Source organism: Delphinus delphis, chromosome 10 (assembly GCF_949987515.2).
Source record: "Delphinus delphis chromosome 10, mDelDel1.2, whole genome shotgun sequence".
In the NCBI taxonomy this organism is placed as follows: Eukaryota; Metazoa; Chordata; class Mammalia; order Artiodactyla; family Delphinidae; genus Delphinus; species Delphinus delphis.
The window spans coordinates 33,047,797-33,298,805 of record NC_082692.2 but is presented as its reverse complement, the minus strand read 5'-3'; the positions used below and the strand labels follow the sequence as shown (position 1 = coordinate 33,298,805).

The following is a 251,009-nucleotide window of genomic DNA, read 5'->3' as shown; positions in this document are numbered from 1 at the left end:
CACAGGGGTATCGTAAGCAATGTTATGTCCAGAGGTGCCTGAAGACTTGGAAAGACTTGATTCTCATCACCTCACCCCAAGAGTAACCCCAACTCCCCTCCAGAGCCTGAGTCCCAAGCAAAGTCCATACTGGCCACGCCCTCCCCGTGGCCCAGGCTTGGCAAGCCATCCAACAACAAGAAAGAGATACATCAACTGACCATGACAGGGGGTTGGAGCAGCCCCTGGAGAATGGGGAAGTCCTGTAGGGAGCAAACCCGGTCTCCAGGGGGCCTCCTCTCCAGCCCTAGTTTTACATAAAACCGCCTCTTCTGACTTGTAGTTTGTTGGCGAGGGATGGATTTCCCATCTCAAGTCTCACCTCTGGTCCAGCAGAACTGACTCTGAGGTGAGGTAGGCTCATGGGCCATGGTTCATGGAGAAGGGGGATGAAGCCAGAGGGCACTTGACTCATGGCCTGACTGAGCTCTGGTCACTGCCACCCAGGCCTGGATCCGATGGCCTGCCGGCACCAGCTCAGACCAGCCTGTGACAGCTGACTGTGGACATCTCCCAACTCCTCAACCAGTGACTTCCTGCTGGTAGCTTGAAATCAGCCATGGTGGAAGTGTTTACACCACGGAAACCAGCAAACACCTATAAACTGGGGTTTCTTTTTTTCCAGAGAGTCAGTGGTTAAATTCACCACTGGGTGAATCCAACTGGTTTCATTTCTAGGATTCACATCTCCTTCTAGACAGCGTGGCGTATTCAGTGGAGCATCCTTCTAGAGCACAAGAGGCTGGGGCTGGTGTGGGGTGAAGGGACAGGATGCTGAGGACCCAGACCAGCAGCCAGTGCTTGGCCAGGCTTCCCTGGATACCCTTCTTAAAAAGAAGATGGTAAGTGGAGAGAAAGGGCGAGAGGGCCTCCTAAATATCGCCTAACAGCGAAGAATCCAGTTTCTTCTGTGTGTTCGAGGTAGGCTGTCTTTCAAGGTAGAAGCTTTCCTCCAATGTCTGGTGATCCTAGGCTGGAAGCAGGCCATTTGACATCTGTGCCAAGTCTCTCCTGCCTGGTTGTCATTCAAGGAACCAGTGTGAGAAGGAGCTTGCGGGGGGGCGGGGGGGGGGGTCTCACTTTTCATCAACAGACTTTCCCTTAACGTCCCGGTTTCCAGAGCGGCTCTTCTCTCTTCCTGAGCTGGACATAGAGGCTAGGGCCTCTCCAGTTCAAAACTCCAGAATAATCTTCCACCAGGGTCAGGAGATAGACGCTTGGAGATGTCAGTTCCGCTGCCTTGAGGAAGGCATCCGGGAAGCCAGTTGCTCCTGACACAAGCTTCCCACCGACCTCCTATTTCCCCCGCACCTGTCCTGCACCCCAGCCCCCAGGGCACCTTCTGCGCCCACCTCGCGGAGCCCGCGGAGCCCTGCGGCAGAAACAGGCTTTGTGTCTGTGCCAGCCTCCACGCCCTCCTGCCCTTGGACAGCACTCGGCTTTCACCTTTGCGCACTCTGGTAAGACACCACTTGTCTGTCTGCCTTCTCTTGTCCAAAATTTTATTAGACCCTCTCATCTACTGTCTTCTTTTTCTTGGTCTCTGTGGATTTCTTTTGATAGCTTTTAGAAATGTATTGCCATTTCAGGGCGCTTTTGAAAAGAGGCAGAGATAACATGCAAGTTTTCAGTCTACATACAACCAAAAGTTATACCTCCTATCAATCATCCAACAGACACTGGGTGAACACCTAGTGCGGGCTGGGTCCTTGGGCTACAAAGATGAACAAGAATCACCTCTGCCCTCCCAGACCCGACAGCCTCGCTGGGCGGGGGCGGGGCCAGCATCTTCACTCCCCCAGCTGACTCCTCCTCCTCTCTCCTGGAGAAGGTCGCCGCCTTGAGGTTCACCTTGGTAGAGCAGCCTCCATGGACGCTTCCCGGGAACCTTCAGAGAAGCCGGCCCAGTGTCCCAGGTCGGTCTGGGCGGAATAGTCCCAGGGGGCCAAGAACCTGTGCTCAGGGCTCTGTTGTGTTTCTGTGGAGGTGGCTAGTGGGCAGACGGGCAGCCTTGGAGGGGTTTGCCACCCCTCCCATCCCTTCTGGGCACCGCTTCTGCCTCTGTGCCCCTGCCCCACCTGCCTCCTCTCCTTGGCATCGTTCAGCCCGGTGGATCCTCTGACTCTGGTATGGCATCTGTCCCAGGAAGGAGTCCTGCGGACAGAGCAGCCAGGGGAGGCCACAGACCTCTCTCACGGGGCCACCGCATGAGCTGTCCGCTCCGCCCCCCTGTGCCCCTCTTGTGTATTCACCACTTCCTGGATGCCTCGCTGTGGATCCCAATCCTGCATGTCTCTGGGGGAAGGATGGAGAGCAGGACTGCTAAAGCCACCGAGCTCTGGGGTTGGGAAGCCGAGGGATTCCATTCCCATCCTGGGCTGGAGTCCGGAATGGCGCCCCACACCCGACGGGAGTGAGCTCCCTGTTGATGGGATTGCTCAAGCAGAGGGGCCACAGGGGAAGGTGCTGGCCTGAGGCGCTTACAGGGGCCTCTAGCTCCAGTCAGGCTTTCCCCAGAGATTTAAAAACTTAGGCTAAAAGCAAGATGAGGAGGAGGAAAAACTTTGGTACCACCACTTAAAATGTTTGTGAACCTCAGAATGTGATTTTTCTGCCTCTAATTTCTCTCGTCTCCCGTGGAAATAACAACACCCACCCCACAGGGCTGCCATGAGCTTATTCATCGAGCTTAGCATGGTGTCTTACACCTAATAGCTCCATCCTACGTTAGCTCTCTGTAATCCTTTCTTTAATCATGCATACATTCATTCAGTCAGTCATGTTTTATTGAGCTCAAGCCCGTCAGTCAAATGTTATCTCAAAAAGGTAACTGGGGAGAGTTTAATGAGGGGACTATTCGCAGAGAAGCGGGCACGGTTAAGGGACTGGGGGTATGCCCAGGGGGTGGCACAGAGGAAGGCCCTTCTTACCCCTAAGCCTGAGGGGTAGAGGGAGGGGGTTTTGTCACAGGAGCTTGGAGACCTTCTGGCAGGAGCTGTAGCTGAAGGTCAAAGAAGACAACTGGGGCCCAAACTGTGACCCAGCAGGGAGGGAGGAGAACAGACACCAGCTTCTGTCTCTTTCCATCCTCCAGTCTCCTTCCAGTACTTCTCAGTGGGCGAATCCAGACTGAAGCCAGAGGGCTGGGGAGCCCAGGTGATCCAGTCCACGGGGGTCAGCCTCCTGGCGCTCAGCGCAGACCCAGAAAGGTGGAGAAGGAGTGGGGAGGGGCAAACCGAACAACCAGCACACAACCATGTGGAATCCGTGGTACTAGGTGCTGGGAGGTTTTGAGAAATGAGTAAGACAGTCGTCTCTACCCAGGGAACTTGCTGGATTCTTGAGGGCAGGCTGACAATAAACAGCTGCTTATAATTCCAGAAAGAAATGAGTGTTGTGTCTATGTTATCGTAGAAGTGTGACTGTCATAGACCCTAAGGTGATGTCCAATGATCTCCACCTCCTGTTGGTCCTGCCTTTGTACAATCCCCTCCCTCTGTGACTTGCTTCTACTCTACAGAATATGGCAAAGCTGATGGGTGTCACTCCCTTGATTAGGTTCCATCATATAAAATTCCATTTTAGCAGATTAGAGGGAGATTCCCCTCGCTGGCTTGACAAAATAAGCATCTGTGTTGAGGAGCCCATGTAACAAGGAAATGTGGGCAGCTTCTAGAAACTTTAGGCAGCCTCTAGGACCCGAGAGTGCCCTCCAGACAATATCTAGCAGGAAGCCAGGGCCCTCAGTCCTAGAGCTACAGGGAATGAATTCCACCAATGACCCGAATGAGGTGGGAGTGGATTCTTCCCCAGTCAAGGCTTCAGATGAAAACATAGCCCAGACAACACCTTGATTCCAGCCTTGTGAGATCCTGGACAGAGGACCCCGTTGAGCCAGGCTTGGACTCCTGGTCCTCAGGAACTATGAGGTAATAAATGTACATATTTTGAAGCTGCTGATTTTGTGGTAGTTTGTTATGTGACACAGAAAACTAATATAACACGTAAGCAAGACGTTAGTGTGCTGAGGCAGGAAAGACGAATTCTGCAGAGATTCAGAAGGCTTCACAGAGGAGCTGGCTTTTGTGCTCACACATAAAGAATAAGGAGGATGTAAATAGGGAGAGATGGAAAGATGAGCTGCCATCTCCTCCTTGACCTCTTCGTTTCAAACCCTGGGCCTGAGAGGACTCTTCAATGACACAGATTCCAGCCTGGGCCCCAAGCAAGTTCAGTGGAGGAGCCCTCCCGCCCCCAAGCCAACCACCCCCCCCCCAAAAAAAACATGTTCTGGAAAACTTGATCAAAGTAGGCAGATCCAAGCCCTCCCCTCCCCCCACAATGCACCAAAAAATGATCACTTTAGGTAGAAGAGAAGTAAAACAGTCCCATTTGATTCTTTTTTCAAAAATAACTATCCTCTGGTTATGTGAGCAACATATGTTCATAATAAACAATTTTTTAAAATACAGATTTTTTTTTTAAAGCAAAGATTAAAAAATCACTGGTGAGGGCTTCCTTGGTGGTGCAGTGGTTAAGAATCCGCCTGCCAATGCAGGGGACACGGGTTCGAGCCCTGGTCTGGGAAGATTCCACATGCCACGGAGCAACAAAGCCCGTGAGCCACAACTACTGAGCCCATGTGCTGCAACTACTGAGGCCTGTGCGCCTGGAGTCCGTGCTCTTCAACAGGAGAGGCCACCGCGGTGAGAAGCCCGTGAACCGCAACGAAGAGTAGCCCCTGCTCGCTGCAACTAGAGAAAAGCCCACAGGCAGCAAGGAAGAACCAACACAGCCAATAAATAAATAATTAATTAATTTAAAAAAAAATCACTCGTGAGACTTCCCTGGTGGTCCAGTGGGTAAGACTCCACACTCCCAATGCAGGGGGCCCAGGTTCAATCCCTTGTCAGGGGAACTAGATCCCACATGCGTGCTGCCGCAACTAAGAGTCCACATGCCGCAATGAAAATTCTGTGTGCTGCAACTAAGACCCAGAGCAGCCTAAATAAACAAACAAATAGATAAAAAGAAATCTTTATAAAAAATAAAAAATCACTGGTGATCCCATGACTCAGAGATGAGCCTGTTAACGTTTTGGTGGTTTCCTTCTCATCATAGGTATCAGGTACACAACAAGTGACAGGGACAACAGTATTAATGTCACTCTTGTCTCAGTCTTTCTCTCTCTCTGTCTGGTCTTCTAAGGAGCATTCTTAGCTCTGGGCCCTTTAGATGAACTTTCTCAGGATAATGGGCAAAAAGAGTTATAAAACTGGAAAGGAGGCCACCTAGTGGTTTCTATGATGGAAAGGAAGAGAACTGCTCCTGGGGGAAGACCAGGTCTGAGAAGGCAGACCCTGCCCAGAGCACATAGCCCCCACCCGCACCTCCAGTTATACCTGGCAGATGCCACATAAGACAGGGCCAGAGAAGCAGCCCTCCCAGGCTCCTCTAGTTCTCAGGGAACTTTGTCTCATTCCATCTGGAGCACCTTGGTCAAAGAGGGAGATTCCTCTCCAGGTATCCAGGGTTCTGCTTCCAGTGGTTCCTCTGTGCCCTGAGCTGTTGGAAGGGGGTGTCCACTTGAGGAAGAGCTTCTGGGGCTGAGGAGTATCTAGGCACACTGACCCCATCACTCCGGGCTCCTCCCTCTGCCCAGCCAGTGGTCACAGCTATGGATACAGAGGACTGAGCCCTAATGGCTGGAAGGCTGTGACTGCCCTTCCTCTACAGAGCTGGGCCATCTCTCTGAGCTGAACTTCTCCAGGCCCTGGTCCTCCTTCTGTCCAGTTCTCAGGAAATGCTCCTAAGATCAAGAGCCTGACACTCTTCTCACAAAATTGCATAAAAACCACCATCTTCCTGTTGCCTCCATCCCCAAACTCCCTCTGAGGGTTCTAATTTGCTTTTTATTTAAATAAAGATGGGGTGGTCCACATAGCAGAGGAGGGAGGGAAACAGGGAAGGGTCAGGACAGAGCGAGTGCTGGCTCTGAGCTTTCCCAGTAGCATCCAGCTTAAGTGCACTTAAATGTTGGCTCCAGAAAAGAACAAGCTTCAAATTCTATGGCTGGAGAGCATCCCACTAGGGGTCAGAGAAAGATATTGCTGCATAGATGGAACCCTAGGCTTGGCCTGGGAGCTTTCTAGGACCAGCAGGTAGGAGCACACCCGTGCAAATGTGTGCCTGCACTCACACACACACACACACACACACACACACACACACACCCAGGCCGTTAGGCACACACTCAATGTCCCCTATCCCCATGCCCCTGGGTGCTGATGGTATCAGGTTTAGGGTCAGATGGAGGGCTGAATTCAAGCGTCCCAGGATGGGAAAGATGCAACCTCCAGGAATATGAGAGTGTGGTCAGAACAGGATCTCTGTGTGTGAGTGTGTGTGTGTGTGTGTGTGTGTGTGGCTATGGATATTTGTGCAGTTTTATGTAGGAAGGGGTTCCCTTTGGCTACTTAGGACTCATCTTGGAAGCCCACAAACTCTGCATCACCCAGACACTCTCATATGTTAGCCATCCGTGGTGTGACTTGAACCCCTCGGTTGTGACAGCCAAGCAGTGCACAGCCTGGACAACTATACACAGCAGCCCTATCAAGGGCCCGAATTTGGCCCAGCTCTGGAAGAAAACCCAGCTCTTTCTCATAGGTACCTCAATGCCGTGTCTGAGGGCAGGAACCAGAAACATTGAGGACCCATTCAAAATAGGAGGAGAAGGCAGAGGAAGTGACAGGATCAGAACAGCTGCTGGTTGGCCACCCATTCTGTCCTGGTAAGAAGGGATAAGGAGATTGCATACTGGGTAAGAAAATCCTCTCACCTCCAGCTCAGGGCTGTAATCCTGGGCCTCTGCTCCTCTAAGCTTTGTTCTATTTTCACTCCTCTTCCCAGGGAGTAGGTCTCCATTGGCTGCCAGGATTTAGTGGGGACTTTTAACGTGAGTTCTCCAGCAGCCCCTGGATTTGGGTGTAGGTTTGCACAGCCCCCATTACCTTCTCCCTTCTGCTTGTTTCCTCCTATCATTTCCCTGCACTTTTTGATTCACCAGGCCCTCCCTCGCTCAGATCTGCGGGACTCAGGCCTGTGGGAGAGGAGGGCCCAGTGTTAGGAAGCCCAGGTGCGAGGCCCGGGTGCGAGGAGGAGCAGGGAAAAAAGAACCGGTCCGTCTGGGGCATCAGCCTCCCGTGGGCCTGAGCGATGGGGAACATTATAGACGGTAAGTCGGTGGAGGAGCTGAGCAGCACCGAGTGCCACCAGTGGTACAAGAAGTTCATGACCGAGTGCCCCTCCGGCCAGCTCACCTTTTACGAGTTCCGCCAGTTCTTCGGCCTCAAGAACCTGAGCCCGTGGGCCAGCCAGTACGTGGAGCAGATGTTTGAGACCTTTGACTTCAACAAAGTGAGCAGGGGTCTGGGTGGGGAGTGCTGGAGGGACGCCCCCCCGGCCAGCATGGGGGTGGGGAGAAGAAGGTGTGAGAATGGCTGGAGGAGTGACTTCATTTATCTGGGAGGTCGAGTGTCGCCATCAGGGATTCCAGTTTTCTAACGTTCATTGAGCGCCTACTGTGCGTCAGGCACTGGGGGTTCAGAAAGGAGTCAGCCATCGTCCCTGCCCTCACTCTCCAGGGGAAGACAGAGGCCCCCGATCAGTGCGCCCAGAGGCCAAACCTATTGGCTTCCTCTGCCTCTTCCACATGCACAGTTTATTCCAGAACAAATATGAACACTTACAAGACAGTCATTGAGCACCTACTAAGTGCTTGGCACTGTACGTGGTGCTTCTGCACAGGTCATTAGATGCTCACGGGATGCAAGAGGAGGAAGGGTGGAGGGCAGAGAGCAGAGTGATGAGCTTCAGCCCGGCTGGTCTGGGATGGGCAGGCCCATGTTACTTGGGTCACCCATCCCATGATGGCCTGTGGACACTAGAACTGGGGACAGTCAGGGTTGCCTGGTCACTGGGGAACCCAGGCTACTCCAACTCCCAAACACCTGGTGACCTCAGTTCATCCTAAGAGGGATTAAAGGTCTGCGCAGCTGTCAAATTATATGTCTCCCCAAGGAATCACCTGGGTGCATTGGATAAGGACTTCCTGATGAGATAGAGGGGCACTGTGAGTTTGGGCCCCCAGTTTTCATCAGCTGGGTGGCCTGGAGCCCATCTCCCCCCCTCTCCGCCTCAGCTTATTCATCTGTATCTGTCATGGAGGTTGGGAGCATTAGTTGAGGTGTTCCTTGGTGTTTCATAGCAAATCCTCTATTTATCTGGAGCAATTCAGTCAAGATGCAGTGGTAGAAGAACGTAAATCTCCACACCCATCTCCCCACCCCTGCTGGTCCCCACCCCGGCTGGTGTTCCCTTGAAGGTGAGGACGTGATGCTGCCATCTGTCCAACTGCACACCAGGGAGAGGTCGCCCAGAGCTGTCCCGGCTCCACTCACTGCCCATAGGGGCCCAACATCATTGTAGGCGGGGCTCCTAGGGAAAGCTGGGGTTCAGAGGCTATTTAAAACTCACTAATGTTTAGGATCAAGGGGCCAAAGCAGATTATGGGCTTTGAGTCCCAGCCTCAAGGGCAGCACCATGGTGCCCAAGGGCTTTCCTGAAAGGGATGCAGGGTCAGAGTACTGGAGCCCAAGGTATGGAGACCCAGAGGGATGGCCTCATCAGGCTGGTCCCCCAAGATGCTCCAGAAGAAGTGATCTTTCCCGAAAAGGAGAGGGCAGAGTCCACGGCTGAGCCTCAACACCCTGTACCCAAATGCACTGAAATAGCTCAGCTTCTTGCCTGTTAAGGAAACCTTCAGAAGGACCCCCTAAGATTACATGTATGATACCAGGGAGGGGCAACCCATCAACCCTGTACTTGCCTAACCTGAGTCGTTCATATGCCATCTCTTGTCACATGTAAGCACCACCTATACTGTCCCAAACCTGACCTCCTCAATTCCACACACATCCCCACCTTCGGGCCTGGGTGCTGCCTGGACTCTCTTCCTCCAGAATTCTGCTTGGCTCACACCTTCCCCTGCTGCAAGACTTGTTCAAATGTCTCCTTCCCACTGACACCTGCCCTGATCTCCTGGTTTCAACCTCATTTAACTAGGACTAGCCCCCCCGGTAGCATTTCCTACTCCTCCCCCTTTCCCCCAGAGCATGTCTCATCTTCTAATACATGATACTGAATAACATTTAGTTGCTATGTTTATTGTCAATTTCTCCTGCTGGAATGTGAGCTCCATGAAGGCAGTGATTTCTGTCTTTCCTGTTCATTGCTGTAGCCTTTGCACCTAGAACAGTGCCTGGAACACAGTAGGTGCTCAATCAATACTTTTATTTGAGTGAATGACTATATGAGAAATTATGAATTTTATGAAATAGTTATATATTATATAACATACACTAATTTAAATACATACCTGCTAATTGTTAAACTGAAGAGCATCTTTGTAACATCTAAAGTGCCTTGTACACACCAATGGGATAAATCACACTTCAGGCAACATTGCTTCCAACCACTGTCGCCAGCATAAAGCAGTAGGGCAGGTTAGTTACGAGATGGGACACAGCACTGGGAAGATTTGATACAGAGAGAAGTTAAACAGGGCAGTGCAAACAATAGCCCATGGGTCTATTTTTGTAAATGATTTTTTTTTTTTTTGTAAATGAATTTTTATTATAACACACCACATCCATTATTTTACTGATTGTCAAAACTGAAATATGTGCTATTTGGCCCTTTATAGAAAAAGTTTGCCAGCCCCTGAATTAGAAGAGAGCTGTATCCTAGGGTACTGCACTGGGTGCGCAGGGCTTGGGGGTATAGCTGTGAGTGGGGAGTGTGACCTGGGTAACCGCCATATGCTTCGTTGACTTCAAAGTTTTGCCTGGGCTTGGCTGTACCCGGCAATCACACAGGTGCACAGAAATCAGTGTAAATCTTCCATACCTGCATCTGAGCGCTGGGTGGCATTTAGGAGACTTCAGTTTCTAGGAAAGGCTTTGTCATTCACTAGTGTGTGGCCTAACCTCTTTCAACTTTAGCTTTTCATCTGAAAATGCGGACAAAAATACCCAGGGGTGGTTGCGAGATTAAATGAGTAAAGTGAGTAAAACATCATATGAAGCATGAAAAAAAAGTATCGCTGTAGTCTTATTACTGAATCTAACCCAGACCACAATCTTGAAAAGCGCATACTGTCATTCCCATCTCAGAGCTGAGGAAATGAGACTTGCAGAGGCTACGGGACTTGTCCAAGGTCACACCTCTCCTAAGACATGGTTTAGGTCTTTCTGGCACCAGTGCACATACCTTTCCATTGCCCCTTTTTAGCCATTTTTTTTTAATTACAAAAAACTCCAAAATTAAAAACTATTTTAATTACCAAAAACTTACAGCTCATTGTAAAAGTTTCCAACAATATAGAAAGATAAAAAATGAAAAGCAAAAGTACCCTCACCCTGTGTCCCCTTGCCCAGAGGAAACTTCGATAGCAGTCTTCTTGCTTCTCTGAGCATAGCTGCAGGGGCGCCTGGCTCCATCCTGACAACGATCCTGAAAGGAGGGTTGGGCAAGGACTGATTGAGCTAAGGCATAAGGGAAAGCCCTTAAACACGGGGAAGCACTACGCAAATGTTCACTATGAGTGTGATGCCTACCACCGGGCTCAGGTGGTTAAGGTCTCACCTAAGGCCAAAGGGCAGCACACCATCAGGAGATCTCAGAGGCCTTCATACCCAACCTCTGCCACATCCCTAATAACGTTACCCCAGCCTCTGCTTGCACACTTTCAGTGACAGGGAGGTCATTACTGCACGAGGCTCATTCCACCACGGGCAACCCTGCCTAAGAGTTCTTGATACCGATTCCAAATCTGCCTCTCAGTAACTTCCTGGTTCCAGAGTCATGGTTGTGAGTAAGTGGAGGAACAGGGACTGGACTCCAAGTCATGTGCTCTGAGTCCAGTGCTCCTTTCCTTACAGTACTCAGCCTCTCTGCATGACAAGGCTTCCCTCTCCCAGCTTCACTTGGCTTGGGGGAGGTGGGCAGAAGCAGGCCTGTGCTCCCTGCTTCTCTGACTCTATTGGTAGGGCTGGCAGGGCCAGGCAGAGGGTCAGCTGCTGAACATTTGGAGGGTCCTGGGGAAATATCCCGCAGGAATGTCTTACACCACCTTCCCCCTTGGCCAATCCCTCCAAGACTCAATGAGGGCAGCGCCTCCCCCAGGAAGCCTCCCTGCTGCCCTTGCCTGGGTGCTCCCCTATTCTGTGAGTCCATAATGTCCTGTCCAGATGTACTGTCACTGAATATACATCATGATGGCACAATGATCTCTTGATAATAATAATAGTAATAATAATAACAGTAATAGTATAGTGGTAATAACAATAGCTAACATTTACTGAGCGATTACTATGTGCCAGGCAGTATTGAGTGCCTTACACTCATGCACTCATTTAAGCCCACAACAATCCCATGCAGGTGGCAGCTGTTATAACTATTACAGATGAGGAAATCGAGGGCCAGAGACATACTGAATCCTTTGTCCCAGATCCCACATATTTGAGAGGGTGAGGCCAGGATTCAAACCTGCGTCCTCAACATTGCGCTCCCATCAGGACAGGGTTCTATCTTACGGAGTTCTGAATCCTCAGCCTATCACAGCACGTAGTAGGTGCTCGGTAAGTTTCAAAGAATAAAGGGAAGAATGAGAAAGGCGCTCGGTGCCTCCCCATCTACCTGTACCCCTTATCTCGGTTAGTTAGAGCTCATCCAAACCACGCCCCCATCCCTGGGGAGTCCTTGTCTCTCCTCCCACCTACACACTCTTACACCCCACCCCCCAAACTGGAAGGCTGAAGTTTGAGGATCACAGGGAAGCAGCCAGTGACGTCTGGAACCAAAATACCTGTTAAGGGATAGTAGCATAAGCCATTCATACTCTAGGGGGGACTGGTTTATCAAACTTGATAAACCATCCTGCGGCAGGTAGGGTGAGCTATAACGGGCGTCCAGGAGGGCGTAAGCCGGTGGGCGCCAAGGGGGCGGGGCGCAGGTCTGGGCCTGGGCTCAGCATATCCTGGGGCCCCGGGGGCTCCGAGGGCGGGGCCCAGGCAGAGGGGGCTCAGGCGGCCGTGACCCTCACACAGGACGGCTACATCGACTTCATGGAGTACGTGGCGGCGCTGAGTCTTGTCCTCAAGGGGAAGGTGGAACAGAAGCTGCGCTGGTACTTCAAGCTCTACGACGTGGACGGCAACGGATGCATCGACCGCGACGAGCTTCTCACCATCATCCGGGTAACTCCAGGTGCAAAGGGCCGGGCAGGGGCGGAGCCAGAGCTGAGAGCCTGGGGCTGGGTCTTAAGATGGCGGAATAGCGTGCTAGGAAGGGGACGGGATTGGGACTGACTTCCCCTGGGTGGCTCGGCCTTCACCAGCTGCGTGACCCGGGCCAGGTTTCCTCTGCTCTCTGGGCTTCAGTTTTCTAATCTGTACCAAGATATGTTGAAGCACAGTCCCAGCTCTGCCTGAGGCCTCAGGCACCTTGATCTGTACTCACCTTACACACACACACACACACACACACACACACACACACACGCTGTTGGGAGCCTGATGTGCTCGCTCTGCCCCTCTCCTACCGCTGAGACTAATTAGGACGGGTCATCTCACTTCTTCCCTCCCAGGCCATCCGAACCATTAACCCCTGCAGCGACTCGACCATGACCGCAGAGGAGTTCACCGATACAGTGTTCTCCAAGATTGACGTCAATGGGGATGGTGAGGCCGCGCTGGGGGTCCCCAGGGGAAGGGTCACGGGGGGTGTCACCAGGGTCCCCAGGGGAGAGGGCAGAAGGGGAGACGGAGGCACAAAAGGGCCGCTGCTGGCCACCTCCTCTGCCTGCCTCCGCCCCGGCCACAGAGCTGGCTTTTGGGGATGCCTGCACCAGACTTTGGTCTCTGGCTTCTTGGCCAGCCCCATTCACAGCCACTTCCTCTAGCCTTGGTTCTGTCCCCCTTACAAGACTGCAGCTCTGGGCCCCAGACAGCAGATGTGAACACCTCCTGCCCATGATGCCCTTTCTCTCTATCCCAGGGGAACTCTCCCTGGAGGAGTTCATGGAGGGCGTCCAGAAGGACAAGATGCTTTTGGACACGCTAACCCGAAGCCTGGATCTTACCCGCATTGTGCGCAGGCTCCAGAATGGAGAGCAGGATGAGGAGGGAGCTGGTGGCAGGGAAAGTGAGGCAGCGGAAGCAGCCGGCTGAGCCCACCGCCCTGCTGTTTCTGTACTGGGGACGGGTGTGTGGTGGTGCCTGGTGTCTCGTTGTTTTAATACTAGATGGAGTCTTCTGAACTCAGAGGCTCAGCTCACCTGCTTGGGGCACATGGTGGCAGCAGAGGGGCAGGGGTGGGGATTCAGAGCAGGGGACAGGGAAGGAGGGTTCCTGAACTCTCTGTGCGACTCAGCTGGTGGTGACCGCTCCCTGCTGGGGGAAGCCTTCAACCTTCCTCAGGCTCCTCCCCAGCCCCTTCTGGCCCCTCCCCCAGCTTTTACCAGCTCTTCCACTGAGCTTCTCCAGTTCCACGCTCTTCTGGACAGAGAAGCTTTGATGCAGAGGTGGGCTTTCCTGGGACTCTAATGGGATCACACAGATCTGGTGGCTGCGGCCGCCATCTGGGTGCTGTATCACACACCCATCCTGCCCCCAGCATCCCAGAGTGTACTTGTGTGGTCTGTGTTGATTCGTTCCTCCCTTCAACAAGCATTTATCGAACACCTACTTTGTATTAATGCTAGATGTTAGACGTGCAAAGAAGATGACAGTTCTCATCTTCAAAGAACTCACAGGCCAAGCATCATTATAATAAAATATGATACTATAGACAGTGCTCCTTTATCCAGAGGAAATCCATATTTATTCAGAAGTGACTGCACAACACCCTCGTTCTTCCCCTGCTGGCCCCTCGGTGGCACATGGGGCCACATGGTTCCCCACAGGATTATGACTCAATTGTTTATGGCAAGTGTCCTGACCATCCCTGATCTAGCCTAAATCCCTCTTGCTGCAGTGACACCTGACAGCCAGTTGGGAAGTGGAACAGTCTGTTATAGGTGGGCTCTATCCCCATTCTTTGCACACCCCAACTTTAGGAACACCTGTCCAAGAACCTGGGGAGAGACATAGGCTGGATCAGTTATGACCATTTTTTCAAAGATGCTCTTTCCTTCTGAACTTTGAGTCTTCGCTTCAGTGGGGTGTGGGGGAAGTTCAGGGAGTAAAAAAAAATCCAGGGGTGGGAAGGAGCAAACAAGCGGAAAGGGGGGTAAATCCCCAGCTTGCAGAGAGCCCCCTGGGCGGGGAGGAGAGGATGTGTTTCGCTCATACCGTCCTGTCCATCACGTGAACCACTTCAGACTGGGAAGTCAGCCGGGGGCCGCCAGCCTGAGCACAGACATGGAGGGAAGGTGGAGCTCAATGCCTGGGGCAACCTGGAAAAAAAGGGAGTTGACATTTCTGCTGCTTCTCTTGGTGGCTGCCTCTTGGGAAATCCTGGAGGTCAAAGCTGGGAGGGTATTTGGATAGAACTGGGACATATCCCCAACCTCATTCACATACCATCTTCATGATTTGGGGCATATCTGTGTCCCAGCTGGATTACTATTATTTTTTAATCAACTGTTTTTTTTACCTTACATTTGTTTCTAAAGGAAACTTTATGTGAATATAATGCCCATGAAATCACAGGCTCTACAAGTTAGTTTTATTCTTCATACAACACAGAAACATATCTAGTCACATGAGTTCCTTTTCTGAGTTCCTCGGCACCCCATGCAACCAGAGTGACTGCCTTTTATTTATTTATTTTTGGCTGCGTTGGGTCTTCGTTGCTGCGTGCGGGCTTTCTCTAGTTGTAGCGAGAGGAGGCTACTCTTCGCTGCTCAGTAGTTGTGGCGCATGGGCTTAGTTGCCCCGTGGCATGTGGGATCTCGCCGGACCAAGGCTTGAACCCATATCCCCTGCATTGGCAGGCGGATTCTTTTTTAAATAAATAAATAAATAAATTTATTTATTTATTTACGGCTGCGTTGGATCTTCGTTGCTGCGTGCGGGTTTTCTCTCGTTGCTGCGCGCGGGCTTTCTCTCGTTACGGCAAGCGGGGACTACTCTTCGTTGCGGTGTGCTGGCTTCTCATTGCGGTGGCTTCTCTTGTTGCAGAGCACAGGCTCTAGGCGCGTGGGCTTCAGTAGTTGTGGCGTGTGGGCTCAGTAGTTGTGGCTCGTGAGCTCTAGAGCGTAGGCTCAGTAGTTGTGGTGCACGGGCTTAGTTGCTCCGCGGCATATGGGATCTTCCCGGACCAGGGCTCGAACCTGTGTCCCCCTCATTGGCAGGCGGATTCTTAACCACTGCGCCACCAGGGAAGCCCCAGAGTGACTGCCTTTTAATCTAGTTTATGTACTGGGGTTGCACATAGAGTTTGTATAACAAAAGTAATTCCACGTCTAGAGAATTCCCTCACGGTCCAGTTGTTAGGACTCCACGCTCTCAGTGCCGAGGGCCTGGGTTCAATCCCCGGTCGGGGAACTAAGATCCTACAAGCTGTGCAGTGCGGCCAAAAGAATTCCACATCTAAAAAAATAATAATCTGAAAACTGCTTGTCTAGCCCAACCTGCTCACCGTGCAGATGAGACACCAAGGTTAGGGAAAAGAAATGGCCGTCTTGGGTCACACAGCAGTTGGAGGCAAAGCCTGGCCTAGAACCCAGGTTGGCAGGCCCCAGTTCTCTCCAGAGACGGAGTAAAGTTTTCTCCATCCTTTAAGGAGACACATTTGGCTTGTGGGCCTGTGACGGGGAATTGTGGAGGGTCCATTCTAGGGGCGGGGGTTGGAGAGGTGAGTGTGAGGGATGAGGGGTAGGGAGGGGGAGAGGAGGGTTGGGAGGGGTTGGCAGCAGGGGCTGGGGGAGCAGCACCAGGGCAGTGCTGAAACAGCCCCTTTAAGCACAGCTGACCCCCTCCAAGGGCAGGAAGACCACGGCCTTACTTGTTGCAAGTTTCCCTCCTGACACCCTTGGCAAGGACAACTTGGAGAGGAAGAGGCAAGAGTCTTCCCATGAACATTCCTCAGGATCCTGGGGTGATGTAATTATTATCCATCCCTTCTCCCCGATTCCTACCTTTTCTTCAGAGTCAACAACACCTGCCAGCCCCACCCTTCTACTAGTCAGTTTCACACTGTGTGGGCATTCTCATTGCTAATTTCATCTATGGAACCCCTACCCCTCAGTTTTCCCTGCTTCCAGCTATGAACCACGTAGGAGTTTGTGGAAACCCCACAACCACCTAGCCAAGGCCTAGCTTTCCCAGGAGCAGCTGAAGGGGGAGAGGAAGCCTGTTCCCTTCACCACCCTGTGAATCCTCCCAATGGACCGGGTCCTGTTGGCCACTTGAGACCAATGGCCCCTCCCCTCCCCACTCCGCCCCACCCCCTGCACAGGGGATGCCGGGAAGTCCAAGCCAGGATGAGAGTGGGCATAAGCAGGCTGAGCCAGGGACCCTCCCACTGCTCTGGAAACCTGGTGAGCCTGGAGTCTTGGAGGGGCTCCCAGGATGCCGGAGCCCTCAGAACACGGCACTTTTCCGCCTCTGCTGAGAGATCCAGCTACCGGGATTCACGTCCATCTGCAGCATCTTCATCACCCACTTGTCACGACGGGCACCTTCAATGAACTCATTCAGGGACAGCTGGCCTGCACAAGGGGTAGGAGAGACGGTCACAGGGGGAATGGAAGAAGTGGGGTGGGGGTGAGAGGTGAGGCCTTCTCTCCTTGGGTGCGCCTACACCTTGTACACAGATGAGCCTGTGGCCTCAGGGCCTAAGCTTGGGCCTTGTCGATTCCCTGATTCTCCAGGAGTCACCTGGAACCTTCAAGGGTTTCTTTAAGGGACTTTATTTGCAAGTGAGTTTAAGTTTTACTTCTGCCCGCGGTACCCTCAGAATGCTCTTGAGGGCTCTTCTGGGTGTGTTCCCAGCCAGCTGCCTCCCTGTGCAGCCTGGGGCTGGGGCTCTGAGCTACGGCGAGGAGAGCCCAAGTAGCTGGCTCTTAAGTTCATGACCCCATTTTTCCCTTTCAACCGTTCTTAGCCCCATTTTCCAGGTGAGGAAACTGAGACCAGGCCGAGAGGGTAAATGTAGCTCCCTGGTCCGCCCGACTCCAAAGCTTCTCTCCTTCCACTGCGCTTGCCTGGCCTCCATCAGCAACTCCCACAGGAGTTTTAATCACTCTTACAAACGTCACATGCTAGTGACACTCTTGTTAGTTTAGGTATTCCCCTCTACACCCATCTCACTGTCAGGAGGTGAAGGGCCTCGCCTAAGGTCACATGGATAGAAAGTGGGGTGATCCAGGATGGGTGCCGTGCCCGCCACCCGCCCCACCATCCTCTCTGCCCATTACCATCTCCGTTCTCATCCACCAGAAGGAAGATCCTGTCCACGACCTCCTCAGGTGTGAGCAGCTTGCCTTGCCACTCAGCCTCCATCTCCACCCTGCAGGCTTTCTTCAGCTTGTAGATGGACTGTGGGAGAGAACCCGGCGGTATCCACAAGACCCTGCACACCCTGCCCTCTCCCCAGGACCCACATCCCTTTGCAGCTTGTCCCCAGCGCTGCCCCCCAGTCTGTGCATCTGAGGACCACGGGACCAAATTAAAAGTGACCCGTGGGTCCCATTGTTCCCTCAGGGTCCCATTGGCCTAATTCCAACCGAGGAGTTCCCGGCTTCACACACCGCCTCTGCCCCACGCCTTTGGCATTTCCACTGGGAGTGTCAGAGCTGACACCCAAAACCTTTAAGGAGGGATGTGGACGGCACAGTGATGGTCTAAACTCCACACTACAGAGGAAGAAATGGAGATTCAGAGAGGAAAAGAGATTTTAGTATATTTATAGATGTGTGTGTATGTGTGTGAAATAGGATGATGGGAGAGGGAAAAGCACAGGTGTCTCCCTTGCCCTGTTTCTGGCAATGAGGCAACGTTTGGATGTGAAACGGGGAAGAGACAGACAAATGTGAGGGTTATCCTTAGTCCTTGGTTGGGGCTCTGAGGACAGAGGTGTGCCTTCTGGGTCCCCCCTGCCCAGTGCAGCGCCTGGCACAAAGCACGCCCCACTAACGGTGCTGGGAGGCTCAGGGGTTACAGGCAGCCCAGCACCTCCTGGTGGATGAACTTAGGCAAACCACACAACCTCCACGGGCCGATTTCCTTATCTGTAAAATGGACCAACAAGCCCCTCCTCGGAGTGCGGTTCTGGGGAGTAATAGGCTAATGCAGGTTTCGTGCAGAGTCTGAGCTGTAGTACTTTTTTTTACCCCTTGCTTGTTCTTGCTAGTAGTCAATCAGCTTTGTTAGTCTTTTCAAAGAACCAACTTTTGCTTTTGTTGACTTTCCTTAGGCATTTGTGTTCCATTTCATTAATTTCTGCTTTTTATTAGTTCTTTCCTTCTGCTTTCTTTGGCCTTAATTTACTCTTTTTTCTAATCTGAGATGACTTCTTGGATCATTGAATTTTCAACCTCTCTTATTTTCTAGTATATACATTTTAAGGCCACCGATGTTTCTGCAAGTCCAGCTTTAGCTGCATTCCACAAGTTTTGTTATGTTTGCATTATTATTCAGTTCACAATACTTTGTGTGTATGTGTGATATTATTGTTTTGATTCACGGAGTACTAGGAAGTGGATTGCCTAATTTCCGAACACATGGGGATTTTCTCATTCTCTTTTTGTAATTGATTTCTAGCTTAATTTCACTGTGGTCGGAAAGCACACTCTGAAGGATTCCAATGCCCCCTCCCACCCCCAGCCGCAGGGGCCCCCACTTCAGCAGCCAGCACTCACAGCCCAGCGGGGCCACATGCCCAGGTGCCTGCCCTGCACCCCCGCCCTGAGTAGACACTGACCTCCACGATGTCCAGCAGCTCCAGGCGGTCAAGGAAGCCATTGCGGTCCTTGTCATAGATCTTGAAGGTCCACTTCAGCTTGTGCTCCAGGGTGCCCCTCAGCACAAGGTTCAGGGCTGCCACATACTCCAGGAAGTCGATGGTGTCGTCCTGCATTGGGAGTGGGAGCTGTGAGGCTCCCTCCCGCCCGCTGCCCTATCTCCCTGGAGCGCAGGTGTGAGCCCTAATCTAGGCCACCATCCCTGTAAACTCAGGGCTTTGCCTCCTCCTTGCATTCCGTGTGCCTCTGCATCTGTGCTTGTGCTATTCTCTGCCCTGGGATCTACTCCCAGTCTCCATGCTCACCCACTCCTATCTGTCCTTCAAGGCTCAACTCAAGGGTCCCCTCCTCCAGGAAGCCTTCCTTCTCACACCACTTCAGCCACAATGATCTCCCTCTCCCTCTTCCGACACTCCCAGCACCCACCATCTATTCTACCCTTAAGTGTTTCGTGTGTCTCATTCTCTAGCTACAGTCTATGCTCCGGGAGAAAGGAGAGGGGTTTACATTGCTTTTATCCCTCCTCCATGCTTAGCGCAATGCCACTTCCACCCAGAGTCTCATAAATATTTATGAATCAATGAAGAAATGATTAAGTCTGAATTTCAGACTAACATAGTTTTGACAGGAAATTAGAAAGCAGGACCTCACGTATTTCAGGGTCAGGATCTCAGCCCTCCAAATCAAAAATTGGAATTATCTCTCCCAGGAGTGTCTGTCATTCCCATGACTTCGTTTTTTTTTAATATAAATTTAAAAAAATTTTTATTTATTTTATTTATTTATTTTTGGCTGTGTTGGGTCTTCATTGCTGCGTGCGGGCTTTCTCTCGTTGCGAGGAGCAGGGGCTGCTCTTCGTTGAGGTGTGCAGGCTTCTCATTGTGGTGGCTTCTCTTGTTGCGGAGCATGCGCTTTAGGCATGCGGGCTTCAGTAGTTGTGGCACGTGGATTCAGTAGTTGTGGCTTGCGAGCTCTAGAGCACAGGGTCAGTAGTTGTGGTGCACAGGCTTAGTTGCTCCGTGGCACGTGGGATCTTCCCGCACCAGGGCTCGAACCTGTGTCCCCTGCATTGGCAGGCGGATTCTTAACCACTGCGCCACCAGGGAAGCCCATTCCCATGACTTTGTAATCAGAAATGGCATTGCTGGCCCAGAGCCCCACTGTCCCACTGGGTCAGGTCACTCAGCCCCGGTTCAAGGGGTGCCTGGGTGGGCAAGGTTTGAGCAACAGAAGAACAAGGCCCCAAATGAGGGAAACAGAAAAAGCCTAATGAAAAACCAAGAAAATAAGATGAGCCTACCTGAAGAGTTTTATTCAACATCCTTTATATAATTCCTTCTGGTCCTCCACACTCCTCACAATGTATTTACCTAATTGAGGTTAGACTGTAGCTATAATTTTAGTTCCTGGATTTTTATTTAAAAATTTCCCATGCCTTCAAAATTATTTTAAATCATACCTTTTCTTCTTCTTTTTCAGAGGAATACTGGGAAGTCCCTCTTGCTGAACATGGTTTTGATATTTTATGTGACACAATGAACATCTTTGTGCATATGTATTTTTTCTTATGTCTCTGGTAATTTCTATAGGGTAGATTCTTAGCAGTTGCTGGGTGTTCCTCGCCCCACACCAGTAGTCTTTTTTTTTTTTTTGGCCGTGTTGGGTCTTCGTTGCTGCGCGTGGGCTTTCTCTAGTTGTGGTGAGCAGGGGCTACTGCGGTGGCTTCTCTTGTTGCAGAGCACGGGCTATAAGCGTGCGGCTGCAATAGTTGCAGCACGCGGGCTCAGTAGTTGTGGTGCACAGGCTTCGTTGCTCCACGGCATGTAGGATCTTCCCGGACCAGGGCTCGAACCTGTGTCCCCTGCATTGGCAGGCGAATTCTTAACCACTTCACCACCAGGGAAGCCCCTCTATGAATTTTTTAATTGAAATATAGTTGATGTACAATATTATATAAATTCCAGGTGTGCAATACAGTGATTCATAATTTTTAAAGATTATGCTCCATTTGTTGGAGCATACAGTATTGGCTATAGTCCCTGTGTTGTACAGTATATCCTTGTAGCTTATTTCATATGTAATAGTTTGTTCCGCTTAATCCCCTACCCCTGAATTGCCCCTCCCCACTTGTTCTACAAAATTTTATCACGTGTAGATACGAATAACTCTCAACACAAAGAAACTCTCTTGTGTTACCTCTTAAGGGTCACATCTTTCCCCCAACCGTAACACTTGACAACCACTGATCTGTTCTCCATCACAATAATGTTTTCACTTTGAGAATGGTATATAAATAGAATCATATAATGTGTAACTCATTTTTTCACTCAGCACAATGCCCTGGAGATTCATCTCAGTCACTGCATGCATCAGCAGTTCCTTCCTTTTTATTACAGCATGGTGCACCATTGTATGAATGGTCCCTAGTTTGCTTTCTGTTTGCTCACTGAAGGTTATTTGGCTTGTGTCCAGTTTTTCTTCCCCAGCTCTACTGAGGTAATAATTGCAAAATAGCCTTTTAAGGAACTCTGTGTAAGATTAAGGTGTACAATGTGAAAATTGGTTGTTCTTTAAAAGGCTATTTTCATTAGTAATTACTATTTATTAAGCTTACTAAAAATAGATGTTAGGTTTCTTTTAAAATAAGAATTGGGTAGGAAAATGTGTGCAAAATGGCTGGTAGGGGGCTTCCCTGGTGGCGCAGTGGTTGAGAGTCCGCCTGCCGATGCAGGGGACGTGGGTTCGTGCCCTGGTCCGGGAGGATCCCACATGCCGCGGAGCGGCAGGGCCCGTAAGCCATGGCTGCTGAGCCTGCGTGTCCGGGGCCTGTGCTCTGCAACGGGAGAGGCCACCATAGTGAGAGGCCCGCGTACCGCAAAAAAAAAAAAAAAAAAAAAAAAAAAAAGTCTGGTAGGGATCATCTGTTTTACATACATCATCTCTCTCAGGTCTGTCATCCCCATGTTATGAATGAGGAAACAGAGACTCAGAGGTTGAATAAGTTGCCCAAGAAATTCCAACCCAGCAAGTGGCAGAGCCTTTCAAGCTACATGCCTTCTCCAGTTCATCAGGTTGGGAGAAATGTCTTACTCCATGCAAGGTCTATTACTGTCTACAAAATGAACCTGGTGTCTAGCACCAAGGGGAGAACAACAAACAAAAAACCACAGACAAATCCCTACTCTCCAGATCTCTAGATTCCCCCACATTCTTTGTCTAGAACCTTCTGTTCTCGTAACATCCTGTCTCACCATGATACGGTTTCCACAAAGACCCCTCGCCTTACCTGAGGCCCACTGTAGAGCAGCCCCTTCCTGACAAGTGATCTCCCCTGCGAGTTTACTTCAAACCCCCCAACCCTAGGGACTTCCCTGGTGGCACAGTGGTTTAGAATCCGCCTGCCAAGGCAAGGGGCACAGGTTCGAGCCCTGGTCAGGGAAGATCCCACATGCCACGGAGTAACCAATCCCGTGCGCCAAACTACTGAGCCTGTGCTCTAGAGCCCATGAGCCACAACTACTGAGCCCATGTGCCGCAACTACTGAAGCCCACGCGCCTAAAGCCTGTGCTCCGCAACAAGAGAAGCTGCCGCAATGAGAAGCCTGCACACCGCAACAAAGAGTAGCCCCTGCTCGCCGCAACTAGAGAAAGCCCGCATGCAACAATGAAGACCCATCACAGCCAAAAATAAATAAATAAAAATAAAAATAAAAAAAAAGAAATAGAAAAAAATTTAAAAAAACACACCTACCCCCCCGACCAGCTCTGGAAAGCTTCCAGCTGGGGCTAATCTCATGAATTGCACACGAGCTCTCATCAGCTTCAATTACTCACAGGGGCCCAAGATGATGGAAATGCCTGTCTACTCAAGAGCTGGAGCAGAAGTGACAGGAACGTGATCTGCTCTGTGGGATTACCTGCATCGTTTCTCCCTGAACGGGCTGCACTGGTGAACCAACCCTGACCCCCAACACTCCTTACATAAGGATCCCGAAGGACATTTGAGCTTCATCCTCCCTTTTCTTCCATCCAGTGCATCACAGGCAAGCACCAGAGACGAGTGTTACTACCACCACCAGGAGGGGGCGTAGCAGCAGCAGAGACCAGGTACTCCTACCTCCTTGCCTCCACCAAAACCCTGTTTCCACCACCTCAGATTTTGACGTGTGAGCAAGATCTATGAGCTCTTTTGATTTTATTTGCCCCAGAAATCTCAGACCAACTGCCTAGAAACAAGACTTGCTGATACAAAGACTGTGCCAAGGTGGAAAGTGGAGTCGGGTGGAGGTTTGGAGACACAAAGTGGGAAAAGAAAAGAAAGAAGGCTCAGTCCCTGACAGAGGAGCTGAAAACACCTGCCTGGAATGCTCTTCCTTACAGCAGGAGGCCAAGTAATAAATAGAGAAGGGACGGTGGAGTTACAAAATTATCAGCTGAGGCCAAACCCAGGGGATAAGCACTTGATGAGCAACAGGAAATTTACTTAGTCTCAAAGTATCTCCCTATAAAATGCTTATAAATTACAAAGGAAAAAGAGTCACTTTATAGTGGTGGAACCTGGCAGAACACCATGTATCCAAGTGATCGAAGTGAACCACTCCACTAATGGGACAAACCAACATCATGTGCCCCCTGACATGATGCACTCAGGAGGACACAGCATCTCTTCTGGGGCATTTCTGCCAGAAGTGTAACCTGAATCTCATCACGAGGCAACATGGGACAAACCCAAATCACTGGTCTGCAGTCTTTGAAAATGTCAGAGTCAAATAAGATAAAGAAAAGTTGAGATTAAAGTTTCCAAATTAAAGGCTAAGAAAGAGACAGGACAAGTAAATGCAATGTGTGATCAAACTAAAAAAAAAAAAAAAAGGTTATAATGGATGTCACCAGGACAATTGACCAAACTTGAATATGATTGTCGATTAGATAACAGAATTTATTACTGTTGAATTTCCTGATTTGATCACTTATTAGGTTAAGAGAATGCCCTTGGTCTTAGAAAATACACACTAGAATACTTGGGTAAAAGGTTGTGATGCCTATAATTTTCTCTAAAAAATATGTATGTATATGCACAATATACACATATATGTATATATTATGTGTATGTATATATACATAAATACATAATACATTACACGGAGAGAATGGTAAAGCAAATGAGGCAAAATGTAAACAGTTGGAGAATTTGGATAAATTGTACATGGGAATTAATTGCACTACTATAATTTTTCTGTAAATTTAAAATCATACCAAAATTAAAAGGTTGTTTTAAAAACAATTGATGAATATTATATGCTGATTTATAGGGGGAGATTAGGTATAAGAGGTCAGCCATATTATTCCCAGGGGCTTCATAATCCCTTTGAGATCTTGAATTGTTATTATACTGAATTTTAAATGAATTTGAGGAAGACTGATAAATCTATGATAGTGACTCTTGCTATATATAATCTATTTATTTACTTTTCTTGTGACATCCAACACTTAGAAAAATCATTTTCTCTCTGAAAAAAACCCAACAAACTGTCTTCTGGGCAGGAGCACTTGCCTGGAACTCAGGACCCCTGAGTATATGATCTTGGTCAATCAATTCACTGAATTTGGAATAACAACCTCTGCCTGTTTCCTCCCAGGGCTGCTGCTGCCTCAGAGGCGCCTGTGGAGAGGAGCTTTGAGAAGGCTGAAGCTCACTCTGGGCCCCGAGATAGGGTTCATCTCCAAGGAGGTTTCTGTTGCAGGGAATGACGCTGATCCCGCCCTCCCGCCCCCTACAGGCGATGAGGAGATGTGCACTGACCGGTACCAGGGTCAGTTTGGGACCCGAAGAAGCGTTCCCAGTGACTCTCTCTAGAAAGTGAAGCTCACCCCTACAAAGTGGGATACCCACCGCTTTCTCCAGATTAATTATCTAGGTCCAACCCACCTCCCCCTCAATTTGGGGGACTGAAATAGGTATCTGAGGCAAACCTAATGGTTTAAAGTACTGCGGAGGCGCTGGACTGGATGGCCTTAAGTAATGAAGGGATTTCAATGTTTGAATTCAATTCCCAGGTGCGCATTTACAAAATATATTATCTTCTTAGCTCCTGGTGCCATCCAAGGGCTGGAAGAAACCCTGTGGATGGACGATTTCATGACATCTTTTATGGCTTGAAGAGTAGAAAGGGGCTTTTGCAATAATCCATCCAACTTCCAAGTCCAGGAAGGAGCCTCCTCCAGCTTTCTGGGTGGGAAGAGCTGACCGGTCTCATTTCGAAGGACCCCAACAAGGGGGCGCTCACGACCTGTTCCAAGATAGCTCCGCCCATTTAGGGCAGCTCTGGAGCCCCTTATCTTTACAGCGAGGGGTGCTCTGGTGGGTGCGAAAAACCAGGTCCTCCGGCTACGGAGCCCCGTCCATAAATACACGCAGAGAGGGCTGGGCCGTGCGCCTTTCTGTAGTGTCTCCCCTCAGCTCTCAGGAAGGCCAGTCACATGAGAGCGGAGAGGTGGAGGGGAGGAAGAGAAGACGGAAAGAGGAATGATGGGGAGAAGAGTTTGGGGGAACAGTGAGACAGAAAAGGCGAGAGGGGATGGAGACAAACGAAGAGCAGAGGAAAAGCAGGAAGACTGGGGAACTGAGCTCCCACGGAGGATGCTCCTTTAGCACCGGGATGAGACCTGAGCCATCGGTCCTCCCCCTCAGGGCGCCTTACCCCGTTCTTGTCGAAAGCTCGGAACATGCCCTCTACATACTGGGAGGCCTCCTCGTTGCCCGCGACCTTGAAGAAGCGCTTAAACTCGTGCAGGAAGAGCGTGCCGCTGGGGCACTCCTCCAGGAACTTCCTGTACCACTCCTGCAGCTCCGCCACGTCCAGCACGCCGTTCTTCTCTGCCTCCTCCCCGCTGAACTGCTGCCCCATCCTGGCTCCCGGGGACGTCAGGGAGCAAGAGTCTATGCTTCCTCCCGGGCTTCTGCCAATGGATTCCTTAGGCGAGGGCCCTCTTCCTCCCTTTCCTCTTCTTAGCCAGGCTCTTCATCATCTCCTAGCCAACAGAACAGGATGGGCAGTGCAGGGGGCTGGCAGCGAGGGGGTGGGACCAGGCCAGCTAAGCGCCCTAAGATCATTAGAAGATTCCCCTGGAAGGTCTGACCTCCAGTCACCTAAGCTCCCCCAGCCTCACCCCTCCCTTTAGTCTCATCAACCACTCAACTAAGCTGCCGGGCAGATTCTGAAGAGGGAGAAGGGGAGGACACTGAGAGGTAGGCAGATGGAGTGGGAGTTGGGAAGACAGGCTGAGACCCTCCCATCTCACATGTGCTCCCTGTCCCTTTCCGTTGGGCACCATGCTGCTCCAGGGAGGCCCATCTTGGAGATACAGGAGACTCTGAAGTCCAGAGAGGAAGCAAGGCCAACTCCTAGCCCATAAAACAGAATTACTGGTGAGCTGGGGCTTGCCCTTCACTTGGCCTAATGAGAAGCAGCAGGATATATGATGCGAAGGGCTCTGGGTGAGCACCTCTGTCCCCAGACTAACTCAGTGCCCAGCACGATATCTGAAGCTCCTTTACAGATCACACCCTTGAGTCTTGGAAGTTCTCCATCTCCCAGTTTAAAGTACAAATACTTCCCTCCTACACCCTTCATCCAAGACCTATCAGCAGGGCTCTTCCCACTTTTTCTCCAAAGTATAAACACATGAGAAGGATCTGGGAGCGTGGCTTAACTTATCTCTGAAGGCTTTTACTTTCTTTTTTTTTTTTTGCGTTATGCGGGCCTCTCACTGTTGTGGCCTCTCCCATTGCGGAGCACAGGCTCCGGACGCGCAGGCTCCGGACGTGCAGGCTCAGCGGCCCAGCCGCTCCACATGTGGGATCCTCCCGGACCGGGGCACGAACCCGTGTCCCCTGCATCGGCAGGCGGACTCTCAATCACTGCGCCACCAGGGAAGCCCCGGCTCTTACTTTTATATTAAAGGTTCATGCGAATTTGGGTTTGAAAATTATTTTTATTTATTTATTTTGGCCGCGCCGCTAGGCATGCAGGATCCTAGCTCCCCAACCATGGATCGAACCTGCATCCCCTGCGTTAGAAGTGTGGAGTCTTAACCACTGGACCACCAGGAAAGTCCTGCGAACTTATTTTTGAATCAGTTATATACTCATGCTTATGTTAATGGAATATAAAAATGACACCTCCAAGAAATCAGAAAACCTGGAGCACTAATTTTTTTGAGATTTTAGGGGCAGTCCTTCCAGTGTGTCTCATAATCTCAGGCACAGCACTGCGTGCCTCCCAACGGATGTTCATTCCTGAATTGCTTTGTACATTCCAGTCTCTCTCTCTCTCTTGCTCGTTCTCGCTCGCTCTCACTCTCAGCTCCCTGCCTCCAGACGTCCCTAATCTCTCAAAGTTCTTCTAATTTCCTTGCCATCCCTGAAGGTGGAACCCCGCTTCCTCTGTCATCCTCTCAAGTGCCGATGGGTTTTTCTCCCAAATCCCATGTGCCTCTGGATCTGGAGATTAAGGCTGGTCTCCTCCTTGTTCAGCTGTTGCCTCTACCTTTCCTCTTTCCTCTTTTCTCCCTCAGAAATGCCAGCGCCTTCGAGGCCAGGTCTGACCCTCCCACCTTGTCCATACTTGTCCATATTGTCATCATTCACTGGTGACGTCACCATTCGTCCCAAAGCATCAGGTGGACAGCTGGTCCCTCCCACTCTGGCCTCAAAGGTTCTTATCTCCCCAGTTCCCAAGAGCTTTTCTTCCACCCCACCTTGGCCCCCATTCACTGTGGTCCCTGGGCCAGCAGCTGCAACATCTGGGAGTCTGTTAGAAATGCAGATTCTCAGGCCCTCCTCCCCTAGTGAATCTGGAACTTGGGGTTGCGGGGCCACAGTCTGTGTTTTAAAAAGCTCTCCAGGTGCTTCCACGGCACATGAAGTCTGAGAATGTCTACCGGAGGCCTTGCTACCATGAATTTCTCTACCGATGGTCTGAAACATTCAAACACCATCATCGCCTCTCCTTCCACTCACTTACACTAACAGCTTCACTCCAGCAACTCACCAGCACTGTTGAGACTTCCAACCCATCTATCACTATGCTTTTTAACATCTGTCACATTCTCACTTTCTTCCTTATCCTGACAAACGGCCCAGAACTCTTGTCATTTCCTTGCCATGACCTTGACCTTTGCGCCCCTCTCTCCCTCTAACTACTCGCTTGGCAAAACCTGACCCTGGCTACAGCTATCCCCTTAATTAGGCACTAACACCTCATCTGCACCCGAGGCTGAACACAGCTGGAAAAAGTCAGAAAATCACACTGGCCGCACACACTTCAAATAATGCCAGACAGTTGTACTGCACGTTCTCCTCTGCTGACTTGAGTCCCTTCTCCCCGAGATGATTCTTCCACCACGCTTCCTGCCCTCAAAACTTCCCGTTGCTCCCACGTTCAACTGATGACCTTGTCACATCCTTCACTTTACAGAGAAGCAGATGCATCTGACAACCACCTCATCCTCCCATAGCAGACACACCTCTCTGCAGCTGTGCTCACATACCCGGCCTCTCTTCCTGGTTCGATGGATGCAGCGTCCCTTTCCCACTTCTCCCCCTGTCAGCTCCTCCACTTGGTTTCTAGATGTCACCTCCCTTTGCCTACTCAAGCACTTCGTGTCCACAGTAATCCCTTTCTCTTCTGCACCCTCCATTTATCCTTCTCTAATGGATCATTCCCGTTTGCAGATGTGCTTTAATATCACCTTTATGAAAACAAGATTAAACAAAACAAAAATTCTTCCTTGATCCCACATTCAGGATCCCACTGTGACTTTTTTGGGCCTACCCACGTTTGCCTTCATGGGTCTCAAGATTAATATTGATAATTAAATATTAAATAAGAAAATATTAAAAGTGCTATTTTATCATTCATTTGTAAAAAGATGAATATAATCCAGTCCAGTCTAGGTTGCATTATATTAATTCTTTCTTCTGGTTTTGAAAATTAAAACACTTAAAAGAAATTAAAAATATTGTGGGCCCGGGGACTTCCCTGGTGGCGCAGTGGTTAAGAATCCGCCTGCCGATGCAGGGGACATGGGTTCGAGCCCTGGTCCGGGAAGATCCCACATGCCACGGAGCAACTAAGACCATGCACCACAACTACTGAGCCTGCACCCTAGAGCCTGCGAGCCACAACTACTGAGCCCAGTGCCACAACTACTGAAGCCCACGCACCTAGAGCCTGTGCTCCACAAGAGAAGCCACTGCAATGAGAAGCCCACGCACCGCAACGAAGAGTAGCCCCCACTCACTGCAACTAGATAAAGCCTGCGTGCAGCAACGAAGACCCAACGCAGCCAAAAAGAAAATAAAGAAAAATAAATATTGTGGGCCCTAGGTACTGTGCCTACTGGATCCACTGGCCCTGCCGACTCCTACTCCCCTCCAGCCACTGTCCTAACTTTGGCTCCTGTGACAACAAAACCCCTTGTGGAAGATGTTATTTTCCGAAACTGGCACAGCAGTAGGTCTGGTCTCCCATGTTCCTTCCATCAAGGGGAAGAGTCTATTTCTCCCTCTCTTCAAGCTGGATGGGACTTTATGGTACTCAACGAAGAGAATGGGCAGAAGCGACACTATGTGACTTCCGAGACTAGGTCATCAAAGGCGACAGGGTTTGTGGCTGGCTCTCCCTCGGGACTTGCCTGGGGAATGCAGCCACCATATTGTGGCGAAGCCCAGAGCACACGCAGGGCTTCCAGCTGACAGTCAGCCTCAACCACCAGGCTGAGGGAGTCAGTGAACCTGTAGATGCCTCCAGGCCTGGCCTTCCAGCACCCCAGCTGATACCAAATGGAGCAGACAGTGTTCCCAGACTGCAGATCTGCATGCAAAGTAGATGTTGTCATGAAGCCATGAAGTGTCGGGCATTTTTTAAGGTAGCAGTAGATAACTGAACCTGTTTTGCATCCTCTCCATTTCTTATTCTCTCCTCAACTTACTCCAATTGGATACTCATCCCCATCACTCCATGGAGAAGGCTTTACAGTGGTCACCAATGACCTACTTTTCCTACTCAACCTGCCAGCAGATTCAGCACAGCTCACCAAGTGAGTTCTTCCTTCAAACACCTTAGGTTTCAAGGACCCACATGTGTCTGATTTCACTCCAATCTCACTGACTGCACATCTCCTTTGCCAGCACCTCCTCCTTTTAAACAAATCTCTTCATGCTTGGGCTTCCCAGGCTTGTCCTCAGTACCATTCTCCCGTCTACTCACATGCTCTCCCGAGAGAGCTCATTCACCCTCAACATTACATACCATTTGTAGATTCCAGATTCATGAGCCCAGCTGTCTACTGGACAGCTCAACTCAGATCACAAACTTAGCAAGGCCAAAGCCAAAGTACTGATTTCCTTCCCAAATCCCTCCTCAACCCTTCTCAACCTCAGTCACGGCATCACCATTTTATCCAGCTGCCTAGGCCAAAAATGAGTCATCCCTGAGTCCTTTCTTTCTCTTAGATCTCATTTCAATCTATTAGTAGGTCATTCCATCAGCTCCACCTCCAAACTTATTCTGAATCCAACCACTTCCCATCCCCTCCATTTCTGCAGCTCTGGTCCAGGCCACGTCCTCACTGGTCCACTGCAGCAGTCCTAACTGGCCTTCCTGCCCCCACCTTCCCATCACCTCCCGCCTTCCAGTCCACACCCAGCAGCCAGAGGAGTGTGTTCTAAAGCGTAAATCAGATCCTATCACTGTCCTGCTCCAAACCCTCCCATGGCTTCCCAATGAAACTCAGGATAAAATCCACACTCCTTCCCATGGCCGTGATGCACTATAGGATCCTCCTACTTCATCTTCATGTTGCTCTGCCCTATCCACAGACACACCATACTCACTGGGCCTTAGCACTGATGGGTCCTGCTGCTTGGAATGCTCTTCCCCAGACCCTCACATGGCTGCCTCCTTCTTGACATTCTCCCCTCCTCAGAGAGAACTTTCCCAACCTCACCTCAAATAGCTACTGAAGTAATTCTGACATTATCCTACTTTATTTGCTTCATAGTGCTTAACTGCTTATGAAATGATCTTACTATTATTTTTTCCCCTAGCATGTCTTCCTCACTAGAATCTAAGGTCCTTGAGGAGAGGGACTTCAACATACACACTGCAGAATTTCCAAAACCTAGAACAGTGCTTGGCACAAACAAGGAATTCTTGGCAGAAACAAGACTTGTTGAGTAACTGAGCAAAGTGCTTGACACACGGTCAGAGCTGAATTGATGTGTGCTACTCTTAATTTTACAAGACAACAGCTCTTGATTCCTTTGAGAATGCCTGGGTTAGCAGATTTTTTTTTCCTGTTTTTTTTTTGTTCCTTGGCGACGCTATGCGGCATGCGGGATCTTAGTTCCCCGACCAGGGATGGAACCTGTGCCCCCTGCAGTGGAAGCGCGGAGTCCTAACCACTGGACCACCAGGGAATTCCCTAGCAGATATTTGTCAATGGGAAAAGATAATGGGATTTTAGCACCGGAAGAGGTCTCCAGTGATTTTTCGAACTTGTCCCCATCTCATCACACGTGAAGACAGCATATGCAACCCACTGCTGTGGGCACCTGTGCTCAAGAGACCGTATGAATGAAACAGAACTTGATTTAGCCTCTGGCAGAGGAATCGAAAATTCAATTGGCTTTTCATGTGGGTCAGTTGCCCATGACCTGCCCTTAAATACTGCTGAGCTGTTGAGGTATAAATATATCAGTTTTAAAGAGGATTAGGACCCCACAGAGAATGGTAGCGTGAAGTGAGTAACAATAGTAAGGCTTTAAGGAGGACAGGGTTAGGAATTGAGCAGGGATTTGCAGAGGACCCTGGGGATCGCAGGCATTCAGCCATAAGCCTGGCTCCAGGGGTAACGAAATGCATGTGAGCAAACCACTGTCTGCAGAGCCTGAGATGGGCCTGGCGCAAAGCCCCAGGGTTAACTGTCTCCATGCCAGGGTTCCTACAACCCAGTAGGCCCCTCCTTGCTGGAGCTTAAACTCTCCTGTTGCTGCCTCAGACAGTCAGGACCAATGTCAGCCTTGAGACCACAGGGATCGCGCTGTGGGTTATGCTTCTTGCCTTTATTCATACACATTTACATCTTTTATTCTTTATTTTCCCCCAGTCAATCTCTTTACTTCTAAGCCTTAGGGGAAATGAGTAGCACACTTTGCTAATGTGCAAGGGGAAATAAATCTGGATTTTAGGTTTGAATAGTCTGCATTTAATGTGTGGGCATTTGAGTACATCCTAGCCTTTAAAAATTAGGTTCTGGGCTTCCCTGGTGGCGCAGTGGTTGAGAGTCCGCCTGCCGATGCAGGGGACACGGGTTCGTGCCCCGGTCCGGGAGGATCCCGCATGCCGCGGAGCAGCTGGGCCCGTGAGCCGTGGCCGCTGAGCCTGCGCGTCCGGAGCCTGTGCTCCGCAACGGGAGAGGCCACGACAGTGAGAGGCCCGCATACCACAAAAAAAAAAAAAAAAAAAATTAGGTTCTGAGGCTCTGTCTTCACTAACCTGAACTCAGACAAATCAGTTTCACCTTTTCGTCTCAGTTTCATCTGTCAACTGAAAGTGCAATTAAGTGGGCAAGTCAAACTTAGTTTTCTCTCCTATAAAATGGGGATAATAGTAACTACTTTATTGGGTTGTTATAAAGATTAAATAATATCTGTAAATGCTTGGCATAATGTATGGTGGTTATCATAATAAGCATGCTACATGTTTTCTCATCTAAATTAAATTTTGCAACCACTGTTGGTTTTGCATGTTTTCTCATCTAAATTAAATTTTGCAACACCGTAAGGTGTTATCCTCACCTTAGAGATACTCTGAAGTCCTTTCCAGCTGGTTTTTAAACAGTACAGCACACAAGCATCTGCTGTATCATCAAATTTGTTCTGCCATCTGGTAATAGCTGTCAACTGAAAAAAAAAAAGCACAATCTGAAAGTCGAGAGTTATGTTTTATTTAGTGGACAAAACTGAGGACTTAAGCTCGGGACACAGCATCTCAGATAACTCTGAGAGACTGCTCCGAAGAGGCAAGGGGGAGAGCCAGGATATACAGAGGTTTTTGCAATAAGGACCAGGTATTCGGAACATCAAAAGATTACCATTAATTAAAGAAAACCAGGTGTCTCGAGTTAAGGAATTCTGCACTTTTCTAAGTATGGGGAGATGCAAGTTTGGGCTCACTGAAATCATTCCTTTGATACGCACTTCAGCTATCTGGGGGCAGTATCTTGTGCTTCTCATCCTGAGTCTCCTCAGGGTGCACTGTCAGGGTGGCTGTAACGTGACGGCTTGATGGCTGCAACATCCTTTGTTTACTGATATGGCAGGCAATGTTCTTCATTCACATAGCTAGTATTTATTGAATGTCTATTATCTGCCTGGTACTGTGTGAGGTGCTTTACAAGTTACCTAATTCAATACTTCAACCTTCATAAGTTTTATTTCCTACATTTTACTAATGAGTAAACTGAAGCTCTGAGAGGGTTAAACCCCTTGCCTGTTTATAGCAGTTAGTGGGTTTGAACTCTTATCTGACTCAGGCCTGTTTTCTCTACTCGGCTACTCATGAATGTTGCAGTAAAGCTAATTTAATAGTGTAAGAAAGGAAGAAGGGTAGCTGACAAACAGAAATGTTACAAAAATACTGATTTAAAATAATTGCTTTATGTATTCACTGTGGCATATCTAAGTGGCCAAAGGACATATAATTCTCTTTGAAAGCATCAAAACTAGGCACTGAACGAGTTTAATCTGTAGAGTCTACCAATAATTTAAAACAGACCTTTACACTATTTTATTTAATATGAAAAGAAACTATACTTCAGATCAGAGAAAATAACAGTGAACTCAGGGCTTCACCTCAATAAAAAACCGTCTCACTTCCTACCTGCCTTCTGCCTTCCTGACATCAGGTCTACTTTTCTCACTACCGCCCGTCACCACCATGAACAGAAAGTTGAGACTTGGGCATTAATTCTAACTTTCAGAACATACATTTTACTCAGGAGATCCAATTAAAAAACAAACAAAAAGACCCTTCTCAGTCTATCAGAATAAAGAAATCACCTAGTTTATATCAAGTAGGCCTCAAATACGCCAAGTACTTATGTCAAGGAAATACCATTAATTTTTGTTGTGTGTGTAGTTTATCTGTATTTATCTTAAAACAAGATTTTAATATATAATTGGAAGTGCTAAGTAATCTGGTTTAGAGACTACTTTAGTCTGAAAACAGCTGGAAGTGGATGTACACCTTTAAAAGAGAGCCACTGGAGGCGAGTATGCAGAAGTCATCCTATTATAATAAAGTGATTGACACTGTCTGTAAAAAAAGCACAAAAAAAGGATTAGATGTGGATCTACATTTTTGAAGAATTATTTCTTTCGAAATGAAAATGAGTCACAATGGCTGCTTTGCTAGATACAGTTAATTTTATACTGCTCTTGATTTATTGACTAGTTCTTAATCCTGAGGCTTATACCTGGGATAAACAGGCTTTAGGCATTTGTGAATGACACACTAGACAACTGAGCTGCAAACAGAATGAGGTCATGGGGCACAAGGCTGTAATTCTTTTCACGTTAATGACAGTAATGTAAGTCTGATACATGAGCAGTGTGCATTCAGAACACTCATACCTGATAGCAGGTCGGGAAAAGAGAACAGGGACTCTAGTTTAAGGGTGGAAAACTGAGAAGTCATAACTACCCCAAAGATATGAAGGAAACCACAAAAGACATGGGCCGGATTCTGCTGTCAAAAGGAAACGTATCACTCCCTTGGGGTTGATACACCAACAACCTCAGCCCACTGTCATCTTGCCTCTTTCAGAGCTTTTTAACTACTATTTAATTTTATGGAAAAGTAGACATCCCCAAACAAAAAGAGTGCTATTCACCAAAAGAAAGAGGTCTTATCAGCATGGAACTTAATAAGGGAAAAGTATTTATTTGTGCCTTGCACAATTTTTGAAAGCTGTTATTGCTATTCAATTTTTGGTATTTACTATAGTGCTGGGCGCAAAGTCAACAAAAGAAAAGCTTATTGAATAAATGAATTATAGGATGAATGAAACGATACAGTAATTTCTTGAGAGCTGAAATTCCATTATAGTGACCCTTCTAGGCGGCCCTGAAAGGGTTCGGGCTACAGAAGAATTCGGCACATGCCACAAACGTGCTTGATCTGCTATAAAGTATATCAATTTTCAAGAATGTAATACTTTACATCAGGTAAAACCTGGAGGTCACCACCCCCAAACTAGCATATGTCAGCCTGCACTGAGGTAAATATCAAAAACTTTAACTGCTCAGTGTTAAATTAACCAAAGTTTCCTTCTAGGTTCCTCAAAAGAAAGAAATGCGTGTAAGGAATATTTGAAACACTTTTAGATGAATGAAATGATACAAATCACAATCAGTGCAAACTAATACTTGAACAACAGTGGAATAACAAAACATGAATCTGACCGTTTTGGTACAGAGTGGTCCAAACGGTTTGCTCACATTTGTTAAAATCCGAACTGAAACAATGACATGTATAAAAGAATAGGTAAAGTGGTTCCTGCACAATAGTCTGGTGTATCGTAAACTTCCAATCCCTGCTTTCTACTGATCAGGCCGTGCGGCCTCAGGAGAGCAGTCAGGGTGACTTGAAACTGTCTTCACTGGAGACTCCCTCCACCTGACATGCTCACTTCACATCCCAGCACAAGTGGTCACTTTGAGACTTTATGACTTGCTTTCTTCTTCCTCTGGTATCGTTTCCCAGATTGGCTTCTTGATGTGTTCTGGTAACTGTTCTAATTTTGTCTAAAGAGAGAAAAACAAAATTATAATATAATGTGGACTTAACTCTTCAGCCACAAATGGAATTTATTCATTCTGTTCCCTCAAGTCCTCTTGACTTTTTTCTTTTACCCTCTCATCTTGTTGTAGGGCTTTGAAACAGAGAAGAAAACTCGATAGTAGATAAACACTCTCACATACATAATCTATTTGCTCCTCAGTGATCTCCAGGGACCACCAATCAACGTGGAACCCGTGTCTAGACAACTGCTAAGAGGGAGGGAGGCATCAGAGGTGGCTCCAGGAGGACATGGGCTGCGGGGACAGCATTCTGTTGAGCTGCGCCCTGCATGGCAGGTGTAGTCCCCCAACTACTGTGGCAACTCTGCCTCCAGGTCCTCCCCTCCACCCAGTGGGCTGGAATCAGGCAGCAATGTATCAACACAACAATACACATCTCCCTCCAAAGAGGCAGAAATTCAAGTCATACCTTTGTAACTTCCATGGCAACTCCTTCAGGTAAGTTTCGCTGAATATATTCCAAGTAGACATCTGCTGTACTCCCAGTGAGATGTTCTAACTAAAATTTCAAACGTGAAATTGATTCATGCTATGCTGGTTAAAGCAGAAATTTTGAGGGTTTTTTTTTTTTTTTTTCTGGTAAAAGCAGTAGAGTCTTTTCTTCATCTGTAAAATCTTACAGAATCCCAATTTAAAAGGAAAAAAGTGCAGATCCTCTGGTTGAACTGAATGAGGGGAGCACAGCCGCAATGTCCCCCTTCCTCCTAAATGCCTTAAAGCCAGGGTTCCATGGAACCCAGCTGGCAAGCACGGTATCAAAACAGTGTAAGAGTTTCACAAAACAACTCAAAACAAAAGGAAACAAAAGACTCAATTGTAAACTAGAGTTGGTATAAGATTTTGTGTGCTCCATGGCAAGGTGGACACAATTTTGGATTTTTCTTTTTCATTTAAGGGTAGGACTATGTCTTAATATTTGTAACTCTCAATGCCCAGTACAGAGCTTCTCATATAAAACATGCACAAGCACTTGTTTTAGTAACATTTACCAATCATTTACTATGAGATGAAATATTCTAAGTGCTCTAGATAAATATCTCATTTAATCCTCACACTAACTGTATGAAATTGGTACTGTTATTATTTCCAAATTAAAGATGAAGGACTTGAGGCACAGGTCACACAGCCAGTAAATGCCCGTACTTGGACCTGGCTGTCCAACTCCAAAGCCCATGCTTTCCCTTAACCACAAGACTGTGCTGACCTGGGAGGCTGCACAAATGAATGATAATTGACGAATGAAAAACCTTAATTCTGCCCATCATGGACATGGAGAATTCAGTGAGCATGTGAGAATAATTATTAGAGCTGTGTGAAAACGTAGCTAGAATTTTTGAAATATAAGCAAAATTATTCCAATGATAGCTTACTGTATAAAAATTAGTCAACATAATGTGCACTACTGAGTTAAAGTATGAACTACTCTGAAGGATGGCTTTACTTGAGTTTGATTTTCCTATCATGCTGCTTCTATAAACACAAAAAAACACTTACCTTCTCTACCACTATCCGGCATGGGCTGACTGAAAGGAAGTCTACTGGGCAAGGTTAAAGGAAAGTTATGATGTGCTAGTGTGAAATCTGGGGCATTTCAAAAAAATGCCTGAATGTCTGAAATAAACTCACCTCTAAACATCTGTAAAGTGTTCTCATTTCATACTGAACCCTGTGCTTCTTGAAAATATGCACTGATTTGAGAAGAGTAAATCGCTCTATTTTCCTTGGAGGTTCATGTCTGGAAAATTAATGGGCGAAGCAACATACTTAAGCTAAGTGATGTTAGAACCTGAGTCACTGATATCAAAGCATGATTCCACAATTTTGCAGGTCAGGCTCACGCCCAATTATAGGCGTTAACTACCATTTTACAGACTTCCATTCGTCAAGACTGTCATCTCTAACAACTGCTGTCATGAAGCTCCGGCTAAAATAAACCTGCAGACAGCAACAGGAACATTTGCCAGCGACCCAAAAACAAGCCTTGGCATGCAAGTGCACACACACATGCCTCCGGCTTTCACACCCTTGAGGTCTCACACTGACTAAACACATGAACTGAGAGGCGCAGCACCGTGGGCTGGACATGGTTGTAATGTCTGCCATGTATTACAGATACAGTGAAAAGCACAAAACCATGGTCTGTTACGGGAAATGTGTGAGTTCCTTCAGCTTTGCTAGAAGGCAAGACTGGCAAAGCTCCATATGGGCCTCGTTCAACATCAGAGAGAGCAGGTGACAAAACATAGGAGGTGGTTATACTTGACCCTGCAGTGACTTCAAGGCCATACGAAGCTCGCCTTGCTCATGCATCAAAGTATTGGGTGAACGGTGTTTCTTAAGGCAGATTTGAAACAGTGAATATAACAGCAAAGATACCAAATCCAAGAGGCCTGAAAGAATTGCTTGTTCACCTAATCCACCTCCCTGCCCCATGGAGATCCCAGACACGAGGGCTTCTTGGGCCTCCTAAGTCTATGCAGTTTCTAGAGAAAGGATTCCTTCATTTTCCTTGTTCACTCATTCTAGTATTTAAAAATTCTGGTAGACAGGAAGGGATGATCCTGCTTAGAATAATATAACAAACCTAATCTCTCCCCATCGTGAGTTTTTATCCCATTTTAAGAGCTCAGACCTAGCTGGGACTGGCAGCATTTTCCTGACTGATTGTGTTATAGCAGCTAACAGGTCAGATTAAGAAAGATCATACTTACACTTTAACAGAGATACCAAGTTCTTTAGCAGCAAGCGCCGCAAAATACTCATAACTGTCCAATACAGCCTTATCATGGCCTTTTACTAAAACTGACAGGCGCTTATATAACGTGTCTGGTTCATCAGAAACGGTTATCTGCAATTTTAAAATCAAAAAGAAAAGCTTCAGTCGTGGTTCCTCTAATATTTACAACTGGAAAATTTAACATATTATCCTCACCTGAACAACTTCAGAGTTTACTAATAAGTGGGGAGAAAAATGCTGAGTAACATCTTAACACAGCTTAAATATCTAGATACAACCACATTCAGACTCCACAGTGACCCTTAAGAATCACTTAAAATACAGTTTGAATCAAAAGGATTTTCAAGCAGCCTACAAAATCACCAACGGAACCTTCAAGCTTAATAGTTACTAAACCCCAAATATACAACAGGAAAGGATTCGGGGTTCTGTTAATAAAAGTAGCCTGGTCAGAAGACCTGGATTGAGAATTAAACTCTGCCACTTAAAGCTGAATAACAACGGGCAAGTAATATAATCTCACTGAACTTTAGTTTTCTCACATATAAATAGGACAATACTTGTGCTACAGCTCATGGTATTTCTGTCGGGAACAAATAAGAGAGCATGGATTTAAGTGCTTATAAGTTATAAAACATTGTTAAACAAAGGCGAGCTATTTCTATTCATATTCTTTTTATTAGGTTTGTCCATGTTTATTTTGCCTGCTCTAATAGAAAAATTACTCATTTCTAACTAAAATGTCATGACACTGACTGTACAAATAACTTCTACCTCTTCCACCCTAACACTTAAAGATCTTAGAAATGATGGGTTTGACGTTTCTGACTTTCTTCCAAGAGGTGAATTACCTTTACTTCATTCATCCATCAAACGAGTAATTTATATTACTAATCCAATGTTTCAGAGTTAAATTACTTTGCCCTTGAAAGGAGATCTACTTACTAACCAGGAAGCTAGATATTCACTCTCAATTACCCCAAATAGGGTTGTTGGAAGAATAGAGTCCACTGATATCCTATCTCTTAAGTTGAGGAACAAGAGAAGGGGAATATAGCCCTAAAATGTATAATCACTGGTCTCTACAGGGTTTTAAAGATAATTCTGAATCTGTTACAAATATTAAAAATCAAAAGATTCTGCACAAATATTTGAATTTCATTTAGTTTGGAAAATTCAGACAATCTGACATCACTAGGTCTAATTTCCCACATGGCAACAACTGGCTACAGTAAGTAGCAGCTATCTTGCTTATAAAGGGTACAGCCTGTCACTGTGCCCACCCTGTTACCGTTCCTTACAGGCCTGGCCTACGCAGGCATCTGAGCTGGAGACCTGGGGTTTATATATGCTATGAAGTGAAAACACTGAACCAGCAGGCCATTAGGTATAACACAATTCCACTCTGGTGCTCATGGTGTGCACAGATGATTATATACAGACAAAGGTCTAGAAGGATACGTACCAAACTGTTAAAGGGGATTATTTTTGAGGGGTGGGGCTGGAAGCATTTGGAATTTAAAAAATTACAAATTATAGTTTGTAGTTTTAGGATTTAAAAAAACTACAAATAAAAAAAAATTAAAAAAATTAAAAAAATTAAAAAAAACTACAAATAATACAAAAACTGGGTTGATGAAATCATGGCTTTCACTTAAAGGAAACAAGGTTACACAGCTGCTCCTGGATTTTCTCTACTTGTGATAATGCTCTCTCTCACAATAAAGCACTGTTCACTGTTCAATAAAGACGTGAAGCCTACCACCACAACCAACAAATTCCATAATATAATACCAAGTATTCAGCGTCATTAATTATGACAACGCTGTACACTATGCTGAGCTAAAAGCAAAAGACTACTCATCCCCACAGTTATTTGGGGTAAATACTTTATTCGATTAGCTCTTACCTTAATAGCCTGAAAGCAACCATGAGCACTCAGGGACATCTGTGAATACTTTTCTCAGGTGCACTGTGCACCTGCCAGTATTCCAGAACAAATTTTTTTATTCATAAAGTGTTTGGGAAACAGCCCCAAATGAAATAATGAGGAAAATTTATTGCTAATGTAGCTTCTTATGCCAAGAAATAGGGAGTGCATACCGTAGGCTTGGTCAAATCCTTGGGAACATCAACGTGTAGGTTTGAAAACTGTACCCACTTCATATTGGTGCTGCTATGTGCGGAAACAAAGAGAAACCTAAGTAAAACAGCACAAGTGCCCATTTTCTTATTCAATTTAGCACATCCAATTATATACTTACAGAAGAAGGCCACCATTTTTGGCTGTACTGCTCCTAGAACTGCATACAGAAAAATTCCTCGAACCCTTAAAAACAGGGGGATGTGTTAGAATTAAAATCAATTCCCGAACCATTCATAGTTTCCATTAAAACCCAAAAGATGCAGGATGCTTCAAATAACAGGCTATCTCATTATTTTAGATGAAGATATTGGGGTAACTAAATTGCCAAGTTAGATTTCATTTAAAAAAAAGAGGACAGTGGTAGAGTTGATAATCAGAAAGGACTCTCAAAATACTAGATACTATATTTTTTAAAGCTCAGGAGCAAGAACTTTTTTTTTAAAATTAATTAATTTATTTTTGGCTGCGTTGGGTCTTTGTTGCTGCACACTGGCTTTCTCTAGTTGCGGCAAGCGAGGGCTACTCTTCGCTGTGGTGGCGGGCTTCTCATTGTGGTGGCTCCTCTTGTTGCGGAGCACGGGCTCTAGGCATGCGGACTCAGTAGTTGTGGCTCGCGGGCTCTAGAGCGCAGGCTCAGTAGTTGTGGCACATGGGCTTAGTTGCTCCGCGGCATGTGGGATCTTCCCAGACCAGGGCTCAAACTCGTGTCCCCTGCACTGGCAGGCAGATTCTTAACCACTGCACCACCACGGAAGCCCAGGAACAAGAACTTTTGTAAAAAAACAATTCTCACATTAACAGCTATGAATTAAATATGCAGACATCAAGGAAGAAAACATGTGACTTCATTTTCCCATTTTTTTTTACAGATTAAATATATTTCAACATAATACTTCTTTTACTTAAATATTTTCAAGCATTAAAAAAAAGCGTCTTTATAATTTAATTTATGGAGCTGGAATAAGAATTCTAAAGTACCCTTCTTTGAAGCTTTCATACACCTTTTCCAGCATATTTATTTCTTGGCTTGGGTGAGACAACTAGTTTATAAACGTCTAATTTTATAAGTAAGTTGAAATACACATTGGAATTTACACCCATCTTATATACCACTACTGTGCCTCATACTGCAACAATACAGCGTTTCCAAATCCTTACTGTCAGCTCCCCCTGGTGGAACAAAATTTCTAGTTGTAGGAAACCTATGGTACTGTATGTAATACACATTTGCCACCCGTTTTTTTCTTAAGCTTTCCCAAGATTTAAAAGTGTAAACTGAGAAACTGGAAGCTCAACAGGATCCTGAAAAATACTTTAAAGATGAGAATAACAGTTTAGTACAAATAAAACTTAATTAGAACAACAGAGGGTCACCTATGTTTAAAAAAAAAAAAGTATTCTTAGCTAATTATCCTTCTTCTACTCTTCACCCAAGATGGAAGCATATCAAAACTTTCACAGTCTCTCTTGGATCAAGGGAGAAAAGCAAAAAGAAGAAAGGAAATCAAGCACAATACAAGGTAGTAAGAGGTATGTGCCATTTTCCACACATAATCACAGAGGAAATTCCCTCCCCACATTTATACCCCTAAGCCCACAATCCAGTTGTGTAGAAGGCCCACAGGTCTAAGGAATATGACACTTCCCAGGCATCTTCTCCCAGTATAAACCCCCTGCTTTTAAAAAGTTGGAGCCTAAAGTGCTATTACACCCACAAACTAACCTTAAGAAGTTCTTAAGTTTTCCTTCCTTTTTTTTGCTTTCTTTTTTTTGAGGGTGTGGAGCCTGTTCTGGGTAAGTGCGTCTTAAAATAGTTCAAAATTTCAACCACTAACAGCGCCTGATTTAATAACGGTGGTTCTCAAAGTGTGGTCTAAGGACTTCTGAGGGGCTCCTGAGACACCTTCAGAAGGGGCCCGGGAGACTAAACTTATTTTCATAGTAACAGTAAGGTGTAATTTGCAACTTTCCCACTCTATTCTCTCACCAGTGTACAGTGAAGTTTTCCAGAGCCTGCAGGACGTGTGATATAAAAACAGATTGCAGAAGCAGCTATGAGAGCCAAACTGCCTTCTATTAAGCCAGACATTAAAGAGATTTGCAAAAACGTAAAATATTGCTACACTTCTCTCTCAATTTGTTTGGGAAAATATGGTTGTTTCCCATAAAAACGTTAATTATGTTAACATGTAATGAGTTTATTAGTGTTATTTTTAAGTGAACAAGCACTTTTAAGATTCTCGGTTGTATTTTCTAATAAGCTAAAAATTGATAGCTAAACCCCACAAAAACCAAAGCTCTTCGGAGTCCTCAACCATTTTTAGAGTGTAAAGAAAGGGGTGCTGAGGCCAAATAACTTAAGAACCGCCGCTTAAATTTTTGCTTTTTCTCCAAAGAACCGAGCAGAGGATATCTAACCCACTCCTCTGACTTCAGCGATTCTCATCTAAATCTCAGAAACCCGGGTATCCGTAAAGTATCTCAATCTGGTTCCGTGCGAAGCGTCTAAAATCTCGTGCCACCTAATTTTCGCGAGGTCAACCTTCTTGACTTCTCTGAGCCTCAGTTTATTTCGCAAACGTGAAAGGCAGGGTCTGGAACATTCGCTATTCAATATCCTTTCCAGCCCTGACAGTCTACGATTTTTCTAGTTCCTGTCTTTGCCCTGACTCATTAACTTACGTTTTATCCTATGAGAGAATTCGAGATAAAATCAGCCCTTTTCTCGCCACCTTCCTGCAAACAACGGGCCGTGCGGAATAAATATCGCGGAAAGCTCCAGATGTTAAGAATGACAGGTGGCAGCCAGACGTAATGGTAACTGTCCTTGGGCCAGTTACCCAAGGACCGCCTAGTCCCCCCAGCGCGTCCCCCCAGCGCACCTCATACCTGCCAGAGACGCCGTCCAAGGGGCCCAAACGCCGTCCGCGCCGCCATCTTGCCGATTCCGCTTCCCCGGATCGCTTCCGGGGTCACAGAGGAGTCCGACCATAGAGTTCTGCAAAAGGAGAGAGTGTACCCTTGTGTTCCGGCACCGGAACAACCATAGAGACGCGATTCCACGCGCTCCGAGGGTGGGACTGTGAATGTAGCCGGCTTCCTTCCGGTCGCAACCTGACCTGTACGCCGTCTTGTAATAGTTTCACCTCGTATCTAGTTACCGAGTTCTGTCAGCGCTTTCCTTTTCAAATCGTGTTTGTCCTTTGCGGTTCCTGTTTTGTTGGATGCAAACACAACAAACACATGCTTGGAAAAAATATGAGTAATATATTGACACTGGTTATCTGAGTAGTGGATGAATGGTTGATGTTTTTTCCTATTATAACGGAGCAAAGGGCTTGTGTGCCTGTGGCTCGCAGAAAGCCAAACTGACAGCGGGAGTTCGTATCCGAGTAAGGATTTATTACAGGGCGCCAAGCAAGGGAGTAGGAGACAAGCCTCAGATCCACTCCAACTTGGTATTTGAGTTAGGGGTTTTTTGTTTGTTTTTTAAAGGAGAAGATCAAAGAGACTGGGATTAATCACCTTGTGACATTTCTGAATTGTAGTTTTGGAAGTCACAGTGTCTCTGTTTTAGGATTCCCTGGCCAGGTGGTCCATGACTCGGGATCTGTTACCTCATCTTGCCCTGGAGAAACAACCTGAGTTTGTACTTGAATGGTGATAGCTATAACAGCAATAGCCTTGGCAGGCTGCCCATGTCCTTTTCAGAATCAGGCTCCCTCTGTCAATTGTGACATTCAGAGTTGGCTGGTCTCTCTTAGCCAGTGGAGTTTTCCTATAGCTCTCCAACTCCGTTGCTGCTTTGAAGCATCAGTCTCTCCTCTGGGATGGCTCCTCAGCCTGCCTCTGCCCCCTTGAGCAGCCTTATCTGGGTGAGGGTTCTGCAGCTGCCAGTGACGGTGACCTTAACAGCTTGCAAACAACTTTTCCCTATGTCACCTAATCTGATCCTCACAAGAAGACGTGTATCTTGTCCTAATTTAATAGGTGAGGATACTGAGGCTCAGAGATGAAATGACTCATTCAAAGTCATATGGGTGAGTTAGTTACAGCTGAACCAATAACCATCTTCAAAATCCTAGTTCAGTGACTTTTCCACCCCTGCAGCACCCCTGGTGCTGACTTTGTAATAAGGTCCAGTTCTACTAAGTAGAACTCTTAGTAGTCTCTTTTGGATGTGAGGCATAGGGGTCCCCATTTCCCCACGCTCCTGCAAGAAAAGGAGTTTGTTTTTTATTTTTAAAGACATGTATGGCCTGAACTGCTCCTGCAATTGGAAAAGTGGGCTCAAAGCAGCCTTAGGGACTGGATGCCCTCTCCACCCCTAAGGCCAAACATGGTCTCTTTATTGATGGGCTTTCTCTGCTTACAAATAGTTGGTGCTCCCTCAGAATTCTGCATGCTGCCTTTGGCTCACCAAGTTTCTCCATTCATACTCTCAAATGTGGGAATTGGATTTGGTCCCCTCATTTTCCGGGGCTAAATCATGTCATGTGTCATCAAATGGACTATGGGCCTAATAGCTTGGGGTCAGGTGCTGGCCCTGGTCCAATTAGCTGGGGGTAAGGTGGGAGTCATTGTGAGGGGCAAACTCGGGTTTTGCCAACAGTGGGGCTGTGGACAGAGCCCTTTGGTATGGTGTGTGGGCATGGACAGTGTGGAGGGTTTTTTTGACATGTAAACGTTCTTAGTTTATTAGCCTGGACAGTGTTCTAAAGCTTGGCCAGTCCATTATGGGTCTTTTCCCTACGAACTAAGCCTTCAAACCTCTGAACTAGTGTAAATGAGCCGGAGATCAAGTTGATGCAAGTCCACCTTGCTTTATATCCAGGAAAAATAAAAGTGTGTGCATCAAACATTCCTGAGTTATATCATACTTTGATTGCACCGGTTGTTCTGTTTTTTTTGTTTGTTTTTTGTTTGTTTTTTGCGGTACACGGGCCTCTCACTGTTGTGGCCTCTCCCGCTGCGGAGCAGAGGCTCCGGACGCGCAGGCTCTGCGGCCATGGCTCACGGGCCCAGCCGCTCCGCGGCATGTGGGATCCTCCTGGACCGGGGCACGAATCCGTGTTCCCTGCATCGGCAGGCAGACTCTCAACCACTGCGCCACCAGGGAAGCCCCCAGTTGTTCTGTTTTAAAAGACAGATCTTCTCACTTGATTGTGATGATTTCATGGTTATACACTTATCTCCAAACTCATCAAATTGTATACAATAAATATGTATAGCTTTTTATGTGTCAATCATACCTTAATAAAGTGGTTGGGGAAAAAAAAAAAAGAAATAGCAAGACTGCCAAAAATAAAATTACATAAGCAGAGGAAGTAAGGAAGTAATGACCCCAAACAGCCCAGAGATCCATGTTGTATGTTAAGGATATGTGTGCTGGAATGCAAATTTGGAAGCATGTATGGCTGCTTGGCCTTTACGACTCAAAGAGAAACATTAAACACTTCCCTTGCGGGGGGGTGTGGGAGGAGGACAGCTCTTTTCAAAAGATCCTCTCTCATATAAAGAAATAATCAGCCCTTTGGCTCTTTTATACAGGGATATCTGAGACCCAAAGATCACTATGGTTCACTTAGGAATATATTATTCAATTTCTTAACATGCCTTCCTAATTATGTTTTGTTTATACCAACATTAAAACTCAGCCTCAGTCCACAGCTGGCTGGCTGTAGCTGAGGAAGGTAGACTGGGAGTCTGTGGAATTCAGAATTGACTTTAGGTAAAGTCAAAAGAGGCTTTATTTACACACACACACACACGGATAAGCATACCTGGAAGATTAGAGAGATAATTAACAAATAGTTGCTGAGCACCTGTTATAAATTGCTGTGAATATGTGGGTGATGGTGAGATGGTTCAGTAATAATAATAAAGCATGACCTTTGCTCTTCCCAGTGATGGAACTGGATCTGTTCCCAGGCCCCTATATGTTTTTTCTAAGTATTAAATTCCTTGGCAGGCAGGCAGGAATGATGTCACAGTCATCTTTAGCTACTCAACTGCCCTGTGTATAATACAGCGTGGAATAGTGCCTGGTACGTGAGTAATGAATGAGACTAAGACAGTAGGAAAAAAGTCTTCAGATTGGACACCTGAGGCCCTGGAAGCAGAATTTAAATTTCCAACACTGGCTAAATGTAGTGTTTGTAAAGGAAGAGCTATTTTCTTTGGCACATGACTAACACTGCCCAAATTAAAAGTATAAAACCCCAAAAGAACAAAGGAGATCAAGATCTTGAACAGGTATGCCCTACTTAAATCAAATTCTGTATGAAATCCAGAATTTCAGATTTCTCCTGAACTTTGCTGTTGACCATTAAAAAGTAAACACACTTTGTAGAATTTGGAAATCCAGATTAGCAATGCCTATAAACCAGGGTGGGGCTTCCCTGGTGGCGCAGTGGTTGAGAGTCCGCCTGCCGATGCAGGGGACATGGGTTCGTGCCCGGTCCGGGAAGATCCCACATGCCACGGAGCGGCTGGGCCCGTGAGCCATGGCCACTGAGCCTGCGCTCCGCGACGGGAGAGGCCACAACAGTGAGAGGCCCGCGTACCGCAAAACAAAACAAACAAACAAAAAAATCCAGCGTGGACTGGATTTTGTTGGTGGTTCCCTGTGAGACAACCTGTGTGTAATACTGAGCTCCCTCAAACTGCATTGTGAGTAGTACGGGTTAGAGGCCATCAACCCTTCAAGTGGCTCATCCACAGCTTGAGAAGCAGAAATATTCATCTTGGCCTCCAGGGTAGAGGTGAGGGCATTTATATGAGCATTAAATCTGATCAGCATGGGCTTCCCTGGTGGCGCACTGGTTAAGAATCTGCCTGCCAATTCAGGGGACACAGGTTCGAGCCCTGGACGGGGAAGATCCCACATGCCACGGGGCAACTAAGCCTGTGTGCCACAACTACTGAGCCTGAGCTCTAGAGCCCGTGTGCCACAACTACTGAAGCCCTCGTGCCACAACTACTGAAGCCCGTGCACCTAGAGCCTGTGCTCTGCAACAAGAGAAGCCTCCACAATGAGAAGCCCGTGCAATGCAACGAAGAGTAGCCCCCTCCTCGCTACAACTAGAGAAAGCCCGCGCACAGTAATGAAGACCCAATGCGCCAAAAATAAATAAATAAATAAATATACAAAAAATCTAATCAGCAGCCCTCTAAACCGGTCTCCAGAAACAAACTAACGGTAAATTAGCATTGAGAAGTCATTTCAGCAGCTAGAAAGAAGGAATGTTTAAGCCAAATGAAACTCAAAAAGATAACATTTTATTTTCAGAGCAGCTGATGCAATATTGAATCAGGTTTTCACAAATAAATATGACAGTGTCTACTTGGTTACATCTCTGTTTGATGAATGCCTATCTGTAAGAACTGTAATAAATTTCTGAGGAGGTTAATGACCGGAACCTTTTAAGTAAAATTCTCCTGTCTTGCTTCTGAAAAAAAGTATTGTGGCAATTAAAATAAAATGCTCATCGCTCGGGGAAAACCAATCTAGAATGCCCCAGTTGTTTTTGTTTTTAAGGAATGAACCTTTTGAGGACAAGTCTATAAAACATCTTTATTTACTTGTTACATATGATGTTTAAATATAACTTTGCTTTCAAGCTTCAAACTTTTTTTTTAAACCCCTGGGAAAATAAGACTTTTGGTTCACCTTAACAAAAACTGACCTAGGAAGAAACACTTTTAGCAAAATGTATTATAAAATTCACTAGAAAATACTGTCCTCTTTTTGCCAAAATGTTACATAAAATCCTTATTAAAAATACACACGTTACAAAAGAAAAAAGTATGAATATGCTATACATAGTGCTTTTGATATGGACCAAGGGACCTGCATTCTGGGGAAAATACAGTGAAGCACATTAGATATTATGATGTCAACTTAAAATAGTGCAAACCAGAATAAATTACATCCTAAAAAGGGAAGGCATGCAAGTCATTTCCTACGAATAGAACACAATGAAGCCAGAACAGGAAGCAATCACAACCACTATTTAAAAATGTTTTCCTTTTTATTACATTAATTTTTTTCAAAAATACTTTTCTTTACAATAGAACTCCTAGAAAATATTTACAACCTTCCTCTAATAAAATAGAACAGCAGTTAAATATATTTGAAAATAAGATGGGTTTTTCCATAAAATATATCTTTTAACTTTTTATATACAAGCTTTCTCAAAGAGGTCTAAATTCACTAATGAAAAACTATCTGATAGTAAACAGTAACTGTGTTGAAGACAAACCATTGGGAAGGAAATTTCTTTAGGGTGGGGAGAGATGGGGCGCTGAGGAGCTGAAACACAACACATACATGCAGGCAGAATCACTTCAGGAAAAAAATAAGTGCAATATTTTACTATGAAGTCAATTCTTTACGTTGATATTGTGAAGAAAAATACTAATTCAGGAAAGTGAACTGTCTCATCAAGGAGGAGTTCTTTGGTTATTTCAAGTCAAAAATCCAAATGCTATACTGCACGGAAAATCAAAATTAAATTGTGCATTATATTTTTGCCTTGGCAACTCAGTTTATTTTAATGTTTTAAACTGGAACAGCCGGGCAAGTCTCCAAACAGAATGAGTACATTTGCTTTATAAACATTTTTCCGGGTGTTTGCTCCTTTGCTAGATAAGCTTTCATAGACCCAATAGCAAAACCATTCCAGAATCCCTCTCAGACACCCACAAGTGGAGGGAAGTAGTCACTGGGACAGATGGGATCAGCCGATATTACAGTTGGAATGGTTCTGGAATAGCTCTGCCACAAAGCTGATGCCCTCCCCAGGCAGTTCTGAACTCAGAACATAGAATAATTTGTCAGAAATGGCAGCAAATGAAAGACTTTTTTTCCCCCTAAAAAAAGATAAAGGAAATCTTCAAGACCTCTTTTTCTGAAAACCGAATGGTGGCAATGAAAAGAACCTTTGTATTGATCTTCCGTCCATGGCTTTCCTGAGATTCAGAGGACACTGCCTGCGTGGGGCTGCTGGGGGTCTTCAGTGTGTGCTAGAAGATTTTGCTGAGACAGCTTAAAGATGCTCCAGTCCTATCCTCATGCTTCCGCTGACATCCTCTTTAACATCAAACTATTACTGTGCCAGCAAAGTGCCCTGGTAGGACTGCCACACCTGCAGGAGCTGGGGCGTCAGAAGCGTCAGCTCTGTGCCGGGGCCGCATCCCAGCCTGAAGGCGCGCGCACTCATTTGCCCTGATGGAGGCCATGGAGGAGTCTGACTCAGCTCAAAAGCCTGAGCTTGATGCCATTTTTGAAGGATTACAGGTTTATTACCTTCAAGTACAAACAGCAACCCTGCCGGCAGGGACAGGAGGAGACATAGCAGGGGTATGTAGCTTGGAGAATTCTAGAAGGGCTTTGGTAAATGACTTTAATGAATTCATTCATTGTTTGAATGTAAACACTGTAGCTGAAGTGGTATCTGAAACCATTTTTGTTGGCCTTTAATGCTATTTCCCTTGTATTTGCCATCAGATTTGTTAGACAACCCTTTTCCTCAGAGTTAGCGTCAAGGTAAACTTCGGTCCAGCACAGGCGAATGACAGCAGAATCCTAGTGAATGAGGTTTCACAGTACTTCCAAGTGGCACAGCATAATTTCAGAACTCCACTGACCATTAACAGTGTGGCAAAAAAGAATCAGCTCTTCTGATCTAGTTTTTGGGCCTCTTGGCATTCCAGGGACTTTAATCTGTGCTCTTCCACCATCCTCCCTGAAAGCAGCCCTGGCAACTTAATAGTTGGGGTTATTTTCCTCCAGACGGATTTCTAGTCGGCTCAGGCCAACTGGAAAAGAAGCATGTGAAATTTAGAAGATCTGAGTTCTTGGAAATCCAAGGGATCCTGCTAACCCATGAATTGGAGTCAACCGGTCTTCACGGAACTGGGAAGAGGACGCACTTGCTCCAGGAATCACCTTCACAGTAAATCACGGCCAGGGAGGAAAAGCCTGAAATGACACAGCACTCAGTTTTCAGAAACAGCCCGAGTGACAGGCAGGGCAGGAAGAAAAATGACTTTCACGTTTGGTCAACTCTTCAAATGACGTGTGTGCTAGAAGAAAGCTGTGGAACACAGGGCGGCCTTTGCTCACTGGAAAGCTACTTCCTAGTATGGTCTCCCGGCAAAGACGCCAAGTTCACTGCAAACTGCGGAATGAGGTCAGCATAAAAATGACTCTTGGTGGGAAAGGATGGCCCAAGACCCCAGCACAAAGAAAGTAGCCTGCTTCACACACACACACACACACACACACACACACACACACACACACACACAGACTCTCTCACTCGCTCACTCATGCAAGCTTTGGGATAAAAGGCTACCAGGATGGTTGGCATCTGAAAGCAAAAGAACATGAACGTCAGGTTCATTCCCAACCAGGAATGAGTTCATGGGAATGTAGCCCAGATGAAACACATCTTAAAGTAGGATTGTGCCAATTATTTATTCCCCCCCCAACCTCCCACAAAACAATTGTTTTTAAATAAAAGGAAAAAACCCCGATTTTTTTCTAAACCTGAAAAAAACGACCACTTTTTAAACAGGTAGTTTAAAATGGTTACAAAACAAGCAGGCAGTTCAGCTTTCCTGATGAATGAGGATGGAGACCATGGGTTTTCGCCGTCTCCAAGCGACACACAGGGCTTTAGAGTTCTGTGTCACCCTGAAGCAAAACTGAATCTTGATCATCCAAGAGGAGACCGGTGTCCACGACCTCGGCCTCTTCCATGACGCCTCCTAACTGCTGGACGACGTCGTCGTCGAGGATGTCCACGTCCTTGATGGGTTTGATCAGACTCAGCTGGTCCAGGGGCAGCAGCCCCGGCGGCCCCACCGGCCCCGTAGTCCTCTCAATCGTGGCTGCCATTTCGGCCGCAAAAGCCGCCTTCTGGGCTTTCTGCCTCTGCTGTTCCTCCTGCTGCCTGTGAGTTTTCATGTGTGCATTTCGGCTTTTGATCTTGAAGAAGACTCTATAAAAATGAAGAAAGAGAAGCATGTGAAATTTAGAAGATCTGAGTTCTTGGAAATCCAAGGGATCCTATAGGCAACAGCAGGTGCATGGTCTGCTGTCTGGTTTGGGGTGGCTCTGACAGAGTTCCCATCTCCTTAGCTCCCAAGACCTCCTCCCCTGGTGACCTGTGACCTCTCTTCTCTCCAAGCGTTCCAAGGAAAGGGGATAGGGACAGGAACACATTTACAGTGTGTTGGGCTTTCTCTCTGTGACAACGGAGGATGAATCCTCAAAGTTTTCCTGTCCATCTATGGCCAGGGGCACAAGCGTTTCTTTCCTCCTTATCTTCCCCGTTTCTCTCTCCAACACTGACCAAGCCCTCTCGACCAACCTGAGAATCCCCAAATCATGCTGCCAAGCTCTGTTGGTTCCCACCATAAAACAACCCATCCTTTGCCTCTGGCCTCCTGTCCCTGTCATTCCCATCAAAATTCTAGAGGGTCTGCCTGCACACACGTACAGTGCCTCTTGCCTCCACACTCTCCAACTGGACTGTCATCTCCTCCACTTCAGTCCAAGTGCTTGAGTTCGCTAGTGACCGTGTGGCCAAATCCAACAGCCCCTCTTCTGTCTTCATTGTACTGGACTTCTGAGCTGCACTGACCATTCCTCTTCGCCCAAGATCCCGTCTCGTTTTGGCCATCATATATCATAGTTCCCTCCTGCTTGCTTTAGAATGAAATAGTGGTTCTCAGCTAGGGGGGATTCTGCCTCCACAGGGAATATCTGGCAACGTCTGGAGACATTTTTGATGGTCACAGCTGGGTGGTGGTAGTGGTACTTCTGGCATCGAGTGGGTAGATGCCAGGGATGTTGCTGAATACCCTACAATACAGAGGGCAGGCCCTCTTCCCCAAATAAGGAATCATCAGACCCAAAATATCAGTGCCAAGGCTGAGAAATCCTGGGAAAAGGGGTCTGCCAACTATGGTCAGTGGGCCAAATCCTGCCCACTGCCTGCTTTTGTAAATAAAGTTTTACCAGAACGCAGCCACGTTTATTTGTTTATGTATCGTCCATGGCTGCTTTTGCACTAACATGGCACATCTGAGTAGTTGTGACAGAGACAGAATGACCTGCAAAGCCTAAAGTATTTCTTTTTTTTTAAAGTTGAGAATTATGTTTTTTTGTTGTTGTTGTTGTTTCGGCTGCGTTGGGCCTTCGTTGCTGCACGTGGGCTTTCTCTAGTTGTGGCGAGCAGGGGCTACTCTTCGATGCGGTGAGCAGGCTTCTCACTGCAATGGCTTCTCTTGTTGTGACTGGCGGGCTCTAGAGTGCAGGCTCAGTAGTTGTGGCGCACGGGCTTAGTTGCTCTACGCATGTGGGATCTTCCCAGACCAGGGATCGAACCTGTGTCCCCTGCATTGGCAGGCAGATTCTTAACCACTGTGCCGCCAGGGAAACCCAGCCTAAAATATTTCTATCTGGACCTTTTTCAGAGCAAGTTTGTCCAGATGTGAGACGGCCTGTTTTTAGAGAGGGAGGGTGGCATAAATATTTATTCCTGAGCTCATAAAGGGAAAAAAAACCCCTGATTTCTAAGACCCCTGTCTTAGAACAGAGTTGATGAATCACCACTGGACATATTGAAAACTGTCTAACGTAATGAACATAATTTCAGCAGCTAAAAAAAGGATTCTGCAAACATGTGCCTGATGTTATTCCTCATCTGGAAAACCATACAAAATATTTCTGCCATAAAAATCTTAACTGGAGTTATGGTAGAAAAAGGTCCCAAGCAACATAAAAACAAGACAAGAAAAACATTTTATGGACGTCACTGAAAGACAACCAGAGCTTGAAATACTTATTTCTGGTTGTTAAAATGTCCTTTGTCGCCACCTAGTGGAATAAGGAGTTGTCGCCTGTTAGAGGGGAGTGAGTGGAGGAAAGATGCTGGTTCCTCTGGGAAGAAACTGGTTGAGACCCTCCTTCCCTGCCTCTCCCACCCCAGGGCAAGTAGGGGGGAGTCCTACTGAGGAGGTTTCCCTATTTCAAGTAAGTAAGCCCGATGATCAATCCAGGGGCTCATTTATTCCTTGCTGACATGAAGATGATATCATGTCCTGGCTCTGAAGGACATTAGAGCCCAGAGGAGGGGACCCACGCCTAAGTCTCTCTCCCCATCTCTGCAGGAAGAGAGTTGCTAGTTCCAACTCACTTTGGCAGGTGCCACTGACCTACGGCTAAGAGCACCTACCTCATCGGCTTAAGATTAAATTAATCAATACACGTAAACATCCTTTAAAACAGTGCCAGGCAAATACTGAGTAACTGATAAATAACAGAATTATTAAGATGCCTGAAATACACCTGAAATATTCCATGAGGATGAATATTATAAACAGAGGTCCCAGTTGGCCTCATTCATACAACTAGGGATGTTCCCTTGGTAGAGTTTCAGCAGCTACTTCGTGGGCATCTCTCCAGGTAACACTGCACGTTTGAGACACTGGAGGTTACAGGAAGAGAAACTCGGCAAGGCTCCTAAAAGAAGTCACTTATGACAACCCTTCTTGGAGGCAGCCTCACCGAGAAGTAAACTGGAATTCTATACTAGATGCTGTGGGAGGGAACTGTGTGCATCTCACCATCAGTGATAAATAAATAAGCAAACAAAGCAAACCACTAGGCTGGAACAGTGGTCAGAAGCCCAGGCTCTGTACTTGAACACATAGGGGTTCAAATCTCAGTTCTGCTTTTACTGGGGGTATGACCTGGGGCAAGTAAATTTACCTAATGTTCAGTCCTTATTTGTAAAAACAAGGATAAAACAGTATCTGTGCCACATGGAGTTTCTGTGTGGGGATTAAATGATCTCATCTACATGAAGTATGTAACAAAATTAAGTGCTTAGTAAACGTTATTTAATGCTGTTATTACCACCTACTCTCAGTTTCCCCTTTTCATTGTTTTAAATTACACTTAAAACGGCAGAGATGACAAATAGACTTTACCTCGTGAGTCAACTCTGATCAATTGGTTGTGCCAGCTTGAAGCATTAGGATTTAAAGGATTTGAGTCTTATCTTAATGTGGTAGCAAAAAGTATAGCAATTGATTAGTGATGTCTGCCCTGGGTGCAGGAATGAGCAGTACTGGTAGGAAAGCCATCTCTGCCACAGAGTTCCTGATTAGATGTTTTAGAGCCATTCTCAAATCACTCGGCAGGGATGCAAAGAGAGCAGTCAGTACTAGTGAATATGGTTTGGGTGTGAAGGGAAGAGGTGGGAATCAGAGTTCCATCCATCATTTCTGGAAAAGAGTGAAGTTTTGTCACTAGAGATTTGCTCTCTGATGATGTCCATCCTTATTAGGCTTTAGGACATCAGAATGACCATATTCTGAGTCAGAGACAAGGTCCACTCACCATGAGGCACCATGTAGACCCCAAGGATGAAATGAGGAAAAACTGGAGAGTCTGGGTTCTTTTTCTACCTGGAGACACCTCCGACCACCTTGGCCCAGCCCCTACAGAGGCATTATTCATCACACACTTAGATTCAGTCCCTGGCCCAGTTCTACCTACTTGCCACACTCCTTGCAGGGGAAGATGGTGGTGGGGTCTGTCTCGCCGCTGGTGGTGCTGTGAGAGGGTGAGCTCTTCACTGAGCAGTACCCGCTCTGGGCACTGCCAGGCTTCTGCTTTCCAGAGGGAACAGCACCCCGAGCTTTGGTCACCTGGTTGGTGCCACCGTGGATGCGGGCATGGCCGTTCAGTGCCTGTCGGGAGCTGAACACCTGGGGAAGAAAGGGAGTGACATGACATCTACAGTCCTGAAAAGGAAATTAGGGTTATTAGTTACTCATTGGTAGAACATGTGATACTCGAAACAGTGTCTAATGACAAGGCCTAGGGGTTTTACATAAGCAAACTCTGGGCAAATGCCACAGAAAGTAGAGACCGAATACCACAACCAAAAGCGCTGTGCCAGTAAGAAACCCATCACTGTTATAACCAAAGACTAGGGCTCAGTCCACCGCCTCTAGCTCACAGGGAGGCCATGGGCCATTTCCCCTCTGAACACCTTATTTTTTCCATCTGTAAAATGAGAGGGTTCGGACCAGCTTTCAAACTTTTTAACAGCCAGAAGCTACCTTCCACCCCTTTTTTCTTTTCTTTCTTTTTTCCTTTCTTTTCTTTACTTAAAAAAAATCAGGTCTTATTCAAAAGCTCAGAGCAGAGGTACTCTGGCTGAAATAGACAGCCCCCCCAAATTGAATCTATTTGCTCAGCTCTATCTCCCCCCTAGGAAGCCCTCGAACCCCAAGAGACACAGCTTGGAAGACACTGACTAGCTGCTCTGATATATTCTATATGTTATTTCTAAGCCCCAGTCAGTAGCCCAGTGTTGAAGCAACGTTTCCGACCCCGACATTGTGCTGCAGGATGAAAAAAAGGGGAACGACCTGGTCTTTTGAAGGCTGCCATAATGCACGGTTTCCCAACCTCAGTATTACTGACATTTGGGACTGGATGATTCCTTGCTGTGGGGCTGTCCTGGGCATCACAGGATCTTCAGCAGCAACCCTGGCCTCTCTACCCACCAGATGCCAGGAGCACCTCCCCAGATGTGATAAAAATGTCTCCGGACGTTGCCAAATGTTCATGGGGAACAAAATCATTCCCGGCAGAGATCCACTGCTGTAAAGGGATGTAATCCACACCCCTGAATTCCAAGAGCTCTGACTTCCAGATTGCTAAGTGCATCAGCTAGTGGGAGTACCCACCGAACTGTCCAGACACAGATGGTCACTCTGTGTTAAGTTCATGAGTTCTGTTTATAGTCTTGCAGGGAAAAAAAAAAATCTTTCGCTGATTTAGCAACCGAAACCTCCAATGGTTAGGCACCGAATAAAACTAACATGGTTTTTCCCTGTTGTTTTTTAAAGTCACGAAAAAATATTCACCTTGCTGAGCATTTTTGATTGGGTAAAGTAAAAGATGATTTCCTGCTCAGGAAAGAATTTACTGTACACCCAGACTATGAATTGAGGAAGCATCCAATTTCTAAACAAATTCACCAAGGACACTGTCTATTTAAAGTCACATCTCATAGCTAGTGGGAAGCAGCCACATAACACGGGGAGATCAGCTCGGTGCTTTGTGACCACCTAGAGGGGTGGGATAGGGAGGGTGGGAGGGAGAGGCAAGAGGGAAGAGATATGGGGATATATGTATACGTATAGCTGATTCACTTTGTTATAAAGCAGAAACTAGCACATCATTGTAAAGCAATTCTACTCCAATAAAGATGTGTAAAACATAAATAAAAAGTCACATCTTAATCATCCCCTAAAGGGAGTGTTGTATACAATACGGCAATGATGGAGTGAAGCGTCCGGCTCATTAAACATCAAAGATAGAAACAAGCTAGCAATTTCTTAGGTTCTCTTCAGAGCTAATGCAAAATGTATGTATCATTCAAAAGGAGTTTTTCATTTTTTCTTAAATGTAAGTCAAGTGAATTTCTGCTTTAGGATCTAACTATTTTAAAGACTTTTGCTTTCTTCATCTAAGTGACAGACTCAATAAGCAGCATTCAATGCACTCTGGAAAACAGTATTATCCTGTGTAACACACAAGCAAGGATAAGCACTAACTTGGGGAAAACAGGGCTTCATATGAAAGGAGCAACATTCTAAGTTTTTGCATAATACCTCTAGAGCTTGCCTGCACAGGTGTGCCCAGCTTTTAGAAACTTGATTTGGGAAAAGCTCAACAATTCAGATGAGTGGGGTACCCGGGGGACTGAGGGTCCAAAGTTAACAATTAAAAAAACATATCCATTAAAATACACAGGGAGCCTTAGATCAGGCCAGTACAGATTCTGTAAGGCCATCCTTTAGTGATCAAATGGTGAACTGGTTTTATTTTAGCTAAATGATGCTTCTAATGTACTTGAAAAGTACTAGGTTAGGTAATTACACAGACACCTTTTTAGCCTGTTTACATGAATAATTTGCTTAGTAAATCTTGTTTGCTTCCCCCCAAAAGTACAAAGATAAACTTTAGCTAAATCTTTGTAATTATGCCATAAAAAGACACTCCTTCTCTGCGGGCTCTCCCACTGCATTTAAATGCATGTCTCCAGGACATGACCTGTGTGACACAGCCCAGGAGGAGTAGGGGGGCACCAAGTAACGAGGATTGTAAGTTCTGGAGGTCAAGGTCCATTGTAGAGCCTGAATCACATTTTCCCTGAGGGCAGGGACGGACCTGTGTCCTCCAAACACATGCACAGTGCTCAACAGAGAACACACACTCCAGAAATATCTACGGGCTGAATGAATAAGTAAATGGATGAAAGAAAGAAAAGCATGGCCACATGGACTTCCCTCTGCCAAACTTTCACTGCTGAAAGTACACCTTTTGCAAAGTGCATCATCTCTTAAAGCCGGGCACAGCTGTATGTACGGCTCTCAGGAGTCCCAGATCCCTGGAGGGCGCAGAGACACTTACAGCTCCACAGTTGGGCATTTCACAGATGAAGGAGCCTGAGGGCTGGCCCAGGGCTTGCAGGGGCGGCCCCTCTGCGGAAGCCAGGACCGGGCCTGGTGGTGGCTCTGGAGACTTGGGCAATTCACTCTCCTCTTCTCTCATGGATTTCCTGTCTTCTTCTGGGTCTTCCTCCTCCTCCTGTACCTCTTCATCTTCTTCACTCGTCTGGTGTTACGGCAATAAAAGCAAAAGGGGGAAAATCCCCAAATGGCATGTTTAGTGATGAACAGAACCCAGGAGCTAGGAGAGGAGAGAAGGGCTGGACGCTGGGGCTGCATCGGCTTCTTTGTGCATAAGGAAGGGCTGGCAGAGGCCTCTGGGGAGCGATACGGTTTCTACAAGGTTGGTCATTGGACACTTGGAATTCTGAGGGCAAGGAAGTCCCCCCAGCCCACTTTGGGTTCCCTTATCACTTATAAAAACATATCCTAAGGCAGAGGATATACAGATTTCTGTAAGTAGAGTTTCTCCCCCTTTAGTCCCACTGACTAAAACACAGGCAGGATACCCCACTTGCAGCAGCTCTGCCTCCCCAGAGCAGTGAGGAGGGTTTTCAAGCAGTAATGACACTGTGGAGCCCCTCTGGACAGAGACTAAAGACCTATCAGGATTTGTTTTGAAAGGTCTTCTAACACACTTCCTTGCAAGATGCCCGAGATATTGATTTGACCTGTGGAAGGCACATGACCCATGGCATTCTGATGCACTTCTTCTTTGTTCTTGTCAGAAAACAGGATCAGAGACTGAACCACAGTGACTCTGAAAAGGAGCAGAAATGGAAGGGGATATTCCCTTTTATTTATCATGTGCTATATATATATATATATATATATATTTTGGTCTCTGATGATGGTCTCTGATCATGGGCCCTCTATAAAAAAGAATAAGAAAAATATTTCTATGAATAATTATCCTCTTTGTGACTGTGTCCCCTCCCTCTGCTTCAGAACAGCAACAAGGTGCAGAATTAAGCAGAAGGTCCTGACCTTCGTCAAGGTTAACAAGACAGTTAATGGAATAGCCTGGAGGAGGTACCTGGGCTGGGTGGGGATGGGGGCCAGGGATCTAGGAGGCCCTTTTAGTGAACTAACTACCTTAATCTGCAATCTCAGTCCTCACGGGGGTGGGGTGGGGGGAGGGTGTGTGTGTAAGGGATGCTTGCTCCTCCGGGCCTAGAAGGACTGAGGACCAGGGATGGGAATTCCATGTTACGTCAACCTCATTTTAGCGTCTATTTTACAGCACTTCGTGGTGTACAAAGTGTGTTTGCTGTGTCACTGAATAGGCTGTAAACAGTCCTCCTAGTTTACAAATGAAGAAACAAAAGGGATGTCCCGCTGCCTTCCACCCTGATGGGTCATCTGTCTCTGCTGGGCTCTCTGCATACCCACTGCTTAAAGCATGTGGGCCGGGGGACTTCCCTGGTGGCACAGTGGTTAAGAGTCTGCCTGCCAATGCAGGGGGCACGGGTTCGATCCCTGGTCTGGGAAGATTCCACATGCTGCGGAGTGGCAAAGCCTGTGCGTCACAACTACTGAGCCTGGGTTCTAGAGCCCACGAGCCACAACTAGAGTCTGTGTGCCACAACTACTGAAACCCGCACGCCTAGAGCCCATGGTCCGCAACGAGAGAGGCCACCGCCATAAGGGGCCCGTGCACCATGGCGAGGGGTGGCCCCTGCTAGCCGCAACTAGAGAAAGCCCGCGCAGCAACGAAGATCCTATGCAGCCAAAAAACAAAACAAAACAAAACAAAACATGCACATGGTCTGCAGTTTGGTTTACCCCAGACAGTAATGTAACTCTGGGTAAGCCTACAATTCTTAGAACCTGGAAGCCAGAATTTCCAAGAACAAAGATTTCTGAGAGTAGCAGTACCCTGGGATCCAGAAACCACCAGCTTTCTCTCTCCAGTTTGGATTGGGGATGGGAGAGAAAGATAATCCCAGTAAATACGGGCATTTAGCACACTGCTCACTGTTTCAGTATTATCCTTATTTCATATGGTATATATGCATATTTGAGACCATGTATTAACAGGGTATACTTAAGAAATGGTCCCAGTTTCCAGTGGGTAAATTAGGATTAATAAGTAATGATTACATTTGCTGAAAGACTTCAACGAATACAGATGTAGGCTTAGTACATTTTACAGAGTGATTTATGATATAAGCTTACAGATCTCTTACTAATATAGAATATACAGGTGGATATCACTTAAATGGCCTTATTCTCATATGAATCAACCACCTTCCAACCTCAGAGAATTTCAGGTAAAATCATGTTACGTCTAACTCCACGGGTTCGCTCCATTCCTTTACAGAACTGGAACTCTGGTCTCAGGTACCACGATATTAAGCGGACGGAGGCCCACAGCTCACCATTTAAAGTAAATTACATGTAACTTTCAATGGCAATGGCACTTATTCCACAGCAGCTGTTATACAATTTTCAAGTTGTTATACAAATGTATACAATTTTCTCACCATGCTATTGTTTGACAGCTCTTAAAAGTTCCATAGAGCCATTAAATTACAGATCAAATTATACTGTCCTGTGATTATATATGTCTCATGAACGTAGACAGGTTTACTTCGAACAGCAATCTACGCATGTTCACAAAATGATTTATCATCAAGTGAAAGTGCTCACCGATGTGACGAGAGATGCAAAGACAGAGGACAAAACCCTAACGTGTAGAACTCTGTATCAACAAGTTGGCCATTTCGTGATGCATCATGAAAGGAAACATTTGGTATTATTCCAAAATTGGCAGAAAAGTGGGCAAGTACAGAGCAGGGAGATGGTTATGTATTACACAAAGTACTCAAAACCCTGGGTCCAAATAACAGTTTCTTGAGGAGATTTTTATTTCTCAGGCCTGCAAATGGCATTTGTATTATGAGAAATTTATAAGTTAAAACACAAATGCTCAACAACCCAAATTTCTTCAACGATACAAATTTGAGTGTTACAGTCACTGATGAATGATGATGGTGATGACAACATACTGAAGGCCTGCTGTGAATCAGGGACTACACACACACACACACACACACACACACACACACACACACACACACACACACACTGCTAGTTTTCACAAAAATCCTGCACAATATTTTTTTTTCATTAAAAAAAATTTATTTATTTAGGCCACACCATGCAGCTTGCTGGATCTTAGTTCCCTGGCCAGGGATTGAACCTGGGCCCTCAGAACCTCAGCAGTGAAAGCATGGAGTCCTAACCACTGGACCACCAGGGAATTCCCTACAAATTTTTATTTTTTAAACAAATGAGAAATTGGCCAGAGAACGAATTTTCCCCAGAGCACATAGCTGGTAAAGAAATTGAATCGAGATTTAAACCCTGCACCGTCTGCTTCTAAAGCCTCAGCCTTAGCTCCTTGCCTGCCTGCACAGGTCCACAGATGCACATCTGTCCATCTGGACACGGCTTAGGTTTTCAGCTCAAACACAGAGCTAAACCTCTCAAAACCATTGAGAACCAGCCGCCTTTCCATGTCAGAGGGAAGGAGGATGTTCCCCAGGCCCCTTGTCAGTGGATCGCACTGCAGGCAATTCAGGCCTGGGACCATGGGGGAGCTGTGCCCTCGGAGCCTTGACCGCTGTCTTCCAAAGTCAGGTAACTGCCTCAGCTGGTTTCTTTTTCTTTCTTTCTTTTTTTTTTTTTTGCGGTACGCGGGCCTCTCACTGTTGTGGCCTCTCCTGTTGCGGAGCACAGGCTCCGGATGCGCAGGCTCAGCGGCCATGGCTCACGGGCCCAGCCACTCCGCGGCACGTGGGATCTTCCCAGACCGGGGCACAGACCCGTGTTCCCCGCATCGGCAGGCGGACTCTCAACCACTGAGCCACCAGGGAAGCCCTCCGCTGGTTTCTTGAACTGTGCTGAATTTTGCTCACAGCCAGACCCACAGGTTCGCCTTGAGTGGAAGCAGGAGCCTGGGCAGGGAACAGGAAGCTATGGCCAGCACTTCCCTCTCGCCTCCTCAGCAGAGCCCACCTTGGCCTCCTCTTCGGCCTGCAAGGGTGGAAGGGCCTGTGACGGTCTCAGGCCAGAAGTCAGGTCACCTGCTGGATGAGCTTGTGCTATGCTGACCTCCTGGCCCCGAAAGAGCAGTCACTCCTCACCCTCCTTTCTTCCCCCCGTCTCCCTTTAAAAGTCCCTGAGCTACCCGACTGTGCTCCATATGGGGGGAATATACTCCCTTTAATAAAATATTGAGGAGAGCTACCAAGTGTCCCAGGCAGGCCCAGAGGACAAGAGCAGGACCCCCTCCTAGGACTGTGCCTCCTGCACCTTCCCCGTCCTTGCATGGTCCCAGTTTTTCATGTCCACTTGGCAAACTATCCTCAGAAGGTTGACTGTGTCTTCACAGTGCCCTAAAGGGAGTTGTGAGCTACCACAGTGGCCTTGAATCAAGATTTTCTTGTTTTTGGGGGGGGCCTGAGTCATCTCTGCACATTCAGCTCACAGGTCACAAGGTGTGGTTGCACCTGACCCAGCCTAATATCGGCTCCTGGCAAATAAGCCCAAGGAGGTGTGGTGCCTGGGGTGACGTCTTAACCTTTCCTCCTCAGTCTGAGGCTACACGCTGGCTCGGGCCTTTCCACCCACCTGCAAGACACTGCTGGTCCAAGATGGCGCCTGTGCCTAATGTGGTCACACCTTCCTTAGTAGCCCTCCTCCACTCAGAATCTCCTGGTTCACCCCCTCTCTTCCCAGGGAGTTCATAGAGGGATTGTTGCCATGACCCAGAGCGACTCCTACCTGGGGAAAACGTTCACTCATTCATTCAACAAACGTTTACTGAGTGCTGATATCGTGTCAGGCACTGTCCTAGGCACTTGGTAACACCCAAGTTGAAGAGACATCAACTTGATTTGGGAAACCATATCCTCTGATTTTGCTCCCTTCCAAAACATGACTCTGACAGATCCCAGAACATTCCAGAATTGGAAGGGACTTTCCAAATCATCTAAACCATCGGCCCCCTTTTACTGGTCAGTAAGCGTAGGGGCCAGGTCCTAGGTCTCCCAGGCCAGTATTCTTTGCGCTTCCTCATTTACTGTCTATTCTGCTCATTCAGAAAGCAATGCTCTGTGTGACCTTGGGCAAGCCCCTTCCCCTCGCTGGGCCTCAACCTTCTGCCTGAGGACTGGTAGAGCTGGATGAGAGAGAGTCCCCAAAGGCCATATCTAAGACTTTCTGGACCTCATCTCATACTACTTTTAAAGACTCTTGGGGTTCACAGTAAACTTTCTCCTTGTGTATGCCACATCTTCCCACCTATAATGTATGCTCCTGGGGCAGGGGGCAGAGGCCGGTTTACAGCCCCGGGTCACCCACAGCACTGCAGACATAGTGGGAACTCAATTGTTTTTAGTTGATTGAACCAGAAGAGGCCACGTTGCTTTTTTAAACGTTAGCCACAGGTGAGAAAAAGGCTATTCAGATATAAGATATCACTACTTAAGGCAGTCAAACAAAACTCATCATAGGAAACCCTGAATATAGAATACTGCCATTTCTGATCAAAAGAATGGCAATACCATTCTATTCTACAGATGTCTATTTTTTTTTTATATTTGGGTCCAAATATAAATTTATATATGTGTATATATTTCTTAGCTAGGATCAATTCTTAGTTAGGAACTTAGGCTTTGAAGCATTAATGAGTCCAAGTGTTTTTGCACTTCTCTAAGAGGATTTGCATTTGCTTGCTCTTAAGTGTTACACCAGGGAATCAGGCTCAGACAACACACTCACCAGCCTTTTGACCATGGCTAAGTTACCTAGGCTCTGTGCCTCAGTTTCCTACCTCACAGAATTGGTATAAGGAGTAAAAAAGTCAATATGTGTAAAGTGCCTCCTAGTACAATGCCTGGAATGTATGAAGCACTATGTAAACGTCTGTGAAAGAGATTAACCCACATATGTGCTAGCAACACTTACATGGGGGACACAATTGGGAATGAAAGTATAATTACAAATATTCACGATGTTTATGAATTCCAAACACATTCCCTGATGGTTGCAGACGAGAGTTTAGTAATCTGTTGTAAGACGTAATTTTTACACACACATACGTGTTTTCCACAACATGTGAGAAGATTTCCCTTTGGCTGTGGATGCAGAGAAGAGAGTTAACCACAAGGACAAAAGTGGTAGTAATTTCCAAAGCCACACAGAGGCATTCAGAGAAGATTTCGATCTAGTGATGTCTTTTTTTAAAACTTCTTTCTTTCTTTCTTTTTTTTTTTAAATTAAGCAACATTTATTTTTGGCTGCGTTGGGCCTTTGTTGCTGCACGGGGTTTCTCTAGTTGCGGCGAGCGGGGGGGGGGGCTTCTCATTGCAGTGGCTTCTCTTGTTGCAGAGCATGGGCTCTAAGTGTGCGGGCTTCAGTAGCTGTGGCACGTGGGCTCAGTAGTTGTGGCTCGGGGGCTCTAGAGCGCAGGCTCAGTAGTTGTGGCGCATGGGCGTAGTTGCTCTGCAGCATATGGGGTCTTCCCAGACCAGGGCTCAAACCCATGTCCCCTGCACTGGCGGGCGGATTCTTAACCACTGTGCCACCAGGGAAGTCCCTGGTGATGTCTTTAGTAGGTTCTTCATCTTAATACGCAGACAACTTTGGATTGTCTGCTAATGAAGGAAATCAGTACCAAGGATAAATGGTGATGTGAGGATCAGAATAATCTACACACTGCTAACTAGTTCCCCAATAACTGAGAGTTCCTGGCGCCATCTAGAGGTCAACGTTGCTCCTTGGGCATGCTTCACAGAAGCTGTGTAAACTCCGAGTGCACTTAGGTCTTTCTAAGGCACGTTAGTTCTCTGGTAAGGAGCATCTGTGACTGTGGAAGGATCAGGAAGTGCTATCCCAGAATGTCGGGGTGCCTCTTATAAGTCACCCACATCAAGGCTGGAACCACCACGGTTTAACTCCTCCGGTGCCTACCTGCCCTGGAACGCAAGCCAGCCCTCATCTCCTTAACTGATCACCGGGCTGCGGGTCAAACCCAAAACTGCCTTCCCTCCGCCTAATTATCCCAGGAAATCAAGGCCTGAATCTCACCTGGGAACTGGCCTGTCACCCACCAGTGCCAGCCACTTAGGGACCTGGGCATGGGGCAGGAGCAGGGCCCGAAGAAGCAGCACCCGGGCAGCTTCACTCACCACACAATCGTCGATGATTTCCGAGAGCCGTGTCCGGTGTTTTCTCCCCAGCCTCATGATTTTTTTCCACGTGTAGTAGTACTCCACACACTGAGCCACCGTCTTGGACTTCACCTGCCGGGAAAGGCACCTCAAGATCAGCTCCAGCAGTGGGCAGGGTGCAAAGCAGCAAGCTTTTGTGCAAGTTTAAGTTTGTAATAGGTATTAGGTTTATGCAATTGAATAAAAACATATACATGGTGAAAAATCTCCTCCCCACACCCGTTCTCCATCCATCCATCCATCCATCCATCCATCTGTTCCCCCCATACCGCTGCAACACAGCTGGCCCCTCTTATTCATATCTTGGGTGTCATTCCAGAATTTCTTTACATATATACCAACAAACAGGAAAATATATTCCTCCCCACCATTCTGCCTCACAAAAGGTAGCATACTCTTATGTACTGCTTTGCATCTTGACTTTTTTTCGCAAGATAGCTTGGAGATTTTTTTCACATTCGTCCATAGAGAGCTCGTTCCCTTTTTTAACCCATAAAGCAGCAAATGCTTTTTCAAATGCTTGAATGTATTTGGCTCTCCAACTTGTTGACATTCAAAATCTATTTATGAAAAATGTTCCTTAGTAATCGAACAGGAATATAAGACAAAAGTTATGACGACAAGAGCTTAGTGTTTGCAGAAAACAAGCCTTGCCCTCTTCTCCCCCAAAGGGGCAAAGATAAATGTGTTTTAAAGAGACAAACATTCCTTTGTTTAGTTCATAGTGCTCTAAGCTCAAAGTGGGGTTCAATAATGTGGGTTTTCTGGAGGTAGATAAAAAGGCTGGCTGTCCCCTTGGGGGCAGGAACATGGTCACCTGCATAGTGAGAATGAAAAGAGTACCTTCAGAAGTCTGGTCTCCTCAAAGGTGGCCCCTTCACGTCCACCTGATATCATGAATTTCTACATTAGAATCACCCAGGGAGGGAGGATAGAGTCCCAGAGAACCCTTGTTTTAAGTCCTGCATTGCCTGGTGAGCACGACACATGAATCCATCAGGTGCGGGGCCTTTAAGGAATGAGGCTGAGGACAGACCAGTCCCGGGGGAAGGTGACCCAGGAGAGATGGGAGCCTGGGAGCTGCTGGGATAGAGGGCAGCAAAGAGTCCAGTGGCCTCCAGGGCAGAGTAAGTCGGGTGCGAATTCAGATCTGAAGACGGAGGCAAGTTGGAGAAAAAGTCCACCTATTCTGATTCTCATCCAGTCGAGGCCCAGGATTAAGGACAGGAGACATGAACCCGGGACAACACTGAGGTCCAGCCCAGAGCCAATGGCAGCTGTCACCTGGGACCCTGTTCTCTGTGTACCTGAGCATCTTAAGAACTCAGTATGGCTCCATCATTCATCATTTTGCTGAAACACTCTGAATCATTGTAACTTTTGGCCTAAACCATCTCTCAGCCAATTAAGGCCTATTACGTTTATTATGTGCTGGATAAAGCGCTATTTCATCTTTGTTAAAGAGCTCTACTTTGCTGTGAAATGCTATATATGTAACATGTTATTGTTGTTATTATTATTATTATGTGGCTGCACCGCACAGCTTTCGGGATCTTAGTTCCCTGACCAGGGATCGAACCTGTGTCCCCTCCAGTGGAAGCTCGGAGTCTTAACCACTGGACCGCCAGGGAAGTCCCTGTAACATATTATTTTTATTAACACTGTCCTTATGATCAGGGGCCCAACACCAGAAACTCTGCTAGGGGGACGGCTCATATTCTCCCTTCTCCAATCCCCCCTCCCCCAATTCTGTCAGAAACACTATAGATCTGTCAAATACACATGAAATAGTTTATATAAATTGTGAACCAGAAGCCTCAGGTCTATTTATTCTGACAGAATGCATGAATTACACATTTTAATTAAGATAAGAATACCCCTCCCCCCCACTGCCACATCCAAATAATCTATATTCTCCTCCCCCCACATCCCTAACACCAGGGCCAAGCCATCCATAACAAATACCATCCTTTACCAGCAAGAGATGGAAGACATTCTTTTGTTGAGAGTCTTAAGCCAGTAACCAAATAGTTCTGTATATCTTTAGGTGTACAACTTCCCAAATTTGGTTTCAAGTAAGCAATGGGAAAAAGAATACTTACCATCTTCTGTACAAAAATAAAGTCTTTGTTGTAAGTGGCTAGTGCTTTATTAAACAGTTTTCTTTCTAGGGAGGTCCACTTGTCCGAACCTACAACAAAACACACATTTCATAAAAAAACAGCTCAGTTCTCCTCACTTGTGGTTGCTGGTTCACTTAGTTAAGTTACAAACTACAACTGTTCAGCATGTGATAGAATACATATCACACTCCTTTCTGAACAGGAAGTGCAGTGTAATGGTTAGGAGCCCTGACACCTGGGTTCAGATCTCAGCCGTGGCCTTGACCTTGGCAAGTTATTGAGCCTAAGACTCAGTTTTATTACCTACAAATGGGAATAATTCTGATTGTCTCCACCTCTTAAGATTTCTGTGAAGGTTAAAGAAGGTAATGCCCAAAAAGTGTCTAGCTTAGTAACTGGAAAACCATGAATGCTTAACGGAGTTTAGCTACAGTTTTTTTTATGTAATTAGGATGAGGGCAAGCATTCACGTAGCAAGTGATCCTCACATGTGCTGGATTCAGCAGTCTTCACCCTCAAGATGTTCACAATCTAGTGGGGAGAAAACCAGGAGGCCCTGCATTCAAGGTGATGATTGCGAGGATGAAGGGAGGGGTCGGGTGCCGATAGGGCACAAAGGAGGGACACCACACGCAGGTTAGGGCAGCCGGGAAGGCTTCCAGGTGGAGAGAACACCTGAGCGGGGTTTAAAAAGACACAGAAGCAAGTCAGGCAAGAAGGAGATGGAAGGGAATTCTGGGGAGAGAAAGTGGCATGTGCAAAGTCAGAGGCAAGCAGTGAGAGGACACATGTCATTCATTCATTCATCCATTCGGCAGATACTTCTTAGGAGTTTACTACATGCAAGACACAAGGGGGAAGAAAACTAATACTTATAAGTGCTTACTATGTGCCAGGCTCTAATGTACTTCACAGAGAGTAGTCATTTGGTTCGACAGACAATCTGTAAGATTGGTATTACTGCTACCCATTTTACAGATGAGGAAATGGAGGTGTTCAAGAAAGAAGCAGTAATCCGGTACAGCTCGACTACAGGGTTCCAGCAGAGGGAAAGCAGATGAGGCTGGGAGGTGAGAGGGACCGGTTCCTGACGAATCTGCAGACCAGTGAAGAAGAGGCCTTGCAGTGCCCGGCTGGTGCATCTTGCCTTGCTGGCTGAACTTGACATTCTCGTCAAAGCAGGATATGCAGATGTTTACAGAGAATGGTACTGGCCTATTTCCAAGGCAAGTCCTACTTCTGGGGGCTCAGTCACTGTGGCTGGTTTGCAGAAACTCGGCCTCATTCTGATTTTTTGAATTCCCTGTATCTCTGATTCTTTGGATGGTACATGGCTGGGCTTTTGATAAGCCTCTACTTTTCAGAGCTGTAATCTCCCAAACTATAGTATTTTCCCTTCCAACCAGAACAAGCCCAAGTTTTCCATTTTGCTATGCTTGATGGAGGGGCTAAAGTAAGAAAACCTGAATTGCTTCTTCCCTCAAAAGGTTGAGCCCAAATCATTCAAACAAGTGAAACCACGCCTGGCAGGCAGGCAGGAGGCAGACAGCCTCGGGTCCTTGAGAAAATATGTGACTCAGTGATGTCAGCTCAGATTTCTGAAATAAACACCTTCTCTGTGCGACTCCCTGATGGGTCCTTAAGCCAAGAGCTCTGGCTCCAGATGCAGGATATGCTCTCCACAGCTGGGCTGCTTCAGGCCCCTATAAAAGTAGGGCCACCACCTGATTTCTTTGGTTTGTTTCTCTCTTTAATTCTAGAAGGAAAGCAGCTTTCTGATTAACCCTCGGAAGAAGGAAGCCTCTTCCACGGGTTCTGGAGACCAGGACGTCTCTGGTTGCGCAAACCACCATAACAGGGAGAAGTGGGGCCAGAGGTTCAGAGAGGCTTTGCTAGAGTGGATGTGAGCAGAGCATGTCGGTGGGGTTTGGAGCTCTGGAGCACCGGCATCACCATTCCTCAACTTCTGTTTAACGCTCAAGGGCTTCGGGTCCCAGCTCCCGTTTGCTCCCATTGCCCAGAGGCAGAGACAGAAAGAGCAAAACAGAAAGGCTGAACCAACAACTGAAAGACCAAAGAAGAGTCATGGCTCCTTTTAGGTATCCATTGAAACAGCAAAGAGAGATCAGAGAGGCAATGGTGTAAGAGGACCATGATGGGGACATGTCACACTAGCTGAGCCCCTGGACAAGCATATAGGGAGGTTGCTGTGCTGCCCTGATACAGGTCCAGTCTGTGCAGCTCTGGGTTGCACCTCACATAGGAAGTTAGGGAATATTTTGCTGATGAAAACCCCCAATTAGATGAATGAGAATCCTTTCCACCCTCAGCCAGATCCTATGTTTCCCAAGTCAGAGAGCAGCTCGAAACCCCCGTGAGACACTCACAGGGCCACGCAGCCTTCTCAGGCCAGCACCCAGCCTCTATGGTGGACACACTTTCTTCCACCCCACGCCAAGCTTGTCATCTGATTACTGTCCAAACCGCAGTGTTAAGTCCCCAGGTCTGTTTACTTGTGAGAGGTATGTCCCTACACATCCCCAGATGGCCTTCCAGCTGTAACCCCACAGAAGGTGAAGTGACCTCCTGGACCATCTGTTATGGGGGATCCTCAAGCCTCATGGGGGAAGGAGGCCTTCTCTCCATCAACTCTTTGGTGGTGTTTAGGGCTGCTGCTCTGTGATGGGGTCTTTAGTCTTCCCAATCCCAGAGTGTCCACTCGACACCACCAGTCCTGGATTGGAAGTGGGCTACACCCTCGCAATTTCCTCTCTGTGCTGCCCCCGACCTGAGGTGCTCAGACGGTGAGAGATGGCTCCTCTACGTAGTCCTAGGGTCTGCGCTTTAGCACACGCGACTGTGCTGTGCGTGCGTGTCTGTCCAACAAGGGTGTCCACAAACTGAGAGGCAGAGGCGGGGCCAGACAAGTCCATTGGTTCTCACGCTCCATCTTCACTGCACCCTGATCATGGGATTGCCCACAGGACTGAGAATCCACTCCTGGGCTCTTGGGCTGGATTCCCAGGCTGAAGCCGGGTATATAGACATAATATCTGGATGCGCTTGCCCCAAATAATAAAGTCACTGTGCTGTGATAAAAGGGGTGACTTTACGCAGGAGACCACAGGCTGCGAACCTGGTTCTGCCACTCACTCCTTCTGGGGCCCGTGCAAGTTTACTTCTCTGAGTCTCAGTTTCCTCTTTTGTGACTCGGGGATCCTGACGGTCATGCTGTGACTGGCAGTGTTTAGTCCGAAGTATGTGCACAGAGAATGCTTCAGATCTGGCCACTCGGACGGCAGATCCCAAATCAGCCTGCAGCCGTGGGACACACGCTGTCCCCTGCTGACATCTGTGGGCACTCATGAAGCCTGCCGGTCCCTGCAGCATTCCCTGTCGTGTGTGGGCTCACCCACAGCCTTACTCTGGGCTACCTGTAACTTGCAGCCTTCTCCTCCCTGCCCCGAAATCCTCCTGTAATCCAGAAAAGGCTCAGCGTCTCTCCTCCTGGGGTCTGTCTGGCAGGAGCATTTTCCTCATTCTTGGACAAGGTTTTCTAAGCCAGCCCTTCTTGGATTCTATTTCTTGAACAAAGTCCAGGATAAAATGCAAAAGCGAGGCAGGGGGCTGCCCCAACTCACCTGCCCTCCCCCTTTGAGATCCCTGCTGTCCACTCAGCATGTCCCTGGGGTTGATGGGCTGATGACACACCCTCCCTCCCCACCCCCATCCATTCTCCCTGGGGATTCCTGGCTAGTGGGCTATTATGAGCAGGGGTCCCTAACAAGACGATTAAGGCTAATTACAAAGAGCCTAATTAACTGGAGGAAACTGGTGCTGGAACAGTATCCAGAGGAAAAATGTTCTGAGCTTCGGTTGCTGGGAAACAGGCTCCGGATGGTGGCGAAATTTGGGGCAATCTATAGCGAATGCAGGCAATTAAAAAGAGACGTGGAGGGGTGAGAGAAAGTTTGGGCACAGTATGTTTTAAAGAGGGGCTTTCTGTCTTCCTTTCAAGCTTTTAAAAACTGTTCTCGATGCTGTTGTTATAGCAGTTACATAAGAAAGACACGTTCATTGTAGAAAAAGGAGGACCTGTTTCTACACCAGATCTTCATTTCCGTGAAAGGTTTTCCATGATGGGTGAAGACTGAGTAATTTTTTTTAGGGGTGCAGGTGAATCGGGTAATACCAAAGTTCCCTCTGGAGGCCAAAGGCAGGGAGACCTTGATCTGAATCCAGAACCTGAGCTTGTCCACTAGCCTCTTCTCCACAAGTGCCACGTCAGGCAAAGCAGCAGAGTGAGTATTAACTCCGTTCCTGCCCTTCAGGGGATCACTCTCCAGCTAGCAACATGGGCTAAGGATGCCTGTGAGATGACTTCACAGCTGCGCTTCTTACAAAGTATTCTCTGGAGAACGTAATTCTGTCTCTTCACCAAACTGGGGCAGCTTCCGAGACAGAGACCAGGCCTCCCCCCGACTGAATGGGTATATTCCCTCCAGGTCTCTCCCATCTCCGGAGTCAGGTCAGGGCTCAGGACCCAGTGAGCGCTTGGGCTATGGTGGGGGCCCACAGTAGCCTCTGCTGAACCCTTGCCAAGACTCCCAGGGCCAGGTCTGACACCCCTCCACTCCGTGCCCATCTGCAGGAACTACCGGCTCAACGGAAAAACCAAAGACGCCGGAAGCTCTCTAATCACAACCAGGCATCCTTGTCACCCTGACAGACCCACACTCAAGCCTTCCCCACCCAACCCAACCGCTGACTGGGAGCCACTGCAAACAACCGCTGCCACTTATGGGCGGAGGGTGTGGAGAGAGGTCTGGACCGGGTGTGAATTAGAGAGCCTGGGGGCCACTGTGACAGCCCCCTTCCTCTGAGGATCTTAACAGGACTCTTCCGGGCTTGCCAAGCTGCCCACCTACAGTGATGTCTCTCCTGGGCCCCAGCACTGGTCGCTCTTTCCTTTTCTCACTGAACTGCTTGGGATGGGATGGGATGGGGTGGAAGGGCAGGTCAGGAGGGAAGTGATTTTCACAGGCTCCTGTCACTGTCTCCCCCAATTCACAGTCTGCACCCCTGAAACCAGTCTTGCCACCTTCCCTCCAGGGCACAGGCTGGGGAGGTCTGACCTCTCTCTAGACAACTGGAAGCCTGGGGTGCAATTCCAGGGCCGGAGTCGGGCGGGAGTGACACTGGCCACAGCCGCAGAGCTGGAAGCAAAGGAGATTTCAGAAGACAGTGTCCCAGCAAGGCTGGACCTGAGCTGACAGTCCTGCTGGAGAGCAACCCAAACAGGGCTTGGCACGAAGGCCAAGGCAGGACGGGGCCACGGGGGTGGGATTCACCGACACCCGGAACCAGTCAGAGGGTGGGGTGGTTAAAAGGGCGGAAGGCGGTCGCGGCTGTTAGCTGGGGCATGTGACGGGGGTAGACTCTGTGGCCTCCTCTGTGTTCTGGAAGGGAACCGCCAAGGGGATGGAGTCAGGCCAGACTTCAGAGATCTGTGACCTTTGTCCTTTGTGCTCATAATTCTAGAAGATTCTCTGGGACCCAGTCTGTGATCAGTTCCTGGAGAAGAGAGATTACTGGCAGACCTAGGTGAGCACCCTTTTCTTGGGGACACACAGCTAATGGGACACCAACCCTTCACACAGGACAGCTCCACCTCTCTTGTCTCCAAGGGTCAAAAGGATTCTGGAAGCAACAAGAGTGCTTCCTGGTCTGCTTATAGGGAAAGGGCGCAAGGGATGGGCAAAGGATTTCCCAGGAACCCCCAACTCCCGAAGATCACTGAATTTTAGCAGAGTTTAGGGCCTTCTAGTTTCAAAGCTTTTAGTACTATTTTAAGGTTGTTGTTTGGTGTTGTTTGGGGTGGAGGTGGTCTCTAGCCCATAGCTTTCCCGTCTCTTTTATGTCATGACACACACTAAAAAGATCACAATACCTGCTTGGCATGCTGGGAAGAACTGGAGGGAATTTGGGCCCAGACAAGGCTGCTCACAGCTGGAGATGAGCAGCCCAGAGGCGCCGCCCACCCCAGTCACCCCAGGGGCCGAGGGCAGCCACAGCAGATGCTAGGGAAGTCTCCTCGCTAAGCAGAGAAGCCTGACCCAGGCTCCAGGAGGCTGGACGGCCCGTCAGGGTTTAATGGGCAGCAGATGACGCTGGGAATTAAGAGGATTGAATTGTTTCCATGGCAGATTAGAGAGAACTCCCACATCTTCTACCCACACTTGGGGCAGACACCAAGCAGGAAATGATGGAGACAGTATTAAGAAACTGGCTCCTTGAGGCCATGGGGTTACATGATGGATTTCTTATCCAATGTGTCCATTCTGTGCTTGCCTAGTGCCAGCAGCAGCCTGTGTGCCGGGAGCGATCCACAGGCAGGCATCCCGGGCTTGCTGTGCTCAGGTGAGTGGCTTCTGAGGCCTTTCCACCCTGTGATGACAGGCAAGAGGGCCAACTCGGGAGAGGAGCCCGTTCTGCAAGGCAGACGGTGGTGGGGGTCACAGGGAGCCCCCTGAGAACACGCCGGAATCTGCAGAACAGCCCTCACCTGAGGCCACATCTGGCCGCCTGGACTGAGGACTGGAAAAGGTATTTACTGGGTCCCCAAGGCCACTGAAGTACTTAGCACCCATCTACGCACGGTCCCCCCAGGCACCAGAGACACCTTCAAATGATTAACAACCAAGGGGCATTGGAGGACCCAGCCCTCTCTGAAACAGAGAACCCAGGCAGGTGCGTGGAGACCCCCAGAATGGACAGGGCTACTGGTTAACGGAAATACAAATGTTGACTCCAACTTCATTGTCACCGCAGGTTCCCCAGCCTGTTTCACTCTCTCTGCACGACTCTAACTCCATTCAACTCTCCAAGGTGTGTCCTCTTTCCCTCGTACTGGTGATGCCATCGTTAATCAACCCCCTCCTAAGAGAGACTCGTATGTATATGTACGTGTGTGTGCACGTGTACATGTATCTGTGCGTGCACACATATACATGTGCATGTACACGTCTTTCTCCCGCCATTAGTGATCCGTCATTTAATAACTGCCTACCCCTCAGACTCCAAACTACACAGGACAGGACTCTGTCTACATCTGTCACCGTCACTTCCCCCTCTTAGTGCTAGGCACAGTTTCTTGTACATAGGAAGTGCTCATTAATTGTTCAACCAATGAATAATAAAGCTACTAGACTGTGCCAGGCATTGGGCTCCATATACTCTCTCAAATCTTCACAAAGTCCTGCAAGGGATGGAGTATGAGCCCCACTTTACAGGTGAGGAAACCAAGGCTGCAGAAGGCCACGGGGTGCAGGCAAGATGTGAACCCACATCTACTGATCCCAAAGCCCAGGGGCCGCTGCGTGCTGTTGCCCCTGTGGTCTACCCCCTGTGGCTCTTCCTCCGGGTGCACCGATCTCACTGCTGCACGTGCAGGCCTTGTCCCCTCGTCCAGCTCTTGGCACACCCATGAGGGGCAGGCCCAGACAGACAAACGCCCGACAGCGACCAGCCAGCCGACACAGCTGCCCCACCACCTACGCCCCAGAGGCCTTGAGAGCACAAGCGGCGCTGAGGACAGAATGGGTGCTATCTGTTATTAAAAGGGGACACGACCAACACGCAGACAGCCCGCTCTCGGGAAGCAAGGGGGCACAGGGCTCCGGGCAACCTACCGGCATAGTGGTAATTTGCTAAAGGGTGACATTTTAACCTGACTGGCTTCCGCAGCAGCAGCATTTCCAGAGCAGCCTGCAGACCCGTGGGAGAGAAAAGGCGAGAGTCAGTCACGGGGCTTGTGTCCTCAGAAGACCATCTGCCTAATGGGGAAAACGAGCCAGCATTGCAGGGCCCGGGGTTGGGGGGCTGGAAGGAAAAACAGAGGAGACTGCCCGATTTGGGGTCTTCCTTCTGGTCAGCACCCAACAGGACTCATCATCCTAATACCTCCTCCGCCCATGCCTGCAGCCAGCTGGTCTTGTCCCAAAAACCCAGGTGGCAGCCAAAACCCACTCCTTCCTTGGTGAGGGCCCCAGCTTCAGAGATACGGTGGAGCCTCCTCTGTTTGGAGGCTGAGTCTCTAAGGAAATGAGTGGGTGACTTGGAACTGTTTTTGCAGAAAAATCACATGTTTCATTACAACTGAACATCAACAGCTATATTAGTAATAACTGTACTACATACTGTCCTTCCAGGGAGCCTTGCTAAATAACCCTTTCAAATCTAAGTCCCTCAGCCTCACTGAGTTTGTTAAAAAAGTGGTGCAGGTGGAGTTGAGCTGTGGATGGTTTGGGGATCTCAAATCTTGCTACTCCAAGTGTTGTCCATGGACCAGCAGCACGGGTATCCCCTGGGAGCAGGTTAGAAATGCAGCACCTTGGGCCCCACCTCCAGAATTGCTGAATAAGAGCCTGCATTTTAACAAGACTCCCTAGGTGATGTGCGTGCACGTTAACAGTTTGAGAAGCACGGCTCTGCGGCACTGATCTTAAAAGGTCAAGGAGAGTTCTCCAACATTCTAGAGAACCCTTGAAGGGTATCAGTAATCTCATGAAAAGGTAGTATTGGGACATTTGTTTACCTTCACATTTTCATAAAATCAAAAAAGCAGGAGGTTAGCTCTGGTATAAGAATCATGTATTTACTAAAGGGGAAGCTGAGGCTAGTGACGAAGTGCTCCAGCCAGGGGTCCAGGTTGAGCAGGCAAATGGTCAGCTCTGATTCTGGGAAAAGGGCACCAAAGTTCTGGTTTGGGGATGCCAGAGAACTGTGCCAAAAGTGGAAGAATGACACCAGATGGTGCACAGCGAACATTTCACTTTGGTTAGGGGAGCAAACGGTTCTACGAACGTCAAACTCTGGCTGATTTCCAGGTAGGGAGGAATGACAAGCAGAGTATGACAGGCTATTTTAGGCCAAGCCTTGCTTCAGGAAGGCCTTCTACTTCCATCACTGCAGACCTGTTCCCCGATGTGAATTACAAGACTGCTGAAAAGAAATTCTCGTTTCCCAAAACAGATGTTGCCATCATTATTACTTAGGAACAGATGTGTAAACAGAAATCCAACTGGAGGTTTTCTGCAGGCTTTCAAATCCTGGCCTACTCATTGAGATAAGGAACATGGGAGGCACACCAGCCGGCCATCATCTTAAGAGTTGGTTGTGAGGGGCATGAAACAACACAGAAACTTGGTAAAATACTTTTCAGAATTCCGACATGAAGCATATGAACTGGGAAGCCACCTTTTCACAGTTCCTTACCATCACATCACCTTTGGCCTCGAAGAGAGAGTGCAAAGCAAATTCAGAATTGGTCCCTCCACCTGGCAATGCACTCGAACAGCACAAATTCAGGAGATTCTCCACTGTTGGGAACAAAGAGAGGCCACTGCATCAGAAAGAGCTCAGGGTCACCGGAAAGACAAACCGATCCTGGAGCCAGAGGCCCCCGGGAGAGGATCCAGCCCTTCCTGCCCAGTTCTTCCCCTGCTGCCAATACCTCTTTGCTGGAAGTCGTGGTTTTCCAGCTCTGGCCAGGGCTTCCATACCAGTGTGGCCTTGTGTGTGTCCTGGGCCAGGGCAGAGACATCCTGGAGTTCCGGGATCTCCGCTTGGAATCGCAAGCCAATGTTGATGCGTCTTTAATCACAAGAAGAAAAGCAACAGTGTGGTCTTCAATTTGAGACCAAGGGCAACTGTCAGGGACTTGAAAAAGAAGGAAGCCGGTTCCTTCTGTAAGAAGAATGCAGGGGCACTTCCTCACAGGGTGATCTGAAGATTCCAGGCGTGGCCTTTCCACTGGGATAAGGAATAGCTTTACGATTGGGGAGAGATGCTGTGGGGAGCAAGGGAGAAGCCTACCTGGGGCTTCAAAGCTCCCTATAACTGGGAGAGGGAGGGTCCTAATTCCAAGGGAACGGCTGCCCAGAGCACGGCCGAGGGTACCACTTAACCCAATGGGACAAATACAAAGTGCTTATTCCATTTTTTAGCCCTTTCAGACCACGTTCACATAAATGATCCCATCTGAACCTCACCAAGACCTGTGATGTGAGCAAGGCAGTGATAATTATTCCTACTCAATAGATGAGTTAACTAAAGCTTAGAAAGGTTAACTTGATCAAGATCAAATAACAAAACGGTGCTGGAACCAGGTTTCCTGATTCCTGACTCAATCTACTCACCACTCTACCATCTGGCCTCTTCTGTGCTTATCCATGAAAATAACCAGCTTTCTCTTCCATTATACCCCCCAACTCAATTACTCAACAAGGCCACTTGGAGGATCAGCTAAGAATCTTAGGGAGGGGCTGGGGGATCAAGGGCATTTGGATGGAGCCTCGTGGAGAGCTAGGCACCCTAAGACAGATGTCTCAATGTCACTGGGGATGTGAAGGCATGTGGCCCCAACCAAACTGGCTCACAGAGCCACAGATGGGGACGCCTGGTTCTCCAAACACAAGGCTCCTTGCTTTTAATGTGTTTAGTCTTTAGAAAAGGCCTTGAAATACTGGCAATTACAGGGAAACAACAGTACTTGAGAAATACCACGATCCTACATTTTTTACAACTTCTTGCCCAGTGGCCACTCTGATCCCAGAAGCACTAGCTACACTTCTCAAAGCTCCCCATCCCTTTTCTAGGCTGAGGCTTCTGTTCTAAAGAATAATTGTCTTTTCCTTACGGTTCGACATCAACGGTCTGCTCTCCAGGCCCTGGGGTGACTGTCACGTTGCTGCCATCGATGCTGTCTGAAGCACAAAAACCAGGGGTCACTGGTCAACAGGGAAGGGTACTGAAGAAACTAAATGAGCAGTTACCTAAACAGTCATGACAGGGCCCCTCTCCTACCCAACCCATGCCAGAGTTACCCCAGCAGTCTCCGAGGAGTTGGATGGAATGTGGAGCAACATGGCTTAGCGTTTCCCCACTTCTCACACAGGGTAAGGAGTGGCCAGCTGCCCCACTCTGGTCTGCTAAGCTTTTTATTTATTTATTTTAAAAATGATTTAAAAATAATTTTTGGCTGTGTGTGCGGGGCCTGTGGGAGCCTAGTTCCTCGACCGGGGATTGACCCCAGGCCCTCTGCAGTGAAAGTGTGGAGTCCTAAGCGCTGGGCCACTAGGGAATTCCCCTGTTAATTTGTCTTATTTCTATGAAACTATTCTTGCTCCAGAAAGAGATCCTGGCTACAGGCCTCTCCTGCTTGATCTTTTTTTTTTTTTAAATAAATTTATTTTTTATTTATTTTTATTTTTAGCTGCATTGGATCTTCCCTGTGGTGCATGGGCTTTCTCTAGTCGTTGTGAGCGGGGGCCATTCTTTGATGAAGTGCGCAGGCGGTGGCTTCTCTTGTTGCGGAGCACGGGCTCTAGGCCCGTGGGCTTCAGTAGTTGTGGCACACGGGCTCAGCAACTGTGGTTCGCAGGCTCAGTAGTTGTAGTGCATGGGCTTAGGCGCTCCGCGGCATGTGGGATCTTCCCGGACCTCGGCTCGAACCCGTGTCCCCTGCATTGGCAGGCGGATTCTTAAGCCCTGCCCCACCAGGGAAGCCCTCCTGCTTGATCTTTACACAGCCTGCTAAAATGTGAAGGTGTGGTCTTGCATATAATCCCATTTGTACATCTACTTAGTACATTTATTTTTTTATTTTATTTTAATTTTTTTGCGGTACGGGGGCCTCTCACTGTTGTGGCCTCTCCCGTCGCAGAGCCCAGGCTCCGGACGCGCAGGCTCAGCGGCCATGACCATGGCTCACGGGCCCAGCCGCTCCGCGGCACGTGGCATCCTCCCAGTCCGGGGCACGAACCCGTGTCCCCTGCATCGGCAGGCGTACTCTCAACCACTGTGCCACCAGGGAAGCCCCTACTTAGTACATTTATTTTGGGTGTCTTACACGGTTATCCACAACACACTTCAACTGTTTTTCCTTATCCCAAAGAAACACTGATTATCGCTCTACGTGTTAGTCTCCGCGGCTAGGCTGTTTCCCCTGAGAAGTATCCTAATTATTTCTAGCCCCTAGCACATTGCCTGGTACACAGAATCGAGCCACCGCCAAGGTCTGTGGAAAACGAGACGACAGAACGCGAGGCCTCCTGGGGCAGCACCCAGCACAGTCGGGGCGCCGCCCCTGAGGTAGCGGAGGCGGGGACAGGGGCGACTCACTGGGGCGGCAGAGCAGCACGCGAGGCGTGGGCGTGAGGGGCGTGAGGGGCAGCTGCGGATGCGCGCCGGCGCCGTGGCCGGAGATGAGCACGTTGCTGAAGAGCCCCGAACCCTGGCGCACCGGGCTGAGCATGGGCGGGGGCGTGTAGGGGGGCAGCTCGTGGGCGGGGTCGAGGAGCAAGTGGTCGCCCAGGACGCGCGGGGAGCGCAGCTGGCTCTGGTACAGGGTGGCGCCAGAGTGCGAGGCGGCGAGGTTGGGGGTGTAGGAGGGCGGAGGCGGGATGAAGAGCGGCTCCGGCCGGTGCCGGAACTTTTTCTTCTCCGGCGCGGTCTTGAGGGCTTCCTCAGCTTTGGCCAAGCCTGGCTGATGCTTCTTGGGAATTTCCTACAACGGGAAGAATGATCCGATTCAAATACTTGGGCTTTTCCCACAGGCCCTTTCCACAGGCTGAGGGAAGGGGGACTGCTGTCCTAACGGGGACCCCTCCCCCCTTCCACTCGTCTGACCCCAGCATCCTCCGCCTTCAGAAACGGCCACATCCACTTCAGACAAGGCGAGATCTGGCGGCTTGATTAGGTAGAAAACTTTGGTTTTGGAGGAAATCCCTCATGTCTGGAGAGGGATGGGGGTGGTAGGAATAGTGGGTGGGCAAGAAAGAATATATTCACATTCTTCATTGCTTATCACTGCATTCCCATCTGGTGAGTGGAATCCAGCTGAGAGGGCCCTTTAATTCCCCACTGCTCCCCGGGGACTGACATCGGGGACAGATAACACATGTTCTGAGGCAGCGACAGAAGAATCTATTCAGGGAAGCTGGGCAGAGGCTGTGGGGCAGGAAGAGGGGGTCAGGCCTTGGCCAAGGCTCCCAGGGCCAGTGACCCGCACTGGGCTCTTCTTCAAGGTAACCTTAGGGTTGAGGAGAGCCATCCCGGATCTCTGAGGCCCGTCTCATGTGCTCTCCTAGACGTGGATCTGGTGAGCCTCCCCGCCTCACCACCCCTCATTACTGCTCCCAGCACTGGTGGCTTATCTGTGGCAAACCCTTCTCGAAGGTTGGTTTCCTGTCAGCAGGGTTAGTTTATTTTATTCCAGCAGAACCAAGCATCTTCTGGAAGGAAGATCTGCCACATGGATACAGATATACTAATAAGTAAACACACGCACGGAAAGAGATAAGCAGGGCATGCCAAAGCCAAACACAAACAGTCTTGGTTGTGTGCCAGCATCAGCCCAGAAAACCCGAGAGCTGGGTGCGGCTGGAGAGGCAGCCGTGCGGTTGGGAGGGGCTGTGAGGATACCTGCAGAAAAGTTCTGGGCAGTCTGTGGTCCCCTCCCAGGCCCTGCAGGCCAGTGCTCGTCACAGCTGTGGTCCCTGGCAATCCCTGTGCCCAGGGTGGCGCCTGAGTAGGAGGCAGCAGGGGGTGATGGGAAGGGTCGGCCATGGTCACGTGACCAGCCTCCTCCAGGCCATGTGACCTGCCCCAATCACCCCTCAGCTCTGGGCTCCTCCCCCTCAGGGCCCCTTCTGCTGCCTTCAGCACTTCAGGCTGCCCCGCGTGTCTCTCCCTCAGCTTCATCATCTTCTGGGGTGCTGTCCCAGCCCCTAGGAGAGGAGTCTAGGGAAGCAGAAAGGTGAGGAAACGGGGAGGGGCAGCGGGGACCCCCAGGCCCCCGGGGGGCTCTCCTTAGGTCAGAGAGCCCCAACCTGCTTCCTTTCCCCACCAGGGGGCTCCTCACCGCCTGAGGCTGAGGTGGAGAGAGGGGGCTGAGGAATGGGAAGAAGGTGCACGTGCCCCCAACTTGGGGAGCCATCCTGACACTTCACATCTGGTTCCTGGGTAACGGATGGGGTCACCTGAGGACCCCGAGTGACTTCAACCCTGCACTGGGATCCAGACCTCTGACCCCAGGGCCAAAGGTCCCTTTCGGGCTCTCTCTACTTGAGCCTCTGGGTTCTGTTACAACAGCTCTATTCTGGGACTTTCCAATCCTCCAGGCAAGGCTCTGAGACCCTGGGCCAGGGAAGGCCCCCGGAATATCAGACCTGGATGTCAGGTGGGAGGAAGCATTTACAGAGTTCAAGCCAAGCTGGAGACAGGGCCAAGCGCTGAGGGGTTTTAAAAGCTCCCCAGAGAGGTGACAGTCACCGAGGAGGCCAACACCACCCCCGCCCCCCAAACCCAGATCAGGGAGAAACTGAAGTTCTGGGAGGGGAAGGGTCTCGGCTGGCTGCATCCCAGATGGCTAGGAGCAGAGTGGGGATTAAAACACAGGGCTCCTACCTGGACATTTTGATTTCTTTGTATTAAGTGTCAGGACCTTGCTCACACTTACTCAAGCCCTACCTACACGCTTCCATATCGGCTTATCTCCTCACAGTATGTCTCTCACCCTTCCCACAAAACCAAGTTCACCTCTGCCTTGGAACTCCCCTCATGACGATCTTCTGAGCAAACTCACATCAAACTTCCCTTGCCTCATCCCAGTCCCTAATGACCTTAGCTCCCCAGGTATGTCCCCCACCAGCCACACGCAGGGCATTGCTGCCTTGCTCTGTCTTGAACTGGGGTGGGGCTGCTGCCTGGGGCTCTGACCCCTGTGTGACTATGATCCTTACTTTCTCCAGCTTCAGGCTGAGAGTTTCCAAAGGGTAGAAACAGCATCCCTCCCACCAAATGAGGAACTTCCCTGGGCAAAGAGGGGGCTTGGCCGTGTCGTTTCATCTCTCTGCCTGTTGCTGGCCCCCAAGACCTGCCAGCTGATGAGAATCCTCGCCTCCAGAGGTTCTCCACCTGTCTTTCCTCTTTTGAGCCCTGATATGACATAGAAAACCAAAAAGGCTCTTTCTGGATTTTTCTAGTTCTCTTAATTATCCTCCTTATCCCTATTCTGGCCCAACCCCACTCGTGTCTCCTGGAATCCCAGCAGCTGCCTATTCTGTGAGGACAAATGTGACTCAGCAGCTACTCTGTGGGGAGGGGACAAATCTGATGTAGTGAATGGGTTACAGACTCCCCAGGGGAGGGGCGGAGGGAGGGAGAGAGGGGGAGAGGGACAGAGAGAGAGAGAGGGACAGAGAGAGAGAGAGAGGGACAGAGAGAGGGAAGGAGAGGGAGAGAGCTCTCTGTCCCAGAGCCAAGCTAAGCTGCTTGGGTGATGTGCTCGGAACTTGAGAAAGAGAAGAACGGTGAATAAGAAACACAAATCCCTTTGCTTTCTTGAGATTGGGGGGTGGGTGTCTCAGGGGAATGACTTTGGGAATCTTAATGAATCCGGTCCTCTGAGGGTATTTATTTACACAGGGGTGATACTGAAAATATTAAGCATGTGGTAAGGCTGACTGACCATCAGAATGGATGCCAGCGCTACTGCCTGGAGGACCTGCTGTGCCAGGGGTTGCCTCTTTGGTTGCTGGATCTGGGGAGGTCTGGAGATCCTGGGGGAGGGGCCAGGACCCTGGGCAGTAGCTATTTATTATCTGGGACAGTACTTCCATATTTTAATAACTGTGATCACCAGCTGAGTTATCACCTCTGTTTAATCTAGGAACATCTTCGGGTCTCTCAGAATCTAACCCAGACCATTAGCCTGGTAGAGTGCCAGGTGTTTACTGGGTGGCACGCAGTGCGGACACGGATGGGATTCCCAAGGTGGCCGCGGGGGGCTCAGCCCGGAGAGGCCAAGCCACGTCTGAGCTCAGGCCAGTGGCCCTGGCAGAGCTGTCCCCATCTCCAAGAAAGCAAAGGGATGTCCCCACCCCAGGCAGGCAGGGCAGAGCAGCAACTCACAGCAGGCGGGTGGGGGGCAGCCCCTTGGGGTGAGTGTGGGGGAGAGAGGGTCATCCTCACGAGCACGGGCATCTCGTCGTCCGACATCGAGCTGGCTGGCTTGTCTCTGGCTGAGGGGGCGGCAGCGACGCTGTTGGCGAAGCCCTGGGAGCTGGGCTTGGGCGGGAGAAGCTTGACAGGGACAGACACGGGCATGACCATAGGCGTGAGGCTTTCCGCCTCGGGTGGGAGCTGCGGTGGCGGCGGAGGCGGAGGCGGCAGTGGCGGCTGAGGCGGAGGCGCCGGGGCCTTCTCTCCTTCCTCCTACACAGACAATAAAGGCTTTGATCCTGGGCTGAGAGCAGCTCTCATGGGGGGGATGCACTTTGCTCTTCCTGAAACGTTCCTGGACATCACGCGTGGGTGACAGAGAACCGCTGCAGGGTGGTTTCCTTCCTGCCAGCCTGAGTCCCTCGGCTCCAGTGATGCCCATCGGCAATGGACAAGGCACTTGATTTTCTACATTAAAAAATCTTGACCGTGTATCACTTGTATATTAAAACAAATAGTGAAGAAAAATTTTTGTGTGGCTGTCATTGCTTTTAAAGAAAAGGACATGGACTTAGAATCAGACCAAAAAAAAAACAAAAAACACAAGCTCTTGTGCAGGACCTTTTAATTCTATGGGCCTTAGTTTACTCATCTGTCAAATGGAGGAAAAGCTCTTTTAACTGGCATGGTCGGGAGACGGAGTGACCTGGGTCACATCAAAGTTTTTGGTGAACAGAGTTAATCCCATAGACTTAAATTAAGATTAACAGCATTCAAAGAATTGAGAAAGTTCTTTGAATTTTAATCTAACTCTAAAACTGCATGGGTAGTTCACCACAAGGGTATCCTACTTGGATAATCCTAAGGGCATTTAAAGGTCTTCGGACGCTAGAGTCTACCACTAGTGCCCTGGTGAACAGAAAATGCTGGCTGGGAGCCCGACGGTCACACTAGCTTTCCCTGGCCATTGACTATGGATCTGGAAGGCCCAAGGGACCCTGGTCTTGAGTACTTGAAGAAGCGGAAGTTGAAAACAATAGTGCACCAACATGTTTTCTTTGCTGTCTTCTCCAGGAGCTGGAGAGGCTGGGATCCCCTAAAAGGATTTCTACCACCTCAGTTCTGGACTCTTGTTCATGAAGCCAGTGGAAGCGGAGACTGTGTGACCTGGCTGGCTCCCAGCGTCAAAGCTTGAGTACTTTCGTTAGGGAAGGGCTATGCCTCCTCAGGTTCCCCGAGTGGGGCTCACATCACCCTCTGATGGCAGCAAAGCAAAGCAAGCAGCACATGGCCTGGGAAGGACCGGGGGCTGACTCCTCCTCACCTGTTTGAGGCTGGGGGAGGCCCTCATCCCCCCGTGGGACCGCATGTGGCCGTTCAGGGCAGGCAGACTCTTGAACTCCTTCAGGCAGATGGAGCATGTCAGCTTGTTCTTGGCATCAAACTGCTCCCCAAACACTCCTTTTGGTTGGCCACTGCTCAAGGGTAGGACCAAGTGGAGAGGACACACACATTGATGACGGGAAACAGTGACTCATCACAAGACCTCACACCCTACAATGAACCCATTTCATTCATCCAGAGCTCCCATGGCCATGGCCCTACTTGTATTACCCCAATTCCCTTCAGAGAACTAAGCCCAATTTGCAGATGGAAAACTGAGGCTCAAGAGTAGGAAAGGGCGTGCTCAAGATCATGCAAGAGTTGAACCAAACGTCTTTCTTCATTCCAGGCCTTCAGGTGCTGGGTTTTTTCCCACCACTGGCTTATGACCCTTCTAGAATCAGCTTCGGCTCCCCTCTTCCAGAAGTCTTCCCTTAGACACATGGGTCTCAGTCTTCTGGTTCAGCCTCCAGGTTGCATGTCTTAGTTTGTAAGGTTCTGGCTAAGTCTTTATTTACCAAACCCATGAGGGGAGGAAACAAGACTGTACTATTCACTGGGGCATCCTCATAGCTTAGTGCCATGCCTAGCACACAGTAGGTACTAAATAAATACTCACTGAATGGACAGAGGGCAGAACATGGGCTTTGGAGTCTATCCCAGCATCCCTACTTTCTTGATGTGCAACCTTAAGCTCTCTGAGCCTCAGTTTTCTCATTTGTAAAATAATAATGATGACAATAGTTAACAGTGGTTGAGTGCTTACTGTGTGCTAGGCACATGGTAATCACACCAACCCTCTTGGAGCGACCTTTATTACATATGATACAGAGTAATGATAAGCGCTCAAAAACAATAGCTGCTCTTATTATTCTTATAAATTTCTTCAAGGAATTGACTTTGAATTTGGAAATGAATCATGAGACAGTTCAGGGAAACCTTCCAGTCTCCCCAAATGCCAACAAGCCTCCATGCATCCATCCTACCTTGAGTCAGGGGACCCTGGCTGGGCTCTGCCATCAGGTAGGTGCATCTATTTTGAGCCATGCAGGACACCAGAAGAAAGAAGAAAAAAAAACAAATGTGTTTCTGATGGGAGGAGTCCTTGAGCGGCGGGAACCCCAGGGCCTGCACACTTCTAGGATTCTTTCCGCTCTCTGCCTCACGCTGACCGGGCTCACAGATACACACGCCCTTGCCCTTCCACACCTGAGGCTTCCAGAGTAATTTCCCCTAATGCTCCCTGGCTTGGGGCCACGGCCCCTCACGGAGCCCCACCAGCCACAAGCCCACTGGGACTCAATCCCCCACCTCCTTCCTTCCTGTTCTCCCTGTCCACCTACTCTGTACACAGACAGGCTCCATTCCCGAATGGAGGGCTGGACGACACAGCCTCACGCTGGGAGACCTCAGCTCTGGCCATGTCATCTTATTCTTATATTCACTAAGTCTCTCAGTTACTACAGGCCTGAGTCTTAAACAAAACAGGGTCAAGGGGACTTTATGCCTGGTCTTCAACCTTCATCGGAGCCCTCTCTCCATCTACCCCAGTCCTATTCAAGGTGCCCTCCTCCCCTGACCTTGTTGTCACCTAAGTGTAGCACTTGGGACACGCCAAGGTCTGAACGGTGCCCAGGACACAGTAGGCAGTTTTGTGATCAAATACATTTTGGAAATAATCAAGGGTTAATAACCGTCACCCTCAGGCTGAATCTGGCCTGCAGACATGGTTTGCTTGGCTGGACTGTTTTAAAAAATCCTAAGGATGTCATTAGATGGGACGTCTGCTCTCTAGTCCACACAGTCCTTATCATCTCATACCAGGCCGTTTTGCTTACTGACTTTACCTGCCTGGATCCTGTGGGCAGCTAAGGTTTTCACCTCTGCAACTACACAAGGTATCCCCTTGGGGAGATGTGCAGTGCACTTGAGCTTATTAAAGGCTCTGAGAAGCCCAGCAGCACTGCAGCCTGTTTCACTTTAAGAAACCCCAAATTTGTTTATCCAGAGAACCCATTCCCCTCCTCCCAGCAATATCCATTCAACATTCTACGGAACTCCTATTCTGGGCATTAGACTTTGAGATAGGCTATCATAATGTGGTCTCCCTCCCAAAAGGGAAACGATTTCATAGGAAATTCCCTAAGGATACAGACTTAAGGGGCACCAGACACGGTGGTGGTCCCTGGGCACCTGATCAGGCCTTGACCATTACATGCATCATTCAGGACCTGATACGGTGTATTGGCCATCTCCTTAGTGAGATTGTAAGCTCTATGGGCAAAGGACTGAGTCAAAATTGCTTTTGTATTCCACAGCGTCTGGCTAACGTTTGTGGAATAAATAAAGAACAGAAGTGTTGGAGGGGTTTGGAGAGCGGACTGGGCACTGCAGAGATGCAGCTCTGGCTGGCCCATGGGCACACTGAGACGCCAGGAGAAACAGCCACTGTGAGAATACCTGGGGCCACACGGCACTGGGAGACGGCTGCTGGTGCTGAGGCCCCATGTTGTTGAGGTGGATGCCACTGGGGGACAGGAGCGGCCGGTGGGGGAGCACACTGCTGACCCGGTTCAGGTCCGAGCTTGCCGGGTCACCCATTCCTGTATCTGGAGGCCCCAGGTCCCCATGGGAGCTCAGCATGGCCTGGGCCTGCCTGTCGCTTGGATAAGTCTTGGGCTGACCGTCCTCAGGCTGCTGGTGCTGGGGCAGGTGGCTCTGCTGGTACATGGGGTGGCCGTAGGGCTGCTGGGGCTCCTGGTAGTAGTACTGGGGCACGGAGCCCAGCTGAATCAGCTGGACAGCGTGCGCCTGCTCCGGGGTGTACTGGTGGGGGTCCCTGTGATAAGCAGGGGGCTGCAGGTGCATCTGTGGCTGCCGCGCCTCTGGCAAATGCTGCATCATGGGTGAGGACTGGTAATACTGAGGTATCTGCATCGAACCCTGCCGCTGCTGCAGCTGCTGGGGCTGCGCTGGGCAAATCTGCTGCAGCGGCGGCTGCATTTCTTGCGCTGACATCCGCGGCTGCCCGGCTTGCTGCTGCTGCTGCTGTGGGTAATACTGGTGCTGCTGCAGCTGCTGCATGTGCTGGGACAGCATCTGGGGGGCCTGCAGTGACTGTCCTCCCTGCACTGGCATCTGGGCCAGTGGCTGCTGGTAGTCATAATACGGGTGCCCTTGGCCTGGGTGCGGCCCAACCTGAAGGGCTGGTTTAGACAGCCCGCCAGTGAAGCCAGGGTGAGGCTGCTGGGGCACCTGCTGGTAGCGGGAAGGGAGAGCCGGTGCTGGGGGCTCCATGGGCTTCTGGGACAGCAACTGGCGGAGGGCGCTTTCAGGGGCTCCGTCCATCACCGCTGACTGGGTGTGCAGCACCTGGGCCATATTGTTGACCTGAATTCGCAGGTTCTGGTTGGCAAACACCTGGGTGAAAGAGTCTAGCTTGTGCAGGACACCGCTGGTGAGCTTCTGGGTCCGGATCTCGCTGGCCTGGGAGTAGGTGTACTGGTAGCCATCGGTGGGCTCCGCCTGGGCTGGAGATCCCCACATCATGTTCGAGTTGGTCAGGTTGCCACGTAGCTGGACATGGTTTCCAGGCCCTGCATGGCCTGCCCACCCTCCCTGCCTTGAGGTGTCCACTTGGCCAAGCGTTTTGGAGCCAACAGGCAAGCCCAGACCATCCCGAGTGTCTTGAGGGAAGTGGGGGGAGATGGGTGATGCCTGAGGGGCATCCATTCCAGCCCCGGGGACTGTATTCCCATAGTTGTGGTTCAGCCCACCGTGGACGCCAAGTGGTGGCTGTTGGTAGAAAAGGTTCTCACCACCGTGGGCCACGTGATTGGTCTTGTACAGTTGCTGATCCCCCATGGTGCCTGCCTTGATCGTGAACGTCCAGCCACAAAACCATAAAAAATGATCAATGACACAAACCCGAAAGGACTGAAACCCTGAGAAGCAGAGAGAAAGCGTCCACACTACTCCACGGCTGACATGTCCATGACTGTGGCTGGAGCCAGGTGTTCCTGTTGGCCTCTACCACGCATGTGCAGGGCCGGGGGATTTACATCCTCACCCGGGCTGAGGTACGGACCAAACACCACGGTGGTGAAGAGATGCTGCTCACAACTGCAAGACAAGATGCAAAGGACAGGAAAGGATTTACTTGGATGTTTTGCAATGAGCTACTGTACCACAACCCATTATGGAAATAAACACAAAACAGGAGCCTGGATTAGAAATAGCCAGTTTCATACATGTCACTCCTTTACACTGATTCTGCAGATCCTGACCCCCCATGTGAGATATGAACTCTCTTACTTTCAAGCCATTGCTCCATGGCTCATTAGTTCATTGATTCGTTAATTCATTGTTTTGCTCACTGATTAATCCATCCATTCTTCTGGAACCCTGCTATTGAAAGCCCAGCACTATTCTAGGTCCTGTAGGGGATATAAAGAAGCTTAAGACATTCATTAATCAATTCATCTGGTCAAAAAATACTTACTAGACATAGACATCTACTAAGTGCAAGACACAATGCTAGGAAGTCATTAAGACATGGGCCATCTCTCAAGGAGCTTACAGCTAGAAAAGGCAATTGGCCACATGAATAACTACAGTATAAGGAGGAAAGAGATGCATGTAATAAAAAGGTAAAAAATAACAGATAAGGAACTCATAGTCTGGAGAGCGTATTTCTAGCAGAAGAACAGAACCGGAGACAGTTTCAAGGAAAAGCAGTACATGTGTCAGTACACAGCTACCTGCCTCCTTGGGGTCCCTGCTCAGGGAAACATCTGTGCACAGTGCTGACCACCTGGTCGGAAGCCTATGATGTGGCCTGACTCAAAAAAATAGGCTGGGCCAATCAGATTCCCTCTCTTAGAAACATGAACTAGGAAATTTTAAGTGACTGGTCTAGTCTGATCTGAAGCCATACAGGTTCCTCTGTGAACTTCAAACTGGGGTATGTCAACCCCAGGGAGTACACGAAGACTTTCCAAGCACTATACACACACATTCAAAGCTTTAAGAGAATCAATTTCCAGATCCTCAACTTCCATAATAACCCTTTTCTAGAACTGATGGGTGACACAATTGCAGGACATTTGGTCCTGTCCAAAACATCCAAGAGACATTGGGTCTGTAAGATATTTGGTCCACGTCAAAAGGTCCCTGAAATTTGGTCTTATCCAAAATGTCCATAAAGCATATTTGGTCCATGTCAAATGGTTTTGGACAGGACCAGATGTCTGCTAACCAGTGACAGAGGTGCAAGTTGTCCTTTTACACCTGCTCTTTCACAACAGCTCTCCTCCTTTACAAAAGAAAGACAAACTTCTTACTCATTCCATCCCAAATCTTAACTGGGCTTATGCCCCAGGGATAACTCCCCCAGCCGCCACACGAGAGGGCACAGAACATTGAAAGTGAGCAACACTAATAAATAAGTAGTAAATCTTCTTTGCAAGCTGGGTGGTTTCCAATTCTTTTTTTCATTAGGAAGGCCTAATAGAAGTAATTAAAATATAATTGTTAGCGATAGATCACTATGTGATTTTTGGTACATAACTCAGAAGCAGATCAAGAACTGAGTTGACCCTGCTTTAATAAAACTTGTATTTTTATCTATTAGTTTATGTGAATGAGGGTTTTTCAGTGTTTACATCTATATAAATGAAAAATGGAAATACAATCGACGCTGATCCTTGTCTCGTATCTCATGCAACAAATAGTATTCTTCCATGGATAAATAAAAAAACAGAAGAGATAACCCGGCACAAGCAAGATTTTATCTCTGGACCTGGGTGCTAACTGCACGGTGTGCTCACTCTGTAATAACCTGGGCTGTACACTCAGACCTCGTCACATACATGCATGTATGTTATACGTCAATAAAAAAATTACTTAGCCAAAACATGGAAACAGCCTAAATGCCCATCAACAGATGAATGGATAAAGAAGATGTGGTACATATATACAATGGAATACTACTCAGCCATAAAAAAGCACACCATAATGCCATTTGCAGCAACATGGATACAACTAGAGATTATCATACTTAGTGAAGGAAGTCAGAAAGAGAAAGACAAACACCATACGATATCCATTATATGTGGAATCTAAAATATGGCACAAATGAACCTATCTACAAAACAGAAACAGACTCACAGACATAGAGATCAGACTTGTGGTTGCCAAGGGGGGAGGCGGGGAGAGAGAGGGATGGACTGGGAATTTGGGGTTGGTAGATGCAAACTATTACATTGAGAGTGGATAAACAAGGTCCTACTGTATAGCCCAGGGAACTATATCCAATCTCCTGGGATAAACCATAATGGAAAAGAATATTTTTAAAAGAATGTATATGTCTTTAAAACAGTCACTGCTGTACAGCAGAGATTGGCAAAACACTGTAATTGAATCAACTATACTTCAAACAAACAAACAAACAACCCAAAAAACTCCCAAAAGCAAACAAAAGAACAATGTATTTACATGAAAAAAAATTACTTTGAAAAGTCTCCAGCATCAGCACCTAATGTACATTTTCAATGTAATTTTAGTTTTTATGTTTATTAATTATTTATCCAAATTAGAATATATTTCATGTTGTTTTGATTGCCTGCATACTATCAATAATCATAATTATACCTCAAACACGAAGAAAATTTTAGTATTTAGAACTTCCTGATTTCAGGAAATTTAAAAAGTTTTAACTTCATATGAAATTGTTACAGCGAAATGTGACCGGGAAAAAAACGACAGAGTTTTAAGCACAAAAACATATTACATATATTACATTAGGGTAAAATTCCACAGGGGAAGTGAAACAGAAGTAAAATTTCAAGGAGAAAAGGGAACACTGACTATTAACGAAGAGCGTGTTCATGCATTTTTAAAATGGATGATGGTGGGTGTCAAATTCCTACAGTGTTTAGATTCCATTGGATACATTTAAAACAGTGATGCAATCGTTTTACTTAAAAATCTCAGTGTTTACAATATACTGGAAATTGCATCTTTGGCAGACGTATAATAAAAAATGTAGATGTAAACTTAAAAATGTGTGAGAGGGTAAATGGTTTTACAAAATCCTTTTATGGGGGATTTTAAGCAGAAAGTTTGAAGACCACTGCAGTAGGCCTCCTCCAACTGGGAGCAAGCCTGAGTTGGTCTCTGTCCCTTTCGGAATGACAAGAGAAGGAGATGGACATTCAAGATGGGGGGTTTGGTTTGGTGGAATGAATGCTGGAACAAGGGAAGCAGTGGTATGGGACAAAGGTTGGTCAAAGATGGTTGGAGCAGATCCTGAAGGTGAAGTGATGCGGTGAGCCTTGAGGACTCCCAGTGACCACTCCCAGCTCAGAGGGTCTGAGCTCCTGATCAGCTGTCTACTCCACAGTTCCACTTTCAGGTTCAAAGCAAACTCATTATCACATCCCCCCAAATGGATGCTCCTCCAAAGTCTCGCCCTTGACTCTTCCTTCTCTCTTAACCAACCACCACAACCCAGCAATTTACTTCCTAACGTTTACTTAACTGCACCCATTTTTCTCTGGTTCCACTACTATAACCCTAGTCCAAGACACCATATCTACCTTCTGCACTCTTCCAACAGCCTTCTGATTGGTCTCCCTGATTTCAGTCGTGTTCATTCTCAAGACAGCAGCAGCAGAATAAACTTTTCCAAACATAAATCTGCCTCCATCAACCCACTGTTTAAAACCCTTCCATGGCATCTTAGCAACCTTAGGTTAAAGACCAAAATCATTAACAAGGCCGACAGGGCTCCGCGGGGTTTGTTCCCAGCCTCACGATGTACCCCTCTTCTCCTTGTTCTCCAATACCTCCCCATCCCCACCCCCCAGCCACGGTGGTCTCTCAGTTCCTTGAACCTGCCAAGCTGCCTCCTACAACAGGACCTTTGCACATGCTGGTCCCCCAATTTGGAGAGCGTTCCCCTTCCCCACTCCAATTCCTCATCCAGCCAAGTCTTGGGCAACCTTCAGCTCTCGGCCCAAACTATACTTTCTTGGAAAGTCTATCCTGACACCCACCCCCAAGGCTACATCAGGGTCATTTCTTTTATGTTCTCATAAAACCATATTTCTTTCCTTCAGACCACTCTTCTCAGCCTATAATTGTACTTCCACCAGTGCAATTATTTGATTAATGATCTTTCTCTCATTAGGGCAGGGACCAAGTCTGTTTTGACCTATGATTCTATTCTCCAAATCTACCGTAATTCCCAGTATATGGTAGGCCCTTTGATAAGAATTTGTTGGTGGAATGGTAATATTGTTGAATGAATGAATCAATAAATGAAAAAAATAATAATGATCAAGCATCCCAATGAATTGATATACAGAAAAAGATATTAAGTGTAGGCTGAGCAGATATTAAATTCTCATGAAGAATAGTTTGATTTTACCTGGATCCTGATGGACAAATAGGGTTTACAGAGGTGAGGGGACCAGGAAGGGTATTTCGGCTGAGGGAACAGCATGCACTAAGGCATGGAGTCAGGTGCAGGGGTCCATGCTGGGGACCATGTCCTTGTCAGGAACTCACTGATGATCAGGCTGAATTTGTATGGTCAGGGATAACTGTGAGGCCTTAAAATGATGTCCAGTAGTGTTATCCTGTGGGGATTAGGCCAGGCTGCCTGGCTTAAACCTCGCCACTTAACCTTCCTCGAAAGCTTTGCACCAAGTCACTTCCCCCAGGAAGAATTACTTGTTGAAACTCATCAAACCCTGATGATGATCTGATTCTGCGTTCCTCCATCATGCCCCTGTGGGGGCAATGGAAGCTAGATAACTTTACTTCTGTTGACCTGTCTGCTTTGTTGCGTTCCCAAACTGCAGGGTAAGAGAGATTCCTTTGTGTTCTGAGTTACAGGAATCTATTCTTTATTTGTTCATATTTTCTGAACTGGGAATGTAGTTTATTTATAAAGAACCCTAGAAAGTAGGGAACCCTAGGAAGTCAGAGGGGAGCTCCCAAAGTGTGGTTCCCAGGCCAGCAGCGTATAACATCACCTCGGAACTTGTTGCAAATGCTGATTCTTGAGGCTCACCTGAACCCACTGAATCTTGGGGGGTGGGGACCAGCAGTCTGTGTTTTAATGAGCCCTCCTGTTGAGTTTGATGCCCTCTCAAGTTGAAGAGGTCAACTCTCCACATTCAGAGGAACAAGTTGAGGCCCAGAGCTGTAACTGCTGGACCTAGAACAGTACCTGACGCACAGCAGTAGGCAATCAAGAGTCATACACTCCTGCCCTGCCACAGAGAACGGACTTGAGGACACGGCGGGGGAGTGGGACGAGGGGACAAAGTGAGAGTGGCATCGATATATATCCACTACCGAATGTAAAACAGCTAGTGGGAAGCAGCAGCACAGCACAGGGAGATCAGCTCGGTGCTTTGTGACCACCTAGAGGGGTGGGAGGGAGGCTCAACAGGGAGGGGATATGGGGATATATGTATGCATATGGCTGATTCACTTTGTTGTACAACAGAAACTAACACAGTATTGTGAAGCAGTTATACTCTAATAAAGATCTATTAAAAAAAAAAAAGAATCATATACTGAATGAGAGGAAAAACGACCTCCCTAGGAAGATGTACGAAGGTAATGGCAAGACCATGTGCGACTTATTTTACATTAAATTTATGTATTTTTTGAATGGGTACTATAGTCACATGGTTCAAAATTCAAAAGGTATAAAAGAGCATACAAAAGACTGGAAATCGGGCTTCCCTGGTGGCGCAGTGGTTGAGAGTCCACCTGCCGATGCAGGGGACACGGGTTCGTGCCCCGGTCCGGGAGGATCCCACATGCCGCGTAGCGGCTGGGCCCGTGAGCCATGGCCGCTGAGCCTGTGCGTCCGGAGCCTGTGCTCCGCAACGGGAGAGGCCACAACAGTGAGAGGCCTGCGTACCGCAAAAAAAAAAAAAAAAAAAAAAGACTGGAAATCATCCTAAATAAATACTTGAAAATAAAGTGAAAAGTTAGAGCGAAAATTTTAAAACAGGTATCTGCCCAAAGTCTTCCTCTCAGTCTTGTCCCCAGATACCCAGCCCCCCTCCTGGGACAGTCACTCAGGTTCCTGTATATTCTAAAGATATTTTATGCTCATACAAGAATGCTTGTACACACCCCCACCCCTACCCCCTTTACACAGGCAGTAGCACACAGTTCAGCATCTTGTCAAAAGGCTGTTTTAAACAAATCATTTTAAACCTGGAAACTGTTCTTCTCGGTGGATTAGTCAATCCCACAGGACTGTTATAATACCAACTCAAGATTCAAGTCTTTGTTATTTTTCTAATAAGGTAACTGCTTTCCTCATTATGTACAACACTTCCCATTGGGTAATTGGCACCAGGAGCTTTTTCATTCATGAACAAATTAACAGAAATACTGCTTTCACATTTCTTGGGTCAAGTCCTCCCTTATTAGAGCAAGGCTCCAGGATTCTGGATTCAGTTCGACAAAAAAATTGTCTGCTCAGAATCTGAGATGCTCTCTCTGATCCCCCTGAAGCCATTATAGTCAAACGACCTGCTTCGGAGCCCATCTCCCCACTGTCTGTCCAGTCATTCCAAGGCAGGGACAGCATCCTACACATCTTGGGTCCCCAGTGATTGAGACACAGTAGCTGCTCAATAAACACTCATTGAGTTGAAATGCCAAGCCAGACAAATGAGACCCAAAGCACTTCACCCCTAGATTTCCATGCTTCTGACATGGACAAAGGGCCAGAATTTACTATTTTCACAGGGTCCTACAGTGCCAGGTTCATGGAATGCTGTACATAATAATAAGGCTCTACAAAGATGTTTTAGCAAGGGGCTTTTCTGTACAGGGCCAGCTAGTAAATATTTTCAGCTTTGCGGGCCATACGATGTCTGTCATAACTCTGCAGTTGCAGCGTGAAAGCAGCCATAAACAATATATAAGTGAATGGGTGTGGTTGTGTCCTAATACAACTTTACTTATGGACACTGAAATTTGAATTTTATATAATTTTCACATGTCAAGAAATAGTGTTCTTTGTCTGATTTTTCTTTAACCATTTAAAGACGTAAAAAACCCTTCTGGGCTCACAGGCTGTATAAGGACCGTCGGGGGCTGGATTTGGTCCCAGCCATAGTATGTTGACCCCTGTTCTAGTGCATCAAAGTTCCCCTCCCCTCCCCCCACACCCCCAGGGGCACTAGGAGACAGGGCACAGTCTGCAAGGAAGCTATCTGTCCAAAAGGACCATCCTTTGAACCAGAGAGAGAGAGAGACGGGTGGGGGGAAGAGAGGAAGTTGACTTTGGCCAACGGCTCGGCAAGACTTGTTTGCTTATAATTCAGAAGGGTTAACACCCTGCTCCCGCCAGACCACCACTGCTTGTTTGAGGAAAAAAACCCAAAAAGATTTTCCTTTTTCTGACACTGGGCCGTCCTTCAGAGACTATATACACAATTCCCCAAGTGACTTGGCTTCGGTTTTCGTCAAGACTTCCTCTCAGGTCTGTCAAAGGAGCTTAACTTGGATTCTCCTGGGATGTTGCTCCCATAAGAGGCTGAAGCCAAGGGCAGTTCTCCAAGACATGGGTTCATGGTTCATGGTCTCCTTTATAGCAACGTTGTTGTTCTAAATGTTTCTGATTAGTCTTCTAAATAAAGCCAGTGGGTGTTTTATAATCCAGTAACCCAATTACCGTGGATCAGTTCTGCCAATGTCAGTGATTAGTGCCGAAATCTTCCTCCATGTAGAGTGACTGGCGCATCCTTGTCCCTTCCCGCCCCACTGCTCCCTGCCCCGGGTCTCACGCTGACTCTCAGCCCCGGGCGATTCCCAAGGCTTCCTTTGGACACCAAGAGACATTTATTTCTCCATCTTTCAGTAGCACCCTGTAGCATCAATTGCTTCCTCCGAGCCCCAGGAACCAGGACATGGAGATGGGAGCTATTTCACTTTCTGGTGTGCGGACCCTTACTGTCAGTGCCCTCTCCTCTGGGCCAGCAGTTCTCTACCAGGGAATTAATAACATCGTCTTCCCCCCGTGACTGCCACACACCGCTTCCCTCCCGCCCTAGCTGGCATGGAGCAGTGTGAACGATGCTGAGGACACAGGAAGAAAAGTAGGGGACTCAGGAGTCTAGGGTGGCTTCCTGGAGGAATGGTCTGAGTGGGCCCTATTGATATATTCCTGGATACAGTTTTTCAAACCACCCGCCTTGACAAATGGCTAGGCCTGGGTGGGGAGATTAAGAATATGGGAGTAGCCAGAGGTTGGCAAGAGGTCTGCAGAAAGAAGGGAGGACAACGGAGACACCTGAAGAAGTCACACGTGAGACCCTGGGTGACCCGAACGCTGACTACTTCATAATCACAAGTTTCTCCTACGGAGTTGCTGCCAGGAGAATTTCAGGAGCAATGTGACCGTATTCTGAAGACCTACTTTGTGCCAGGAGATCTGACTAGGTCATGACGCCTGGCCTCAAAGCCCAGAGACTGGCATCTGTACCCGACCTTATCCTCTATATGCTTTCCTGCAAACTCACAAGGAGGACCTACTGTGCCAGGACTCTGCTAGGGGGGATGAAGACCCGCAAACCTGTGTCTTGAGGCCTATAGTCTTGGGGGGCAGGTGCCAGGCTTCCTAAAGATTCATGACATTTCACAAGGAGGAGGTGGAAGAAGGCCTGGCAGGGGGGCGAGGTCACACCAGCCAGGACTCAGGAGGCACCGTGGGCAAATCCTTGCCTCTGGGGCCTCAGGGAGGGTCTCAGCGGGGTGGCCAGCTGGAGTGGTTTGGGCCAGGGTTGCAGGGAGGATCCTCCACTCCTGCCCCCAAGGACTTGAGGCTCAGGCCTTGTGAATCAGCACTTGGAACTACAACCGAGGAAAGGATCGCCCTCCCTACAGCTCTCCTGGGCAGAGTAGGGCAGGGCAGGGCTGGGAGGTTGGGAGGCTTCCCTCTGACACAGCCCCAGGGAGTGTGGGGTGAAGACGGAGGAGCAGGGGGTGGTTGGCGGGTAGATCTGGCGTGAGGCTCCAGCCCCAGCATCAGGGCAAATTATAAAAAACCTAAGAAAACACAAGTCAAGCACCCGAGGGCTCTGCTCCTATCACTCAAGCCCCACACCCAGCGCCCTGGGCCGAGCTGAGCTGCCGGGAGGGCCTCCAGCAGGTCAGCAGCACGGACTGGCTTCCTCTGCAGGGGATGGGAGCGGGGTGGCCAGCACTGTGCCCTGGGACCGCATCCCCGGTGCTGCCCAGGATTCCAGCTAGGCTGTGCGGTTAGAGGATCGATTCCCAAATGCAGCAGCTGGCTCGGCTTCGGTCTGTGACCTTGAAGACATTAGACTGTACAAAAAACAAATGCCCCTTCTTTCTGGAAAGCAGCTCACAGTTCACTGGGTAACAAAGTCTGTGATGCTCCCTTGTGTGTGAAGTAACTGCATGAAGGTTCTCGTGCTCGGCTGTCTGTCAGTCTCTCTCGGCCCTTCTCTCTGCGGTTCAGACGGGAGGTACCCTGGGTTATGACGTCAGAGCCACACTTGGGCATCCTGTCAACACAGGGCCCCATTCTGGGGCGATGCCAAGGCCCTTCTGGCTCAGGGTTCTAAGACTTTGGGGGGAATTCTGGGAGTCAAGAAACAAGCCAGAAAGGAGGACCTCTGATGCCTGGGGCTGGAGGCCTTCCCACCGGCACGTCTTGAGTAAGAGTCACTCCCTCCTCCAGGCCCCTGTGGACCAGGTTCTGGCGGATCATCCTCACCCTGCCCCCACCTTCCCAGCGGGGGTGAACTCTCCAAGGGCATCTGGAGGTGCCTCTTGCTCATCTCTGGGACCCAGCCCATGCCTCACATCTGGCACTACGCTAAGCAAGTGTTTGCTTGAGGGAGCCAGACAGAGGACCTCACAGCTCCCCTCACATCCCCCGTCGCCCTGGAGCCCCTGGACTGAGGTTTGACTCAGTGACTTGGCTGCCCCTGGCGATGTCTCCTTTGTCCTAGTGCCAAGTGAGGGAGGCCGGCCTTCTCAATCAGATGAGGTGGCACCCTGAGCGAGCTCCCAGGGCCCGTGGGAAGTTGCTGAGGGAGGAGAAGCAAAGGGTGAACAGACCCAGGGATTGAATTGGGAAGACATCCTGCAGGAGACAAGCCGATGGGAGCTGCCGAGACCAGTTTTGTCAGGAAGATCTTGTTCCAAATGATAGCGAGCGCCAAGATCGAGGAAGAATGCCTGCTTTAATTTACAGATGCTTCTGGGAATTCAAGTATTATTACAGAAGAAAGTTGGAAGTGAACATGCACCTGAGATTCCCGCTGTTGAAGTTCTGTGTGCGATGGTGGGAGGGCCACAGAGCTTGGCTTCCATCTACCCAACAGCTACTGAGAAGCCTCAGGGAATCAAGAGGGTGTCTTGCCCTTTTCTGGGTTTGCTCCCTCCTCTGGTGATCCTTTATATCCCTCCTGGGAAGCCCCCAAGCCTGTCTGGACTCGCTCAAGACAGATATCCCATTTGTCATTGGCCCTCATCATCTCACTGCCTCAGTTTCTTGCCAAATAAGCCTCCCTCGGCTGCTATAAGACCAGAGGGCCGAAGTGATGCATCCACCAGGGGCCCCGGCGGCTGAAGTGAGCAGGCAGACATGGGGCCCCTGGAGCCTGGGGGCCTCGGGGAAAGTGAGGACCAAGCCCTGGATGAAGGATCTGCAGGCCCAGACACGCATCCTTCTGTTTGTGTGAAACGTCACTCCTCCAGGCCAGTCCTCAGACCAGAACCAGACCAGAACCTTGGGTGTTCTATTTTTCAACCAATGCTAGATTTTAAGTTCTTTAGGAGCAGGACTGTCTTCATACCTCTGCCTTTACATCTCTCTCTCCCTTCTCCACTGTGCCACGAGCAGCGTGTCACTCAAAGCAGACCCACTCGGTGTTTATGGAATGCAGCCAACAAGTTTGTCAAACTTCTCTTTCTCTTTTGCATTCACAGGTCACATCTAATGAACTGATGTATCTAACAGTAACAAGGACAACGGGCACAAGCAGGTTTGGGAACGTAGCTGATGCTCACTCAGCCCCCAACCTCATTTGGGGCAGGGGGTGCTATGTGTGTGGGTGTCTGGGAGAAGGTGGCGAGGTAGGAGTTGGTTAAAGACTCCTGTGTCTGCATGTGAATGTGCCTTGGGAGCTTCAATACACTACAAAAAAGCATGATGTCAAAAAATCTACAAACAATAAATGCTGGAGAGGGTGTGGAGAAAAGGGAACCCTCTTGCACTGTTGGTGGGAATGTAAATTGATACAGCCACTATGGAGAACAGTATGGAGGTTCCTTAAAAAACTAAAAATAGAATTACCATATGATCCAGCAATCCCACTACTGGGCATAGACCCAGAGAAAACCATAATTCAAAAAGAGTCATGTACCACAATGTTCATTGCAGCACTGTTTACAACAGCCAGGACATGGAAGCAACCTAAGTGTCCCTTGACAGATGAATGGATAAAGAAGATGTGGGACATACATACAGTGGAATATTGCTCAGCCCTAAAAAGGAATGAAATTGAGTCATTTGATGAGACGTGGATGGATCTAGAGGCTGTCATACAGAGTGAAGCAAGTCAGAAAGAGAAAAACAAATATCGTATATTAACGCATGTATGTGGAACCTAGAATAATGGTATAGACGAACCGGTTTGCAGGGCAGAAGCTGAGACACAGATGTAGAGAACAAACATATGGACACCAAGGGGGGGAAACCGCGGTGGGGTGGGGATGGTGGTGTGCTGAATTGGGCGATTGGGATTGACATGTATACACTGATGTGTATAAAATTGATGACTGATAAGAACCTGTAGTATAAAAAAACGAACAAACTAAAAAAACAACCAATACTGAACTTTCTTTGGGTTATCTGTATGGAAATATGTTAACATAAATGTTTCAGACATTACATGAAATTTCTAAAAATCTTATATGTTCTGGTATAATGTTATAAGTCATAATTCTAGTTATTACTTTAAAATGTGTATCTCAGAAATAAGTAAATTTCCTTGTCAATTGCATTATTATGAACTTTCCTCAAATCTTTAACCATGGTCATTTTTAAGTCTTTTGTCATTTACAGACTGTTCTGGGTGTACTCTGATGCTTTTGCAAAAATGTTCCTATAGAAGGGTTTCATCTTCAAGGAATTCATGGAAAAGACTCTGACAAGTACAGGTTTCTGGTAACTGACGATACTGCTGAACTGAATGAATAAGCATTTTCAGAACTCTAATGGAAAACTGATGGATTCATAAAAGTGCTAACAAAAGATCAAGATGAAAAAAAAATTAATTACATGGGACTGAGGGAACTGATGAGGATGATTATAATTTTTGTGACTTTCTGTTTGAAGTAAAAAAAAGAAAAAATCCCACAAGGACTCAGAGGCAAAAAGTATACAAATCAATTTTCGCTGCAAAGTAAAGGAGCTGTTACAGTGGAGGATTCCTGGACTGAATGTCAATATTATGACATAGTATGAGTGTGTTTCGTGTTTGGTAACTGCAATCATTGTTGCTTTTGTTGTGGCCATCCATTTACAACGCTTGGTGTCAGTTTATTTATCTCTTGTAAAAATAAAATACAGTGTGTGTGTGTGTGTGTGTGTGTGCGTGTGTGTGTGTGTGTGTGTGTGTGTGTGTGTGTGAAAAAAAAAAGATGTGGCACATATATACAATGGAATATTACTCAGCCATAAAAAGAAATGAAATTGAGTTATTTGTAGTGAGGTGGATGGACCTAGAATCTGTCATACAGAGTGAAGTAAGTCAGAAAGAGAAAAACAAATATTGTATGCTAACACATATATATGGAATCTAAGAAAAAAAAATTGTTATGAAGAACCTAGGGGCAGGACGGGAATAAAGACACAGACCTACTAGAGAATGGACTTGAGGACATGGGGACGGGGAAGGGTAAGGTGGGACAAAGTGAGAGAGTGGCATGGACATATATACACTACCAAATGTAAAATCGATAGCTAGTAGGAAGCAGCCGCATAGCACAGGGATATCAGCTCGGTGCTTTGTGACAACCTAGAGAGGTGGGATAGGGAGGGTGGGAGGGAGGGAGATGCAAGAGGGAAGAGATATAGGGATATATGTATATGTATAGCTAATTCACTTTGTTATACAGCAGAAACTAACACATCATCGTAAAGCAATTATACTCCAATAAAGATGTTAAAAAAAAAAAGAAAACAAAAGTCATGATGTCGCTGAATGACACCTTCCTGCACTGTTCTCTGTGCATTTCTGCTTTTTTGTTGTTGTTGTTGCGTTGCATCGCTTGCGGGATCTTACTTCCCCGAAGAGGGATAGAACCCGGGCCCAAAGAAGTGAAAGCACTGAGTCTTAACCACTGGACCGCCAGGGAATTCCGTCTCTGTGCATTTCATGTGTTAGTTATGTGTCTTCAGGTCAGGCACAGACCCTCTGGGGGCCAAGAGTTGGATTCCCCATGGTGCTCAGAGCAGAGCTGGGTGGTGTAGGGCCTCGGTGAACATTTTCGGACATGAGTGGAACTCTTTTTTCCAAAGGCCTTCAAGGTAGGATTTCTGACAAAGCTGACATCTAGACATCACATTTTAGGAAAAGAATGAGGAAAGGCAGATCTCTAAGATCTCTTTTACGTGCCTGTTTAACCCCCAGAGGAGCTGTTTGGGATAGAAACCGCCAGCCCGAGCCCCCAGCTGCTCCTGGCCGAGCTGAACCCCCCAACAGTTTAGGGGGCATGTAGAACCCACTGCGTGCCAATGGGGGAAGAGGCCAAAGCCTATGACTTGAACCCAAAAAGTGTCTGTCTCAGCAGATAACTCTAATCTCCTTCACAGAGAACACCGGGGGACTACAGGTATTTACCACCTCCACTTCCTGACCCTCAAACAAATGTCCATCCCTCCACCTGTGCTCTAACTCCTCTCTCTTCACTCATCTTAAATACTGGAGAAACATGGGACCCCCAAGAGCTCACCTCCCCCACTTGCAGTAGGCTATCAATTCCTGTTGCCGCCTCCTCTATAGCATTCCCTGACCATCTCCTCTCATCCCCACTGCCTGGTCCATGGAAGAGCCCTTTACAGCTGGTCCTGCCCCCTCCAGTCTACTGTCCACTCAGCAGCTCTGTCCACGCCACCCTTCTGCTTCAAACCACCCACGTGTCCTCTGCCCACAGGAGAAGCATCCAAAGAGCTCAGGCTGGCACAGGGAGCCCCTCATGATTTGGTCTCACCTCCCTTTCCAATGATTTACCCAACCATTCACCCGTATACACTCTGAGCGCCCCCCCCCCCATGGAGCCACACAGAATCTCCAGAATACTGGTCCCTCTGCCTAAAACCCCCTTTTTCCCATTCTCCATCTTCTCAACCTGCTAGTTCCTGTTCAAACTTATCTTTTATGAAGGCTTCCTTGATTCTCAGCCATTCAGTGTAACGAGGTATTTACTGAGTGCCCACTATGTACCAGGGGACACCACGAGGGGGTTGTATGACATGGTGTCAGCTCTTGTGGTGTCAGGGGCTTGCCGTCTGGGGTGGGGGGAGCGTCAGACAATGACAAATCTATGACTGCGATGAGTGGTTATAATAGAGGGCTCAGCAGAAAGGTCAGGGAAGGATCCTCTGTGGAAGTCACAGTGATACTGCAATCTGCAGGATGAGAAGCACTTAAATAAGGAAAATAGAGCGTGGAAAGCTGCCTCCCAGATAAATTCAAGGATAACACAGGCAAAGGCCCTGTGGCAGGTGGGAACACGGTGGACACAGGAACTAAGAGAAGGCCAGAGTGGCCAGGATAGGCGCATGGCAATGAAAATGGAGAGGGGGCAGGGGCCAGACCACCCCAGGTTCTTGAAGGTAAGGAGTTTTATCTTTATACCAAGAGCAATGGGGAACGATTCAAGTGTTTGGATGTGTGTATGTGATGTATGATGTATGTGTGTGTGTGTGTGTGTGTGTGTGCATGTACAAGCATGTGTGACTGATCAGATTTCCATGTTGAAAAGGCCACAGGATAGACCAGAGGTCAGCAAACGTTTTCTGTAAAGGGCCAGAAAGTATATATTGCAGGGTTCACAGCCAGGAAGCAAAATCGAGGCTATGATGTAGACGCTTACAGAGTAAGAGAAAAAACAAATTTCTGCAAACTTTTTGAGGCAACTCAAAATATAATAGTAATCGAGTACAATTTAATGTAAATAGATCTACTAATGAGAAGAATGGACTTATTTTTTAGAGGGATAACGTTTTGCTTAATTGGGTTCAAAGTCAGTGCCGCGTATCATCAAATGTTTACATGCACAAGCCATGTTTAGCTCACGGGCTCTACAAAATCAGGCAGTGGCTGGGTTTGGCCCATGGACCATAGTTTGTGGACCCCTGGTCAGAACAGACTGGAGGAGGGTGAGTGAGGATACGGGGAGCGGGACTCGACTTAGCGATGGTCCAGGCCAGGCAGCTTGGATGTGGGTGGTGATGGAGGGGCATGTGGGGGTGAAGCTAATAGGACTTAGTGATGAGATGGCCAGGGGTGTGTGGGAGGGAGGAGTGTCAAGATGATGCCTAGATTCGCATCTGTGAAGACGGAGCACCACGAAAGCTGTTTCACTGGAGCTGTCACAGAGGCAGCTGGACTGAGGGCTCCAAGGCTCAAGAGAGGTTGGTGAGTCCCCTGACACAGGCAGTAAGTGAAGGCAGGGATGGGAGGAAGAATGCCTGGAGGGCAAGTGAGAATGGCAGGACTCAGGTTGCGTGTCTTTATTACACCCCTTAGAGCACTGGTCCCAGCTGCTTTATCCGCATCCACCATCAAACTGAGACCTCTTCCAAGGAGTGCCTCATCAACTCTGTCTACTGTGGTCAGCATAATACAGGCCACCCACTGGGTGCTAAGGACACAAAAGAGGGAGAGAAAGAGAGAGGAAGGGGAGACCTTTTGCTTCCACAGGCTCACATGGAGAAGACCCCCCCCACTCAATTCACAATGGAAGCCCACTTCCCATTCCTACCCTAAGGGCTGACCATCTCCCTGGCTAACCTTCCACAGGAGCTGCTTTCCATAGGGGTCATGGGACCTTCACTTAAAATCATTCAAGTGTGTGTGCGCGCACACACGTACACACAAATCTCCTCCCCACCAACCCTTGCCACATGATTTGTGGTGATGATGTATTGACAACACGCCCATCAGCTGTCAGCTCAACATGTCTGAATATTACGTTCCCTCACCCAGAACATCTTTTTTTTTTTAATTATAAAAAAGTTAAGTGGCAATCCCACTCATAACAAGGAGGGGAGAAAGGGAAAAAAGCCACAGGTTAAAGAAAATCAATTTTTCTTTTTTTCCCCCTTTCTTTTTGTTCTCTTTCCTTTTCCTGAGCAGAAGAGGGAGAAGCTCATGGCTCCTTCTCTCCAACAGCCCTGGCACGAGGAGGTCAGTGCTGACATGGAGAGTGACCCGCCCTGGCGGCCGTGGGTGTGTCTGCCTGATGTCAGTGGAGCTCACAGCAGACCCGTCCCCCGGGGCCACAGCCACGAATCCTCTGGCCCACGTGGAGTCTCTGGTAGGGACATTGAGGAGTTCATGGGAGGGGGTGCTTGTTCTCATGGCCGACAGTAACATTCTGGAAAGCACTGGACAAAGCACCGACACCCACTATCTTACTTTGTCCCCACAACAAGCCGGTGAGGTCAGAATTGTTTTCTCCATTTGAAAGATGAGGAAATTCACATGCAGGGGACGATGCACTCAAGGCCACACAATTGTGACGAAGGGTTAAACCTCCAGCCCTCTGATGCCAGGATGAGGCTTCTCTGATACCGTGCGGTGTCCTTCATTCACCCATCGCAGATCTGAGTAGCATGAAGCTACTTCCCCCTAGTTGGACCCCTGCAGCGCTCTCCATGTTCTGAAGGGTCAAGGAGAGCTGGCTTATACCCTGGTATAGACACGTCCTGGCCATCAGCTGCAGGCAGCCTCCAACCCTCTAGCATATAGCCGTGAACTTGGAAGTCTGAGAAAGAATCTGATGCACTTTATACCAAAAACCCTTTCTCTTTCCAGGTTTAAAGGGCTAGCTTCAGCGCTCTGGAAATTTTCTTTTCTTGAACTCATCAGGAACTTTTCTCATTGGAGAGAAACACATGGATTACGTGGCAGGCGTTTTCCTCACAGAAACACCCAAAGTACTGGGCTCTGGAGTCAGAAGACCAGAGTTCAAATCATAATGTTCCACTGGCAAAGTGAGAACCGGGCAGGCTGATCTAATCTTTTTTGGGTTTTTTGGAGCCTAAGTATTGACATCTGTCAAAGAGGAATAACACCACCTAATTATTCCAGGTTTTTGGTGAAGATTAAACAGGAGAATGTTCAGGACATGCGTGGTGTCCAGGGAGAACTCACAAAGTCTCACCGCCTGGGTGGGGTTTCTGTTGGTTTGTTTTGACTTGAGTACAGTTGACATCAAGGCTCAATGACTCAGTCATGATTGAATACATTTGGTTATTTGTTTCCTGGGCAACCTTCAGCCCTCCCTTTGTTTCAGTGAGCAGCACGGTGCTCAGGGGCAGAAATGGCTAGAAGTGGACACAGGAAGGAAGAGAGAAAACCCACAGTCGTGTGGGCCCTCCCTGACACCCTCCTGAAAGCACCACTGCATCAGAGGACATTCTCCTTTATCCCTAAAGATCCAGCATCACCGTGGAAAGGCTGATGTGCGTTTAGCATACTGTTCATCAGGCAGAGGAAGAAGCAGGAGGATACAGATGCCCATGTGACATGCTCATGGGGCAGACTTGCTTTCTGGGGCAGGTGGGTCCCTGCGAGAGAGGCCTGTGGATCTCCATGGGTCAGTGAGACTTGGAGGTGCCTAAGAGGGACTCAGTGTGGCCATGAGTCAGGCCAAGCTCTCTAGTGTGGTTACTGGTAATGAAGGGGGTGTTCTGCTCTCTGGGGTCTGGCTCTCAAGCTGCTCAAGACCCCAGGAGAGGGAAAGAGATGTAATTCTTGAGTGGCCACCTAAAGGTTAGGAATATTTGTGGTTATGATTAAAGCGAGAAGTTGAAAGGTGCTGCCCCAGTTACCCGGAAAGAGACATTTCATTCCCTCCATGATACCAGATAAGGAAATAATCTACTTCCCTTCCTGTTGCAAGGGGGCCCCCAGCTCCCAGACTCCAGGAAATTGGCAGTAACTCTGTCTATATCTGCCGTTTCCTTACTTTCAGTTACAGCCTCCTGGCCTGCTTAAACAACGGCCCCCTTTAAGGAACGTGGGGCACACTGTCTGGCAAGGCTGTACCAAGGCAAGCCTGGGGCGGCCTTGGTGCCCACATCTGCCGCCTGATCTGACGGGCAAACGAGACCCTTCCTGGTGGAAGCTCCGAACCACTCAGTGTCCGTGCCAGCCTCCCAGAAGTTAGGGAGAAGATGAAGCCAACCCTTAACATGTGGGGGGCACCCTCATACCCACTGTCTTTCTGTGAGGCAGCCCAGCAGGAGGCTGTACTCCCATTTTGAGCTAAGCTATGGACGCTCTGAGGGGGGAAGAGATTTCCAAAGGACCACATGTGCCAGGAAGAAGCCAACCTGAGGGAGACAAGAGCAGAGGTCTCTGGTCCTCGGCCAGAGGTACCCCCCAGAACCACAAAGGACCACGACTAAAACAAGAGCCTCCACGTGACTTGAGTGTTCTCCAAAAGCGCAAACAAGAAGGCAACAAGGAAATGCAAAGAAACAAGCCTCTATTTATTTCTATCTCACCTATAAAAACGTCACAAAAACGTCTCTGAATTGCTCCCATTTGCCCTCCTGCTTCTCCCCCTCCGCTCTCCATCTTCTGGACCTAAACCAAGCCTCCCCCTCTCCTCTGGATCATGTGCACATAGATTATCTCCCTCTTCATGGGACACTCACAGGAAATTTAAACATTCTCAGACGGGGCTCTTCTAAGCCCACTTCCCCTGCCCTCCACCCCCTACCCAGTTGCTGCGTATTCAGGAAATGCAAACCCAATATAAAGATAACCCGGGCCAAACAGAAAAGGAGACTGGCCCTGCGACCTTGTTGGGCAAATGACTTCCTCTCCCTGCATCTCAGACTCAGCATCTGCAGAATGAGGAGGCTGGACCTGACGGACTGCAAGGAGGTCCCTCTGGCTCTGACCAGCGAGGGCTTAGCTGGATGAACCTCCCAGACCCTGCCTGTCTCTGGGACACCCAGCAACCTTGAGGCAGGATACTGAGGCAGTATGGTTTTCCACCACTGACAGCCGAGCCCTAAGGACCCTGGTCCCCTGGGGGGAAAGAACACTGGGAATCAGGACACCTGGATGTCCGTCTCGGTTCTGCGGTATTTTGGAAAAGGAACTGAGTGAGTCGGGGAGGTTATCGGGGCAGACTTAAGCTCAGTTAGAGTGTTTTAATTTTTTAAAAATAGAATAATCTATATGACGAGTGTAATAAAGATTATGAAAATGGTTTGAGAAACAGGACCACCTAACAGCAAGAAGGAACAGAGAGTCAGTCTCCAGAGAAGCATCTAAAGACTGAGCTTAGAACCTATTTCTGTTGGATTTTATGAGGCCATGGCAGTGTATGAGTCCCGTGCCCGGGGCACCTCCTTGTTTCTCTATTCACAGTAACCCCGGCTCCCCACACTCCTCACATACTCCCGAACATGATGTGTCCCGACTCCCTAGTTCTGCAAACCATCTCCACATCTGCATCTGGGACAACCCCTTGTTTCACTGCGCAGGACTCAGCTGACAAGGAGAACTCAACCTGGGGTGTCGCCCATGAAGAATATTTAATCTACGAGTTGAGCTCCCCGTGGGCGAGGCCAGTTGGATGGTGTAAGTAATCAATCTTGGCTCACAGCTCTGAGTAACTAGAAAGGAGGAGGGACAGGAAGCATGAATCATTATCTGGAGAGAGGCCGTTAATAGACTTTGAGGTTTGCACGCAGGGTGGGGATGGGGTGGGGTTGGGCCTGGCCCCTCAGCTAGGTCGAGAATGTCGGTGGACATCGTCTTGGGAGTCAGCTCCCTCCCTAGTGCAGCAGCATCAATCTTGAGGCTCCTGCAAAACCCCACCCTTCTAAGTATTAGAGCCACACTTGGAAAAGGAAGACAAGTGGTTGACTTGTCTTTGAAAATTATTTGGAAATAATTTTTTCATCCCCACAGCCTGAATTTTTAAAGAAAGTTGTCAATCCCTGTTTTACAAAAGTGAGTTGGTAGCATTTGCAGGGAGATAAAAAGGCAAATGCAAATCCATTCAAGACCACCATGTTCACGGGCCATGCATGACCAGACACAGTTGGGAAACCTGGGGAAGCACAGTCAAACATGATTGCAGGACTTGTCAGGGCACTTGATATGCTAGTGGAGGTGGCTCTCGAAGAGACACCACAGAGGCCATCTGTGGGGCTAGAAGCACTGCACTGGGTCTCACTAGCTCAAGAGAATGCCCATCTCTAAACCTCAGTTCACACCACTTCGACACCCCCAATGTACAAGGTTCCTTTTCCAGCCACCTCACCCTACCTGCCCCACGGGGCCAGCCCCAGTCTTCTTCCTAGCCTTCCCCAGGAAGTCTTCCCTGAGCACTCGAAGGCACAGTGCTGTCCCCCCTGGAAACCTATTCTGAATACCTGGCACTTAATCTTGTGAAGGAGTTTTATCCTTTATGCATTTCTTGGTCATAAAGTCTTTTTAAATGAATAGACTTTTTCAGAGTAGTTTTAGGGTCATAGCAACTCTGCATTTTTCATAACACTTGCCCACTGTACGAAGCCCAGAGTCACTACAAATAGCAGGTGCTAAAAAAGTTGTTGCCTGATAGATATCAAATCAGGAAGTGACACAAATCTGAGTGTAATATAAAGTCACTTACTTATGAGCAGGGAGTGTGTGTTTATAAGCAGTCATGTCAGCTTTAAGAATGGAAGTCAAATGGACAGTGGAGACCACCCATCCTGCCCCTTCTGGACACATGTCCAGCAGAGTCGGTGTGCCATCCACTGACCGGGCTGTGGGCACCACAGGGACAACTCCCCAGCGAGTGATGTCATGAGGTTCCAGAGCTCTCATGGTTCTAAGACAGAAGGAACAGCCTGGAGGGAGGGCTGAGATGCTGAGATGCCCCATCTCTAGGGATGAACATTTCTAGAACCCATGGTTTATAGCCTGTGCAAACACTGGCCAGACCAGTGTGTTCTGCTTTCCCTTTGATTATTTTTAAGAACACCCCAGCGGGGCTGGGAATCCCACATTGACCCTAGACTCCTGCCTCCATTTCCATCACATTTCATAAACCAGCTCTGCCAGCATGAGAGCATCACTGAACAAGGGTGCGAGTCTTGAAGGGGTCTGTTCTTAGTCATGATGGTGTTGAGTACCACGGACCGGGTGCTTGTGATGCTCCAAGCTCCTGTTACAAGCTTTACATACATACATCATCTCATTTCAACCGTGAACAGCTTTGCCTGTGGTCCCCATGTTGCAGATGAAGAAATGGAAGCTCAGAGAGACGAAGCTAGTGAGAGGCAGAGCTAGGTTCAAACTCAGCTCTTTCTCCTGCCCCCAAGCTCAAAACGTCTAACCACTGTGCTCTGTGGCCTCCCCTCTGATGAAAGGCACACAGACAGGAGACAGGAAAACTAACAGCAGGAAGGATGGGGTTGGGGGGTGTAGAAAAGAGGCACAAGGGAAGGGAGAAGAAGGAGAGAGAGCATGAGGACAAGAGGAAGTTGGGGTCTTGTCCTCAACCTTGAGGTGCACATGGGATCTGGCTGCAGGTCCAGGAGGTCTTTGCCAAGTGGGAATGAAGCAGGAAGGTTGCTGGGGACCACGGGAGAAACAAACCACAAAATATGCAGAAGCCATTTCCTCTCTCGAGGAAGATAAACAATAGATTCATAAACAAATTTTACAAAGCTGCCCAACTATTTATTTATTCTGGTAGGAACTTATATCCTCTGTGAGCATAAAGCTAATCCCCCCAAAATTGGTTAAGTTATTCTGAGGAGAGCAAAGGTGGGAAAAGGGGATAGGGGAGGGATATACTCCTTGCCGGTCCATCACCTGCTAGCCCCGTGACTGCAGTCAGTTACGTGTCCTTTCTGAGCCTTGGTTCATTCTTCTGTGAACAAGGAATAGTAATTCCTGCCCCATGGGGCTATGGTAGAAAAGAAAGAAAACAGACCTTCTGGCAATATGGCAGATCAGATACCCTACTTGACCTTCCCAACTGAAACAACTTAACATGCTGTTTAAAATTTAAAATAAAAAGACTGTATACACACTGCTGAACTGGTATAAATGGAAGGATTCTTCGAAGACCAAAAACAAAACCAAAAGCAGGAACTTTGGGATGTAAGCTAGCAGCAAACCTGGCTTTTGCCCTGAGGGTTCCTGCCAAACCCTACAGATTCTAAGTTTCCCATGAGAGCTGCAGAGCGTTCAGGAAACAGGAGGAAAAGCTTAGTTCCTTCATAAAATTGGGACTTCAAAAGGCTCCACCCTCAATGAATGAGAAATAGACCCCCAACACAAAAGGAGACCACGAGGAAACCTGACCTTGGGCTGCGTAGAAATCTGAACCCATAAGCTGGATCTCACACAGATTTGCAGTTTGAATTCATGCTCCTTATGTAGCCAGAAAAGCTTTGGGTAGAAAATGAATTTAAAGTGATTTTTGATTGGGAGTGCTCCCAGACAACTAGCAGAAGTTAATGCAAAACGTCTCTGGAAAAATTAACTTCAAGCCATACCTCAAATAGTTCACAAAGGTAAAGTTCTAAGGAAAATGAACAGCTCAAAGAAAATAACAACAACAAGGAAACAAGGCATTATGAGTACTAGCCAGCAGAAGCAACAGACGGCAGAATCAGACCTGCAAAGATTTCAGATTCTCAATTACCAGACATGAAATTCTACTATTTCTAAATAGCAATTTCAATATGTTAAAGAAATCAAGAAGTTTGCAAATATAAGCAAGAAATAAGAGAAAATCACCAAGCAGATTTAAAAAATAATGGACCAGAACTTCTAGAAATGATAAATAAAGAAGCTGAAAAGAAAAAATTTCAGTGGATGGATTAAACAGCATTTGAAACACAGAATAAATTAAATAGAAGACAGGTTGGAAGAAATTATTCAGAGTTCAGCACAGAGGGACAAAGAGGTGAGAAATATGGAATAGAGGTTATGAGATACGGAGAACAGAATGAGAAGGTCCACCATATGTCTAACTGGAGTTCCAAAAGGAGCTATTAGAAAGAATGGGAAAGAGTCAATATTCAAAGAATGAAGGGTGAGAATCCTCCAGAACTGTTGAAAGACACTCATCTTTAGCTCTAGGAATCCCAATGAAACCCGAACTGAATAAAGACAGAGAAACTGACACCTAGCTACATGAGAGAGAAGTGGCAGAACACCAAAGAAAGCAGCAACATCTTTAATGTAACTAGAGTGAAATGCCAGGTCACTTATAAAGGAAGACCAACAGCCAACTTCTCAACAGCAACATTCAGAGCCAGAGGTAGTGGAATAATGGTTTCAGTGACCGAAGAGAAAATATCCAGTAAAGCTACCTTTCAAAATTGAGAGCAAAATATAGTGTCAAGCCAACAAAAACCAAACCAAACCAAAGCAAAAACAACTTGAAAGTTTACCACCAACAGACTCTCACTAAAGGATAATGCTAAAGGGGTTTATTTTAGGCAGAAGGATAATGATCTCCAATTCATGAAAGAATGGTGAGAAAAGATATGGATAAGAATGTGGATACAAACACATCATATAAAACAATGATGTCTAAATTGTAGGGAAAAAAACAGGACAGGATGAAAACACAGGATAACAATTGTATATAAATTGGGAGAGGTAGTGGTTAGAATTAAACCAGTTTATGGTTCTTGTGTTTTGGGGGAGGCAGGTAAAGACACTGATTAATTTTAGACTTTGTTAAGTATGCCTGTTAAAATAGATGGGCTTAACATTTGAAAGAACAGATACAGAGCGCATAACTTCCAAATAAGAAGACAGAAGATGGAATGAGGAGGGAAAAACATCTCAACCAAAAAGAAGGAGCAGAAAAAAAACAAATATAAACATGGTTGAAATGAATCCCAATTCATCAGTAAGATACACCTGTTCTAACCAAACAGCATTGCCTTAAAATATACAAAATTTTATACATGAGCAAAATTTTGGGCACTACAAGGAGAAATGGACAAATCCAATGGGAGATTTTTAACATGTCTCTCAATAATGTGTTATTGAGAAGATTAGTCAGACAAAAACAGACAAGGACATATTACAGATGATTTGAACAGCACAATGAACTAGCTTATTTTAATGATCATATATAAAAAACTACTATATATCTAATAATTAGAGAGTACACGCTTTTTCCAGCACTCATAAAACATTTAAGAAAAAAGTTGAAAAGATAAAATATTTAAAAGGAGCACACAGAAATGGTTCAATGCTTATTTCAAACTCTCTCCAAGGATCCATACCTATTTTATCTTAAAAAAGAAAAAGACCCTGTCTTTCTTGTTCACTGAGGTATCTCCAGAGTCTAGTACAGTGACTGTCACAAAGGGGTCTCTTAATATGTCCTGAAGAATGAGCGGCGAACGAAGGATTCTCTGTTGAGGATGGTACCGGCTGAGTGAGCACTGAGGACCAACACTGGAGGTGATGAAGCCCTTTCTAACACGGACGGGACAAGAGGACAAGGTGAGTGGTGCCAGTCTCCAGGGAGAATTTATACAAAAAAGAAAATCAGAGTCACAACAGCCATCTCCAAATCCAAAGAGAGGGTCATGTGGAAGAGTCTTTGAAAGCCCAGTCTTTGTGGGTCCATGTGGCAGAGCAGAGGAGAGAAGATAGAAATTTCAGAGAGGAAGAATTTCTCAATATTAGGAAGAATTTTCTAACAATTCGTTGCTCAACATTGGCCGGGAATTGGCCTGGCTTATCCTCTAAGGCCCTTTATGACCCTGTGTGGGACAGGAGACTGTCCAGGGAGTCCCAGAACATGAGTGGACCATCCTTCCAATTCTATCCTATCCCAGAGATTCCTTCATCCAAAATTCCCTGGATACCCGATCCCCAAAAGATCTGCCCAAGGTCCCAGATTCAGGAGGTGGTGGAGGAATAATGAGAGCTTCAGTCCCCAGAAACTCAATCCAGTGTCCTTTCTGCTCCACCATCGGCCTCTCCATTAGCCGAAATGAGCACGTTTTGCCCCATTAGGCTGACATGTACTTTTTCAGTCTACCCATGTCCCAGTAAACCCCATTTTCCCAGCATATGGCAAGGGATTATAAAAGCATAGAGAATTATTTCAAATGAAAATGCCGAGACTTTCCAGGAAAAGGGAGGCAAGCTCACCTTGGCCTCCGCAGCAGATGGTCGGGTTGGGGGCCTGGCTCTGGGGGCTTCTCCTGCGGCCGGCCAGTCGTGCTGCTCTCATGCTGCTGGGCAGGTGGGAAGAGGAGGCCTAGTTCTGTGGGAAAAAGAGAAAGAAAGGTCACTTCTTCATCGTCTGCTCCCAGCTCTCCATCACCAGCCTGCCAAGGACACTATCCAGAAGCCGCGGGAGCTCGCGAGGCTGGCCTCAGCCACTCTCATGTCATTGGGGAGCAGACAGGCGCAGGACGAATGTTTCCCACGCCCTCCGATGTGCCAGGCAGGGCTCTAAGGAACGAGGCTACAAAGATGAATCAGATGCAGTCCCTGCTTTCAAGCAACAGCCTAGCGAGAGAGAGAGAGAGAGAGAGAGAGAGAGAGAGAGAGAGAAGAGAGAGAGAGACATACACATGTTTCACTACAAGATAATTTGGTAAGTGCTGTGATTTCCCCAAGTTCATTCAACAGCCTACCTGTCCCACAGGGAGCAGAGGCAGCTTACAAGCGCTACAGCACAGGGCTTCTCAAGCTCTTTGTTATGAAGGACCAGTTCTTTGTTTTTAATTTCTGATCCATCACGGATGAACACTTTTTTTTTTTTTTTTTTTTGCGATACACGGGCCTCTCACTGTTGTGGCCTCTCCCGTTGCGGAGCACAGGCTCCGGGCGCGCAGGCTCAGCGGCCATGGCTCACGGGCCCAGCCGCTCCGCAGCATGTGGGATCTTCCCGGACCGGGGCACGCACCCGTGTCCCCTGCATCGGCAGGCAGACTCTCAACCACTGCGCCACCAGGGAAGCCCACGGATGAACACATTTATAAAATATAAGAAAAGGAACTGGTAGAAAAATGAAATGACAAAAATAGTCATAGAGTACAAGCCTACTTCTTAATGATTCAACAGCTTACTCTGTCAAATCGGCATGAGAGTTTCTAAGTGCTTCCTCTCAATTTCTGTACTGATCTCGTGGACCGGTTAACAGCTTGCAGACCAGCACCATTCCACAAATCACAGCTGAGAAGCATTGCTATAGGAAACGTTTGTAAAGAGTGCAACCTTCCTGAGATGTCTGGCTGAGCTCTTGGTTCAGAGAGGGTGGTTGGAAATAAAAATGATGTCAAATTCACCCTCTGGACTATAGTTCAGACTGTTCAGAGAGTCTCTCTCCAAGAAGGAGAGTTACAGCAGGGACTTTGGGAAAGTGTGGCGGGGGGGTGTCTGAGGTGGTGGCACCAACACACTGGGTTCACGGGAACCTGGTCAGAAGTTGTGCCTGGAGCCCTGTCCTGCTCTACCTTGAACTTCCAATTGTAACTATGGCAACCCCAGCCGAAGCTACTGCCCGGAATGGGAAGAACAAAAGTGTCATCTATTAAAATGGACTGGGACGTTTCAAAAAATAAAGCATTTCCAAAATGTCAAGAGGGCTGCTGGCGTTCATTCCTACCATTTAATGTTATAAAAATGATGTTTTTTAAATTGAGAAATCTTTTGTCTGTGACAGCCAGCTCCCAAAAAAGTCTTTAAATGCCTATTGCCTTAATACTTGAGGGAGAGATTACAAGTCATTTTCCCCCATTTGAACGCTTAAGAGAAAGTGCTCATTCCTCTAAACTCTCAGCTTTTATGTAGTTCTTATTTTAAACTCTAGAAGATGTCTCTGTAGAAGAAAAAATTCCCTTTTCAAAGTCTTTTTTTTTTTTTTAAGTGCGTACACACATACACTCTCACTCGCTGCTTCAAATGCTAAGTCATTTGCAATTTGGGAGTTTGCTGCTCATGAAATTCTAGCGATAAGCACATCATAAACATTCCTATAGCAAGGGAATGCTTTGGAAGCGATGTCTGTGATGTTACCAAGATTGTCTATCATCTCTGAATGTTGGCTAAGTGAAGGTTACAGGAATAACTATTTGTGTATAAATAAGTCAACAGAGTAACTGGCAACTTCAATAGCAGATCTTACCAAGAAGCTAAACCATGGCACGAGGTGGGAAGCAGGGATGGACTTCCCTCAGTTTCCATGAGTGTTTCATCCTTATTCTCAACATGGGAAAATAATTCTCCAGGCTCCCCGACAGGAGCAATAGTTCTTGGAATCACTCATGGGCAAGATTAAGCTTAGACCACACAGCCAACTTTTATAGATCAGGTGCTGGGCTAGATTCTAGTGTCCTCAATATGGGTTCTTCTTCAAAGAGACCCAAGGGAGACATATAAACAGGCGATTACAATCCCCCTTTCCTGCAAGAAGAGTATATTGGCTGGAGTTAAGGTAAAGGAAATGAAGTTAACTAGCTCAATCCATCTATCCAACCATTCATTGGTCCATCCATTGTTGACTGAGTGCCTAGTATATAGCAGGCAAGTGCAAACCACTAGGCATACAACAGTTGAGACCAGTGTGGTCCCTGCCTTCATGGAGCTTATCCTCTAGTGGGGAAACCAACATTAATAAATTAGAAATAACTATAATAGCGGTGCTCTGAAGAAGTATGATTACTGCTATAATAGCATATGTCAGGGGTAGATCTAGCCACAGGAAAGGGTCAGTGGTGCTTTCCTAAAGAATTAGTCTTTAATCTGAGCCCTAAGAATAAATTAGTGAAACAAAATAGGGTGGGGGCAGGAGGGAAAAGACAGAAAGAAAAGGTGTTGCCAGCACAATGAATAGGCTGTGCAAAGTTCCTGTGACGGAAGGAACACGGCACATTCTAGCGATGAAAGGAGGCTCTCAATAAGGACCGAATCGGTTCTTGACCCACAGCATGCTTCCATTGTGATGGTATCCAGACCATGCATTATAGATGTGCAGGTTTTTCCAAAAGTGCCCAAGAAGTTACTTAAGGCGAACCAGGAAAGTAAGGTGCATGTCAGCTAATTCTCCCTCTTCCTAAGCTGGCACGAGGCATCCGACACAGGGGCCACCTTATCCTCCCTCCCATTTTATAGCAAGTTTTGGGACTCATCTATTTTTTTCTTCAACAGTGGTAACTTGGCCAAATCCAATTTGACCAGTGGTGAAAATGAGTTGGTCAGGGCTGACGTAGACTGACAGTGGATGTGGGTTTTGGGATGTGAACGAGCGTTCTATTATTTTTAATTTTTTTTTGCGGTACGCGGGCCTCTCACTGTTGTGGTCTCTCCCGTTGCGGAGCACAGGCTCCGGACGTGCAGGCCCAGGGGCCATGGCTCACGGGCCCAGCCGCTCCACGGCATGTGGGATCTTCCCGGACCGGGGCACGAACCCGCGTCCCCTGCATTGGCAGGCGGACTCCCAACCACTGCGCCACCAGGGAAGCCCAGCGTTCTATTATTAAATGACTGCTGGAGAAGCCTCGTGGTGAATGTTACTTGACGGAAGGTCATACAATTTCATGCACAGAACATGAGCTTTGGGGCCAAGCAGACCTGGGTTCAAATCTGGCCCTGCCCCTCACTGGTCAATTGGCCTGGTTCTTTCATAAAATGGAGTTAGCAGTGCCTTCCTTGCTGTGAGATTAGCAAGAGCACAGGTCCTACACTGAGCACATTTCCTGGCTCCCAGCTGGCCCTGGGTAAGTGTCAGCATTACTATCACACAGCAGTGTGTGGGGACAGCCATACTCCTCCTCAATGTGAAAATCAACAGGAATCCAGGAAACAATTTCCCAGCTGGCACTGGGGCTGCAGGGCAGCTTTGCAGGGGTGCAGGGGTCCCGATGACTCACAGTTTCTTGGTGTGTGACCTCATGGGTCCCCTGCCACTGTGCTGAGAGTTCCCAGCGGGAAGTCCCCCTGCACCAGGGCTAATGGGCACCGAGTCTCACCTCGGTGGCCCCAGGCCCACCCTCTCTGGATGCCACCCCAGGACTTACAGGGAGCTCCACCCAGGGGCTCCGGGCCGGCAGCCAGCAGACTTGGGTTCTAGTTCCACCACTAACGGCTGGGGTTCCCTTGGACCAACAGCCGAGTTCCAGAAGGGAGAGGAGACGCAACAGCTACCACACCCTGAAGGCCTAAACACAGGCCAGGCCTGGTGCTGGGTCTTCCCAAGAAGCACCCGAATTAGTCACAGCAGTCCTGTGGGGTCACTGTTGGTATCACCATGTTACAGGTGAGGAAACTGAGGCCTGCTGGTTTGTCCCAGACCACAGAACTAAGTGACGGAACCAGAACGGGAAGCCGGAAAGCCCTTCCTCTCTACCACGGCACTGCCTTATGGGCATGGAAATCTTACTTAGGTCTTTCCCACACGACCAGTGAGGACACAGCCCTGGAAGGCTCTGTGATTTTCCAGGGACCCACAGGCAGCAAGCCACCAGGCAAGGCCAGACTCTGCCCCATGCACCACATGGCAGTCTAGGTCTCAGTTTCCCTTCTGCACACAGTGGTGACTAACGACGTCTTACAGACCACACTGCTGTTAGAGTTAAGGGGAGAATGAAGATGTAAGAGTCTTGGGAGGGAAAAACTACTATAGAGACATGAACACTTTAAATGGGTACTGAGAGGCTCAAACCCAAGAGGAAGGGTTCCTGTTGGCCACAGAGCAGTTGAAACAAAAACTGGACAGGCAGCAGGGTGGCAGCCAGGGGAGGGGAGGGGACACAGGAGACAAACTGTGGAGCTTCTGAAATGGGAAGCAGGACCCAATGAAGTGTGAAGAATTCCCTCCATGCCACCCACAATAAATTAGAAATTGGCACAGATTTTTTAAAGAAGGAAAAGCAGGAGGGGGAGGAGAAGAAATTGAGGAGGAAGAGGAATTAAATCTGTAGATTTAACCTAAGAACATCTAAGAAACAGGGTGGAGGGTCATCAATGCAATGAGAAACCTTAGACTCCAGTCACGTGGGGGCCACTCATTCTGTCAAACAAGTTCTCCTGTACAGAGATGATGGTGACACGGAAGAAGATCTAATTTTCAAGGGAGACACATTCTATCAACAGATGGGGAGGCCTGGAAGCTTTTCCAATGTGGTGAAAACTCCCATTCTCTCTCCAACCATCTCTCCTCTTCTGTAGATGCCCCACTCGTACCTCCATGGAGGTTGAGAAAAGAATAAATAATTTATAGGCACTAGAAGAGGGCATTCCTGCTCAGACCATTATGAGAGATAGGTGGCCACTTCATCAGGTCTCCATGCACCTGGTTATTCCAGAACACAGAAGCTGGGGTATTCGACCAATATCACAGCAGCTCAAACACTGAGAGCATATCAGACAGACTTATCATAGGCTGACAATGGATGGCGGACCACCATCCACTCTCCAACCTCCTCAGGCCTCCTATTCCCTTGCTCACAGCTCCAGTCAGCTTGTCTTTCAGGTCTTCACACACTCCAAGCTCTTTCTTACCCCAGGACTTTTGCACATGCTGGTCCCTCTCTGACTGGGATGCTCTTCTCCTAGCTCCCCCCTCATTAACATCTAGTTAGCTTTCAAATACAGCTTCAGTGAGACTTCTTGGACTCTCCAGAAACGCAAGTGTGCAACAGCACTTATCAAAGTTGCAATTCATTAATTATGTGATTAACGAGGGGGCCTCCCCAGTCAGACTGTAAGCTCTCTGAGGGCATGAGCAAGTGTCTGCTTTTTGCACCATCGTGTCCCATGGGTGAGCACCGCAGTTTGTTTGCACATCAAAATCACCTGGGGAGCTTTAAAAAACACAGATGCTTGGGGTTCACCAAAACCCATTAGACAATAGTGCTTAGAGCTGGTCAGGTGTTGTGACATGTGGCCAAGGCTGAGAACCTAAGGAGGCCACGGGTGCTGGGCTTCTGTCCTAGAGCAATCTTGAAGTGGCCCAGGGAGTTACAGTAGGACCTTGCTCCCTTTGCTTGTGGATACAATGCATCGTTTAAATGTTGTTTTCCACCCCAGAGATTATATTCGAGGAAATTCCGGAAGAGGGAAACAAAATCCTCATTGTTAGAGAGGAATACTATTCCTTTCATGAAGCACTCCCACGATAACCCCCTCCCCGACACTCCTCTGCCCGCTAACCCCGGTTTATCACCTTTATCCTCAGAGCCACAGGATTAACCTGATGTGTTCCTGAAATACACTTTAATATTTGGGGGGATAACCCCTAATTTTAAAAATTAAATCAGGCCCAGCTATACTATCTGGTGGAGTGCAAAACTTCACATTAAATTTTATTAAAACAGAAGAATTCAAAGCCAGTTCGTGACGGGACAGGCCCTCCAGGCCAGCCCCAAGCCGCAGGTAGAGGCGCTTTGCAGTAACTTGCCCATGGGGGCACTGGGGTGGGGGAGCTCCCACGGGTCATCTGCACTGATCTGGCCTTTCCAGGGCAAGCTGAGAACAAGCTGTCCCTATCCTCTCAGTTCCCCTTACTAAAGGGGAGGGAGTAAGTGCTACGTGCTAAATGTTCTGTCCCTCCCCCACCAATTCATATGCTGAAATCCTAACCCCCAAAGGTGATGCTATTAGTAGGTGGGGGCTCTGGGAGGTGCTTAGGCCATGAGGGTGGAGGTCTCATGAATGGGATTAGTGCCCTTATCAAAGAGATCCCGATAGCGCCCTCACCCCTTCTGCCACGTGAGGACACAGTGAGAAAGTATTAGCAATGCACCAGGAAGAAAGGGCCCTCACAGAACGCGACCATGCTGGCATGTTGATCTTGGACATCCAGCCTCCAGAAAGGTGTGAAATAAATTTCTGTTGTTTATAAGCCATCCTCTGTGGTTTTTCGTTATGGGCTAAGACAGTAAGATGTGTGAAAAAAAACCCAACCTCTTAAACACACTCAAATTAACAACTCCAATCCTCTGATGGGTTTCACCAGCCCAACGAAAGCACTGTTTGACTGAGTCCCAAGTCCCATACCTCTGTGAGACGTAGACCATCACTTAACCCAGTGCACGGCAAGCTCTCCTGAATATAGCTCTAGCGCCCATAGGGACCACCTGGGGAAGTTAAGAATGAAGCTTCACCTTGCACCCACTACGTTGGTAATAATAAAATAATAACAAGTGCTGGTGAGGATGTGGAGAAATTGGAACCCTTCTGCACTGCCGGCAGGAATGGAAAATGGTGCAGCTGCTTTAGAAAATAGTGTGGCAGTTCCTTAAAGTTATCAGTGACCCAGTAACCCTACTCCTAGGTGTAAACCCCAAAGAACTAAAAACAGGCGCTCCAACAAAAACGTGTTCACACATGTTCAAAGAAGCTCTATTAACAATAGCCACAAAAGTGGAAACGACCCAAACGTCCATCAACTGGCTAACAGATAAATCTGGTATCTACACACAATGGAATATTATTCAGCCATAAAAAAGAACGAAGTTCTGATACATGCGGCAACATGGATGACCCTCGAAAACATCAAGTGAAAAGAGTCAGACACAAAAGGTCACATATTGAATGATTCCTTTTTTTTTTTTTCGGTACACGGGCCTCTCACTGTTGCGGCCTCTCCCGTTATGGAGCACAGGCTCCGGACGCGCAGGCTCAGCGGCCATGGCTCACAGGCCCAGCCGCTCCGCGGCATGTGGGATCTTCCCGGACCGGGGCACGAACCTGTGTCCCCTGCATCGGCAGGCGGACTCTCAACCACTGCGCCACCAGGGAAGCCCTGAATGATTCCTTTTATCTGAAATACCCAGAAGGTAGGTAAGCCCATGGAGATATCAAGCAGACCAGTGGCTGCCAGGGGCTGGGGCTGGTAGGAGAATGAGGGGTGGCTGCTTAATGGGTATGGGGTTTCCTTTTGGGGTGATGAAAATGCCTTGGAACTAGACAGAGGTGATGGCTGCACAACACTGAGAACGCGCTAAATGCCGCTGACCTCTATACTTTAAAATGGTCCGTGGTTAACTTTATGCTGTGCGAATTTTACCTCAATTAAAAACAACAATAAACAAAGCTTCCAGGGCCCCACGGTGAGAGGCTCTGACTCAGTAGGTGTGGGCTGGGCCCAGGGATCTGCTTTTCCAAAGAACATCTGAGTGATTCTGACATGGGGGGTCTCAGGCATGGCCTAAACGTTAAGGGCTGATGTGTGTAAATGATGCCTTTACTTTAGATGAATCAGTAACACCTGCTGCTATTTCCTGAGTGCCCAGTATGGGCCAGGCAGGCACTGGGCTTGGTGCTTTCAAATACAGTGTCTCAGAATCACACTGCAAGCTGGGAATGATCACTGTTTTGTTTTATAGTTGAGGAGACTGAGGCTCAGAGAGGTTAAGTAAGTTGCCCAGGGCACACAGCTGAGTAACAGTGGATTCATACCAGTATCTGTCTGACTCCACAGACCACAGTTTCCCCATCACCCCATACTACACCACTGTGTCTTTTAACAAGCCCTTCCAGGCAGCAGAAATGTCATTTTTGTGTTTATATGCTCTTTAGGTTAGAGACTTAGGTCATCTTACTAAAATTGAGGTCCTTGGTATCTCCTGGGAATTCACTAGAAATGCAGACTCTCAGTCCTCACCCCCGGTTTGCCGAATCAGACTCTGCTCTCCCCAGATGACTTGTGTGACACTAAAGTGTGAGCTGCACAGGTTCCTCTAGAGCTGTGCTATCCAATATGGTAGCCACTAGCCTATTTAAGTGGCTATTTAAATTAAAACTAATGGGGACTTCCCTGGCAGTCCAGGGGTTAAGACTTCGCCTTCCAATGCAGGGGGTGTGGGTTTGACCCCTGGTCGGGGAGCTAAGATCCCACATGCCTTGGGGCCAAAAAAAAACAAAACATAAAGCAGAAGCAATATTGTAACAAATTCAATAGAGACTAAAAAAATGGTCCACATCAAAACAATCTTAAAAAAAAAATAAAATTAATTAAAATGAAATAAACTTAAAAACTCAGTTCGTCGGTTGTACCAGCCACATCTGAAGTGTTCCACAGCCACATGTGACAAGTGGCTACCACTGGGCAGCAGAAAATAGAACATTCCATCAGTGCTGTGCTACAGCAGGCTCTCTTGAACTTGGCACCACTGACATTTGGGGCTAGATAATTCTTCGTTGCGGGGGGTGGGTGTGGCGAGACTTCCAGCACATGGTAGAGTAGTAGTTTGCAACCTGGGATGATTTCGTCCCTCGAGGGAATGGCAATGTCTGCAGACATTTTTTGGTTGTCATAGCTGGGAGGTTCTATTGGCATCATATGGGTAGAGGCCAGGGATGCTGCTAAACATCTTACATACTACAGTGCACAGGACAGCACAACAAAGAATTATCTGGTGCAAAGTGTCAGTGGTGCCGAGGTGAGAAGCACCCAGCTAGAGTAATCAAAAATACATGGCCATTCTCAGTAAAACTGGAGGCAGGAGACTCACGACACCAAAGTGCCCACCCCCCTCCTTTGCCAAATTCAGAACCGGAGAAGAGTATCTATTTTCGCCAAGAATGCAGAGTAAGAAGTCCTGGTTTCCAGAATAATCGACGAACTCATTACTAAAATGAGGTCCCTACACTTCAAATCCCAAGGGCTGGGAAATGAAGAAGTTAATTTTTGATGTTTGGAATGTGTGATAAATTCCACAAGAAACCACAATCTGCCTATCGGTCAGGTGTGGACACATCGTTCGTTCGTTCATGTATCTATTTACTTAAAAGTATTTATTGAGCACCTACCATATGTCAGGTACTCTTCCAGCGTTGAAAGCAGAACGGCCAATAAAACAAACCAGGTCCCTGCCCTTGTGGAGCTGGCATCCTAGTGGAGGAGACCAACAGGACCCAAGTAAACAAATACACCAGCAGCGGAATGGGTATGATCAGTGCTACGAAGGGGAGGGGTGCAGAGGAGTGATGGGGGATGGGTATCTGAGGTCACCTATCTGAAGTGTCCTGGGGCAACTGAAAAGGTGTCATCTGGCAGAGACCTGAATGAACTGAGATTGTACCAGGTAATTCGAGGAGGGGCAAGAGTTCCAAGCAGAGGGAACAGCGGCTGCTGACTCCTCTGGCGAAACAAGCTTTCTGGAGCTGGAAAAGGCCGGCATGTGAGGTTGGCAAGGCAGGAACGGGCCCGGTCACGGGGATAGGAACCCACTGGAGGGCTCGGAGCAGAGAAGAGATGGGGCTTGATCAGCTTTTCACATAGAGAACAAGCTATAGGAGGATAAGAGTGGAAAAGGCCAGACCTGTGATGAGGCTGCTACAGTCTTCCAGGCAAGAGATGGTGATGGCTTATTATTAGTTAATTAATGAATGAAATCATTAACATTAATACTAGCTCCCTACTTGGCCAATGTTATTAATACTCTATCTCAGATATATTACAGGTAGACTCAGCATCATGTTCAAGCTACTTCTATGGAGAAATGCGTTCTGAGTTCCAAATGATCAACTTGAAACCTTTTCCATCCACCTGGGTTGTAAGTCGGGGACCGTGTGACCTGGGAGAAGACAGCAAGAAAGGGAGTTGGGGGGTTAGGGAATTTTAGCAGGAGGAAAAAGGGTGTATGCCCCCAAATCCCCCTTTCTCTAGAACCATCAGAGGTGTCTGAGAGGGGCCTTCCAATTCTCCCAAGAATTGTCGGGTAGCAGATGGGTGAGAACCAGCAATTCTGCTACAGGCAGAACAGAAGGGAAAGGACCAGATCTTCCAGAAGGACAGCACTGCAGCTGTGAGTGAAGGAGGGTGTGGAGTCTTTTCCAAAAGCAAGGGAGTCTCTACTTCTGGGGTTTCTGAGGTTCTAGGGCATCACAGGGTCAGGGCACCAGTCACAGCATCGGCAGATTTAGGGCAGAAGAACCCAGCTGTGCCGGTTACTAACTGCACAGCACCGAGCGTGCTGCTGTTGACCTCCGTGACCCTCTGTAAAAGGAAACGACACCTCTGGCCCTCAGAGTGGTAGTGAGGGGTCAAGTCAGATGATGCCCGCGCCGAGGGTGATGACAACTTCCAGGCCACGTGCCGAGGTCTGGGCACGCCCCTCTTCTGGAGCAGGTGCAGAACCCACCATCCTCCACGGCATGAGGTTCTGTGCTATACACATGCCCAGGTAGTTCAGCTTTACACATAAAAAGGTGCTTCTCTTTCCTTAATTCCTTTATTCAACACACATTCACTGGGTCTTAGCGCCAGACATGGAAGAAACAGAGAGTAAGATGCAGCCTTCACACCCCAAGAACATGGGCAGCGGGGGCGGCTGGAGACATGAGAAGAGGTTTCTCTGATTCTCCTTTTCCCTCAGGGCCTGGTGACCACTGTCCAGGTAGTTTTCATACCTTTAGACTAGAGCCACCAGCCTGCTGGGGCCTTGTCTACCAGCAGCCTGCAGGGCCAACCTTGGGGGCAGTGCCAACCTTGGGGGCAGTGCCCTCTCTCTTCTCCAGACTGGCAGGCCATCCTGGTCATTTCTGCTGGAGCAGAAAAGGATGGTGAGGAAAAGGCAGGGCTGGCTAGGCAGAGGGAAGCCGGGAGAAGCGCTGGCCTTCAGCAAGGCCTTCCTTCCAGCCCCACTTCCTGCCCCCAGTGGACACGGCTCCAGATGGGTCAGGGGCCTCTCTGACCCCCAGCTCACCTAGGGCGCAGCATCTCTCTGGCGTTTCCCAAGAAACGTCTTCAAGAGAAGGCCCCAGCTCTGAGTCATCTGCAGCAGAGAGGAGACCTTATAAAAATAACTCCAAGTATGAGGCTCCTCCTGTATTCACATTATTCACGATACAAAGAACAAAAAAGCAGGGCAGGAAGCAGAGGAGGAAAAGTGTCGTTCCCATCAGTTTTCTTCACATGACAAGCAGCCAGGGACTCACTTGCTGAGCCCCACTGCACTCTCTCTCCGCGGAGCGAATTACATAAGCCGGCGAGAGGGGCTTCTTGGCAGCCTTCTGACTCTGCCACCCACCCGTCTTCATCTCTCAACTCCAAATCCGAGGCTGGGTGCCTCGGATAATAGTGCTCATGTAAACATGATGAAGCAACTAGGTTTGCTCCCACAGGGCAGTCAGGAAAGGCCTTGGGGAGGTGAAAGTTGAGCTGAGGCCCAGATGACCAAGTGAAAATCTGAGTGGAGAACACTGGACATTCAGCAGGGACAGCTGAAGCAATGGCCCCGAGGCAAGGATCAGTGTGCACACGGCAGGCACAGTGGGTGGGACAGAGCAGAGGAGTGGTGCGGGGGGCAGGGGGTCCCCGACATGTAGGGTAGTGGTTCTCAGCCTGCAGTGATTTCGTCCTCCAGAGGATATCTGACAATGTCCGGAGACATAGCTGGTTGTCACAGCTGGGGACATGATACTGGCATCCAGTGGGTAGAGGCCAGGGATGCTGCTAAACATTTTTGAATGCACAGGTCAGCCCCCCTCAACAGAGAATTATCGGGCTCAAACATCAATAGTGCTGAGGCTAAGAAGCCCTGGTATAGGGTCTCTCAAGTCACCGTAAGGAGTCCATGTGCACACACAGGACTAACCGGTGCCTGTGCCTGCCGGAGTGTGGTCCTTACACACGCGCGTACATCACGTGCACGTCCAGGGTATGTGCGTTGAGATGAAAGAGAGGATGCTAGGACCAGATCTCAGAACACAGGAGCCAGGGCGGAGGCAAAGAGCTGGGATAAGGTTCCTCCAACCTAATTGGGAGCTCAGAGGGAGGTCCTGGAACAAGGACAGAGGAGGTCGAATACAGGGAGGCATGGAGGCTATGGGCAAGCAGACGGCGGCCACGGGGAGCTGTTTTCAAGCAGATGATGTCCCTTGAGAGTCAAGACAGGGCCCTGGGTGAAGGGAGAGGGGCCACCCTGTCCTAGTGAAGGGGCTAAGAGCTGGAGAATGCAACAGGTCTGATGAGTGTGGAGGGCACAGGCTGAGGCAGTGTGTAGACAGCCCAGGAATGAAGAACAAAATCACCAGAAGAAACAGCCAAGGGCTGAAGAGAAGGGACTCAAGTGGGCATGACATGGGTGGAGGGCCCCCAAACCCAATCACTCAATACCTGGAAGAGGCAAATGAGGAACCCAGAGGGTTCCTGGACAATTACGGGCATTTGGGTATGATCTGGAATTTGGTTACGACTACAGAATGGGTTGTTCTCTGCTCCGTTGGGGGGCAGGGGCACCTGGAGGTCAGGCCACCGGGCTGGTGGTCCAACACAGAGAGCACTTTAGGGTGCAAGTGATTTCATTTCTCCCCAAAGTCAAGTAAGCCCACCGGGGAGAGGCCGAGATGACCAATGCCTGTGACACGCAGTTAACCCCGGGCGCCTCTCCTCCTCACCCTATTGATAATCTAGATGATTCATTCGGAGAGGCTGGTCCCGCCTCAGCGGAAACAGAATCTAGATGAGGTTCTCATCACTTAGAAATGAGAAGAATTTCTCAGTGGAGAAGCAGGCTGGAACCCTTCCACAGTCGCTATGTAAAGAAGCCTTTCTAATTTGGGGGAGGGTGAGCAGGACAGGCTGCCTCAGAGGGACTTGTTCCGACAGAATTGCAGGTGGAATCCTTGGGTCCATGTCTATGCCCACAAGCGGGCAGACGCCCTCATTACCACTCGCACTCAGCGCTGACTCCCTTCCCCTATAGTTTTAAAATAACACTTATTCTCCTCCACCTAGAAAGCATGCTCACTGTAAAAGTTTTAAACATACACAAGAGAAAAAGAAAAGCCACTCATAATCCCATCGTTTTGTGAGAATATTTCCTTTTTTTTTTTGCTAAACTTTTAAAATACGATGGTTGAGATCATATTGTATATGTAGTTTTCTATTCCGTTTCTAATGTGAGCATATGGCCGTGTTATTAAACTATTAGCTTTAATCATTGAAATAATCCACTGAAAATATGGTATAGTTTCTAATGTTATGAGAGGCAGAGCGCAGATCCTCTGAGGACTTATTTCATCTAATGCAGGTATTTTAAGGGACCCCTGAGCATTGAATACAGGAGTTGTCCCCATATTCTGAGCACTTACTACATGTGCCAGGTACTCGGCCTCCTACCGTGTCAGGTGGCAGTGGAGATTAGAGGTGGGGATGGCTTAATACCATACTGTCACATGCAATATGCATTCCTTGTCTCCAGACTTGGGACCTGTACACTTCACTTGGTTGAGGGTCATACCCCATCCCACTCTTCTCACAGAAAAACTACGGACTCCTCACTCAGTTAAGGGGCGGCTGTAGGTCCCGTCTCAGAACAGGGAATGTAGAAGAACCTGGGTTAGGTCCTGAGAGGCAAGGAAAAGTAGGCAATGGAAAAGCTCTAGAATGGTCATCAGGTGTAGGGATCGGTAGTGGTTGGTCAACCATAGCCTGCAGGCCAGCCAGCCACCTGTTTATATAAATAAAGCTTTATTGAAACACAGCCACACCTATTCATGTCAATAGTGTCTATGGCTGCTTTGGGCCACAATAAGCAGACTTGAGCAGTTGTGACAGAGACCACATGGCCCGCAAGCCTAAAACATTTACTACTTGGCTCTGTAAGACAAAGTCTGCTGACCCCTGTGTTTGGAGGCCAGCCGTCCTCCGAAATCTGTGTTCCCCCTCATTTAGTTGAGAGTTGTCACTGAGAGGCAGCTGCCTAGCCCAGAGCTACGCCTCCCAGCTCCTCCCGTGACAAGGTGGGACCCGTGACTAGAGCTCACCAATGAAATGTGGGCGAAGAGGTCTCTGTCATTTGGGGGCCAAGATTGTTAAGAAGTGGGTGAGCCTTCACCACCTTGTGTTTTTCCCTTCCACCTGAACACAGGGTACTCCTAGGCCCGGGAGCAGTGTTTCTCAACCTTCTTTCATCACTGTTGCCCTTGTAAGGAGTGTTTTCAGATACTTTTTTCCTAGGTGTCTTCTTCCGCCTAGGAAATTTTAATACACTGTTTATCTGTTTATGTACCAAATGTGTATCTGTGATTTATGTATTAAAATGAGATTTTTTTTGGCCCCAAGAGCTGATTTTGCCCCCCTAAGCGTGATACTGCCCCAGTTGAGAATGCATCCTCTAAGGCAGAGCACAGTCACAAGACGGACGGTGCCTGGGTCCCTCAATTACTTTGTGGAGGAACGCCAGTCATGCCAGGACAGCTGCATTTGACTGTTAGAGCTGCAAGAAATCACTTCAATCGTGGTAAGCCCCTGAGAACTGGGAGATGATTACGGCAGCTACCACTGCCTTAACAGTGTTAGTACAAGATCTAAATTTGATAGTTAAAAGAAAATTATGAATTGGATAAACATGTTGATAATACAAGGAACTTCTAAATCCTAAAAGAGGTAAATTTAGGATTAAAAACACCTACTTTAGATGGTGGACAACAAATTAACTGCATTCATTTATATTCTTTCCATCTAGACACATCATCACCAAGATGAGAGTGAAATAAGTTTTTTTAAGACATAATTTCAAACAACAGAGGGAACAGGTAAGGGCTACTGGAAAAGAGGTTGGGACAACTTTGTGGAAAAGAGACAGAGTATGAAAGATGAGAAACTGATGAGGCAGCCACAGGGAGCCTGACCCTGTAGTAGGCACAGATATTATGAGAGTCCATCAGCCTGGCAGAATGGCCAAGAGGCTCATGACTCAGAGCCGCCAAGGCAGCGGAGGGCAGGAATCAAATGTGAGGATGAAAAGGTGGTGGGGTGGGGGAGGCAGGGATGATATAAAATCTGATGTCAGAACAGTCGAGCCATTGGTACTCATGGGGCAGCCAGGTATCTACTCTCCCAAGCATTAAAAAAAAAAAAGGAATTTCCTTCTCGGAAGAAACTGAATGGACCCAAAGAAAAGATGAGATCCAGGAAGCAGCAGAACTAACCTAGTATAACAGTACAGGAAAATCCCAAATGTCAATTGTGTAGCAGGCCTAGACAGCAACCAGGTCAAACTTGAGGAGGATAGAGAACTCTGGGGGGAAGGGAGAACATATAAAATACCCAATTGGCTAGAGAGTTTGGGAGGAAAAACAATGAGGATATGATAATAGCAATTGGTGGGGGGAAAAAACGAAGGCAATGACATACTCTTGGAAAAATATAAAGCCACATATATAAAGGAAATACATATTATGGACTCCAAAGAGGACAACAGATCAGGCATCAGGGTCACACACTTAAACGCCTTCAGGGTCAGGTAAATAAGTAAATGAACACAGCAGGCTAGGAGTCTGAGCACATGCATACACTGTATGAGTAGTAGGGACTGCAGGAAACTGGAGTAGGAAAGCCCATTTTAAAGCGGGCAGCCTCCAGCAGAGTGTTGCCATCTGGAACGTCAGACCAGATCTTACAGCCTTTAAAACAATACCCCAAACTCTGAATCTGTTAGGAAAACTCTCCTTATTTTAAAATGTTGGCTGAAACTTTTTTAAAAAATCACTAGGCAAACCAAACAAGTATGTCGGAGGGTTAGACTGTCAATTCACGACTTGTTTCTACATTCACAATCACATAAGCCCTATCTGCTGATTTTTCAGTCTTTAGAGTCAAACTACAGACACAGCACAGTTTTTACTGGCAGTTACAAAATAAAAATGTAAGTGTTATCACCCTTAACAATGTAAAAGTAAAAATAGAGATGACAGAAATTGAAAAGTTGGAAGGCAGTTGGGGTAAGGGCACTGATACCTTCATCTTACTGACTAAGGGCGTCGAGATACTGTTGTTAACAAGCAAGAAATATGATAGTAAAAATATTACTTATAAAGCTAACCAAGTAGAGGAACTATAAATAACGATACAACTATACTGTGAGGATGTGGGGAGGGGAGGTAGGAGGGTGGTATAAGCGAGCTAAGTCGTCATCTATCATAACAGGAAGTAAGCAGGTAATTTCTAAAATAGGAGTAAAACAAAAGCACATTACTTTTAAATATGGAGGTAAATGTCAGAAAAAGATAATTGAAAGAGTTACAAGAGGTTGCCTCAAGGGAGAGTGACAAGTTAGGGAGGGAAGAAGCCAAGAGACTATTATTTTTATCATAGATTCTTCTGAATGTGTGCTCCCCGTCGAAAAAAACAAAACAAAACCCCAAAACCCTTTTGTAAGAAAATGAAACAGATCAATTCATGGGCTGATAACTAAGCCTGCAAGGCTGACTCTCGGTAATACTATAGATAGCACTCAAAAAGGTTTAAATGGAAATAATTTAATGAATGGACCAGTTAGAGAGGTGTAGGAAGGGTTAAGGGAACCAACAAGATATGGTGCGGCACCCAGAGGCTGAAACCAGCAAGAAGCCTTGATCATCCCTAAGTTAGAAGGGAAAGGGGAGGGAACAACTGTTCCTGGAGCCCAGTGATTCTCCAGTACTGGGAGAGGGGCTGCAGGTGGAAAAGAAGCCATTGCCAGAAATCAGGGGGATTAATACTCCAACCTCTCTCTCCTCCTTGTTCTTATATCTCCTGCTGGTGTCTCCTACTGGCCAAACCCAGTGAAACCAGAAGGTAAAATAAAGGAGCCCAGCTGATGTAATCCATAGGGGCCAGCCTCCCCAGACACAGCGTGGCAGAAATAGATCGGGGGCGGGGGGCAGACGGAGAATAAATAGCACACATTCTCACACTCTCCATTACCTATCTGAGAGTTAAAAAATGTATTAGATAAACCACACATTTGTCCCAGAGTGGTAATTTCAACCTTGTCTAGTTCAGCAGCAGAACTAAGGGACTGACAGGAAGAGGTGATAAATAATGTATAATTTCCCCCAATTTTAATTAGCAAATAGAGATGGTGACTTCCATATGTAGGCCCTTTAGTCACTGAGGAGAACCAAGATATATGAAGCAAGAATCCCATCCACGTGACAAAAGGAAAGTGAGCCAGACACACACAGAAAGGTAACCATACAATGTGGTAGGACGGGCATCCAATGAAAATAGCCATGCTTGCCTCCAGGGCCCAAACCAGGAGGCAACACACCTTCCCAGGCTTTCCTTGCAGGGTGAGTGGAATTAGACGGGAGACGGCAGCATGCAAGACACGTCTGGGAGCAGTGAGTAGGTCTGCTGGTCACAGGACGAGTGAGACACAGGCTGGTCATCAGGCTGGGGCAGCGCAGTGGAGGGATCCAGAACGCCAAGCTCAGGAGCTGGAACTTTACCTTTAGAACAGGATGTTGCCCCAAATTTCAGATCAGGTGACATGCCTGAAGCAGTAAGGGAATTACATGGGTGGGAAATGAACCAATGTCAAAGCGAGGGAAGGTGGGGATACACACAAGGAAGAGACTTGCTCCTAGTAGGTGTTAATATCTGTGGAAGGATGAGAGGTCGGTAGGGACGGAAGGAGGGAGGATGTATATAGGTAAGCACCTAGCTTGTCTTTTTTCCATCATGGAGCACAGGCTCCGGATGCGCAGGCTCAGTGGCCCAGCTGCTCCGTGGCATGTGGGATCTTCCCGGACCGGGACACGAACCCGTGTCCCCTGCATTGGCAGGCGGACTCTCAACCACTGTGCCACCAGGGAAGCCCTGCCTTTTCTTGGTAGTGGGAATATAAAGCCCCAACTATGCTAGCGTGAAACACTTCACTGAACTCTCGTACGTCCTGCTATTACTGTATGAATCACTTGAATGCAAGGATGGTGACCTACTCATCTTTACAACCCCAGGCCCTAGCTCAGGGCCTGATCCATAATAAGTGCTCAAAAATAAGAGATCCACTGGATGGGACAGGTGGTTGGAGGGATGGATGTCTGGATGGATGGATCGATGGATGGGTGGGTGGGTGGGTGGATGGATGGATGGGTGGATGGATGGGTGGATGGATGGATGGATGGGTGGATGGATGGGTGGATGGATGGATGGATGGATGGACGGACAGGTGGGGGATGGATGGGGTGACAGGGGCCTACAGTTGGATGGCAACAGTACAAACGAATGAAAGAACAGAGTCAATAGGCTCTGGCACCTGGAAGCTTCCCAGAGTGTGCAGTCCTGATGCCTGTCTCTTTTAGAAAGTGGGAGATTATAACATAATTGCTTTATCACTCTGCAAATATTCCCCAGCTTGTGAGGGCATGTTTGGTTATTAACAGATCATGCAACAAATTAGACACAGGAAAAAAACCATGATGATAGAAAGGCGGGTGAGGCCCAGGGCAAGAACCAGCGACCAAAGCTCCCTCTCACATACTATTTAGGAGGATGGGGTCAGACACGTTGGCCTGCTTTACTTGAAAGGTCTGGTCACCCGTTCTTTAAAGTCCATCTCAAGAGGATGACAAGGAGCAAGAATCCCTTTCCACAGGGCTGTTTCCCCATCACATGCCAACATCCCATCCATTATCACGAGCTTGTTTTTAATTAATGGCCTTGGCAAAACCACAGAAACCAAAACAGTGCTCTTGCATTGGCTTCAGAATAACACCAGCTGTTGGAATTAAACAGCCAGGCTGGTAGCCTAATGATGAATAAGAACAACTTCCTTCAAAAAAGTACCATCAGGGCTTCCCTGGTGGCGCAGTGGTTGAGAGTCTGCCTGCCGATGCAGGGGACGCAGGTTCATGCCCTGGTCCGGGAAGATCCCACATGCCGTGGAGTGGCTGGGCCTGTGAGCCATGGCCTCTGAGCCTGTGCGTCCGGGGCCTGTGCTCCGCGGCGGGAGGGGCCACAACAGTGAGAGGCCCGCGTACCGCAAAACAAAACCAACAAAAAGTACCATCAGTAGGCAAGGGATTTTGGGGTCCCTGGAAAATAAAACTCACCACTTTCAATCAGATGGGACAGCTGCCCTACATACCATAATCCTATTGACCAGTTATATAAGTACAACATCTCTTACATCAATGGACCAAAAATTGATTTTGAGATTCTAGCTAGACTCTTTTAGACATTTAAGAATTGCTTGATACCACAAAATGACTGCAAGTAAGGGAAGGGGGTGAAATCTGATAAGGACTTGGTACCACCAAGACAGAGATGAGTGGTGGCTAATTATCTACCTTTCCCTCATCCAGGTAGGAAGAGAGAATATGTTTGCTGTTTCCTAGTTCCAGAGTGAGGATGCCCAATGGCTCCCTGCATCTGCACCACCGTGTGCACATCTCAAAGTGATTTCACCAACAAATCTTCCAAGAATGCAAGAGGACTAGCTGGGGCAGGTTCCTTTATTCCTATTTTACAGATGGGGAAATTAAAGCACATATATCTGTGTAAGCAACTTGCTCCAGGGTCTCAGAGAGGAGCCACTGGCCCAGCCTGGTCTGGAACACTGGTCTCCTGATGACTTGAATGCAAGGACAATGACTTACTCATTTTTGGATCCCCTAATCCTAGCAGAGAGCCTGGTCCTGGTCCATAATATGTGTTTAATAAATGTTTACTGATTAGAAGACTCCCAGGGCCGAACTATTACAGTAACTTCTCTCTGGACTTGACTTCTTTATCTGTAAAATGGGAATAATAATATTCTTCTCATACGCTTAATGTGAGGATCAAATGCATTCATACAAGTAAAGCTCTTATAACTCTGTCTGGCACGTGGTTGGTACTCCCTAATATTAGCTATTATTATTATCATTGATATTGTAACTCCTATGAAGAAGAGAGAATAAGGCAATAGGAGAGAGAATAGCATGATGGGGGCGGGGGTGTGCTACCTTAACTAGGGTTGTGGGGAAGGGCTTTCTGAGAATGCCACATTGGAGCAAGACCTAAATGAAGACAAGGAGTCAACTGTACCAGATCTGGGGGAGGGCAGGTCAGACGGAGGGCGTGGCAGGGGCAAAGGCTTGGAGATGGGAGCGAACTTGGTGAGTCTGAGGAGCAGAAGGAAGTAGCAGTTTTGTAATGATCACAATCCAGCTTCTTACGGTTTTTACATCCCAATTCCTATCCCTAATTTTTAGGAGTCAATGTAGAATTATACGTCTGAATAGCCACCCCATAGTAGACAGCATCTTAAAGGCCACTCTGAAGGTTTGGTCAAAGTATCTCAAATAGGTCTGAAGAACTCACTTTGCTAAAAGTTTAAGAAAATCCCTTCAGCACCGTTCACACATTTCTGAAACAGATCTTATTTCTAGCCCATGGGCTAATGGCTGGGGAAAATGAGGCTCCAAGTCCCCTCCATCCTGGAAGTCCCCAGCTTATGCTCTGAATGCAATTTACCAGCATCCGCCCCCCTCGGCCTCCTCCCCAAGCACGTCTCACCGGGGGTAAATCTGGAAAATGCAGAGGCAGGAGGCAAGTTGGTAAGGTAAGCACTGGGGAGAAACACAAATTGGAAGTAAAGCCATCGAAGCAACATTGTCCTGTGTCATCTGAGACTGTTCTATGCTTTTATCACAGAAAGCCTGAGTTGAACCAAATTAATGTGGGCCATTTAAAGCCCTGGTCCCACTTGTCTTGTCCTGACTTCCTCTTAGGCTCAATCAGATCAGATTTGGACAGGAAGAGCCCCTCCTCTTAATCACTGTTCCCAGTGATCAACACCTCTGCCCTGAGGCCAGCTGTTAGTGGCAGGGGGGGCCTACTGAGATTAGCAGCCATGCTTGTCCACATCACATCCATACCCCTCATGACATTCACCCTCTGCCTCTGGATCACCCCAATGTGAGGTGGGTCCTGCAACACTCCTGCCAGCCGCATCCCAGGTCAATAATGTTGGGTCTCAGGCGGGGCTGCCTCTTCCCCAGGACCAACCCCCCACACCCACTGCGGCTAAGCAGCCCCTGGAGAACTGTCCATGGTGACCTTGCCCTCCTTCTGAAGGACCTGAGGACCACGCTGGAACTCAGTCACATTCACATGTACAGCCAGCCCATCCCTCAGGTGTGGTCAAATGAAGAAATAAAGAACATCCCAGAAGCCCAAGGTTCAGGTAATTCTGGAAGCACACCACAGAGGCAAAAGGCTGATAAACCTTACTGTTTGAAACTGATCAGTCGGAGGGACTTCCCTCGTGGTGCAGTGGTTAAGAATCTGCCTGCCAATGCAGGGGACACCGGTTCGAGCCCTGGTCCAGGAAGATCCCACATGCCACAGAGCAACAAGCCCGCAACTACTGAAGTCCGTGCACCTAGAGCCCGTGCTCCACAACAAGAGAAACCACCACAATGAGAAGCCCGCGCACCGCAACGAAGAGTAGCTCCCACTCTCCGCAACTAGAGAAAAGCCCGCACGCAGCAATGAAGACCCAGTGCATCCAAAAATAAATAAAAATTTTTTTAAATTTAGTAATAAAACTTATCAGACTGATAAGAACCTGCAGTACAAACAAACAAAAAAACTAATACTAAACTTTCTTTGGGTTATTTGTATGGAAATATGTTAATATAAATGTTTCATACATTACATGAAATTTCTAAAAATCTTATATGTCCTGGTATAATGTTATAAGTCATAATTCTAGTTATTACTTTAAAATGTATATCTCAGAAATAAAAAAAAGAAAAAAACTTATCAGTTGGATGTGTAAACAAAAAAGGCAAACAAAATGAAATGTCAACAAAATTTTTAAAAAATTTGTCATATTCATAGCCTTAATATATAAAGAGAGCTTAAAATCAAGAAAATGACAAACACACAAAGAAAAAAATGGGTTACAAGCAGTCCATGAAAGAAGAAATACAAATGGCATAAATACATGAAAAATCCTCAACTTCAGGAGAAATCAATAAAATCAACCTATTAAACTGGAAAAGATTTTTATATCATAGTGCAGTGTTGGTAAAAATGTGGAAGAAGCAAGCATGCTCATACACCGATGGTAAGTTGACTAATGTTTATCCAAACTTTGATGTGCAGGCATTTTGAGCCAGGAATCTATCTCACAGAGTGTTCACATTATATACCCAAACATACATGCTCAAAGACACCCAGTATCAACAAGAGTGTGGAGAACCAAGCACGTTTATCTATGGCTAGTGGGAATGCAAAGTAGTGTCGTATTTATGAAGAGAAATTTAGCAATATGCACCAGTAATACCTTAAAGTTTTACATATCCTTTGACCCAGAAATTCTACTTACAGAAATTCACCCTTAGGAGATCATAATATGCCTAAAGATTTAGCTACAAAGATGCTCATACGCTGTTTTTAATGGACAGGTAGAGGAGGGCGGGCAAAATATAAATTTGTAAAATGCCAAGACAGGGTAAATAGCAGCTATAGAAATAGAGTGGAATTCTAGGAAGTGATTCCAAATTATGCCACGGTCTTCTGGTTAAAAGAACGGTAGATTGAAAACATGTGTTGATCTCCTTTTCCTTCTAAGGCTCCACTAAAATGATAGTAAAGGAATTTTTTAAATTATGTAAACTTACAACATTGAAAAGAACAGAAAAGAGGCAATTAGCCCATTACAGGATGACAGCAAATGGACAAGAGGCATAACTGAGATAGCAAAACAAATGATCAGAGAAAGATGTGGACAAGAAGGGTGTGATCTGCTCTGTAAACTCCAGAGGGTGAGAGAAGCAAGGATGCCAGGCATGGGGAAGGGTGGGGAGTGAGGCTGAAAATGGGGACTAACTGGAAGTAAGAAAACAGAAGACTGACACTTACATACACCCTCTCTCATTCACTCCCTCTCTCCCACGCACAGGCACCTTGCAGGTAGGAGACTGCAGGTCCCCCCCTCAGATTAACTGAATGACAAACGGGCCACCCCGACTAGTAACCAGTTCCCCAAGGGTCACTCAGAAAAGCTCCCCAGCGGCTAACCACTAAGCCAGAAGGGGCAAAGGCACAGATGCAGAATGAAGGGCCACTGGGTGCTGTAGGTCCCTGAGCAGAGGAGAGGAAGGGATTCAGAGCCCAGCGTAGGGTCTGACCTCCAGGCCACTCTGAGTCCCAGGTAAAGCCAGACTAGCAGCGCTGCCGGAGGCATGTGCTCTCCCAACCCACACATCTGCGTGGACAGTCCTGCCCTCAGCCTCCCCGCTTCCCTTGAGCTCTGCCAGAGAGCTGGGAATGGAGAATTTGTTTCCAAAGAAGTCAAATGTGCATCACTAGCCATCCTTTTCCTGCAAAAGTCAAGAGATGGTCTAAACCAGGTGTGACATCTTTGAAAGAAGAGGCCCAGTGAGGTACGGGGTGAGGTGGAGTGTAGGGGCTGAGCCCAGGGAAGCTTTGCTCGCTCTGAATTTTCCTGGGATTTCTACACAGAGAACAACAGCTCAGAAAACAGGTGATCCGTGACTGGATTCTCTCCGACGGTCAAGGTGAAGCTCACAGCAGAGCCCCCTGACCTCCTTGGGCTGCAGGTGATACTGAAAAGGCAGCGAGACCTCATGTGGGGGGGGGGGGGCAGGAGCATCCCTCCTCAGCCTGGTAGGCAGATGACAGTGCCAACTCCCCGCCGGGTGGGACAGTCCCGTCTAAAGGCAAGGAGACAGCTCTCGCTCCTTTTCTAGGCCTCCCTCTCCATCACTGAGAACTTGACCTCTGTAAATGTGCTCAAAGGGCTCTCACTTTACTTAGGGCCTGAGGAAGCCCCTTCCACTGGTTTTTAAAGACAGTCAATATTTACCTTCCTGTCACAGTGTCTACTTTCTAAGAATTCCAGAAGGCTGTGTTCTGGCCTTTAAGATCCAGGTCATGCTGGAAAAATACTTCCAGTTGGGTGAGAAGAGGATCTTCCATGGAGCACCCGGCTCAGTGATGCCACAGAGCATTTGGCACATCTTTGTGCCAACCTGAGAGCAAAGGACAGGAAACTGGTCTGCTTTTATGGATCTGGACCTCTGTCGCGTTTCCAACAAAGATATACACATAGAAAGAGAGCGTCCCTGATGTTCCAGGGACTGCTGGAAGGCAAATGAACCAATCCTTGCCCCCAAGGAGATCCTAGTAAGAGATGGGCTTAGAGGTTCACGTAAAAGTCAGGTGTGCGAGCGGCAAAATGAACCGAGCTCTCACAGCCCAGCACAGAAGCGCGCACTCATCGCTTAGGGGCTTGTTCCTTAATAGTAATCAATCGTTCGTTGGCTGGTGTTAACTCAGATGGGTCCTGACTCAAATCATCAGCAAAGGAAAATGTGTCAATTTTCACAAGCTTATTTCACGTCTTGCTTTTATCATCCTTGGTTGGGGTCCTTATAAACTGGGGAGCGAGGTTCAGGCAATATTTTGGGGTGTTCACGACTGCAGTCAAGGTTTAAGGTCTTACTTACATGAGTAAGTTATCATCCTCCTCCTGAGAAGTGAATGGGACGCCCGAGGGGATGTTTTTCGAAGGTCCTGTAACGTGGTTCTGTCAGGCACCCAACTCCTTCCCTGATGCTGCTCACGTGGCCTGACACAAACCTGCAGCAGCCACGTCAGAGCCAGCAGCTCCCTCCACCCTGTGGAGCTCGATAAAGGTTCTCCTCGCCCGAGAACGGACCTGAGTCCCTGGGCAAGGATGCAGGGTTCCCACCACTGTTAAGTACAAGTACACCCCCATTCCAACTGGCACAAGGGATGGAAAAAAATCACAAGATCCAAAGGGGGCCCTGCTACTGACTTTAGCCTCCATGGGAGGAAAATATAAGAGCCTCCAAGGGCCACATGGGCCCCTCCAGTGCTTACTTAACGTGAGGAGGAAATTGCCCCACAGACACCCACCAACGGATGCAGAGACACGGAGGCCAAGGGCAGTGACGAATCCCAACGGCCACATCCGACCACCTCCGGGCCATAAGGAAATGGAGTATTTCAAGGATACAGCGAAGATATTTTTTCTTTGGGGTCGGTAGTCCTAGATGGGCTTTCAGCTGGGACCACTAAAAAGATAAACAAAACAAAACAACTATACAGACACATGTAGCTCAAAGAGATGTGTGTGTGCGTGTCTGTGTGTGTGCGTGCACTCAAAGGGGTGTATACACACACATACATATGAACGTGTGTGTGATACACAAGCCAAGAAGCCCCGAAGGCATAAATGTGGAAATCTAAAAATATAACGAAGAAAACTTCGGAAAAGCAAGTGGAACCCAACGATTTGAAGGTGGTTGAGTCATGGGGGGTTACAGCAAGCCTCAGACAGAGAGCCCAGGAGACCTGGTGGCAGCAATCACTTAGCACACTCATTCCTTCCAGAACAGTGATCTCAGCAACTTCCACCATTACTACCCCCTTTCAACTTTTAAAGCAGCTCAAGTCCCAACTCTAATATTCTCAACAATTATATTATCTAACGATATTATACAGGCCCATCTCATGCATCACCTCTCATTTCAAAAAAGAACTGCTTGGATGGGCCAAGTCATGGTGACATCTTGACCTGGTTAGAAAAAACGTCTCTTTGGGAATGAATCCTGTGCAGCAAATCCTCTAGCTAGGCCCAAGCATTTAGAGTGGTCACTCTCTGTGCTAAAAATCGCTGGCTCTGCGCTGGCAGCAGGACAGACCTGAGACGGGCCAGTGAAGAAGGTCACGGCTCTGATAATGGCCTCAACTCCCTCACAGGAAAAGAGATTAAACCCTGAAACCCCACCCAGATAAGGGCCACCACATACCACAGGCCCAGCGGCACCGGAACCAAAAAGGTAAAATGGGAGGGCGGGAGCACTCCCTCTGATATCTCAAAGCTGTGAGTGATCGATCCGGCCGTGGTAGCTGCACGGCATCAAGACACCCCATGTGTGCCTGAGTGACACATCGTGGGGGACAGGAATGGGCACGGGGGTTTCAGCCTGATAGAAGTCAGCGAGATGCTTCCACCTCTGGAGTCCTAACATCCGTAATGATGTGACTCTGACATGTCAGTGTCGGGACTGACCTTGCTGTATTGTTATTAGGCTACATGGCTCACAGGCCATGGAAATGACTACAACTGCTGTGCCTTCTGCATAGCCAAACCAAGCATTTATGGGATCAGTTGGGAGGATTAAAAGCAGAGAGGACAGGACTGGATAGGGTGGAGGGGGGGGGCACCAGGATTCAGAACTCTTGGCTCACCTGGAAGTGGGAGCCCAGAGCCCAGAAGCCCTGCTCCCAAGCGCTGGGGCCAGCACCAAGTCGATACTCCTTGATTCTACCAGGAGCTCGAGGTAGGGCAGCCCCCTGCTCACAAGTCACAGGCATGGGGAACAGCAATGATAACAGCCAACAACTCAATAGCATTTGCAGTATACCAGGCACTCCTAGGTGCTTTACAGGTACTGACTCAATTCTCACCACAGCTCTACTGTGTCCATATTATTCTGCCCATTTTACAGATGAGGAAACTGAGGCACTAAGCGTTTAAGCAAGCAGATTTGAACCCAGGAAATGTGGCTCCAGAGCCTGCGCTCACCAGGGATAGCCAGGGTCTGTGCTTCCACACAGCTCTGGATTAAACAGTCAACATGCGTGTGCATGGGGAATGACATTTATCGAATGCCGGCGAGCGTGAGTGCCATCCTGAGGCACTTTCACATGCTTGAACTCTGGGATTCTCTCTCCTCCACTCTCCTCCCCAACTTCCCTGCAAGCCTGGTTACCACCTGATCCAACTCCAACTCAACCATCACTTCCTCAAGGAAACTCTGGCTCCCTCTCCACTAGGTTATTCATTGACAAGACTCCCTCTACTAAATCTTTTATCGCTGTCCACGGCTCCACATTATTTGGTTGTCTGTTTACTTAACGAAGGCTTCTCTCCCTGGCTAGACTCTAAGCCAACGCTGTCCAGTAGAACTTTCTGCAACAGTGGAAATATTTAGTATTTGTGCTGTCCAATGCGGTAGCCGTAGCTATGTGCGGCTGTTGAGCATTTGAAATCTGGTTGAGGGCTGAGATCCCTGCTTCCTGGACCCGCATCATCATCATCACCTGGCAGCTAAGAAGAAGTGCAGACACTTTGCTGCACAGCAGAAACTAACACAACATTGCAAGGCAACGATACTCCAATAAAACTTAATTAAATAAATTTTCCACTCCCCCCCCGCCCCCAAAAAAGAAGTACATGGGCTTCCCTGGTGGCGCAGTGGTTGAGAGTCTGCCTGCTGATACAGGGGACATGGGTTCGTGCCCCGGTCCGGGAAGATCCCACATGCCGCGGAGTGGCTGGGCCCGTGAGCCATGGCCGCTGAGCCTGCGCGTCCGGAGCCTGTGCTCCGCAACGGGAGAGGCCAGGGCAGTGAGAGGCCCGCGTACCGCAAAAAAAAAAAAAAAAAAAAAAGAAGTACAGTCTCAGGCCCCACCCCAGACCTCCGGAATCAGAATCTGCCCTTTAACAAGAACCCCAGGTGATTCATGTGCACGTGAAAGTTTGAGAGGCCCTGCTCTAGAGTACTAGAGGGAGAGCGAGAAGTTGCATTTAAACCAGCCGACTTCCATTTTTTTGATCAAAGGCACCTGACTCACTGTTATGGGTGAGCGGCAGGCCCCTCAACAATAACCAAATGACCAAAAGCAGCAAGAGCCACAGATCAGAGAGCTGGCCTCTACTGAGCACCGTGGGGAAAGAAGCGCCACCACATGGCACCCATACAGGAAAGAGGAAAGAAACTGGGCAGTGCGGGGCAGGGGAGCCAGTGCTCTGACAAGACGGGGATTCTGTGAGGCAATGAGAAAAACAGATCTGGGCCACAGGGATGTGAATAGAGGGTGCAGCCATGCACACACGTGTGCACACATGCACAGAGGTGTGGAATTCAAAATGGTGCTGAAGGGGTATCAGTCTTTGAGCTACTAACAGAAGCTCAGTGTCCTAAGTTAGATGCATCTATTCATTAAAATGGAATTTACAAAGAAATTAGCAAGCTCCACGGTTAACCTTTGAAAAGCAGCTCTCTTGCTTCTGAGAATCATGGGCTGGAAACTGGAGCAAAGGTAGATCTACAACGGTGCCACCTTGCCTCCTCCCTCCCTATGCTCCATTCCCGCCTAGCAGGACTTCAGACGGCTTTCCCTGAATCCAGCCTGCAGTGCTGCACACACACTTTGGTGGTGATCAGCCTCGTTGCTGGAATGGGACCTACAAGATGCCCTTCCACACCATAACACGCTTGTACTGTACTACCATTCACATGTAGGAAACTCCTAGCAGCATCTGTTTTTTCTGTGGTGATGATTCAACATATATTTGTTTTTATTTTTATTTGTTCACAGTTGGTCTATGCCCAACGGCTGGCTGGATAACTCTCCAGCCATTCCTAACCCCTCTTGCCCACCTCTACTCCCAAGGCTGGAAAAGCTTACTAATCCCTTCAAGCCTCCCTTGCAGCTTTGGGGCAACCACATCTTACTCCCAAGACTGACAAGACAAGAAGCCAAAACACTAAGGAGGGCAAAGCAGAGAAACTGAAAACACTCCTGTCCTTGACGTCATTGTGGAACTGCCAGATCAACACCAGACAACCACTGTGTTCACCCCAACTTCTTGTTTTATGAGAGGATGTGTTACTCAGACCACGATTCATTTGCTTTTCTGTTACTCATAGCCAAAAGCATGCCTGTGGTCTTTTCCTATCCCCGACTCCTCTCCCCCCCAAATGCTTCACCTCTTTGCCCACTTACTATTTCCATCTAGTTTTTGCACCAGCCTCCAGACTGCTCCATTTTCCCTTATTCTTTTCCTATTCACATCCTCCACTCCCAGCCCATAATATAACAGGCTCAGATGCCCAACCTCCATTTCTGAAAGGTCAAGTCTGAATGTCCAGTCGTTGGTCCTCATGCAGCAACCTCTTCTGATCTCTGGCAACTTTAGCCTAGCTACAAATTTTACCCAAACCTGAAAGAACAATGAGCAAATTCCATTATCATGTTCCTTTACTTCTTGGGTTACTGTTATGAGCTAATAAAGGTATGTAAGGATATTTCTCAAGTGCATTTATATTGAACAGATCTTGAATTTCGTAACAGGTATGCAGACTCAGCCAGCTCATCCAGGCTGACACACCAAGACAGAAGGCCTTGAATAAGGAACATCTGAGAGCAGATGTGTAAACAGAAACACAACGTATGAACTAGCCCAGTGCTCTTCCTAACACACACTGATGTCATCTGGACGCTACTTGGCTGGGCCCTGCAGCCTCCCTCCAGCACTTATCTGGATATGTGATTAGGAAAAATATATTTTAATTTTGATTAAGCTTAAGATTTCCATCTTTCAGTTTACTACTTAATGCACATTCAAACCGACATGTTTTCTGCAACTATGGACACGCCTCAGCCTCCTTCAGGTGGCGAAGCGCTGAAAGGCAGGAACCGGGTCCAAATGGCACTGCGTCCTTCCACGCTGCACCCACCCGGGGCCAGGTCTGATCCCATCCCCCAAAACAACAGCAACCAAGTCAGAATTAGAAATTCTATGGCAGTTGCCAGTCACAACCAGACAGCCATTTCTTACCTGTACCTGCTACAGAAATGAGTCACAGTTTCAGGGCTCCCTCATCTCAAGAATGATTCACAATTTTTTGTGACTCAGACACACCACCCCATTCCTGCTCTAGTTCATCAGGAGTGTGGAGTGAAAACTTCAAGGGATGGACAAGTACCCCAAGAGTAACCTGGGTGGGGGGCAGGCAGGCAGACCAGAGAGGGATGGGGGTTCACCAGGGTCATCACACAAGGTTGAGCATATTCTCCAACTGCAATGCTTGATCTGCCCAAACAGGAATCTTGCTGTCACGTTCAGATGTATTCATCAGCACGCAGACTGATCTATTTGTTCTTTTACAGCGGGTATTTTCCCCCTTCCTTAGCTTTGTTTCTTCTTCACATACCACACAAAAAGCTTCATAGGGGTCACCTTTCCCCAGCCATGAATATGAGCAAGAAAGAAAACTCTCTTATCAGATCACATTAAATTAACATTTTGAAGATTCTTCTGAAATGATCAATTTCTTTCTGGAACTTTCTCTGACGAGTACATCACTCTGTCATAACAGAGCCAGCTGACTGGTGTTTAAAGCAGAATCTTTATGCACTGAGCACTTGCCTATGGGTGCTGGGAAATTGCTCAGAACCGATCACCCCAAGGCCCCTGTGGGTTCTAAGGTGCTGAGGGCCCATGGGCGGTGACTGGCTCCCAAGGAGTACCCCGCTTGTGTGCAGGAGTGAGCCCAGCCCGGTGGCTTCCCATCACATCCTTCCAGATTTGGCTACGGGACTTTCATGACCCCAAATCATTTACCAGCAGAGCAGGGGGTGGAAAGAACAAGAGGCTTTATAGATAGAAAGCTCTGGGCATGAACCCAGCTTTGTGTGACCCCAGGCATCTTACTTAACTTCTCCAAGCCTCATTTTCTCATCTGTAAGTTAACACCTGCCCTGCAGGGCTGTTTTAAGAAACACAAAGAGTGCGGGAAGTTTCTGGCCCAGCGGGGATGCTCAACACTCCTCGATTACCAATAATTTTCCTCCTTATCACCATAGCGAGGATACTCCAGAAACACACTCACTCACCTATGTGATGCAGAATCACTTAAGCGCAGGTACTGCCTGGTCTGTGTGTGTAGCCGGTCAGGGTTTTCATTCTCTGGCACGTCCGTGGGTCTGCCTCAGATTCTAAGGCCCCAGGGATGGGAGCGGAGTGAGGGCAGGGCAAGGTCTGGATAACGTAGCAGAAGAAGGCACGTTCCCTTCGGAGATGAGGTGCCTGTTACTCTTCTGGGAGATGTGGTTTACCATCACAATTCAGTGGGTTAGCCAGCTATCTGAATGATGCAGAGGCCCCAGCTCTAACCCTGACTCAGCTACTTCTTCCAAAGCCATGGAGCCCACACCCCTTCCACAGCCAGCTGTTTGATGAATAAAATGATCACCAGTCACAAAAAGCAAGTTACCACAACCTCCCGGCACTACCAGAAGCAAATGAAACATCTGTTCCTCAATCCATCTTGGACGTAATGGGGATAGGAGTTTCGACTTTATTTGTAGCAAGGATGGCACTGAAGTGTTCAATATCAATTCACATGCCAACACCCCTCTTTCCTGCAACCCCAGGCTTTCGTAATTATTAGTGGAGCCATCTGCTCAGACAAATGAAATGTGCAATCTCCTGTACATATAATTAGTGAAGTCATTTTAATTAATTAAACAAATTAATTAATTGCAAGGAGAGTGCAACCATATCTTAGGAACTGCATCCAACTCATTTATTCTGCATGTGTCTAGTGGGCTCCTACTGAGGGCAGAGCCCCACACTCGTGCTCTGAGAAGATGAAGATGCTCCTGGCATCTTCACCATCAGTAGAGATGGAACCCAATATGTAGTCGCCGATGACCATCCATTCTGCTGAGGGTGACCAATTCATCCTGGTTTTACTGGGATTGTCTTGGAGTCAAAGTTCAGGTCGGGAGAACCCCGCTGATCCCAAACAAACCAGGTCATCCTGCTTCTACTTGACCTGAGTCCAAGTTCATCACTGGACACTTACCACTGGAAAGACAATGGCTAATATTGGGCATCCTACAACATGGCCCCCTGCCATAGCAGACACTGCTAATCGATTAACGAGCTCCTACTTGCTTCCAGACTGAGCCAGCTGCAAAGCCATCTCACCTTTGCTCCAGGCAGCCACTATTAATCACCCTGAATAGGAGGGTCAGAAAATTAATTTTCCATCTATGCCCTAGAATCATAGAAGCTCTAGGCTAGCAAAGACTTTTGAAGTCTAGTAATCACTCATCCAGAACTTAAATCCCCTCTAGAGTATCCTCCACAAGTAACCAGCCAGTCTCTCCTTATATACTTCTAATGACGGGGAACTCACTACCTCTTAAAGCAACTCTTCCTATCTTCAATAGTTTTGGCTGCCAAACTCCTTCCTTAAATTACTAAAGTGTCTCTCTTATCAGTCTCTTTTTGGGGACCACATTATGGTGCTTCAAATAATGAAACACAGTTACTAAATTCCTCCCAAGTCTTCCCTTTTCCAGGCCCAATTTCCTTATATGTTACTCACATGACTTGGTTTAAAGCTGGAGTGCTGTCCCAGTCTTACAACAACCCACCTAAGCCCCTCTTGGGGTGTGGTACCCAAGGATGCCCCCCATGCCAGTTACCTTGCTCCTGGCAGATTCTCTACTCTGCTATAGCACCTGGCAGCTCCACCAGGCACTGGCTCATACCAACACCCTGACGCCATTTCTGAACGTGCTACTGTTGAGCCACAGCTCCATCCATCTGCCACAGGACTTCCCGGGAGCTTAGCAGTCCCGCGACAGGAGAAACCCCATGAGATGGTAAGAAAATATCGTATAAATTACCGACTGCCAATTTCCCGGTTACAAACAACTTGCTCTAAAGGTCTGCTTAAAAGTAATTGTTCAGAATCTTGACAGCATGTAGCCACAGAAACCATATTTTAAATGATGGTTAGACTCCCAGGCCAGCCCACAAAAGCCTTCTGAACTCATAATGTACCTGCAGCATAAAACTAACAGTGCTATTTTAACTCCACGCAGCCACCATTTACATTATGGTTTCCACGGTAACACACTCTGCGCTCCATTTCAGAGAACCAGACACAAAGTAAACCTGGTGCTGCATTTACTCTAGGTTGTCCCTGTGGGTGGCGGGGTGGATGGGGGTGTTGACCTCAGGGGAGAAATGACCCTAGTCACTGGCACCCCAGCTCCGTTCAGACCCACAGGTCCTTTAAAGTGTGTGGTCCTAAAGGTCCAAGGGCCTGCACACATGAAGGCCTGCCAGGACCAGGTGAGCTGTGAGGCTGCTGCCCGGAGGCCATCGGGAAGGAGGCCAGTGATCATGGTTATGGGGGGGTTTGGTTGTGTTTGTGGTGCTGGTGCTTTTCAACCATCTCCCACAGACCCAAGAACGGGGATGGTTCTCAAAATCAGAAATTTAAAACTAGCAAAGTCACTAATGATCGCGTCCCCCTCTAAGTCCTAAGAGGGATAGTTACAAGCTGGTGTTTACGGCGATTGGAGGGGAGGGAGAAGAAGATGCATTGACACCGAATGGACAGCAGTGGGGATGCCGAGCAGAGCTCCTGAGTCTCAGTTCTTCCTTGTGGAAGTTCCACACCCTTCCTTCTTTCCGCCTTGACCAACCAGGCCACCCTCCCTCCCCGCCCCCGGCGACCCCGAGAGCTGCTTCTCTTCTGAGGAGACTATGCAGCAATCAGGAAGGTAGTGGCCATGTCTCTGGGGCATCCGCCTGAAACAGGAGCAGCTGCACCCACCTGGAGGAGGGCAGGTGTTTGCATGGACAGAGCTGGGCCTGGACCTGGAGACCCCGCCACCCACTAGTGCCCTGGACTTGCTAACTACGGAGGCCAACCTCCTCCAGCCTCAGCTTCCTCATCTCTACACTGAGCACAGTGTCCTCCTCGCAGGACTGTCGCGACTAATAAATGAAAGGCAATAATAATAACAACTGAACTATTTGGTAATAGGTCTTCCCAGCACTGCTCTCTATGCACTTGGATGAACTCATTTAAACTGTACGAGAACCCTATTATTTCACAAAGGAGGAAACTGAGGCCCAGAGAGGGTGGGTTATGTGCCCCAAGTTGGGCAGCTAATAAGCAGCAGGACCAGGATAATAGATAAAAAGCTGCTTTGAAACTCTGTCATGTTACCTAAACAGTGGTCATTCTTATCATTAATGACCGGCACAGGGCCCTGCCTGAATGCCCAAGTCTGGATTTTCCACCACAGGGGACCTGAGTGTGTCCTGCCCTGAGCTCCCAAGGCTCAGCTGGTGTCTCCTCCAGCCCCAACTATGGACCTCACCCTGGCAGCCTCTCAGTAGTGCACGCTGTTCGCTAAACATTATAGCCCCCGTGCTGGTTCAAAGGCCTCCCCCTCACCTGACCACCCTGTTTAAAACCGTGAAATGCACCTTACCCCCCTCACTCCCTCTCACCTTCCTTATCTCATTTTTTCCCATAGCACTTATCGCCTACTAACCTACTACATATCGTATTTATTTATTGCTGGTCTCCCCAACAAGACCATAGGTTCCAGGAGGGCAAGGAATTTGATCTCTTTTGTTCCACGCGTTACCCCCAGCACTGAGAACAGTGCTAGACATGCGGGCAGGCACTCGGTAAGTATCTGCTGAATGAATGACAAATTCATCTTTATTGACATAGCAAAAATGTCCATAACATCTTGTTAAGCAAAAGAGAGCAGGCCCCTAAATTTTATATAAAACGATCCCACCGGGGCTCCCCTGGTGGCAGAGTGGTTGAGGGTCCGCCTGCCGATGCAGGAGACACGGGTTCGTGCCCCGGTCTGGGAAGATCCCACATGCCGCGAAGCGGCTGGGCCCGTGAGCCATGGCCACTAAGCCTGCACGTCCGGAACCTGTGCTCCGCAACGGGAGAGGCCAGGGCAGTGAGAGGCCCACGTACCGCAAAAAAAACAACAAAACAAAACAAAAAAACCCGATCCCACCTCTGTAAATATATCATGTGTGTGTCTGAGTACATGTGTGAAGACAGAGAAAAAAAATCTAGAAAGATACACATGAAAATGTTCATTGTGACTGTTTCTAAGGAGTAGGAGTAAAAACAGTTTTAACTTCCTTCCAAATGTTTTACAAAGACCATGCATTATTCCTATATGTTTCTAAACCTATTTATAGTTGAAAACGAACACACTTGTGTTGCAGCAGAAGCATGCAACTAGTTATTAGCGACTGAAGCAGGAGGTCAGGACTGGTGGCAGCACAGAGTACCCACCTCCCAGATGGTGGGCCACACAGCATCCCCACTTATCCATCAGCAACGCCGGAAGAAATCACAGGATTAGGTCGACAGGGTCTGGCACTCAGCAGCCCCTCCTTCAGAACTCCTCCCAGATCCAACCCCACTTTCCTGCCTCCCTGGAGCAGTCTCAGAATTGTTTAATCCTGTGATCATTTGTAAATTACACCTGAAGGTTCCAGAACATGTAAAGCAAATCTAAGACATCAAGTGAGGTATTTTGCAACAAAAAAATTCACTTCGCAGTTAAAAAAAAAAAAAAAAAAAAGCCTCATTCTCTCATGCCTGTGTTAAAGAGGAAGTCAGGAGGGCTGAATTCCACCCAAGACGCTGGGCCTGGCTCGGGCACAGCCTCCGACGTGTTCTGCATACAGGGGCTCACAGGACACCCACCCACGGACTCACACGCTCCGTCACACACAAATCACCGAGGCACTGACCACAACGACACGTGCAAAGTGAGGGCCAGCTGTGGGCCCGCCGCAAGGCCAGGTGCTGTGAGGTGGAAGGAAAGGCAACCTAAGATGAGACGTCTGCCTTCAAGGAAGGGCTAACACACGAGAAAGGCGGAAGAAAACAATCACCCTTAATGGAGCGGCACTTACTAGCCGAGTAGTAAGAGTTCTGAGAACAAAGCGGTAAGTGCGGGAAAGGAGGCTTCGGGGAAGAGGGCAGGCTGCACCCAGGCCTCGCTGAGAGCCGGGCCGTGGTGCGCCCACAAGAGAGGGGCTGAGGGCTGAGGCTGGGCCGAGGCAGGTGGGCCTCAGTGCCCGCCACACGCCCTGCCGCCTCCCCTGCCCTGACTTGCACGCAGAGCCTGCTGCTCTGAGCGCCGCATGTGTGCGGAGAGCCGCCCCCAGAGAGGGCACACGCTCCCCGAGCTAGATGAGTTTTGCCTTGAAGTGACAGAAGCTTTCACAGCTCGGTTGATTTCAGGAGGCAAGTGGAGCCAGAGAGGAAGAGAAGGCAACACTTGCAGCTGTGTCCTGAGCCAGGGACTCTGGTCAACCCACAGTGATTCAGAAAACGGTCTGAAAGGCCTCTGAGATGCAGGCAAGTCTCATGGCTTAGCTTGAAAGAGCTGGGGTAGAAATAGCAGAGGTGGAAAGACAGAAAGAAAGGAGGAAAAAGGCCAAAGCAAGAACCTCAAAAAGGGAAAAGAAATCAAGAGAGCTGGCCAGGGTAGGGAAGGGAGCAAGTGGCATCTAAAGAGACCATCTGTCCTGGTTTGCCAAGGATGGAGGGGTGGCCCAGGACTCAGGACTTCCTGGACGAACACCAGGACAGCCCCAGGCAAACCGGGACGAGTTGGTCAGCCCAGTGGTAGCATGTCACTCGGGGATGCTAAGGGGTTGCTGACCCCTTGGTGCTCTCCCTCCCTCCTTCGTGGACCTGTCACTGCCCACTGGCACCCCCAGGGCAATGGGAAGGATAAGGAGGTCAACATACGGACGTGACCATGTGCCTCTCCTTCTAGCTTGAGTCCTCTCATCTCAACCATGCAAATGTCTGAAAGGGTTCAGGCAGCAGAGAAAATTCTTTACTGTTGTTGTTAAAATAACACCTAGAATCACAGCCACTATCCTTTACTCAACTGTTTCTCAGGCATTGGGCTCACCAGCTGCCCAGCTGGGAGAAGACATGGCGCTCCGCCCTTAGGGAAATGCCACATCTGTACACGGAAATCAGAAGCAGCAGAGGGGCTGTCACACCCAGCTCCTGAACGCACCCCTGTCCAGTCTCCATCTCCCTCTGCCCTCTCAGAGCTTCATTTCCCATCTGCCTCTCCCCAAGGCAGGTCCTGAGGGGGTGAAATCCACTCACTCAACAAGGACTTACTGAGCATTTACTGTGTGACAGACACTGTTCGGGACCGTGGAGAACACAAAGACGTTACGGTTCAGTGGTGGGGGGCAGGGTGGGGCTGGTGTAGAGAAGGGGAGAATCATTCAATAGTCGACACTTAGCCACACTGCCCTTAACAGATGCCAGGAACCGTACTGGGGGAATAGAGACAAGTAACCAGACAACTGCAAAACCATTCTAAGTGCAATGATGGGGATGTGGGGACACCTACCCCAGTTACTGAACCAAATACCAACCCACCTCACTTTAGCCTGGAGGTAAGTGCTATGGAGAAGGAAGGGAGGGAGGGAGGGGGGAGGAAGGGAGGGAGTGGGAGTGAGGGGGGAGGGAGGGAAGGGGGAGGAAGAAGGAAAAGAAAGGAAAGAAAAGAAAGGAAGGGAGGGAGGGAGGGAGGGGGAGGAAGAAGGAAAAGAAAGGAAAGAAAGAAAAGAAAGGAAGGAAGGAAGTGGGGAAGGAGGGGGGAGGGGGAGGGAGGGAGGGGGAGCGAGGGGGGAGGGAGGGAAGGGGGAGGAAGAAGGAAAAGAAAGCAAAGAAAGGAAGGAAGGAAGGGAGGGAGGGAGGGAGGGGGAGGGAGGAAGGGAAGGGGGGAGGAAGAAAGGAAAGAAAGGAAAGAAAGGAAGGAAGGAGGGGAGAAAAGAAGGAAGGAAAAGTAAGGATAAAAGAAGAAAGGAAGGAAGATAGGGCGGGAAGACGAAGCACTGACCTGAAAGAGCGAATCAAATGATTCAGGAGATAAAACCATACATAAGACACAATTAGTGTACCACAGGATACAGGGCAAAGTGCTAACCTGGAATACAGACTTTCAGCACAAAGAGACACAGAGCTGGAGAAAGTCCACAGCTTCCCAGAGGAAGTACAAGTAAAACCTGAGATGAAAAACTGATGAGGGAGAGTTTGCCAGGCAGAGAGAAGACAATAGGCACTTGTGATTTTTCCCAAAACATGAAAAAGCAAGTGTATGGTCGTTACTCAAAATGTTTCAAAATGGCACACCTACTCACAGGTCTCTGGTTTAAGTACTTGGGGACCTTGCCAATGGTGACTTCCACAAATGTAAGTTACATTTAAGTGGAAAGACAGGCATCAGATCTAATTTCAGCCGTCCGGGCTACGGAGGCAGGGGGTCGAAACATACTTAATTTTGTAATGCAGATCCATGTGCACGCTCCTACACACACACACCCCTCAGCCCCTCTCTGTACGTCTATCCTCAAGGGATCCAAACTCCATCTTTCTGTTAGAAGAACTCCATAATTCAGGGAAAGGAAAACTGAATTATTAGGGACCATCTACAAATTAATAACTGGGAATCGACCACATTGTTGGTTTGCTGTGATGATATTCACACAGTATGAATAGAAAGGCCACGTGTGGTCTGATGGTGCAGTGGTTGGTCAATAAGAAGTTAACAACTATTGACTGACTGTCTATTTAATGAAGAGCCCTGAGTTGGTATGGGGGGGCGGGGGCGGTGAGGAGGAGACCGTGCACGGGATCAGTAGGACGAAGGCAGGATACAGTGAAAACAAATGGAAGACTCATAAGACACTGAGCCTGGTCCTAGCTCCACCACTGACAAGGCCCTGGGTGAGTTGATCCCACGGTGGACTTCACTTCCTCATCCGCAAACAGGTACTACCGACCTACTTCTCATTTACTGAAGTGAGAAAACGTAAGCCTGAATGCTGGGAAAAGCAGAAGTCTATGCCTCTATAGTGTCGTGGGATTTGGAGGTGCCTCCCCAGCTTCCCTACCCTACTTTCCCAACAGTCCCCTGAGTCCCCCAGGCAGTCATCCATCCCATCCCCTCCACAAGGTACTGGTTCAGGAAAGCACAGGATCTAAGTCGAGCCAACCGGGGGCAACTAGACTCAATGACAAGCCTTTGGCTGACCCATCAAGGAAGCTTTTTCTCCCACTGGATGAGAACGGGAGCCTGGGCTGACATCTTGGGGGCAGAAGGGGAGGTCATGCCTGAGAAAGGAACTAGCAATGAAGGAGAGAAACTGTGTCTGAGGCACCTCATTTGAGCCTTTGAGAAAGCCTCACCTGACGCCAGGATGGGCACTCCATCACATCAGCCAATGCATCTTCTGGTTTTGCTTAAACCAGTTTGGACTGGCTTTCAGTTAATCTGTCACCTAACTGACATAAAATGAGAGAAAATATGGCTAATGAATGTTATAAACCTCTCTAGTCCCTCACCAAATCCATAAACTACCCAGGGATTCGCTTCCTACCTAGTGTCCTCTGTCCTCCTGAGGGGGTGAACACATTAGGGGGGTCACTCAAGGAACAAAAAGAAGAAAGGCAATCATAAGCAGTTGAGTCTTCAGTGATTACTGGGCCTGCCTTTGTTTGCTTCCTGTCCTCTGAGACCAGTGAGGGTCCTAGTGATGGAAGAGATAGAAGGGGGAAAAAACCCCTCCATGATAAGCTGAAGAATCAGTTTCCATCTCAGCTCTACTTTTGCAGGCTTCTTCCAGATGTTTACTTATTCTCTTTCATGGTAACCACTGAAGAGCCCAGAGGAACAATACAGGTATCCCACTGATTTATTTTATATCTTAAAAAATTACACAGGGCCTGCAGTACTGAGCTCATGTTCAGATTAAGTTTGCTGGAAATCTAATTTGGGATGAGTAATTTAATTTAGCTACTACAATTAAAAGTGGCGCAGTATTTGTGTTTTAGAGGAAAACCGTATTAGATTCATGTAATCTTATTAGGTGAATATCACATTTAGATCACATTATATCTGGAACAGACATATACTGAATTGATTTCTTTCATAAATCACTCGAAAGACCAAAAGAGACTAACCTTCTCCCCGGTCCCCGCCCACCCACCTGACACAGGTCAGAGCAGGTGGTAAATGTAAAAGAGGCCTCGTGGAGAACCCCGCTGCAAAGTCCTGGAATTCATGCACCCAGAACACCACCTACAACAAACTCTTGCATTTTGCAATGGAGTATACTGAGGCATTGATGGACAAGAGACTTGCACAGGGTCGCAGTCAGTGAGTGGCAGAGCTGGGACTACAGCTCAGCTCCCTGACCTCTAGTTTGGGTCCCTGCCACTCTACTACATGTGTTTTTCATAAGACCTAACATGAAAAACAGCCAGAGGGCCTCTGAGACTCCACTGCTACTCACTTAGCTAAAACCACGGAGTCGTCAGATACCATCTGACGTCTTCCTGCCTCTCCTAAGTATCCTGGGAAGATACAGAAGTAGGTCTCAGTATCTCCATGGGTGACTTAGACCAGCACCCCAAAGCCTTCTTGTCAAGTCCATTTTCTTGATGACTACTTTCAACCCCCTGACTCCCAGATAACTAAAATTCACATTAAGAACATTCAAACCATATGATGGGTCAGAAGAAAAGAATCTGCATTGCTTTTTTTAAATGGTATTAATCTCAGCAGTACTGCTAACTGGGCATATTCAGCGGGTGTGATATCACACATCAGGGTTCCAAGTATAGAGTTTAATCCAAAAAAATTAGGTTATGAAGCAAAATCGAGGCAAGGAGAAGTTAGATAAAAATATTTGTAATGTATGACAAGTTAACACATACTGCATAAAAATCTCTTATCAGTGACCGAAAAAAGATGGAACACTGCAAAATAAAAATGAAAAAGGATGCAAAGAGGCAATTCACATACACACACACAAAGATTACCAATGGCCTCATGAAAAAATGTTCAAACCTATTACTAAGCAAAGCTTTCAAATTCAAACAATGCAATACTGTTCTCAACAAATTGGCAAAAACCAAAACCCAAGTATAATGCCTAGGACAGTCAAGGGTGCTCTGAAATAAGAATCCTCAAACACCACTGACGAGAGTGTAAATTAGTCCACATCTCTGAAGGCCCATCTGGTAAGATGTATCACCAGCCTTAACACTAAGCAAGGATCTTCCCTGAGGAAATGATCAGAGGAATATTCAAAGATATACGTACAAGGGCAGTTACAGCAGAACTATTCATAATAACAAAAATCTAGAAAAACCTAACTACTATATAGAAAAATGGCAAAATGAATTATGATATTATCAATACAAGGAATAATATGTAGACATTAAAACTCATGTTTTTGAAAACTTTAAAGACACAGGGGAATGCTCACAAAATGATGCTAAAATTCAACACCCTTAATAGGATAATTCCATTTTGTAAAGAAAATATATATCACATATTTTATATGCATTATAAATGCAATATATATTTATATGTGTATAATATATACTTATATGCATTATAAATGCAAATTTATTGCACTATAAGTGCGATAAATGGCGGCAGATTCAGCTAAATATCCAACAAATATTCACACTCCTTTTCAGAGTGTAGAGATTTCACTGGAAAGTGGCTGCCCAGCCAAGGACTTCATTTCCCAGCATCCCTTGTATCCCCATGGCACCATGTTACTATTCCCACCAATGGAATACAGACAGAAGTGATGTGCAGCACCTCCAGGCTAAGGTGATTAGAAAGTGATGTGCCTTCTCCGTGCTTTCTTCCTCCATCTGCCAACTAGATGCAGAGGACCCCAAAGCCCTAGGGAATGAAAGAGCCATAAGATGGAATGAGCCTGGGCCTCTGAATCACTCATTGGAGGGCTGACCACCAATCAGGAGCACCTATGTTGGACTGAGTAAAAAATAAACCTCTACTGTGTTAAGTTATAATTTGGAGTTTTAATTGTTTCTTCAGCAAGTGTTACTCTAACTAATACACACATATAGAAAAATTACTGAAAGGTAAACTACCAAATTTAATCTGATGCACTGTACGACAAAGTATAAGGTAAATTATTTTCAAAAGTGTATTCTTTCCACCACAAACATGTCTTATTTTATAACCAATAAAAATATTAAAAAATAGGGGGCTTCCCTGGTGGTGCAGTGGTTGAAAGTCCGCCTGCCGATGCAGGGGACACGGGTTCGTGCCCCGGTCCGGGAGGATCCCACGTGCCGCAGAGCGACTGGGCCCATGAGCCATGGCTGCTGAGCCGGCATGTCTGGAGCCTGTGCTCCACAATGGGAGAGGCCACAACAGTGAGAGGTCCATGTACCGCCATAAAAAAAAAAAGAAAAAAAAAAAAGGGACTTCCCTGAAGGTCCCTCAGTTAAGACGCCATGCTTCCACTGCAGGGGACAAGGGTTCTATCCCTGGCCGGGGAACTAAGATCCTGCGTGCCATGAGGTGTGGCCCCCCAAAAAAATATATTAAAATAAAAAAGCAGACTTTAGAGGGCAATGCTATATAATGAAAACTCTCAATAAAGTATGGAATAAGGTTACAAAAATTAAAATGTAGAAAATTATAAAGGCTTAAAGAAAAGAAATCTAGATGTATAACATTTAAAAATCTACTAAAACAATTCCAGACAAATGATTGTTCAAAAATGATCCAAAGTTAAATGAAAACAAACTAGGAAATACTGCAATTTATACAATATATGAATAATTAGTAACCTTTAATATGTAAAGAGCACTTATGAAACAAGTGAGGGATACATAGAATAACTGGGGGAAAAGATATAAACACCTAGTCACAAAATAAAAAATACTAACATACACTTATAAAAAGACTTTCAAGCTCACTAATAACCAAATAAATGCAAATTAAGATCATCTTTATCCTTCTATCAGATTGGCAAATATTTAAAATATTGTGAATATAGCATTCAATGTGGCTGAAATTATGATGAAATGGAGGGAGTTCAAAATGGTATCATATTTTTAACAAATACTTTGGCATGATAGAAAAAAAAGCCTTTAAAAAAGACTTTGTCCACATATTTGTCAAAAGAAGTAAACAAGTATGCAGAATCACTTTAATGGGGAAAAAAGATGAAACAACTTAGATAAATAAATCACGGCATGTGTGTGTATATTCCCATATTAGAATAATAGACATAATTTTAAATTATGATGAATATCTAAATGTACTAAAGTACAACAATGCCCACAATATAAAAAAGCAGTATACAAAACAATACAGATAGTATAATTTCTTAATTGCTTAAAAGTATATATGTATAAGAACTTATGTTGTAAGTGCATAAGGAAAAATATAGAAGGATTTTTATCAAAATGTTGTTCTCTCCAAGGGGTGGAACTATGGGTGACTTTCATTTCCTTTTTTATACTTTTCTATATTTTATATGTTTTCAACCATGAAAATATATAAATTTTATTTCTATAATTTATTATGAAAAAAATAATAAACATATACAAAAGTAGCAAGAATTTATTTACCCATTGCCCAGTGCCTATTATCACACATGGCTGACTTTATTTCATCCATACCACTCTATGCCTCCTACCCTGGATTATTTTAATGTAAATCCTGGATATGTCATATATACATGAGACATAAGGACTTTTTATAGTTAACATACTCAGACTCTCCATTGTATTATTTTAGAGTAAATATCTGATATTTCATTTGCGGATAAATGCTTTAGCATGTATCTTTAAAACATACCCATAATAACAAATCAACATAAGTATTAGTAATTTCTTAATATCAAATATCCAGTCAGTGTCCCAATTTCCCCAATTATCTCATAAATGTCTTTTTACAGTTGGTTTATTTAAATCAGGATCCAAACAAGATTTACATTTGCACCTGGTTGGTATGTCTTTTGTCTCTTTTAAAGTTTATTATATAGTGCCCCGCCATCCTTTTCCAGGCCATTTTATTTATTGAGAAACATATGGGTCATAGGCCCAAGAACTTCCTGACTGCATCCCCATGGTGTCTTTTACCAGGTTCCTCTATTCCCTGTATTTCATTTCAACTGAGATTTAGTTTTAGTGTCTAATCAACTTCAGGTTCTATTATATTTTTTATAAGACTATTTCAAATCAACTGTATTATTTTTATAAGCAGACAAAACAATAAAGCTTAAAAAAATGTTAAAGGAACTCAAAAGAAACACCAGTCTTTCTAATTCATCCATTTTAGCAATTCATTAAAACGCAGTATCCAAAAGTTTTTTTGGAAGGCAGGCTAAACCAATGCTTTTTCACAGGAAGGATGCTCAGTGACTATTGATGGTCTGATTTATTTTCCAAACACACTGCTTTTAAAGTTTAAATCCATCTCCCCTTCTGCCTCAGTGCTGAAGTCCACCATCCTCTGAGCAATGGCACACCCTCCACTGGAAGCTTACATCATCCTATAATTGCAATTGTCTTCAATTTTCCTTTCTTTCTTTTAAAAATAATGTAATGTAAGCACATAATTGAAAATATGGAAATGAGAGAAAATGAAAGAAGGAACCACTCTTAATTTCACCCCTCTAACAGAGTCATTGTTACCTATACACTCTGTACCATCTTTATTAGAGATAATATTTTGGACCAAATTGTAATCCGTGAATACTGGTTTGAATATCCCTTTCATTAACATTAAATACATTAAAATATTTGTAGCTTATGGTAAGGGTATAAAAAAGAGCAATAATAAATATAGTGTGTCCATAGCGCAGCTTGAGGAAGAGAACTTTACTAATCCCCTACACAGCCTCTATGGCTGCTCCCTCTTCCTAGCCTCGCCTCCCGTCACTATCTTGAATCTTTGTCTATGTTCACGTAGTCTTATAGGTATTGCCACATGCACGTGGATGTCTAAAAACTGTATCATTGGTTTTGCATGCATCTGAACCTTATGTAATTGGAATCACACTGCAGCTATTCTACATCTTGCTTTTTTACTTAACGTTATGTTCCTGAGAGCCTTCTGTGTTGTCACAGCTGCTATGGTTCATTCATTTTAACAGCACAGCTAATATAGCTACATTCCACAGTAAGACTATGCCACAGTGTGTACTGCAATTTCTGCACATAAAATTATACTGTAAATATCTTGTCACAATGCTATGTATCTTCAAAATAATTATTCATTATAGTAGAGTATTATGCTGAGAGAAGAACTATTTAATTTTATAGTTACCCAACTGTTGGACATTAATGGTGTGAGTGTGTGTGAGTTTGCTTTGTAAATAATGCATCAGGGAAGCATCATTGTCTAAACAGCATATTAAATATTTTGTATTATTTCCTTCATGGAGGGATGTGGGAAGATGGTCCACAGAAGTGGTATTACTGGATCAAATAGATGAATGAATAACATGATTCTTTATTACACTGTAAAACTGTTTCATAATATTGTAATGACATCAGAATTGGGGATTATCATTAAAAACGGGTTCTTGGGGCTTCCCTGGTGGCGCAATGGTTGAGAGTCCGCCTGCCGATGCAGGGGACACGGGTTCGTGCCCCGGTCTGGGAAGATCCCACATGCTGCGGAGTGGCTGGGCCCGTAAGCCATGGCCGCTGAGCCTGCGCGTCCGGAGCCTGTGCTCCGCAACGGGAGAGGCCACAACAGTGAGAGGCCCACGTACCGCAAAAAAAAAAAAAAAAAAAAAGGGTTCTTTTGCTAATATGTTAAAATAGTACTTTACTGCTGTTTTAATCGACATATCTCTTATTACAAAATTGAACATTTTCCATATACTTGTTTAGTGTTATTAAATATAATAGTGTTATTAAATATAATGTCATTCAAGTGCTCTACCAAGGTTTTAGTACCTTTCTTTTTAATTTGTTGAGCATTTCACATAACAAAGATTAATTCCGTCATGTTACCGCAAATTTTTTCCCAGGCTATTGTTTCCCCACTGGTTTTTTACGTAAAGAAATCTTTGATTATCCTGTAACTTGATGGACTATTCTTTCCCTTTTTGAGTGTTTTTCTTTTGTTTCCAAGCAATATTCAATTCTACTGATTTCCTATGCATCTACATTTTGCACTTAATTGTTTGATTCATCTGCAATTCATTTTGATGAAGTCAAATGATTTTTTTCCAAATTGCTAGACATCAAAATTATTTATTGAATAATTTTCCTTTCCCCATTGATTTGCGATGCCTTCTTTATGATTTATTACATTATTTCTGCAAGAGTCTATTTCTGAACTGTCCTAGTTCACTTATCTACTTCCTCCTCTTCTGCCGGCCCCACAGTGTTTTAATTACAAAGGCTTCATAATGCATTTTAATATCTGGTAGGACTACATATTTTAATATCCAATAGATCTAATTCCCTTCCCCCCAAAACCATTTTCATAATTCCCCTTGAGGTTCTCATCTACTTATTTTTCCAAACAGACTTAAAACCATCTGGTGAAATTTTTAAAAATCTTGATGGGACTTTGAGAGGAATGGCATTAGACTCACGAACTAATTCCAGAAGTATCCAAATCCTGAATTTTAATCTCACCATTTAGAAATAAGGTCTTTAGTTAATCTCTTTAACTCTTCTTGGTTTACAACTAAGCAATCTGTAGTTAATGATTATTTTATTCTTTTCTTTACAGCATTTATTCTCTAAAGTTACTATTTTTATAACTTTCTGCATTGGCTTTTTGCTTTGATCTCAGTCATATGCAATCATACCTTTATGAGGCTCCAATAAAGTATAATGCCAGTGGACTGTATGAGCTCAATCTTCCTTATCAGGTTCAGGAATGGTCATTTTATATATTCCTTTTTAAGTGGTTTGTAGAAGTTAGAAGTTGAATTGATTGAATGCATTTTTTTGTTTGTTAGTTTTGTTTTGTTTTGTTTTTTGCAGTATGCGGGCCTCTCACTGTTGTGGCCTCTCCCGTTGCGGAGCACAGGCTCCAGACGCGCAGGCTCAGAGGCCATGGCTCACGGGCCTAGCCGCTCCGCAGCATGTGGGATCTTCCTGGACCGGGGCACGAACTTGTGTCCCCTGCAACGGCAGGCGGACTCCCAACCACTACGCCACCAGGGAAGCCCTGAATGCACTTTTGAAATTAATGAGATTATTACATATTTTCACTTAAACCATTTAAAATATTTCATTTGATTCATTATGTGAATCAAATGAAAATATATGTATGTGAAGCCATTCCTACATTCCAGGAATATAACCCACTTGGGGATGGTGGAACATTCACATACTCTAGTGTTGAAATCGACTCACTAGAATTTTATCTAATATTTTTACATTCCTAAGCAAGACTGGTACAGAGCCTCCCTTTGGGGACTTGCCAGACTTGTTATCAGGGTCATGTTTGCTTGAAAGTAGGATCTGGAAGTTTTCCATCTTTTTTCTAAATCCTGGAACACTTTACATAACACAGGAATCATTGGTTCTTCGAAAGGTTAAAAAAATTTTTCGAAGTCCTTTTTGTATTTTTAAATATTCCACCTGGCACCTAATGTCCATGTGGACATGACCGTGTTTGTATACATGACACTGTAAGATATTGATCTCTAATGGAATGGGGAGTAGTTTTATTGTAATTTACTGCCTTTTCTTCCCCAGCTGAAAAGGGAGTAAATGTCCAAGATGATGTAGACCTAGGAAATAACCCATTTTCCCAGGCTTTGGTTCCAAGAGCCTCCTTTTTAGAGGCCCATCAAGGAAGGTATACAAGGTGGTCAGAGAATATTGAATGTTAAACCATCCAAATTTCATTGAGGCTGACCAAATTTGGCAACCACAAATGTACCACTGACATATGGAACTAAGAAACCTAAGATCTGAAAAGACAAGGGGATCACCAGTCTACCCCAGGTCACCTCTAGTTCTGTGGTAAAGATATTCCAAATTTCTAGTCCACAGGACCATCTGTTCCAGCTATAGAACACTGCATCTCTTCCACAGCAGTAAAAGCTCCTAACTCTAAGGCTTTCTCTGCTTACTGCAAGGCTCCTAGACCAAAGACCCTGCAAGCACTTCAAGGGGACCATAAATAAAAGATTTAGCATAGCTATGGGCTGAATGTTTGTCCTCACCCCCCAAATTCATATGTTAAAGCCCTAGCCCCCAATCTGATGGTATTAGGAGGTGGGGCCTTTGGAAGTCAATTAAGTTAAAATGAGTCACAAGGGTGGAACCCCCATGATGGGATTAGTGTCCTTATAAGATGAGGAAGAGACACCAGAGCTTCCTCTCTCCACAAAGAAGAGGTCATGTGACCACACAAGATGGTGGACACCTACAAGACAAGAGAGGAGGTCTCAGCATAAAACTTACCCTGCCAGCACCTTGATCTTGGACTTCCTAGCCTCTAGAACCATGAGAAATAAATTTCTATTATTTAAGCCATCCAGTCTATGGTATTTTGTTATGGCAGCCCAAGCTAAGACGAGAGGGTTGTGGTAATGTCTGCCCAAAAGAATGCTGAGCTGTAGCTATGCAGACTGCGTAGCCTGCTGTAGAATGAGATACACCTTAGGAGAAACAAGTGGTACGGAGTTTGAACCAATTACAATTGAGCGTCTACTAGAACATGCAAGGACGGTGCCGTATGAACATATGTGACAATATAAATAGCACTCAAAGAGTGACAATGCCCAGGAATGAGGCTGTGAATAGGGCAGTAACTGCAGATGTAAGCGTGCACAGAACAATCTGCTCTTCCTTGACGAAGACACATTTCAGTTCATGTCCACATTCACAGAGGATCCATGAAACATTAGAGATCGATGAAATGTTAGGACTGTTGGTCAAGGTGATGAGTGTTAGGATAGTCTGGCAGGAAGACAGGGACCTCAAAACCCTCTTTGGCACTAGGATTCCATGATTCCATTCAGGATTTCACAAATGCAGGCAGTCTTTTTCTCCCCTCAACAAGGGCAGAGATGTTTTCACACCAGTCATGGCCTCACACAGAAGCTTAATCCCTGGCTGGAAGGCAAAACATCTTTGTGGCAAAGCCAAGCAGGAATGTGAAGTGAAGCAGAACGAGAAACATTTTATTGCTGTTTGGGTCTTCGTTGCTGTGTGCGGGCTTTCTCTAGCTGTGGTGAGCAGGGGCTACTCTTTGTTGCGGTGCGTGGGCTTCTCATTGTGGTGGCTTCTCTTGTTGAGGAGCATGGGCTCTAGGTGCACAGGCTTCAGTAGCTGTGGCATGCGGGCTCAGTATTTGTGGCTCGCAGGCTCTAGAGCGCAGGTTCAGTAGTTGTGGCGCACGGGCTTAGCTGCTCTGCGGCAGATGGGATCTTCCCAGACCAGGGCTCAAACCTGTGTCCCCTGCATTGGCAGGCGGATTCTTAACCACTGCACCACCAGGGAAGTCCCTGGTTTGGAGGTTTTTTTAATGACTTCAAAAGGCATCTTAAAAAGTCATACTCTTTTGGCAGTTCCAAGATGCAACTGCTGCTACAAGTACTAACACTTACCAGCAACTGACTGATGGACACACTGCTTTTCTCAAAAGTACCCTTTCCCTCCTGTGGCTTTTCAGACCAAACTAAGTTTTTTGTGTGTGAGTGTGTGTGTGTGTGTGTGCGCGCCCATGCACACACAGAGACATAGCACACAACTGAAAGCCAAATGAAATTCAACAAATTTACCATTTTTAGGGTTAAATTGTGGAAAAAGAAAAAACTATTGACATGCCTTTCCATTTGAACTATTTAGATACTGCAAAATTTTCTTCCTACCGGTGGGAAATTAAACTAACAATTCTAAGTTAATGACTTGAGAGTAAACAGTTCCTTCTTTTATAAAATGAATTGGGTTTACCAAGACTTGCGTTTAAGTGAATTTCTCCTGTCCCTTTAAATCAAGTAAAGGCATGATTTCAGCGAATTCCTAGGCTTCATGAGAAGCTTCAAAAGAAATACGATTTTTTGCCCTACAGTTGCACATTAACTCCACATCTCCCCAACACCTGTTATGCACAGATGCAGGGAAGCATCCACCCTTAATGTTGTTTTCACGGGTGATATCAGAAAAATCAGAAGAGTGCAATAAATTATTCCTAGAGCTGAATGTTTTCAATGTGAAGATTTTATTCCTTAGTCTGTCTCCTTCCTACTATTTTAGGATCAAGATGGTCCTTTCTTTCTTTTTTTTTTTTTTTGTGGTACACGGGCCTCTCACTGTTGTGGCCTCTCCTGTTGCGGAGCACAGGCTCCGGACGCACAGGCTCAGCGGCCATGGCTCATGGGCCCAGCCGCTCCGCGGCATGTGGGATCTTCCCGGACCGGGGCACGAACCCGTGTCCCTTGCATCGGCAGGCAGACTCTCAACCACTGCGCCACCAGGGAAGCCCCGGTCCTTTCTTTTATAAGAACTGTAGTGATAGATGTTAGGTTTTTAAAAACATCCTTCCTTGGCAAAATGAAAACTTGGTAGCCCTAAGCCAATCCCCCCAATTTTGTTTTGGTAGTTTCTTGGTCCAGACAAACTACATTTGAGAACCACTTGTCTACAGCACCCTCTGAACCAAGGAATTCAGGGTCAGTTGTCCAGTTATCACTAGTTCTCATTTACTTATCACAATTGTGACCAGACAGCCTTGGGGGCAACAAACAACCTACAGAAAATTTAAGTCTAATTTTAGTCAATATTCAGGGGAGTGGGGAATGAAAAATTTTATGGTTTATAAATTTGTGGTCTGTAAGTTCCTGGTCACTCTGGAACTTTATCCTCCATCCACAGGCCCCTCGCTGCACCCTATCCACCCCTTATCCTCAAAGTTATCGCCTCCCAGTTTTGAAATCAGCTTCAGGGTGCTGCGCCCACCTTTGCTCTTCCCACCACTAATCTGGGAACCCCAAATCAAGACACTTCACCCTCCTGGGATTTTGAGAAGTCAGCCCTACGGCACCCAAGGCTTTTGAGAATGATTCACAGCGTTTTGTCAGCTAAAATCCCACTGAAATAAACGCCCAAGGCTAGCTTCTCACTACTGCAGCATCTCACCCAATCCAGGTGATTCTAAAATCCATCCGCCTAGAAAAGCCCCACTGAGGCTGGCTTGGGAAGCCAAAGCTGAGGAGGGTCACTTGCCCCTCCAGAGCCTCCAAACGGATAACAATGGCAAGAAAATCATCTAGGATAAGTCATGACAGGCTTTCAACTATTTGTAAGACTTTTTCAACCAAGAATACATTAATATGTTACCGTAAAGTTAAAATTCCTTATTTTCCAGGGATTATAACTACTTTTAATTGAAAACTGTGTGCTACTTAAATTTTTCTTTATTTAGGTTTTCCCCAAAATGATTTTTTTTTTTTTTTTTGGTACGCGGGCCTCTCACTGTTGTGGCCTCTCCCGTTGCGGAGCACAGGCTCCAGACGCGCAGGCTCAGCAGCCATGGCTCACGGGCCCAGCCGCTCCGCAGCATATGGGATCTTCCCGGACTGGGGCACGAACCCGTGTCCCCTGCATCGGCAGGCGGACTCTCAACCACTGCGCCACCAGGGAAGCCCCCAAAATGAATTTTTAAAAAAAAAAAATTCCAGTAAAAAAAAAAAAATCCATAAACACTAAATATTTTAATATCTTTATTTACCTTGTCTCTAGCTGAGCTAACCAGTGACCTATATTTGTTGTGAAGAGTTAATTTCCTAGAATAAACATGCACATAAACATACAAATGTGACAATATTTTGAGTTATATGAAGCTAATAAAGGTAACATTTATTGGGCCAGCCACTGGGCCACTGGGCACTCTACTTGGATTACCCCAGTTAGTCCTTACAACAGACCTATAAAGCAGGTATTACTCCTATTCCCATTTTATAGATGAGGTTATAAATGAGGAACTTCATTACTGTAATTTAATCTTCAATAACCCAGAATTTGAGTTCAGTGTTTACTCTGGATATAGAAAGGTTGAATAAACATATTAGAAATAAAACAGCATTGTAGAAGGCATAGTTAACCTCCCAGAAGGTCCTACATCTTAAGACATACTGAAAAGCAGATGCTAATTGCAAGTCTTCCAACAGGAACTGCTTGGGAAGGTTCTGTCTGAAACTATACTATGTTAAAGCACTTTAAAATTCAGACTTTCACTAGTTAAGAGTGAGTTTTCTCTCACTGTTACCCCAACAATTAGTCCTAATTAGTAAGGTCTCTATATATGATACAGTACAGTGGATGTCCACTGTCACTCTCCCCATGTCCATTTCCCTCCTCCCTCAACAGTACTCACAGCTCTGCTTCCCCCACCCTGGTGCTTTGAGGAAAGCTACACTCGCCAGTGTAGGGATAGGCCAATCAGGAAAATCTCCCATCCCTGCCAATCAACAAGAAGGCGTTCACCTAGCCAATGTGACTGGCTAAACAATGAGCACATGACTCAGTTCAAGCCAATGAAATGCAGGGTTGGTTTGCTGGGGAGGGGCTTCTGGGAAAGACACTTTCTCAGTCTTTTCAAGAGTTAGGGCAAGGGATGTTTCTTTCTTTCCGGCCAGAGGGATGTGCAACAATAAGCCCAGGAACTTCTGTGGCCATTCTGCCTCCAGGAGAGAGGCCAGCCTGAGGATGGACTGATACCATGGAAGAGCGGCAGAGAGATGGGAAGAAACTGGACTCCTGATGACAAGTTGAGCTGTTGTCTCACATGCACCCTGTAGTCCGTCCCATCCCTGCTTTTTGCTAGTACAAGCCACTTAATTAATTCCCTGTGCTGTGGGAGAACCCCTTTAAGTTCAGTTTTATGATATTCACAACCCCCAAGTAATCCAAACTGATAAATTGGAAATAAGCACTCATCCACAGCTTTTTCCTAGCACTTGCTCAGATTCTGCTTGGTCCTGTTTCAAGTGGTTTTGTGCTGTTTTTCTTGAGAAAATATAATGGGCTTTCAATAAACACTTTCATGAATTCATGAGCGGCCTTGGGCAAGTCACTTGATCTCCTTGGGTCTTTTCAACTATAAGAAGGATGAAGTTTGATTAGAGGGTTTCTGGTGCTCCTTCCAGCCCTCACAGCCAATGGTTCTATGGAGCTGACCCAATATTGCAAAGTTTCACACTCAAACAAACGAAAAACCCTCTTTTGGTCCTAAAGTAGAAACAACCCTTTTAATATATTCCAAGCGATCTGCATCTCTTGGTCGGTCAGATATTTTCCATTTGTGCCCTGATACCCATCCCCGATGTGTCTCCACTCAGCTTGCACCCCTAGAGGTTCTGATCTCTGCACAGCTTCAATATGTTCCCTGCCTCCTGGCTTCTGGCTGAGTATGCCTAATGGGAGGCACCGTCAAGAGACGGGAGAACTGACAGGGAGTTCAATGAGGATATCCATTTTCTTGGCTCTTTCCTGGCCATGTTGCTGTAGGTTGACTGCCTCCTACCAGAGACTGCCTTTCTGTACAGCTTCTGATAAACAATCCCTCCCTCTTCTTTTCAGGCCCAGGTATGGGAACAGCTTCCTGACATTGCTAACCCTGGGATGCTTCAACATCCCGTGCTGGTTTCTCTTAACCCTCCTGATGCCGCTATAAGCAGTTCCTTCAGTAGAGACTCTTGGACTACTCCATTTGAGTGAACCATCTGTTTCCTACTGGAACCCCAAGACACACTGGCTTAAAAATTAAATCAAAATCAGGCACAATAAAAAAGAAACAGAAGCAATCAACTGTGAGTCTCACAGAAGAAACAGGAAAAGTGTGGAACTTGCCAAGAAACAAACCTGCACACACTGAAAGAATCAAATTAGACACCACCATCCTCCTTCCCCACCGTCACTAAGAATTTGTGGGAGTCATCTTTTGCGAGAACAGGGTTTAAAACTGAAAAAAAAAATTCTCTTTATACACAAACCTATTGACCCTCCAGACAGCTTCTGTGTGAGATGTGGCAGAGGAATCATAGCTATGTGACCATTTTCTAGAGGGACAAACTGAGCCTGGAAAGAGAACACAGGGCCAGAACTGACAAAAACATTAGAAATGCCCCAGGGCCAGTTCAAAGGCTCCTCGGTCCAGGAATCTGCCTCTGACAGGCTCTGTGAAGTTTCTCAGAGTGGCCTTCTATACCAATTCTCCAGAGATGTTTAATTCCCACTTATAGAAGCTACCATCCATGAACATCTTTTGGCTCCTTCACTATCTGCAACAACTCTGCAAAGCCAAGAGAGACGAGACAGGATGCCCTCAGCCCCATGCCAAGTGATGCTGAATTCCAATACGTGAAACCACAAGCACTGACCGTTTCCCAGACACCTATGGATGTCCAGGCCCAGAGCAGCCAACCTCCCCTCGGTGGGGCATTTTCCACACCACATGGATCAAAGAAACGATTTTATGACCTCTTCATCATAAAGCATTCAAACACCCAGAATGTCGGAGAAGCTACCTGTTTCACGATTAAGAGGCTTAATCTCTCAGGGTCGTCCTGCTTCCGTGTCTTCCTCTTTCAGCATCCTCCAGAGCCGGGGCCTGTAGGGGTGACCCAGAAAGCACATTCAGGATATCTGGCTTCAACATGGGGACAGATCATATATCAATCAGGGAGGGACTAGACAGGCAGCCAAGGATGGAGCCCTGAAGAACCCAGCAGTGGATGGACCTGCCTGGGAGGAGGGCCCTGAAAAGTCCCTGAGGGTGGAGAGGACTTAGGAGAGAAAGACACTCAATTCCAGTCTTCTAGTCACTCAGGCCCCAAACCAGGAGTCATTAGTCATTGTGACTCCCTGTTTCCTTCACACCCCACGTCCAATCCATCAGCAAATGATGCCCGCTTTATCTGCAAAATGTATCCACCTCCACTGCTACCACTTTGGTCCAAGCAGCTTCTCTCATTAGAATACTGCAATAACCTCCTAGCTGGTCCCCCTACTTCCATCCTTGCCTGTCTATAATCCATGTATCATGCAGGTTGAACTGTGTTATGGGTCAAACTGTGTCTGTCTGCAGTTCCTATGTTGAAGTCCTAACCCCAGGACCTCAGAATATGAACTTATTTGGAAATAGGGTTGAAGCTGATGTAACTAACTATTAAGATGAGCTCACACATCATACATTGAGTAGGGTGGGTCCCTAATCCAATATGACTGGTGTTCTTATAAAAAGGGAAAATTTGGACACAGACACCTACACAAGGAGAGCACCATGTGAAGACTGGACTCACGCTGCCCCAAGCCAAGAAACTACCAGAGCTAAGAGAGAGCTCTGGAACAGACCCTTCCCTAGCACCTTCAGGGGTATCGTGGCCCTGCAGACACCTTGGTCTTGGACTTTTGGCCTCCAGAACTGTGAGATGGTAAATTTTTATTGTTTAAGCCACCATGCTCCCCACACCAGCCTAAAAATCACTCTTCTGCTCAAAACATTCCTATAGCATCTTACATCTCTCAGAGTAAAAGACAAAGTCCTTGAAATGTCCTACACGGCTCCATGACCTGCCCCAGCCTCTTCTCTGACCTCGTCTCCTACTCTGCCCTTCTTCAATTTCCTACAGCCACAATGGCTTCCTCAAGCATCCCAAGCAGGCTCCTGCCTCAGGGCCTTTGCACATGCTCTTCCCTCTGCCTGGAACACTGTTCCACTAGGCTTCCTTCACTTCCTTCAGGTTTCTGCGATAATATCACCTTCTCAGTGAGACCCTCCTGACAACCCCAGCAGCCTTCCCTGTTGTATTTTTCTTTGTAGTGCTCATCACCACCTGACATTTGTTTATATTTTTATCCCTCTTTCCTCACACTAGACTAGGAACTCCCTGAAAGCAGGGACATGGAATTATGGTATGCCCCAGAGCCCAGCACATAGTAGGTGCTTACGTAATAGTGGCTGAGAGATTTATTTGCGGACTGAAAGAAGCCAAGAGAAAAAGTTGCAAGAAGGAGGAAGTTGTCCACGGTGTCAAAAGTAGCGAAGGGTCCAGAAAGATAAGGACCGAAGTGTCCGTTGGGTGTGGTAATATGGAGGCCACAGGTGACCTGAGAGGGGACAGCTCACGTGGAAGCAGGAGCCCCTCACGGCAAACCCACCAGGTCCCTCCCCGGCGCCAGTCACACCTCCCACGGGCAGAAGCCAACCTGAGCAGGCTGCCTCAGCGAAGGAGCAAAACCTGAGGGCAGATTCTTTCCAGGCGTCTCGTGAGGGAAGGAGAAGAGGGAATGAGAAAAAGAGGGGGTGAAGGTTTGAGGAAAGACTACAGCAGAATGACTGGAGTGGGTGACGTCCCAGAAGCTGCACGGGCACCCGGGTGCAGGAGGAAGGTTCCATCTGGCCAGGAAGAGGAGGAGGGGTGTGTCCTCCTCTGAGTGGAAGGAAACCATGCTGGGATGAGCCCCGATGGGGATAACTGCACGAGGTGGGGAGGCGAGAACCTGAGTGAGCTCACTGCTGAGCGAGGGGACCTTGTCAGTAATCAGTGAAGGCAGGAGGTCTCTTGAGTGACGAAGGGAAGACAGGGAGGGGGGCTGGATGAAGTGGGGACCGTGGGAAACATCCTGCAGGGTCAGCCCTGAAACCGAGTACCTCCTCGAATTCTGTGCCCCACGTACCTCCTCACCTTGTGAAGTGCAAACCCTGACGGGAGAGAGAGCCAGCCGCTGGCCAGCATCACTGAGGGCTCAGCTGACACAAGAGGCCGCGGGCTCAGACACACCCAATCCACGTGGCTATGCGTTTCTGGGACAGGACCTTGGCAGCGTGGATTTAGGAGAAGGGTCTTCCTCCAACTGAAGAATTCCAAGAATTCCAATTCCAACAGCTCCATCCCTTTTTGTCAGGGCTGCATCAGTCACCCAGGCCCCCAGATTCAGCCCTTTGAGCCCCTCTGGGTCCTCACTCTCCACTCCCCTGATTCCTCCCAGTCAGTCACAAATCCTGCCTATTACACTTGTGTGCTGGGTGCGACCCAAGCTAAAACTCTCACACACCAGTCCTGTGAGGTGTTCTGAGTGTCTATTTACAGTTGATAAAACTGAGTTTTGATGAAGTCACCTGCTCAAGATCACACAGGTAGCAAGTGGCAGAGCTGGGGTCTGAAATCTTCCATCTCTCTTTCCTCTTGTCCATATTCATGCCACCACCCTGGTCCAAGGCCTCAACGTTTCATTCCTAAAATTCAATGTGATAAATGTCTTCTAACTCACCTCCCAGCATTCCCCTGTTACAGGGCACACATCCGAATGAAGCTTCTTACAACACTGTTTTGTTTTCCTGTTCCAATAAAACTTTATTTACAAAAATAGGCACCAGGCCATAGTTGGCCTGTAAGTCACAGTTTTCCAACCACTGATTTATAGTCTTCATGGAATTACGAAAAATTTTGTCCATTATTTGTTTAAATATTTTTCCCTCTCCCCTTTCTCTCTCACTGGGATTTCAATCACACATACGTTAGACCACTTAATGTTGTCCCCCAAGTTGTCAATGCTATGTTTTTGTTTTAAATATCTCTGTGCTTCTTTTCGGATAGTTTCTGTTGCTATGTCCTCAAGTTGGCGTCTAATCTGCTTTAATCTCATGCAGTGTGTTTTTTATTTCGAATCTTTCAGCTCTAAAAGTTCCATTGGAATCTTCTACTTCTCTTTTACGATCTCCTCTCCTTGTTGAACATGTGGAGTGTATGTATAATAGTTCACAGCACTGTTTTTACCTATCCCCGTCCCATGCAATTGGAAGGGCTCCTTCTTCAATCTTGCTTCCCACACGCACACTCCACTGCACCCCATCCAGAATGCTCCTCTCCTTTCCATGCACCCCTCAAGGCCCAATGCCAGGACATTCCTCCTCACCCCATCCCCATAGCTCCACCCCTCTGAGCGCCCTGCTCCCGCTCCCGCTTGCTGAGCAATCCCTGCTCGTCTGAGTTCACCGCACTTAGCTTCTCGTGGCAAGTGTTCCACTTGCTAAGTTTCCGTGTAGATGGCACACCCCCTGAAGGTAATTAATATATGCGTTGAATGCTTGGAATTGCCCACTGCTCAACACAGAGTCTACAATGGTAAATGTTACTTGATCTACAAAACAATTCTGATGAAACACAGATGATATACTTCTAGAAGTTTTTCAGAAAACACAAAAGAACTGGGATGGTAACTGGAAGGGACACAGGGCCTTCTTGAAGTTTTGGAAGTGTAACTATTCTTCCTTTGCAGAAGCACCCAGAGTCTGACACCCTATAACAGGCACCGTAATAAGAGGGAGGGTGGCTGGATGTAGCTCTCCCTTCCTTCCTGCTCCTACGTACTCAAGGTCTTGGGATCCCTCCTTAGGTACAGGCTTTCACACACAGAGATATCCTATCTTCCTCCCTCTTCAAAGGAAGAGCTTAAAATGTGAGCAGTCCAAGTCTGGCTGAGTGGAGCTCATGGTGACTAGCAGAACGGCAGAAGGAAGAGAAAGGATACTCCATTTCTGGGAAGCTGGGAGTTGGCTCTAACCAACTTTGACTGTCAGCCAGGGACCATACAATTCTGGGATTCTCGGGGTCACAGAGGATGGTTGAGAATGGTGAAAGTCAACAAGGCACTCAAGGGTCATCAAATCACACCCCATGCAGACAGAATGGGCAGCACCTGAATAACAAGGGTCTGGGAGGAATCTATGGAGGGGAAGGTGATGCTGCCCACCAGATGCCCAATAGGAAATCAAGATCTCCCCAAACCAGTGGAACCAAAGGCACAGTGTGGTCCTCGTGACACAGTGGAAATACCAAGACCTCTGGAGTCAAGCCTGGGATCATATCCTGACCTCATCACCCAGTGGCTGTCCAAACTTAGGCCGGTCACTTCCCCTCTCTGAGCCTGGCTCTGCGTGAGCTAATGCGAGGCCTAAATAAAACAAGAGATGTAGGAAAACATCCAGCGCAGTGTCTGGCCTTATATAAGGGGCCCAGTAAGTGTGGCTCCCCTCCCTCCTTCAGATCTCACGACTCTCAACCCTCCTTAAGAGGAACAAGTGCAGAAGCTACAGAGCATTTCCCAGGGGGAAGGTCTGCAAAGAAGGATGGCCAAAGTCAGCTAAAGGGAGGAGGACAAAAGGGCCACCCCATGGCCACAAAGAGAGAAGCATTGGACCTCTGTAAATGCCAGGGTTTCAAAACACACAAAGCTTCAAGCCTCAGACCAGACCCAAACAGGAAGTTTGTGACAAACTTAGAAAACATGCAGGCACAACTGCAGGAGGCTGACACCACTCAGAAAAGATGAAAATGAGCACTCCTGGGGGTGCGAGGCGCGTGGAATAAAAGGAGTATGCTTGGCCGACATTCCAAACACATACAGCTCCTCCCGGTGTCGGGAGCACCTGCCCTGTGCTCCTCTCCTCACCCCACACACGTGGGCCAATCCCATGTGGCTGCCCTGGTTTTCTGGTTTCCACATGGAGCCTGTCAACACCTCCCCACTCTCTGTCCCTCCCCTCCCTCCCCAGGCATCAAGGGCAGCAGACATTTTGAACAGCTCTCAGGGGCCTGGGGGACTCAGGTGTGTGAGATCATTTTTCAGCTGGGAGAACTTAGCACAGAAAGAGGCAGTGATGTGCGGAGATCCCACAGGGCTCTCGACCAATGCCTTGTTGATCCCAGTGTATGTTTCACAAGGCCCCCTGGTGCTCCACAATGGGGTCTCCAGGCTGCCATGTTTTCTCCTCCGAAATCCTGCCTGGGACTAACATTTTCATTTCTACTGTTCACACTGGTATGGGGCACCATAACCTCAGTTCACTTACTTGTGATGGCAGGGAAATACAGACATGCCTAACCTCCATGATTTGTGTCCCCAACTGGAGTGAAAACTAGAAGGTTCCTTCCCCTTTTTTCTTAATCTCCTAGCACGTGTGGACTGAGCCTTGATACCAGGCTGTAATGTTTGGTGGGTGTGCTCCAGAAAATACTTGGTAAATTAATAAACAATATCAATGCCATTTCTACTACCCTACCCCCCCACCAGACTGTGTCCCACTGGTCCTGAACCACCCTCCGCAGGCGGGTTCCCGGTTCCACCCCTCCCAGGTGAACCGCCCAACTGTAAACTCAGTCCCCTGATTATCAGCCTCAGTGCCCGCCCCTCCTCGGCACCTCCGGCAGTGGTTTCCCCACCTCCCCAAGTTAGGTTCCTTTTTAAAAAAATGACTCATTTAGGAAGAGACAAAACCCAAAACTTCAATGGTGAAGATAAAACAGCACTGAGTCTCTTTAAACACCTCCTACTCCATGTAGAATTTAGATCCGATAAAGACTCCCTAAACTGGACCGCCTAATTTGGAACTTTACAGTATACCCAATTCTTCTGGCAAAAAACATTTCCAGTAACGTCTTCTCTGAACTTTTCAGGGTCTTCCTTAAGAATGCAGGTGGCCTCAGGCCTGCAGTCAGTACCTTTTTTAAAATGTGGGAATGAGAAATTAAAGTCCACACTTGCAAGTCCTGGGTCAAAAATTAATTATTTCATGTTTTACTCCATTTATGATTCTGACTTACTGGACAAAGGACATTGACATTATACCACTGGCCTGATGAGAATTATGGGGAGTTTTTTTTGTTTTTTTGTAAAAAGTAAAATTTCTTCATATGTAAGAAGTTTACAACACTTTGTGCACAGTATTTGAAAGGAACAAAACTGTATGATATGATACACAGAATCATAACATTTTAGGGCTCAAACGTGCAATTAGGACGATCCTAATCCAGGGGTTCTCAACGTTGGCTGCATTAAAAAATTCCCAGGCTCCACCCCCAGAGATTTGGATACATTTGGACTGTAGCGGGGTTCTGACATTGGTTTCTTTCTTTTTTTTTAATAAGTTTCCTGGTGATTTTAATGTGCATCCAGGGTTGAGGACCACTGATCTACTGCAGATAAGAAAACGGGGAGGTCTAAACAAATTAAGGTGCAGCCCAAGACCACACAGCCAGACACAAAACCAGAACCAAATGTGACATTTACAACTCGCCGTCCAGATCAACAGTCTCGTTCAGATTTTCAATATTCACTGAATTGTTAAAACCTTATTTATTTATTTATTTTTTTTGCGGTACGCGGGCCTCACTGTTGTGGCCTCTACCGTTGCGGCGCACGGGCTCCGGATGCGCAGGCTCAGCGGCCATAGCTCACGGGCCCAGCCGCTCCGCAGCATGTGGGATCTTCCCGGACCGGGGCACGAACCCACGTCCCCTGCATCGGCAGGCGGACTCTCAACCACTGCGCCACCAGGGAAGCCCTTTTTTTTTTTAACTTGGAGGACCAACACAGAGTTGCCGACTTTTTGTTGTGTCAAGCAAGGGTATTTTTATAAATATCTATCAATTACTGTCACTGCTTCCTGTCAAGTCTCATGTTAATGTGCACACCTGCCACCCTCTCCACCCCAACCCTGCCTAGGAGGTAAGATTGGACCATATCTGGCCCCTGCCCACAGTCTCACTCACCTCTACTCACCCTGCCCCTCACCAACACCCACAGGACAAATCCAAACTAAACCCAGGCCTCCAAAATTCTCCATCTCCCCGTTTCCTGAACGTCCACAATACGGATTTCTGAAAGTCCCTTCCCTGACCACAAACTACTTCCTAGTCCCTCCAAACCCACCCTTGGCCTTTCTCCTAACCAACACATGACACCTAATATTTGTACAAGTCACAGCATCCAATATTTACAATTTGTTCTTCCACACACATGATCCCTTCCAAATTTCTCCCTAATCAAAGATGTACAGGAAACTTTTTTTAATTGGAGTATAGTTGCTGTACAATATTATATAAGTTACAGGTGTGAAATATAGTGATTCACAATCTTTAAAGGTTATACTCCATTTATAGTTATCATAAAATATTGGCTATATCCCCTGTGTTGTACAATATATCCTTGCAGCTTATTTTATACCTAGTAGAGTGTACCTCTTACTCCCCTACCCCTATCTTGCCCATCCCACCTTCCTTCTCCTCACTGGTAACCGCTAGTTTGTTGTTATCTGTACATCTGCTTCCTTTTTGTTATATTCACTAGCTTGTTATATGTTTTTAGATTCTACATATAAGTGATATCATACAGTATTTGTCTTTGTCTGACTTACTTCACTGAGCATAATGCCTTCCAAGATTTACTGGAAACTTCTAAAGAGGGCTACCTCTGAGGAGTAGAATTAGGGGATGGGGTGAGGAGGTGGGAAGGAGGGGTTCTCTTTATACCCTTCAGTTTGAGTTTTGGGCAAGCATATATTTTTTAAATGGGACAAAAATCACACATACAGGGACGTCCCTGGTGACACAGTGGTTAAGAATCCGCCTGCCAATGCAGGGGACACGGGTTTGATCCCTGGTCCGGGAAGATGCCACATGCCACAGAGCAACTAAGCCCGTGTGCCACAACTACTGAGCCCACACACCGCAACTACTGAAGCCCCTGTGCCTAGAACCTGTGCTCCGCAACAAGAGAAGCCACCGCAATGAGAAGCCCGCGCACTGCAACGAAGAGCAGCCCCCGCTCGCCAGAACTAGACAGAAAGCCTGCGCGCAGCGATGAAGACCCAGCTCAGCCAAAAATAAATAAATCAAAAAAAAATCACACATAATAAAACAAGGCAGGTTACAAAATACACCTACGGTTTGTTTCCACTTTGTAAAATACAGAAAATTGGTGGGGAAGTCTCCATACCCAAGTTTTCAATGTAAATGATATCTAGGTGGTGGGATTACGGGTGAGGTTAATTTCACTTCCCTTTCCTCTTTGCTTATCTTTATTATGTTTTATTTATGTAATAAAGGAATAACGAAAGTTTTAAAACCTGAACCAAAGCATTATCTGCTCTCTGAAACGTACACAGTATCAGGAAGCCAAGGCATCAGAGCAGGACCCAGTCTGGTGTGCAGAAACACCTCCTTTTCTGTAAAATGCAAGATTTCTCCCCAGTCAGGCCCTGGCTTCTGCAGCCTGCCCAAGGGTCGAATCTACCACTACAACTGACCCTAGCCATACACCCAGGCCCTGGCAGTTCCCAAGAATAGATGTAGAAAAGATGCCCTAGCACAGCAGTCAAGTCCCTTATGGGACCCATCTGGCCTCGTCAGCTTCATCTCCTACTGCTCCCTGAGTCTGAGCCACATGGAGCAGTTGTCCTCTCCTGAGTGTCCCCTCTGGTCCCCCCTGCCTGTAAGTTTCTACCCAGGCTGTGTCACCCACCCCTACTTGTTTCCTTCCTGAGTCTCTGCCAAAGGCAAGCAGCCACGCCTACTCCAAGCAACATTCAAACCCACAACTTGAAGATCAGGAGCCCAGAAACTCTTGCAATGGAGCGTAAACCGTGGAATTCTCCACAGTCCCCACTGCTCCCCAAGCCTAACGAGGCAAAGCAGAGGGGTGAGGGCGTCTTCCAGGCAGCAAGAACCACAAGCTCAAAGGCCCGGAGCTCGTAGGGTGTGTGATGAGTTCGGGGGAGGAAAAGGCATTTGGGATGTCTGGAGCAGCTCCTAGCACATCCAAGGCTCAGCAGAAAGAAAAATCCAGAGACACTTAGCAAAATTTACAAGGGCCAGCACAGAGAGGCCCAAAAGCGAAGGGTTCTCAGCCTCTCATCTGCTACTCATCCTTCCAACTGCTTCCCCACAATTCACAATTGAAAGCCCTTCCAGTGTCTAGTTGGGTCGAGGCCAATAGGAGTGGGTGGAAAAATGGGAATAGAGAAAAAAGAAATGAGATTAAGCAACACCACACTGAGAGAGGCTGAGGTCCTCCCTGTGCAACACCACGTGGCCTTGGGTGATGCTTGAGGGGTGCGGGGACACAGTGCATAGCCCTGTCCTTGATGTCAGCCCCAAAGGTGAAGGACGTTTGCCAATTATCCAAACTTCCGGGACCCTCCAGAGACATTTCAAAAGAACTGTGAGACTTCAAAACTGCCGAGACACAGACTGGCCATGCTCCACTCTGATGCCTCTGTGGCCTGCGTGAGGCCCTTGGGGAAATCCTCCAGGAGGCCATTGGACTAGCATCACCTCCTGTCCTGTAAGAAGGTAGCCTGCGACAATTCTTTTTTCTTTTTTTTAAAATTTATTTATTTTATTTATTTATTTTTGGCTGTGTTGGGTCTTCGTTGCTGTGTGCGGGCTTTCTCTAGCTGAGGCGAGCAGGGGCTACTCTTCGTTGCAGTGCGTGGGCTTCTCATTGTGGTGGCTTCTCTTGTTGCGGAGCACAGGCTCTAGGCGCGCGGGCTTCAGTAGCTGTGGCGCACGGGCTCGGTAGTTGTTGCTTGTGGGGCTTAGTTGCTCCGCGGCATGTGGGATCTTCCCAGACCTGGGCTCGAACCCGTGTCCCCTGCATTGGCAGGCGGATTCTCTTTTTTTTTTTTTTTAACATCTTTATTGGAGGATAATTGCTTTACAATGGTGTGCTAGTTTCTGCTTTATAACAAAGTGAATTAGTTATACATATACATATATCCCCATATCTCTTCCCTCTTGCATCTCCCTCCCTCCCACCCTCCGGCAGGCGGATTCTTGACCACTGCGCCACCAGGGAAGCCCGCCTGCGACAATTCTGGCTCCTCACACGTCCACCTCCATTGGGCTCGACCACCCGGCTGATGACGCGTGCATCTGACCGGGAGAGATATATAGCTCTGTGAAAGCACCGTGCTTGTTTCAGGCAGGGCTACATGCCCATCATCTCTCCTGCAGACACTCAAAGAGACCATATGCTCCTGCGACCTCATCTCTAGCTTATTCTCTTTCCTTTTAAAAAACCCTCCCTATTGGCTCTCAGTGGGCATTTACTAACCAAGTAGAAAACCAATCCTCCAATCCATCATCTCCTATCACGTGGCCCTTCTCCCAGGGCTACAGCCCTCCCTGGGCTCCGCGGCAGCTCCCTCTGAAGAAGTTCCCTCAGGCTCTGGTGTGGTAATGGCATCTCCCCTGTGTTGTTGGTCCATAGGCACCATCGCTGTTGGTTCCCTGAACCCTGGAATAATTACTGAAGTCTCTTCAATTAAAACTTTGGAGTGAGGGAAGAGTTCCAAGAAAACTCAGGACCTAAGATCTGTACGGAAGAAAGTTGGAGTCTTCGTGGAGACTGAGGAGATGTACACACTCAGAACAGCCGATAACACACCCTGAGGGCACGGTGGGCAGTCCCCTGCCACTGCCTGTGACGGGGAGGCCTGGGGGCTGAAATGGCTGGAGAAGGGCTCACGGAGGAAGTGAGATCTGAGTTGGGTCTCGAAAATGGATTCAATTGGGTCAAGTGCAGAGGAAGTGGGAAGACCATCCCAGGCAGTGGGACCAGCACATGCGTGGCACTGACCACAGGGTGGGTAGGGCCCCCCTGCGGAGGAAGGAGAACCAGAGGCAGTGGGGGGTACACGTACGCATTCAGGAGTCAGACAGAATCACTCTGAGCCCACCTGTGCCTCTTGTTAGCTGTGCAACTCCGACGGGGCAACTTACTGACTCTCTCAGTACCGGGATGAAGATGAGGATAATACTGGTACCTACCTGCTGGGGCTATTGTGAAGACTAAACTAGAGGAGGCACGGAAAATGCTTAGGATGCTGGGTGCCTGCCGTCGATTAATGTTATCTGCTACTCTTGCTACAGTCAAAACTACCCAGTGCCCATCCTGCTGATGCAGACAGCATACTTTCTTCTTTAACCTAAGAAATGCAAGAGCCAGCAGGGCACTGGAATGCCCAGGCGGCCAGGGGGTGGTGGGTATTCTCAACCACACACACACACACACACACACACACACACACACACACACAGTGGCACACACAGTTCTCTGCCCTTATTGGACCACCTACTGCAGCAACTGGGCTCCCTAAGCTTCCAGCTGGAGTGGGCAAAGGGAAAGCATTTATTCCCCTCTTCCTTCTGTTTCACCACAATTCGGTGGCAGTTGTGTCCCTTCAGCATCATGGCTATCGTCAGGGGCCCCATCTCCCCAACTCTGGAGCTCCGCCCTCCTGACCAAGGGGAGGGCACAGCTTCCCACTGTTGCCAACCCCGGCGGTGCCTCCCTTTGGTTTCCCTAACCCTGACCACACTTCTCTAAATACCTCCCCCTCACTAAAGTGTCCCCAGTAAACCCTTCGCATGTGCCAGCCATCTCATGCTGGGACCCTAACGGAGAGAGCCAAGGCCGCATCCATCCACCAGATGCACGGGGTGGAAAGGGCAGCCCTGTCTTACTCTCACTCCCTTCCTCCTCTCAGAGGCAGGGTATGAATGGCAGTGTTTAAGACAGAAGCACCAGTGTGTTTTTCCTATGAGTGATCATTTGGGACTTTAACATCCCTAGGAATCTGGGGAAAACCCAAAAGGCTCAGGGAAAAGCAACTCTCCCAGCCCAGGCAGGGCATATTCAAAAGCCCTGTGCTCCTCCAAACCCACCAACCAAGTGGCAGAATCTAGATGAGTGCCTGGCACACAGTAGACACGATAAATATTTGTTCATGCAGGTCCTTCGGCTAAGGATGGAAGCCTGAAATCCAAGAGCTCTTTCAGGAAAGGATACTCCACGGAAGCAGCTCCTCCACCGGTGGCTCCTGAGATGCCCTGAGCTCATGACGTGAGGCTCTGAGGTGCCCCCATCTCCAGCCCTTCGTATCACAAATGCTCTTTTCTTGTCTCTTATCAAGTCATTCCTGAGGCTTATAATTTCCTCAGCACCTCCCTCTCCGATTTCATTGTTCCCCATTTCCCCACAGGGCCAAACACAGTCTTGGTTTAGTGAAATCCAGAAGCATTTATTAAGTGCTTACTGTATACAAGTACCATATCAGGCACTGAAGATCCCAATATGATTAAGATAAAGGTCTCAGGAATCCAAGAGCCGCAGAAAATACGAAGGAAGGGGGCTTAACACTGACTAACGGGGATTCTAAGAAGGATTGAACTTGGACCACATTAGGTCTTGGAGGACGGGGCTGTGACCGTAGGGAAGGTGGGGGAAGGCAGCAGGAGATGTAAAGAGGGAAGTGGGGGTGGAGGGGCACTGGGTAAGGACAAGTAGTGCTGAATTGTCAGGGACAAGAGCAGAAAAGAGCCAGGCAAAGGGTCTGTCTCAAATCGGACCCACCTGATTCAAGAACCAAGCACATCCACAGAGCAGAAATGAAACCTGACCGGAAGGGTGTTTCCTCCCAGCAGCCCCCCAAAGTCAAAATGCCCCCCTCTCTGGAAAAATGTTGGAGGAATTCTGGGTGGGTCTGGGCAAAGATGATCGTCCTGAAGGGATGCTTCTAAGCCTGCCACTCCCCACCAGCCTGGCCCTGCCCTGGGGTCAGCCGGATGCATGGGTGGAAAGGGAACCTGCCACCCCGGAGCTCCAGAACCACCGAGAGCACTCCACCCTGTGAAAAATAATAACCTTTCACACACACCTGCTCTTACTTGGAATTCTAAAATTAAACGTTTGTTCTTCTCACCTAAAAGCTTTCTCCCTTTAGAAGCTAATATGCAAATGCCTCGGGAGAGCAGCCACATATCTGCTCAGCATGAATACTTCCAGAAGATCTTTCCTGGAAAACGGGCTTTGCGGGAGGGATGCTGGAAAGATTATCTGTGACCAAGGGTGAGGCAGGAAGAAAAGGGATGGGGTTCGTGGAAGGAGAGAACGGCCGCTCCTGCACTGAATCAGCTACATCCACCAAGGGCAGAGGGGTAGAGAGTTAAATGCTGAGCCCCCGAAAGACCTTTTTTTTCCTTCTAGTTTTAAAAAATTGAGGTATAGTTCACAAACCATAACATTTACCCTTTAAGCGGACCAATTCGGTGTTTCTTAGCACATTCACCAAGTTGTATTCCCATCACTGCCACCTCATTTCGGAATATGTTCATCATCCTCCCAAAAAACCATATCCGTTAGCAGTCAGTCCTTCTCCTCTTCCCTTGGCAACCAATTTCTATCTTATGGACTTGCCCACTCTGGATAATTCACATAAACGGAACCATACAGTATGTGGCCTTTTGTGTCTGGCTTCTTTCACTTAACATAACGTTTTCAGAGTTCATCCATGTTGTAGCATGTGTCAGTACTTCATACCCTTTTATGGCTGAATAATATTCCAATGTAGAGATAAACCACATTTTGTTCATCCATCAAAAGACTTTTTAAAAGGCAAACAAATGGTGCTCCTACAAGAAAGGAGCCCCCGATATCCTCGGGGCTGCTTGGGCAATGCAACCACTTGTAAACCATCCTTCTCTGCGCCTCCCATCAGCACCCACGGACACTGTCCAAACCCTCCCCACTGGGCTGGCATGATTTTCCAAACACACAGTGGCTCAGGACAGCAGCCCTGAATCAGACAGGCCATGACAGAAACAACTCAAATTCCTTCTGAGGGAATTTATAATGACTCTTAAAATGTGTTTTATAAGTCTCCATGGCCCTGGTAATGGAAGATGGGAGAGCAGAGCCAGCTTCACAGGGAAACAGGGCCCCCCAGCTTGGTTTAATGCTCTGTTGTCCCCATCTTGAAATTCTTAGTAATTTTTAAACAAGGGGCCCCCCATTTCCATTTTGCACTGGGCCCAGCAAATGTAGCTGGTCCTGGGCAAGGGGCAAGGGTTTGGGACGGGGCTGGAACTCAGACAATCTTCCCAAGCAGATCGCTGCATAACAAACAGCTCACTGAGTCGGGCTGGGGGGCGGGGGGTGGGGTCTGCAGATAAGTGGGGAGAGGGGCCAGGTCTATAGCGATGCTGAAAACCCAGCTTCCAAACTGCCCAAAACCACGTCTTCCTACCTTGAGGCCTGAACAGTTGGCTGATAAGGCCTCCCTGGAACAGCCAGACTAGTTGAAAGTAAATGTGATAAGTCAACGTGATACAGGCTCAGACTGTAAAGCCGGGGAGACTCAAACTGAAACTTGTTTGATCTTGTAATCACTTACAGGTTAAGACCAAGAAGAAAAAAGGAAAAAAACCCCATACTTACTAAAGTAACCGGCACTGAGAAAATTTTTTAAACATTTACTTTTCTTAAAAAACTGTCACCTTCATTTCCAGCATATCAAGGAAGCCATGGTTTCACCAAGTATCTGGTATTTGATCCAAAGACAGCAATGAACTTAAATGCAGCCATCTATGCTGATGTCAGTAACTAGAAGGGACCATGGGGACCACATACACATGGATCCCCAGGAGCCTTAAACACATCCCTCCCGCCCCCCACCCAGGGTTGTGGTCCAAGTCTCATTTTATAGATGAGGAAGCTAGGCTGTGAGAGGGGAAGTAAGCCACCAAGGCCACCCACAAAAAGGGGCAGGACCAGAACCCGGGAGCTTGCAGCTTCCCCTTCCTATGTCCCAATTTCATATACAGGGTGTATGCCCCCCACACCCGATTTTCTCCTGGATCCTCAACTCAAATCTTCCAGTGCTTGTCTTTGTCCCTCAGAAGAGGGAGTCTGGTCGTGCAGATAAACGTAAGATTTATACACCCTAAAGAAGAAGATACAGTTTCTTTCCACCAGTGCAATCTCTAGCCCATCACTTGGCGAAGGGCCAGAGAGCTCCGATGCAGCATTCAGAGCCTTTCCACATCCAGGACATTCATAAAACACTCTTTTTCTGGGAAGATGAAGTTTAACCTAGTTTTTTGCAGTTATAGGTACAAGGATCACGCAGGGTGGATGGAGCTTGGGGGCAGACAGGAAATGCCGCCAGCCTACCACACCACACAGAAAGGTCCAGATGGCCATTGGAAAGTGATGGATTGCTGCCACCCCAATACATATTACCCTTTTTCTAAATCGAAAACTAATCCAAGGACTTCCCTGGTGGTGCAGTGGTCAAGAATCTGCCTGCCAATGCAGGGGACACGGGTTTGAGCCCTGGTCTGGGAAGATCCCACATGCCACGGAGCAACTAAGCCCGCGAGCCACAACTACTGAGCCTGCGTGCCACAACTACTGAAGCCCGCACGCCTAAAGCCCGTGCTCCGCAACAAGAGAAGCCACCACAATGAGAAGCCCGCGCCCCGCAACGAAGAGCAGCCCCCGCTCACCGCAACTAGAGAAAGCCAGCGTGCAGCAACGAAGAACCAACGCAGCCAAAAAAAAAAAAAAAAAATTAATAAATTTTTAAAAAAAGAAAGAAAAAAAAAAAAAAGAAAGACAACTAACCCAATCTAACCATCCTTAACACAAAGTGCCTGGATTTCAATTTGTGTTTCATCCTCCACCCGCCCCCCACCCCCACCTTTACTCTTCTTTTCTTTCCTTGAACAAATAGATACTGAGCACTTACTACGTGCCAGGCACGTTCTGGTTGCTGGGGACACAGCAGCAAACAAAACAGACCATGTTTTGGTGTTTGTATTCTAAAGGGAGGAAACTAAGAGTTAATAAGTAAATGAATATATACCATGTAAGATGGTGACAAATGCTCTGGAGAAAAGATAAAGCAGGATAAGAGGGATAGAGAAGGGCAGAGAAGGAGAGCATTTTATCTAGGATGGCCAGGTAAGGACTCTCTGAAAAAGGTGAAGGAGTGAGCCACACAGATATCTAAGGGAGGATATTCCAGGCAAAAGGATCAGCAAGTGCAAAGGCCCTGACGTAGGAATGTCCTAGTGTATTCAAGGAACAACCAGAAGTCTAGAGTGGCATGAATGAGGAAGAAAGTGGCAGGTTACATAGGTAAGGGGTGGGGAGCCTGACCTGGCTGGCCCTGAAGCCACGATAAGGCCTTTGGTTTTTAACTCCAAGCGGGATGGGAGCATACAGGGCTCTGAGCAGAGGAATCACTGACCTGCCATAAGGTTTAGCAGGACTTGCCTGAAACTATTGTTACTAGGCCTGTGTTGGGGACCAGATTCAGGAACCAGGCCATAAGCCCAGTGTAGCTACTAAGCAGCACTGAGAAAAACACTTCCCTTCTGGCCTCCACATTCTCCTCTGTGAAATGTGAAGGTAAGACTAGATGATGTCTTGGGAATTCCCTGGCGGTCCAGTGGTTAGGACTCAGCGCTTTCACTTCCGGGGCCCGGGTTCGATCCCTAGTCGGGGAACTAAGATCTCGCATGCCATGCGGTGAATACAAATTTAAAAAAAAAATTTTTTTTAATTAGAAAAAGAAGACTACATGATGCCTAATGATATTTCTTTCTACAATATTCTTATTTTCTGACCCTAAGATGGATTGCTCAAAGGGTCTAAAAGTCTCACCCTCTGACTCGGGAGAAGGCATAGAACAGCAGCCCAGTTTTAGAAGTCCCCAATCACTCCCCACTGCCTCCCCCGCCCCGAAACAAATTCTCGCCCTGCGAGAGGCACGGCTCACTAGGGAGAAAGGTCCAGCCCAGGAAGCAGCCACGTCAGCAACGTCCTCTAAAGATTACGAAGGGTGACCACTAAAGATAGCACAGCCCCACACAATGTTTCAGGGGGGTGCTCCGCCAGCAGAGGCCGGGGAAAGTGGCTTCTGCAGTCAAATCAAAGGCCGCTGCTGAATCTGCTTCCACCCCAGGCTGCCGAAGTCTCTCCTATCTCCCCCACTTCCATCGTGCGTAAGAAAGAAAGTTATAGAGTTAAGACCTGCTCCATCCTATCCGTTTCCTTGAGAGTTCTGTCTGTCTCACATCATCAGACTGAAGGTCTTGAAAGCAAGACTCAGGTCTCCTCCATTGGGCTGAATTAGCAGACTTGGTCTCTCCCGCATCAGACTGAGAGCTCGCCTAGAATACCAACAACTTCACCCATCAATCGGACTGTGAATTCATCCTATGTCTCCTCCCTCAGCCTGGGGGTCCCATGAGAGCTGAGGCTCTATCTCCCCCAACAGATTGGGAGCACCTGATGTGAGGGGCTGTACCACCCCCATTGGATGGAAGCTCCTTGGAGACAGGGTTTACCTGCTCCTTTCCCTCACTGCATCCCATGAGGCTTCTGTATATTTAGTGATGTCTTAAAACAAGGTGCTGACTGAAGCCCTCAAGTTAAACCACCCACCCAGGGATGAGACCCTTGTGATCCCCGGCCATTAAATGATCCGTGAAAACTATCTGAATATGGACCTCCACATTGAATGAAAAGAAAACAAAATTAAAAGTTGGCTTCACCCAAACAACTTTTGGGTAGACTGTTTATAGGTTCCGGCCAAAGGCTGTCCCCATTTTATAAATAACCCTTTCTGGTGACGGTGGTGGAGGCCAAGCTGAAATGCCCCTTGGGGACTGAGGGCAGGGAGCCCACCAGCCCAGGCCTGACCAAAGCCAAGTCCTATGTGGGAGGGTGGCCCATGGCCCAGATATGACCGTCCCCTCACCTTCCAACTTGGGCTTTTCCAAGGCAGTCACACCAAATGATGTGGTGGGAAATGGGAAACCGGAATCAGGAGAGTGGGATGAAGAGGAGACCCATCTCAGAGAGGCAGGCCCAGGGGAGATGGAGGAGATCAGGGTGGGTGGGCGGAGCTGGGGACAGACAGTACAGGGCTGGTGCCCCCTGGGGGAAGCAGAGGCCACCCCAGACTCGGGGAAGGGCACTTCCGTACATGGAGACTCAGGGAAGCCCCCAGGCTCCCCCTGGAATCTAGAATGCTGGCTCATCTCAGCAAAGGGTTTCCACAGAACTGCAGAGGAGGGGCAAGAAAGCTGGAACTTCCTCGGGCTGAAACGATCGCTAGCACTTACAAGCACTGTGCTAAGTACTTTCCATATACTAACTCAGTTAATCTTCATAACTAGGCTAATACTACTCCCCTTTTACAGAGGTGGTGACTGAGGCCTGCCCAAAGTTATGCATAGGTGAGGAATAAAGATTTCAACTGGGTAGTCTGGCTCCCCACCCCACGATCTCAGCCACCTCCGTCTCTGAAAACAAAAAAAGGGGAAAATCCAAGGGTATTTCTGCTGCTTCCTCTGAACCTCTGGGGTTGAAGGCCACCCACAGCAGGCACCCTGCTTGGGAGACGGGGGTGCTGGAGACTCAAGCAGAGACCAGCGGGGTCCCAGCACCGTCTTCCCACTGTGCTCAGAGCCTGGACACCCAGAAAATGCCACCCTGCTGGGGCACTGTTGGCCCTCTCCTTTCGGGAGTCTCAGGTTAAGAAAATCCTACCCTTTCTGTATCTAGTGTGTGCACAGGGCAAAGAGCGAAAGCAGTAAGGAGGGGCAGGCGGCAGTGACAGGTCCCTGCTCCCACTGGAAGCCCACAGGGGACCCCCAGACTCAGCAAACATAGGATAGACTTCCTTTAAAACAGTACGCTAGTTATGTTTCCAAATAAAATTCTCAGTATATTTTTCTTCAACCTCCACACCTTTTCAGGTGAAGTTCATCTAACTGTAATAAATCAGTGAGTTCAACTGTGACATTACAGAGTGTCCAAACTGTCTGAAAACTGAAGGAAATAGTGGATCTGTTGTGCTTCCCACCCCCCCCCCACCGCCCAGATTAACAACTGGACCCCATTGCTTTATATAAGGGTTTTTCATGTATTGACACTTGGCATTTGGGGCTGAAAATTCTTTATTGTGGGGCTGTCCTGCGCGTTGTAGGACGTTTAGCAGCATCCCTGGCTGCTACTCACCAGACGCCAGTGACATTCTCCTTCCCCTCCCCTGTGAATGTGACAACCAAAGATGTCTCCGGGCTTTGCCAAATGCCCTGGAGCTGGGGGGGGGGGGGGGGCTCACTCTAGGTTAAGAACCAACACTTTACATTTAGATAAACTTCAACTGAGGTTGAAATAAACATATTGAGCATCCTACGGAAAATGGAACTGACATACTACTTAAAAATAAGTGTATCCTATTTTTCCTGACTTCCCAGACACAATGTATTTGAAATTTTTCAGTGTGGCTGCCATCCTTCTTTCCTGTGAACCTGCTAAATGCAAACACTCAGTGCCCCATCCCCATGCTCCGTTCCTCCTCCCAACCTCGGCTTCCCCAGCCTCGTTCACGTCCATCCCCCAAACCAATCCATCCTCACGTGTTCAACACACCAGCAGGCACTCACTGTCTGCCTGAGTCCGACTGCTGCCAGCTCTGAAGGAGCACAGCTGGGGTGAGACCAGAAACCACTAGGCTCAGGGACTCCAGCTGCCTCAGAGGCAGCAATGGCCACACCCAAGAAAATGGACCCATTTCATCATCCATCTCACTCTCCAAAGCCTCATTTGAACGCACGGTCTGCCTCAGCCTGCAGGACTGAGCTCTGCCAGATAGAAAGGGGCCAAAGAGATACCAAAGCTAATAGACTTGGGAAAGACCAACAACCTGATAGGAAAATGGGTAAAGAATATGAATCGCAAGAAAAGGAAATACAGATGGATCTTACCCTTGTGAAAAAATGCTCAACCGCACTCATAAAAGAAATGCAAATTAAAACAAACTGCGCTACCAATTTTCAACTATCAGACTGGCAAAGATCAAAAAGTTTGATAACTCACTGTGTTGGCGAGGATGTCTCATTCATTGAGGGTGTAAATCGCTACAACCTCCTTGAAAGGATACTTGCAATGTCTACCAATACCAGTGATGTATATATGCTTCTACCAGCAATTCCGCTTCTAAGAATTTATTCTGCAGACATACTCCTACATGTGCAAAATGGTGTGTATAAAAGGATACTCACTGCAGTGTGATTTGTAATGACAAAAGCCTGGAAAGAGCCTCAATATCCACTGTCAGGGGGTTCTTTAATAAATTATGGTTCATCCATGAAATGGAAGGCTATGTAGCTGTAAGAAACAGTAAGGGCACTCTGTATGTCATGACATGGGATAATTTTCCATGTATACTGTTAGGTAAGGTAAGTAAGGCACAGACGACATGAATAGTACGCCGGCAGCTGTTCAAAAATACTATGAGTTCATATATGCATTTATATGCATAGATTAACTTTGAAAAAGATAACCCAAAAGCTAATAACAGGAGTTACCTCTGGAGAGGGGAATTGGGAGACTGGGGCAAGAAGGAGAGGAAGAATTACTATACACCACTTTTGACTCTTTGTGACCTCCAACTTTCATACCCTGTGCACACATTATTCAATAAACAAATAGGAAGAGATCACGAGTAACTGATCTAGCTCTACCATCATGAGGCACCTATACCTGCAACAGATATTACAGGTCAGTCTCAATGATAAATTCTCTTCTATTCCTCTAAGCATCCATATTTGTCAGTTCAAATGTCCCAGATTTTTTTGTTCAAAAGTAGGATGATCAGAAAGAGACTCACAGACGGAGAAAACAAATTTATGGTTACCAAAGGGGAAAGGTGGGAGGGGAGGGATAATTAGGAATTTGGGAGTAACATATACACACTACTATATATAAAATAGAAAAACAACAAGGACCTACTGTATAGCACAGGGAACTATACTCAATATTTTGTAATAACCTATATGGGAAAAGAATCTGAAAAAGAATATATATATATACACACATACATATATATGTATAACTGATTGCTGTACACCTGAAATTAACACAACATTGTAAATCAACTATACTTCAATTTAAAAAAAAAAAAAGTAAGGATTTGAGGAAAAAAAAAAAAGTAGGACAACCACCACATCCAAAACACGAAACTGGCTTCCCTCCTCAATTAGGTTTTGAAAGCATTCATCCTCAAAGCTGCCTTCCTTATCTGAAAAATGTACTGTCATTGACCACTGCTACCCTGAAATTCCATACGTAGGCAAGTGGAATCCTTCAGAAGGTGCACTGCAGCATCAACCGCTAGGGACCCGGGGGCACCCACATTTTTAATAGTGCTTCCAAGTGCTATCAGCTGGGACTGTGCATCACAAAGTGACTTGGACCCCGATTCCCACCAGCAGTGGCAGGTACCCGCAGAAGCCACCGAGAATCCTCCAGCAGCTCTGCCTGCAGCAATATTTTAATGGCATATTACTCAAAGGTGCCACAGCCATCACTTTAACCCTGCCCCCCACCACTGCCACTTCATCATAAAACCCTTATATATTTTAAGCCATAAATCAGTATTCGTCAAGTTCTAAATTGGGTTACAGCAATATTTATTCATCGAAGGATAAATCTTCCCTGCACAGTCATAAAACTGCCTAATAATTTAATATGCTATCATTCTTACCTGAAACTTGTCAAAAAGTGGCCTGAAAGAGGCATGTGTTTTACAGTTGACTGCTGGTAAGTCTATAGTTTATTAAATAGTTCATATTTTTAATTCTCTGTGGGGGAGGGAGAAAATGGCACATGGGACACATCTTATGCAGAAAAGCAATTTGGAGACTCATTAACCTGTTTTAGGGTAGAGAAAAACAGATTCCCCGAAGAGGACCAAGGACTCATCCAATACAGCTTTAAGATGGGTGGTAGAGATAGAAAAGAAAGAAAAATTCCAATTATAGCATTTTGTATGGGGCAGGGGCAAAACGCACTAAGTTAGAGAATTAATGTTGGGGGACAGGTTCACGGAGCAGCAAGATAAGATGGAGAATTGTCAGAAGAAAAGTGTGGGGAAAAAATGACTCTAAGCTGCAAAATTATTACAGCTGGGTCAAGATGCCAATTCCTCGGGACTCTCTCAGATCTTGGGAGCAGTAAGCCTTCCAGACCTGGCGATTCCACTCCAGTAGAAGTGTGCACTTCCCACAGCCCAGGGCCAAGACACTGCTGTGTTGAAGGATGAATGGACAGCAACCAAGCCCCCAGATCGAGGTTTCTCAGCCTCGGCACTACTGACGCTTTGGGCTGATGATTCTTTGTCCTGCGGGCTGTCCTGTGCAGCGTGGGACTTTTAGCAGCACCCCAGGCCTCTACCCTTTAGCCGCCAGTAAGACTCCCCCCTGCCCCCCAAACAGTTGTGACAACCAAAAACGTCTCCAGACATTTTCTTTCCTTTCTTTCTTTTTTTTCTTTTGGCCACCCTGTGGGGTCTTGCGGGATCTTAGGTCCCCCGACCAGGGATTGAACCCAGGCCGCAGGGGACCACCAGGGAACTTCCGGACATTTTCAAATGTCCCCTGGGGGCAACACCACCCCTAACTGAGAACCAGTCTCCTAGATGCCTTAAGTCTAACCTGACAGAGGTGGGCTGGTGGAGCTAAAACCACTCCAACAAAAGTAAACTGTGTCCTTCGTGCTGCCTGTTCTATGAAGTTTGAAAATACAAATCTAAGGAAATGCAGAAGGGAGCACATCAGTGTTTAGTTCACACACTGTGAACCTTCTCTCTCTAGCAAAGTCCAAGCCTGCCTAAGGCCAAGGACCCCACAGACTGCGTTCCTTTCTCCTCCATCTGTTCTGCAGCCTCTCCCTCCCCCAGCCCACAACCAGCCTTCACCTTTTACTACTAACTTACCCCCCATTTCCTTTACGTTTTTCCACAACCTTGCGGTTTACTCTGGCACAAGAACACATTTCAGGCTGGCATTCACTGGTGGTTAATGGCAGAAAAGGTGGGTTTCTAAACCACAAGCACTCTTAATTCTAAACTGTTCAAATATATTCTCCCTGTTCACGGGCGAGCTGGGGAGGCAACCCCTCCCCAGTGCTGAACACTGAACTCCTTACAGAGCTTAAACAAATAATCAAAGATAGAGAACCACTTTTTAATTAAAAAAAAAAAAAAAAAAAAAAAACCCGTTCCCATGTTCACATTCCGGGCCACACTTCCCGCAAGAATTTTACAATCAACAGACCAAGATACTACATTTAATTTGCAAGATTCCACCGGGGAGCTGTCTGGCTCGTAGGGTATTAAAACCAACTGGGAGATAACAGAACATGGGCTGAACTCCAATAAATGTTGAAAGATTCCGCTTTGATTTCATCATGGATTTTCTTTTAAAAAGTTAACTTTATTACAGTTAACTTTATTAAGGAACAGGATGGGAAACATTAAAATGAAGCTGGACCGGAAGTTGAGAATGACTTTTCATCTGTTTATACTCTTCTTTCAGTTGGATGGTGCCCAACCCCCAGCGGCAGAAGAATGAGAAAGACTTGAGCAGGGTCCACCTACACGACCCTCCACTGACCACAGCCAAGTGGTACAGCTCCCAATCACACAAACCAACCTCTCTGCCTGTCTGATTCATAAAACACTAAAAACCCAGACTGCCGGGACTTCCCTGGTGGCGCAGTGGTTAAGAATCCGCCTGCCAATGCAGGGCACTCGGGTTTGAGCCCCGGTCCAGGAAGATCCCACATGCCGCAGAGCGACTAAGCCCATGTGCCACAGCTACTGAGTCTGCGCTCTAGAGCCCGCGAGCCACAACTACTGAGCCCGTGCGCCACAACTACTGAAGCCTGCGCGCCTAGAGCCCGTGCTCTGCAACAAGAGAAGGCACCGCAATGAGAAGCCCACGCACCGCAACGAAGAGTAGCCCCCGCTCGCCGCAACTAGAGAAAGCCCGCGTGCAGCAGTGAAGACCCAATGCAACCAAAAATAAATAAATAAAATAAATAAATTTATTTTTAAAAATAAATAAAATAAAAACCAGACTGCCACGAGAGCCCTACCTTCCTTCCTCAAGTCTCACCAACTTCAAAAATACCAGCTATTACCATCCCTCCTAGCACGCCTCTACACAGCTCAGTGGCATCACCAGAGTCAGAGACACCATAGGCTTGGGCTCTTCAGAAGGTGGCGACTCCGCTAGCAATTTGCTTAGGACTCCCCAAACAAGCCCATGAATGCCAAATTTCCACTGGAGGCGATCCTGCTCGGGGTTTTAAAAAACTGTTTCAGCCCCATGTCCTATTCATTCCACTCACTGTGTACAAGTTCTCTGAATTAGCAGACCGTCCAGCTCACTATGCCTTCCATACCTCTACTCCAACAAGACTGAAAAACAGACCAACAAAGCAGAAACGAAGCCACAAGAAAGTAAGAAAGTGCCCAAAATCATGTGAAAAGAGCCTGTACCACACAGCCCTTCCCTCAAGACTTGAGCTCAGACACTGAGAGCAGGCCTTACTACAATTTGATCACGGCAAAGCCAAAATGCCATAGACACTGAATAGAATTGGGGATAAGGGTACCTTAAAAAAGAAAAAAAAACTTCAGTTTTTCTTTGGAATAACCTTCACCCTGGCGCATTTCCAATGAAATACAGTTGACACATGAACCTACAAGGCTGCGGAGGGTAGCAAGGTGTACCTGTATCCATGGCAATGCAGCCTATCCATCAACAAAGCTAGTGGAGTCAGGGTCAGGACGTCACCTGGATCAGCAAAATTCCCCCAAAGAGACATTCTATGGCCAGGCCACAGATCACACCCTAAACCCAGCCATTTCAGAAACCAATTGCAGTGAACACAGAGGGCAACACGGGAGACACAAGCTCTGACCCAAGTGAACTTTGGGACAGGACACCTGCTTCATCATTTCGGGTCACTGAGCTTACTGTTCCCAGGCCTCCACTGCCCACCTGTACAGTAGAGTTCCCTCAGCATTAAATAAGATGACACCTATGACCTGGTATCCAAAACTGTGCCAAGAAAGTGGTGGCTTACCATTCCTGTTTCATTATTTCATTATTAATATTACCCAGCCATCACTGAGAGCCTATACTATCTTCCCTCCCAAACTTATAAGCTTAGGAGGAGGGTAATTTGTGGAAAGGCAGGTGAAGCGTCTACAAACACACAGCTCTTATCACACAGCACCGTTATTGCTGGCTGCACCCCACTCAAAGCCCCGACGTAGCTAATTCAACCTGAGCTAACTGGGCTCCAATATCCAAACAGGGAATGCCTACCCGTAGCTTCCATCCTCAGGACTGTATCTGCTCTTCAGATGAAAAGCTATTTGTCTAAACTAACAATCGCTCTCTCCATCTGGCCAGCCAGCGATCTGCCCCTGTTCTGTCCCCGCCTGTGTGAAGTGTGCCCTCTCCAGTGGGAGGTACCCTAGGCAGTGACAGCTTGACACGGTCTTGTTAAAGTCAACAGACGGGGCCCTCCCGATACCAGAAACAAACTACTGAATTTGCTTTCTCTCCTTCTTCAATCATCGGTAGAAAATAAGAAACTGAGGGGGAGGCAGAAAAAGAAAAACCATGGGGGCAGAATTCCACTTTCCCCACCGCATCTTCAATCAAGGTCAAGAAGAGTCTTACAGAGGGAGGTCTAAAAGAAGAACAATTTAAATAACTTGCCCCAGCCCTTAGTAAAGAAAAGTGGAGTGAAAGGATAAACAGCCTCGAGAACACCAACCTGACGTGAACTTGCATACCTTTTGCCAAGCACGGTGGGGAAAGGGTGGTTTGCATCTTCCCTAAACTTGTTTTACCCCCGCCATGTGCTCTCTCCTTAGGCCTCTCGAGAGGCTGAACTGTTTAAAACAAGAACTTCTACCTCAACCATTGAAGTGAACTATATGATTTTTAAAAGGGGGGGAAAAAAGGTCAACAGCATTCTGAGCACACATCACAAGCTCTGCTCTGCTCACTTCCCCACTTCCTGTTGCTACCTCACCCCGTCACATTTTAGTTTTGAAGCGTATGTGTTTGCTCTGGTATCACTGTAAAGTTTCGGTGGGAGGCCACCGGCGGTACCAGGATGAGGACAGTACGGTTCTGAGACACGAAATCCCAACCGACCAACGGTGAGGAAAGTACACCCAACTTCTCACCCCTGCCCACCAGCAGTGCACCCATTGCTAGGAAAGCACTTGTGGGCGAGTTTTACTTTGTGGGGAACGTTCTATGTGGGCAATGGTCACCTAACCACCAGCCAATACCAGGTGGCTTAGAACTGGGAACCATGCGGGAAAATACTGGGCACCCACAGACCAAGAAATGCCCTGGAGGAGCACAAGCCAACCCTGAAATCCCTCCCCAAACCCTGTGCTCCAAGGAGTGGTCGCCACCTGGGAAAGGAACTGAAAGACTGAAACGCTTTGGAAGTGGGATGCTGTCTAATCTCCAGCTTAGAAAAAGGGTCAGAGGGCTTCACTGGTGGCGCAGCGGTTGAGAGTCCGCCTGCCGATGCAGGGGACACGGGTTCGTGCCCCGGTCCGGGAGGATCCCACATGCTGTGGAGCGGCTGGGCCCGTGAGCCATGGCCGCTGAGCCCGCGCGTCCGGAGCCTGTGCTCCGCAACGGGAGAGGCCACAACAGTGAGAGGCCCGCGTACCACCAAAAAAAAAAAAAAAAAAAAAAAAGGGGTCAGAGCAAAAAGAGACATTAAACCATTTGGCCAGGCACCCCCTGTTACAGAGGAAGAAACCAGACCAAGACCTGTCTCCCCCAGCTGACTTAATAACAGCAGAGCGGACCCTAGATCCCAGTTCTCCATCTCCCAGGGCAGGGATTTTCAATACCTTAGCAAATGAACGTGGAGCAGATGCTGAATAAGTGTTGGCTCAGCCACGGTGGACACTGGCTTGTCCGTAACTCATGGGGGTGGGGACGGGAGGGCAGCCTAAAATACTTTTTGTCTCTTACATACCAGGAGGGCCCATCTTCTAGCAGCATGTTTTGGGAGGTACTGCAGCCCATCCTCATAACCCACTCTGGCTCCTGAATGCCTGGGATTAGGGGGTGCCCTTCAGCAGGTCCCTAAACTAGCTTACTGCACCCATTTGCCATTATTCCCCAACCAGGAATTAAAAAAAACAAAATCTGGGAGATGGTGGTGTTGCACAAGGCACAGGACTGGGAAAGGAACACTGGGCTTCATCCCTTGGTGAACACAAGGGTGGCCTCAGGGGAGCCATCCTGCCCTCCATGCCTTCCTGGGTCTGTGTGTGCCATGAGAACACTGGCCTCCAAGAAGCCGCTAATCCTGTGGGTCTCTGATTCTAAACCCTTGTATCCTCTCCCACCCCTTGAGCCCCACAGAGCTCCTCCTCCCCCGCCTGCATTCACTGCTCTGCCCTCCTGCTGACTCCACCAGCCCAGCACATCCTGGGAGCCCTCAGAACGGAGATCAGTACACTGAAGGGTGCAATGCATATGTGTGCCTGATTTGAGCTGACCGTGTGCTCTCCATGTGCCTTCCTGTATCATCCCCATGGAGGAAGGCTTTGCTCCCAATCACCCAACCAACAACAAGGTGACGAGGGGCTACAGCACACAGGGTGCTCGGCTGGCTACAGGGTAGGCTGTGTTTCAAGGGCAGAGAGTCAGACATCCCCCAGCCCTGCCCCATCAGCCTCTATCTCCTTCCCCTGACTGATTTTCTTCAGAACCTTTGGGGACAGCTGACATTGTAGTATTTGTCAATTTCCATGGTATAAATACTCTCGGTATGGCCAATCTCAAGCTACCAACATGAGGGCCAGCAGTCATAGAGTCGGGAAGAGATGGGCAGAATCAACTCTCAAGAGCTGGTGCAAGCCAGCTGCGGCACCGCTGGACCAGGCCCTGTGATTATTCTTCAAGGTCAAGCGCCAAGTGATCTTCACTAACAACCAACATCCTTATGGAACTTCAGGTTACAAAGCGGATGTGAGGCCATGACTGTATTTCACCTTCATCCTCTGGTCAGAAAGGTCTTATCACCTTCATTTTGCAGATAAAGAAACAGAGGGTTTAAAAGCTCCCACATTTTTCAGGGGCACTCTGCTAGAGAATGACGTGGTCAGAGCTTGAACTGGGATCTTCTGGGGCAGTCGTGATCTCTCGTTGTTCCCGCTCCCCTAATAACCAGAGGGGAAATCAGTTGAAGGGTGAGCAGTATGTGGAGGACGGGGTGGAAATGCAGAAGAGGTGCAGTGCTTACCCAGATGGCGAATTCACTACAAAGCCCAAAGATCTAGGGGAGCGTGGAAGGCGTGAAAACAAACTTGAAACTAATGAAACCGTTTTGTTCAGTGTGCTTCGCCAGAAAATTGCTTTCCTAAAACAGTGATGCAGTTATTAAAATCTGCATTCCCCAATTCACTGCACCATGAGGTGAAGGAGCAAAAGGAACGGAAAGCAATTTAAATGACGAACAATAGGGAGGCTGGTTGAATAAGTTATGGAATATCCGCATAGCGGAATGCTGCGCCTCCACCCAAAGCCGTGTTTTAAAAGAACAGTTTACAACTAGGAAACGCTCACAGAAAATTGTTTAAAAAGCATGTTACATAACAATATGTGCAATATGATTCCAGTTTTGTAAAAATGAACTAGCAGGAAGCACACCCTATGTATACAGGCACAGAAAAAAAAACTGGACGCACAGACCTTAGAATCCTCATGCTGGTTTCTCCCAGAAGGGTGGGATTATGGACGATTTTTATTTTCTTCTCTATGATTTTCTGTCTGCTCCCACTTTTCTATAACATGTTGCTTTTCTAACCAGAGACACAATAAATAGACCATATTTATACATCTGGATTTTCAAAGGTTGAGAAAATTAATTACAAAAATCAGTGAGGTGAACCCCAGGAAGGCAATCCTCTGGGGCAAAGGTCCAGATGTTTAGATCTCTAATATCCCCCCGAGGAGACAAGCCAGCTTCCCCCCAAACGCCAAGTCCTCTACAGACACACACACACACTCCAGCACATGCCTCCACACCACCCCCTCGCCCCTCCTTCAGGAGGCCATCCTCTCAACCTCACCCCCGATCCAGTCCCACCTTGCTGGGGGCAAAGCATGGAAAGCACAGCAGAGGATGGACAACCAGTAATAATTCACGAGTATCCTCCATGTGGCACGCAGCTATGTTGTGGCACAGTTTCCAACATGTGAACTCAGATACACGGCAATTCTAAAACATAGGTATTGATACCAACAATTTACCAAGAGGAAAGTCAAGTTTAGAAATTATAACCAGGGTCACGCAGTCAGCAAGTGCCCAGAATTGGGAACGAAACCCAAGTCTAACCAGAGTTCATCTATAGATGTTTAAGAGGCCCAACCACTGTCCCTGATCATCACGAAATGCAAAATAATAATATTCCAGTTCAACCTACTTTAATTTATACTCAGTCTGAAAGCGAAATGCACCACCAGTCCCGATTCGAGAATATAAAGATTTAATAATTTAAAAAAGAAAGAAAGAAAAGGAAAGGGGAAAAAAGACCCACAGCTCTGTGCTCATCCCTCATTCAGTGAAGTAAAAATAAAAATCGAACCTTCCCCCAACACACTGTGCTTTAATGAAAGCACCAAGCCAATCTTCTTCACTACCACCCACCCCAGCCCACTTCGTTTAAATTTAGGCAACCACCAGGCAAACTGTACCCAACTGCATTATCTGAAATGAAGTCATAAAAAGTCCTCCTCTGAAACACCAGCCCTTGTTCCAAGGAAAGCGGGGCAGGGCACATAGGGCCAGCATCCTGGGGGAGCCTGGGGCTGTGCCTCGGAGGACCCCTTCGAAAAGAGAGTTTCTGTGACCTGGTTCTCTGCGTGGAGCTGTGGGGCCTTGTGGCAGCAGCTTCCCCTCTCTGGGTCTCAGCCACCCCTCTACAAAGTCAGGGGTGGAATGACAAAAGGGATCTTGAAGGCCTATCTCAACGTACAGCTCTATCGTTCCTGGGACCCTGATGTGCAGAGGGTAGCCAAGGGGCAAGGCCCAGACACCCCACTTCCACAGAATGAATGAACGGCAACCCAAGCTGTGGCTGATCAGGGCGAAATGAGTCGGCCCGTCCTGGAGCTGCTGTAGCTCTTAAGCTCCAGCTTTGGAGTATTCAGTTCTCAGTAAATAAATATTTGGCAACAGGAGGGAGAGCGAGGGCTGAGCCTCCTGGATGGCTCTGGGGCTCGTCACCCTCTGTCCTGTCCAGGGGAAGGATTCTGCCCACCAGGACTCAACAAACTCGGTGTCCCTGATCCCTTCTCCCCACACTTGACTTTTTAAACGTGATTGCACCAGAGAAAAGCTAGCTAATGAAAAACTCTCCCCAGTTTTCTGGATGAATCTGAGGCTTTGGGGGCCTACAAGCCAGCTGGATTTTTCTTCCAGCAACCTAGTCCTTGGATTTCTTTTCCAAGTTTCCTTCCAGTGTTTCGTGAGGGCATCTAAGCCCTTACAGTAGGTCTGTATCCACTCCCTCAAGTGGAGACATGGGGCACCCTGGAAAAGGGGAATAAAATTAATATTCACAACTTGAGGAGAAGCATGGCCTTAACAGTAGCATAACTCACAGCTCCATACGGGAGACACCATTAAACAACTTTGTGCCCGATGGGACCCACGGATTGGCTGCACTGTCTCACCAACCTGGGGCTCCAATCTCTACAGTCAGTGGACAGCAATCCAGAGCTGATCAATGGCCCCCCACACACTCCATTTCAGTCCTCCTCAAGCCCTGCCCCCATTCACACCTGGAACCTTCCAAGCAGGTTGTTCCCAGTTCCTCATGGCTGAGCCACGCTCTAACGACTCCATCAGAAATCCAGGGGAAGAACAGAAAGCATCAGAGAAAGATTTAGAGAAAGAGGAGAGCAACCAGCGGCCCAAGTGCTCTGAAGCTCTCAGATGTTGACGTTACTGTCCAGTTTCAGGAGCTGGGAGGTAAGCCTCCCAGACCTCTCCCCTGACCCTGACACTGACGGAACTGAGGACCCCGAGCCTGGGCCCCCAACTCTCCCACCTCAGCCAGACATCCAAAAGCAGTACTTTCAAGGTGAATAAAATTGGGATATACATATTATAGTACTTTACACAGTGCTAAGTTTACCCAGCCCACCTCCCCAGGAGGGGGAAATGACAGAGAATAATAAATAGTTTTGATTGTAGGTTAAAGCACGGCTGATGCATACAGTAGTAAAAAATGATGAATCCTAGGATCAGACCTGGATTCAAATCTAAGCCATTTCACTTACAAACTGGGTAACCTCAAGCAAGTTACTCAACCCCTCTGAGCTTCCTAGTCTGTGAAATGAGTATGACAGGAGAGAGTATATATAACTTGGGACTTACTCATTGAACCCCAAGTTGTTTTCCTCAGCGGGCTGGGATGAAAGGAGGAGAATCATGAGTCCTTGAAGAACCAGAAGGACCCAGGCTCCAGAAGCAGACTAAGAGCAACACACAGGTGCATCGGTCCACGCACCTCCCAACCCCCACAATACACACAGCAGGAGGTGTAGCCCTCACTCACAAACCCCTTGGGCCGCCCTTGCAGACCAGGAACACTGCAGAAATGCTCTAGACATCTGGTTTTCAAATTTTTTTTAGCAGCAGAATCCCAGACCCCAATATAGAGAACAGAGATAAAAAGCAAGATGCTCTTGGAGAAGCGGATTCTAAGATTAACTGCTCTGCAACCCTGAAAGAATCTTGCAAACTAAAACTGCACTGTACTGGAGAAGCGGGGGGGGGGGGGGGGGGGTAGGAGAGGAAGGAGGCAGAGGGAGTCATCCGTGGAGAGTGGCGACAAGAAATTAGCTGTGTTAACAGGACTGGGATCTCATGGGGACAGCACCTTCCTCTTGTGACAAAACTGACAGCCTCAGGCACCTTCCTCAGACAGTATTTATGGCACAAACCCCTAATTAGAGGGATCAAGACAGAGGACCATTGAGATATACTCTAGAATGACAATATTTTTTCACAATTACTAAATATTTACTAAGATTCAAGCACCCACCCTGCCCCCAATGACTATCACCTACCTTACCCTCCCACCCCCCGCCATGTCTCGAGACATCCCTTGGAAAATTGGGTCCAACGCCCAGTCTACCGCCTCTGCCCCAGGAAGTCCACCTCGTACTGAGTTGCTGCACCTCAACCCCCTCACTCTCCTTGTTTCTCTCTTAGATTTCATGGGACAGCATTGTCTGTCCAATAAAAACAGCATCCCACCTGGCCGATTCTGCCAGGTCAATTGCTTGTATCCATTAACAACCCATTCAAGCACAGAATGTGACTTGTCATCTTGGGCAGGTGAGAGGCCTGAAGATACCTGCTCATCAGAAGGTAATATAAATGGCGATTGTCTGAAACACCAGCCAAACTGCAGCATCACAAGAGAATGGCACCCCAGAGGGTCCTCCAGAAAGCATGACTGACGCAGAAATACTCCTTCCACTAACCACAGGAAGTTTGAATGACGTGAGTTAAGATGACAAAATATTTTTGCAAGCATTCCCACCGGCCACTCTACTTTGCAACCTGAATCCCGCTGTTTGGGAATGACTGTTTAGCATTAGCGACTTCCCAGGAGAAGGTGATAAGGCAGTACTATGGGAAGAGTAGGGGCCCTGGAGTCAGAGAGTTCTGAGTTCAAATCTCAGCTCTAGCGCTTGCAAGCTACGTGCCCCTGATTAGATGATGTATGTCAATTGGATAAATGTAAGTAAAACACTCAATAAATACTAGCCCTCTCCTAATGCCAACTTTCCACCTCCAGTCCTAATCCCAAAGTGAAGGAGGCCCAAGCAATTGTGCAAAACCATTATTAGGCAAGTACCACTTAAACCCAGGACCGGATCACCTCTGTATTTGTGCAGTGTGGTATTAAGGAAACAAGAGTGTGGCCATAGCATCATGCCTTTGGTCCTTACTTCTCCAAGTCTGCCCAGCACCAAAATTCTATTCATCCTTCGAAACTCAGCTCCAGCGCCATCTTTGCATCTCTCGGCAAAACTTAACCCCTCTTCCACTACTCCATTTGGCTTGATACTTATCATAGTACTTACTCTGTTGTGCCTGGTATTACAGTTATGGCTCTGTGCCCCAACTCCAAAGAAAAGGCTCTTCAGAAGTGGAGGTTTGACTCTCTCATCCCTCCAACCTTCCAGGACTGGCACATTGCCTCATGCAGAGCAGGTCGAAAAATATTTTGATGGATAGATGAATGGATGGATGGATGGATGCGGAAGGAATCCATTGAAGATTGTCCGGATACCATATAAATGCATGATCCTAACAATTCTTTAGTGAGAGCTCACATTCAGTAAGCCAATGAAACCACAGGAGGGAGGGCTGAGGATACACACTGACAAGGAGAATATCTCGCATCTAATACCAGTGGTCTGGGCGGAAGCATAAGCACCGGCCTGGAACCTAAGCAGTGCAGCCCCGATTCTAGCCCTACTCCAGTGTGGCCTACAATCCACTCCCAGCCTCTCCGTGGGCCTCAGCTTCTCCATGTCAACTACTGCCTGCTCCCCCATCAGACACATGGAGAGGCTCAACCAGATGGTGGGAAGAAGGTGCCGTGGAGGCTAAGTGCTGTGTATTCCCCAGGGTCTGGTTTTATTTTCTAAATGGTTTTGGTTTGTATAGTATGTTGTTTGTGACTTTTCTAAAAGAAAAGTCCAGAGGAAGAGAAATGAAACAGCATGTACAGAATTTTTAAAAATAAAACAAAAATCAAGAGGAAGTGGGTCCCTCTCAGGTTTCTCATTAAACCAAGAGTCAAATTTTACTAATCAGCTTATGTTATGGTTTCCATTACAGCGGAGAGCGTATTAAACCTAAAACGATCAAAGAGAAGGTATAGGCCCCACTGCAACTAGATTCCACATCCAGACCTCCCCTGACAGTGAGGTCTTACCTTTCCCAATTACCAGCTGGGGCCTCTGGGTACCTCAGTACCTCAGGTACCTGCTTGCATGAAAAGAAGGGAAGAAGCACTGCTGAATGGAAGCCGATCCCCAAATGTCAATGCTCAACCAGAAAAGGACCCACACCTTCTGAGTGGCTGCAGCGCTGGGTGCCCGGGAAATGCAAACCTGAATTATACCAGAAACACCGGGACAAGAGAGCTCTTCCAGATGGAAGGCTTTAGAAAAGTAATGTGCATTGCTGTAGACAGTGCCAGGCCTAATGCTGACTGGAAGTAACCAGAAATTGACAATGGGGTCAGCGGGGGAGTGGGGGGAAGAAGAGAGCTCCAGGGGTTGCTGAGACCAGAGCCACGGAGTTCCAGACACATGCAGTAGAACTCAGGGCAACGAGAACAGTAGCCAGCTTCTGTGTCCTGATTCCCATCCCTGGTGGTCAGATACTCTGCAGTGTGGCAGTGAGTGGAGAAAGCCAGTGTTGGTGACCACCGTTTATCACACTCTTTCAGTTCTCCAAGCAGGTAACACAGGACCCAGGGTGGATGGGAATTCCGGTGTTAAGAGCCTTCTAGCATTTTAGGAGTCAGGGTGATGCTGCAGAAGAAACACTGTCTTTGGACTCAGAATGGCATTAGAATCCTGATAATTACATACAAAAGGTCACTCAACCTCTCTGACCCACCCGACATGAGTGGGCTTCCCTCCTCCCACTGGACCCAGTTATGACGAAACAGAGGTCACAGGACCCGCATCTTTAATGCAGAGAAAAATACTCCTGGTCCCAGCCGTGGACTGTCCCCCTTGTCCCAGCCAGCCGCCTCAGAGATGCCACATCATCACTACACCAGGAACAACCAAGCAAAGGGATTTGTGAATCAACGTGATACAACCCAAGTGCCGGCTACACAACCCAGCACACAAACACACACAGAGAAGAAAGAATAACAAATTATAACCACCCTCTTGCTGCAGGGGTGGGAGCAGCACTTTCACCCTGTCTGAATTTTTTTCTCGTTGTGCAGGGCTTTCATCTGGCCCTTCATTCATTCACTCCCTCTCTCAACACTGGCTTATTGAGGGCATGTCCTAGGGATATGCCGCTGCAAACAAGACACAAAGCCTCCCTTACCGCAAGGACTGTACCATGGGAGAGGGCAGTAGACACCGGGCTAAAAGAGGCAACCCTATCACAGTGAGACTGGCAAATTCAGGAAGAAAGTGTGCTCTGCTCTAAGTGAAGAATCTTCCCCTCCAGAAGCTGGGGAGGGGAGAAGGGAGGGACTCAGGAGACACCACCAACGAGGAAGGAGGCGGAAGCCAAGCACAGCCCCTTTATCCTTCACCACAGATAATGTCCAGCTACAGCTACCACTATCCTGAATGTCCCCAAGTTCTCATTTCAAACAGTCCATCACCACTGTCCCCATAAACCTCAGCTCTTCCCAAAGCACCCCGAATTTCAGAATCCAAAACAGATGTCCTCGACAGCCTCTTGCTTCCAGGGGAGGCACAAAAGTCTCTGGGAGACCCCGGGGTCTGACTGGGGCCTTGGGACCACCTCCTCTGACTGGCCAGAGTAAGGTGGGAGGGTGTGAACTACACGGCAGGGGCTCATGGCCATCCTCTAAATACAGCCGGGAAGCATGGTCTGACCAATCACAGGAGAAGCCCAAGAGGAGGGGACGGGCCCTGGAGGATGGGAAAGGGGGTATTCCACACGGGCCAACAGCAAATCCAAGGTGGAGAGGCAGAAACATGTCAAATGAACACAGAGGCCAACCTAAGATACTAAATTAATTACCACCAAAAACCAGGGAGTTGACCACTGCTTACCTAGAAGGAACACCTTAACTCCCCTCTTCTCACCAAAAGGCTCCCTCCACCATCCACGCTCTCAAAATAAGAGACTCACAGCACTTCTCGTAATTACAATGATCATTTTTTGAGCCCTACAATGTACCAGGCCTGTACTAGGTGCCTTAAATATCTCATCGAATCCTTAAAACCACCTGATTGAGAAAAGGGTCAGTATGCCCATTTTACAGAGGACGAAATTGAGGCTGAGAGGTTACATAACTTGCGCAAGGCCCCATGGCACAGACCTCCACACAGACACGCACAAAAAGGCTGTATCTGTTCAATCAGATTTGAAATTCCATGACAGCCCCAGGCCCTGGCCACACAGCTCGCTTGCAGGGAAGCTGGTTCCTAGCATGGAGCCAGGCACGTACAGGGCACTCTGTGGGTGCCTTCCCAGCCACTCACCGCTCCCCACACCCTGCCCCACCCAGCCCCACCTGCAAGAGGGAACACGCTGCTGCGCCTGCCAATCTTTTCGGTTCTTCACAACCAAGTTCATCCTCAAAGACTGAAATTCCCAAGCCCTGTCTACCACTGGAGACCAAATGGAATTTCACAGGTTCATCTCTTGAAAGGAAAAGAAAACCATCACCTGCAGGCAAAGAGGAGCCAAAGACAGTTCTACTTAAAAGGAAAAAAAAAAAGTTCTTAGGCTTTGAACCACTGCTCTCGGTGGCCGATAATCAAGAAACGGGAGTAGGTCGCTTTAAAAATAAATTAATATTCCACGTAAAACCAAAACCAGACAGAAGCATAAACCTCTAGCTTAGAAGCAAGCAGACGCAAACTTGCAGAGACTTATTTAAGTGACTGCAAAACTACGCCTACAGATCAAAATAAAAGTCCAGCAGGAAATCTGGGAAGCAGGAAGCTAAGAGGGCTACGGATCCGCACCCAAGATCTCCCTACCACTTCTCCCTCTTGAGATGCTCGTGGCTGGGGTGCCTGATCGCAGAAGGCACTGTCACTCCAGACTGGCATATGTCTGCCGGGCATCTGAAAGCTTTACAGTAAATGGTGACTCATCTATTGCAGCCACCATAGGTACCGCTAATGTAAAAAGCCAGAGTTTGTTCCATCCACATGAAAGAGAAACGCCGGGTACAGGGCTGTGAGCCTGACTCAAACTGTGACCCCTGTTCACTGTCACTCGTCAGCATTTAGCTGAAACTCAAACTGTAATTACCCAGCTCTTGGAGACCGAGAGCAGAAGGAAGGGGGGCTTCTAAGAGGGTCACATCCATAAACACAGCAGAGTCCCTTCTCATCAAGCTACGTCTCCTCATGCAATCACTTATTCAACAACTATTTTATACAGCACCTACCAAGTCAGACACTGGACCAAGTGCCAGATACACAAGGTGAATTAAAAAAACACGGCAACCACCCTCAAGGAGACCCTAAGTTCCCCACTAGCTGCTTTACATACTTTTTCTCATTTAATTTATTAAATTCTCATTTAATAGCTCCATCTGACAGATGCGGAAACTGAGGCTGAGGTCACATGGTTGGTTAAGCGGAGCCAGGACTCAAATCCACTTCTAGGGCACTCTGGGGCTGGGCTCTCAAATGCCAACTTACCTTGCAGTGAGGAGGGACACCTAAGGCCTGGTCCCTGTCCCAAGGAGCTCAAGCCTGGTGGAGGACATGCGCAATGAAGGGAGTGTTGGGGTGTTCGCAGAGGGGGGAGTTCATGAGACGGAGACAATGAACCTGAGCTAGGGTTGGCTCTGGACATCTTCCCGAAAGGAGGCCATGGTGGTGGGAGGTGGGAATAAGGCCAAAAAAGCAGGAAGAGGCGAGGCCTATACTGTGTTGAATGGTGCCCCCGCCCCCGAAATTCATGACCACCGGCAACCTCAGAATATGATCTGATCAGGAAATAGGGTCTTTGCAGATGTAACTGTTAAGATGAGGTCACAGTCATCTTAAACCTACCCTAATCCAATGACCAGTGCCCTTATAAGGAGAGAAAACAAAGACCCAGACACACATAGGGCCATGTGATGACGGAGGCAGGGATTGGAGTGATGCAGCTACAGGTCAAGGAACGCCAAGGGTTGATGGGAGCCACCAGAAGCTAGGAGAGAGGCGTGAAACAGATTCTCCCGCAGGGCCTCTGGAGGGAACCAACCCTGCCGACACCTTGATATTAAACTTCTGGCCTCCAGAACTCCAGAGAATACATTTCTGTTGTTTTAAGTCCCCCAGCTTTCAGTACGTTGTCACAGCAGCCCTGGGAGGTTAGTACAAGGTCTGCTCTGGACAGGACCTACACATTGGGTTAAGGAGTTTGGACTCCCTGCTGCAGGCCATGGGGCGGATTTTAAGCAGCAGAGAGGGGGTGCATGTAGGGGGGTGTTTTATAAAAACCAGTCTGGAGCTTATACCCTTCCAACCTGCGGCCTCCAGTCCTATCCCTTTAGTGTCCTCCAGGACTCCACCGCCCATCTGCCCACACTCTGCTTGCTGGGCTCATCCACACCTGGGGCTTCAAGAGTCTGTCTGCAAATGGCGCCCACCTTCAGCCAGGACATTGCTCTGACCAGACGCCTCCACCTTCTGTTCTCACAGGTTCTCAAACTCAACATGTCCCACGTCAGCTCTGCATCTTTCCCTTCCACCTTGCTTCTGCTGGGTTCCTCTCAGTCACTGCCCTAAAACTGGGGCTCCCCCTAGACTCCCCTGCTCTCCTCCACAACCAGGGAGTCACCAACTGGCTGTCCATCCCACACCCTCTTTTCCACCCCGTGACAGGAGCACAGGCGCACCTCCTCTCCCTCCTGGATTTCTCTGTGGCTGCATCATGGGTTTCCATCCCCCTAAGGGGACTCCCCTTTCCTTTCCACCCTCCACCCCAATCCAGCTGTCCCGAATACCACAGCCAAGGCTAACCCCAAGAAGCTCAGCTCTCAGAACACCTGACCTCTGGCCCCCCGGCCCCCAGCCTGGAGGCCTCCGGCTAATCCACGGGCCTCTAGTCGGTCAGGGGCCCCACCCAGCCTCATTTCCCTGTCCTCCCAGCCCAGCAATCCACTCTCCTCCCTCCTCTTGATCCCACTCTCTAACTGCTCTCCCTGCCAACTCCTCCTTCCTGTCCTGGCTAAGCAGCCACAGAACCGAAGGCCCCAAGAAGTCAAGGCCTAGGACGGCCTGCTTTCTCATACTAGGAAACGCTCACACCAAGTCTGCTTTGGATTCATCCAAAGTGGAGGTAGGTTCACACTTGCAATGCTCAGCAAACTCCTCTTGCTACCGGCACAAACACAGAGATATGGAGTTGTCCCTAAAGCATTTACATATTTAATCAAGGCTGTTATATACCCATCCCCCAGGCTAAAGCCAGCAAACAGGTTCCCTTCCCAGGGGGCTGGAGAGAGTCTGAGGCTGCAGACGGGGTGACGGCAGCCACCACTTGCAGCTGTGCTCAGGAGCTTTGGGTATTATCTTATTTAATCTTTACAATCACCCTCCAATTAATTGCTGTTATCACTGTCATGTAACCACAGAAGAGTGAGCACTGAGGGGTTAAATACCTTGACTCAAAGTTAAATCTGGAGGGGGAAAAGGCAGCAATAACGGACACCCCCTGCCCCCGCCCAGTATGTCCCAGTTCACTGACTAGGAAGGGGCAGGGCACTGGGCTCACTAGGGCCCTAAGATACCAGGTCCTGCACCCAGTGCCCATCGGATGTTTGCTCAGAGATTGAGACAGAGTTTGGATCCCCTCCTGTGGACTCTATAAGCCTCTGTTTCCTTATCTGAGAAACAAGAATAATTAACCACCCCCCAAAGAATTACTGGCAGGATTTAAATGCGATAATGTATGTAAATTACAGAACAAAGTGTCTGGCACATAGAAGGTGTTTTAATAAAGGTTAGTTGCTTTAAACTGAAAATAAATAGGGGCAGAGAGAGAGAAGCATCTACCTGCCCATGTGAAGTAAAAAGTTACTGACCCACTAGGCATCAAAGCCAACTATTTGTTTCCAAGAGGCACCAATCCTTCATAATTACAAAAAAATGAAATAAAATAATAATAACAATCATCATCATCATAACGGCAGCTACTGCGTATGGAAGACTTACTAAGTGCTAAACACTTTCTGCACATATAAATGAGTTAGTCCTCCCACACCCAGGAGGTAAGCTGAATGGCCCCATTTTACAGAGGGAGGAACTGAGGCTCAGAAGGCTTAATTTACTCGGTCACAGTCATGGCAGTTGTAAAGCTGGGACTGACTCCAGGTCCCACATCCTATCACCGCCTCCCGAAAATCAGTCAGACCCCTTTCATGACCTTCACCTTCTTCTCCACCTCAAAAACCCTCCTGCCCCTTCATCCCCTTCTCCTCAGCCCCTCTCCTCACTCAGAGGGAGAAGTGCCTGGGACTGCTTTTCTTGAGAGGGTGTGTGGTTCAGATGCAAGAGCAGGACAGCGGGCAAGAGGACTCTGTCCTGGGCCCAGTCAGCCCAGGAAGGAGCTCGGATCCCTCAGTCCCTGCAAACCTCAGCGCCCTCACCTCACAGGTTGCTATAAGGCCCACACGAGGTAACAGCCACAGATGTGTTCAGGACGTCCTATAGGGCTGTTAAATCCATCTCAGGCCTTCGGGAACCTTCTCCCACCAAATACCACCTCTCTCTCGGGCATCCCCACACTCTGCCTCTTAACTAGTCCCTCATCCCTCACCCTGCAGGGTCTGATTTGCCTCATCCTAAAAACACCATCCCTGACCTTGCTGCCTTCTCATGACATACTTTTGTAGGGGTTCATGTAACCTCCCCCGACCCCCAGGCTATACAAGCTCCCCAAAGGCAGGGACGATAATTCAGACGGCTCTGTATTCCCTACGGGATCCAGCGTTGTGCCATTTTTGGCATGCATCCAGGAAAAGCCTTGACAAATAGTCACTGAAAGCACAGAGAACATTTAGGCACAACATCCTAAGTCATTCTCACAACAAACTCGGGAGAGGTTATCCTCATTTTTCACAACGAAGAATCTGGGGCTCAGGTTACGAAGTTCAAGGTCACCCAACTCCCAAGGAGAGGAGCTCCACACTAGAATTTACTAGTTAGGCCCCAAAGTGTCCCAAACACACCAGATAAGTGGCTGGCCTCCTTCCCTTCTTGCCTTGTCCACAAGTGAGTCTTCTAAAAAAACGTTCGACAGCATGGTAAATCTGAATCTGCTTACCAGAATGTTCTCTTTTAAGGCTCTGTCTTTTCCCCTTGGGCCACATCACCAGTTCTGAAACAGAAAGGGCCCCTATTTCTTTGCTTAATTTTCCTGGGGGCTGCAGTACCTTCGCAGGGCTATCTGCAACGGTTCTGTTGCCTGCCTAGTTCTGGGGTGTGGTTGTCTGCCTCCCCCTCTCTACTGCCGCCCTAGAAGTGGAGACAGGCACAAAACGAAGGACAGCAGCCAGGGCCCCCAGCACGCTGCAAAGCTGTTTAATGAAAGAGTGTTTGCCTGGAAGGCAAGAACTCCCGGGATCTCATTGGTGGGTGTCACCATTACCTCCTTCTAGGGGGAAGACAAGGGAAGCTGGAGAAGATGTGTGACTTTCCCCAAACCACATGGCAATGCAGTGACTCAAATCCAGCCCACGTGGACGCCCTGCCCAGGGCTGTCTTCCACCATACGCTGCCCACGTTTCCCCTTTTTACTACCAGAATTATTTCCTCCCCTCCTTTCTTCTTTGAAAAACCTGCATTATATATTAACAATATTACCGGTGGGGGGCGGGGCGGGGAACCTGATCGAAAACACATCAAATAAACTCCGCCCTTTTCCAGATTCTTTTCAATGTGTGTGCATAGATTTTTACCAGCTTGCTGTGAGCACGGGTGAGCTACCCCATGCTGCTCTGGATACACATAACTGTAATCCCCAGTCTCTACGTGGGTAAGTATTCCTCCAAACTGCTGTCCGAGTTTACTGAACCTTTCCCGGGTTACCTACAATTGGATGATTCCCAATTTCTTCCCATCTTTGGACAAGTTGGTGTTCTGCCCCTTTGGGATTACTTCTGTGGGACTTATTCCCAGAAGTAAAAATACTGGTCAAAAGGTATAAACAGTGTCACTGCTACTACAGTCCAAAGTCGCCATGCTCTCCGTCTCAGTAATGACGGTGGTACCCTGTTTTCTTTCCCACGGACCTCAACAGTGGGTTTTATAAATTTGATCAATTTGTCACTAATATGATAGGCCAACTGGAGTACTACCTCAGAGTAGTACATATCTTTCATGTTTAGGAAATTGAACTGTTCTCCACATCTCACTCAACTGGGCCTCATATGAAATTATCTGTTCCTATGTCTTGGTTATTTTACCAATACAGCCCGAATATTACCTTAAAGATCCTGATCTTTAAGTTCTGGGCATACTTTTGACAACATGTTCTCATCCATCAGTTTATCACAGTTGTTTCCCTCTTCTATACGGTCCCCTTTATCACAATTACTATGAGGTTTTTTTGGAAAAACAAATCCACTTTACTGAGTCACCCCAGCTGTAAACATGTCACTGTGAGAGCACTACCCCAACCTCAGGCCACATAAGCCCACCATGAAATGACTGGGTATATGGTTATTATTTTTGCTTTATAGATTTTATGCCTTTATAGTTGAACACATCCCATTTCATCAATGGTCATTTTTATGGAATTTTCACAAACACATTTGCTCTCCATAGCAAGGATAAATATTCCATCTACTTTCTCTGAGTTTTAAAGAGTTTTTATTTTTATTTTTGTGGCTGCGTTGGGTCTTCGCTGCTACGCATGTGGGCTTTCTCTAGTTGCGGCGAGCGGGGGCTACTCTTTGTTGCGGTGCGCGGGCTGCTCATTGCGGTGGCTTCTCTTGTTGCGGAGCACGGGCTCTAGGCGCGCGGGCTTCAGTAGTTGTGGCATGCGGGCTCAGTTGTTGTGGCTCACGGGCTCTAGAGCGCAGGCTCAGTAGTTGTGGTGCATGGGCTTAGCTGCTCCACGGCATGTGGGATCTTCCCGGACCAGGGCTTGAACCCATGTCCCCTGCATTGGCAGACGGATTCTTTTTCTTTGATGTTTTTTAGCTTTTTTTTTTTTAACATCTTTATTGGGAGTATAATTGCTTTACAATGTTGTGTTAGTTTCTGCTGTATAACAAGGTGAATCAGCTATACATATACATATATCCCCATATCCCCTCCCTCTTGCGTCTCCCTCCCATCCTCCCTACCCCACCCCTCTAGGTGGTCACAAAGCACCCAGCTGATCTCCCTGTGCCATGCGGCTCCTTCCCACTAGGTATTTTACATTTGGTAGTGTATATATGTCAATGCCACACTCTCACTTTGTCCCAGCTTACCCTTCCCCCTCCCTGTCTCCTCAAGTCTATTCTCTACATCTGGCAGGCGGATTCTTAACCACTGCACCACCAGGAAAGCCCTTTAAAGAGTTTTTAAAACTAAGTTTTAAATACATTTAGAATTTATAAATATAAGACACATGTCTGAGTTCATTTTCTTCATATTGTGATCTAGTTCTTCCCAAGAGCCATTTACTTTAAATAATTTCTTTCACTATTTTCTGCCTTTCCAAATTTGCCATATAGAAGAGGCTTCTATTTATTTAGATCTATTTTATTGTACCCATCTCTCATTTTTCTGTTTTATCCTAATGCTGTACAGTTTTAATAAGTACTGCTTACCTGCCTAGTGTGCTTAGAGGAGCCCACTGCTAAAAGATTTTCAAAATGTCCTTTAGTATGCTTGCCCACCAATTTTTCCTGATTATTATTATGATCATTTTTCATGCTTTATGAAGCATTTCATTGGAATTTTAACTGCCAGAGCATGAAATCGAGGCAAAAACCTGGGATACTGACCCTCCAGTACTGTAACTTCTGAACAGAAGCATCCATGTAGGATTTTGTAATTTTCTTTGAATAGAAATTGTGTCATTTGCAAACAGTGATATTTTTATCTCTTCCTTCCCTATACCAATCCCTCTAGTTTCTTTTTGTTCCTATATTGTTATGACAAGCATCTGTTAAACTATGTTAAATAAGAGTAGCGATAAGCGACATTTTGGTTTAGTTCCTGTTTTGCAGAGCACGCTTCTAGAATTTCTCCACTCCGTACCTGCAGCCCCCATGAAAGGCTTGGTATGTCATTATACACAGGCAGGCTCTTTATCATATTTAGGAGTAAATCCTCTAACACACCTATTTTTAGGTTTACGATGCTTTCTAATGCACATACAATTATTTCCAGTATATTTCTGCCTCTACTGAGACTAAATTCATTCATTCATCAGATATTTGTTGAGTATCGATTATATTCTAGGCACTATGTTAAATACTGGCTGTTGTGATTTTTGTGGTTTATTTCTGTTAATATTAGTCTCTTTGTATTGAACCAGGCATATATTTCTGTGATGAGCCACGCTTGGTAATTTTTCAAAACTCATTTTTCAAGGCCCTGTTAAGTGACTATAAAATTTATCTGAAAAAATTAAGAGACAAGGATATGGAGATATCAACCTCCAAGGACCAATTCAAACGTCACCTACTCAGTGAAGCCTTCCCAACCCTTACTTTTTTGAAAGAGAGTTCCCAGCTCCCCCGCTCTGGGCTCCCACAGTCCTCCCGCCCCACTACCACATGTATCACAGGGACTGCAACACAACCCAATGTCCACAGGTCTGCTCCACCCCTCCCCCTAACCCCCACGGGCCTCATGACTCCATCACGGCCCCAGGACAGAAGAATCACCAGGGCTAAGCACCGTGACTAGTGGATGGGAGTTACACAATAAATGTTTCCCAAAGTAGTGAGGCCATTCGTCTGTGAATTTATTCCACTGATGATTTTTGCAGCTGTATTTTTAAGTGAAATTGATTGGTAATTTCCTTCTTGGGATCAGTAGGGCATGGACAAGCCAGCCCAACTCCATGCACACACAAAGGAGCTGTGGTCTGTTGGGCAGGCTTCCTGTCCAAGGAGATACTGGAAAACTCCAGCTAGAGTTTGACCTCACAGTGACTTTGAGGAAGGGAACAGCATAAGATGAGGTTTGAACTGTCCCAACAAGTGGGCAAAGCCCTGTGATGGGGGGGTGGGGGGAACAGATGAACCTCGGCAACACAGGCATCGGGACATCTATGAAGATTACCAAGGCCCCAGCTAGCTGCAGCCAGCAGATCCAACCCCCGGGAGGAGGACTAGTCATGCCAGTTACTGGTTAGCAGCACACACTGTGCACCAGACACGGCACACAGTTATCTTTCCAAGTCCTCTTTAAAGGTATATTCTATAGTTCCCGTCACCCACGTAAGGATACCGAGGCCAGTCGGGTTATGTAATATACCACAGCCACACAGCCAGCAAGTGGATGAGCTGGAATCCAGATGGATGCCTTCCCACCGCACCTTGCTGTCTCTAGCAAAGCCCACCACAGGATCTCGGCCCCAGCACAGGACCTGGATATCAGGCATGTCAGCAGAACAGGAACCAACACAGAAGCCTCTCAGAAGAACCGAGACTTAGAGAAGGAAACAGGACACGGGAACAAGGCAGGGGGCCCTGCCATGTCAAAGCCAGAACGGCGACGGAGCCCAGAATCCTGGCCGGAAGGGATCTGAGTCTCCGCTTCCTCAGGCCAGACGTGACTCTGCGAGCTGAGGGCAAGGTTGAGCCGCAGGAAGTAATGTGTGGGCTGCCCTCCCCCAAAGCGATACGGACTGAGTCTGGGTGGGTCTGCCCCCGCTCAGCTCAACAGACCACAACAAGGGGAACCAGCATCCAGCCAAGCAGGCCCCCACCACCACAGGGAGCACGGGAGCTGTGCATCGTGTTCCTTATCTTGGGATTCTTCCCCTTAGCAGCACCATTTAAATAAGGGGTCCTTATCTAAATTTACAGACAGGCTTCTGGGTGCTTGAAGCCCATACAAGTGAAAGAAAAATTGGGGTTTCAGTGTCCATAAATGGGGGTGGCATATTTCTGGAGGGGAAGTACGTAGTTTCCATCATATTCCCGCAAAGGTCCATGGACCACCAAAAAGGTTCAGAACAACTGATCCAAATGCACCTAAAAAGTCAGCTAAGTCAGTAGAGTCTAGACAGCTGTGCTGAGCGAAGGCCGCCAGCTCAACCAACCAAATATGCCCTGAGAAATTCTGCAGCCACAAACTCTCTTCTGTCCTTTCAGATCACAGGGTAAGTGTGTGGCTGGTCACACATGAAGCCAGAGAAAGCAACTGGGTGAGTCAGGGCATCCCACCTTCACTGCTTTAAAGGAGAACACTATGAATTTTTTTTTGGACATTCTTAGAAGCATCATGTTTATACAGTTGGTGGGTTTGCTGGATACTGGACACTTGGATACTTGGTGCCCTAAGGTCAGAGGAGAAGCAGGTGCCACTGTTTCCACTTTCTCGCTCCTCAGACATCAGCCCCACCTGGAGCTGGTTGGAAGTGTGGAATCTGGGGCCTCACTCCCAGCCTGCTGGATCAGGATCCACATTGAACAGGGGACTCTAGGCCCCAGGTGATTCGTGGGCACCTTAAAATTTGAGAAGCACTGCTATACCTGTCTTGAAGGAAATTCGTGGAAGGCAAAAAGGAAGGAGAAAAAGGAAAAGTGAAAATAGAATTAACAAACAAGAATATGAGCGAATGTCAGGGAAAAGAATAAAAGCCGAAGTTGGCTCTTAGAAAAAATATCTGAGATTACTGAACCATAGGCCCAATTAATTCCAAAAGAATAAGCTGGAAAAGTTAGGAAAGACAAACAAAGACCCAATAAATGAGCCACTGACACACTGTTTAAGGAATTTTATATGCAATCTTAAACTAATAGCTGAAAACCAAAGTTAACAAGCCGATACAAATTTATAAGATACTGAAATTAAAGCTAAAGGAAAGACACAAACTGATCAGTAAAAGAAGATGAGTTAGAAAAACGCAAATCAACAAAGGGAAAAGCACCTGAGTCCTTGCAAAGTCCTTCCATATAATGTGTAAACATTTTTTTGCTCACTTAAATATACAAGTAAAACACTCATGCTTTGCTTTTTACAAATTAAAGGATGTAATTTAAAGCTGAGGCCTCTCTCAATACCACTCCAGTCCCCAGACGGCTTCTCTGATATGAGCCTGGTGCACATATTTCAGGCCTGTTTCGTACAAATACATGATTCCACCAAAAATATACTTTTTCAAAAATGGCATCACATCGTACATATCATTCTGCAGCTTGCTTTTTTTACTCAACATTACATTTCTGAGATCTATTCTTATCATAAGGTATCAACCTAATATATTCCTTTCAACTACTCTGGCAGTGTTTTTCCAACTTTGTTGACTGAGTTCCACAGTAAGAAATATGTGATCCAGTTCGCACTTGTGAATATGCAAAACTGAAACAAAAATCTCACCCAGTATTTACCCACTCTGTGCAATGCACTCTGTTATTTTCTATTCTTTGTTTCACACTGTGTCAAAACCCACCAAGTTGATTTATTGACGCACTAATGGTCTGAACCGTCTGTTTTATTTTGCCCTTATTAATAAATGAATATTTATTTATCCATCCTACTGATGGACAGTTACATTGTTGTCTCTAATTTTCCACTATGAGAACAATGTTCCATGAACACTGTGCATGTACGTGAATATTTCTCTACAACAGATACCTAGGAAGAGAACCACTGGGCCCTAAGATATGGGCATTAACAATTCAGATAAAAATCACAAATCGCCTTCCAAAGCAGTTGTATCCATTTATTTTCACCAGCAATGTACCAAAGTACCTTTTCTTTACACCCTCACCAACTCAGTTTACTATCAAAAGTTTTGATCTTTTCTAATCTAATAGGTTACAAGTGCCATCTTACTGTAGTTCTGATTTTATGTTTTATTATAAAAGAGTTTGTGCATCTTTTCTTTTTAAGATTCATTTACCCTTCTTTTCCTGTGAATTCCTGTTCCTGTCCTTTGCCCATTCTCCAATTAATTTAATGCTCCTTCTTTATTTCTAAGAGCTCTTTGCATATTAAGAGAATTAGCTCCTTTTATCATATATGCTGCAAATATTTTTTTCCTCAGAGTGTCACATATCTTTTGACTTTGTTGATGCTGTTTTTCTCATACAGAAGTTCTCATTTCTATGTTGTCAAATTCATCAATAGTTTATTTTATGTCTTCTGGGATTTGTGTCAAACTTAGAAATGTCTGTCTCTTCCGAGACTGTAGAAAAATTCTTCTAGTACTTCTATACTTTCATTCTTCATTTGAATCTTTGATCTATCTTTGATAGACTTATTTGATCTAAGGCACAAAGTAGGGAGCCTGCCTAATGTGCTTCCCGCAAGGTGGGAATTGGTATGAAGTTACTATCTTTCCCCACAAATTTGAAATACTGCCTTTATCACAAATTATACACACACACATACAACACCACTATTTATTTCAGGGTTCTCTATTCTGTCTCATCATTTGTTCAATCTATTCAGTACCAAGTTATCCTAATCACTATAGCTTTTAAAATATTTTATATCTGTTAGAGCTACCCCCTCCTCTCTTTTTCTTTTTTATATTTTCAGGTATGTTAATTTTCCCATGTGAATTCAGAATCAGTTTTCTACTACCAAAATAATCCTATTGGTAATTTTATTGTGATCACATCTTAAATGTATAGGATTTTTGTAACACTGACTCCTTCTAGCCAGGGTTATATTATCTTCCTGTTTAAGCCTTTTATGTCCCTTAGTAGCATTGAAGTAATAGATAAATATATTTTTTATTAAGCTTATAGCTAGTTTTTTCTCTCTTTTGTTGCTTACGTAAATGGAATTTTTTTTCTTCTGTCATATTTTCTAGTTGAATATTGTTTATGCGGGAGAGTTACTGATTTTTGTGCATTAATTATGCACTCAACTACCTTACTGAATTCTCTTATGGTTTTTTAGTTTGGGCCCCCTCCCTTCTAGTTTTTACACCTCTTATTTCTTTCTCTTATCCAATTATACCAGCTTATCCCTCCAAAACAAGGTTATATAATTATGGTACTTAATCAAGGCTTTAATTGGAATGCATCAACTATGCACTATTTCAGTACTAAGCAAAATTTGGCTACCAGCTTGATTAAGATACATTTTCTCACGATGAGGAGGTATCTAATTATTCCTATATAATGAGTTTTTATTAGAAACAGATGCTTAACTTTTCATAAACGTTTTCAGCATCTTATTTTCTCTTTGGATCCTTTAATATGGGGAGTTTATTAATAGGAATCCTAAAATTAACCTATCCTTGCATTCCTGTTCTGAAACCCACATGCCCATGGAGTTCTTCCAATGGGTTGCTGGATTCTACTTGCTAATTATGTTATTAGGATTTTGCATCGATATTCAAAACTAAGATCACTTTGTAGTTCTGTGTGTGCCCATACCGCTCTTTTGTCACGTTTTGTTACACTAGCTTCATAAAAAGAATTTACTCCTTCCTTATTTCTTTGCTCTAGAACGATTTAAATAGCATTAGAATCACCTGCACCTTCAATATTTGAAAAAATTTACCTGTGAAACCGTCTGGTCCTACAACTATTTTAAGGAACAGCTCTTTGATACGTTTCTCAATTTCTTCTATGGTAATTGGTCTGTTTAAATTTTATTCTATTCTAGTTTCAGGGTTTCTTTTTTTTTTAAAGAACACATATTCTCATATTACATAAACTATTTCTAAACATAGAAAAAGATCTTACCAGCATCGCTGTAAGAAGTAAATATAGCCTCTACCACAAACCTTACCAGGACAACACCCAAACGGCCTGGTTCCTAATTTCTGCACCCCCTGTTCCTCACCCCTCCTCGCCCCTCTTCTCTCACCACCAGATTCACATAAAATGAGAACGGACAGGTTTGCAATAAACCAGAAACACGCTGGCACTCCTCCTTCACCTCCAGTACTACCAGGGAAGGACTGGAAGTGAATGGACCAATTCCCTTCACCTCCCCTCAGTGGAGTCTCTTTCACTCTCCCCTGGGCTTCTTTTTGGAGCCCTCACCAGCCCCTACCCCATCACTGAAGCCAGCAGCCTGCCTCACCCCACTCACACCAAATCCTCGGCCTCCTGATGGCTGGCACCAAGCAATCCACAGGTGTTCATTCATCAGGCACCTGCCAGATGCCCGGAGTTCCTGGCATACAAGGGTCTTCCTGCCATCTAAAAGCGTGGATCCTAAGAGTTCCCGTCACAAGGAATAAATTTTTTTTTCTTTTCTTTTCTTATCTATATGAGATGATGGAGGTTCACTAAACTTCCTGCAGTAATCATTTCATGATGTATGTAAGTCAAATCATTATGCTGCCCGTATGCCAATTATATCTCAATACAACTAGAAGAAAAAAAAAGTGTGTTATCTGAATGAGGGGTTAAGACCTGCCCACAAGTAACCGCAAGGCCTCAGTAAGCAGCCCAGCACAGCAGAGCAAATCAGGAGGGCTGAGAACAGAGGAATCACTGATGGTCAGGAAGGCAGTGGGAAAGACACTTCAAGCAAGGGACTCAAAGCCAGGCTGGGGGAGGATCAACCCAGTGTGCTAGTGGTGTAGCAAAGGGGGCAGATAAGCCTGGGAGCCCCAGCAAGAGGTCTGGCCATGACACAGCAGGCAGTGGGAGCCACCGTGGGCTCCTGTGCAGGGGAGTAACAGGAAGAAAGTGGTGTTTTGGTCACATGGCCCACATTCTAGGATGCCAGACTTGCATTCAAAGGAATGACTAGCTGGGCCAAGAACTTGGCGAGCTGTGGGGGGCACTGTAAACCACAACCCTATGCTGATGCCACAAGTGACAATGGACACACACACACACACACACACACACACACACAAGTCCAGGCTCTAATTAAAGACGCACACTGGGAATCATACCGCCGCACTAGAGTTTAAACAGTTTATTACACGACACGATAAAAACCACACTGCCACAAATCTCTAACCTCAGGGGGCATATGTGCTAGCCCAGCACTTCTCAAACTTAAAGGGCACCCAAATCACCTGAGGATCTTAATGCAGATCCTGATTCTGCAACCATGGGTTCTGCATTTATTTCTAAGAAGTTCCTGGGTGATGCCTGATACCCCTGGTCCTGGGGCTATGCTTTCTTTGAGTAGCAAAGGACTAGATGAGGGCTCCCAGAGGGCTCCCAGGCAGCAGATTAAGGGCATTAACCATAGACAAGAGAAAAAACTGAGGGTTGTCTGGGGTCAACAGCAGAGCACCCAAACTAACCAACTCATTTACTCGAAAAATTCACCACGGGGGTTGGGGGGGGTTCAGTAACTGGCAGGGCTCCCGCAAGGCCATTGGTAAATAGAAACCACCCCTGCATTTCACAACTACCATTTAATTACTCTCCCATAACCTTTAACAGCAGCCCTAAGCCAGCTCTTTCAAGGGCAGATGCCACTAATCAAGTCATAAAGCCTTAAAGTGTCATATTATTAGCTTTGATAACAGAGCGTAAAACAAACTCCAGCAACAATTGCATTTGCCTTCCCTCTCAGCTGAGGCCGTCTGGCAGGGTAACGTTTGCATTACATCCCGGGTCAAGGGAACAATGCCTTTGTGAGAATCTCATACCCAAGCTGGGCCACACAAGAGAAATTTATCAGCTCTCTTATGACCCATCTGAGACGAATCTGAAAACCGATCATGATCTGCCACAGTCCTAGTGACTTCCTTAATGTCCCCATCTCCTGGGGTCACTTGGAAGCCTAGAAGAAGCTTCTGCCTCTCCCTACCGCCTGCTCCTGAGCCCCCTCCCTCGGGTCGCCTACTTAGGCACAGAGTGACCCACTTCAAATCAACCCCATCACAAACCACAGAGCTCCTCGACATGGCTTGATGCTGAAATCAGACAGCCTGTGTTTAAGCTTCACGCGGGTGGTCCATCAGCAGAGTGACAATCAGACTGTTTGAATGTAGACCTAGACCCCACTCCCATGTGACCCACAAACCACTCACACAACACACATCATCAATTCAGTGAATCAGGCATCTAAAGTATGCAGCACCCTACCACACACTGTGGGACTGTGGGGATTCAGAAAACACAATCCCTGAATTTGAGGGGTTGGTCAAAGAGTTGAGACTGCACCTCATGCTCAGGCAACTACCATACTCTTAAGTTCCCCGATGGCTAGCACCCACCAATCTGAAGAACTCCCTATACCTGTGGCCTAAAGTTCTACAGAACATGGCTAAGGGCAACTCCTCTGTGAAGATTAGGCCATTGGCTCTAAAAGGAAATAAGCCCAAGGACATCCTCTGCTGCAGGTGAGTACTCCTGCTGTGTGCTGACTAAGCAATACGTGAGGAAAAAGAATTAATCTGTCCTCCAGCAGTGAATAAATGATTCACCCAAGATTACACAGTGAGTTTTAAAGCTGGGAACAGAACTTGGGTCGCTCAACTCCCAGGCTGAGGTTCTTCCAACTAAATCACTTTCCCTTCACCTCCAATTTGGAACTCACCTATGAAATTAGAAGGTTTGCCACTTCTTTGCTCTTTATTCCCCCCACAAGCTCAACCAACTTTCAGGACTCCCCTTCTCTTGGGGGAAGCAACATAATATAACCCATCTGAGAGCTGGTCCAGTTCTGCTCCCCATGCAGTGGGTCAAGGGCAAAGCGAAGTCCCATCCCCTAAGAAAAGGACTTAGTTTTCTCTTCTCTAAAACAAAGAGGTTAGTGGAGATGACTTCTAAGATCCTTTCCAGCTTTAAACAGAATCAATGGAAGCTTTACTTTATAGTTGAGAGGGAAAAGGGGCTCCCCCAAGCCATGGTCCCTGCCTCATCCTGCTCTGTGAAGGGAGGGTGGGCTGGTCCAGGCAACTGATGAGAAGCTGCAGTCCATAGAGAACCTATCCACCAATGGCCTCCTGTGGTCCACACACAGCTTCCCCAGCCCACACAAGAGGAGGAGCAGCAAGCTGCCAGCTGTCTTCACAAACTAGCCAGCAAGAATTCTTAATTAAAGTCTTTTGTTGCACTGTAATATTATTTTCTTTTCAATAACTTTTTTAAATTATAAAATTGATTTGTGTTCACTCCAGAAAACATTTCATTTTTAATGACTTTTTACAATCATAAAATAAATGTACATTCATTACAGAAAAATTAGAAAACCTGTTAAAAGAAAAATCCCACCTAAACACATCTAAATCTATTAATTAAATCACATTCCAATTGATAATCAAAGAAACCCCAGAGTTGGAATTGACCTTAGAGAGGGACAGGTGGCGTCCTGGGCTATGCCATAGAATGTCGGGGGGGATTATTATGATCCAGTACAATCCCCCTGTCTCCACTGTCCCTGACAGGTGGCCACCCAGCAGAGGCTCCAACAATTCTCACTTTTCCAGCCCTGCTCAAGGCAGCCTGGGCCATTTGAGGGAAGCTCCAATGGTTCTTCTTACAGTGGAGGATGGTCATAATTATATGCACAGGCTTTTTTTTTTAAATCAGGTAGGGTTTTATTTCACAGACTTTTTTTTTTAATTAACATATAGTTGATTTACAATATTGGGTTAGTTTCTGGTGTATGGCAAAGCAATTCAGTAATACATATATATTTTTTTCCCTTTCATATTCTTTTCCATGATTATTTATTATAGGATATTGAATATAGTTCCCTGTGCTACACAGTAGGACCCTGTTGTTCACATTCCATATACAACAGTTTGCATTTGCCACACTCAATCCATCCCTCCCCATCTCTCCTCCCCCTTGGCAACCACAAGTCTGTTCTCTATGTCTGTGAGTCTGTGTCTGTTTCGTAGGTAAGTTTATTTGTGTCATATTTCAGTTTCCACATACAAGTGATATCATATGGTATTTGTCTTTCTCTTTCTGACATATGCACAGGCTTTTAAGAGACCCAGACTCTGGTTCAATTCCAAGCTCAGCCTCTTACGTGCTCCTTGACACTGGGAAAGTCACTTAGCCTCTGTGAACTTGAATTTCCTCATCTCTTAAGACTAGAACAATAATATCTGCTTAAAAGGGTCACTGTAAAATTGAAATGAGAAAATGTATATACAGCACTTAGCAAGGTGCCTGCACAGTGTATGTACTCAATAAATGTAAGTATTATTATTAATTGTAGCTCATAACAATGGCCTTCAAACTTTTCCACCTTACCCCTAGTAAGATATTATACCATAACTCAGAACATAAAATATCGATACATACATATAAATAATATTCATAGGAACAAATATTTTCAAGAAACAATGCTGACCCATACACAGCTGATCCACTCAAGATTTTTTTCCTAGTCTATTCTTTCCTTTCTATTCTATTTCATTTGTTTTTTAATTGCTGGTTTAATCCCTAAATTGACTGCACAACCCACTAATGGAAATTGCAGTTTGAAAAACCCTGACCTATACGAAGAGCAAATACCTCCTCCTATAGCTTCCACCTTTCACTTCTAGCTTTACCTTCTGGAACCACACAGAACAACTCTGCTCCGTCTTCCACATGTTAAATGTTCAAGCATGTGCAGCATCCCCTGTTCTCTCGAGCAGTCACTGTGTGTGATCCGGCTCCCCAATCCCTCTTCGTCTGCATCCCCTCCTCTGGACTTCTTCCTCCCCCTGCAAGTTTTCCTCCTTCAATTACCGCTGCCCAGGATGCCATGCTCACTTAGCGGCCGTTCTGCTCCTCTGGTGGCTTCTATGTCTCCTCAGGTCAGGTCAAGCAGCCTGACAAGAGCATCTTTCTGAACCTTCCCAACAGGTGCGCTCTTCATCCAGAGGAACTCAGCTTGGTCTCCTCCAGCCCATCCCCACCTCCTCGCTGAAAGCTGGTTCTTTCATACAAAGGTGTTCCCTCCTCTGTCCTTCCACAAATGAAGATTAGGATGCCTCAAGGCCCATTGACAAGAAGACGGAAAGTGAGGACGAGTTTCAATATGCCTATTTGAGCCCAAATCTACAGGCAGAAAGTGCTCCCTTCTTACTTACCTCTGAACTAGCTCTACCTGCAAACCCTGGAACCAAACCGAGAAGGCCTCATCACCCAGCCACATCTGTCCCTTCACGGTGAAAGCGGCCCTGCTACAAGGAGTCTCACACCTGGCTGCAAACACAGCCCTTCAGAGCTGAGATCTCCCAGCACCACCTTGCACACGCAAGAAACGATAGATATTAGATACGGCCACGGTTTCCCATATCCTATCTGCGTTTGTGGTCATCAAAAAAATGCATTCGTGGTGATAAAAAAAGAAATTAAATGCACACACACGCACCTAGTGTCACTACTTTGATGGGTAACATTTTGTAATCTGGGCTTAAAAAAGTTTACAAAGCAATACGTAAAAAAAGTCTACTGTGCCTTCAAAACGAGAGCTGGCTTCTCCTGGCTCCTACCTCTATCCCTGCACTTAGGGATCTGAACACAAACACGTTCAAAAGAGTCTCTCCCAATAGGACGAAGCTTCATGAACCCACCACCCAACATTTATGGCTTTATTATATATATCTGCACCCCTAAATAATGTGTTTTAAAATACTTGTTGACTTTAAAATTTATTCCAAAAGTATCATGCCATATGGAATACTCAGGGTCTTGCTTTTATAAATCCAACCTTAGGAGACTAAGACTCACTCATATCGTTGCATGGAGATGGTGTGCATTCGTGTTGCTGCCAGATAACAGCCCATCGTGTGACCACAGTGTTTTGACCCATTCTCCTGCTGATAAGCAACTGGGTTTCCAGTTTTTTTGCTAGTATCCACTGTGCCACAAGGAACATTCTTAGTACACCCCACCTGTGCCCCATGAATGAGTTTCTCATGACGATTTTACATGCAAAAGTAGAAATGCCAGGTCACGCAGTAGGTGCCCTTACAACTTTACAAGATAATATCAAACTGTTTTCCAAAGGGGTTGCATCTGTTTACATACCTACCAGCAGCACATAAGAGGCCACAGTGATCTATATTCTCTCCAATGCTTGCTACTGCACAGCTTCTTAATGTTTGACAATCAAATGGGAATAAAATGGAATCTCACTGTGATTTGTATTCCCTGATTAGTAATGAAATTAAGTGTCTCATAAAAAGAGACAGAGATCCCAACCTCGAGGCCCTGTATTTTTCTTTCACAGCTCTTATCACAGTCTATAATTAAACATTTGTGGGATTACTTGATTAAAGCCCATCGCCATGCCTGTTTTCTTCACCACCGCACACTGTACCAAGGCACAAAGTAGGGTCCCTGTGTGTATGGCAAATGAATGAATGAACGCACGAATGAATGAATGCATAAAGAGCCGAGTAAATGAGACTATCCAGTTCGTCTTCAGTCTCTGATCTGATTTTGTTAAAAGCCTGGGCTCACCAGTTGGGGTCTGACCTCCACAACTGAGTTATTCAGAGGGGTAGAGGTGATGAGGTGGTACCTCTGAACCTGGACTGAAGGGAGGGAAAGGTCCACCCAGGGCAGAGTCAAGAGGGCAGAGTCAAGTCCAGTCTCCACCCAGGGCCATTAGTGCCTCCTCAATAACAATAACAGTAAAATAACATCTATTGTTGTGAACTGCGGGCCTAACATGGGCCACACACTTCACACCAAATAACAACGATCACACACACAGCGTGCTTATTAGACTCCAGTCACTGTATTATGTGCCTACTAGACTATTCTGATCCTCCCAACATCTCCATGGAATGGATATGACAGCCCCATCTTACAACACAGAAAACTGAGGTTCAGAGAGGCTACGAAAGTGCCCATATAGCATAGAAGGGACAAGAGTCACAGTCAAATCAAGGGCGGTCTGGCCCCAGAACCCATGCCCTTTCCACACACCTGCTGCCAATCTCCCCCCCGCCCCAGGCTTTCTACTTTCTCTGCATGGGCTGCTTTTCCTCCCCATCAGCCCCCACAAAGCTCCTCAGACTCCAAGTTTCGCTCTGCAGCCCACAAATGCTTTCCCTGCACCTGGGGAGCGGTGCTCAAGTAAAAGGTCACTGTGCTATCTGTCACTCAAATGTCTGCTGACGACACACTTACCTGGCAGGTCCCTGGCTCAAAGAGGCTGGGTGTCACCCAGCAGGCTGGTACGAGGAAATCACCCACACCCGGCTCTCCCAGAGTCTCCCAAATTCACAGTTCTCACCAGTGGAGCTTCTGCAGAAATCAGCTCCTTTGCAACTCTGAAAGGGTTTTTACTGCAACTGGAAACAAACATCTAACAAATGCCTACTACACGCTCGCCCCCAACCCCCCACCCCTCCCCCCCAACACATGACATGCCTTACTTAACTCAGCAAAAAATACTATGCAGCCACTAAATTATACAATCCAGGCCAACCCATAGAAATATGCAGGCAAAATTAAGTGGGAAAAAGAGCAACTCAAAAATAGGATCTACACGCCAAATCAGGTACACACAGTACCCCCAGGCAAGGGGTGGATACTATAAATAGAACTGAGTGTTCACTAGAAACTTTCTTCAGTACCATTACTTCAGTTTCCAATGCCCCCCAAAAGCTACTTGTCAACTACTTGTCAACACTTGTCAATAACAGGTGTGGTTCCAAAGCAATGTTATTTACAGTAGCAAAGAATTATTCCCAAGTGGAATGAAAGCTCCATGAGGGTCATGATCAGGTCTGGTTTCTTCATAGCTATGCCTCTAACAAAGGGGTTGAAAGAGACAGACTAGGGGTCAGCAACTGTGGCCTGCTACTAAATCCCACCATCTGGTTTTGTAAACACAGTTTGACGGGAACACAGCCACTCACCCACTTACGTGTTGTCTGTGGCTGCTTTTATGCTACAGTGGCAGAGCTCAGTACTCAGGACAGAGACATGGCCCACGGAGCTGAAATATTAACTCTCTGGCTTTTTTTTTTTTTAATACCCTCTGGCTTTTTATTGAAAGTTTGCCAATCCTTGATGTAATGCTTAGCCTGGTATTCTGCATACAGTGAGGATTCAATCATTTTTATTGAATTAATTATTTCAAATAAGCCTAAGTTAAGCTAATACATAAGAACGAAGACCTTACTGACCCAGGGCACACATTAACAAATGCCTAGCAAATGGGAGATATGTTCTTTTATATTACAAAAAAAAAGGGGGGGAGGGTGGTGCCTGACATCCTCAGTAGGAGGTATGCCTTGAAGATGGATCACACCAAGTTATGCACACTGTACAGCTACAGTGAGAGACAGCTGGCAAGGGCTTGGCAGGCCATCTGAGGGCAGAAGTAGGAGTCAAGTCCGGGTAACCAATCAAGACGCTGTCATAATCTCCAAGTGGGGCTCAAAGCAGGATTTTGGCCTCCTTAGCCTTACATTCTAAATAAGTAAGCTACAGGCCCAGAACCAACTAGGGTGAAATGATTTATTTCCTATGTAACTTCTGGTTGGGACAACGCATCAGTAGACAACTGTAGACTCAATAATTTCCTCCTTCATTTATCAGTACATCTGCATTATAATGCAACCGTGTATTTTTAGTTCTGTAGACTTGATTATTCGGAGGCTGATGGTTAGGCTGGTGGCTTTTTGATGGTTAGGCTGGTTCATAATGGCCCCAGAACCAGAAGACAGGAGAGAGGAAATGAAAGGAGGTGAAACTCAAATCAGTTGGTGTTGCTACTTTATTAGCAGATAAGATGCTAAGATTGGGGTGGAGGGGTGGTAGAGGGTGAAAGCCCCGTCTGGAGAGCAAAGGCTCCCCGCAGGCATCCTTCACCAGATCTCCACATCTTACATCACTGCATGGTGACAGCCTATCAATAACACTGGCCTATCCCTATCAGGATCCAAGAGTGAGTATTACTCCCTAAGCTCCCTTCCTTTGTTCATATGGAAAACGTAAAAGTCACAAGGAGATTCACAGCTGAATGAAACTCCAAAGCCTAGAACAAACCCTTGGCCCCCTGAAGTCAGAGGACAGGCCTGCCCTGACTCTGAAAAGCCCGAGGATGGATTCATGTAGGGAAATGTTTAGAAAAGAATGCTGGGAGGAGTCGAAGCCACTTCCTCATCAACCGCTGGGGCCTCCTCCCTCCCTTCCACACACATTAATTACTGCCAGCGGGCCTTCCCACTTCCCAGGGACCCACAGATCCAGGAGAAGTTCAACACACTGGCTCTGAGCCACTGGGTTCACCCAAGGTCCCCTGGTAGCACCTCTCCTGCAGCCGCTGAGTCGTGATGGCAGAGCTGACTCCAGCCCAGACCCACAGACCCTTCTAGCCTATCTGTATCCCAGCAGCCTCTCCATGACTTAGTCATGACGAACTACTCTCCATGACTACTGACGAACAAAGACAGACATCCATCTGTCACTTTAAGTGAAAACTAACCATCCCTCCAGGAGGTCCACACTCCTGATTTCTCCTTGTGATGTTATTCCTCCAACGGAACCGAACAAAATACGCCTCACTTCCCCCTTCTCTCTCCTCTCCTCTCCAGCCTGCCTCTTTCTTCCTTCCGCCCTGGGTACTGGTGACTGAAGAAAAACCTTCACTGCAGGAAGGCAGGCTTCTCCTCTGGCTGACCACAGACTCTCCCTCGGATGCACCCTGGGAGGTCTGGGACCCCTGCTCCCCTCGACCCCGTGGGCTTCAGGCCGTCCTAAGTGAACCAACCACACGAGAAAACCAAGGACAGAAGGGAATGGAGGAAGCTGCCACCGCCCCCTGTCACTTTCCCCAGGGCCTGAGCTCTGTCAGATTTTGAAGGATAATGAGTTTTGTTTCATAACAGTCTTAAATGAACTGGAAGGGGGAAGGGGATGACAATGATAAAAATCTTAATTAAAAAAAATTCCTACAGGCAGAGACTTACTAGATCCTAAGACGTGATGAAAGTCTCTTGAGCTGGGGGCCCTACAGAGCCCCCCAAGGACCCAGCATTTAACACACACCTATCGAGGGCCTACTATGTGCCTGGCAGGATTCTGGGCGCTCAGGATGCTTCAGGGAACACACAGAGATCCCTGGCTTCTTGGGGTTCCTATTCTAGGAGGAAGGAGACAGGCAATAAAGATAATTAGCAGGTAAGCTATAATGGAATGTTATAAAGTTAAAGGGTTTGGGAAAAAAGAAAAAGTTGAGCAGATAAAGGGGACACGAAATTCAGGGCGTGGTGTTAAATACAGTGGTGAGGAAAGCCTCAATGAGAAAGACAGACATCTGTGTAAACACTTGCAGGAGGAGACAGTGAGCAATGCAGATGGGTATTTGGGTTACAGAAGAGCAATCCAAGCAGAGAGGACAACATGGGCAAAGGTCCTGAGGCAGAAACATGGCAGGTGTGTCCAAGGAAGAGCCAGGGGGTCAATGTGGCTGGAGCGAGTGAGCAGGCAGAGAACAGTAGAAGATAATGTCACAAAAGCAAGCTGGGGGAGAGGGCAGGGTGTCACCAGACCATTCTAAGGACTCGGGCTTTCACTGACTGAGGTGGGGGACCACGGAAGGATGATGAGCAAGGGAGGAACAGATCCCCTGCAATTCTCTGCCACTCTATCATTCTTCCCCAGTGACCTCCTTTGATACATCTAATAAATACGGCTCAAAACCATCTCTCGTGCAAAGCCCTCTTTGGGGACTTCCCTCGTGGCGCAGTGGTTAATACTCCACGCTCCCAATGCAGGGGGCCCGGGTTCAATCCCTGGTCAGGGAACTAGATCCCACATGCCTGCCGCAACTGAGAGTTTGCATGCCACAACTAAGGAGCCCACCTGCCACAACTAAGGAGCCCACGTGCTACAAGTGGGGAGCCGGCGAGCCACAACTGAGAAGCCCGCCTGCCACAACTAAGACCCAGCACAAACAAATAAAATTTTTTTTAAAAAGTTTAAACTAAAATAGCATTAAAAAAAAAAAAGAGCCCTCTCTGATTAATCACTGTAAATTACAAACTCAAACAACTCTAAGAAAACCAGCAAGCCCCACACTTACCTCTCCCTCAAATCAATGTTAGACCCAAAGGGAAGGAAGGTAGGAAGGTAAGAGAGGGGAACGGGTACCAGGAAAATACAACAACAAACAGAGAGAGACAGGGAAACACGTGGGAATGAACAGAAGGCTCCAAAGAGAGGCAGAAAGACAAAGAAACAGGAGCCCAACTGCTCCTAGGGTCCCTTATTCTTCATCCACTCCAACCAGTTTACTAAGTCCAAAGCACTTAAGCTTTCCAATCCCTGCTGCCCTGTGGCTGCCCTGACACTCCAATCAGTGGAGAGCCCTCTCTTTATACCTCCTTACTCTTTATCCTGATGTCAAGGGAGGAAAGAGACAGATTCCTTTACTCTTACTTTCTAAACTACAAAGGCCCAGCGAACACTAGCCTGTCAGGTGGAAGCAGAAACTCCCTTGTCATTAAAGCCACACCAGATCCCCAAGAGATTCACTATAAGCCACTGGGCAACCTCACCTGGCCAATCTATAAAGTAAGCTGCCACCACACTGCCCAGGCCCAACAGCAACTTCTGTCCATGGCACCTCCTCCTCCAAATTGTCCCCACATTCACACTCATCCCCCAGCAACCACACAGAGAAAAAAAATAAATGCCCAATTAAGAAAAAGCTCAGGGGCTTCCCTGGTGGTGCAGTGGTTTAGAGTCTGCCTGCCAATGCAGGGGGCACGGGTTCGAGCCCTGGTCTGGGAGGATCCCACATGCCACGGAGCAACTGGGCCCGTGAGCCACAACTACTGAGCCTGCGCATCTGGAGCCTGTGCTCCGCAACAATAGAGGCCGCGATAGTGAGAGGCCCGTGCACCACGATGAAGAGTGGCCCCCGCTCGCCGCAACTAGAGAAAGCCCTCGCACAGGAATGAAGACCCAACACAGCCAAAAAAAAAAAAAAAAAAAAATCACCTAATGAAGATTTTCTTAAAGACATGGAAAATACTTATAATGTCAAATAATAAAGGATACAAAAAACTAGACTTCACTTTCAGCTATTATGACATAACTGCTAATAAACTAACCCTCCTGTATAGAACCATAAAAAGTAAATAAAATACAAAATAATAACAATAATAATAACTGTTTTCAGGTATAGGAGTACAATAAGGCAACTAGGACTTGAGAGGCCAAGGTCTTATAGGAAAGGGAAGCTTGTGAGGTATATATTAGTCCTAATGTTTCCCCTCAGGACATTTGCCGATTTGGTAGAAAGAACATTAAGGTGAAACAAAAGGCAGCAAATTAAAGCTTGCAGCAACTTCCTCCCTGGACTGAGAAGACAAAAACTGGAGCTCAGGGCTATGACAATATCTAGGATTTAAGAGGCCAAGATCCCAGAGAAAAGGAACCACACGTAAGTGAGTTCAATATTCAGCAGCAATTTCCGCTGAAGGCATTTGCTGACACCTAACCCATGGGTGTACAAGGCTAGACTCTGGGAATCTAGCAGCAAGAAGCTATTGAAAGACTTAAAAGGTAGCTAGAGATTTTAGTAGTTTCACAAGGGCAGGGAGACAAAATTTGGATATCAGGGCCTATTAAGAAAGGGGGATCCTAATAAACACCCATCCTACAAGTAAGGGCAAACCAGAAAAACCAGCCTTGACTGAATCAAGGTGATACAACATACGAGCCTCTACATTTTCCATGTAAAATGCCCAACATTCAGACAAAAATGACCAAGCATGTCAGGAAAAGGACCAAACCAAGAGAAAAATACAATCATTAAAAACGGTCCAAGACATATTTTATTATAAATATTTACAAACAATAAAAACAAACAAACAAATTAAGAATTAAATAGATGAAACAGTAGAAGAGATGGTGGGTGAATTGGAAGACAGGACAGCAAGAAAAAATATTCATATTAAAGCACAGAAATTACAAAAACAAGCTTCAGCGACACACAGGCTACCATGAAAGGGTCTAACTCATGTGCAGAGGTCTAAGGAGATGAGAGAAATAGTAGACCAAAGCAACCTTTGAAGAGAACTGCCCAAGACTTTTCTAAAACTGACAAAAAACATCAGGCCATGAATTCTAGAAGCTCTCCAAACTCCAAGGGGTTTACATACAAAGAGAACCATACTTATGCACCTCATAGTAACACTGCTAAAAACACAGAGCCAAAGGAAAAAATATATGTTAATTTCAAAGCAATCATAATAAAACTGACAGATGACTTTTAACAGAAATGAAGGAAGGCAGAAGACAATGGAATGATATCTTTAAAGGATTATTAAAAACAAAAAGCAAGCTAGAATTCTATACCTGGTGAAAATATCCTCCAAATATAAAGGTGAAAAAGACATTTTCAGACACAAGAACTGAGAGAATTGTGACACCAGCAGACACATTACACGCACACGTGCACACACACACACACACAAACAATAAGGAGAGACAAAAGAAAATTAATCTGAAAGCATGTACGTGGTTATATAGGGAGAAATGAAGAATACCAAAAAGAGTAAATATGTGGATTAATCTAAAATATTGTTAATTTTTAAAAACAATATCTTAGGGATTAAATTCTTATGATAATTTTATATTCTTATAGTCTCTTATATTTGGATTATATTTTATATTGTATTATGATAATTTTATGGGATAAAAGTTTTGTGAGAATTAAAATCACAACAAGACCGCAAAAGTCAATATGAAGGTATAGGAGGTATAGAAGTCTAAGTGTTCTAAGGAGCTTGCAATGCCCAGGAAATGGTTAAAATACTACTTTAGGGTAGACTCTACAAAAACAAAAATACAAAATCACAGACAAAGCATCCAACTATGCAAAGGTATATATATTGAAAAAAATACTAGAAAGAAACCCCATTTTTTAAAACTGCGGTTCTATCAAGATGACTGGTTTTCATTGTCTTTATACTTTTTGGCTTTTTCAGTAGAAAAACTTTTTTCTCAATATTTGGTTTCATATAACACTAGACACTATTTTCTTATACTTGCAGGAGGTGAAAGTAGCCTTCATTTTCTTATAAACGTTCAAAAAGAAAAAATTCCTAGAAAATTGAACCAAGACCCTGTATTTCTGCAGTCAATTATTAGCAACATTTATTCTAAAAATACTGTTTGTCTACCGATTACAGACCAGCTATCTGACATATCCTGTGCCCTGGGTGCGGAATGACTGGTCACTCACACTGGGTTTCGTGAGAGAGAAAGCACTCCTAAAGTCTTCCTTCTCAATAAGTATGAGGAAATTCTAACTTGGCAGAGTCGCTTTTGAGAGTAATTCAAGTCATCTGCATGGTCTTTCAACAACAGAAATCCAAAGAGCTTGCTAAATTAATAACAGTCATCAAGGGGCTTCCCTGGTGGCACAGTGCTTAAGAACCTGCTTACCAATGCAGGAGACACGGGTTCGAGCCCGGGTCCAGGAAGATCCCACATGCCACGGAGCAACTAAGCCCATGCGCCACAACTACGGAGCCTGCATGCCACAACTACTGAAGCCTGTACGCCTAGAGCCCGTGCTCTGCAACAAGAGAAGCCACCACAATGAGAAGCCCATGCACCGCAACAAACAGTAGCCCCTGCTCGCCGCAACTAGAGAGAAAGCCCGCGCACAGCACCGAAGACCCAATACAGCCAAAAATAAATAAATAAATTTTTAAAATAAATAAATAATAACATTCATCAAGCAAGAGACGTTTGTACTCCACCTTGCAGCAAGAAAAACCTGCGCCCCAGAAAAGGAATGTATATTGCTTAGAGAGTAATCCATGCTCACAAGAATGACCATTTTTTGAAAATCAATAATATTAGGGCAGATGGGATGAGGTGGGTACTGTCATATGCTGGTAGTGCAAATGAAAATTAATTTTTTTTTTTTTTTTTGCAGTACGTGGGCCTCTCACTGTTGTGGCCTCTCCCGTTGCAGAGCACAGGCTCCGGATGCGCAGGCCCAGCGGTCATGGCTCACGGGCCCAGCTGCTCTGCGGCATGTGGGATCTTCCCGGACCGGGGCACGAACCCGCGTCCCCTGCATCGGCAGGCGGACTCTCAACCACTGCGCCACCAGGGAAGCCCGAAAATTAATTTTGAAACTGTGTGAAGAACAATTAGGAAATCTTATCAAGAACCTTAAAAACGCCCACTCTCTTTATCACAGTAATTCTCCTTTCCAGGAATTTAGCCTAAGAAAATAATCTGAGATGTGATCAAAGATCTATGTACATCTATGTTCTATGATCTTTGTTCATCAAAGCACTATTTATAATAATCAAAAATGATAAACAAGCTAAATTTCTTTTTTTTTAATTAATTATTTGTTTTTGGCTGTGTTGGGTCTTCGTTGCTGTGCGCAGGCTTTCTCTAGTTGCGGCGTTATTATTTCCAATAAGTGAAGGATCCTGGATTCAAACCCAAGCAGTCTGATTCCAGAACTTATACTTTTAATCACTAAACTACACTGCCTCAAAAAAATACTGGATGGAAATTATTAAAATGTTAACAGGAAGGAATATAAGATTCTTTTTTTTTTATAAATTTATTTTTATTTTTGGCTGTGTTGGGTTTTCATCGCTGCGCACGCACTTTCTCTAGATACAGCAAGCAGGGGCTACTCTTTGTTGCGGTGCGCGCGGGCTTCTCGTTGCAGTGGCTTCTCTTGTTGCAGAGCACGGGCTCTAGGCTCGCGGACTCAGTAGCTGTGGCTCGCGGGCACTAGAGCACAGGCTCAGTAATTGTGGCGCACGGGCTTAGTTGCTCCGCGGCGTGTGCGATCTTCCCGGACCAGGGCTCAAACCCGTGTCCCCTGGAATGGCAGGCGGATTCTTAACCACTGCGCCACCAGGGAAGCCCGGCAGGCGGATCCTTAATCAGTGCGCCACCAGGGAAGCCCACAGGAAGGAATTAAAGACAATTTTTATTTTCTTCCTTAGAACTGTTGATATTTTCTGGATTCCCTATGATCACCATGTACTATTTATAGTCTCCTTCTCCAAAAGAAAGTTCTATGTACTCTTTTCACTTACCATTTACACGATTTCAGTGAAAAAGTCTTAGCTCTAAAGAAGCTTTGAATCATGTCTTCTCCAGGCTTTACAAGCAGGAGAACATTTGTAAATCTGAGCATGACATTCTGACCAGGGAAAGGGGATGAGCCAAGACTATGGACTCTTCCATTCCACAAATACGTGTTACCCTCTGGCTAACAAGGTGCTAATTTTTACGTATATTCTGCCCTTAATCTTCCCAATGACCCATTCAAGTAGATGTGACTATCTCAGGAAACAGAAGTTTAGGAAGGTGAAGTGACTTTCCCGAGGTCATGAACGCCACTCCAGCTCTGGTCAAAGGTCTGCCCACCAACCGTTCCCTCAAATCACGTAAAACAATTGGGGCAGAGCTGAGAGCATGTTCAGGCCCAAATACTACATCCCTCAGTGCCTCCATTTCCTCACTTGTATAATGGGGATAATAATGCCTTCCTCATGGAGTTGCTTTGAGGATTGAACGAGGTAACATATGTAAAATGATGGCATGCTTTTGCACTTACTAGGTAGCTGTTGCGCTTTGAAATGCATCCTATCCCCAAACATGCACAATGCGAGGTCACCACCACCAGAGCCCACAGCCTCACCTTCCGAAAGAAAAGAATCCTCTTATGCTTCTCTGAACTCCACCATCCTGGTTCCTTCTTAACTATCTCAGAGCCACTGGATTGATCTCAGTTACATCCTAGACTCCTTTTCAAAACTCTCTTCTTAAATTTAAGCCCCCAAAAGTGTCCTCGGAGAAGAACCTGGCATGGGTTGTCAAAGACAGAAGGCTGAAACCCCAGCCTCTGTGCTCTGCACTTGTGCTCAGATTTGATCATAAATTGAGACATGGGACGACCCAGAGTGAGACATTCCCTGGAGGAAAAAGAACAGCTGGGCACAGGGCGGAAGGGGAGGTGGAAAGAGGGCAGCCACCAACAAAGTGGAGAGTGGACAGGGAGGGTTTCTGAGTATGTGGCCGGGGGCCCCAAAAAGGAAAGGGATTGGGGACCCAGAAGAAGTGAAAGGGAACTCTTTTTGCAGTTTTCCTCAGATATGGAAAAGAGCAGCTAATATGGAAAGAGAAATGGCAGGAGGCCCTGACTTGGCAAGATGGTGATGCTATTCTTTTTTTTTTAAAGGACAGCTTTATTTTTTTTAATTTATTTTATTTTATTTACTTATTTATTTTTGGCTGCGTTGGGTCTTCACCGCTGTGCACGGGCTTTCTCCAGTTGCGGTGAGCAGGGGCTACTCTTCGTTGCAGTGCGCGGGCCTCTCATTGCGGTGGCCTCTCCCGTTGCAGAGCACGGGCTCTAGGCGCATGGGCTCCAGTAGTTGTGGCTCACGGGCTCCAGCGCACAGGCTCAGTAGTTGTAGTGCACAGGCCTAGTTGCTCCGCGGCATGTGGGATCCTCCCGGACCAGGGCTCGAACCTGCATCCCCTGCATCCGCAGGCAGATTCTTAACCACTGCGCCACCAGGGAAGCCCTGATGATGCTATTCTTTAACATCACTGCCACAGACTACAAAGTCCAGACCCTTAGCCCTCTTGCCCCTGTGCTTCTAACACTTTCCTGACTGATCTCTTGGCCTACAGGCTCAGTCAAGCCAGCCTGTCCTCCATGCCTCTCAGGGTAATCTTTCTAATATGTAATACTGACATGACCCCATTGTTCCCACACCCCAAACCCTTCAGTGACTCCCCCACGGCCTACAGGGTCAAGACCAAGCTCCATAACGGGGCACTGGCTCCCCCTTGCCCAATCCCTTGCTTACTCCTCCAGCCTCATCACCTGCAAATGCCATTGAGAACTTCCTAGGTGCCGGGCCCCAGCTGGGTGCTGGGGACACAGTGATAAACAAGACATGACACAGATGAACAAAACCTAGTTCATGCCTTTAAGAAGCTGAAGCCGTCACTGTTTGCAGATGACATGATACTATACATAGAGAATCCTAAAGATGCTGCTACCAGAAAACTACTAGAGCTAATCAATGAATTTGGTAAAGTAGCAGGATACAAAATTAATGCACAAAAATCTCTGGCATTCCTATACACTAATGATGAAAAATCTGAAAGTGAAATTAAGAAAACACTCCCATTTACCACTGCAACAAAAAGAATAAAATACCTAGGAATAAACCTACCTAAGGAGACAAAAGACCTGTATGCAGAAAATTATAGGACACTGATGAAAGAAATTAAAGATGATACAAATAGATGGAGAGATATACCATGTTCTCGGATTGGAAGAATCAACATTCTGAAAATGACTCTACTACACAAAGCAATCTACAGATTCAATGCAATCCCTATCAAACTACCACTGGCATTTCTCACAGAACTAGAACAAAAAATTTCACAATTTGTATGGAAACACAAAAGACCCCATATAGCCAAAGAAATCTTGAGAACGAAAAAAGGAGCTGGAGGAATCAGGCGCCCTGACTTCAGACTATACTACAAAGTTACAGAAATCAAGACAGTATGGTACTGGCAAAAAAACCAGAAATATAGATCAATGGAACAGGGTAGAAAGCCCAGAGGTAAACCCACGCACATATGGTCACCTTATCTTTGATAAAGGAGGCAAGAATATACAGTGGAGAAAAGACAGCCTCTTCAGTAAATGGTGCTGGGAAAACTGGACAGCTACATGTAAAAGTATGAGATTAGAACACTCCCTAACACCATACCCAAAAATAAGCTCAAAATGGATTAAAGACCTAAATATAAGGCCAGAAACTATCGAACTCTTAGAGGAAAACATAGGCAGAACACTCTATGACATAAATCACAGCAAGATCCTTTTTGACCCACCTCCTACAGAAGTGGAAATAAAAACAAAAATAAACAAATGGGACCTAATGAAACTTCAAAGCTTTTGCACAGCAAAGGAAACCATAAACAAGACCAAAAGACAACCCTCAGAATGGGAGAAAATATTTGCAAATGCAGCAACTGACAAAGGATTAATCTCCAAAATTTACAAGCAGCTCATGCAGCTCAATAACAAAAAAACAAACCACCCAATCCAAAAATGGGCAGAAGACTTAAATAGACACTTCTCCAAAGATATACAGATTGCCAACAAACACATGAAAGAATGTTCAACATCATTAATCATTAGAGAAATGCAAGTCAAACCTACAATGAGGGGCTTCCCTGGTGGCGCAGTGGTTGAGAGTCCACCTGCCGATGCAGGGGATGCGAGTTTGTGCCCCGGTCCGGGAAGATCCCACATGCCGCGGAGCGGCTGGGCCCGTGAGCCATGGCCGCTGAGCCTGCGCGTCTGGAGCCTGTGCTCCGCAACAGGAGAGGCCACAACAGTGAGAGGCCCGCGTACCACAAAAAAAAAAAAAAACAACTACAAGGAGATATCATCTCACACAGGTCAGAATGGCCATCATCAAAAAATCTAGAAACAAGAAATGCTGGAGAGGGTGTGGAGAAAAGGGAACACTCTTGCACTGTTGGTGGGAATGTAAATTGATACAGCCACTATGGAAAACAGTATGGAGATTCCTTAAGAAAACTACAAATAGAACTACCATATGACCCAGCAATCCCACTACTGGGCATATACTCTGAGCAAACCATAATTCAAAAAGAGTCATGTACCAATATGTTCATTGCAGCTCTATTTACAATACCCAGGACATGGAAGCAACCTAAGTGCCCATCAACAGATGAATGGATAAAGAAGATGTGGCATATATATACAATGGAATATTACTCAGCCATAAAAAGAAACGAAATTGAGTTACTTGTAGTGAGGTGGCTGGACCTAGAGTCTGTCATACAAAGTGAAATAAGTCAGAAAGAGAAAAACAAATACCATATGCTAACACATATATATGGAATCTAAGGAAAAAAAAGGTCATGAAGAACCTAGGGGTAAGAGGAGAATAAAGACACAGACCTACTAGAGAATGGACTTGAGGATATGGGGAGGGGGAAGGGTAAGCTGTGACAAAGTGAGAGAGTGGCATGGACATATACACTACCAAACGTAAAATAGATAGCTAGTGGGAAGCAGCCGCATAGCACAGGGAGATCAGCTCGGTGCTTTGTGACCACCTAGAGGGGTGGGTTAAGGAGGGTAGGAGGGAGGAAGACGCAAGAGGGAAGAGATATGGGAACATATGTATATGTATAGCTGATTCACTTTGTTATAAAGCAGAAACTAACACACCATTGTAAAGCAATGATACTCCAATAAAGATGTTAAAAAAAAAAAAGAAGAAGAAGCTGAAAGTCATGCTGGGGAGACAGACACAGAAAGGGAGCATTGCAGTCGAGATGCAGTGGGATGGAAGCCCAGCCGGGCTGTTTAGGGAAGGCCCCTGGAGGAAGTGGGAGTGAGCCAGGTGAGGGACAATGGAGGGAACATTCCATGCTGAAAAACACCTCAGAGCAAAGTTTGTGAGCAGTGCTATCTGACAGAACTTCTGCACTAATGGAAATGTTCTACATTTACGCGCTCCAATATGGCAGCCACTAGCGGTGTGTGGTTATTGAGCACTTGACACATGGCTAGTGCAACTGGGGAACTGAATTTTTAATTTTATTTATTTTTAAATTCATTTAAATTTAACTCGCCATGAATAGCTAATGGCTACCATGCTGGACGGCACCGTTCTAGAGCATTCAACTGAGGGCGATGGAAAGTGCAACTAGACAGGTAAGCCCTGAAGTTGAAGTGGTGCTGCAGTAAGGCCAGACTGTATGTGGTTTCCTATACTCACCAGGCCATCAGCTGTCTACCTGTAAGCCGCCCGCTGGACCCACACAATCCACCCAGGTACCACCTCTCTCTGAAGACTTTCCTCCTACTTACTATTTCTGAAGTTTTGTCTTTTTCTAGGCAGGCATCACTGTGTATCTTACTTATGTGTCCTCGTAACAGTCCTCCACTAAACTCTGAGCACCTTCTCTTATTTGTCTTAGTACTTCTAGCCACTGGTAAAATCCCAGCACATGGGAGGCAGTCAGTAAATGCCTAGTGAACAAGTGAGTTGTCAGCACAGGGACCATAGCCTGGCAGGGATGGCGGGGGAGGGCATTCACCTCTTCTATCAAAGATGTGAGCCCCTAAACTTGACCTTCCTTAGAATGACGGCTCTGCCCAGGAGCTCGGGAAAGGTTCTCATGACTGTCCTGAGCACTCTACCCTTAACTGTCATTGGCAGGCCTTGGGGTGGCTCTATTTTCCCCAAGTTCCTAGAATCTAGAGACCTATACAAGGAAGGTGACTAGCCAATTTTTAAAGGCAGCATAGCGTAGTGATCAGGAGCCAGTCTCTGGAGTCAGTCCTAGGTCTGGAGACCAGCTGGGCAACGTAGCCCCTGAATGTCCTTAACCGCGTTGCTGAAATGCTGGAAGCCTCGGTTTCCTCAAGTGTAAGGAAGGCACCACGTCTGCCTCTTACAATTGTTGTGCAGATGAAATGCCTGACACATCTGCACGAGGCCAGCCACACAGTAAGCTGTCTGTAAGCAGTAGCTACTGCTCCTAAAGCGATGTGGAACCCTCACTTCGGTACCCCAAGGTATATGCAAATTCCCGAGCCCCTAAATCGGCTCTTCGTGATGCTCCCTGGGATGCAAGGGGTATAATCCAATCTGTGACTCACGATGTGTTGCCAAAAATCTCCTCGAGTCCCCAAAGGAAAATTTATTTTAATTCCGTCTAACTTTAAAAATTAAACAGTTCTCACGGCATTTTGGGGTGGCAGGGGTGAGGAAGGAGACCATGAAATCCAACAAGCCGCTTTTAAAAGGTTACAAACTGACTGGAGAAAGAAAAGAGAAGGCAGCTGGAGGGGGTGAGCACTGGGGGATGGGGACAATCCCCTGAGTCTCTGCTATTATTGAATACCCCGACCCTCAAAGCAGCCAAGCAGCCCCCTCCTCCACGTGGGCTAAGCTCCGTTAATGAGAAAGCAGAGCTCTGCCTACATTACCACAATAATGATTTCCCGGTTGCATTTTTACATGCCTGCTGCTTTATCGCAGCAGAAGTAGACATATATTTTCAATAAATCCCTTCTCTCCTTCCTCCTCCCCAACTTGAGCTCTCCCAGTAAATGTTGTTCCCTCTGCACCCTCCCCCAACGCAATCCCAACCCCGGAGCACAATGAGTTCCACTAATCAAAACAGAAAGAAAAAGAAAAATGGAAAAATCACAGCTGCTGAAAAACAGCATTCGCTACAAGTCAAAGCCCTCCACATTTTTTCTGCAGGCAGCTTTTACTACTTCAAGGACACATCACCCCTCCCCTATCAGGAATCTTACGTAGAGTTGCTTAAAGGGGAGGGAGGAGGGGATGGGCGAAGGAATCTAATATTCACTCTTTCCTATTTTGACTAAGCCAGCACAGACAGAAATATAGATAAGGCCTTGAATAAGTGATTCAACAAAATGTCACTTATTAAAAGAGATGGGGGATGGGGCCACATTTGCATCTGAGTTAAACCACCCCAGCTAAAGGCTGCCAGGCCAGAAAGGCAAGGGGGAAGGAAACATTTCTCCAGTCTGGTCTCCTTCAGCGGCTGCAAGAGCTGACCCTGGTGGCAGAGAGGCCCGGATTTCTCCCTCCTCCAACGAGAACCGATGGGGAGAGAACCAGAGAGGCAAAACCAAAGCAACAAAGGAGCTGTAAGCATTTATACTGTACTAACTAGCGCCAGGCTCTGTACTAGGTGACGGGGGTGCAAAATTGAGTGATGACCCAGTTCTGCCCTCCCAGGGCAGTCTAGAAAGAGTCAAGGACACGCCCAGTGGTCAGGATGACCACAGCCCTGTGAGCCAAGGGCTGCAGGAGCCCAAGGGCATCCCCCCTCTAGCCCACCCCCCAGTCTGGCCCCAGACCAGGCACACAGGGCCCTCAAGAAAGACTTAAGGAATGAGTATGTGCACAGTGAAATTGCTGGAATTCCATGCTGGTCTCTAAAGCTCAGACTCTTCAAAAGGAAAGAGGCCGCTGAATGTCCTTACCTACCCCGGCTCCCCTTGAAAACCCCTCCTCAGCTCCCGTGTGTTCACCCAATTAAAACAGAGAAGTGAACAAGTCCCAGCACTTGAGAATCAGCTCATTACGGATAGCCTTCAGTTGAATTTTAAGACAGTTTGGTATCTTCCATTGTGATGACTACAGAGGGAACTCATATGACACTCCTATTAAAACTCCTTGGATATGGGGATATATGTATAGGTATAGCTGATCACTTTGTTATACAGCAGAAACTAACACACCCTCGTAAAGCAATTATACTCCAATAAAGATGTTTAAAAAAAAAAGATTAAAAAAAAAACAAACAACTCCTTGGGCATCGACTCCATTCTTTTTTCTTTTTCTGTTTTAAAAAGTCCTCCAAAGAAGCTGGGTTGGAGGCTGTTTCCCAAAGATGAGGAGAGGCTCTCAGAGCAGCCACTGTTATACCCTCTGTAACGACAAAGAACCCTAGGGGGCCCTCAGAAAGCCTCACCCAGGTGGTAAACCTGCTCTAGGTCCCGTGTGTTCAAAGTCAGAGCCTGCAGACTAAAGGCCGCAATCTCTAGAAATGACCACGGAGGCACTCCACAGAGGGGACAGGGCTGAGAGTAGGAGGCTAATGAAGAATAGCCCCTAGATCTGTTAAAGTCAAGTTTGGGCTTTCATTATGAAGCAGCCTTAAAGCTGTGTGCTCCAGCACAAGCCAGACAATTCAATTTTCTGACAAATGTAATGCCCAAAACATGCTTAAATCATCTGAGTATTTCCAGCTAAGGTCGTTGAGTTCTAAGCCCCAAATTCCCAGATGATCTTCTTGGTCTCCATGATCCTTTGCATATATTCTGTACCACATCTCTTACTGAATACCATACAGCATTATCTGAGAGTGCACAAAATTGGAGACCGTTCAAATTCTGGCATTAAACTAGGGCTTTGAATGCTGGCTGGACATGTGACTCTGGGTTAATCACTTACTTATATTTTTTCAATTCTACTTCTTGAGCCTCACTTTCCTCAGCTGTAAAATGAAAATAATATCTACCTCCTATGGTTGTTGCAAGACAGTTAAAACAAGACATGCCAAAGAGGCTTTGGACCCATAACATGCTATGTAAACACTGGTTATTACAATGACGTCACCCATTTCCTCTCTCGCTCTCTGATTTTTTGTTGATTATTTTCCCTCTCTGTGAAACCAAATTGATATCGGTTCCACTGATCTCTCAAAACTGATAACTTGTGTTTATTTTACAAACACAGGAAGAAGTCCTCTTATCTACAGGTGTGCAAAATCTCACTAACTGCTGAATCTAGGTGATGGGCACAACTGGAGTTCATTATACCAGTCTGCTTTTGCGCGTGTTTAACGTTTTTTCATAGTAAAAATTAATTTTAATAAATAAATAAAGCATCACCCTCTTAGGCAGAGGCCAGAAGTCCAATTAGTAAAAAGCACTGGTTGCTTTTTAAAACTAGAAATGACTTTCCAGCATACACAGTAAGACTAAGGGCTAAGGACTGTAAGGTGGACTCTGCTTTACAGAACAGTTCTCATTTGCAAAACAAACCTGGAAGGCAAATGAATCACTACTATGACCACTGGGCCACAGCTGGGATTCTTGGGTGGGTTCAAGGTTCCCCTGCACCAAGTTCACAAACCAAGTTTATTTGGACCTTTGAATAGGCAGGTCTCAAATTCTATATATGGAATCAGAGTGTGAACCTACACAGACTGGCATTTCACAGCCAGCTTCTCTGATGCCAGCCTTCCAGCAGTAAGACCAGTTTCGCTGAAAGAAATCACAGAGGACTTGAAAACCCCAAACAGAAAGGGGCTACAAGGAGGGAACAAGAGAGAGTAGACACGGTGAAAGGGGTTTTCAGCAGAAGCTTTAGGGAACTGACGGCAGTTTTTCATTGGTTGTCAGGTTTCACATCTAAAAGGCGATCTGGCTGAAGATCACTGGCTGAAGATCACTGCACCTCGCTGCCGCCTGTGTGCGATGCCTCTTACAGTTTACATCGCACTTTGCGTACATTATCTGATTCAGTCCTCACAACTCTCAGAGAAGAGGCGACAGATGGTATCACCCTCTTTTTACAGATGCGGAGACAGACTCGGAGGCTGACTTGTCCAGAGCCATACGACGGAGCTGCACCCCAACCCAGGTCTTCTGACTCTGCTCACCCACTCACCTGCCATACAGACCCCATCGTTGGGGCCACCGGGGCAAGCAGGGCAGTCTATGGCCTATTTTTGTGAAAGGCCGCCTGAAGTAGAAGCAGCCCTTTCGCCTTTTTTTCCTTGCTCAAAACGTACAACACAGTGCCCACCAGCTTTTGAACAGGGTTGCAAATCACAGATGTCTTCTCCCAATCATAGTTTTCAAATAAATCTAACGTAAGGCCCAAATTACTTTAACTGAAGACTCTTTTCCCCAAGCGAAAGAATCCGGTCTTTCCTTTGTACTGCTCAGTAATGCAGTCAAATGTTCAGAAAAATGCAGTACAATTTTCTGATGCAGTCTTAACCCTTGTTGTCTCTGGCTGGTGTCAAAGCCCGAGCCCAAACCCCTGCCCAAGGCTAGCGCGGCCTCAGCCTGGAGAGACAGAGCACCTGTGCCCCAGCACCGCTCCCCACCCTTCCCTCACCTGCACCTTCACTCTTCCTGGATCTTCCCTCCAGTCATCATGAAGGAAGTGTTCCTCCCCCCCCACCCCGGCCAAGGCCAGATCTTCCCCACAAACTTTCTCAATGGCTTTTGCTCAGCTGACCCAACCCATTGCTCTTGAACAATCCCTCCCTCTTCACTAGTCTTTCCCATCATCACACACACAGACCAGCAGCACCGCCCCCAAAACCCTTCCCTCTACACACATGTGCTTCCAGCTCCCCCTCCATTTCTCTGCCCCCCTTTCACAGTCAAATTTTGCCCCAAAGTTGTCTCCACATGCTACTCCCAGTTCTTCACTTCCTATTCCCCTCCCAACCCTTCCGATCCTGCTCTCACCCAATCCATTGCTCCATTCAAACTGTTCTTTGCAAAGTTGATAATGGCCTCCATTTTGCCAAATCCAGTGGTGACGTTTCTGACCTTAAACTCATGAAACGTTTAACACTCACTCCGACCCAACACACACACACACACACACACACACACACACAGCCTTTTCTTCTCTCAACAGACTCCTTAGAGCACCTCATCCAGTCTCCTGGATTTAAATACCAGCCCTTAGTTGATGGTTCCCACATTTTTATCTCCTGCCTGGCCATACCTCTGGCACTGGACATTATATCAGACTGCAAGCTTAACATCTCCACCTTGAGTCTAACAGGCATCTCAAACTTGGCGGTGTCCAAACTGAAATCGCTTGATTCTGCTCCCCGAGACTCTTCCTCGCCCCCATCTCAGCAAAGAGCACCACCCATATCTACCCAACGGCTCAGTCAGAAACCTCAGTTATTAGATTCCTCCTCCCCAACCTCCACCAAATCCATCAGCAAGCCCTGCCCATTCTACCTCTAATAAGCATCTCACACCCACCTGCTCCCCTGCATTCACCTCCTGTCACCTCCCCACCTGGCCTGCTCCAAATGCCTTTTTATTGCGCTCCCCAATTCCACACCTGCCCTCTCCACCAATGCCACCCCCTTTAAACACGAGTTAGGGGGTGTCACTTCCCACTGCAAACTTCCAGTGGCTTCCCACTACCCTTCAAATGAAACCCAAGCCTTTCCAAGGCCCCAAGTCCTGCACGATCATCTCATGCTGCCCTCTCCCCCTGCCCCCTTGTCCACCTGTGCCTCTTTTTAGTCGTCCCCCCGCAAGGCCAAAGTCCTTCCACACAGGCCCTCCTCTCTCTGCCTGATGCTCTCTGTCTTCCCCTCACCCCCAATCCTCAGAGAGGCTTTTCTAGGCTTCTTTAGCTAAGTAACTGCAAGTTACTGCTCCCTGTGGTTTCATCTGAGCATCTACCACATTTTGCAAGATATATTTCTTTACATGTCTGCCTCCCCTCTGGACTATAGCCTAGGCGGTGGAGTGGGGGATGGGGAGAGGAAGATGATTATGTCTTTTAATTATCAGTGTATACTCAGAGCGGTAACACAGTACTTAGCAAATAGTAGGTGCTCAATAAGTAGCTGCCAATACGTACGCATGAATAAACCAGATCCAGTCACAGCACGAAAGTAACTGTTAACCTCCCACAAGCCCTTGGTTACCATTTAGGTACACAAGTTCTTTTTCCCCTTCCTGTCTGTCAAAAAAGTAGGTTTTTAATGTTGCTAAACCAACAGCCCAATAGCTCAGTATACTCCACTCATCCCCAGCTTGTTGTCTTCCGTGAGGAAAAAGTAAAAATCATGTTTCTTCAGTAAACCCCAATTAACCAGAAGACCCTACAAGCAGCTGCCTTGAGAACTTAAACATCTTTAGAAAATACCACAGAAGCTTTTTGGTGTGTATTTTCTTTAACCCAGAAGAGAGCCATGGGATCAAACTCATGTTACCAGGACTCTGTTATTCCTTACGATGCCACAGTATCCTAGCTGAAAAACATGCCAATATCTGGACTCCAGCTGCTCCTGTGTCCCTCTCCCCGCAAAGGAAATCAACTATGTTTTAGTTTCCCTTTTATTTCATTGGTTCCCCTCCAACAGGCAAATTCAGAAATATTATTAATCCACAAGGTTCCAGCTGATTCTCCTCCCTAAATCACACAGTTTTATGAAGTCAGAAATAAAACCAGCTGAAGTTAACTGCTTTTAGAGCAATCAGCACCCATCTCTACTGCCTGGGGTCTGAGCCACTTGTCTGGATCCTTACTTCTCATGTCAATGCTCAAAGTCAATAAAAACATCAAGAGCTTTTCCTCCAAAAGTGCCCGTGGTGAAATGTATGATATCCCGGAAGTGACAGTAATACAATATCATTATTTTGAACCTTATCACAAATATACGACCATATCCCAATTACCCACATGTGAATTCTCCACAGAAAGTGGGTAAAGCCACACTAGGCTTTCTGGTCTCCCACTCCTCCCAAGACTACCTCCCCCTGCTGCCTGGGATTAACAGCTCAATTAACCTTAGACTTGACCAGGCATAATTAGGCAGGTGAACCAGCTGGCTGGAGGGGAAAACTTCCAAGATGAACTGAAATTATTTTTGGTGCCTGGGATTATATGCCCCACTCTCTATTAGCATATATAACTGGGACTCAACCATGCACTTTTTTTTTTCCAAGACGGTGGCAGACTTTCACAAGCATTTTCTTGCATTTGACGGTCAAGATTACCAGGCCACTCAAGAGTCCTTTTTGGAATCCAAGGTGTAAATCCACTCTCTCCATGAGAAGACAAAAAGAGAAGTTAATCAACTCACCCAAGTCCATGAGGCAATTTGGCCGTTGGCCCAGGAAGAGACAGACTGTGGAGATCTCTTGAGACTTTTCTTCACAAGACTGAGTCACAGAATTTCAGACATGAATGGAACTCACGGATCAAACCATGCGTTTTTAAGATAAAAACTCTGAAGTCCAGAAATGGCTAGACACTGATACCCTCCCCACTTTTTCTTCCAGTGACGCTGTGCTCCTGCCTTGAGAATAAAACCACCTTAAAAGTTCTTTGTCATTTTACAAATCCTGTAAACTGAGCCAACTGCTGAACACAATTTTAACATGTTCTGATTAATCAACTTTACGGAGAATCCTCAGACTTTCCCCCAAAAAAACCTCTGATGCTTTCAATTATTATGACCAATCCACCCATCAGAGCAGGAGAAAAAGAATTTTAAGTAAGCTTGTTTCTGTGACCACACATTTTATTACATAAGCAGCAAAGAACACTACAGTCTGTCCCCTCTCTTACAGTGAAAGCTCCCACCTTGACAAAAACCACAGGCCCAAGTGGGTTAATGGATGCAAAACTGAGTACTTTCCACACAGTTCGTAGAACAAGTGTTTTCACAGCAAGCTCACATAAATGTTATGTGATATTACCACATGCCTGCTATGTGGAAGCCTGCTTACCAAGCTGTGAAAAGACCCATGCTTACTACGGAACCTGCAAAATTAATCTTCTCAGTGCCCATAAAGCAGAAGGGAAATGCTCTTTTTTGACATGTTAAGCTGGCTTCTTAAACAATTCTTTGGCGAAAATGGACATGCCTAAAAGGGCGGAGCCCAAAGAGGTGTGTCACTCCTGGTATCAATTCCTATAAATCAAATCCTGACAATATTTTTAAAAGAATGAATTATGATTCATGGGCCTTCAAACCTTTATTACCACAGAACATTCTCAGAAGAGGGAAAAAAAGCTACTGTGACTTGATTAATGGCCAAAGAAAGACAATAAAATAAATCCCATAAATTAAAAAAAAAAATACTGAATGACCATAACCACTCTTGGCTTGAGGGTAGACATGTAAATAATTCCCCTACCTTGGGATAAACACACATAAAGTTTCTGTTTACCTTCCCAGCATATATATCAACCAGAAGCAGATTTTCAGCAGGGGAAAAATAATAGCTAATTTGTTTAACGAATGCCTAGTTAGGAACATTTGATAAGTGGCAATAATATTGAATTCCCAACTAACTCAACTCTCAAGCTGCCAAAAATCAAATTCTCAATCTGGAAATCTGATGACAGAAAGGAAAGAAAAAAGAAAAAGAAAAACCACTGTCCATGTAAAGAGATCATTTTTTTTAAAACCCACTTTTTCCCCTGCTAGTATTGAGCCTGTCTGTAGCACTGCAGAAAGCTTAACTAACTTTAGTTAACCACACTGCCTAGTGTTCACTCCCTGACTCTACTAAACTTGTCTGGGTTTGAATCCCTGGTGCTAAAATTATCCTGGCCAAGTTAAAACTCCTAGCATACTTATGGTGGCGATCATTTCATAATGTATAAAAATATCAAATCACTATGTTATGCAACTGAAACTAACACAATGCTGTTAAGTCAATTATACTTCAATTAAAGAAAAGAAAAAGAAAAAGAAGGAAATAAATAAAGCTCCCAGCCTAATGAAGGTACCTGACAGCTAAGACCTACAACTCATCTGCAGAAACCAGTAGGCTGAGGACCAGGAAAAGAGGCACAGAGAAGCAAAGAGGGCTGGTTAACTAGTTAAGGGCTGAATACTCCTGGTTGTTATCCTTCCAGAGAGCAGCACCAAAACCACATTTTCCATCACCAGACTGCTTTCTTGAGACAGTCTATGATGCAGAAGGTTGGTACCAATTGGAACAACTTAAAACTCCTTTCTTAAAGCTCTGCTCCATGGCCTGCAAAAAAGTGCAAACAGCCGGCATTTTTTTAAAAGAACTCTTCAGCCATCCCTGGATCCGTCATTCTTAAACATCACTTCCATGCACTTCACAAGACAGCCGGGGCCATGCTGTTAGCAACCCGCTTCAACACGTTCACTTGCCAAAGCCGCGTCTAGTGTGGGGAAGAGTTTCCACAAAGCTGGCTCTAACGGGCCAGTCGAAGGCACACAGAGGAACCAGAAGTCATTTTCTTTTAACCTAAGGATGGCAGGAGCACATGCTCCAGCCCAGTGCTGGCCAGAGGCTGCCCGCCAGGTGCTCTCGGCCTCTGCCAGTGAATGAGTGGTTTTATGCTGTTTTTTTAACATCTATTTCTTTAGACCACCGGCAGTAACTTCACAGTCTTCCGAACTGAAGTTGGGGAGTCAAGGGGCAGGTTTACTCCCTTACACATTTCTCCCATCTGGGTGGCCACTTTAACTTCTGGGGAGGACCTAGCCGCCGAAGGGCCCTCAGGAGCGTATACATACACATATGCATCATGTCAAAAACCCCAAAAGGCACATCCCTAGGGTCCTGCGGCTTCTTGGCTGGAATAATGAAGGCTTTATAACAACACAATCTTCAGTTGCAAGCCCCCCCCTCCTTTAAGCCGGGTCTGCCAATTATAGCGCCCACCTCACCCCTCCCCCCTTTGCTGGGATGCTCTGCAGCGCAGAGAGGGAAGAGGGAAGAAGGGAAGCAGAGAAGGCCCTGCTAACATACTGAAAGTAAAGAAGTGGGGGGAGACTTCTCCTAATCTGTCCCCCTACTTTTCTCTTCCCCTCCCCCGTCTTCTCACGGAGCATCCCCCAACTAATTTTTTAAAAATGAAACTTAATAAGCTTCTTGCCTACCTTGGCTGTTTCTGCAACAAGTGCATGGGCAATCCGACAAGAAGGCCAGTCTTCGCTTGGGGGGTGAGATGGGGGGGCGAGCAGAGCTGATGGAGTAATTTCAATATTAATTTCTGTCAGAGCCGCCTTCTCGAAGCGCTACTCACTTACAGTACTGCCCTCAGCCTGTAAACAAATATCGCTCCGCCAGGAAACATACTCCCCAGATGCAAGCCCCTCTCCCCAGCAGGGAACCTGGCCCTTCACGCCCTCCCCCCAAAATAGCGTGCTCCCCCACCCAGGGTAGGAAGCTCCGGGTTTCCAGAGCACCAACCCACCACCTCCGCCACCACCCCAGCAAGAAACTTACTCGGTCCGTCTACGCCTCCACCCTCCCTTCAGGAAATCTACTCTCCATATGCATTCAGCCTCCCCGCAGGAAATCTGCTCCCCCCTCCCCCCTTCTATATACATGCACCCCCTCCCTCTCCTCCTCCCCACGCGCCCTCCCCGGCCAGAAACTTACTAGCGAGAAAGCGTGCAGGCTCTCCCGATCCTGGAAACTTACTCCCAGATATAGCGCCCGCCAGCCCCCTTTCCCGGCCCTGCTCCCCTTCCTGCCCTCCGCCGCAAGCAACTCCAAACTCTCTGCATCCAGCCACTCTCCCTCCCCGGTGGAAATTTGCAGCGCGGGGCCGCGCGCGTGCATCCACCCTCCCCTTCAGGAAACTTACTCCCCATCTGCATGCACCGCCTCTCAGCCATCGCTTAGAGGGAAGGGGGTGTGCTAGGGAGACAGAAATA

General features: G+C 47.1%; 4 protein-coding genes across 5 annotated transcripts; 1 reads left to right on the top strand and 3 right to left on the bottom strand.

Annotated features, from left to right (window-relative positions):
- The first annotated feature begins 7,257 nt into the window (after positions 1 to 7,257).
- On the top strand, positions 7,258 to 13,331 carry GUCA1A (guanylate cyclase activator 1A). Its single transcript, XM_060021273.1, has 4 exons — positions 7,258 to 7,458; positions 12,210 to 12,359; positions 12,749 to 12,842; positions 13,159 to 13,331. Exons 1-4 carry the CDS (start codon positions 7,258 to 7,260, stop codon positions 13,329 to 13,331), a joined length of 618 nt encoding a protein of 205 aa, XP_059877256.1.
- A 2,363-nt stretch (positions 13,332 to 15,694) lies between these two features.
- Positions 15,695 to 25,977, bottom strand: GUCA1B (guanylate cyclase activator 1B). The gene is made up of 5 exons (XM_060021272.1): positions 25,771 to 25,977; positions 19,030 to 19,179; positions 17,525 to 17,645; positions 16,643 to 16,816; positions 15,695 to 15,939 (listed from the first exon to the last, which is right to left on the bottom strand). Exons 1-4 carry the CDS (start codon positions 25,975 to 25,977, stop codon positions 16,689 to 16,691), a joined length of 606 nt encoding a protein of 201 aa, XP_059877255.1. The 3' UTR covers positions 15,695 to 15,939; positions 16,643 to 16,688.
- Positions 25,978 to 33,048: 7,071 nt separating this feature from the next.
- MRPS10 (mitochondrial ribosomal protein S10) lies at positions 33,049 to 43,833 on the bottom strand. 2 transcript variants are annotated; one of them, XM_060021820.1, is made up of 7 exons: positions 43,772 to 43,833; positions 41,001 to 41,065; positions 40,840 to 40,912; positions 38,711 to 38,847; positions 37,626 to 37,734; positions 36,409 to 36,498; positions 33,049 to 35,942 (listed from the first exon to the last, which is right to left on the bottom strand). In XM_060021820.1, exons 1-7 carry the CDS (start codon positions 43,817 to 43,819, stop codon positions 35,862 to 35,864), a joined length of 603 nt encoding a protein of 200 aa, XP_059877803.1. In that variant the 5' UTR covers positions 43,820 to 43,833; the 3' UTR covers positions 33,049 to 35,861. The 2 variants fall into 2 exon arrangements, with proteins under 2 accessions (XP_059877803.1, XP_059877804.1); XM_060021821.1 differs by having other exon boundaries at positions 40,840 to 40,909.
- A 7,592-nt stretch (positions 43,834 to 51,425) lies between these two features.
- TRERF1 (transcriptional regulating factor 1) lies at positions 51,426 to 250,808 on the bottom strand. Its single transcript, XM_060021271.1, has 18 exons — positions 250,732 to 250,808; positions 250,227 to 250,312; positions 169,195 to 169,277; positions 114,647 to 114,761; positions 87,645 to 89,306; positions 86,171 to 86,217; positions 85,126 to 85,276; positions 83,772 to 84,074; positions 79,980 to 80,364; positions 78,496 to 78,562; positions 77,311 to 77,450; positions 77,073 to 77,176; positions 75,488 to 75,563; positions 67,776 to 67,864; positions 65,632 to 65,745; positions 58,395 to 58,598; positions 55,461 to 55,672; positions 51,426 to 51,891 (listed from the first exon to the last, which is right to left on the bottom strand). The coding sequence occupies exons 5-18, from the start codon at positions 89,046 to 89,048 to the stop codon at positions 51,567 to 51,569; spliced, it is 3,621 nt and encodes a 1,206-aa protein (XP_059877254.1). The 5' UTR covers positions 89,049 to 89,306; positions 114,647 to 114,761; positions 169,195 to 169,277; positions 250,227 to 250,312; positions 250,732 to 250,808; the 3' UTR covers positions 51,426 to 51,566.
- Positions 250,809 to 251,009: the final 201 nt, after the last annotated feature.

Coding starts and splice junctions, on each gene's coding strand:
- TRERF1 (XM_060021271.1), bottom strand. CDS start 89,048: ATGGGGGATCAGCAACTGTACAAGACCAATCACGTGGCCCACGGTGGT. Junction 77,451..78,495: donor CAGACCGTTGATGTCGAACC/GTAAGGAAAAGA, acceptor TTGTGATTAAAG/ACGCATCAACATTGGCTTGC. Junction 55,673..58,394: donor AAATGCCCAACTGTGGAGCT/GTAAGTGTCTCT, acceptor TTTCTTCCCCAG/GTGTTCAGCTCCCGACAGGC.
- GUCA1A (XM_060021273.1), top strand. CDS start 7,258: ATGGGGAACATTATAGACGGTAAGTCGGTGGAGGAGCTGAGCAGCACC. Junction 7,459..12,209: donor AGACCTTTGACTTCAACAAA/GTGAGCAGGGGT, acceptor ACCCTCACACAG/GACGGCTACATCGACTTCAT. Junction 12,843..13,158: donor GATTGACGTCAATGGGGATG/GTGAGGCCGCGC, acceptor TCTCTATCCCAG/GGGAACTCTCCCTGGAGGAG.
- MRPS10 (XM_060021820.1), bottom strand. CDS start 43,819: ATGGCGGCGCGGACGGCGTTTGGGCCCCTTGGACGGCGTCTCTGGCAG. Junction 38,848..40,839: donor AGGATTTGACCAAGCCTACG/GTATGCACTCCC, acceptor TTAAAATTGCAG/ATAACCGTTTCTGATGAACC. Junction 35,943..36,408: donor TTGCCATGGAAGTTACAAAG/GTATGACTTGAA, acceptor TTCTCTCTTTAG/ACAAAATTAGAACAGTTACC.
- GUCA1B (XM_060021272.1), bottom strand. CDS start 25,977: ATGGGGCAGCAGTTCAGCGGGGAGGAGGCAGAGAAGAACGGCGTGCTG. Junction 19,180..25,770: donor GAGCTTTCGACAAGAACGGG/GTAAGGCGCCCT, acceptor CTCCCAATGCAG/GACGACACCATCGACTTCCT. Junction 16,817..17,524: donor GGTGGATGAGAACGGAGATG/GTAATGGGCAGA, acceptor CCCCTTGTGCAG/GCCAGCTGTCCCTGAATGAG.